Raw genomic sequence first — 288,358 nt, 5'->3', positions numbered from 1 at the left:
TTAGCAAAGCTGGCGGTGGTTAAGTGAACGCTTCACTGGACTCTGTGGGCTGCCCGACAGCGTCGAGTCTCAGAGCCTGAGGACTGTATCCGGCAGCTGGCTGGTCTCAACAGACACACAGCTCCACTGCGGTCTGTCGCCCAACTCTTCGTCAACATCTACGCTGCTGGTAGGCAGCTATTTGTAACACACTCAGGCTGAGATGTTTTGCTGTCTGGCTGTAGTGGATCGCACAACCTATTGACGCAATGCTGTGCGGTGCCTGGGGCGTCAGACGCTATGTTGAGCGGTGACGGTAGGTTGTGACGGTCAGGACCTAGCTGCGTCATCACCCCTAGGTTTGGGTGAACAGTGACTCGGTGTGTGAAGGCCCGTCAGACACCTCGAGATGCTAGTGAAACATTATTAACAAAGTAAACGTTTATTGCTAAAAGATACATAGCTGTCTCGTTCTGAGGCTGCCTGCAGCACGAGTGGTAAGCACAACACCAGAGATGCACTGACGCCAGCGCGCAGCACGCAGTCTCGTCCTGCAGTGGGGCTAAAGCAGCGGCATCAGCGCCCAGTGACGTCACGGAGCCAGTGGTCACGGCTGCAAGCATCTCCGGAAAGTGTGTGACCAGGGCGTGCCCGATCGTACCATGAATGCAGGAGAGGTGCCACCAGGTCTGCACAAAATGCATGAAGATGTGTGGAGTCATGCTGCAAGCGCCTGACTGGAGAACAGCAGAATCGAAGTCTGCTCACACCAACGGAAGGTAGGCGGCGGCATCTGCACAACCCTACGATGATGGATGATGATCTGCTCGCTGTCCCGCTGGATGCTGACGCCTACAGCTCCCCATCAGCCTTGATGCGGATGGCAGCGCCACAGCTCATGGCAGTTAGGCCCCCAGAAAGGACTCGTTGCTCCATCATCTAAGACTGTGGACGGCTAGTCGGGCAGAGGATAGACCATCACAGGTCCAACGTCCAGGCTGGACGGCTGTGACCTGAGTAGATCACCCACCAGAACACGAGTAATATTTATACAGGAATTGCCCGTGTATTTTGCTACCGTGAGACCTGCTTTTCTTGTACGGTAAGCTTCCCTGGCAACTGTGGCTGCAGCTAAAAGCTCTCAAAGTCGTCTTCCTGAAGCGGTGGCGGACATACTTCGGGGCGTCAGTATACTGTATAGTTATTCTTATATGCGACTTGACCTCCTTACTCCAATCAGGATAGTCATCACAACAACGGCATTCCTGTCTCCCTATAGTGTCCTTCTGCTGCACTGGCGTCTTGGACGCCCAGCTCCTGTGATGTGTAGCATAAACTCTGTCTTATGGCAGCAAGTACACGTCTCTTGGTTTGAACGATGTCTGTTCTCCTCAAGTCAAAGTAGTCTCTTACTCAGGGAGTCGGCATAGCGGAGCAGATACAGAAATCTTACATCAGCATTCTAGGCAAGTCCCTAGTGGATGTAGTCTGTTGTTGCTGTTGCCGTCCTTCAACTTGTTTATGTCAAGTTATATCTGTGTCGTGTGTATGACTGTTGTGGGTGCTTGTACAGTTTAGTGTTGAGTTTTTATAGCTATGGACGTCCCCGTACGAGGGATGGATCCACATCAACAGTGTCATATCCCCTCAATTCATGAGTCACTATGGAGAGGTTTGAAACTTAATCCAGGACACTGGCACAAAGACTGGCGATCAGGAACTTTACGCCACCATCCATCCTTCCATTGCCGGCCAAATACTGCCAGTAACAATTTTCCATCACCAGGCTTCGAGCCTGCTTACGTCCAAGACGAACGCCACCGCACAGAGGTGCCTTAGTGATCGAGCTACGCAGGCGGTTGACGATTACTCACAGACAGACATTAACATATCCTTATGTGGTTAATTTGTATTAAAATCCTCCAGTCGTTAGGAAAAAAAGTCTTAATGATACATTACCCGTTATGTGTTTGGCTGTCGACTTAAGAAAGAAATAACATTGGTCGAACCATCCACTGAAAGCTAATTGACTTCCCCTCACCGGCACTTTACCGCCCCCGGTAGCTGAGTGGTCAGCGCGACAGAATGTCAATCCTAAAGGCGCGGGTTCAGTTCCTGGCTGGGTCGGAGATTTTCTTCGCTCAGGGACTGGGTGTTGTGTTGTCCTAATATCATCATTTCATTCCCATCGACGCGCAAGTCGCCGAAGTGGCGTCAAATAGAAAGACTTGCACCTGGCGAACGGTCTACCCGACGGGAGACCCTAGTCACACGATATTTATATTTTTAACAGTACTTTAGATACAAGGCGTGACACTTTTCCAAAATTCAAGATGCGTGTTATATAGTTGTCGTTGTTAGCTAGAATTTAATTCTTTGTGACTGTAAACAACAGGGAAAATATTGTACTATCATAAAAATTTACTCCACATGCTCAAACCACGTTTTTTTTTTTCAGTGCATACCAAAGATGAGTTTTAAACGCTTCCGCTAATTAAAGTGGTAACAAAGGATAATTGTAAATAGATTAACCACAAGGCTACAACCATGATAACTTGTACGGAAATCCAAACGTTTCACTGGGTCACTGTACACTGTACCCCACCTTCCCCTTCCACTCGCAACCAACTAACACGCCATAAGAACGGTGGTCATGAAGAATTCTAACCAACAAGAATCAGAAACGCCCGTCAACTCTTGTCAATAGCAATTGGCTGCGTGCCGACAGGAACTGGTACAGTCAGTGAATGCAGGTTCACATCAGTTAGTTTCCGAGTGAACGCTTCCAAGGGTGGGGCATGCAGTGAACATTTGGAGTCGGCTGCCTTGCAGAAGGCTATTGCTCATAGCAGCTCATAAAGTTGCATGTCTTCTATGGGTCAAACAATACAGAAACTGGATGGTAAATGAATGGGGCACTGTGTTCCAACAATTCGCTATTTTGTCTCATTTTAAAGAATGCAAGGCGTCGACGTTCCAGTCAGGGACTGTCTGGTGGATCCAGCGCAGAGAGGAATGGTTCTCTGACGGTGGGAGGTGTTTTAGTGCCGTGAGATGTATCCACTCATACAGGTTACTGTAAACTTGTATCGAGGTTAATGGTGTGCTTTCTGGTGTTCAGACAAGTTATTTCTATTTTATGCACAATATTTCGACGGCTCACACAGTCGTCTCGTTAGGTGCTCCTAGTTTTGCTGTTGTGTGTACTCGCCGCCTGGACTTCAACATTGCTCGCAGCACCCGAAGAAGACGACATTTCAGTCGCCGAAATGTTGTGTATAAAATGGAAAAAATTTGTCTGAACACCCGAAAGCACACCATTAACTACGATACAAATATATCTTCGGAATTTTTGGCATTAAATGGAAACAACAACTCATCCGAAAACTTGGAAGTACACTATAAATCCTAGAAGTACCAAGTCATTTTCCATACAGCGTATAACGAGGGCCCACAGCAAAAAATTTTAAAAAATTGTTAATTGTTGTTGTATTATATTAACACCATAATTTTTAAAGAGGTACTAATATGTAATCAGGGTCCATAATCTGAAAACACCTATTAGCACACTCTAAACAACATCATTAAAAAACGCATATTTCGTTCATTGTTGATGACTTTTAGTCTAAACTTGCACATCACCATGTGTAAGTATGATCCTGAACCTGCAAATATTGAACATGACCTTCATTGGGAATAGACATCTACTACTGAGACTTAAATTTTTGAGTTAAATCCAACTGAAAAATTTAAAACTTATATGGAATCTGGTAGTAGAAACAATTAACAACAATAAATATTTTTTAAATTATTAAAATATAAAGAAACTGATGAGATTATAATATTTTCAAAAGGTGGACATAAAATACCCCCATCCCCCTTGATATTGCGGTGGTTAATAAATCACGGCGATAAAACCTGAGAGATGTATCAAGAGGTACGTTTCACCAAGACGGTGATAGAGCAATCCTGTTTCTTCAACATCTTCACGGTGAGTACGTTATGGAATTGCCGCCTCCCAATATGACATTAGCCGTGTTCACAGGACTGCGCGCTTGTGTTTCTGATTGGATAAACACTCAAGCGCCCCATGGCATCTCGACTGACACACTAAAGCAACCGAACTTAATCCCACAGAAAATGTCTGTTACTATTTGGAACAACTGGTCAGTCAACATTCCTGAATTAGTAGCTGTCCTAATCATCAAGGAGTGGCTTCAACTGGATATGCCGTACCTAAAAATCTTCTAGATCCTCTTCGTCAACGAACTGAGGCTGACAGCAGCACAATGGTGTTACATGATACTAGCGTTTTGTCTCCAGGAGGTAAACATTTTTTTGTCCGATGTGCTTACTATGTGCTGCGTGTGGTATGAAAAAATTCTTCCTCACACGGTACGTGAACGCTAACGTGGTCGTTGAGTGGGACGAGGTCTGTCGCTTCCTAACAAGGAATTTCACGTTCAGAATATTCCCGATGTGAAATACTGAGTAAATCACGCTCAATATTCTCAAGATGTTACGCAATACAAGAAGATCGCTTTCCATGTCACATGGTGAACCGAGCACACGCCTCAGTGAAATACAGCTTCCTAAATGCGATGCGCTGTATTTGGTGGTTGTTTGATTTAGAACTTAGCGTGCTATCAAGATGACTTGTTTGAAGCACCAGCACAGTAAAGATACATAGGAAGCTCGATGTTTCGCGTGCCTTTTGTTATAACGAGTTGTCGAGAAACAGTACGTCGATGACTAATAGTGTTACCACACCTGTAATTGCAAATATGTAAATTAGAATGCAAACATCTCCATATGTTTCATTCATCCAGTAGTGTCTGTGTACGTCACCGCTTAGATGAAGCAGTGAAAACATGGTTTGTCATAAACTTGGAGAGAAAAGCGGTAGAAATAAAGCCATGATTGTATCATTAATGTATATACAAACACACACACCAAAATAAGTTTTGAAGCACCCCAGTTCCCAGAACTCCTGAAGACAGACGTTGACTGTGAATATTGTATCACAGACACAGTCCTTTTGACTGTTCAGAGATGTCACTAAACACGCCCAAAGATATAAACAACCGTGCATGAGCAGCTCCTATTGGACGAAGGTGGACCGACAGCCGATCCGTTCCAGTCATTCCACCAGGAATGAGGTACACGGCTCGTGTTATCTGTAGTTCATCCATGCCTAGACGGTCACTACCGCGGTTCGACCGCGTCCGCATTGTTACTTTGTGCCAGAAAGGGCTCTCAACAAGGGAAGTGTGCAGGCGTCTCGGAGTGGACCAAAGCGATGTCGTTCGGACATGGAGGAGATACAGAAAGAAAACTGTCGATGACATGTCTCGCTCAGGCCGTCCAAGGGCTACTACTGCAGCGGATGACCGCTACCTACGGAATATGGCTCGGAGGAACCATGACAGAACGCTACCATGTTGAATAATGCTTTTCTAGCAGCCACAGGGCGCCGTGTTATGACTCAAACTGAGCGCAATAGGCTACACGTACGCAACTTCACTCCCAACATTCATAGCGACGTCCATCTTTGCAACCACAACACCATGCAGTGCGGTACAGATGGGCCCAACAACATGCCGAATGGACAGCTCAGGATTGACTTCCATTTCTCTTCACCGATGAGTGTCGCATGTGCCTTCAATCAGCCAATCGTCGGAGACGTGTTTGGAATCAACCCGGTCAGGCTGAACGCCTTAGACACACTGTCCAGTGAGTGCAGCAATATGGAGGTTCCCTGCTGCTTTGGGATGGCATTATGTGAGGCCGACATACGGCGCTGGTGATCATGGAAGGCGCCGTAACGGCTGTACGATATGTGAATGCCATCTTCCGACCGATAGTACAACCATATCGGCAGCGTATTGGCGAGGCATTCGTCTTCATGGACGACAATTCGCGCCCCCATCGTGCACATCTTGTGAGTGGCTTCCTTCAGGATAACAACATCGCTCGACTAGAGTGGCCATCATGTTCTCCAGACATGAACCCTATCGATTATGTCTGGGATAGATTGAAAAGGGCTGTTTATGGACGACGTGACCCACCAACCACTCTGAGGGATCTACGCCGAATCGCCGTTGAGAAGTGGGACAATCTGGACCAACAGTACCTTGATGAACTTGTGAATAGTATGCCACGACGAATACAGGCATCCATCAATGCAAGAGGACGTGCTACTGGGTATTAGAGTTACCGGTATGTACAGCAATCCGGACCACCACGTCTGAAGGTCTCGCTGTCTGGTGGTACAACATGCAATGTGTGGTTTTCATGAGCAATAAGAAGGGCGGAAATGATGTTTATGTTGATCTCTATTCCAGTTTTCTGTACAGGGTCCGGAACTCCCGGAACCGAGGTGATCGAAAACTTTTTTTGGTGTGTGTAGTTTAATCGGTAGAGTCTGCAATATATTAGACCTCTGGCTACAAAATAATCTGTCCGTTTAGTTTTGTAGTTTTACTTACCGTTTTAGTCATATTTTTCTCGTCACGTTTTCTTTATTATCGATTAGTCGCTCAAAGAAGCAAATTTATCTCTGCCGCTGTCTCGTTCTCCCAACTGTGAATATCCATAGGAACAGTGGGAGTCACGCTTTCGGTCATACGTGTATATCTGAAATAAAGCCATTATCGTAGTCACAGGAACTCTCTCTTTTTCTTCCATTCATTTTGAACCACCATGTACAATAGCGGAAGGAGATATGACTTACACTATCCATGAAGAAAGGCAGATCTGGTTTGTCTTCTCCTGGTAGTCGTGAAGCTGAGCAGCCGCAAGTAGAGGTGTGCTGACAACTTTTACCACATTTTACCAAATAAACAGGAGTGTCAAAATACTTTGGAGTGGACATATTATTCACTTTTCCTATTTAATAATTTTATATTTATGCTGAAGAACTTTGGAAAGATTAAGGCTCAAATCCCTTCGCAAAATTGGCCAAGTTGAGGTCCCAGATAGTCGTCTTGAAACTGACGTTTTCAGCTCTTCCTCAATATTGGCCGCTGCTGCTGTGATATTGGCCTTACTTCACGCCTTACGTTGTCTTCTTGGTTGCCTCTGGGCGTATAGCCTGAATAGATAAATGGTGATGGTGACCCAATTCTCTGGTGAACGGACGATGAGCACCCACAACTGACTGCCACTTTGGTGATGATTTCTAAACGTTCAGAAAGCTTGAGTCACTGCCTGGTGAAACTGCAAGTTGTTTTGGATATTTTCACACCCTGAAGCACATCGTAAATTAAAATTTTAAAAAGCCTCTTACTTATTAAAAACCATCTAAAATTTAAACAGAATCCCATGAAGAAAAATGTGAATACTTTCATGAGTAAGGATCCCGTATTTTTGTGGTCTTCTACATCTACATCTACATCTACATCCATACTCCGCAAGCCACCTGACAGTGTGTGGCGGAGGGTACCCTGAGTACCTCTATCGGTTCTCCCTTATATCCCAGTCTCGTATTGTTCGTGGAAAGAAGGATTGTCGGTATGCTTCTGTGTGGGCTCCAATCTCTCTGATTTTATCCTCATGGTCTCTTCGCGAGATATACGTAGGAGGGAGCAATATACTGCTTGACTCTTCGGTGAAGGTATGTTCTCGAAACTTTAACAAAAGCCCGTACCGAGCTACTGAGCGTCTCTCCTGCAGAGTCTTCCACTGGAGTTTATCTATCATCTCCGTAACGCTTTCGTGATTATTAAATGATCCTGTAACGAAGCGCGCTGCTCTCCGTTGGATCTTCTCTATCTCTTCTATCAATCCTATCTGGTACGGATCCCACACTGTTGAGCAGTATTCAAGCAGTGGGCGAACAAGCGTACTGTAACCTACTTCCTTTGTTTTCGGATTGCATTTCCTTAGGATTCTTTCAATGAATCTCAGTCTGGCATCTGCTTTACCGACGATCAACTTTATATGATCATTCCATTTTAAATCACTCCTAATGCGTACTCCCAGATAATTTATGGAAGTACCTACTTCCAGTTGCTAACCTGCTATTTTGTAGCTAAATGATAAGGGATCTATCTTTCTATGTATTCGCAGCACATTACACTTGTCTACATTGAGATTCAATTGCCATTCCCTGCACCATGCGTCTATTCGCTGCAGATCCTCCTGCATTTCAGTACAATTTTCCATTGTTACAACCTCTCGATACACCACAGCATCATCTGAAAAAAGCCTCAGTGAACTTCCGATGTCATCCACAAGGTCATTTATGTATATTGTGAATAGCAACGGTCCTATGACACTCCCCTGCGGCACACCTGAAATCACTCTTACTTCGGAAGACTTCTCTCCATTGAGAATGACATGCTGCGTTCTGTTATCTAGGAACTCTTCAATCCAATCACACAATTGGTCTGATAGTCCATATGCTCTTACTTTGTTCATTAAACGACTGTGGGGAACTGTATCGAACGCCTTGCGGAAGTCAAGAAACACGGCATCTACCTGTGAACCCGTGTCTATGGCCCTCTGAGTCTCGTGGACGAATAGCGCGAGGTGGGTTTCACATGACCGTCTTTTTCGAAACCCATGCTGATTCCTACAGAGTAGATTTCTAGTCTCCAAAAAAGTCATTATACTCGAACATAATACGTGTTCCAAAATTCAGTGCAAAGACAGGTTTGACACAGCTCTCCATAACTACTCTGTCCTGTGCAACCCTCTAATCCCGTATCTTCATGGGACCGGTTAGTTAATCTCGATTTGGCAATGTTAGTGATGGGGTGAGGTCGAAAACCATTTCTCTCGCTACCCGTCCCTCCCAGCACGGAATCTTTGTTTAGCTCACCTACCTGTGTCTAATGTCATCATATGTGAAACCGTAAGAACGTTTTTAGAAACGTTTGCGAATCGTGTAACTGATGCGAGACATGAGTACCAACCCGTTATTCGCCTTGTCGTGTGTGGGAAACCACCCCATACAGCATCCATTCTGGCAGGCACAATAGCCCCCGTAAATCCGCCGGGAGGATACGATCTCGACCTGCCCGGAGCGTCTCACCGAATCGGGGAAGCGACGTGTAAACGCGCGCGGCTATCTGGGCTCGACTACATCCATTTTTAACCTGCTCACTGTATTTATCCCCTGATATTGGTCTACAATTTTTATCCCTCACACTTCCCTCCAGTGCCAAACTGACAAGTGCTTGATGCCTGATCCCTCACGTTACTCAAGTTGTCCATAAATTTCTTTTCTCCCCAGTGAGATTCGGCACATTCCTCATTAGTTACACGATCCATTCATCCAATCTTTAGCATTCTTTTCTAGCATCACATTTCAAAAGCTTCTGTTCTCTTGTTGTCCGTACTGCTTATTGTCCACGTTCCACTTCCATACATGGCTACACTCCATACAAATACCTTCAGAAAACACTTCATAACACTGATATTTGTGGCCTATGTTAACAAAATCGTCTTTTTCCAGAAACTATTTCCTTGCTAAAGCGTCTTCATTTTCTGTACTCTCTGCTTCGGCCATCATCTGTTATTTGCTTTCCAAATACCGAAATCGTCTACTATTTTCAGTGTCTCATTTCTTAGTCTAATATCCGCAACACCGCCTGATTTATATCGACTACACGCCATTGTAAGTGTTTTACTTTTGTTAATATTCATCTTGTAACCTCTTTTCGAGACGCTATTCATTCTATTCGACCGCTCTTCCAAGTCCTCTGTGGTGTATGATACTCGTAGTATTACAATGTCGTCGAAAAACCTGAGAGTTTTTATTTCTTTTCCCTGAAGTTTAAATCTTTTCCGAATTCTCCTAATTCCTTTACTGCTTGCCCAGTGTACAAATAATAGTGAATGACTTTCGGTACCGCACAGCAATACTCCAGAAGAGAGAGGCCTAGCGTACTGTATCCAGTTGTAAGTAGGCTGTTTAGGTTCTTATACTGGTAACGCCGCCGCCACGTAGCGCTCTGTGTGAAAATCACTGGCTGTGCTGTGTGCAGTCTGTGGCTGGTTGCCATTGTTGTAATACTCACCATTGTAGCATTGGGCAGTTGGCTGTTAACAGCGCGTAGCGTTGCGCAGTTGGTTGTGAGCCGCCAGCAGTGGTGGATGTGGGGAGTGAGATGGCGGAGTTTTGGACAGAGACAGTAAATTTGTAAAACTGAATGTCATGAACTGATATATATATATATATATATATATATATATATATATATATATATATATATATATATATATATATATATATATATAATGACTTTTGAACACTATTAAGGTAAATACATTGTTTGTTCTCTATCAAAATCTTTCATTTGCTAACTATGCCTATCAGTAGTTAGTGCCTTCAGTAGTTTGAATCTTTTATTTAGCTGGCAGTAGTGGCGCTCGCTGTATTGCAGTAGTTCGAGTAACGAAGATTTTTTGTGAGGTAAGTGATTTGTGAAACGTATAGGTTAATGTTAGTCAGGGCCATTCTTTTGTAGGGATTTTTAAAAGTCAGATTGCGTTGCGCTAAAAAAATATTGGGTGTCAGTTTAAGTACAGTCATGTATAATTTTTCTAAGGGGACGTTTCATATGTCGACCCTTAGCCGAGGATACCTCACTGGAATCTTTTCTAAGGGGACGTTTCACAGTCTCCTTAGAGGATTTGTTGCATCTTCTAAGTGTTGTGCCAGTAAAAGGAAGTCATGTTTTGCCTTTCCCACATTCTTTCCATGAAATGGATCCAATTTACGTTGTTTATAATAGTAATCGTCCAGTATTTAGTTGAAGCTAAAACCTTTAAATCTGTGTTATTTGTCGTGTAATCGAAATACCGTCAAATTCCGATTAATGGATTTTTTTATTTTCTCTCACGTGGAAGGTCTCACACTTTTTATTGCTCATAGTCAATTGCTTCTTTTTGCACCTTGCAGATATCTTATCTACATCATTTTGCAATTAATTGTGATTTTCTGATGGCTTCACTAGACTGTAAACGAGACCATCATCTACAATCTAAGTTGTATTAAAATTTAAATACATAGTCCCGGTGTTGCAAAATCATATTCATGTTTTTGTTCGTTGGCAATTGATCTTTGTCTCTCTAGGTCATCCTCAGAGAACCTGAGGCTAAACAGATGGTCCACACATCAGTGGAAGTTTACGGCTGTACAAAGATTGGTTTTCGAAAGATATATCACCTTTTACAACCACATATGTATACAAAATCACACCCTTAATTAAATTCATAATGAAGCTATGAACAAATAACTCTCAAATTATGCTGTACTCGGAGGCTAAAAGTATAAGAATGTACAGGCCCAAAATGATACAAAAGTGAGTATTGGCACAGACTACAATATTATATGGACAAAATAACTGGTGAATGTAGCGAACAGGCTAAAGAAAGGAGGCAGAGGGAAGGAGGTAACCAATGGAATGTGGGCGGGGAGCAATGATACTACACTATAAGACAAAAAAAAAAGACGATCCACCACAATGGAATTATCCGAATAGGTGGCAAATCAGTAGATATGATGTACATGTGGAGACAAACAAAAGATTATCATTTCAGAAAAATGTGCTGATTTATTGAAGAGAAAGAGCTTCACGAAATGAGTAGGTCAATAACTCGTTGGTGCACCTCTTGCCCTTATGCAAGCAGTTATTCGGTTTGGCATTGATTGACAAAGTTGTTGGATATCTTCCTAAGGAATGTCGTGCCAGATTTTGTCCAACTGGAGCTTTAGGTCGTCAAAATCCCGAGCTGGTTGGATCGCCGTGCCCGTAATGTGCCAATGGCCCTCAACTGGGTAGAGATCCGGCGACGTAGCTGACCAAGGTAGGGTCTCGCAAGCACGAAGACAAGCAGTAAAAATTCTCGCAGTGGCAGGCGGTCATTTCCTAGCTGAAATGTAAGCCAAGGAAAACGGGGTGTAGAATATCGTCGACGTACTGCTGTTCTGTTCGGATGCCGCAGATGACAACCAAAGAGGTCTTGCTATGAAACAAAATAGCACTCCAGACCATCACTCCTGGTTGTCGGACGGTCTGGCGGGCGTCAGTCAGGTAGATGTCCCACCGTTGCCTGGGGTATCTTAAGGCACGTCTTTTCTCGTCATCACGGCTCATTTCGAAGTGTGACTCATCAATGAAGAGAATTCTACTCTGATCATCCCAGACCATCATTCCTGGCTGTTGGACGGTCTGGCGGGCGTCAGTCGGGTTGGTATCCCAACGTTGCCTGGGGTATCTCAAGGCACGTCTTTGCTGGTCATCACGGCTCAGTTCGAAGTGTGACTCATCAATGAAGACATTTCTACTCTGATCACCCAAGACCATCACTCCTGGCTGCTGGATGGTCTGGCGGCGTCCGTCAGGTTGGTATCCCAACGTTGCCCGGGGCATCTCAAGGCACCTCTTCACTGGTCATCACGACTCAGTTTAAAGTGTGACTCATCACTGAAGACAATTCTAATCTAGTCAATGAGATTCCAGGCCAAATGTTCCCAATACCATTGCAAATGGGCTTGTCCATGTACAATGGTAGTCGTCATAAGGGGCGCCGTGAGCTAAGCCTACTTTCTGTAAGTCGCCAATTAACTGTCCTTGCGGCCACCAAAGCTCCGGTTGCACGTCCGATCGATGATAACGATGAATCCGGGGCTCTTAGTGCCTCTCTGGCGACTGCTCGGTCCTCACGTTCTCCCATCTGGCTAGCTCGACTGCTTCTTTCTTGACGCTGTGTTCGGCCACGGTTCACCCATTCCTGTTGCCTATTCAAATGTCGAGCGAGTCGCCGATTACTCCAACCGGATTCTCTGAGCCCAGTTACACGTTCTCTCTCAGATGCTGACATCTGCATATATTGTTCACGCACAAGTCGGCGAGGCATAGTTACTGTCCAACTCAGTACCCAGAGTGAAATTCGCAAAGACTTTATGCACTGGTATCGACATGTCCTCTGTTTGTTATTCTTGCCACCTGCGCGGTGAAATTGCACTGTCGCATCACACATTCATCCATAGATCTCCAAAGCTTACAGTTTGGCACTTTCCGTCGATACCTGTATAAATATCAGTTTGTGACCAGGTTCCATAGCTCCTTCGTGGTGAGTCTTTTTTTTCTTTTTTCACCATAAGATAATATGCTTATTGCAAATAGTATAATTGTTTCCCACCCACATTCTATTGACTTCCTCCTCCCTTCTGCCTTCCGCCCTTCTTTTGCCTGTTCATCACATTCACCAGTTACCTTGTCCATGTAACTTAGTAGTCTGTACCAGTGCTCACTTGTGTACCATTTTTGGTCTGCATATTCTTATACTTTTATGGTTCAAATGGCTCTGAGCACTATGGGACTTAACTTCTGAGGTCATCAGTCCCCTAGAACTTAGAACTAGTTAAACCCAACTAACCTAAGGACATCACACACATCGATGCCCGAGGCAGGATTCGAACCTGCGACCGTAGCGGTCGCGCGATTCCAGACTGTAGCGCCTACAACCGCTCGGTCACTCCGGCCGGCCTCTTATACTTTTAGTCTCAGAGTATAAAGTAATACGCGATTTATTTGTTCACATCTTCTTCGAGATTTTCATGGTGACCCTGTTTTTATATAAATATATGTAGTGGGGCCGGTACTAACACACGGTGCTGAAATATGGATACTAACGAAATTCGATGAAAAACATTTTGGCATATTTGAAAGAAAGATCTTGAGACAAATTCTTCGGTGAATAGAAACAAATGGTGTCTGGAAAAGGGACTCACTATGAATTACATAATCTACATAATGAGCCTGACATTGTTAGATACAATAATATTATGGTTCAAATGGCTCTAAGCACTATGGTACTTAACATCTGAGGTCATCAGTCCCCTAGACTTAGAACTACTTAAACCTAACTAACCTAAGGACATCACACTTATCTATGTCCGAGGCAGGATTCGAACCTATGACCGTACCAGCAGCGCGGTTCTGGATTGAAGCGCCTAGAACCGCTTGGCCACAGCGGCCGGCCAATAATATTAAAACGCTGGAATGGGCAAGATATGTATTGAGAGCTAATGGCAGAATGATTAAGAAGATATTAAGCGCAGTGCCTGAAGGAACCAGGTGAGTTGGAAGACTAAAGCTTAGGTGTGAAGCAGGTGTCACAAAGAATATAAGAAAATTGGTATTCAAAATTGGAGCTCGGCACTAAACAGAAAAGAAGAACTGTCGTGTCAATGATGACGATGATGATGATGAGGAGGAGGAGAAGGGGGAGGATGGTACGGATGCAGTTGTAAAAGCTCACATATTTTTCCAAAAACAATATTTGTAAAGTGATAAACTCTCACAAATGTTGTGTAGACTATTTGTGTAGCCTTACGTATCTGACGATGGTGTAGAGAGCCGAAAGCCAGTTCATAACAAACTATAGAACAAATGTTATTGTGCAGGATCAATACAGGGTATTTGAGTTTCTAATACGCCTACGTTTCTCCAAATAACGGCGGAATATTCCATAAGTGTTAATCTGAGTGGGCTACTCAGATTGCCTCCTAAACCGTTTATTTACACTGCTCAAAAGAATTAGGGGAACGACTTTGGGCACCTGCAATACTCCATTGAGCAATAATTTTGGACTGGACATGTTGCCAAATTATATTTTTATCCTCTATAAATTAAGTACCCAACAGAACATCATTAGACCCTTGGTCGTTTACATTCAAAGAACTGTAACCTTCGACAGGTGTCGAAAACAAAGTGGAAACATTCATTCATATCGTCACTGGACTTTGAGGGCTTCAGTGACATGTATGCCCTCTGTGAGCGTCATCACTGCCTGATATCCATGTGGCATGCATGCTCTGTATAAATCTGCAGAGGTCGCCCTGTGGTATCCGTTCCCGTTCTTCAGAGAGAGCCTCCAAGAGTTCTTGGAGAATCTGTTGTGGAACAGGACGACCACGAACACGTCTGTCAAGCATGTCCCACACGTGCCCGATGGGGTTTACGTTGGAGCTCACTGCCGGCCAGTCCATTACTTCAATATCCAGGCTGTGCAAGACATCCCTGCTGACGCCCTCCACATGGGCCCTGGCATCAGAAGGAATTCTGGGCCACCACAGTATGCAGTAGTCACCATGTGATCCAACAGGATCTCTTCGATGTACTATCTACCGGTAAGCCGACCGCGGACAACGTCAAGATCAGTATGGCTGTCAACTCTGAAGCCTCCCCACAACATCAAAGAACCTTGGAAATCTGTCGAAGGCCTGTACAACATTTGGCAGGGACCGATCACAAAGTGTCTCCGCACACCGACATGGCCATCACCTTGCGTCAGAGGATATCTGGACTCGTCTGTGAATAACACATTACGCCAATGACAAAGTTGTCAGTTGAATGGGAACGGCAGAACTGAAGGTGACCTGCGAGATGTTGTCATGTCAAGTGGGATGCTCGAACAGGACGTCTGGGTCGTAAGATTCTTCCTAGTAACGTGTTCACAGTGACCTTTCTGAGATCGTCTTGCAGTGCTCTGGTGGTATCCGTACAACGCCGCAAGCTGGAGATGGCCAGTTAATTATCGGCCTGCACAGGGATTTGTGAGGAGTCGGCGATTTTGTCCAACTTGCTTGTGTACTGACCTGTCTCCAATTAGCGTGGCCAACAAGAGGCATTGTCATCTGCAGTAACACGACCGAAAGTCAATCCTTTTTTTTATCAACCAGACCATCCTTGCAACATGCACAGCATTAAGATGTCGTATTGTACACTCATGCTCATAAATTAAGGATAATTGCAGAATGTGGTGCCAACAACGTGGCACTACACAAAACTGGAGCTAATAGCATAGGCACATGGGGAACACACACGACACAGATCTGTAAGTCCACGGTATTGGTGTTATGTTGAGAAAACCGTCCCGAAACACATGTGCTACAAAACGCCGCTGTTTCCTGCGCATGTACCCCGACATCAGTAGGGGATATGATCACCATGCACACGAACACAGGCCGCACAACGGGTTGGCATACTCTGAATCAGGTGGTCGAGCAGCTGCTGGGATATAGCCTCCCATTCTTGCACCAGTGCCTGTCGGAGCTCCCGAAGGGTCGTAGGGGTTTGAAGACGTGCAGCGATACGACAGAGAGCATCCCCGATGTGCTCGATGGCGGTTAGGTCTGCAGAACAGGCAGGCCACTCCATTCCCCTGATATCTTCTGTTTCAAGGTACTCCTCCACGATGACAGCTCGGTGGGGCTGTGCGTTATCATCCATCAGGAGGAAGGTGGGACCCACTACACCCCTGAAAAGGTGTACATACTGATGCAAAAAGACGTCCCGATACACCTGACCTGTTAGAGTTCCTCTGTCAAAGACATGCAGGGGTGTACATGCACCAATCATAATCCCACCCCACACCATCAAACTACGACCTCCACATAGGTCCCTTTCAAGGACATTAAGGGGTTGGTATCTTGTTCCTGGTTCATGCCAGATGAAAACCCAGCGAGAATCACTGTTCAGACTATACCTGGACTCGTCCGTGAACATTACCTGGGACCACGGTTCCAGTGACCATGTACTGTGTTCTTGACGCAAGACTTAACAGGCTCTTCTGTGATCAGGGGTTAGTGGAATGCACCTTGCAGGCCTCCGGGCGAATAAACCACATTTGTTCAGTCGTCTGTAGACTGTGTGTCTGGAGACAACTGTTGCAGTGGTTGCGGTAAGGTCCCGAGCAAGGCAACCCGCAGTACTCCGTGGCCGTCTGCGGGCACTGATGGTGAGATATCTGTCTTCTTGTGGTGTTGTGCACTGTGGACGTCCCGTACTGTAGTGCCTGGACACGTTTCCTGTTTGCTGGAATCGTTGCCATAATCTTGAGATCACACTTTGTGGCACACGGAGGGCCCGTGCTTCGACCTGCTGTGTTTGACCAGCCTCCAGTCGCCCTAGTATTCTACCCCTCATAATGTCATCAATATGTGTTCTTTGAGCCATTTGCAACACACAGACACCATTAGCACGTCTGAAAACGTCTGCACACTTACTCTCTGCACCGTACTCTGACATGCACCAACACACCTCTGCTTATGTGGACGGCCGCAAGTCAAGTGCACCGCATGGTCATACCCCGAGGAGATTTAAACCTTCAAACCGCCCAACTGAGCGTTGTTTCACCATGTATCAACATTATCCTTAATTTTCGATCATGAGTGTATGTTCCTGGTTGAATACATCTTCCATAAATGACAGCTGCCATCTGTGTGCCTCACTTTAAAAAAATAAATAAATAAAACAGCCATTAAGTGATGATTTATTAACGATCGGTTTCGATGCGTTGTAGTAGCATCCTCAGGTTGTTCGACATAGGAAAGAAAGCATTCTTGTAATCTATATATTAAAAAACAGATTGAATACACTCAATAAAACCAGCCTAAATAAAATATTTACAGTTGTGTCACTTAGATAAGGACACGGTGCGCCCCCAACGTTCGTTGTCACATAATACAATCCCTGAAGAGGGTAAGTCGCCAACGTATAGTAAGTGGGAGATCACTGGGGCGAAGAGTGCAGGGGATAAGGCACTGAGCCGTAAGTAGCGTAATAAACGTGCTTAAAATGTAATATAAGAAGTGTAATTTAAATACATGAGTGGAGCGTCAGTCTGAGAATCGTAACCTATCAACCAGCCTCGCTACTTCAAAGATAAAAATAAAAAAAAGAAGAAGAATAAAATTATGCAAGACTAAAAATCGGGAAAAAAGACTTTAGTTTTCGCCTGTGGGTGTATTTGAATATCACGTATGCTAGTCGGTTCATTAATCTGTTCTTCTGGTTTCTAGGTTTCCCTTTATAAATGGGGTCCCCTGTTATCTAATGTTTATTCTCGGTTTTTACGTGTAGACCTAACAGCTTAATTAACATCTTGCTTCCAGATTTTTAATCGTGCCTAACTTTATCCTTCTGGGGGCTTTAATTTTTGGGCTACGGTTCTCAAAATTCAAATGGCTCTGCGCACTGTGGGACTCAACTGCTGAGGTCATCAGTCCCCTAGAACTTAGAACTACTTAAACCTAACTAACCTAAGGACATCACACACATCCATGCCCGAGGCAGGATTCGAAACTGCGACCGTAGCGGTCGCGCGGTTCCAGACTGTAGCGCCTAGAACCGCATGGCCACTGCGGCCGGCTACGGTTCTCAGACAGACCCTCTACTGACGTATCTTATTTATGCTTCTTTTCTTACACTCTAGCCATATTTATTACGTTAACTACGGCTCTTTTTGCCATAATGCCTCATCCTCTGCACTATTCGTCCCAATACTCTGCCGCTTGTTACTACCTGACAACTTCCTCTCTTCATGGGGTTGTATTATGTAACAACGAACGTCGGAGAAGTGTCACTGTCCTCATCTACATGACATTACTGTAGGTAGTTTTATTTAGGTTTACTTCTATGCTGTCCTTAATTTGTTTTTAATACAATTAATAATTAAAAGGACGCTTTATTTCCTATGTAGGACAACCTGTGGATGGTGCTTTACCGCAACGAAACCGGGCGTTGACAGCTGTTTGCAGTTTATTCAAGTTGAATTTACAATCAATGGCAACGGTTGTGGCTGCCCATATTATACACTGAAGCGGCAAAAGCCATGTGGTAGTGAGATGCATATATACAGATGGCGGTAGTGTCGCTTACACAGTGTATAAAAGGGCAGTGCAAGGCGGCGCTGCCATTTGTACTCAGGTGATTAATGTGAAAAGGTGTCTGATGTGCATACGGTCGCAAGGTGGGAATTAACAGACTGAGCGAGGAGTGGCGGTAGAAGCTAGACACATGGGACATTCCATTTCGGAAATCATTAGGGAATTTAATAATCCACGATCCATAGTGTTAAGAGTCTGCCGAGAACACCATAGTTCAGCCATTGCCTCTCGCCACGCACAACATAGTGGCCGAAGGCCTTAACGACCGAGGGCAGCGACGTTCGCGTAGAGTTGTCAGTGCTAACAGACAAGCATCAGTGCGTGAAATAACTGCAGAAATCAATGTGGGACTGACGACGAACGTATCGTTAGGACAATCCAGCGAAATTTGGCGTTAATGGGCTGTGGCAGCAAATGACAGACGTGAGTGCCTTTGCTAACAGCACGACATCGCCTGCAGCGGCTATCGGGGGCTCTCGATCGTATCGGTTGGACTCTAGACGACTGGAAAATCGTATATTGGTCACATGAATCTAGATTTCAATTGGTAAGAGCTGATGGTAGGTTTGGAGTGTGACGCAGAACCCACGAAGCCATGGACTATGGTTGTCAACAAGGCACTGTGCAAGCTGGTATGGCTCCATAAGTGTGTGGGCTGTGTTTACATGGAATGGGCTGGGTCTACTGGTCCATTTGAACCGATCACTGACTGTAAATGGTTATGTTCAGCTATCTGGAGATCATTTACAGCCATTTATAGACTTCATCTTCCCAAACAAAGGTGAAAATTTTATGAATGACAATGCGCCTTTTCACCATGCCACAGTTGTTCGCACCTGGTTTGAAGAAAATTCTGGACAATTCGACCCGACATGAATACTATCAAATATTTATGGAATATAATCGAGAGGTCAGTTCGTTCACAAAATAGTGCACCAGCAACACTTTGACAACTATGGATGGCTATAGAGGTAGCATGGCTCAACATTTCTGCATGGCACTTCCAACGAGTTGTTGATTCCATGCCCGTCGAGTTTCTTTACTATACTGGGCGAAAGGAGATCCGACACGAAGTTGGTATACATCCCATGACTTTTGTCATGTTGTTGTTGTTGTTGTGGTCTTCAGTCCTGAGACTGGTTTGATGCAGCTTCTTCATCTCCCAGTACCTACTGCAGCTTACATCCTTCTGAATCTGCTTAGTGTATTCATCTCTCGGTCTCCCTCTACGATTTTTACCCTCCACGCTGCCCTCCAGTACTAAATTGGTGATCCCTTGATGCCTCAGAACATGTCCTACCAACTGATCCCTTCTTCTGGTCAAATTGTGCCACAACTCCTCTTCTCCCCAATTCTATTCAATACCTCCTCATTATTTATGTCATCTACCCATCTAATCTTCAGCATTCTTCTGTAGCACCACATTTCGAAAGCTTCTATTCTCTTCTTGTCTAAACTATTTATTGTCCATGTTTCACTTCCATACATGGCTACACTCCATACAAGTACATTCGGGAACGACTTCCTGACACTATACTCGATGTTAATAAATTTCTCTTCTTCAGAAACGCTTTCCTTGCCATTGCCAGTCTACATTTTATATCCTCTCTACTTCGACCATAATCAGGTATTTTGCTCCCCAAATAGCAAAACTCCTTTACTACTTTAAGCATCTCATTTCCTAATCTAATTCCCTCAGCATCACCCGACTTAATTCGACTACATTCCATTATCCTCGTTTTGCTTTTGTTGATGTTCATCTTATACCCTCCTCTCAAGACACTGTCCATTCCGTTCAACTGCTCTTGCAAGTCCTTTGCTGTCTCTGACAGAATTACAATGTCATCGGTGAACCACAAAGTTTTTATTTCTTTTCCATGGGTTTTAATACCTACTCCGAATTTTTCTTTTGTTTCCTTTACTGCTTGCTCAATATACAGATTGAATAGTACTGGGGAGAGGCTACAACCCTGTCTCACTCCCTTCCCAACCACTGCTTCCCTTTCATTACCCTTCGACTCTTATAACTGTCATCTAGTTTCTGTATAAATTGTAAATACTCTTTCGCTCCCTGTATTTTACCCCTGCCACCTTCAGAATTTGAAAGAGAGTATTCCAGTCAACATTGTCAACGGTTGTGACTGCTTTCTCTAAGTCTACAAATGCTAGAAATGTAGGTTAGCCTTTCCTTAATCTTTCTTCTAAAATAAGTCGTAGGGTCAGAATTGCCTCACGTGTTCCAACATTTCTACGGAATCCAAACTGATCTTCCCCGAGGTCGGCTTCTACCAGTTTTTCCATTCGTCTGCAAAGAATTCGCGTTAGTAGTTGGCAGGGCAGCTGTGGCTTACTAAAGTGATATTTCGGTAATTTTCACATCTGTCAACACCTGACACTTTTGTCATCTCAGTGTAGTTATTGCCTACGCTGGAAACCTAGATCTCAAGTCACACAATGAGACCACAGGTACACCCAGTATCAAAATAGATTTAACATACCCGTCGTTGATAAACGTGCTCTTCTAACAAGGGAACCTCCCCACCGCACTCCCCTCAGATTTAGTTATAGGCTGACACAGTGGATAGGCATTGAAAAACTGAACACAGATCAATCGAAAAAACAAGAAGAAGTTGTGTGGAACTATGAAAAAAATAAGCAAAATATACAAACTGAGTAGTCCATGCTCAACATAGGCAACATTAAGGAGAATACCAACTCAGTAGCGCCGTGGTCCTGTGGTTAGCGTGAGCAGCTCTGGAAGAAGAGGGCTTTAGTTCAAGTATTCCCTCGAGTGAAAATTTTTTGAAAAACGTTAGAAACATATGTTTTGACAGAGCACAGGGAAAACTGTGCGACTGTGAAACTGTTCCATTCATTTGTTGCAGTTTATGTGACAAACTCTTTTGTTTTCATTACTTTTTTGGGAGTGATTATCACATCCACAAGAAAACTAAATCGGGCAAGGTAGAAGAATCTTTTTACCCATTCGCCAAGTGTCCAAGTTAGGTGGGTCGACAACATATTCCTGTCATGTGACGCACATGCGGTCACCAGTGTCGTATAGAATATATCAGACGTGTTTTCCTGTGGAGGAATCGGTTGACCTATGACCTTGCGATCAAATGTTTTCGGTTCCCATTGGAGAGGCACGTCCTTTCATCTACTAATCGCACGGTTTTGCGGTGCGGTCGCAAAACACAGACACTAAACTTATTACAGTGAACAGAGACGTCAATGAGCGAGGGGACAGATCATTACTGCGAAAATAAAGAAATTGAACTTTTCACTCGAGGGAAGACTTGAACCAAGGACCTTTCGTTCCACAGCTGCTCACGCTAACCACGGGACCACGGCGTTCCTGATATCGCACTCTCCTTGATGTTGCCTATCTTGCACATAGACTACTCAGTTTGTATATTTTGCTTATTTTTTTCATAGTTCCACACAACTTCTTCCTGTTTTCTCGATTGATTTGTGTTCAGTTTTTCAAGGCCTATCCACTGTGCCAACTTTTAACTAAATCTGACGGGGGTGCGATGGGGATGTTCCCTTGTAAGAGTGTAGATAGTGATAGCAGAGGCCCTGTAATACTTCCTTGCGAAATCCCAGATACCACTGCTGCGACGGAGCGCGCGAGTATAGGGATTTGTGTTTGGCTCTAGTGACGCCGGCCGAGGTCCGGAGGGAAGCGGCATGCTCGCAACTCTTTGGGCGGAGGGCGCGGGGCCGGCCGAGCGCGGGTGGAGGGGCAGTAATGGCGGCCGTGCAGGGCGCAAACGGCGGGGCGATTGATTCGGCTGGCGTTGGCTGGCTGGCTGGCTTTATAACGTTTCGCGGGATTACGGCGCGCCGGGCCGCAGCCGGGCAGGGCAGCAGCCGGGCGGAGCTGCGCTGCGCCGCCTGACGCGGCCGCTATCGATCGATCGCAGCAGAGCCGCTGCGCAGCAGCTGCGCCCCGGGCCCCTGCGGGCGCCGGCGCGCACCTCTGACGCGCCACACGTGACCACGGGAGGCGCTCGCCACTAGCGCCGCGCTCGAGCACTACTCGAGCAGATTACTCGCAGCACGAGATAAATTCATGTTAACAACTTGAAAACACAGCACTGATGTTCCACAATAATACTTATTTACACTACTGTTCATTAAAATTGCTACACCACGAAGATGACGTGCTACAGACGCGAAATTTAACCGACAGGAAGAAGATGCTGTCATATGCAAATGATCAGCTTTTCAGAGGATTCACACAATGTTGGCGCCGGTGGCGACACCTACAACGTGCTGACATGAGGAAAGTTTCCAACCGATTTCCCATACACAAACAGCAGTTTACCGGCCTTGCCTGGTGAAACGTTGTTGTGATGCCTCGTGTAACGAGGAGAAATGAGTACCACCACGTTTACGACTGTGGTAAAGGTCGGATTGTGGCCTATCGCGATTGCGGTTTATTGTATCGCAACATTGCTGCTCGCGTTGGTCGAGATCCATTGAATGTTAGCAGAATATGGAATCGTTGGGTTCAGGAGGGTAATACGGAACGCCGTTCTGGATCCCAACGACCTCGTATCACCAGCAGTCGAGATGACAGACATCTTATCCGCATGGCTGTAACGGATCGTGCAGCCACGTCTCGATCCCTGAGGCAACAGATCGGGACGTTCGCAAGACAACAACCATCTGCACGAACAGTTCGACGACGTTTGCAGGAGCATGGACTATCAGCTCGGAGACCGTGGCTGCAGTTACCCTTGACGCTGCATCACAGGAGCGCCTACGATGGTGTACTCAACGACGAACCTGGGTGCACGAATGGCAAAACGTCATTTTTTTGGATGAATACAGGTTCGATCATTATGGTCGCATCCGTGTTTGGCGACATCGCGCTGAACGCACATTGGAAGCGTGTATTCGTCATCGCCATACTGGTGTATCACCCGGCGTGATAGTATGGGGAGCCATTGGTTACACGTCTTGGTCACCTCTTGTTCGCATTGATGGCACTTTCAACATTTCAGATGTGTTACGACCTGTGGCTCTACCCTTCATTCGATCCCTTCGAAACCCTACATTTAGCAGGATAATGCACGACCGTATGTTGCAGGTCCTGTACGGGCTTTTCTGGATACAGAAAATGTTCGACTGCTGCCCTGGCGAGCACATTCTCCAGATCTCTCACCAATTGAAAACGTCTGGTCAATGGTGGCTGAGCAACTGGCTCGTCACAATACGCCAGTCAATACTCTTGATGAACTGTGGTATAGTGTTGAAGCTGCATGGGCAGCTGTACCTGTACACGCCATCGAAGCTCTGTTTGACTTAATGTCCAGGCGTATCACGGCCAGACGTGGTTGTTCTGGGTACTGATTTCTCAAGGTCTATGCACCCAAATGGCGTGAAAATGTAATCACATGTCAGTTCTAGTATAATATATTTGTAAAATGGATACCCGTTTATCATCTGCATTTCTTCTTGGTGTAGCAATTTTAATGGCCAGTAGTGTAATAGTTCGTAATGAACCGGCTTTCGGCTTCTTAGGCCATCGTCAGATAACTAAACGCTGAACAGACAGCCCACACAACTTTAGGGAAAATTCATAGCTGTACAAAGATTTTGAACGAAGATATAGGACATTTTATAACTATATAGAAACAGAACCCAGGCATAATGTAATACCTAAAGAAGAACAAATAAACCTTTTCTTACAGTATACTGAAATATTAAAACTATGTGAATGTATGAACCAAATAAGTTGTGCAAATGAGTAAGGACACAGGAAAACAGGGAAGAATTCACGAAGGAAGTCCCACAAGATTCAATTTTAGATCCATTATATTCTTTATACGAGGTGTGATCAGAAAGCAACGGAAATTTTTTAATTTTGCAAACTTTATACATCCGATGGACAAACTGGTGAATGTAATGAACAGGCAAAAAAAGTTGGTTAAAAATATGTCTACAGAATGAGGGTATGAAAGAGTTATAAAAAGCTTATCATCTAATTGTGAGAGAAATAATAACTGTCTGTGGTAACTTAAGTAACGATGAGTTCCAGCAGTCAGTTATTATTTCTCTCGCCATTGTATAGTGAGCTTATTATAACTGTTCCACACCCACAACCTGTAGACTTCTTTTTCTCCCCATTTTTCAGTCTGTTCATCACATATACCAGTTTGTCCATATGACACTGTAGTCTGTGTGCCATTACTCCCTTATACAACATTGTTGGCTTATATATTCATATAGTTTTAATATTTGAATATACTGTAATATAAGATTTATTTGTTCAGAGTCTCTTTAGATATTACATTATGCTTGTCTTTTCTATCAATATAGTCATAAAATTTCATATACCTTTGTACAACAATCTTTGGGCAGCTAAGAATTCTCACTGAACATGTGTGGAATATCGGTTTAGTATCATCTGTTGATGGCATAACAAACCAAAAGTCGGTTCACAACGAACTATTAAATAAATGTTGTTGTGGAACATTACTGCTGTGTGTTCAAGTTATTAAAATGGCAATGTCCCTCCAAGCACCTACAGAATATTCCATAAAAACTTATGTTCTGTGGATACATACACATAAATGATTACAATCACATTCAATGAACAGAATAAAAAAAGGTGTTGAATAATTTAACTTTGGAAAAGAGAAAATTTTAGTGGCTGGGGAGAGTTCATGAAAGAAGTCCCACAAGGTTCAGTTTTGGATCCAATTCTATTTTTTATGTGAGGTCCAATCAAAAGGTAATGGGATTTTTTTTAAAAATCTTGTAGGCTTTATACATTGGATTTTCAATTTCTTTTATCTTGTCAGTAAACATGTTCCTCATTTATGTTCGCATTTTCAGCTGTTTAGAACATTTATTTTATTGATGACAGTTCAAAAGGTTATACATGTTTTCGAGCAATCTGTGAATTTTTACTTTCGAAAAAGGTGGATCAAAGAATTTCCATGGAATTTTGCTTGAAAAATGGAATAACGTCCAGCATCGCAGTCGAAATGTTGACTATGGCTTTTGATGAATCTACTATGAGTAAAACAAGAATTTACGAGTGGCATAAACGTTTAGAGAGGGTCGAGAAGACGTTGAAGACGATGACGGCCGTGGACGCCGTAGCACATCAATTTCTGAGGACAGTGTGGAAGAAGTAAAGAAAATGAGCCTGGAAAATTGCCGAATCACGATCAGAGAGGTTGTTGATGATGCCTGCATGTCTTTTGACTCATGCCATGCAATTTTTTCATATGTTTTGGGCATGAAACGTTTAGCAGCAAAGTTCGTTCCGAAATTGTTGAATTTCATTAAAAAACAACGTCGCAGAGACATCTTTCAGGGATTGCTGAATGAAGTCGACAACGATCCAGAACTTGTAAGGAAGGTTATAACAGGTGACAAAAAATGAGTATATGGGTATGACATCGAAACAAGGCCCAAATGTCCAAATGGAAACTACTGAAGGGCCCAGACCCGAAAAAAATCGACTAATTCGATTACATGTGAAGGTTCTTCTCGCTGTTTTCTTCGATTACAGTGGGAGAGTTTATCATGAGTTCCTGCCTGTGGTCGTACGTTCAGCAAGGAATATTATCTGCATTATGCATTGTTTGAGTGAAGAAATTAGAAGGAAACAGCCAGAATTGTGCCGTAACCACTCATGGGAATTCCATCATGATAATGCTCCCACTCGCAAATCAATGCTTGTTCGTGATGTTTTGGCAAAAGACAAAACTTTTATGTTGCCTCGGCCACCATATTCGCCGGGTATGGCTCCCTGCGACTTGTTTCTGTTCCGGAGACTGAAGAGAACCATGGAAGAACGTCGTTTTGCCACCTTCGACGAGATAAAAACAGAATCACTGAAGGAGCAAAACATCATAGCGAAAAGTGAGTTCCAGAAGCGCTTCCAAGATTGCAAAAGGGGCTGGCACAAGTGTATTGTATCTAAGGGGGATTACTCTGAAGAGAACAAAGCTGATGTTGAATAAATGAAGATTCCTTAAGTAAAACAAAAATTCCCGTTATTTTTCGATCTACCACGTACATATTATTGATTTTCCACTTAACATTCATCAAGCAGAATTGGTAATTCTTGCAGACAATACTAGAATTGTAATAAATTCCATCAGAGAGAAAGCAACAGAAGAGATTCTTAAGCTGTTAATGATGTTTTTCAGGGAATCGTTAAACGGTTGTCTGAAAACGAACTCTTCCTATACTTGCCGGCCGAAGTGGCCGTGCGGTTCTAGGCGCTCAGTCCGGAACCGCGCGACTGCTACGGTCGCAGGTTCGAATCCTGCCTCGGGCATGGATGTGTGTGATGTCCTTAGGTTAGTTAGGTTTAATTAGTTCTAAGTTCTAGGGGACTGATGACCACAGATGTTAAGTCCCATAGTGCTCAGAGCCATTTGAACCATTCTGAATCTAGGCGACTGATGACCTCAGAAGTTAAGTCGCATAGTGCTCAGAGCTATTTGAACCATTTTTTTCTCCCTGTATTTTGAAAAAACACAGTATATTCGGTACTATACAATAAACAGACTCATTACAACAATCGATGTATCCCGTGAACAGGATTCAGTAAAGAAGGTGGAATGTTCTAAATTTTCGACTGTACATAATGATGAAAACTTGAAGAATCATATTACTAAGCTAGTCAAACAGGTAATTTCAATTACTTTTACTCTTCGTATAATTGCCAGTCTTGGAAATAATCGAATCAACCTCCTGATAAATTATTCATATTTCGACTTAGTAACATCTTACGGAATAATTTTCTGGGATATCTTGTCACTTTCTAAGAAACTACTGATGGCACAATAGTGAGCAGTGTGTTGTTCACCCGCGGCCGTCATGCGGGTATCTCTTCAAGGAGGTAGGCTTTTTAACTGCACCATCACAGTACATATATTCATTAATGAAATTCGTCGTAAGTTATCTATTGAGTAGAATGATGATGGCCATTCACACAACAATAAAGAAAAAAATTAACTTTATTACCCATTATTAAGGCTGTCAGAGGCTCAGAAAGAAGCTCAATGTTCAGTAATAAATTGTTTTGATTATTTCTGCGATAATGCAAAATGTCTGACAGATAGCAAAACAAATTAATCTTAAATGAAATTGCTTGTGTGAAAAATAATAAGTTAATTAACGTTAGCGTTAATAATGCATACATATCCTGTAAACTAACTCTTTCTGCATTATTTTGATAAAAAAATTCGTTCAAATGGTCTGTGAAATAATGTCACTAACTAACTAACTAATCGAACTTTCTGCACCCAGCGATCTAACTACAAGGATTCCAAAAACGTCGATCATGTGGAAAGTAACTTTCACTTTTCTTACATATATTGCATATATCCTGAAAGCCATGGATCAAGGCACTCAGTTAAATGAAGTATTTCCTGTTTTCCGCACACAGTTTGACTCAGTGCCATGCATGCGCTTATTACCGAAAATGCAGTCTTATGGGGTATTAAAGTGAAATTCGTGAATGGATTGAGAATTTTTTGGTAGGGAGAAGGCATCCACAAATGTAGATGTAACTTCAGATGTGCCGCACCGAAGTGTGTTGGGACTCTTGCTGTTCATATTGTACTCATATACGAGGTGCGACAATAAAGTAATGAGACTGATTTTCTTCGCAAGATGTGGCAACCCTGCAGACTTGCATAGGCACACTATCTATGACCTTGGTCTATAAGCTGCTTCTAGTTCAAGTGCACATCGATGCAACTGCTCAGTCGTAAGTTGTGCTGTAATAATTAACACATGTTTGTGTCTCTCGTCACGCAAGTGGAACCGCGTAATATTGCGCAACGGTATGCCATTTATTTTTGTGTTGAACTGGGTGAAAACGCGACGACAAATTACGGTAAGCTTCAGAAGGCTTTTGGAGAGGAGGTTATGTCAAGAGCTCAAGTTTTTCGTGGGTATAAAATGTTTAGTGAAGGCAGAACGAATGTTGAAGATGAAGACCGCGGTGTAAGACCATCAACCTCACAGACAGATGTCAACTTGGCCAGGGTGCGTGAACTCGTACGATCTGATCGAAGATTATCCGTGAAAATGATTGCAGAAGAACTGAACATCAATCGAGAAACTGTTCATGTAATAATAACTGAAGATCTTGGTATGAGAAAGATTTGTGCAAAAATGGTCCCCAAAAATCTCACACCACAACAGCGAGAAACACGGAAAAATGTGGCAGCCGATCTGTTAGAGCAGACGGAAATCAATCCAGAATTGTTGAGCCGCGTTATCACTGGTGATGAAAGTTGGTTTTTTCAGTATTATCCAGAGACAAAACGCCAAAGTTCGCAATGGTGCTCAAAATGATCACCCAGACCAAAAAAAGCCCGCATGTCAAAGTCAAAAGTGAAACGGATGCTTGTGTGCTTCTTTGATTCCAAGGGAATTGTTCATAAAGAGTGGATGCCTGCTTCACAAACAGTTAACCAATATTACTACAAAGACATTTTAGAAAGACTTCGTAAAAAGAGTTCTTCGTGTCCGTGCCAATATTGCTGATAATTGGATTCTGCATCACGATAATGCACCATCCCATACTGCTCTGTGAGTACAGCAATTTTTAATCTCAAAACAAATGTCACTAGTACCAAAGCCACCTTATTCGCCAGATATCGCTCCGCGCGACTTTTTTCTATTTCCAAGACTCAAAACGTCGGTCAAGGGACACCATTTTACAACAACACAAGATGTCCAAAAAACTGTGACGAGTGTCTTCGAGGATATTGCAGAAGATGAGTTCCAGAAATGTTACCATCAATGGCAGAAGGGCTGGAAAAAGTGTGTGCAATCAGAAGGGAACTACTTTGAAGGAGACAACACTAAACTTAATCAAAATATCACTAAACTTAACTAAAACGGTAAGCAACATTTTTTTTCTCATCAGTCTCATTACTTTATTATCGCACCTCGTATGGCCAGTTTCGACAGTTTGGGAAGTCTATCGACTTTCATGGTCGTGTCGAGAAGACGCCATATTGGATTTCGTCGTTTTAGATAAAATCTGTGTTTGATGGGTTTTATATTGTAACCTACGTCCTATGATTATATGCTGATTCAAATATTGAGTATTTCTCTTAAACTCTATACTGATACGCCTTGTTACAATTTAATGTGAGATATTGACAGATCGGCGGTTAAGAGCCTTCAGGACGTGTGAGCAGAAAGCAGAGCGACGGACATCATCTGTGCACATTAGCGTAGTGGATAGAAGTGTAGAGTTGCAAAATGATAAATAAGTGATGCGCAAAAGGTAAATCAATAAAGCAATGAGAAAAGCATGAAGGAAGCAAATTTGGTGAGCAGGCTTTTTTTCAGTTTTGGTCAGGCTATTGTTTTTGTTTATAAATTAAAATTTTAGTTTATGTAACATAATTCTTTATGTGAACGATAATTTTACGGTCCTGGACACGTAATTCCACCTCTTCACACTGATAACAAATAAGAGTACGAAGGAATTGGTAAGTTTAAGACATTTGGGGAAAGGTTGGCGTGATAGTATAATTTTGTAGAATTTTATCTGCTATAGGAGAATTTCGAAAACTCAATCTGAAACAATAAGCAACACAGCCGTCCAGTAAATGGTGAGTAATGTATGCTTTTGGCAAGCTCCCCAATGTCTCTAGGAGCAAAGCTTTAATAGTTCGGAATCAGCTTTAATTTTGGTAAGTTATGTGACAAAACCGATCCGGTCTGTCGAATCAATTTATTTGATCATTCCTGGGGTAAATTTGTGAGGGAGTGCTAGTTGTAAACTCGGCTTTATTGATACTGTGAAGTTTCCAGCTTTTAACTTCACTCTGTTTGTTAGGAGATGGTTGTTGTTGTTGTGGTCTTCAGTCCTGAGACTGGCTTGATGCAGGTCTCCACGCTACCCTATCCTGTGCAAGCTTCTTCATCTCCCAGTACGTACTGCAGCCTACATCCTTCTGAATCTGCTTAGTGTATTCATCTCTTGGTCTCCCTCTACGATTTTTACCCGCCACACTGCCCTCCAATGCTATATTTGTGATCCTTTGATGCCTCGGAACATGCCCTACCAACCAGTCCCTTCTTCTTGTCAAGTTGTGCCACAAACTCCTCCCCGATTCTATTCAATACCTCCTTATTAGTTATGTGATCTACCCATCTAATCTTCAGCATTCTTCTGTAGCACCACATTTCGAAAGCTTCTGTTCTATTCTTGTCCAAACTATTTACCGTCTACGTTTCACTTCCATACATGGCTACACTCCATACAAATACTTTCAGAAACTACCTCCTGACACTTAAATCCATACTCGATGTTAAAAAATTTCTCTTATTCAGAAACGCTTTCCTTGCCATTGCCAGTCTACATTTCATATCCTCTCTACTTAGACCATCATCAGTTATTTTGCTCCCCAAATAGCACTACTCATTTACTACTTTAAGTGTCTCGTTTCCTAGGAGATGGTAGCAATCAAATTATTCGCCTATTTAATTCAGATTTTAAATGATATTTGTTTTGTGAGTTACTGTATGACCGTTGGGTCCAGCTGCCACGTGGTCTTGGAACCTGTGTTAGATCGTTTCAGCCGAAGTATACGTCGAATTACGTGTTCACTAAGCTCTCTGATGCATGGAGAATGGATTGGTCACGTGAATTCTGATAAATCATCGCTCATTTGTAGCATAATCAGTAGGAAGCATCTTGCCACCACATGTTTATGAATTTAATGTAGATATGTACATTTAACCAAGATAAGTACGCAGATCGTTCCCGACAGATTCCAATAATATCATGCGGGACTGTATAGGGCAAATACTTTACATTTTATAAGGTATCGACTGACAGAATTGTGACTGAAGTTTACGTAAGTGAACTTGGCAATTGGGGTCACAGTAGATAAATAACAGTATCCTCCCGCGCATTAGATTACTCACCCGTAAATGTACAATGTTACCATAAAGTCTCGGTCCATATCTAAGAAAAAATACATAAATATAATCCATTTCTTTCATTAAGATTTAGAAGCGCCAAAATCAACGATTTTGATAGTTTTACACATTGCTCTAAGGAGAAAAGGGTACCACATTCAAGTGCTTCAAAAATTAGACCGCAAAAATTACGCGTCTCGTCAAGCTGCATGTTAACATTTGATAGAAGCTGCACCCAACGAAAACCTCATGGATCACATTTTGTTATTATTGAGGCCACATTCCACATCTGCGGAAAAATTAACGAACACAATTGCTACGTACGGGGTAACGAGCCACCTCACGTTAATACGGGATGGTTTCTCACGCTATCACTGAGTGGCAGAGAGAGACACCAGAAATGAATGTGTGGCTTGTATCCGCAAAGAACCCGTTTTTGCAGAAGAGACAATTGCAGGAAACATTTACCTCTATGCGAGGGAGCAACTCCTGAAACCACAGCTTCAGCAAGAAGGCATTGGTGAGACTGTTGTGTTCCAGCAGGATGGAGCATTCTGTAATTTTGCTCTCATAGGAAGGGAGTACCTAAATCGAAGATTCGCTAAGGGACGGATAGGCAGAGGTTCAGCAAAGCTGTAGCTCTCGCGCCGGCCTGGGTGGCCGAGCGGTTCTAGGCGCTACAGTCTGGAACCGCGCGACCGCTACGGTCGCAGGTTCGAATCCTGCCTCGGGCATGGATGTGTGTGATGTCCTTAGGTTAGTTAGGTTTAAGTAGTTCTAAGTTCTAGGGGACTGATGACCTCAGAAGTTAAGTCCCATTGTGCTCAGAGCCATTTGAACCATTTTGTAACTCTCACGTTCACCTGATATTCTTCGCTTGGGGATACATGAAGTGCGTTTAAAACAAAGGCAACAGAGCTTCAGGATCTGAGATGTCATTGCTGGGGCGCAGTGTCGTATAACGCGCAAGATATGCTTCAGAATATATCGAGGTCTGCTCTTCAGCGATGGACGGAGGCCATGTTAAAGTGCGATGCGTATTACGTAAAGGTCGCCATTACTTCGTAGAAGTGGAGCGAGACTTTATTACCAACCTGTATTTCAAACGTATATGCTACCCTCATCTTGTGATAGTGACAAAAATTTAGTACAGCCACATGGCCATCCGCTTAGCACAGTCTAATTCTCTCTCTGAACCTCCTCAAGGCGCAGTTGCGATAATCCTCCTATAATGACTTAACTTTGTGGAATGTTTATGAGTGGAACCGAATATTATGTCCCTCCAGCCCCTGCCGACCGGAGTGGCCGTGCGTTTCTAGGCGCTGCAGTCTGGAACCGCGCGACCGCTACGGTCGCAGGTTCGAATCCTGCCTCGGGCATGGATTTGTGTGGTGTTCTTAGGTTAGTTAGGTTTAATTAGTTCTAAGTTCTAGGCGACCGATGACCTCAGAAGTTAAGTCGCATAGTGCTCAGAGCCATTTTGAACCTCCAACCCCTTTTTTCAATGTGCTGACAAGGGAAACACCCCATCACACCCCCCTCAGATGTAGTGGTAAGAGGCTCCAGTAGATAGCCCGTCAAAAACTGAACACAGATCAAACATGAAAACAGGAAGAAGGTGTGCTTAATTGTGGAAAAAACGCAAAATAGAAACCGTGAACGGTCCAATCTTAACAAGTGAAATATTGAGAATAGACGAATAGCCGCCGCGTTGTAGTTAATATTTAACTACACGGTGTTGGACGAGCCGTTTTCAAAACTTCCTCGCGCCATTACCTTTTTTTTCCCACAACATTATGAACTGTCCGACCGGTCATTGAAATGTTTGTTCTCTTCCGCTACCGCTTCCTGGCAGTTATCATACTACACATTGGTTATGGTCTATGAGTCATGTCGTAAGAATACGTTACCGTCGCAAACGAACGTGATGAATAGTGAGAGCAGGCGAGATAACCCATAGGCGTCTCTCACAAATGAAAACAACAAATATACAAGTATGAACTATGTCACAACAAAGGAATTCAAGCGTCAGAACCTCTAAAACGCAACGCCACTTCAAAAATGTTAAAAACGTATGTTTTGACAGAGAGCAGAGAAACTGCCTGAGTGTAACTGCTGCGTTCATTTGTTGCAGCTTATGTGACGAATATTATGTTTTCTTCATTTCCTTGGGAGTGATCAGATTCATACGAACACTTAAATCGGGCGAGGAAACATATCTCACTCACTCACCAAACGTACAAATTAGGTGTGTTGGTAAGAGATTCCTGCCATATAATACACGTACTGTCACTAATGCCGCGTATGACACACCAGACGTGTCTTCCGTTGAACGATTTGGTTGCCTCGTCGCCTTGCCATCAAACGTTTGTGGTTCCCATTCCACAGTCATTTCCTTTCGCTTGCTGATAGAGTAGTTGTGCGGAATCAGCTGTCATTAGAGGTCCCTTCCTTACACCTGCCAACGGCAGTGCCGCAGTGGTAACACCGGTTCCCGGCAAATCACCGAAGTTAAGCGCTGTCGGGTTGGGCTAGCACTTGGATGGGTGACTATCCGGTCTGCCGAACGCTGTTGGCAAGTGGGGTGCACTCAGCCCTTGTGAGGCAAACTGAGGAGCTACGTGACAGAAGTGGCGGCTCCGGTCTCGTAGACTGACGGACGGCCGGGAGGGTGGTATGCTGAGCTGACCACATGCCCCTCCGTATCCGCATCTAGTGACGGCTGGGGATGACATGGCGGCTGGTCTATACCGTTGGCCTTCGTGGCCTGTTCGGACGGAGCTTAGTTTTTAGTTCCTTACACCTGGCTGCGGCAAACGGACATTACGCCACGACACAGACACAAATTTGAATACAGCGGGGAAAAACTGGAGCGAGGTAGGTTTGAAGACGGCTCGCACGCTTTTCATTCTAACACCGTGACCACTTAACCACGAGGTCATTGCTTTGTCACGCTACTCAATATTGCACTTATGGTCCTTAGATCGCTCACTGTTTCTATTTTGCTTTTTTCAGTACACCTTATTCCTGTCTCCATGCTTTATCTGTGTTCAGTTTATGACGGACTGTCCACTGGGCCCTCTTACCATTAAATCTGAGGGGAGTTTCCCTTGTCAGGAAGATTATCATTCGATTGTTTCTTGAAGGTGTAGGGTGTGAAATTAATCAAAAATCGGTTAATAAGGAATTTGTTTCGTGTTCAGAAAGTTAAGGAGATCACTCAAAATTTATAATAAAACAGAATTTAGACTTCAGATTTTACAATAATTCATACCGATTCACCGTCTATTCCCAATCCTCGTCACGTATATGATTTCAGAAAAATCTTAATTTTGAGAGTATCAAGTTCATTTAACTATCGGATTAGTGTAGTCCTTTGCACAATTATTAATTTAATATTTTTGCACTGTTCACGATGTTAACTTGGGGATCCACTGTAAGTAGGCTGTTTAGGTTTATATGTTGGTAACGCCACGTAGCACTCTGTTCAAAATGGTTCAAATGGCTCTGAGCACTATGGGACTTAACTTCTGAGGTCATCAGTCCCCTAGAACTTAGAACTACTTAAACCTAACTAACCTAAGGACATCACACACATCCATACCCGAGGCAGGATTCGAACCTGCGACCGTAGCGGTCGCGCGGTTCCACACTGTAGCGCCTAGAACCGCTCGGCCACCCCGGCCGGCGTAGCGCTCTGTATGAAAATCACTGACTGTGCTATGTGCAGTCTGTGGCTGGTTGGCATTGTTGGAATATACACTATTGTAGTGCTGGGCAGTTGGATGTGAACAGCGCGTAGCGTTGCGCAGTTGGAGGTGAGCCGCAAGCAGTGATGGATGTGGGGTGGAGAGAGAGATGGCAGAGTTTTGAGAGCGGACGATCTGGACGTGTGTCCGTCAGCAAAAGGAAATTTGTAAGCCTGGATGTCTTGACTTTTGAACACTATCAAGGTAAATATATTGTTGTTCTCCATCACACCCTTTCATTTGCTGACTATGCCTATCAGTAGTAAGTTAGTGCCTTCAGTAGTTAAAATTTTTTATTTAGCTGGCAGTATTGGCGCTCGCTGTATTGCAGCAGTTCGAGTAACGAAGATTTTTGTGAGGTAAGTGATTCATGAAAGGTAAAGGTTATTGTTAGTCAGGGTCATTCTTTTGTAGGGGTTATTGAAAGTCAGATTGCGTTGCGCTAAAAATATTGTGTCTCAGTTTACTGTTGGTCACAATAAGTAAAGAGAGAAATGTCTGAGTACGTTCAGTTTTGCTCAGCAGTTTGGAAATCAAATAACGTAAGAGGTTTACCATCACAGTCATTCTTAATTTTTCCACTCTCAAGCCGTTCATGTTTGATACTTGCATTCGAAAGACATTATCCGTTGCGCTACATTTATTTTTCTTCAGTAATTCTCGGGTCATAGCCGACAAACTTGTGTATGAAGAAACGAACGGCATATGGTTATTTGACCCACTGAAGCAACTGAACTGGCAGAGTCTTGAAGACAGACGTACACTATTCCGAGAAATCCTGCTTACAGAGTTTCCAGAACTAGCTTTAAGTGACGAATTTAAGAATTCCGTAGCGATCACGAAGACAGTATTAATAACAACACTCACAACCGCCTTGAAACAGCCATTTTTCCCATGCTCTTTACGTGAATGGAACAGGAAGAAGCACTAACAGCTGGAAGAAACGGAAAGTGTCCTCTGCCATTCACTTGACAGTCATTTGTAGAGTATGGGTGTAGATGCAGATATATCTTCGCAACGTGTCTGGGCGTTACAAGAAAAACAAGTTCTAAACACGGATGCAATATCTTCTATATCAGTGATTCCCAACATGTGGTCCGCGGACCCCCAGGGGTCGCCGAGCTATGCCAGAGGGGTCCGCAAGATGCTATCAGAATAAAAAATATATTAAATATATTTCGTATGATAACAGATTTTTTGTTTTGGCCGCTTCCTGCATGAGCAGCGCAAGACCAATGCACTCAGGTTTAATTTTTCCCTGTCATTTTCAGTCCATACTCAATTTTTATTTTTTTAAGGGGTTATACTAAACACCCAGATTTGAAGACAAAGATTTTGAGCAATTTTCAAAAATTTAACAATAACAATGACGGCTCAATATTTTTTCAATAATGAATATGTCAATGTTTTTTCTAGGTACCAAAAATAGAAAATGTATAAAAGGCTCTTAATTTGGCTTTTTAGATACTTGATACTATGCTATGGCAAGGTACCAATCATGTTCGATGAGGGGGTCCTCGCGAAAATTTTCTTGGGAACCCCTATTCTATATAGTAGGTCATATGGAAAAACGGCAGTTATTGAATAAACATTAGATCCCAATTTCGATTCAGTCCAACGCTTGAGATTTCGTTCAACACGCGACCCAGTCACATCTGTTGGTACTATTTATGCGACAAGTCTTTTATATATGAATGCGTGACGTCTATTCTTTCGGACATGTTCGAAAGAACAGACACCAACATTCATATAATTGACTCGCCTAGATGGGCAACGAATCGACCTTCTTCAGTGTGGATGCGCAGTTACGTCCGACCTCATGCGGGAACCTCTATAGCGAGCATGGAGGACATGGACGAGGGACTGCGGAAACGTGGTGCTGGGTGGGAGCGTGGGTCGCTCGAGAGGCATGCCGAGGTAGCCCGTGAGCTTGCGATAAGCACTGTGTCGGGTGGCGCAGTGGTTAACGGAACTGGCTCAGTAAGCAGGCGATCCAGGGTTCGAATCACGGCACTGCATACATTTTCGCTCGTCCCTCTGATTCCATGTAAAGTCCCGGTGCAGTTGACATCAACAGCCCCTTTCCTTTCTCCCCTTCCACCTTCAATTTATGTACAGTGACGAGTCTTACTGTTATTCATTCTCGCGATCGCAGTTAGGATCTGTTCAATATGATTTATTTCGTTTATTAGACGGTTCCTTGTCTCATCTGAATGTTTGTTTTCGTGCTGCTTAAAAGCTGGCAACATTTTACCCATTATTCTAAGGAGTGGACACTGATCCGAACTCTCGTTTGCCATCAGTTTGATAAGCCATTAGTCTGTGACAAAAAAAAAACAACTTACTAGGTTCAGATTCAAGTAAAATTTTACTGGTTTCCGTTTAGGTAAATTTTTTTTTAGCTTTTCTCTAAGCATCGCGCTAATTGTGAAAAAATGTTTATATAATCATCCATACTGTGCGAAAAGTCTTATTTCAAATTTGTCCAAATATAGCAGTAGTCTGTGCTGTGGTAGAATTTAATACTATTTCGTCCTTTTTGTCACGAAACTGTCGAATTTTAACCTGAGCTAGAAATTGTTGTTGCAGCTGGTTCGTAGTTTTTCATGTTATAGCTTGCACTCGAGTGTCGAATGTTCGAGCAGGCTCAAAACGTTTCGAGCTTTGCGCGACTCGAGAAATCAGCTTTGCAGTGATTCAGGAAATCTCGAGTCCATTCGATCGTGAGTTTCGTTTCCTCAACCGTACCCACCAGCAGTTACACCATCGTCTGTAGAGACTACAACACCGAAAGCACGAATCGCATAAAATACACAACCCCGTCTTATTTCTTGCGCAATTCAAGATATACTCACGAGGTTTTGTTGCGTTTTTAATCCTCCTAATTCTTGTATTAAACGAGACAATTAAGCAAGTCTGGTATTTCTTAAATGGAAAGGTATGAGTTTTGATGCCATTAAAAGCTCTTGCCAATATAACGCTCTGTGATGCTGGTATTCAAACTATCCGTTAAAGAACCGTTGAAACGCGATAAAGCTGAAAAGCTAGGCGGCCAGTATCTTTTTTCTAGTGTGAATTCTCTCAAGCGGACGTACCATGCCCAGCTGAGACGTTATATACAGCGAGAAGACAGGCCTGTGCTACTAAGATAAAATGTACGAGTGTTTTCTCTTGACGCTGTTTCATACGACATAGGTACAGGGTCAGTTACAATAGTTGTAAACGGAACTACAATGTGCCAAAGGATCCGAACACCCCTATGTAATGCGGAAGTGCCTACTAGACGTGAAGAAAGGCGAAACCGCCAATATACTCGTAAAAGGAGGCGGGAGGTGTTGTGCTGTCAGTAGAGACGCAGTAACAGCAGAATGATTCAGTCAGGAGAACTCAGGAACGTCGAACGTGGAGTGGTCGTTGGATGTCACCTGAGTAACAGATCCACCAGGCCCATTTCAGTCTTTCCAAAGCTGCGCAAGCCTACTGTTTGTTACGTGATTGTGAAGTGGAAACGCGACCCTCATTTCAAAATTGGCTCTGAGTACTATGGGACTTAACATCTATGGTCATCAGTCACCTAGAACTTAAAACTACTTAAACCTAACTAACCTAAGGACATCACACAACACCCAGTCATCACGAGGCAGAGAAAATTCCTGACCCCGCCGGGAATCGAACCCGGGAACCCGGGCGAGGGGAGCGAGAACGCTACCGCACGACCACGAGCTGCGGACGCGAACCTCATTTGCTGGCGAACAGCAACCATCGAGCATTGCGCATGAAATCAGCCGAAGGAATCACTCTTGAGTTCCAAAGTGCTACTAGCAGCCCATCTAGCAAAATGACTGTGCGTAGGGAACTACAAAGAATGGGATACATTGGTCTAACAGTTCCTCATAAGTCACACATTTCTGTAGTGAGTGCCACGCGATGCTTGAGGTGGTGCAAAGAGCGACGCCACCAGTCAGTGGGTGCCTGAAAATGAGTGATTTGGAGTGATGAATCACGATATACCACGGGGCAATCCGAAGGAAGCTTTGGGTTTGGCGAATGCTTGGAGAACGTTACCTGCCATCATGTGTGGTGCCAACAGTGAAGTATAGAGGAGTGGCGTTGCGGTATGGGAGTATTTTTCGAGTACAGCAGAGGAACAGTTTCGAGACGATGATTATATCAGCTTGACTATACTACCTGTCATAGAGCAGCATCTGTGAAAGAATGGTTTGTGGACAGTCACAAGCCTGAAATGGACCGCTCTACCCAGAGTCCCACTCTGAACCCAATGGAACATCTTTGGGATGAGTTAGAACGTCTCTTCGCTCTAAATCCCAGAGTCTAACATGACTCCTTTTCTGGTTTCGGCTCTTGAGGAAGAATGACTGCCATTCCTCCACAGACATTCAGACACCTCAATGAAATATTTTCCAGCAGAGTTCAAGACGTCGCAAAGGCGAAGGGTGAACACACCCCATATTAATGAATGTCTACTAATAGGTGCCCAGATACTTTTGATCAGATAGTGTATGTAATAACTTCTAGCGTATGAAAAGAGGCTTAGCAAATCTATTGCAAATGAAAGTATGTACTCTTGTATAAGTGAACGGCTTTTCTGGAAACAAGTGTACAATTGAAAGGCTTTATATAACGACGGAGCCTGGCTCGAGAAACCGAGCGAGGTGGCGCAGTGGTTAGCACACTGGACTCGCCTTCGGAAGGACGACGGTTCAATCCCGCGTTCGGCCATCCTGATTTAGGTTTTCCGTGATTTCCCTAAATCGCTCCGGGCAACTGCCAGGATCGTTCCTTTGAAAGGGCACGGCCGACTTCCTTTCCCATACTTCCCTAATCCGATGAGAGCGATGACCTCGCTGTCTGGTCTCGTCCCCCCAAAACAACCCAACCATCCCCAACCTGGTTCAAGAGACTCCTCTTGGAGGCATTTACATCGCAGTACTGATTTTGGCTGGCTCACCCTTCAGTTTTAGCACATTTCTCGCATATTTTTAAACGTTTCAACGCCAGTGTTAACGAGAGTTGTATCACTGTACTCGTCCTTACAAGAGCTTTCTAATGATATTAAAAAGAATACCTTCCATTTTAGAAAACTATAGGCCTACTTGCTCTAGTATTTTGGTTGATCTGAGAGCTGAGAAGATTAAACAAGTAACAAAATTAAGTGCTCCACTGCCTACTATCATCTACCAAAAATCTCTTTTCGGTATCTTCAACCGTTGACGAAATTTCACTTCTGAGATGACCTCAGGCAGAAAAATCCAAAGTGGTAAACTCAGGTAACCTTGGAGGCCGAGGCACAGGTCCTGTTCTATCTATCCCTCTTTGGCCGTATTGGTGTGCTGGATGTGTTACATCAAAATCCAAATGCGCCCGTGCCCAATTAAGCATGCACCATATTCCCAACATTCTGCGATGAAAACGCTCTCCAGTAATCTCGAAAGGCACCACTGCAGGACACGAGAGTGAACACATCCATCTGGTTTTCATATGAGAATATACAGCCCAATGAGACGATCATCTAGTACCACTAACCACACATTCATTGAGAAATGTTGCTGATGTGGTGGGTGACTCATGAGTAGTATGTGGATTTACATCAGATGTGAACCCAATTAGTTGGGGCTTCATCGATAACATAACCAAGACACTATTTCACATTGAAATCAGCGGTGGCTCTTTTGTGGGTTTTTGCTTTTATCAACTTACTAGCTAACTACCAGTATGTACGTATTCCAGTTCTATTAGTCCATCTTATCCTTCCTCCTCTCTGCCCTTCTCTCACCTCTCTGTCCACTTCCTCCACCCCCTTTCTGTCCATCTCCTCCTCCACCTCTCTCTGCACATCTCCTCCATGCCTTTTTCTCTGTCCATTTTCTCCTCCCCCTCTCTCTGTCCCTCTCTCCTCTCTCATACGTGTACATCTCCTCCTTCCTCATCTCTAACGGTCCATCTCGTCCTCTCCCTTCTCTCCCCAAGTTATCACCCTCACCCCAATAGGAGACTCCTCCTTCTTACTCTCACAGTATTTCTTTCCAGACGGTAAATAATACGTGTGCCAAGTTTGGTTGAAATCGATCCAAGGGTTTACAAGGAGCTTTTTTCACACGTATTAAACACATTTCACAATTATTTGTTTCACTTGTATCACTAGCGAATTTGCTGGATATGATATTGCTATTTTTGCTTGCCGTGTGCATGTATGTTCCTTGAGTGGACTGCGACTTGTTAGTCATTTAGTGTGTTACAGTCCAAGTAGTAGGTCGTGAGTGTACAACAGGATTTACTTATGCAGAAAAAGCCGACATGCTCATGGTGTATGGAGAGTGTATGAAGAAGCAGTTCGTTCTTGTACAGTGTATCCAGCAAGATATCCCAATAGACATCAACCATCTCGGCAGTTATTTATCAAACTCTACAACCAGTTTCGTGAAAGTGGTAGTGTAACACCTAGCAAACGCAACAGAAGGAAAAAAGTGACAACAGAGTAAAGGAAATTACTGTATTTGCCGCCGTTGCAGTTGATCAGCACATTAGCTCCTGTGCAATGGCAGTGGAAGTGACATGAATTAGGCAAGTGCCCTACGCATTCTCCATCGACATAGCTCTCATCCCTATCACATCTTTCTCCATCAAGAGCTGCATGGAGCTGCATATACTCCTGTACATGGGTAGCAAGACAGATTACTCCAGGTGCAACATGTATCTTGTTTGGTGATGAAGCCACATATACCAGTCATGGCCAGGTACATCACCGAAACATGCACTATTGGTCTGTTGACAAGCCACATTGGCTGCATCTGGTGGAACATCAGTGTCCATGGAGAGTAAACATATGGTGTGGGATAGTGAACCATCAACTTATAGGCCCATGTTTCATAGACACGACACTGAATGCGCATAAGTATTGCAGATACCTAACAGACCGTCTTCCATGGACACTAGAGGACGTTCCTCTGCAGACTACAAGGAACCTATGGTACCACATGATGACTGTCCAGCCAACAGCACACCAAGTACTACAGCATATCTTCATGAATTGTTTCCAATTCTTTGGATTGGACACAGAGGCCTTGGCTGGTCCATTCCGTAGATTAGACACCTGTAGACATTTTTCTGTGGGAAAGCTGAAAGGCGCTGTCTACAAGCACTATCCAGTTATACTCAATGATATGCAACGATACATTACTACAACCTGCTTGGAAATCTCCACCGAAATGCTAGCATGTGAGCACCGGTCGTTCCATAGCGGACTGGAGACATGTATTGCCGATGCCAGTGGTCATTTTGTACACAACCTGTGATGATCAATTGTGTCGTTACTGGTTAGGCTCCACTTAACTAGCGTATGCATCTGTATTGTTCTTTAGTGTGTGCTACCACAGATATTGTACAAGTGTCGGTGGAGGACCTTTTCAAAATACTATACCTCGTAAACGACTCGCACTAGAATCTTGGAACAAACTCCACTGACATTCTAATTTACCCTACTTTTAGTCTTTTAATGTCAATAGGACTTGTTCCACTTAAAAAGTGTGTGTTTCGTATAAAAAAATACATTTTCCAAATATTATTACTATCTGTTGATTGGGTAACAATACGAGCCCCTCACCACCAATCCGTTCTGTGAAAGCTGCTTATCAATAACACTTTCCACACTTCCCATTTCTGCAATATTTGTGAAGCATGTTTTAGGTGATCCACCTCTCTCTCTCTTATATATATCTGTGTGTGTGTGTGTGTGTGTGTGTGTGTGTGTGTGTGCGTGTGTGAACATTAGTAAAATCTACAAACTACAAGGACGCATTCCTGAATGGAAATAAAGGAAAAAAGTCCTATGAACATGTATCTGGAAATGGACAGTGTGCGTGCAATGACAACAAATCGTCCTGGAATACAGTACAGAGCTGCATCGCGTCCACGTCGCCCTGTTGTTCGAAGTAACTTCAATGAGATGCAATGAATGCGTTCATGAGTCACATCATGGGTTACTGCACTCTTCTGCACATTCCAGCCTCTCTCTGAATAGAATCACAGGCTTCATGAACACGCTGTTGAAGGGTCTGCACATCAGGAACTGGTTCAGCGTACACAGTGATTTCAGATGCCCCCAGAGTTAAGAATCCAGGGGGTTTGAGCAACAAGGCCGTGCTACAGGGCCGCTGCATTCTATTCCTCAACATCTGGGGAAAATGTTTTTGAAGTGTCGGTAAACTGTAATGCGGAAATGGGATGGTGCTCCATCATGCAGAAACCACATAATATGTCGTATGGCAAAAGACACATGAAGGCCAGGTACATTCCTCTGTCGAGGCGTTGTGGTACAATAACTGGTTCAAGTATGTGGTTGCTAAGAATCCCTACCCACACTATGATGCTGAACCGATGCTGATGAGATGCCTCAACCATTCTCCGAGGACTGTCTGTGGGCCACAGATGACGTTTATGCAGATTTTTGATCCAGTTCTTGTAAAGGCTGCTTTGTCGGAAAAGAGGACAGCAATCCCATATTGTGATGGCGTGGTGCAAAAACTATCGACAAAATCCTCCCCATAGAGAAAATTCCGCTGCCAATAATCCTTGTACTTGTTGCAGGTTGTAAAGATAGGTGCGGTTGTCATGCAATATACACATAATCTTACTCTGGCTTACACCATGTTAGCAGGCCACTTTCCTGGAGTTTGTACTAGGATTCGTTTCCATTTTCTGTAGAACTCGGTTCTCCAAATCTGGTGCACGTGCAGTCCACTGCTTCAATGAGTGTTCATTTGTCTGAAAGGACCCTTGATCACACAAACGCCCAAAAAGGGTCTGAAATATTGTGTGATGTGGCTGGTGTCTGTGAGGGTACTTGTAAAGGCGTATCTGTGCTGCCTCCCGTCTGTTTCCTCCTGCTTGATTGTACACAAACACCATCTCGGCTTGTTCGCGAATGAATACCTGACCATTTTGCTGCTTAGCGTATGCTGCGTCAGTTACTCAGCCTATAGCACGAAAGGAACACACAGAACGTTGTCAGGCAAACTTTCATTTGTCAGTGCCAACTACTGTGGCAATGATACATTTCTGAACACATATTCATCGGACTTTTTTCCACCATTTCCAGTTAGGAATCCGACCCTGCACTTTTTCGGTAAATATGTATATACAGGGAGTTTACTTAAGAGCGTGTCAAAAATGTAAATGAACAATTTGAAGTAGGAAACCTGGGCTTGGAGAAGCCAGCTTAAGGAGATATGGTAGTAAACTTGTCTACCGCTTTGTTTAACATTACTGTTTTCCACCTTCTTTACAACTAAGAGGCGTACAAGTTTACGTGTACTGTGCTGTTTATTTACATGTACATTCTTTATTTCTTGCAAGTAAACAAGGAGGACGAGCCTGATCACTAGGAAGTCATGATGCAAGTTTTGTTTACCTTACTGTCCGTAAGGTGGCTCTATTGTATCGTATTTACGTTGTCCTGTGACAAAACGTGCTATGAATCAATGACAGACCCATTCATTACTCAGTACTATCCAGAGACGTACAGTACAAACGATGGAGCAATACGAGTACGGTTTCACAGACCTCAATGACATGCACTTTGTGTATGGGGAAGTACGTTGCAGTCCTCTCACTGCTGAAATACTGTACAGGAACATTTCCTAACAGGCATCATCCGGCATGACGATTGTTTATTTCTCTCGATCGACGAATACTGGAGAATGGTTCATTGGAAAGAAGAAAGGAGGGACCTGGCAACATGAGGATCGCTTGCACACCCGATGTTCAAGAGATATTGGAACGTGTTTGCAGAGAACCCCAATACAAGTACTCGTCGTATTGCACGTGAAGCCGGTCGTTGTGGCCGAGCGGTTCTAGGCGCTTCAGTCCGGAACCGCGCTGCTGCTACGGTCGCAGGTTCGAATCCTGCCTCGGGCATGGATGTGTGCGATGTCCTTAGGTTAGTTAGGTTTACGCAGTTCTAAGTCTAGGGGACTTATGACCGCAGATGTTAAGTCCCATAGTGCTTACAGCCATTTGAACCATTTGCATGTGAAACGGGCGCTGCACATACTAGCGTGTGGCAAGTAATCCATGAACAACAATTACACCTATATCACCCACAACGAGTTCATGCAATGCTTGTGACTGACTTTGAACCAAGGGTCGCATTGTGTCAATGGTTACTCCAACAACGGATTGATCAACCAGATTTCCTCCAAATCGTGTTGTTTACTGACGAGGCCTTATTTGACCATGATGGTATTTGAAACAGCAGAAACAGTCATGTGGAGAATGAGGAAAACCCTTATTCTGTTGTAGAGTCACACTATCAAGTATGCCTGACATTGTAGGCGACAGTCTCATTGGGCCGTCTGAATGGCCATCTGTACTTGAGGTTTACCCAAAGAGTTCTATGTGAGTTGTTGGAGGACTTACTCTTGGCTGTTCATGAGTGGATGTGGATACAACATGACAGTGCACCGCCTCACTTCAGTGTTGATGTCTGCAACCATCTCAGTGCTGTATTTCCTGGTCGCTGGATTGAAAGGGGAGGTCCTGTCCCATGACCTGTGAGGTCACCTGACCTGTATCCCCTTGATTATTCCCTATGGAGATATCTGAAATCACTTATGTATGAGATCACAGTGGATACATAGATGGAAGTAGTTGCCAGAATTGTAGCTGCCTGTGATGTGATTTGAAACACACCAGGGGTATTTGTCAGTGTGCGTCAGAATCTTTTCTGCCAATGTCATGCTTGCATTGAGATTGATGGCTGTCAGTTTCAACACATTTTGTAAAATAGAGTACAAATGGTACGTTCATTGTGTTAGTGTTGGTATTTGCAGTTAACTGTAACTAATGTTAGTAAAAACATATACAGTACTGTGATTTTATTCCTATTATCTCCTTAAGCTGGATTCTCCAACCCAAGGTTCCCTACCTTAAATTGTCCAGTAGAGTATCCCCTGCGTCCTCTTAAATTTTTGAACATTCTTACAGAAACAACCCGTACATACCTGCAGTATCATCGAATCAAGGATGTTTGATAGTCTCTGCAGCATTACAGTCATTCCCATAATGGCGCTGCATATTTACTATAAACGTTCAGACAGGCACTGCTGATGTTGTCAGAATTCAGACTGACTGAACTGATATCTCGCTGTAAAGCCTATTTTATTTGTAGTCAGATTAGCAGACACATATGTTATCTGTGCAGGATCTGGTCAATAGGAAATAAGGGTTATTTCACACCACATAGGAGACAGCTGGCTGAAGCCTGTGAATCTGTTATTGGGGCACACTTCCGCTATGAGGTTCTAATGACCTGTTGAATCCTGTGAAACTGTTTTCAGAACATCACTTCCATCAGTGTGTCATAACACAGCTGTGCCAACAGTGGGCAGTGGGCGCTGGTCTTATTGTACTCCACTAATGAGACCAGATGTAGGTGCCACACTGTGTCCCACACTGGCAGGCTAATATCAAAGCCAGTAATATATGGCTAACATAATAAGCAATAGTATATCCTTCTTCTTCTTATTCTTCTCCTCCTCCTTCTTCTCCTCTTCCTGATTCTTCTTCTCGCTCTCCTCCACCTCCAACCATTATATGTGAGAACAGTTTAATACTTTATGTTACTGATTCAATCATTTCTGAATGAAACTCTTAGTTATAGCACGAAACAAGAACATGCTTACATAAGAATGTAGTTCTGTACCTATATCTGACACAGTTGGTACATACATATTTACATGTACCGATGTGAATCTTAAAGTTGAGCTACTTTTTCTTTCAATGGATGAAGTATTTGGTACGCCAACTCCAACAAACTGCTCCATATTTTCTCATAGAATCTGTAAACATACCATTGCCAGTGTAGACAATGTCTAGAATATGTTGGGTAACTAGCATACATTAAGTTTTTAAACATATTACGCTCTTGCAGATGAGTGGACTCTCATTAAACTATTTAAGTGTTCATGAAAAGACCCATATGGAAACTGTATGATCACCTAGCATCACCGAGGGAGAGTGAGCATTTCCAAGGAATATGACAGCAATTTGCACTGAGGTATCAAATCCACTTGCCCTGCCATAATATGATTTTGGTATCACTGTATAAAGGACTTTCGAAAGCAACCATTTGATAAAACTCATGATCCAAAATCACTTCTGTGCTAATGTGTTCGCTACTGCTGCTATATAAATTATAAGTTGTATTAAACAGCATTTTTTTCACATCAGCAGCTGCTGTGGTGACTTCCCCACACCTGTAAATAAGAATTTCTTACAAAAATATGAGTTACACGTTTTTCTCCATTTCATGACTGCATTATTATTTATCATCATCGCTGATACTTACATGATAGCTGTCTTATGATGGGGAGTGGTGCTACTCATTTCGACATGTTTCCCCTGCGAGTGTTCTCATATGACTGTGTGAACGATTTATTAACTTCTGTACATAAATGTAACATTAGCAGCAGTGTATGAAACTTTTTTTAAAAAAATACCATGTATCATATTTGCTTTTATCAGGTATAAAAGAGATGATATACTGGGCTATAAAGCTACCACTCATGCAGATACAGTTAAAGAAAAAAATGAGCAAGATTACGATACTTGGTGTTGAACCTGATAAATGCACAGTGATAGTACTGGTTGTTAACTTAAGTGTGGGCAGTGAATGCATACTGCTAGTTCTAAACACTGAAACATCTGCCTGTACAACAAATATATTAACTCACTTTTAAAGGAGAATGATTACTGAATTACACTCCTGGAAATGGAAAAAAGAACCCATTTACTACTGGTTTTGTGATATAACTTTTACTCTAGATATGTCTACAAAGATGTTATCAATAGTAGTCTCAGAGTATTTACATACCCTAGCTGCAAAGTTCACAGTAGAAATGAAACTGAATGACAGTGTTACTGATTGCAATAATAGTTCACTGACCTACATTTCTAATAAATCCACATTAAAAGCCCCAACGACCACTATTTCCTTGTTTTTTACTATGAGAGGGGGCAACAGAGCTTCTAGATTTTTTATGAAGAGGTTAAAGTTTCCTGAAGGTCCCATGTATATACTTACTGCTATTAAGGACTTTTTATGAATTACTATTCTGTTGCTCAAGCTTCGAAGTGGTGCTCTGAGCAAAATATATTAATACCAATATTTTTTAAATCAAACCAGTTGCTGACATATGTGGCAACTCCTTCCTTCTCCATATTTTCTCTACAGAAGTGAAAACTAACTTTAAACCTGTAACATTTAACATATCTATACCAGTGGTCACATTGACTCTATCAGTAGATGGGACTTCATCTTGACAGGAAAGGGAAGTGAAAACTGTCTGGGCTAATAGCAAATAGCTTAAGGGGGAACACTATCACAAGTGGTAAAGTGCTAGTAGTTGCAAGTGACAGAATATGATTACACCAATATGAGACCCCTTACCTGATCCAAGCAGCCATTCTGTCTCTAAATTAACTCTACAAACAGAAAAGTTTAAATAAGGTCGGCCATGGCACCTCAAAACAGATAAAAGCCCAACACCTAGGGTCAAATCTATGCTGTTCCCCACCCCACCCACTGTTACTGTCGTGTCTTCCTTTAAAGTATTTGCAAAGAGATGCTACATGCTCTATCACCTGTCCCAGACTTCCACTTTTAGAGCAAGAAGAGGGAGAGGGGAGGGTGGGAGGGGAAGAGTGACCTTGATTTTGGAGCTGGAGCCCATAGAGTGGATGAGTAACCTAGAATTTGGTGGCTGAAGCGGTTCTGTCGATAGGTGACCTTCATTTTTATGCCACACGGTTGCCTGAGAGGTGTGGGTGAAAAGTAATCTTGACACATGACAGGTATTCTGACCTTGAATGTACCAATACACACAGTTGCCCCTAAAGTGAGGGTGGGGTATCTTGTTTACGATGACCTTCAATCTGACACTTGAGCCCTCACTATCCTGCTATGTTACTGTTCACGATATGTCGCTTAAAAGTACTACAGTACTATACTACAAGTACCCATCTGTAAATAAGAAAACATTACTGCAATTACTGTTCTCCTAACTTGATTTCCATAGATGAGTACCATCTCCTCCTTCTCTTTGTTGGTGTACGTTGTGCACACACATATCTTTCAAATGAATATGGTTGAAATGCATACTGGTCAGCAAGTATTTTTCTCGTGTTTCTATTTACTTACTGTCAACTCCAGGAAGTGGACCGACTATTTTAAGCTGGGCACCAGCTCTGTGTGCCAGTACAGGAGTGTAAAAGTCAATTTCATGTTAAGTTTTTAGTAACGTCATGTTTACGAGAATGAGACACTGTAACATTTTTTGAACAGACCTTGACGAGAGGAAACGGATTACTGTTTAACAAATAGGGGGCGAAATTTAAAAAAGACGTAACGAACAAATGTATAAGTCAGTCTTGCTGGTTAATATGAGATTACTCATTCCCAGGTCCAGTTTAAGGGCCATAAGGCACAAGTTTCCATTTGAGGTAATGAGCTGAAAGGGGTGTCATGTGCAAAATTTGTACAGTGTCTATCATACCAGTACACAGTGTTCATCATAGGGTAAGGTGGGGGAATTACACGCATGTGGATAATCCCAGGCAGGCTGATTTACGCAGTTTGAATGGCGCAAGCTGTTCCCAGTTGGTGCTACACCCTGCCACCAGGAGTAACAACTACTACGCAGCATACGCCAGCCATTTTCCAGTGGCATTGTTGGAGCAGTGAAGTATTGTTTATTTTCGGTGTGTCACATGTAATTTCGGTCAGCTGTATTTTGCAAGGTAAGTGCTACTGTAAGTTGCTTTAATGTAATTCTTGCATATCAACTACTAACCGAAGATGAAACCTTTAATTTAATTGAATTAGGTGCTGAGTTATGCTTAGGTTAGTCATCGAACTTACGGTGGGGTAATGCCACGCAGCTGTTGAAGTGCATGGTATTCCCCCTTGCAGGTTATATTTTCAATACTAACGAGTTTTTTTTTTAATTTCAGATGGGTAGATATTATAAAAGAAAAACCCAGAAAGCAACATGGACGCAAGAGGAACTTGATGCCATCAAATCTGGAAGAAAAATAAGAGAAGTATCAAGAGCTTTCAGGATTCATGAAGCTACTCTGCGAACGAGAATGAAGGTTCAAAATACTGAAGGTCGAAAACTTGGAAGAAACCCAACATTTTCGACAGAACAGGAAAATGAGATTAGGGATCATGTTATTACAATGGCCAAGCTTTTCTATGGCATTACATGCCAGCTATGAAAGATTGCATTTTAGTATGCAGAGGCTAACAACATTGCAAACAATTTTGATAAGTCATCTAGTTTAGCTGGAAAAGATTGGATAGCTCTATTTTTAAAAAGAAAGCATGAGAAAACCTGAAGCAACTAGCATTAACTGAATACAGGCATTTAAAGAAGAAAAGGTTCCTACATATTTTAAAAATTTAGAATAAGTCTTTGAAAAATATAAATTTAAAGAGGGGCGAGTGTTCAATGTCGATGAAACGGTCATAAATACTGTACAAAATCCCGAGAGAATTTTGGCTCCTTAAAAGTGTTAAACAAATGGGTGGGGCCACGTCTTGGGAAAGGGGGATATGTTGTTTCAGTGCTGCTGGTACCTACATCCCCCCTATGTTTGTCTTCCCCAGGAAGAGGACGTCAAATCTCTTAAATAAAGGTGGACCAGTTGGAGCAATATGTGGTTGTTCCGCCAATGGCTGGTCCAATGAGTCATTATTTTTCGAATGGATCCAACATCATTTTCAGAACAATGTAAAATCAGCTATTGATGACCCTGTGCTGCTGATTTTAGATAATCACAGCAGCCACATTTCACTTGATGTTTTTTTATTTTGTAAAAGATATTCTATTGTCATGGTAACCATACCTCCACACACTTCTCACAAGCTTCAGCCACTAGATGTTACATTCTTTTCTTCTTTGAAATCAGCGATCAATCGTGAATGTGCCATGTATTTGAAGTCACAGGTGTATCAAAAAATTACACCCTGTGAGTTAGCAGAACTTTTTAATAAGGCATATATTAAGGTCGCTAACACGGACAAAGGGCAGTCAGAGTTTAAGGCATGTGGGATTTGCCCTTTCAATCCAAACAAATTTCATCATGATGACTTACAACAATGTGAGACCTTCATAGATGTTGTCCTTGAAGATGAAGAGGTTCTGAATGCAACAAATGGAAATGAAGTGGTTGCATCTACAAACGAGCCACATATCCCCAAAAGGAGTCAAGAACAGATTCCTGGATCTTCAGCAGAAGATGTTCCACCTCTAGTAGGCCTAGAAGAGGTCACAACAACATTAACTAAAAGTGCATGTGTCAAGCACGTTAGTGTATTTGACATATCTCCTGTTCCAAAACAAAAACAAGTTCTTCCTAAGACGAAACAAGACAAGGGAAAGCCTAAGGGAAAGTGAATGATCCTTACAGCAACTCCAGAGAAGAATAAACTGCTAACAGAGTTATCAATAAAGAAACAAAAAGAAACCGTGAAAAAGAAAGCTGAAGGAAACAAGAAAAGAAATCTTAAGGATAAAGCAGATAAGTGCAGAAATCTGCAACATAAAAAAGTCTCGAAGAAGAAACAGACATTATATAAGAAGAAACACCACCAAGAAAGTGAAAGTAGCCGCGAGGATGACCTAAATTTGGACTTGCAGAACATTTGTGATGATGATGAAATGGATGATATTGATCCATTGGCGATTTCAGAAGATGTCTGTTTAGTTTGTGGAGAGTTTGGAGAACTATGGAGAACTATGATACCGATGTATTTCTTTTAGCAGATGGAGTCATGAAGAATGTAGTGGCTGGAACACTCCAAAAGGTTACAAGTGCGATCTTTGCTGTATGGGAAAATGAACTCTTTTCACTTCAATAAAAATGTAAAAAACGAAACTTATAAGACATGTTTGTAGAATTACATTATTTCGTTCTTAAATATACTTTTTACTATTTGTAGTAACTAATAAGCAAATAAAAATAGCAAGTATTGTACATTTTTATGGTTTGTTTGTTTTACGTGTTATTACCCAGTACTTTGCGTGTCATTACCCTCAGGGGCAGGGAATACCACGCATTGGCACTTTTTCTTATTTTAATGTTCAAAATTAAGGTACTGTTTATAACTATTTACAGACGATTGGAACATGTGGAGAAATGTCCATTGTATGATATGTACTTATTTTAGTAGGCTTTAATGACGTAACGAATGGTTCACATCGATTTTTTCTTAGGTGCGTGTATTTTCTCCACTCTCCCCTACACATGCTCACAACAAGTGTTGTATGGGGGCGAAAGGGACGGCCACCAAATGATATTGCGTTTTTGTCGAAAAAGGAGTGGTGGCGGTGCCAAATGATATGTATTGTTTGTGGAAAAATGCTCTCCAATCAGCCCTGCTGATTCCTAAGTTCTTTTTTTCAGAACCATGTACACCATCGTCTTTAATTTTGGCTGAGACTGCGTATTTGCTATGTTATCTTCTTTTCCAGAAACATATGCCCTGTCTTCTCTGATTGCTGAGAAGTACGCTGATAATACGCTTCTTAACTGGGGTTGGATTTAGAAGCTATACAGATGTAGTGACTCAAATCGCAACTGCGTACACGTTGCAGAAGGCCAACCCTTTTGATCAAGCTAAGAGGAAAACTTCTCCAATGCTTAGGATTATTTTTTGCTAGCATAGGATTGCTAATTGCAAATGTTTTCTTTTTTTCCACAACCGCGCACAACGATTTTTTTTATTGCCAAGAATTCTCCACCACACACAACTGATCTGTCCCGCAGGAGTTTGCAATTTGGATGTTGGGTGGTGCTTGAAGTAGCGTGATTGCTTCTAGTAGTTTCATTCTAGAGCGGACAATGCTCTACTGTGAGTTGGATATAACTTCAGCAAAGTGGATTAATGGAAAATCATGACCATCATAGTATTGACTCAACTGGTGTGAGTTATTCCATCTGTCATCTTCGTGAAGAGTTTGGAAAAAGTGAAGTTGCTTATTGACTTGTTCCCAGAATATAATGTGTACAATATTCAGGACAAAGGTCACCCCTCACTTTCTACACTCCGATCAAACTTGTGTATTAGTGACTGCTGAGTTAGATGTGAAGTTTTTGGAACAATTGTGATGTGACTATCACTTGTGGGGTTTGTCATTTGACGTCAATGAGCGGAATAGATCGTGTTTTTGTTATAAAATTTATATTTTGACACCAATGGGTAGAGTAGATCTTGTTGCTGAACAGTGAAAGAAGTGACATGTTTTTGTAATAAAATTTATGTCTAAAGTATTTTTGTTTGTTTTTTACCCCTCTCCACCTGTAACATATTATATAAAGCATTGGTTTATTGGTGATGTCTCATTCTAGTGAGATCTTGCTCTTATTACTGGTTCAATTGTAATCCCTTATCTGGATGAAAGATGTAATAGCTGAAGAATCGTAGTTTGTCCAAAGGGAGTGGTTATCAGGTAAGGAATTGATGACTTACATCAAGCCGATTTGGTAGACATAATGGCAAATTGTAAATGCAATTCAGGCTATAAATATTTATTAAGAGTAAGTAGGTGGGCCACTCTTCTAAAGACTAATATTGGTACTAAGGATGTAGATGCATTTAGAAAAATATACAAAAGAAGTAACAGGATTCCAAGCCATTTACAAACAGACTTAGGTTGAGAATTTTACAACACTCATTTCAATAAAGTAATGGAAATACATAAGGTTAATCACTACTAATCATTTTTCACATTGAAATCTTCAGTTGTGAAGTGGTTCGAGGGAACTCTTGAAGGAAAGACCTTTAAACATTTCACTGCTCAGGATTCTTTCGAATGAAGCGATATGGTGTAAGATCTATTCAATCAATATAATTACACAAAACCTAGAACAATTCATATGAGACCTAACGATGTGAAAGTTAAAGGTGTTTTGTCTACTGTGTACAGTAAGATCGATCTACAGAATGTTAAATTCAGGTCAGCGAGCTTGTTAGAATTAGTAAAACTAAGTCGATTTTTTTTAGATACGTTTCATGTCCAACTCTTCTACCGAGATATGCAAAACTCGAAGAGTTTAGGAGACCTACCCAAGGATATATCTGCTGGAAGATTACTTGTCGCAACTTGATGCAGAAGGTTCCTACAAAACAGAACTACATAAAACCGTATATCCATCTACATATCTAATTGCAAAAATTGTACGAAGAAAAGGAAACAAACCTTTCGTAAAATTACTAGGTTTTGATGAAGCAGAAAATTCCTAGACTACTTTCTACGAGAGACAGTGCATAGTGTTCTGGCTTCCTCTCTGCAGGCAGGAGCAGTAATAGCAGGCGTGGCTAGCAGCTAAACAGACTTATCAAACACCTCATGTTGACATAAGGAGTTCTCTCTTCAATCTCTCTCTCTCTCTCTCTCTCTCTCTCTCTCTCTCTCTCTCTCTCTCACACACACACACACACACACACACACACACACACACACACACTAGCTTAGGGGCCCCTCTCTCTTGGCCATCTAGCCAGTAGCAGCACTGAAGTCCATAATAATATACAGTGATGAGCCTAAACATCGTGGCCTCCTGCTTAATAACTTGTTTGTCCGTCTTTGGAAGCCAATACATGATTGATTCTGCGTATCAGGGGTCCGACAGTTTGTTGGTAGGTTTGTGGAGGCATGTGGCATTAGACGTCTGCGCACAGGTCATGTAATTCATGTAAATAAGGTGTCTCTGATTTGTGTACGCGGTGATGGCGCCCAATAGCGACCCAGACGGGTCACATAGGAGGCGAATTTGGGAGTCGAAACATCAAGGTGAATTCACTATAATGTTCCTAAAACCATGTAGCACGGTTCTGGCTACAAGACACGAACAATTATACTGCTGAAAGGTGATATCGCCGTCGGAGAAGACATCAAGCATGAAAGGATGCAGTTGGTTCGCAGCTGTCAGCGTGTCTTCGATTATTATCACAGCTCCCGTGCAGGAGCAGGATATTTTCTCCCATTGCATAATACTATTCCCACCAGCCTGCGTCCGCGGCGCGCTGCAAGTCTCGAGCCGCAGTTCACCTCGGTAACGGTCCTTGTGGAGACGACCATCGACCTAGTCTAGCAAAAATATGATTCACACGAAGCGACGACATGTTTCCATTGATTGACTGTCGAATCCTGATGGTCCTGTGCCCACGCAATTGTAATTGTCGATGTCGTTGGGTCAACATATGAACACGTATGGGTGGTCCACTAGGAGCCCCATGTTTAACAATGTACGAGGGTAAGTCAATTATTATCCGTAAAGTAGTTATAAAATTTTATTGTAGTCAAATAGGAAACTTACAAGAACATCATTTTTCAACATAGTCTCCTTGCGTTTCAGCGCACTTGGTCCATCGTTGTACAACCGTCCTGATGCCCTCATAAAAGAAGGTTGAGATGCGAGCCAGGAATGCACCGCTTCTTTCACTGCTTCGTCCGAGGCAAATCGACGGCCTCTTAATGCCTGTTTGAGTGGACCCAGCAAGTGACAGGCAGAAGGGGCAAGATCGGGACTACATGGAGGATGATCCAGTACTTCAAATTTGATTTTCTGGAGAGTTTCAGCAGTGTGGGCAGCAGTATGCGGACGGGCATTGTCGTGCAACAACACAACACAGTAATCCTCGGCATTTGCTTCGAATTGCAGGCCTTAGCCTGGCAGTAAGCATCTCACTGTAACGTACACTGTTTTTTGTTGCGCCCGTTTCCCCATAATGTTCCAGTATTGGACCTTGGGCGTCCCAAAAACCGTAAGCATTAGTTTTCCTGCAGACGGTTGGGTCTTGAACTTTTTCTTGCACGGCAAATTCTGATGTTTCCATTCCACACTCTGACGTTTACTCTCCTGCTCTTAATGATCGATCCATGTTTCGTCACCAGTAACGATCCTGTCTAAGAAGTTGTCCCTTTCGTTGCCATATCGATCCAAATGTTTTTTGCAGAGGTCCAAGCGCGTGTGTTTATGCAACTGTGTGAGTTGTTTTTGGACCCATCTTGCACAAACTTCATGAAACCCAAGTCTGTTGTGGATGATTTCGTAGGAAGAACCGTGACTAATTTGCAGATGATGTGCCACTTCGTCAATAGTTAATCGTCTGTGTAAGAGAATCATTTCACATGAGTGCTCAATGGTTTCTCCCTTTGAAGCGGTAAACGGTCGTCCGGCTCCTTCGTCGTGCTTAACACTTGTGCGTCCATTTCGGAAGTTTCCAATCCATTCGTAGACACTCCGTTGTGGCAAAACACTGTTCCCGTACTGTACTGAAAGTCGTCGATTAAGTTTGGCCCCTGATACGCCTTCCGACCACAAAAAACGGATCACTGTGAACGTTGCTCTCCTTTGGTGCAAATAGACAGCGGAGCAGCCATGATTAACAGCACGGCAGCAATAACGAAACTAGCCTAGCAGCTTGAAAATTGCAAAGATATAACAACAAATAAACAAAGCATGCGTCATCAACGTAAAACGACAGTACTACCAAAATAAATAAAAATATAATTAAATTGCCGATAATAACTGACTTACCCTCGTATGATGAACGGTGTGCTCCGAAACACTTGTGCGTGCACCAGCGTTGTGATCTTTTGCCAGAGATAATACAGTTCACTATCTATCCTGCTTTACAGAGCAGACAAGCCTTCCAACCCCGCGTTCTGTGGAGTAGTGGACGTCCAATCATTTAGCGCCCAGTGGTAGTTTCACTGTCCTTCTACCTCTTTCTGCAGATGCTCACGACAGCAGCATGTGAATTTTCTACAAACTTCGCAGTTTTTGAGGTACTTTGTGTAATAATAATAATAATAATAATAATAATCATCTGCCTTTTTCAAAGTCTCTTATATCATTGATTTCCTCATTTGCAGCCCATGTCTTCGCTAGGGTGATTCCCCGTCCGTGTCTGCTCCGCTAATTCACTTTTGTTACCTCTTCACGAGTCCACAGCGCCACCAGATGGCATCCAACGTCGCAGTGGACGGTGGTCATAATGTCTTAGCTTATCAGTTTATGTTTCTCAGTTGTGTGTGTGTGTGTGTGTGTGTGTGTGTGTGTGTGTGTATGTGTGTGTGTGTGTGTGTGTGTGTGTGTGTATGTGTGTGTTTATATTGGATGATGCCAATTTACACAATTCTGCTGTCAGTTCAAATGAAGGTTACATGTTTCTATTTCCTTTTTCTTTTAGTACTGTAGCTTTGACAATTTTTTTGCACAATTCAAGTGAAACTCATGTATCTTTTTAGAATGACACATATTTTTACGCAACTGAAGCCAAGTTTATGTAAGATAATAGCTACATTGCGACTGGCTGCTTAATTTTAATACCCACTAAAGTACCACACTGTGATTGGTTGGAGCAGAGAGGTGGAGGGATAGGGAAGGGATACAAGGTACAGATTGGGTAGTTTCATTATCTTGCATTATTTTAAAAAGCTCAGCACAACTGCCATCTTGCACTTTTGATGTTTGTACCAGTATCATCTTAGATTTTTCAGCGAAAGAATAATGAAACACGCAGCTGCAGAAAACCATGCTGCCTTTTTTAAATACTTAAAATCTTACCTCTCACCTGCATTGATATACTGGAAGTAGTTACACATTGTCCATGATTACAATACCGGGTCAAATGGTGACATACATATCAGTCACTGCAACATCACATTGTGCCAAAAAGATGTCTATCACACTGCAAAAAAAAAAAAAAAAAAAATAGCCAACAGGTTGCCCAGACTCATACTGCATACTGAACTACACACCTTCAAAAGATCAGTTACATGCTACTTACTAAAAAACTGCTTTTAGCCACCTCTCTCTCTCTCACGCATGACAACATGTATTATCATAGAGAAAGGAACAGTGTGTGTTTTTTTATCTTTGTTGTTAAGTTTTTTGCCTAGTTAGTTAGTTCTTTGCATGTGGCTGAGGTTAATATGTTTCTTCTGGTGTCTCGTATTTATGTTATGAAATGGTATAATTTCATTCAACCTTCCAAGAGCGTCATTGTGTATACCCATTCACATAGAATACCCACCACTGGTGACTTGCGACAAGCAGATTCATTTATCAGTACGTATGTTAAACACAATGGAGTGCTAATGCCAAATAACAGATTGTTCAATCAGATTATTAGGTCCTTTAGCCCAACAAAATCATTTTTTAGTGGATTGCAATGTGTGATGAAAAATATTCACAATACAATTTACAGTATTATGTTTCTCATTGCACACAGATGAACGACCATGTGGAACAACTGCGTTGATTTAATGTGGCACAACCCTTTGATATCATTTACTTGATAGATGAAACTGATCAGGCTACCTCACAGAAAAACTGTGTTCGCGTGCCTGATCCAGATTTTCATGTGAATTTTCACCATCAAAACAACGCCCATGACCGGCCGCAGTGGCCGTGCGGTTCAAGGCGCTGCAGTCTGGAACCGAGCGACCGCTACGATCGCAGATTCGAATCCTGCCTCGGGCATGGATGTGTGTGATGTCCTTAGGTTAGTTAGGTTTAATTATTTCTAAGTTCTAGGCGACTGATGACCTCAGAAGTTAAGTCGCATAGTGTTCAGAGCCAATAGAACCAACGCCCATGTTCATGGTTCCACTGGGAACTAAGCAGACAAATCTGTTTCTTCCCCCATGTGGAAGCCAGCCAGCTGGGTTACACGAGAACAATCCCGGTTTTTCTCCTATTCTGCCCATGATCAGTGTGCTCCCGTACAATGATACCCTTGGATTACATACCCTAGTGCCATTTGGACAAAATTTTCATGGTGTTTCTACACTACAGCAATATTACTTAAATTGCGTTTATTTCACGCTGTACATTCACAGACTTGGTTTGATATCGCATAGACTGTTCTCGCCACTCACGACATCGTCAACAATACGTAAATTTTTTCAGCTTTGATATGGAATACTGGTTCCTGAATGTCTCTTATCAGCGACGTATCCCAATCACCTCTGAACACACGATTTGAAACAGCAATGGTTGCTCAAATCGCTGGAGCAACGAATACAAAAAGCTATTTATTCTGAGGAACTAGATGGTAGAACACCTTCCCAGTCCTGGAGACAGCTGCAAGAATTAGAGGACACTACTTTTATTCCTGACGACATATTGAGTGCTATATGGTCAAGCAAATTACCTAGTAAAACACGAGTTTACTTGATTTCAAGTGGAGGAGACATGTGAGAGAGCAAATTGTGAATAGTTGACCTGATTTTTGCACTGCTTCAACTCCATTGCTGCGAAGGTGCCAACAGTGACTTAACGACGCTGGCGGCCATTGTGCACCACGTCACAGTGACTGGCTGTCGAAGCGAGACGATCACATGACATTGCTGCCAAATGTAAACAACAACCGTCTCACAGGATACCTAGCACTCAGCTGTGTGTGGCATACTGTCCACCAGGAAACATGACTCATGGTTCCACTTACAGCTGACAGAGGGCACGCTAGTGCTGGTTCAATTCACATTTTGAACCAAACGCTCACAAATATTCTACGCCCTGCTCGCACCCAAATTTGAGCCATGACTTCCAGTAGGTATCACGGGTTCAAGATTCAAGAATACCTTCATCTTAAGTGTGAGAGTCCAATCAGTTGGCACAGCTTTCCAAGGACAGTGGCAGATTATATGTTCTCGATAAAAATACTAATCAGTATTTTATTGTCGACTCCGGATCTGAAGTCAGCAACATTCCGAAGGCAGCAGCTCTATCGCCTATATCTGATCCTTTTCTACAACTGATGAGACTGATAACCTCTCTGTCTCGTCTCCTCCCCAAAGTAACTCAACCCAATCCTTTTCTACAACTCAGGGCATCAAACAACACCCTAGTTAAACAGTACGGTACTGCAAATTGAACAGTGGAATTGGGTTTACATATCCCGTTTACATGGAAATTCACCATAGCCAACGTCAACGAGCCACCGTTTGGTGCAGACTTTTTATGACACATCCATCTTCGCTTCGTTTTGAGAAACTGCAAATTTCTCCAGAGAAATGGTGGAGATTCAGTGCCTGGCATTTTTGACAGAACAGCTGTACCTACCCCTCGGAATTCGACAGATTCTTCCATATTATCAGCCAAAGAACTGTGGGACCTTACGACTCTCTAAAAACACAGCTGTCAACGATGGGACAGATGTATGCAGACGTTAAGATAGAACGTTCACACTCAGCAGATGAAAAACTAGTTTTACACGAAACTTTGTTGGACGTGAGCAATGAGCTGGAAAATATCAAGTGTCAGTTGTCGCATTTAAGGATCAGCACAGTATCCAGCACAGAACTACCTCCACCTTGATACCCCAACTTGAAGCACATTTGCAAGAGCTGGATAAACCACAGAGTATGATGAGTAATTTTACTGGCTCTTCTGGGGAGGATAAAGAATTTATTTACCTGAACAAGAACTTGTTGGGGTTGTGTGCTTTGGACACAAGGGGTAAAGAGAATGTAAAACAGATACGCAGGCATGCGGATCGAAACGTTCCCATAGGTACTGACCAGCTAGAATAGTCGCTAACCATCATCAACAAAATAAATCCTTGCGATCTTTCTTCTCTACCCAACAGTGGACTTCGAGAGGTAACTCGAGTGTAAATACAGGCCAGTGACAGTGACGTTAGTGAATCACCACTTTCTCCCATAGTTATCAGTGCTCTGTCTCGAGCTTCCCATCTTCCTTCAATACATGGCGTTAGGAACAACACTGTCAACAGAGCCAATACTTCGCCAGGATCCCCTGTCTTCCCTAAAGCTCGATGTCTGGCGCCAACTATCACTAAAGAAGCTATTGAAGATTTGTTAGTTCTGGTATTGTGTAACCACTGACAATGGCCTTAAACACTGACAAATGTTAGCTAGGCAAACAGGAAGTTATAATTTCTAGGCCGCTCAGTGACACGGAACGACAATTGTCCAACTCAGGAATGTACAGCCCGCATCAAATAGGTGCTACGACCAACAACATTTCATGAACTACGGACATTCCTAAGAATGAAAAATTTTTATTGGCATCATATTCTGCAAGCAACAAAGATGCTAGCACCACTGACTAAAGCCTTAGCTGGTAAGAATGCTCGTGGCAAACAGCCGCTGCAATGGATCTCAGAGATGCAACATGCATTTGACACAATCAGTGATTGCCTCAATAGCATTGTTTTTTTAGGCAACCGTTCGTTACCTTCAGCACACTTTTCAGTAATGGTAGACTCTACTGAAACTGCAATCAGTGCATTCTTACAACAAAGGATAGACGTCCAACAACAGCCATTTCGATTTTTTCCTCAGAAACTCATGGAGTCACAACAGATGTGGTCAGCCTAAGATCGGGAGTTTTTGGGTCTGTATGAAGCTGTTTAACATTTACATGAGTACACTGAAGGATGCCCGCTAACAGTCTACACTGACCATTAGCTAGTGGTATTTGCAATATGAAACCTCAGTAATGACTGTACTCTTCGCCTTTAATCTTCTCTGGGCTACACTGGGTAATTCATGACGGATATTTGCCATATTAATAGTGCCAGCAACGTACTTGCCGACTTTCAGTCTCGAATTAACATATTAAGTCCCACGATAGATTTTGGTGTAACAGCAGAGGCACAAAACAATGACCAACAGATAGCAGCACTATTGAAGGGCAACACTACTTGCGTGACTGTTGAGCGAGTACCAATTCCTGGTTAATTTGGCTGGTTTGGGATATAAAGAGACGAAACTAAAGGGTCATCAGTCCCTTTTTCCTGACGGAAACAAGGCTCAAGTTAAAACAACAACCAAATTTGACTTGGGCAGGTAAAAGGGGGTACGATACTTCTCAACGCAGGGTGCCTCCTCTGGTTCATCACAATTTCTGCAGAATAATTTTGTTAATTTACGTAACCTGCCACACCCTGCCATCCGACCAACAATCAAGTTGGTCACGGAATGGTTCATGTGTCGCAACGTGAAATCTCACTGCTGGAATTGGACACATGCATCTAAATTTGTGCTCGACAAACCACCTTGAGGTGCATGGCAGAGGGTACATCCCATTGTATCGTTTATTAGGGTTTCTTGCTGTTCCTTTCACGTATGGAGCGCTGGAAGAATGATTGTTTGAACGCCTCTGTGCAAGCAGTAATTATCCTAATCTTATCCTCTCGAGCCCTATGTGAACGATACCTAGAAGGTTGCAGTATATTCCTAGAGTAATCATTTAAATCCGGTTTTTATCGGGACAGTTTACATATATCTCCAAGAGTCTTCCAATTCCGTTCCTTCAGTATCTGTGTGACATTCCCCCACGGATTAAATGAACCTGTGACCATTCGTCCTGCCCTTCTCTGTATACGTTCAGTATCCCCATTTAGCCCTATCTGATACAGCTCCCACACACTTGAGCAATATTCTAGAACCAGTCACACCAGTGATTTGTAAGTAATCTCCTTTGTAGATTTATTGCACTTCCCCAGTATCCTACCAATAAACTTACGTCTACCATCTGCTTTACCTACAACTGAACCTATGTGAACATTCCACCTCATATCCCTATAATGTGTTACATCCAGGTATTTGTGTGAGTTGTCCGAATCCAACAGCGACTCATTGATATAGTCATAATGTGCTACGTTTCTTCGTTTTGTGAAGCGAAAAATTTTACATTTCTGAACATGTAAAGCAAATTGCCAATCTCTGCATCACTTTGAAATCTAATCAACATCCGACTGAATATTTATGCAACCGCTTTCAAAAAGTAATTCATAATAAATAACTGCATCATCTGCAAAAAGCCTTATTTTAATATTAATATTGTCTGCAAGGTCATTAATATACAACATGAGAGAGCAAGGACCCCAACACATTTCCCTGGGGCACACCCGAAGTTACTTCTACATCTGATGATGTTTCTCCATCCAAGAAAACATGCAACGTCCTCCCTACCAAAAAGACCTCAATCCAGTCACAAATTTCACTTAATACCCCATACAAGCGTAGGTACTGAGTCAAATGCTTTCCCGAAATTAATAAGTACTGCATCTACCTGAGTACCTTGATCCAAGGCTTTCAGTATGTCAAGCGAGAAAGGTGTGAGGTTTCACATTCTCGGTGTTTTCGAAATGCATGCTTGTTGGCATTGGGGAAGTACAAAATCTGACAGGGACTCCACTGGACCTGGGAGATTTGTTCACTTTTAACTATTTCAGCTGTTTCTCGTCACCATTGAAACAAATTCTTATTTCATTCACTTTTTAGTGATACAAGGATTAAATTCGGGCCATTCTCCTGGGTTTTCCTTTGTAAAGGAACATTTGAAAACGTGATTAAGCATTTCAGCTTTTGCTCTGCTACCCTCAGTTTCGATTCCTGTCTCATTCATTTAGATTTGACACTAACTTTAGTACTGCTAACAGTCTTTAATACCACCAGTATTTCTCTGGGTTCTGTGAAAGATCTTTGCCAATACTCTGCTATGATAGTCACTGAAGGCGTCATGCATTTCTCTCTTGACAACTAAATGCGTTTCATTCAGCATCTCTCATTCTATTGCTCTACACTTTGTTTTACACCTATTTCTTTACAAGTTTCTTTACAGTGACTGTACACCATGGAGGTTCCCTCCCATTATGAACTGTTCTGCTGTGTACATATCTACCCAGTACATGGCCAACCACACATCAACTATGCATCAGCTGCCAGCACAGCAAAGTTGGTTGTCAAACACTCCCACAGCGTCGCAAATATTTAATACCTAAAGGAACATTGCAACACATACACCTACATCTAGTGTGACCATGGCCAGAATCAAATTGTTACCATTACATACGACCAGAATCAAATGCTTTCCATTACATACTATCATCCACAGATCGAGTGACATACAGGGTAGAAGCTGTTCCACTTGCGGATATGACCGTTAAAACAACTTCTCTAGTCATCCTACAAATGTGGATTTTAGATTTTGGCTGCTCTACTTCACAAATCGCGGACTAAGGGCGACAATTTGATCGCATCTATCTGCTGAGCTATGCAAATTGTGTGGCGCCCCACGGTTTCAAGCTGCAGCATACCATGCTCAAAGTAATGTCCTTGTCGAACAATGGTACCACGCTCTTTAGGTTGCTTTCATTTGCCATTCCGCACAGTGGACGGTAGTGCTGCCATGGGTGTTTTTTGGCATACGAACAGTTTACAAAGAGAATTTTCAGCCATCATTGGTAGAAATTTTGTATGACGAATGTCTGTTTCTTCCTGACTTGTCTCTTTCTCCCTTCCCAGGCCGACAGCAAGTTACAGGCATTGGTAACAGATGTAAAACAACATACTGCACACAGCGAACAAATGTTAAAAATATCACTGAATGGCAAACCCACCACGGTTTTCATCAAGTTGTTGAAACTGGCATGGTTGTTTCAACATCCAGAGACTGATGAAGGACTTTTTCTTCCACGAGATGATCTCCTAACAACAATCAGCACAGTACCCAGTGGGTTTCAACACAGTTCTTCTCCCATGGAGATATTGGAAAACACATCGCCATCATCGCTTCGGACTTCAGAATGATGCAAACCATACTCCCTGCTCTCACTACAGCTGGGTTCTACAGGCCACACGCTACCTGGCTGAATATTTATCGGCATAAGTATACCACTGCTGAAGGACAATACAGCAATGTTCCGACCATATATCACTTGGTAGCTTGCATCTGCACAGCTGTTCACAATATACCAAAATGACCAACAAGTATCATCACATGCACGTTCCTACCTGTGGCACTCTGCACTGGAGGAGGAGCTCTGTGGGGACAATGCTCCACAAAAGATAGATTGTAATTTTCGTTTATATAGAAACGAAGAGTGTGTGTGTGTGTGTGTGTGTGTGTGTGTTTCTTATCTTTGTTGACAAGCTGTTTCTCTAGTTAGCATCTTCTTTGAATATGGCTAGGGTTAACATGTTTCTCTCGGTGCCTCGCATTTATGTTAATAAACCGGTATAATTTCATCCAACCATTGGTGAATGTTATCGTGCATACCCGTTCAACAAAGATTTCAAGAGGTTAACACCAGTAGAGAAATCAGTCAGATACATGGGAGCATTGGCAACGCCTCATACTGCAGTGAAGAGTACCTTCACAGAAACTTTTTAATTAAATGTTTTTGAACGTTTAATATTTAGAATTAGTAAATGAAAGAAAACACCGTATGGATCACTATTTCTTTTATTAATGATTACCTCTTTCATTATGGACAGCAGCCATCTTCAGAACTTGCAATACCACATCTGAAGATGATCTGCTTGCCAGGTTGTAAGTGGTAACCATTAGCAAAATAAACAATGATCCACACAGCGTTTTTTCATTCATTATAACGGCTGTGATCACAGTTTGTGAGACATAGTATCAATTATGAAATTAGAACTATCACTGTAACACACTGATATAAAGTTATTTCGCTGTATTGCAATACATTGACTTCTTTCGACATCTTACATACCACTCTCCATGTGACCCATGGAATAGAACTAATGTATCATAGTGATATTAACACAAGCAAACTACATCTATGTACTGCATACAATAGTTAGCTGTATGGTACAGCAGTGCCTATAGTCCTTTCCACCATGACAGAAAATTTCTTACAAGTTTATCTGATAGATATCAGTTGCTACACTTTATGACCTCTGGAATTAGGTAAAAATATTGAAAATTCTCATGGTGATAGTATGTTCAACAAGTCGCTAGTATTGACTTCATAGTGTGTTTGGACACCTTACGTAAGTTAAATGAAACATTCTCAGTCTAAAATAATGCAGGAATTGCCATAAACTAACGAAATATAGGAAAATATATTTTATTTATTTCGGCGATGCATAGCGTCGTCTTCTCGTTGAAGTTTGAAATGATTTGTTGCGCTCTGATGGTCAGAATACTGATCAAAACAACTGTCAAATGGAAACTGCGAACTCACAGAATCGTTTCACTCCAGAGTTACGGAAGAAAGTGATGTAGCTGAAACACAACAAATGTATAACCGAATCTGTTTGATCATGCCAGCCGGGATGGAAAGGGATAACCAAATTAATAAATGAAAGTATTATGACAGCATCTTTGAAACATACAAATAGTATGGGGAAACTGTATTGCTGAAGATACAAAACTAATTCTTACACTGATATAAAATATTCTTACTGCACTGATGTAGAATGAACTCCCAAACAAAACAAAAATCTACTTGAATTTCCTTATTGTCATAAAAGGTACATTGAAACTGATATATTTGCCTGTAAACAATTTTGTTGCAATACTTCATAATCCACTTTTCTTTTATTATAATTATACAATTTACAATCAGATTTACTAGTAAAAATAATTATTATATTGTTATTTATAGCCCATCTAAATGGTAAAAAACTCAGAAGTTAACAATGTAAAGTTAAATTATATTCACAAACTTATCCACATGCCTCATGACAAGCATGGGTCCTTTGTGCTACATGTTTTCATGCAGCATGCTCATTCAGATGTAGTATCTACAGCTTATTCACAACATCCTGAACTAGATCCCACGGTTAGTGAGGAGTGTAGGAATCGAGCCCTACCTACTGACTCCATAACACAGAATAAGAGGTAAACATAGATGTACATTCACATGACACAAGAAGTAGGGATTAATTGTAAATTTCACTGACATTCTCTAAAATGGGCGGAAGACAAAGTAAGATATAAAGTAGGGCCTAAACAATCTAAGCCTGCACTTTGATATTGAACATTACATACATGGCAAAGTAATACTATCTTGTTCAGGAACATTCTAGTGCTAAGGAATATGCTGAATCATATACATTCAGGCGACAATAGTCATGGAATATTTACTAATATCGTGTCAGACCTTGAGGCATCTGCAGCAACTTGACGTGGTCTCGACTCACCAATTCGCTGAAAGTCCCCTGCAGAACTATTGAGCGGTCCATAATTCCAAAAGTATTGCCTGTACAGGATTTTGTGCACAAAGTGACCTCTCGTTCATGTCCCATAAATGTTCGATGGGACTCATCTTGGGCGATGATGGGTGGCCAAATCATTCGCTCAAATTGTCCAGAATATTATTCAAACAATAGGGAACAATTGTGGTCTGGTGACAAGGTGCACTGTCATCCATCAAATTTCCAGCTTTGTTTGGGAGCATGAAGACTACGAATGGCTGCAAATGGTCTCCAAACAGCTAAATATAATCATTTCCAGTCATTTATCGGCTCCTATGGACCAGAGTACCCAGGCCATTTCATGTAAACACAGCCCACACAATTATGGAGCTACCAACAGGTTGCACAGTGCCTTCTTCACAACTTTAGTCCATGGCATTGTGGGGTTTGAACCACACTCAAATCCTACGATTAGCTCTTACCAACTGAAATCGGATTTCATGTCACCAGTACTGTAGGGTCCGATCGACACGGTCACATGCCTAGGAAAGGCGCTGCAGGTGATGCCGTGCTATTAGCAAAGGCAGTCGCATCGGTCGTCAGCTGCCATAGGCCATTAACGCCAGATTTCCCCGCAATGGTCTGACAGATACATTCATCTTATGTTCGACACTGATTTATGCAGTTATTTCACGCAGTGTTGCTTGTCTGTTAGCATTGACAAACGCAACTGATCTCGGTCGTTAAGTGATATCCATCAACCACTGCATTGTCCATTGTGAGAGGTAATGCCTGAAATTTGATGTTCTCGCCACACTCTTGACACTGTGGGTCTCGGAATATTGAGTTCCCTAACGATATCCGAAATAGAACGTCCTATGTGTCTAGTTCCAATTACCATACCACATTCAAAGTCTGTTAATTCGCGTCGAGGGGCCATAATCACGTTGGGCACCTTTTGATATGAGTCACCCAAGTACAAATGACAGTGCCACCAATGCACTGACCTTTTTTAACTTATGTATGCAATAGTACCACATATGATTACCACTGACCCATGACTTTCGTCACTTCGGTATATAGTACATAAAATATTGCTCTTGTTTGCTGTGATGATTATCATTTTAAAAGTACACAATAGCTAAGTGACTTATTGAAAGCATTTATGCTGAACTAAAGGTATATGTTTTCAATTGTCCTGTAAAGTGCTCACATATTTGCATGTTACGTAAATCAACAGTGATGGTAAAAAAAAATTGTGTTGCTGTTTATAGCTGATTTAACTCATGTAACATTGAGGAGTGAACAAATTAAAGTTAAATTACATTAACAATAAAGTTAAATTACATTCACAAACTCACCTACATACGTCATAATACAACATAATCATGGGTACATTGTGATATACATGTTTCATGTTTCAGTACCTACAGCTCGTTCACAACGTCCTGAACTTAAAAATCTCACTCTTATCAGAGTGCAGAGGAATCGAGTGCTATGCACTGATCCTGTATTGTTAGATCGTCAACGTCGGTAATGACCAGGCACAAAATAGTTGTGGCCAAAAGTTGACCAACTTCTACCAGCTTCAGCCGATCCAGATATAGGGAGCTCTCATGTAGGCTATTGTGGACAAATAGACTTACAAATCCCCCTTTAGATCTTCGTTTTAGAAAAGTCGATAATTAGGATACTGAATTGTTTCTACAGGAGCTGGATTAATCAGATTAGTGTAAGTTAGCGTATTAATATTTTGTCCCCTTTCCCTTTGGTTGAATATTCTGCTAAGCTTTCACTCCTACTTTTGAATGACCATCAGTTATGTTAACGACAGTAGTGGGATAAGGGCGATTCTACACCAATTTTAATTTATCCAAGAGGGCGCACTCGCTCCCACTCCTGCTCCCTGTGGCAACGTCACACTGACGATGTCTTGAGTTGTTTCCCCATCTCCCCCCTCCCCTCCGCCTCCACTTCCTTCCACCCATACCCCATTCCCCTCCCCCAAATCTTCCAGAAAACAATTAGTGGGAAAAATTGCACAGCCTGTGCTGAGATATTGACATAAATCTCAATTACATTGCAGAGGATAAATTATTTATTTATAAAATTCAATTTGTATATTCTTTACTTAATCAGTTAATGGGAGACTAGGCTATGGATATCTTTTTTGGTGGGAAAAGGGTATGATTCTCTGTTGTTTATTTTACTTTGTAAGGTGTAAATATTGAAAATACTTCGAAAAAAATTATCGACCTATCATAAAGTCATGAAATACACAAATATTTTGCTTTTTTCGATTGTACATGCAATACCGCCATGAAATTGGCGTCAGCATCAACATAAAACAATCGCCCCCTGTAATTACATTGCTACAGATGGGTGGGAAACGCTATGTGTGTGTTCACCTTGATGGATGGGGGATGACTGGCCTAATTCACGTGGGGGCTGACTGGCATAGTTCACAATTCCGCCAACAGAGGGCACTTGAAATCGTGACTTCACAGACCCCTACTCTCCCTGGAAATTGGCAGCAACCAATGGCAGCACTATGAAACGATGGTTGATAATAGGACAGCAGACTGTCACTTAAGTTCAGGGGAGTAGTCTCCTGCTAATCTCCAAGTAAATAGCTGCTGGTGAGGATATTAGGATGTACAATAATAACACGAGGACGGTAAACTACTACTGAAGTGCAGGCGAGTCGCCTCCTGCCGATCTACAATCTAACAGCTGTAGGGATCGAGATAAGGTTGGACTATAACAGGACACCAGACCATCACTGAAGTACAGAGGAGTAGCCTCCTGCCAGTGTGCAAGTGAATAGCTGCTGACAGAGACTTAAGAATGAGTAATAATACTATGACAGTGACCCTCTGTTTTAGTGTGGCTATAAATCACTGCTCCCTACCTACAGGACTTGTGTAGTAACAGCAATGGGGAATCAATCATACTTCAACCTACCGAGGGAAGTGGCACAGTGGTTAGCACACTGGATTCACATTCGGGAAAACGACGATTCAAACTCACATCCAGCCATTCAGATTTAGGTTTTCTAAGATTTCCCGAGATGGCTGGGCATTGCTGATTTGATGACCTCGCTGTTTAGTCCCCTCCCCCAATCAACCAACCAACCACTTAACTTATTTACGAGTCACAAGTCACATCCATCCAACAGAAATGTCGGAAATACGTCTGTGCTGTGCGGTCACGTTTTGATATTGATAGTTCCCACCCATTATTAGCCATTCTGGCCTCAATAGCATCTCCATCAATTTGTCACCTTTAGAGGACAGGTCTGTGGGCCAACATTTAAGCACTGTTGTGGCCATGAGGTGCTCTCGCAGTGGTGGCTGAGCAATGTGTTTGACAGCACCTGGAGAGAACACTGTATCATTGTGACAAATAGTATCCTTGGTCTACTGTTAAAAGTTGCGTTTTTGGTCAATGGGGGTTCGATGGGATTGAGTGTTGGCTGAGGCCACGAGGACTGCTCATTGAAAAAGCTATCACTGCATTTGCCTGGAACCCAACTTGTTCTCAGCATTTGAATTTGCAAGAAACCTGTGTCCACTGTGGTGCCAGGTTGGGTTCCTGTCTGCCAGTTTCAGGAAGAAGGTGCAGTGACATCTAGTTAACAGCATCTGTTGGTTCCTGATCCTTAGCAAAGTCATTATAGCGCATACTTGATGACAGACCCTGGTGATGCAGTTCTCAACTTACGCTTTGATCTGCAAGAAATGATGGTGAGTGTCCAGTTACTGTGGGCATCATTATGTTGTGTTACACAGTGGCTGTTCTGACTCGCCTTCCTGGTTATCCATCATCAGATATGAACATCTTCATTCATGAATACCTTAAACGATCTCTCTCAAATTACGTTTCTGTGAATTTCTGTGACTAAAATAGTGGTACTCGAGCTTTTGACTTGATCTGACTGCACTATAATCAAAATTTGTTGCTTATTTTGTAATCAGACGCTACATGCTCAATGTTCACCTTTTGCAAGTGTATTTACAGTGTCTATTTGTGTTGTAAATGCTAACTGTTAATTAGTGGTTAGCATTTTACAGGATACCTTGATGTCTCTGCTCTTTATATTGTGGATCCAGCTAAAGAGACCTGGGTACGATAAATGCCTTTATTGTGAGTGTCTGTCTACCTGGTGGCGACCGCCATCCATACTTATATGAGGAAAGAGAAGTGTTTTGGCCCTGCAACTCCCACTTGTATTATACCTTGAATTTAATGTTGTCAGGTTATTCCACTTGCTTGGAACCAGTGGTCTTCCTTCTGATTATTTGCAAAAAATAGTGTGATAGTGGATGGCTGATGTTAATGACCGGTTAGCTATTTTCAATATGTTTCTGAAACTTGTAATTTGAAATACACAGGTTAACTTTGTAGACTTACGTAATTAGACCTCTGTGTTAAGAATCTGTCACATTTTTTAACTTAACATTGTTATCAAAAAATAAGTATTTTTTAATTTCATGTAGTCATTTCTGAAAGATATCTACTAACAGTTATGTTGTTGAAAATTAATTTAATCAATTCTGGGAGTAGATGCTCAGAATATTTTGCATCATTTTCTGTGATTTAATAAACTGGTTTCCATTTTAAATAAACATGTTAATAAATTAGTGGTTCAGTATCCTTCCACTCAACACCAGCTCCATACAACATTGCAACATCATCATACAGTATTTTATATGAAATCAGTGGGTAGTAACAGACTAGAAAACCCGATTTCAAGATGAAAAACTGTATGCACTAGCTCGGAACAGCCACTAGTGTACCTAACGATCATCGCGCGAACAACTCCGTCACATAACTGCATCGCACAGCCACATGCGCTCGCGATCTAGCGACGACTGGTAGAACTGTGGATAGTTGTGTGTTTCATGAATCTGTGTCTTCGCACGCGAAGCCTCTCGTCTGTCACGCCCTGCACTCTTTGGAGGTGTCACATCCACCGCATCGGACTCCACAATGGTCAGTCATACCCACAGGATTCAACACATGTGTGTGATTGAATTCATCACATCCAATTACAAGTCTCAGATATGATTTCTGAGATCAGTGGACAGTCAATTGTAGCATTTTCTACCATTTCTTACGACTCCAAGCTAGCACTGCATTTCAAGCAACTCTGCACATAGGATCACACATCCATAATAGAATTGCTCTGGGATCTGTGGGTAATGCTAAAAGTTTTCTCTCTCACAAACAGCACCTGCAGCAGAGAGAGAGTTAATACCTGTCCCAACTTGTCGAAACCAAACAGTTCATCTCTGCTGAAAGGTATTTTCCTTCATAAACAAAATTCCTGCTCAGAATACTGTCCGGTAGAAGGGTTCCTACTGGTTCCCACCAAGGTGAGTGTCCATACATCCAAGTAGATAGAACTCCAACATGCTGACGAAATCGACACATGCGCCCTTAACATTCTCCTATCAAAAGCATCCGAGCACCTAGTAGTGGATATTAATGTGAGTTATAACATACACATTTCTAACTTATGTCATCCTGGTTTTGAAATGAACATCTCCAAAACATCAGTTTTTAATGAATCAACAGTAACCTTCAGCGAAACCGAATTTTCCAGTCACTATTATGTACACTCCTGGAAATGGAAAAAAGAACACATTGACACCGGTGTGTCAGACCCACCATACTTGCTCCGGACACTGCGAGAGGGCTGTACAAGCAATGATCACACGCACGGCACAGCGGACACACCAGGAACCGAGGTGTTGGCCGTCGAATGGCGCTAGCTGCGCAGCATTTGTGCACCGCCGCCGTCAGTGTCAGCCAGTTTGCCGTGGCATACGGAGCTCCATCGCAGTCTTTAACACTGGTAGCATGCCGCGACAGCGTGGACGTGAACCGTATGTGCAGTTGACGGACTTTGAGCGAGGGCGTATAGTGGGCATGCGGGAGGCCGGGTGGACGTACCGCCGAATTGCTCAACACGTGGGGCGTGAGGTCTCCACAGTACATCGATGTTGTCGCCAGTGGTCGGCGGAAGGTGCACGTGCCTGTCGACCTGGGACCGGACCGCAGCGACGCACGGATGCACGCCAAGACCATAGGATCCTACGCAGTGCCGTAGGGGACCGCAGCGCCACTTCCCAGCAAATTAGGGACACTGTTGCTCCTGGGGTATCGGCGAGGACCGTTCGCAACCGTCTCCATGAAGCTGGGCTACGGTCCCGCACACCGTTAGGCCGTCTTCCGCTCACGCCCCAACATCGTGCAGCCCGCCTCCAGTGGTGTCGCGACAAGCGTGAATGGAGGGACGAATGGAGACGTGTCGTCTTCAGCGATGAGAGTCACTTCTGCCTTGGTGCCCATGATGGTCGTATGCGTGTTTGGCGCCGTGCAGGTGAGCGCCACAATCAGGACTGCATATGACCGAGGCACACAGGGCCAACACCCGGCATCATGGTGTGGGGAGCGATCTCCTACACTGGCCGTACACCACTGGTGATCGTCGAGGGGACACTGAATAGTGCACGGTACATCCAAACCGTCATCGAACCCATCGTTCTACCATTCCTAGACCGGCAAGGGAACTTGCTGTTCCAACAGGACAATGCACGTCCGCATGTATCCCGTGCCACCCAACGTGCTCTAGAAGGTGTAAGTCAACTACCCTGGCCAGCAAGATCTCCGGATCTGTCCCCCATTGAGCATGTTTGGGACTGGATGAAGCGTCGTCTCACGCAGTCTGCACGTCCAGCACGAACGCTGGTCCAACTGAGGCGCCAGGTGGAAATGGCATGGCAAGCCGTTCCACAGGACTACATCCAGCATCTCTACGATCGTCTCCATGGGAGAATAGCAGCCTGCATTGCTGCGAAAGGTGGATATATACTGTACTAGTGCCGACATTGTGCATGCTCTGTTGCCTGTGTCTATGTGCCTGTGGTTCTGTCAGTGTGATCATGTGATGTATCTGACCCCAGGAATGTGTCAATAAAGTTTCCCCTTCCTGGGACAATGAATTCACGGTGTTCTTATTTCAATTTCCAGGAGTGTAGTTATTTGTGCAACTGTGTCATGTACACAACAAATGCTTACGTATAAACATAATTTGTTCTACATGCCGAAATCGTGTCGCCACAGATCGCCAGTTTTCTTTTTTCCATTCTTCTGTATATTAATCTTGTCAGCAGTTTGGCTGCATGAGATGTTAATCTGATTGTGCAATAGTTTTCGCATCTGTCTACCCTAGATTTCTTCAGAATGGTGTAGTTGATATTATCCTGAAAGCCTGATGGTATGCCGCCAGTCTCACAGATGCTATATACCAATTCAAATAGTTGTTTCGTCGCCTTTTTCCCCTAATGATTTTAGAAATTCCAATGGAATGTTATCTGTCCATTCTGCTTTATTTGTATCTCAAGTCTTCAAGAGATCGTTTGAATTCTAACGCCTTTGAATTCTTATCGCCTCCAGTTTCTTCTTCTGTCAGCTGCTGCCAGTCTGCAATAACAAACGCAAAGCTGCAGGTGACAGGTAACTAATATTTATGAACATCCATTACTAATCTCCATTCGTAAATAAAGAATTCTGTTAATCATTTTCACAGACAAAGTTCGTCTTGCGATATTTTGGACACAGATCTGTACTCTTCTTGCAGTTAAGAAACACAGAAGCAATTTCAACCTATCTCTACAGACATTGAAGCGTTCTGCTGTTAATGTTAAATCTCTGTCTCTCTCCAGCAAACAACACGTACAGAAGACAAAGTACTACCTGCAAATAATTCCTTCTGTCAGATGCGTCCAGTAATAATAAAGCTATTGTTTGTTGTCGGTCTTTCCCCAGAAATCAGAGCATTCATTTATTAACGATTCCAAACTCACAAGAGCCATTCTATCCTATTCGGAAGTTCTAGGCACTTAAATGCCACTTTGGCAAATACGAGAATGTTGAACAGTATCCTTCCCATGCTCTCAAATGCAAACCGAAATGATCTGACATCTGTTTTCGAGGTATGTCGTAAAAGCTGACTCAGTGAACAATAGCACAATACCTGTGTGCTGACCACATCAACCCAAACGTGTATGATCCTGCAGACATGCAGCCCTGTAGAAGTGTCTCTATTGCTTCCAACCAAATTAGTGGGTGGAATGGTACATCTTAGCAAAGTGAGCACTGAGCATACTGGCATTTTCAGTTTCATCTCTGTTCGGACGTTACAATGCAACACTGTAACACTTCCATTTCACCTATTACGAGGCAAATGAAAGACGTGTGAGCGTTTCTTTTCCGAAATATTGTTGCTTAAACTTTACAGAACCCATGATAGAGGCAGGTAACTGAACGATTCATAACTCACATAAGCCATCAAAGCCACATCACGCAACTTCGTGCTTAAATCGATGAAAATTATAATGAACATAGCGAAATTCACGTCATACCTCCACATTTTCACCTGACTTATACATAAATGTTTTGTTCCTAGCAGGATGCCTATAAGTTCATTCGATATCTCATTGTTCTGCACTCTAAAATCAATCGTACTAGTGTCTTCCTTTACAGAACGTTTCTTTACCGATGTATTTGTGCATGTATCGGTTGTAGGACAGAACAGGACTGGTTCAGAATTCAGCTCAGATAAGTGCAGTTATCAAGGGCTGGTAATACCACTGGATTACAGTGTGTAAGAATCATCTAAGTATAGTGAAAAAAATGCGTCCACAACAAGAATACCACACATTAGTGATAACTTTACAGAACCAACAGTTGAGACAGATAAATGATTCACATCTCGTGTAAGGCATCCAATTCAAATCTTCCAACATCGTCCTTAAAACTATGAAAATTTTACCGAAAGAAGTGAATTTCACTTCATATGGCCACAATTTTGTCTGATTTGTAAATAAACGTTCCGTTTGAGATGTAACAATCCATTGAAAACCATTTAAAGTATATAAATCCTGTAACTGGTAAGGACATTTAGGATTAATGTAATTAGGTGAAATCTGGAAAAAATGATCGAATACATTGATCAAAGTCATTTCTTTGAAACTGAGATGGATTTGTGTTAAAACAATAACTAAATTAAAGCCTGTTGTATTTAAACGGAAAACTAACTGAGATAGTCAGAATTGATTAGAAAATTAAAATGTAATTATTGAAAATGTTATAAGTGGCGTGTAAACATAGGTAGTTCTTTAGGTATTTTGTCAATATCAAATAAAAGACCTATATTGCCACACTCAATAGGTGACTTAGAAATATATATATTGGTAGAAACATTTTCTGATACATATATCTTTTGCATTTTATAAATATAGTAAAAGTATTGTTATAGTTTCACATTTATGAAATATTAAATGGTTTAAGTTCGATACATGTATTTTTTTCTATAAGTGCCAGTGCAACTGTTGAAGTACGTCATTAATTTTATAACAATGGTTTTAATTGTAATTTTATTAAAAAACCGTTTATAACAATACTGAGAATTTTCGGATTCATATATAAAGGGGCAGCCATGTTGGCATTAGGGAACAGTATTTTATTAGATTCCGTGCAAGAAGCATGTAATGACTTAAGGAGAATGTAAGTCAGTGTTGTAAGCATGTCAGTACAATTATGAAATATCTTAAATTAACAGTTCTGAAACTTAATGTCTGTATTTAGTAATCAAGGCTGAAAACCCATGTTGTAGTAGACAACATGAGCCTGAGGCAGCAGCAGGTATATGGATGAGTACACCCTATGAAATTATAAGCCTTGTTAAATAATAAAATTTCACATGTGGCGAATGGAGCTGGGATTGGTCATAATTCTGTAAATTAATCCTACATTTTGTTTCAGAAAAAGTTTGTAACTTCATAATGTACTTGAAGGGTTGCACAAGGAAAACGACGAGATTGTAATCAGCAGCACTACAATATGAAGAACGTAATTATAATTGTCAAAACAAGGTAAACTGAAGTAGTCAAAACGCATAGAAGAAGAAAAGCACTGTAACTGCAAGAAAATTATTTGTTAAGTGAACATTCTTTCGCTAGCTTTGTTAATACTGAAGACAAAAGGGAGGTCGATGTAAACAATCAGAATGCTGCAAATGTTAGTGGGGAGGAAATAAATTGATAATGATGCAACCATTTGATCATCAATCCATAATGAAAATAATGTAGTTAATCAAAACAACAGAATTGGAGAACAGTGACCACATTAATGTAAGGCTCCCCTTTTAGTGGGTTCGAATCAAGTGTGACTGTTTTGCATAGATTAGTTCAACTAAGAGAGGAACAGAAAAAGTCGATTGATGAACATAAAACTTTTCTCAGTCAAAAACTTGACTCTATTGAAAAGAAATTAGATGGATGTGGGAAGCAAATATGTGAAATAAAAGATAGTTTAGAAAAATCTTGGGTTCAAGTAGACAAAAATACCAGAAATGTGCCAGTTATAGAGGGGGAAATTTCTACTTTAAGACAACAACAGTAGAATTTTGAGGAAAGCTTAGATTATGTAGGAAGAAAAGATGTGCAACCACAGAATTTCAGCATTAAAGAAAGTGTAACAAAGATGTGAAAAAATATACTGAGACAGATAAAAGTATACAAAAACTTTAACAAGATTGCAAATGACAGTTTTACAGAACTAAAAGAAGATGTAGGTACATGTTTAGGGCGAATTTCAAATTTAGATTCAAAACTTCCAGGAATTAAGGACACTTAAGGACAATTTTTGAATAATATCACTATCAAACCCTTTTCAAGGGAAGGGAATATACATCCTGTCTACTTTATGTTTCAAATTAAAGACCATTCTGAAAGTAGCATGAGTGACAATTTAAAAAATACTTTCATTAAAAAATTCTTGGATGGTGAGATTCTCTCATGGGCTAACCAGACATTCAAACTTGACATGACGTTTTGTGAAGCTAAATGTGCTTTTATGAATACATTTTGGTTGGAAACTAGACAAGCCAGAATCAAGTCCTAGTTCTTAAATGGTCCAAATTTCAAGCAAATAGTGTTGAATGAAAACATTTTGTGAACAGCAGTTAAAAACATTAGTGCCATTAGATGAGATGATTCAAATTGATGCTTTGAAAAGATGTTTGTCACAAAGAGTACAGTGGAGTCTGGTCAATGGACCTGATGACACTATTGAGGAATTTTTGAGACATATTGACAAATTAGACTTAGCCTGGGAAGTAAATGAAAGGTATAATGACAGACAAGATGACAGTAGAAATAGAAATAATAGAGCTTTCAATGATCATTTTGAACATAAGGATAGGAGGGGAGATTTTAGAAATCAAAATTATAGGAGAGAGTATCAAGGGAACACTAGATTCATAAATTATGACAGAAGAAATAGGGATAGAAATGATAGGCAGAGACCAGAGAACAGAAATTTTTAACCAAGAAATAGGCAGTGGGAACAAGGTCAAGGAAATAATGGTAACAATTTTGATAACAGATCCAGGTGGAATGAGGCAAATAATGTGGTGATTTCAGAATGAAAAGGGCTAGAACAAATAGGGCATACGAAAACTCTGTATCCAGAAGACAACCTGAAGTGAACAGAATGAATTTTGATAGGGAATTTTGGGAGAATCTTTTATCTGAGAACAAAGATGAGCAAAAAAGAAATAGAAAATCTGAATTTAAAATAGAAGAAAACATTCTGACAAATTTCTTTGGTAGTAGTAATGTAATGGTAGTTACTGATAGTGATAAGAACAAATCTGATGAGTATAGTTCAGTGAAAATGTTGAGTGATTGTGAAGTGAGTAAAAGAACTGATGCTGGTGTTGTATTATGGAATCTGATGATCATGTACTTAGAAATGAAAGTGAGGATGACACCGTTATTCCAGATAAAATTTCAGAAAGCAATAAACAGGAAAAAGATTATGATGTGGTAGAACAGAAGGATCTTAGTCTTGAAGTTGTTGGTGCATTTGAAGAAGTGTGTGAAGATGGAAATGAATTTAGTGTTGAGGATAATATTAAGCATGATGATAATGTTTCTGATGATGATGAGGTTGATGATACTATATTGCTCACAGAATTGGATGTAATGGTATATGCAGAAGCTAAGGTTGATGATTGTATGTTGAATGATTCAGGAAACTCTGATGTAAGCTTGAGTGATGACTTTAAAACAAGTAGAAAAGTACATGACAGTTTAATTTTGTAAGTATATGTTAGTGTTATTGTGTCTGAATGAGTTAATAAAAAAAGAGAGAAAATTTGATCAGTGATAAAACAGTGAAAGTAGTTAGTGACTATCATAACAAATGTAACCATAGTGACCAAAGGTTTAAAATCATAAATGAAATTTGTCAAAATGTGTGTTTAGGGAAGGAAAGTTGTTCTGAAAATGTAAAACAGCCATCTAATAGAAAAATAATCAGTGGATGTGTAGAAGCAGTAGAAGAAAGACGTGATTGTGACAAAGCAGTGCATTTCTGCGATATAGAGGAGGATCTGTTATTTGAAAATGAAGTCAGTGAAATTGGTAATGAACTTGTAAGTCCATATATTGTAGTACAGATTTCTGATTGGGTAGTAAACTGTCTTCTGGACACAGGTAGCCCAATTACAGGATTATCAAAGAAGCTAAGAGATATGATTAAAAATAATGAGAATTTCCCAGAATTTCCAGTAACAGGTGTAAGAGCAAAAGGTGCAACAGAAAAAAGTAGTAAATCGATTACTAGACAAGTCTTACTAGAATTTAGATTAATGATGTGAAATTGGTACAAGGATGTCTAGTGATTGATAATTTGAATGACAACATGATATTGGGTATGAACTGAATAGTTGAGGGAAAAGTAAATTTTATCTGGGCTCACATGAAAATAACATTTGTTGAACCAAAGAGTGGAATTCATGGGGAAGCTAGTATTGTAATGGAAGATCATGGCCAGAGTAATTTGATTAGGGTGTGCAAGAAACTAATGGTGATGGTTATTGTGAGGAAGGTGAAAAATTTAATATTAATGATAACAGTGTTGACTCGTGCAGTGAACTGGTAGGTAAAAAGGTGTCTCAAACTGAAAGCCAGAAGAGAACTTACAGATTTTTGTGGGATTATCACGACATATTTGATGTAAAACCTGCAAGAGTAAAAGGATATCAATATAAACTGAAATTAAAAGTGCATGATCCATTCTTCATTAAACCATATGCTATTCCCATCTGCAAAAGAAAAGAAGTGGAAAGAGAGCTTCAGAAAATGGAAAGGTGGAAAATTATAGAAAGAAGTTGTAGTAGTTTCAGAACGAGATGGGGGTATGCGATTAGTTCTTGTTTCAAGACATCTTAATAGATACTTAGAGAGAGAAACTGACCATCCTGAAAGCATAGATGAACTGCTTAACAAGTTTGAAAATGTAAGGTATATGACTAGCCTTGAATTAACTTCTGGGATTCATCAGATTGAACTGGAGAGAGATTCTAAAAAGTACAATGAATTTTTCTTTAATGGAAAGAGTTTTCAGTACTATGTTATACCATTTGGTTTAAATGTATCTGTAGCAGAATTCATTAGGGTAGTAGAATTTGTATTGGGTAAAGAACTCTTGGAAAAATTAATCATACATATATGATATTTTAGTATCAAGCAGAACCTGAGAAGGGCATATACAAATTCTAAAGGAAATTGGAAAGCAAATGAGACAGGAGTTATGACACTAAAGTTAGAAAAGTGTAATTTTGTAATGAAACAATTAAAATTTCTTGGCCATTGCATAAGTGAAAAAGGGATATTGGCTGTTGGAGAAAAGATTGAGGCCTTCAGAAAATTCCCAAAACCTAGGAATAAATAAGATTTGAAGTGATATTTTTGATTAGTGAACTTTTATCGAAAATATGTCAGAACACAGGCACTTAATGCACCACGTTTAAATTACCTGTTAAGAAAAAATGTAGTGTGGGTTTGGTCTGATGAAAGTCAATTAGCTTTTGAGGAAATTAAGAAAGAGTTGATAGAAAGTGAAATCCTTTATGTGCCTGATTTATCATTACCATTTTGCTTGATGACTGATGGTTGTGGTTATGGTTTGGGGGTAAATTTGTTCCACGAAAAGGGAATGAATGGGGGATACCATTTGCAAGTAGAACCTTACAAAAACATGAGAGAAATTATGTGATTACAGAAAAGGAACTTTTGGCAATAGTATAGGGATTCAAAAAATTTAAAAATTATTTGTTTGGGCATGAAGTCAAAATTTATACAGATCATAAAACTTTAACTTACATACAGGAATGTACATTGTATCATGGGAGAATTACCAAGTGGTCAATGTTCATACAGCAGTTTAGATACACAGTTAATTTCATAAAAGGAAAGGAAAATGTTATTGCTTATGCCCAATCAAGAATGCCAGTGGGAAATGTAAATGATAGTGAAACTAATAGTCAAGGCAATAATTTCAAAATTATGTACTTTAAAGATGTGAAAGAAGGAAATGAAATTAGAAAAATCTATAATCAATTGAGAAGATACAAAAATGGTGATGATCATTGGAAGCTTCTTAGAAGTTATATAGGGAAGACAGGTCATGAGAAGGTACAAATGTACTTCCAAGTCTTCAAAGGTATTCTGTTTCATAGACACGATCCAGACAGTGATGTATGGAAAGTTTGCTGGCCAAATTCTCACATCTTTACTTTGATAAAATATATACAGGGTGGTCCATCGATCATGACTGTGCCAAATATCTCAACAAATAAGTGTCAAACGATAAAAACTAGAAAGAACGAAATTTGTCTAGCTTGAAGGGGGAAATCAAATGGCGCTATGGTTGGCCCGCTAGATGGCACTTCCATAGGTCAAACAATATCAACTGCGTTTTTTTTAATAGGAACCCCCATTTTTATTACATATTCGTGTAGTATGTAAAGAAATACGAATGTTTTAGTTGGACCACTTTTTTTCGCTTTGTGATAGATGGTGCTATAATAGTCGCAAACATGTGGCTCACAATTTTAGACAAACACTTGGTAACAGGTAGGTTTTTTAAATTAAAATACAGAACGTAGGTACGTTTGAACATTTTATTTCGGTTGTTCCAATGTGATACATGTACCTTTGTGAACTTATCATTTCTGAGAATGCATGCTGTTACAACGTGATTACCTGTAAATACCACATTAATGCAATAAATGCTCAAAATTATGTCCGTCAACGTCAATGTATTTGGCAGTATGTGTAACGACATTCCTCTCAACAGCCTTCCATAATGTTCGCACATGCATTGACAATGTGCTGACAATGATAGCAAATATCCTTCAACTTTCCCCACAGAAAGAAATCCGGGGACGTCAGTTCCAGTGAACGTGCGGGCCATGATATGGTGCTGCGACGACCAATCCACCTGTCATGAAATATGCTATTCAATACTGCTTCAACTGCATGCGAGCTATGTGCCGGACATCCATCATGCTGGAAGTACATCAGCATTCTGTCATGCAATGAAACATCTTGTAGTAACATCTGTAGAACATTACGTAGGAAATAAGCATACATTGCACCATTTAGATTGCCATCGATAAAATTCGGGCCAATTATCCTTCCTCCCATCATGCCACACCATACATTAACCCGCCAAGGTCGCTGATCTTCCACTTGTCGCAGCCATCGTGGATTTTCCATTGCCTAATAGTGCATATTGTGCCGGTTTACGTTACTGCTGTTGGTGAATGACGCTTTGTCGCTAAATAGAACGCGTGCAAAAAATCTGGCATCGTTCCATAATTTCTCTTGTGCCCAATGGCAGAACTGTACACGGCGTTCAAAGTCGTCGCCATGCAATTCCTGGTGCACAGAAGTATGGTATGGGTGCAATCGATGTTGTTGTAGCATTCTCAGCACCGACGTTTTTGAGATTCCCGATTCTCGCGCAGTTTGTCTGCTACTAATGTGCGGATTAGCCGCGACAGCAGCTATAACACCTACTTGTGCATCATCATTTGTTGCAGGTCGTGGTTGACGTTTCACATGTGGCTGAACACTTCCTGTTTCCTCAAATAACGTAATTATCAGGCAAGCCGTCTGGACACTTTGATGATGTCATCCAGGATACCGAGCAGCTTACATAGCACACGCCCATTGGGCATTTTGATCACAATAGCCATACATCAACACGATATCGACCTTTTCCGCAATTGGTAAACGGTCCATTTTAACACAAGTAATGTATCACGAAGCAAATACCGTCCACACTGGCGGAATGTTATGTGATACCACGTACTTATACGTTTGTATCTATTACAGCGCCATCTATCACAAAGCGAAAAAAGTGGTCCAACTAAAACATTCATATTTCTTTACGTACTAAACGAATATGTAATAAAAATGGGGGTTCCTATTTTTAAAAAAGCAGTTGATATGCGTTTGATCTATGGCAGCGCCATCTAGTGGGCCAACCATAGCTCCATCTGTTTTCCCCCTTCTTCATAACATAAATTGATTTCTCGATTTTCTATCGAAGTTGTGAAATTTAAAAAGTTTATCCATTTGCCTGCACCACAGCTAAGGCGACCACATTTCTAGCATCTTAGCGAAAGCTTTCCTTTCGATTTTATGAAGTCTATGTGTTATATCAACAGTGATAAGCGTAGTAGAAGACCTTACACATCCACCTAGAGGTATATGTATCTCGGGGGAAAAAAACACCTAGAGTACTGTTCTCTAGTTCTGTTACCCCTATGGAAGTGCACGAATGATACACGCTCTGTATTTGAACGATACATACAAGCTGTGGAAAAATTCTGTGGCATTGGGTGAGTGACGATAATACCGAAGCGACACCAGAGTTTCACTTAATGGTGTTTGTACAGATCAGCCACATAACATGTTGTGGGCTGACATGATTGGTGGACAACGGCAACATAGTATTGAGCTGTTGAATCGATGTTACTATTCACCAGTACATATCATTTAACCCCAAACTGGTTAATGTCAGGATAACAGCCGATAAAGACCTCAGAGTTGTAGTGGAAGATGAGTAGGAGATGTGCTGCATGTGATGTCGATCAGCCAGTCATTCTTATAACATCAACAAAAGTTCACTCCAACAGGGTTTGTGTGCAATAAATGTAGAGATCAAAGCCTGCATAAATAAATATTTGCGAAATACTGTCACATGTACTTAAATAACACTGACAGTCGCTTGGAACATATGTTAAAGGCATCTGATTTCACTGCATTGCATGATTACTGTTTTTTTCCTTCCTAAGCAAATAGTATTTAGAAATCTGGATGGAGTTTGTACACATATATCTGGCCTACAAGGCTGTAGTTTTAACGGAAAATTTTGTAATGGTGGGATGGAGTACCACACACAGTATCACTGTACTTAAACAGCACTGTCTTACGTTTAGAGGCTATGTTACAGTATCTTGCAAATAACTGTTTCTGTATGCTTAGAATTCTACATTTATTGCATCCAAAACCTGCTGGAGTGAACTTTTGTTGATCTTAGAATGATTGGCTGGCCGAAATAACAAAAAGCACATCTCCACTTCCACTACAACTTTGAGGTCACTGTCGGCTGCTATGCCGACATTAAGGCCCGTCCACACGCAACGATCTGTCTGCGCTAATGTCTGCGCACATCGCATCGGCGCAGACAGATCGTTGCGTGTGAACAGAAGATTTGCACCAACCTCAGGTGTGTGCAAACCTGGAAGTTGGAGTTGGGGAGCGTGTGGACAGGAGATCGCCGCAAATCTGGCGCGAAACAGCTGTTTGCTCAGTCTAGTGTTTGTATTTGTGCGCACAGGGCATTAAAATAGCTCATACTTGTCAGTGTTCTCGAGAGTTTGTAAGTGAATTCATTGAAACATATAGAAACCACCCATGTTTGTGGAAGATTAAAAGTAAAGACTATAGTGACCGAGACAAAAAGACAGCAGCATACAATGCTCTAATTGAAAAATTGCGGACAGTTGACGCCTCGGCAAACAGAGAAACAGTAAGAAAAAAAATAAATTCGTTGCGAACTGTTTACCGAAAAGAGTTATCCAAAGAACAGAAATCTAGAAGATCTGGCGTAGGAGTTTTGTATCCTGGAACAAAAGTTTGTAACAGGTTGCTTCTACACAGTAGAGAACTGAAAATTCCTACTCAGAAACAAAGTAAACCATAGCTCATTGGCCATGTAGGTATATAATCTCTAATAACATAGGCCTACTGTGTTTCAAACACGTCTACAGCACCAAAAATATTATCTGTAACTTGACAGACTTAATTTACTTGACTTGCTTTCACGAACTCATCCTTCAGGACAGCGTAAATAGCTTCACATGTGTTGGGTATTATTTCACTCAACGCTTGTTTCGATATTGCAGTTGAAAATTCCAAATCCTTGTAGCTCCTTCCTGTTGCTAGGAATCTTAATGTTACCCCCAGCCGTTCGTGAGGAGAAATTGCCCTTCTCATACAAGTATTTTTTCTCATAATATGAGGGGTTAAAAGCTTTAAGAGATAATTATAAGTTTCGACATCCATCCGCAAATAATTTCGCCAGTCGTTAGGTTCGCCCTGCAACTCTCGCAGTAAATTTACGTGAGAAAACTGCTTTCGCTTTAGCAGCCACTGTCTACACCATTTTGACCGCTTTCTGTTTCCTGCGGTTGGTCTGAATGTTTTTTGCATCACAAGTTGCGAACACAGACCACAACAGAACTTCCTCCATTTCCATATTTCAAAATAACTGAATTAAATTTTTGACGTTTACGGGGAGCGTAGTCGCTTGCCACTGATATTTCTTTTCTACACCGACAGATGGCGGGCGAGTAGTAGATTGGGGTTTCTGTGGTGTGAACACACCAGAATTGCAGCGATCTTTTGCATGTACAGACATTTCCGCCGATGTCTGCGCAGACAGATCGTTGCGTGTGGACCGGCTGTAGCATGCATACACCGGTTTGTGGTTAAATGATATGTACTGGTGAATAGTAACATCGACTCAAGAGCTCAGCACTACACAGTCGCTGTTCATCAATCATGTAAGCCAATATCATGTTACGTGGCTGATCCATGCTCCCACTGTTAAGCGAGACTGTGGTGTCGCCCCGGTATTATCGACACTCACCAGGTGCAGAAGAATTTTTCCACAGCTTTTATGTTCTGCGCAAATAAAGAGCTTTTGTCCTTTTGCATGCTTCTGTAGGGATAACAGAAGCAGGGAGAGCAGTATTCTGGGTGTTGTTCAAGTTACATATACCTCCTGCTGGATATGTAAAGTCTTCTACAACACTCACAACAGTTCATCTAACACATGGAGTTCATGAAATCGAAAGGGAGGCTTTTTAAATTTTATGCCTTCATCAGGAAATCGAGAACTCAACTGATGTTATGAAGAACCAATTCTGTCGTATCTGCCACAGGGTTATGGAATTTCTCTCACCTGACACTCACTATAGTCATTGGTAAAACGCATACTGTGGAGGTATGTTGTTACAGACATTCGTCAGAATGGAAGCATGTAAGCATAACAATGGAAGTTCCACTACCCCTCATCTTTCGGTTACAAGCGGCCTAAGTAGCCATTTACATTTTTAGTGCAAGAAAAAAAAGACACCGTTGTGAGGAGAACAGTACTGTTGGATGGCTTTAAACTGCCATCAGGATTTTCGCATTAGGTATGTTCTGCACTGCCACCTCGAGCACATACATCTGAATCACAAGAAAGATGAGGAAATGATCTGCTGATTCAGAAATTGGACTGCTTGTCAGAAACGTGTATGGTACTTGTGATTCATACAACCAAAAGTTTATATCGCTAGCGCTAGTCAGCTGTTCAGGTTTGGAGAACGTCTTTGCCCTTTCTGGAGACAGTATTTCTTCCCCTATAATTCTTCCCCTGTGTTCCTTCCTTTTCAACCTATCAAGGGCATGTTTAATCTATGGAGCACAGAATCGCGACACTGAAAAGAGATGGACCAACAAGAATTCAGTGTTGAGTTCCGAGATGTTAGAACTTGAGCAAAATACGAAATGTTTGTGTGGGAATTATGTATGAACTGGTTATTCTTATGCGCTTAAATGAGTAAGACAATCAAGACTTGAGAATTGCACTTATTTTTGCTGAATTTCGATGCAGTCCTGTTCTACCCTACAACAAACAGATATACAAATACATTTGTACTGAAATGACCTGTAAGGGAAGACGCTATATGATCGATTTCAAAGCACATGACGAACCGATATCGAAAGAGTTCATAGACATCCTGCTAGGATCAAAACATTTATATACAAATCAGACAAAAATGTGGATGTATGACGCGAAATTCACTTCTTTCAGTAAAATTTTCATCGATTTAAGCACATAAGTTGCGTGATTTGGATTTGATGCCTTAAATGACTCGTGAATCGTATATCTACCTGTCTCAAGTGTGGGTTCTGTAAAGTTTAGGAATAATATCTCTCGAAATAAAAGCCCGCACGCCTCTCATTTGGCTTGTAATCGGTGGAATGGAAGTGCTCGTTCTCGCATGGTCACATCCGAGCAGAGAGATGAAACTGAAAACGCAGGTGTCCTGAGTATTATGTGTGTATATCACATTACTAACAGATGTATCACTCCGCCCAGTAATTTGGTGGGAAGCAATAGAAACACTTTTAAAGGGCTATATTCTGAGGAAAACTCAGATCTGCAGGCTCATATGCGTTTGGGATAATGTGGTGAGCTGATATGTGTTTTGCTATTGCTCCCTGGGTCAGACTTTCCGACATATCTCGAAAACACATCTCAGATTATTTCGGTTTGCGTGTGGGAGAATAGGAAAGATCTTGTTCAACATTCTGGTATTTATCCCAGTGGCATTTAAGTTCCTCATCCTTCTGAGAAGGACAGGATAGCTTTTGTGAGTCTAGAATAACTAACAGTTGAATGCTCTGATTTCTGGGGAAAACCGACAAGAAATAATAGCTGCGTTATTATTGGACATTGCTGTTGAAAGGCTTCCCTGTTTATTGACAACAGGAAGGATAGAGAGCTGCGTCCAAAATATAGCAGGAACGACATTGTTTGTGAAAATGAGTAATGAAGTTCTTTATTTATGAATGGGGAGGCGAGATAGTTGCATACCACATGCAAGTCTTCGAAAATATAAAGTTGCTTGCCCCCTGCAAGTTTGCATCTGAATTACAGACAGGCAGCAGCTGAGAGAAGAAGAAACTGGAGTCGATAAGAGAATCGTATTAGTCAGAATTCATTGGAATTTCTAAAATCATTTGGGGGAAAAGGCCACCAAACAGCTATTCATGTTGGAGTAAAGAATCTTAATGACTGGCGGTGTACCATCAGGCTTTCAAAGTAATATCAACCACAACATTCTGAAGACACCTAGGGAGACAGGTGTGAAAACTATCGCACAGTTAGGTTAACATCTCAGGCAAACACACTGCTCACAAGAGTAATATACAGAAGAAAGGAGAAAGAAAATTGACGATCTGTGGCGACATGATTTCGATATGTAGGACAAGGTACATTTACACCTAAGCATCTGTCAGGAACATGACACAGTTGTGCAAGTAACTATATAACAGTAATTGAAAAATTCGATTTCCCTGAAGGTTGATGATGATTCATTAAAAATTACAGCTTTGGATATAGACATTTCAAAACCAGGATGACATAAGTTAGGAACATATATATTGTGTCTCTTATTAATACCCACTAACAGGTTTCTGGATACTTTTGATAGGTGAGTGTTAAGGGTGCCTGTCTCGATTTCCTCAACATACTGGAGTTCTATCTACTCAGATGTGAATATGTACCCATGTTCAGTCCAGTAACTGGATGGGAACCAGTGGTTATGCTTCTTCAAGTTGGTATTCTGAGCAGGAATTTTGTTTATGAAGGAAAATAACTTTCAGGGAAGATGAAATGTTTGGTTTCGACAAATTAGGAAAGGTATTACTTCTGTCTCTGCTTAAGGTGCTGTTTGCGAGAAAGCTTTCAGCATAACCCACAGTTCTCAGAGCAACTCACTTATGGTTGTATGATTTTATGTGGGGAGTCGCTTAAAATACAGTGCTCACTTCAAAGCGTAAGAAATGGTACAAAGCTACAATTGACTGACCACTGGTCTCAGAAACTTTGTCTGCGACTTGGGATTGAATGTGATGAATTAAATGACACAGTTGCGTTGGATCCTATGGGGACGTCTGACCAGCGTGGGGTCTGATAAGGCGGCTGTGACATGTCACTGTATGGCAGGCCGCGACAGACGAGAGACCTCGCAACGAGGATACACAATCACGAAATAAATTACTATTAACAATTCCGCCGGTCGTCGCTAGATCGCGCATGCTTGCGGCCGCGTGATGCTTCCGCGTGATGCTTTCGCGCGATGCGATAATTCACACGACGACCGTTATGTGCACTGCAGTCCTTTCCGAGGTAGCACATCTAGTTTTTTTTGTCTAGAAATCCGGTTTTCGAGTCTGATACTGCCCACTACTTTCATAAAAAATATCGTATACTATGTATTTCCCACGTTTCTGCTGGCTAGAATGCAACTTGTGACTCGTAAAGTATTTTCATTCCCCAGTGCTGTTTCTACATCACTCCTGTACACAGAGAACTGGAAAATACTTGATCCGTCTCATCCTTTGTTACGCCCGTGTTGCCTGGATGCCCGCCTCACCTAAATTCTGTAAATCCCTCCAAATACTTGAACGCCATGTGCTCCATCTCGCTTTCTGTATCCGTCTCCCGTCCCCCAAGAGGATTTTCTATGACTTCATTCTTTTCCCACATTTCCTCCTTTTCCTTGAATACATCTGTATGCTGTACGTCAACCTCCTCCTCAATCACCATCACCTCCTGGTGTTTCCTTTCTTCTCCACTCTCCACCTGCTGCTGTGCCACTACCAATGTGTCCCACCCTCTCTTCATATCAAAATCCTCCACCTCCTCTCCCAAAGGAACCTCCAGCATCTCCCCATCCTGTATGATGTGCTTCACCCAAATTTTTATTCCTCCTTCCAAGTCTGCTCTTCCTCTTCCTCTCCCCTCCACCACAGGTCTCCCTCTCCTTCCCCTCCTCCTCAGCTGTGTCCATCCTCCTACCCCCTTATCCATCTCACTTCCCCTTTCCCAGTTCTAGCGCTCCATCCTGGGCAGCTTCCTCACAACCTTACCCATCTCCTGCCCCTTGGTGTCCTACCATCTCCCCCCTCCGTCCCTTCCCGCCCCACCTCCTCTGCTGACCGCCTTCACTATTTCCTCTCTCCCTCCTCTCTGATCTCCCCTCCCTTGGCAGGTCCTTCCAATTGTAATCCAGTTACTCTGTTTCGTGTATAGGTGCTCTCCGTATATGTTACGTAAGTGCAGTGTGTTTTTAGTGTCATCACCTCGTGTGGTTTCCATACTTTGAACACAGTCTTTAAGTGTGCTCTGCATGTCACTAGAGTTTATGTGCTAGGTCATATTCGAGTGCCCTTCTCTGTATATTTTAACTCCAGTTGTTTCCTTTCTCATGTGTAAATGTCATCTTTTATAGCAACATTTTATGTATGTTCTCTTGTGATATTTTATACAGTATCTTGGCTGAAGAGCTGCGAATTGTGCTGCTGCCAGTCCACCCCTGCCCACAAAATAACCTTACATTATTGAGACACCTCAATGGAATATAATAATAATTATAATAATAATTTTACTGTTATTAGGCCATTATAGCAATAGACAACATCACACACATAATGTAATGCAGTTGATAATTTAAAGGAATTAATGGGCTGGTTATTAACATTAGTGTTATGTTGCAGTTGATATACACTATGTGATCAAAATTATCCAGGCACCCCCGAAAACATAGTTTTTGATATTAGGTGCATTGTACTGCCACCTACTGCCAGATACTCCATATCAGCAAACTCTGTAGTCATTAGACATCGTAAGAGAGCAGAATGGGGTGCTCCATGGAACTCACGTACTTCAAACATGGTCAGATGATTAGGTGTTACTTGAGTCATATGTCTGCACACGAGACTTCGACACTCCTGAACATCCCTAGGTCCACTGTTTCTGATGTGATAGCGGCGTGGAAACGTGAAGGGAAACATACAGCACATAAGCCTACAGGCCAACCTCGTCTGTTGACTGACAGAGACCGCCAACAGTTGAAGAGGGTCGTAAAGTGTAATAGGCAGACATCTATCCAGACCATCACACAGGAATTCCAAACTGTATCAGGATGCACTGCAAGTACTATGACAGTTAGGTGGGAGATGAGGAAACGGATTTCATGGTCAAGCATCTGCTCATAAGCCACACATCACGCCAGCAAATTCCAAACGACGCCTTGCTTGGTGTAAGAAGCGTAAACATTGGACGATTGAAAAGTCTAAAAACGTTGTGAGGAGTGACAAATCACGGTACACAATGTGGCGATCCGATGGTAAGGTGTGGGTATGGCGAATGCCTGGTAAATGTCATCTGCCAGCATGTGTAGTACCGATAGTAAAATTCGGATGCGGTGATGTTATGGTGTGGTCGCATTTTCCATGGAGGCGACTTGCACCCCTTGTGTCACTATCACAGCACAGGCCTGCATTGATGTTTTAAGCACCTTCTTGCTTCCCAGTGTTGAAGAGCAATTCAGCGATGGCGGTTGCATATTTCAACAAGATCGAGCACCTGTTCATAATGCACGGCCTGTGGCATAGTGGTTACATGACAATAACATCCCTGTAATGGACTGACCTGCACAGAATCCTGACCTGAATCCTATAGAACACCTTTGGGATGTTTTGGAACGCCGACTTCGTGCCAGGCCTCACTGACCGACACCGATACCTCTCCTCGATGCAGCACTCTGTGAAGAAAGGGGTGTCACTCCCTAAGAAACCTTCCACCATCTGATTGAACGTATGCCTGCGAGAGTGGAAGCTGTCATCAAGACTAAGGGTGGGCCAGCACCATATTGAATTCCAGCATTACTGATGAAGAGCACCACGAACTTGTAAGTCATTTTCAGCCAGGTGTCCAGATACTTTTGATCACCTAGTATACATCTTTGTTTCATAGAATGGGTTGGCAATTAAACAGTCATGCAGTGTTTGTTTGAATACTTGTTCTGGTAAATCTTGTACAATTTGTGGGAGCTTAGTAAATAATTTGTGCTCCATGAGTTCATAGCTGTTAAATGATTTTGCCACTTTGTGGTGTGGAGTATACATTGAGCTATAGCTTTATATGTTTGAACAGGGCACATTTTCTCTGCATTTTGCTTCTGGTAACTTCTTTATACAAACTAAAACATAATATATATGTAAGTTTATTACTGTCAAGTTTTTTTGTTCACTGAACAAAGGTTTACAATCTGCCTCATAAGGAGAATCAGTAGTTACCCCAACAGCCTTCTTCTGCTGTATTAAGACATCATGTACACAACCAGAGTTTCCCCACAAATAACACCATATTGGTATATGCATGATACCAATATGTTCCAAACTGCTGCATGCAAAACTGGGATTTTTCATGGAGTCATATTTTGAGTTCTATTGGTCATGGAGATAAGGCTGTAACACCACCAGCTCTTATCTAATTGGCAATCGTCAATAATGTTAACCTTCTGTGAAGGGTTTTAACCTGACCATGACTGTACCAAATGACTAAAATCGGACAATAATTTAGTAGTCATGAAGTAAGTGAAACAGTAACAACAGTTAAACAAACGGGTTTTGAAGTTACATTCAACTAATAAGAAAGTAAACTGTAATTATATGTACAAGCAGTCGCCAGCATAAATAGGCAATACAGTATCAACATATATAGTGAAGCATACATAACTACACCTAAGAAAACTAACTTCACTTGATACTCTTAACTAATCTCTTCCAACACAGTTAACAGCTTGCCCTAGCAAACAACACAACAGCTAACCCTTATACAAAACATAGAATGGCCAACAAATGCAGTGGTACACACTGTCTCACAATAACAGTTGCTGTTGGCAAAAAAGTGCTATGCAATATAAGGAACAAATGCAGAAGGACATATGAACCTGCTAACAAAGTCTGGATGGTAATAGAATGAACTACTACTATTTTAACTAACTATCACAAAAAATATCATGATTTAAAACTGTACTGATTACTATGAGCTTCAGAAATTTGCACATGAAGTTACTCTAATATTTAAAAAAAGTTTTGGTATTGAATAAATGATTGAAGTGATTAGTACACTTGGTCAAAAAGACCCTTTACTTTCATTATCATATAAGTTAAGTATCTTATGGGGTCCCTTAAACTGGTATGTTTTGAAGAACAATTATCAACTGTTTTTGGTCAGGTGAATACAGGGTTATAAATACAAAATCAAATAAGGGTAATGCAGGAGTAGGTTTAATAATGAATAAAAAAAATAGGAGTGTGGGTAAGCTACTACCAACACCATAGTGAACACATTATTGTGGCCAAGATAGACATGAAGCCCACACCTACTACAGTAGTACAATTTTATATGCCAACTAGCTCTGCAGATGATGAAGAAATTGATGAAATGTATGATGAAATAAGAGAAATTATTCAGATAGTGAAGGGAGGCGAAAATTTAATATTCATGGGTGACTGGAATTCGTCAGTAGGAAAAGGGAGAGAAGGAAACGTAGTAGGTGAATATGGACTGAAGCTAAGAAATGAAAGAGGAAGCCGCCTGGTAGAATTTTGCACAGAGCACAACTTAATCATAGCTAACATTTCGTTCAAGAATCATAAAAGAATGTTGTATACATGGAAGAAGCCTGGAGATACTAGAAGGTTTCAGATAGATTATATAATGGTAAGACAGAGATTTAGGAACCAGGTTTTAAATTGTAAGACATTTCCAGGGGCAGATGTGGACTCTGACCACAATCTATTGGTTATGAACTATAGATTAAAACTGAAGAAACTACAAAAAGGTGGTAATTTAAGGAGATGTGACCTGGATAAACTGACTAAACCAGAGGTTGTACAGAGTTTCAGGGAGAGCATAAGGGAACAATTGACAAGAATGGGGGAAAGAAATAGAGTAGAAGATGAATGGGTAGCTTTGAGGGATGAAGTAGTGAAGGCAGCAGAGGATCAAGTAGGTAAAAAGACGAGGGCTAGTAGAAATCCTTGGGTAACAGAAGAAATATTGAATTTAATTGAAGAAAGGAGAAAATATAAAAATGCAGTAAATGAAGCAGGCAAAAAGGAATACAAATGTCTCAAAAATGAGATCAACAGGAAGTGCAAAATGGCTAAGCAGGGATGGCTAGAGGACAAATGTAAGGATGTAGAGGCTTATCTCACTAGGGGTAAGATAGATACTGCCTACAGGAAAATTTAAAGAGACCTTTGGGGAAAAGAGAGCCACTTGTATGAATATCAAGAGCGTTGATGGAAACCTAGTTCTAAGCAAAGAAGGGAAAGCAGAAAGGTGGAAGGAGTATATAGAGGGTCTATACAAGGGCGATGTACTTGAGGACAATATTATGGAAATGGAAGAGGATGTAGATGAAGATGAAATGGGAGATACGATACTGCGTGAAGAGTTTGACAGAGCACTGAAAGTCCTGAGTCGAAACAAGGCCCTGGGAGTAGACAATATTCCATTGAAACTACTGACAGCCTTGGGAGAGCCATTCCTGACAAAACTCTACCATCTGGTGAGCAAGATGTATGAGACAGGCGAAATACCCTCAGACTTCAAGAAGAATATAATAATTCCAATCCCAAAGAAAGCAGGTGTTGACAGATGTGAAAATTACCGAACTATCAGTTTAATAAGTCACAGCTGCTAAATACCAACGTGAATTCCTTACAGACAAATGGAAAAACTGGTAGAAGCCAACCTCAGCGACGATCAGTTTGGATTCCGCAGAAATATTGGAACACATGTGGCAATACTGACCCTACGACTTGTCTTAGAAAATAGATTAAGGAAAGGCAAACCTACATTTCTAGCATTTGTAGACTTAGAGAAAGCTTTTGACAATGTTGACTGGAATACTCTCTTTCAAATTCTAAAGGTGGCAGGGGTAAAATACAGGGAGCGAAAGGCTATTTACAATCTGTACATAAACCAGATGGCAGTTATAAGAGTCGAGGGGCATAAACGGGAAGCAGCAATTGGGAAGGGAGTGAGACAGGGTTGTAGACTCTCCCTGATGTTATTCAATCTGTATATTGAGCAAGCAATAAAGGAAACAAAAGAAAATTCGGAGTAGGTATTAAAGTCCATGGAGAAGAAATAAAAATGCAGATTCAGAAGGATTTAGGTTGCAGTAAGTACTGGGAGATGAAGAAGCTTGCAGAGGATAGAGTAGCATGGAGAGCTGCATCAAACCAGTCTCAGGACTGAAGACAACAACAACAACAAGTAATAACACACAAAATTAAGAAAATAGCAATACCTTTAGTAACAACATTAAGTATAACGAATAATGTAAAATTAGTTCAACAGGCAACAAGGGGTCCTAACGACTAGTCTCTCATTGCACTTCAAGTCAAACTGGCTTTGTAAATGACTATCCAACTTGAAAATCTACTTTAAAACAACATATACAAAAAAACAATTACAAGTTTACAAACTTGTTCAAGGAGAAGTAATACTGCTGTCTTTTTATAACTTTTACTTATAGACAGGTTATTTTAATGGTACTTTTTATTTAATATAAAGCTTTCTTTATAAACACACTTTAGGAAATTTTAAGATGAAAAATTATGTGAAGTAAATCATTTACTACTGAACAGAAAACTAACAAACTTCATACACCACAAAGTAAATAAAAACTGCAAAATGTTTTACTCCCAAAATTGTTAGTTTAATAAAAACAGGACAATCGGAATTAATTCGCTTGGAAAGGACCCAGTCTAGGAATGTGGCTGGGGATAATTAGATAATAATAATTAGAAACTCGACAAAAAGTTATTTTACAATTCGTAGTACCTGGTCCATTGCGTGTTTGTGTCAAGAAACAATCAATGCCTTCTCTGCACGAGAGCAATGGAGATACCATCGTGACAGTGCTGCCAAAGCAGAGTTACTAAACACAGCCTTCCGAAATGCCTTCAGAAAAGAAGATGAATTAAATATTTCAGAATTCGAATCGAGAACAGCTGCCAACATGAGTAACATGGAAGTAAATATCCTCGGAGTAGTGAAGCAACTTAAATCACTTAATAGAAGCAAGTCTTCTGGTCCCGGCTGTATACCAATTAGGTTGCTTTTGGAGAATGCTGATGCATTAGCTCCATACTTAACAATCATATACAACCATTCACTTGACGAAAGACTCATACCCAAACACTGTAAAGTTGCACAGGTCACACAAACATTCAAGAAAGGTAGTAGGAGTAATCCACTAAATTATAGGCCCATATCGTCAACGTTGATATGCAGTAGGATTTTAGAACATATATTGTGTTCGAACATATTGAATTACCTCGAAGAAAACGGTCTATTCACACACAGTCAACATGGTTTTAGAAAACACCGTTCCTGTGAAACACAACTAGTTCTTTATTCACATGAAGTGCTGAGTGCTATTGACAAGGGATTTCAGATCGATTCCATATTTCTGGATTTCCAGAAGGCTTTTGACAGTGTACCACGCAAGCAGCTCACAGTGAAATTGCGTGCTCATGGAATATCGTCTCAATTGTGTGACTGGATCTGTGATTTCCTTTCAGACAGGTCACAGTTCGTAGTAATTGACGAAAAGTCATCGAGTAAAACAGAAGTCATTTCTGGCGTTCCCCAAGGTAGTGTTATAGGCCCTTTACTGTTCCTTATCTTTATGAATGATTTGGGAGACAATCTGAGCAGCCTTCTTCAGTTGTTTGCGGATGACACTGTCGTTTATCGACTAATAAAGTCATCAGTAGATCAGAGGAAACTGCAAAACGATTTAGAAGAAATATCGGTATGGTGGGAAAAGTGGCAGTTGACCTTAAATAACGAAAAGTGTGAGGTCATCCACATGAGTGCTAAAAGGAACGTATTAAACTTCGGTTACACGATAAATCAGTCTAATCTAAAAGCCATAAATTCAACTAAATACTTAGGTATTAAAATTACGAACAATTTAAATTGGAAGGAACACACAGAAAATGTCGTGGGGAAGGCTAACCAAAGAGTGCATTTTATTTTCAGGACACTTAGAAAATGTAACAAATCTACTAAGGAGACTACCTACACTATGCTTGTCTGTCCACTTTTACAATACTGTTGCACGGCGTGGGATCCTTACCAGATAGGAATGACTGAGTACATCGAAAAAGTTCAAAGAAAGGCAACACGTTTTCTATTATCGCGAAATATGGGAGAGAGTGTCACAGAAATGGTACAGGATTTGGGATGGACATCATTAAAAGAAAGGCGTTATTCGTTCCGACGGAATCTTCTCAAGAAATTCCAATCACCAACTTTCTCCTCCGAATACGAATATATTTTGTTGACACCGACTTACATAGGGATAAAATAGGGAAATCAGAGCTCGTACAGAAAGATATAGGTGTTCATTCTTCCCGCGTGCTATACGAGATTGGAATAATAGAGAATTGTGAAGGTGGTTCGATGAACTCTCTGCCAGGCACTTAAATGTGATTTGCAGAGTATCTGTGTAAATGTAGATGTATGTATTTAGATAACAGTTCTGCTGAACGTGATGGCACTTGTAGCGAATTACAGTGGCTATAAACTTGACAGTAATGCAACCATGGTTCTTGATGTTAGCCACATCCTGATATAACTCTTCTTGGTATCATAAATTTAACCAAACTGGGCCAATGACAATTCCATGGTCGATGGATCAATTTACATTTTATCATAGGCTAATTTACATGCTCATGAGCCTTTCTCACCTTAATTTATACATCTAAATTAACCACTATATCTGACCAACGCTGTCACTGACCACTCAGTATCACAGTCAGAACTCGAATATCACTCATGACAGAGGGATCGAGCACCTTGCACGCCAAGTCCACCTCTTCCAGTCCCACCAAACTACTTTTACATTTGGCTCCCCTGCTTATGGATCAATAAAATATACAGAGTTTTTACAAATTATTACATCCACAGAGTACTACATATAAAACCAATGGTATAGTTACAGTATAATTTCTTAAAACATAGTGGATTCCTTAAAACGCCAAAATAATCAACATAATTATTACATATTTACACAACCAAAGATCTAGACTATGCAGATACACTAGTGTACAATGTCAGCAGAGAACTTACACCAAATACACATACATGTATCGATTATTGGTGTTACAAGGGGTCAAGTGTTTTGGATAGCCCTTGGTGCAGAGACAATTTATATACCTGTGGGAAGAACAGGCATACTGTAGCTATCTTCAGTACAGGGTCAAAATTTAACAATACACACTTCCTCCAACCCAAGTAAACTGAGCAAATCGGTTGTTTGTTTTGCATTAGGTGGGTCTAGGGTGGACCTAAGATGCCTTTAAAAGGTTCCATTTGTTTATAGACAGTTTCTGAGTAAACCCCAAAAAACTATAATTTTGTAATGCGAAAAGTACCAATTGTGGGGATGGCCACTTCTATAATTTTGATCCATGACAAATCGTCAAAATTTTTACTGTATGTTCTTAAGATGATGATCTTAGAGAACTTCTAATTTTTTTCGTTACAATTATCTGTTAATGAGATTTAGAAGTTCAAAATTACCATACAAACGCAGAAAGTTGCAAAAACCGGCTTTTAGACTTTCTGTGTTGGCCTCAATTATCTGAATAACTAGCTAAAGAAAATGGCTCAAATTTTAACTGTGCACTCTTCAGACATTTATCTAAGACTGCCATTTCCCGGTTTTCCAAAATTTGTGTCCGTTATCCAGATACACTTGAAAACCCACTACTTTTGGCTACCAGAAGTACAGATTGTGAGGGTCACCACTTCTTTACTTTCCATTCATAGTAAATCGTCGACATTTTTACAATATGTTTCTAAGATGATGTTCTCAATGAAACTTGAAACTTTTTTCGATATCATTATCAGTTACCGAGATTCAGACGTTCAGAGTTACTGTACTTATGCATATGAAGTATGTACATAACATCCAGTCTAAGGCTTGAATGCAGATTTAAATAATGTAGTGAATACATAGCAAGGGTTCTGTGGCTGTCGCAATGGTTCTGACGTCAGCAAACTGTATTTTAGTCATCATTTTTCATCAATAAAACTTGATGATACATGGTCTCTGTTCGAGAATAATAGATGCTTCATGTCTACATAGCCTGCTGTCTCGGACTGGAAATTACCAGATGGCACCATCTGGCGGCAAAGGCACCTTACAAAAAACTATTTCATCACACGAAATTCTATGTACTTGCAAATCAAACACCTCATTTTTTGGTATACTGTTGGTGTAGCTTAAAAATGTTGTGCTTTTATATGAAAAGTAGTGCACAGTGATCTTGCATTGGATGGGAGACAGTTTCGTGTTAACCTAATGTTATATATACTTGCTTGTTGTTTATATATGTCAAAGTATGTAAATGTGTTTAAATATATAAATAAACTGCCATAACTTTGCTGACCTACAGAACTCCTTTTATATAAGCAGCACCCACTGCTGTAACAAGGAAAAGAAGGGTATTAGCTGAAAATGCTCCAGTCAGAACACAAAATAGACGAATATGCTCGTCTTTAAAAGACTCTGACAGAAGAGTGGAGAACCAGCAGCCTCAGTCCTCATTCTACCTTCCTCACCAATAATTTTGGCATGTGAATATTTCTCACTTCTTGTGCCGAAATAGAGTAGCAAAGAAACTGTTGTGGTGGAAGACACAGCAGACAGGGCCAATGAGAGAGAAAGAGAGAGGAGACCGTGATGGTGAGAGAGAGAAAGTGGCAGTGAAAGAAAAAGAAAGATGTATAAAGACAACAGCAGTGGGAGTCAGAGAAAGTCAGTGATGATCAGTGAGAGAGAGTGGTAGTAAACGGGAAGAGAGTTGGATGGAAATAGTAGCAGTGGGTGCAACAGAGAGAGGAGACAGTGAAAATGAGAAGGTGAGATGAGCGGAGACCTTACATAGGCTTGAGGGGTCTGGATACCAGGTGCCTACCCTGCCCCCAAGCGATCTTGAACACATAAAAATATGCCGACCTTGCTGCATCCCCTATACTCACATGTTAAAGTATCCTGGTCAGTGGGTCAAAACCACAAGTAAACCATATCCAAGGACATGAGTGGAAACGAGATAATGGTGGTTGAAGAGAAAGATAGGAAGCTGTAAGCAGAATAAAGGAGACAGTGACCATGGGAGAGAAAAAGAATGAGACAAAGACAACAGCAGTGAGACAGAGAGACTGTGAAAATAGCAGAGAAGGAGACAAATGGTAAATAAGGGTGAGAGAAAAGGATGAAGAAAATGAGAGTGGGAGAGACAGACAGGAGAAAATGCCAATGGGAGAAAAAGAAGGCAGTAGCAGAGAGAGATGTATAGATAGTGGCAGTGAGAGAAAAATGCTAGGTGTGAGGGCTTCACTACACAGAGACTCTGGAGAAAGAGATTTAGAATCTTGTGTGTTAAAAGAGTGAGAGGACATGAGTGGAAAGGAGACTATAGTGTTGAAGAGAAAGATAGGAGGCTGTAAGCAGAACAAAAGAGACATGTTTGCATGTCAAAATTCTTGGTGAGGAAGACAGAATGAGAATTGAGGCAGCTGGTTCCCGACTTTCCTGTCAGTGTCTTTTAAAGAGAAACGTATTCACCTTTTTTGTGCTCTGGCTGGAGCATTTTTCAAATGGTGGTATTATGCTTTGAAAAAACAAAAAATATGCTCTTCTAACGTTTATTTCAAGCACACGATCCATAAGTCACTTAAACAGGTAAATTACTTGACAACTTACCACTGATATATAGTACATGTTGACCCCGAGATAGTTTATCATATGAATATACCGTCAAAAACTTAACATACTTTGTGTCAGATGACAGAATCTTGTCTTTTAGTCTAAAAACCAGCTGCTGTGTTTTGTTTTCATTCAACAAGAATCTATTTCTTTTTAAACCAGTAAAATACTTCAGCAATTGTCTTTGCAATACAAGTTTTGAGATTACTAAAGTCATTAGTACTGAGAAGAAAAGTAGCACTATCTGCATTTAGCAGTGCACTGCTTTTAATAAATGATAACAGGTCACTAAACATTCCTATGAATAAGAAAGGGCCCAGTTCAGATTCCTGTTGAATACCTACCTTAATTTACTCTATACAGACCATTTCTTTGCAGACAATAACAATTTGCATATGGTTCTGTGGATAAGCTTTTAATAGTTTAAGGCTGCCATCTCTGAGCCACAGAAGTGCATTTTTTTCTAGACATTGTGTATGCCCTACACAGTGAAAGATTTTTGCTTACATCACAGAAAGTGACTTGAGAAAAGCCTTTGTTCTTCTCAAACACTTGAAGTAGGTATTTGACTACAGACTCTACCGTATCAATATTAGACAATTTTTCCATAAGGCCAAATTGTGCTCCTGTAATTATTCCTATATTTTCAAAGTAAACATAAAACTGTTGGTAAATAAGACCTTCAAATTCTTTAGAAAAAGCTGGGACTATGTAATTTGGCCCATAACTTGAAGGCGACTCTATATCTCCCTTTCTATGTATTGTAACTATCCTTGACACCTTAAGCTCATCAGGAAAGTATTCCTCAGATACACACTTGTTTATACAGTACATCACAGGGTACAAAATAAATCGATTGCTTTCTTTAGCATGTTGCAAGATGTGTCATATATATCAATATTATCTGATGATTTCAACTATTTTATTATTCTTAGAACGAAACTAGGTGAGACTCCAGGTAATGTAAACGCACTTGTATTTGTTAATGATTTTTTTGAAAGTAACTATGGAATAGCATTTTCTACTTTTTCGATTGATTTAATAAAATATCATTGAATTTTTGGGGACAGATATTAATTTTTTGTTACTCGCACTTTTGACGGCACCATTTATCAGTTTCCAAGCAGCTATGCCCTTAGTGTCGGAATTCTCAATACTGCTGCCATTGTCTGCCTTTTTGGATTCCACGATGACTTTTTATATTCATTCGTATATGCAACGTAGGCTAATCTGGCATGATCAGTCTTCAGACAGCAACGTAACTTGATGTTTCAGATTTGTCAGTTATTTAGTGTCCATGGGTTTTGTCTTTTCCGAACCCTTGTCAATTACTTTGTTGAATATATACGTTAAATGGCATCACGTCGTCTCACTTTCGGGACTGATGAAGGCGTAGTAGGAAAAACAGTTAATAAAGCCTTTTCATTGAATCTCGGAATTAGTTCTAGCATACACTTTAATCTCTCCCTCATCTGCAGCCCAGTCCACATGAGTACAGAATTTTACGCGTTAATAAACTACATATGTTAAAGTATCCTGCAGTAAAGAAATAGCGTAACCTTCAGTTCCTTCTAATTGAGGCGAATGTTATTGTTTTGAAAGTCATTTTCGTTTCACGTGTGAACCAAACGGTCACGAAAGTCGATAGATAGCTCTTTGCGGCTTCGATCACGTGGCTTCGATACAGCAGGTGACGTTCGTGTGAACCAAACTGTCACTCTCTTTGCGGCTTCGATACAGCAGGTGACGTTAAAATGATGTCACATTGTCGCGTATGCGTGCAGACCAAAGCATTAAAGCTTGTTTTGCAACAACCTGTTTCAGCGCCGCTCTTCATCTGTTTACCCCCACCACCTGAAATTTTATAGATAGCCCGTAGGTGTGACGTTATACAAGGAAGGAGGAAAACAGAATTAAGAGTAAATGTGTGAAGATCGTTAGAGAGTCATATGTCTTATCGCCGACACGAAAAGCTGTGTCGGCTTGTCTTTATAATCAATAATGCGTTTTGCGTGTTCCTCGCTTGTCGCAGCTATGTTTTTGTCATGCACATGAGCCGGGCGAATTCATTGCCTTCGTAGTGTCAAACTGTCAGACATCTGATTGGCACAACACCGGATGTAAAATACAGGAAATTCAGAATTGATGGCGCCTGAAAATTGTTTCTGCTCTACTTGTTGAGAAAGAGATGTGCAGAGATTCATGTCAAATTATTCATTCACTTTAAGATACTTAATTGCACTACACAGATATGGAAGTTCCAGATCCAGAAACTAAGTTGCACGAACTAGATGTAACGATTCGTTTGAAACTCATTGAGAAATTGTTGATTGATGACAACTGGAAGAGACTAGCGGATCTGATGCGAGTTCTTGGGTAAAGTATTAGATATTTTGAATGAAACTTTTGCATGATACTGACGTGCTGTTCATTTCTTGGCCTGTAAAAATAATTTTGATTTCCTTGTACCGCGTGAAAATGCATCTGTGGAAAATTTCATTAACGATTTCGCACCAAATACTAACTGTAAGCAACGTCTACATTTAGCGGCATAGAAACAATGTGCAACAGGACATGTCACATGCAGTGTTGTTCAGTTTATTCTTTGCTCGTGCATTGTAGCTCATAATTATCGTGTTAGAGTATTAGGTTCACTATCAAATTTCATATGCAGACAAAGGTAGATGTAACTGCATTTACCATATTACATTAGAGTACCTACATAAAGGCTGCAGGTGTATTGATAACACGATTACACTTCACTATAACATAAATGATTGTTACATATTTTGTGTGTGCAGTGTAACATCTGACATTTAGTTTCATTTTAAGTACTCTATAAGAGTTACAGTTTTATGCGATTTTTAAAATGCTGGATTGCTTTTATCCACGTAACCCACCTCTAACTGAATGCTGTGAACACTTATACTGATCTTTTTAAAAATAATATCATTTGCCTTTGGCTACTTGTATGTTTTTTGTCTTCAGCTGCCACTCAGTTCATTTTTCAAAAATATTGTGCTGAAGGGCTTTGTTTTGGAAGGGGATGGGAGGGGGCACGAAATTGAGGGTTTGGTGGGATAATACCTTAATTGAATTGAGAGGAATGAGGACAATGTGATAATACTGGAATCCTTTTCCACACATCACTTCATTTGTATATAGATCTCCCATGAAACACTACCAAAAAAAAGTTATGGAGTAATAAGTGAGGCAATTATGCCAAATTGACTTTAGTTGAAAATGTTGGTAAAAGTTTGCCTTTTTATAGCACTTGTGCAGGACTGTAGTATAGTTAGTATAACAAGATTACTGGCAGCTAAGAGCACTGTTCCCAGCTTTCAGCAGTGTACCATTAACGGCTGCAGATGAGAACAGTAGTTGTTTGTATAGCTGCAAGAACTTGAGTTGCTTCCATAGAGATGTTTGCAAAAAAAACATGACCTGATCGATTGATTTGGGCGCCCGAAGCTGCCATGCCCAGCCCCCTGCAAGTGTCGGGGATCTTCTTTCGCCAACTAGAGTACAGCTGCTTGTGTCATGCATTGCCCTTTTGGAAATATTGTAGTTTTTCCTGCATGTAGGTAAATTATAACTAGATTTTCACTTTGTAACAACTGTGCTAACTCGGGTACTTGTTATACTGTAAAATAGGGTCACCATTATTCGTTGAAATGGAACTTTAATGACTTCTGGTCTGGCTTTGTGCGATCTGATTCAAACTTAATGTTAATAAAGTCTCATAAATTTTACAGAGATATGTTAACTAGAAAGGCTTAAAACTGATATATGTTTTGTTGTTAAACCAGCAGTGAGCCTGTAGAAGTCATCACAGATATGCTTAAATCAATGAGATCGGAGATAGTACTTCTGCCTAACATCTTGATACAGTGCCAGGAGAGGAGAGACAGTGGTGAGACACTGGACTTCGGTTAGGGTGGTTAGCAGCTCAAATCCCTGTAATTTAGGTTTTGCATTGATTTCCCCTAAAACAGTTAAGATGAAGCTAGAATGGTTCCTTTCTAAAAAGCGCAGCCAAATTCCATCCTAATCAGAACTTGTGCCCTCTTTAATGGATTCTTTTTTGATTGGACCTTAAAACTTTTTTTTTTTGGAGAGCCATTCCTTGAACCAAGTTACAGCTTCAGTAGCAAGAAAGAAAAGTAAGTAATAAATTAATGTAAGAGAAAGAATTAAATAAGTTTAATTTCCCCATAAAAAAAGAACTTACGTTTTTGTAAAAAAGTTCTTTTATTATCTCAAAACTTCCATTCTCAATCCATTTCTACTGTCTAAAGAGAGAGATACATAAACAGAAGGATTTTGTCTGATTGCAGCAGGTAGGTTTCATAGTGTTTTAAAAATCTCTTTGAACTAGTCCAGTTATAGACTTTATGTTCTTTTTTTGGTTCTATGGAATCAAATTGGAGAGAGAGGTAGGTAGGTAGTATTAGTCACCTGACAATATGATCGGAAATCACCCTTCATCCTTGGAGTGAAAGGTAATCATTAGGATACCCATGATTTTGGCACATGTTTAATGTAATATTTAATTTAGAACTGGTAACATTTCTTATACCAGTTGGATTTATTTTCTGAATTTCTCCAAAACTGGTAGCCCTCACTGAGAAGTTACTACTCGTTCTACATTATAAAATTACATTCTGCTGTGTTTTATTGTCAACATATTTACAATGGGGGAGGGTTGTAAATAATATATTTTACTAATTAAAATAATGTACATGAGTCTTCCACTATCTGTGACTTTAGATTGAAGTCAATATAGATTCACTAGTAACTCTATTTTGTAGAGTTACTATTTTGTAGGGTCATTATCAAAAATTTTCTTCAGAATTAGCCAACATAAATCCATATAGCATAGGCCTACTGTTAGCCATTATACTCATCATATCTGGTGAAGTGATGTTTTGGAAAGAAATTTTGTATGTATGTATGTAGAATATGAAAAATAGGCCTATTTTGTTAACACTTCTGAAAGACAGCTATTTCTGTCGAGGAATATTCTGTTTGTGATCTATAAGAACATAGTCTTCTTAAATGTAAGGAAAACAGAAGTTATGCATTGGATTATGTACCTGTAAATAGATGACATGTAACCATTCATAGACTGTAAGGAGATGTAACTTTTGTATGAATAAACTTCCCATATCATTAATTTCATTAAAAGTATGATATATTGAACATGTAACTCGGCTTTGTATATAATTAAGAAAAGCAGACTGTTGCTGTGCATATAATTCAATAAATTTTTAAGAAGCCCTTTTGCATTCTGCATAAGAAATCATCATATTTTTCTTTGTGAGAAGTCTTTTTGTTGTCAGTTCACAAGAACTATCACAAATTTTTTACCCTTTTCCACTCATTCATTACATTATTGCATATCCTTACCATTGATTACTAGTTCAGTGTCGTGAATATTCATGACATATATGTGGGATGAGAATGTAAATAAATGGTAGTGATGCAACATTTGTTGTTTCTTACATCAATAAAATATGTAGTACTACATGCTACTGTGAAATTAGACCAAAGACATCAGAGCCTGACCTTGAAAATAGGAAAAGTTGTCAAAACTTACATCTGTAAGTGGAAATCAGACAAAAAGTGCTACCACTGACAATGTTTTAAATTGATAATGAGTTGTATCTAGTAAAATAGACAAAATTTTTGCAGAGATGAATTTGAAATTCCTGTAATACTTTGGAGAGTAACTATGACACTGTGGCCACACAAATGAAGAAGTTTATGAACATTCAATTTTATACAAGGATGGAATGGGTAAAAACAATCGCTAACTTTACAGGAGACACATTGAGCAGCTGTTAGTCTTAGCTTCTGGGAATTCTTTTTCCCTAAGAAAAAGTTCAATTGTTGTGTTAAACATTCAATTTTTAGTGGATATGCTACTTTTTTGGCAGAAGCCAATTTAAATGTTAGGACTGTTATCTCAGTTTGTCATCATAGTAGAGTGCTATAGCAACAGCGAGCACATGAACTTTCATTTACGAATAAGAGCAAAAGGTGCTGTGCATCGTTTACTTGGAGGGAACATTGTAATGTCTTCAGTAATGAAAGATAATGCAAGTTTTTAGTCTTGGTTTGGTGTATGTATTAGAAAGATAGATATCTAAAATAGACTGAGGGGTATTTGAAATGAGCACCTTACTTGTCTTAAATGAGTCATGATTGTAGTGGCCAAGATCACTGCACCTCAGTGTTCTGTGGTGCCATGAGTGCTGTTTTACATCACACTGCCAAAATATTTTGGAGACAGCTGCAAGTTGGCTAGATTGCAACAAGCATGGGAAATTGATTGGACAGTCTCGTATTTATGACCACTACAACGTGATGACCCAAATGTGATTTGAACACACATAATAGCACTGAAAGGACAAGCTTATAACGTGACAGAACCAATGACTGAGCCTGTACTTTCAGTGTCTCAGCTCACTGTGCACTAATACACTTCTGACTGCAAATCCAACATTGTGATTCACACAAGTGGAAGCCACTCTTCTTGGTGCAGGTATTACAGCAGATTCCACCAAATTTGTAATTGTTTTAAGCCAGCTGGACCATAAATATGTCATGAAGATTGAAGATGTGATCACTGCTCCACCTACGACAAGAGCTTATGAGAAATTGAAGATGAAATTAATCTGTAGGGTGTCTGTGTCACAAGAACGAATCATCAGGCAGGTTTTGATGCAAGAAGACATTGGCGACTGGAGACTGTCGCAATACTTGAGTGTCTCAAAACAACATGGACTTGGATGCATTGGCTGATATGATATTTAATGCAGTAATTCCCACTCAAGTAAATGCAGTGACAGCATCACGCAACAGCTTGTCGCCACCTCTGGTTACACATGCTGGTTAGACATTCTGGCTGCCAGGGTTCTGTGGGTGCCACACAAGATCTGGAGACCAGGTGAGTAAATGTACTACACCTTGTGCCCACTGGTTGCCAGATTATGTTGCAAAGTCTATTCGTAAGTGACTGCAAGTCAGGACAAAAATGTACCTGTGTGTTTCCACACATGCGGCTACACAGTAAGTGACCAACAGCCCTTTTCTAGCTGACTGCAGCTAATAATTCCTCCATACTGATGTATGGTACACTATGGGTAAAGCTGGATCCCAGGCTGCAGCAAGACAGCATGGAACTTTACTATTGCGGATGTGTGAGATGGAGCCCCATAATAGGGACATATTCTCTAGCATATTACAAGCTGTTGTCAGACATGGCTCATTGGCAGAGCCACCAACTTAATGACTTCAGGCTTTCAACAAAATGCAGGAACACAAACGGCCAAGTTCGTACAAGCCACTATTGGCAAGTACGCAGGATTATTGGGGGGGGGGGGGGGAGCAGGGTATGCCATGGCAAAGTGCATCACATTAAAACTACTAATAGTCCACTGGCATCCTGTTGAATCCAGTGATTAGTCCCGGAGCAGGTAGCTATAGCAAAAGTGGAATTTGACAGTATGCTGTGGGAACATGTTACATGCCTGTCGAGTAGTTCTTGCTTGTCCCCACCTGACTTAGTACCTGAGAACTGTGGCACATGGCATCTGTGCAGGGATTATCAATGGCAAAAGTGTACCAAATGATACCTCATACCCTTGTTATGAGACTATAATTACTTGTTAAGTCGTGCAACCTTATTCAGCATCCTAAATTTTACAATATCTACACTCAGACCCCAGAAGCAGACATACCAAAGATGGCCATAATCACCGCATGTGGTCTATTCGAGAGTCATTTCCTGACTTTTGTTCTCCAAAATGCTGCACAAACTTGGCAAAAGTTTATAGGCTCCATATTACAAGGTCTTCCCTTTTGCTTTACAAATCTGGGTGATTCCCCCCCCCCCCCCCCCCCCCCCCAGCCTTGCCAGAAAAACATCAGCAGACTCTAGCTGAGGTGTCTGAATGGTTATAATAGTACAGCATGGTTTTGAATACCGCCAATGCATTGTTGGTCAGAGATGATTAACTTCCTGGGGCATAAGATCTAATCATCAGGTTCAGTACCTTTACCCGAGAAAGTTGAAACATCTTGCAAATCACGTAACCAAGAGCCTTTAAAGAATTGTATCGTACCCCCAGGGTGCTTAATTTATGTTGCCGATACCTGCCACTTGTGGCCTGGTTGTAAGAACTTTTAACAGCAGCACTGACAGGCCCAAAGAGAAAAAGTAACTCACCAGTTTTGTGGACGTATAATATGATCTCTGCTTTCAATGCAGCATATCAGAGCATAGCAGGCGATGCATTACTCGGACACCCCAAGCTGAATGCACCCTTGACATTATAGGTCGATGCAAGCCAGACAGCAATTGGCTCAGCATTACAATTTCTGTGCAATGGTGCATGGTAGCCACTAGGTTTCTTTTCCCATAAGCTGTCACAGTCCCAACGGAGAACAAGTGGAGCAATTATGACAGAGCTTGTGACAATCTGTGAGCATCTTAAATACTTCTGACCACAACTGGAAGCCAGGGAGTTTACCATTTACAATTACCATAAGCAACTTAGTTATGCTTTCCGTCAAAACAGTATCAGTTGTTCACCTCTGCAGCACAATCGACTTGTAGACATCGCCCAGTTCAGCACATGTGCTAGACTCGTTTCTGGGATCAACAACATAGTAGCCAACTGCCTTTCCCCTGTCAGCAGCTTCTCACAAACGGTTCATTTCATTCAACTTGCCAAAGCACTACAGGGTGACAAAGTACTATGTGATTTACTCAAAGATAAGGGCTGACATTAAGTTGCATTGTAACATGTCAAATGGTAAACTTCATCCTTCTTGCCTCACATTCTGAATATCTGCATTCGACAGCCGACATAATCTTTGTCATTCTGGAGTCCGACCAACAACTATACGAACAGGCATCAAATGCCCACTCAGCAAGCTTAACTGCCATGGGAAACTTTTCTAATACAACTGCTCACTTTGTGCACTTCCATAATGCCATTGTTGGCTGTTTACCTCGATCAGAGGCCAATGTGACCTACTGACAATGATCAACAGCGTCATCCACTGGCTGGAAGCATTGCCAATAGGTAACATTTCAGCAGAGACTTTAGCTTACACTTTTGTTTCCACCCGGATATCGCATTTCGGCTGTCCTCGACAAGTCACAATGGACTGCAGACGCCAATTTGAGTGGGACCTGTTTGCCCAGCTTACTAAAGTCTGTGGCACAGTATACCATAACATAAGTTACCGCCCAGCCAGTAGCTGGATGACGGAATGCTGGCATCATTCTCTCAAGGCAGCCCTCATATGCCACAATACAGATTGGACCATAGCTCTGCCAATACTTACGTAAGCCTGAGGAATAGCTACAACTCAGATTTAGACTGTGACTGCTGGATTCGTATACGGCGAATCGTATACATACCAGGAGAGTTTGTAGACGCACACTCCCTACAGCTGCCTGACCATGACAACTGTGACTTTATTACTCAACTGAAGGGAAAATATTTCTTGCATTCATCCCCAACAAGCATCAATACACAGTACAATTTCCAGCTATGTACATTAGGTCCTAGACAAGTGCACACACATCATGAGTGGTATTAAGCCTTCACTGCAACCAGCGTACCAGGGCCCACACAGTCATATTATGGGAAGTGCGCCCTATCAATGTACTTGTTAACAAGCCCTCTACAATCAAGCCCTCTACAATCTCTCTTGACTGGGTGGAGCCTGTATATGTTTTTCAAGAAGAGCTACCTACTGCTGTACTATGATGCCGATGTACTGCAGCACCAACATAAGCATCAACACCACTATCGGCACCTTCACCACAGACAGACAGACCGACCTCTAGGATGTACAACAATATCAGGGCGATGTGTCCACTTTCCGGCGCATTTCTTAGGCGACACTCTGCCTCCCCTGAGGGGGCTGGTGTAGCAACCAAGACTTTTCCACAGTCACATCGTGCTTACTCTTAGAATGAACCTTTCACCTTCCTTGATAATAAAAAGTTCTCAGTAGCAGGCTAACTGCCTTGTCAATTCCTTTTAGGGATAATTCTGCTGTAAAGTAAAATGTCTCAAAGCTGTATTATCTGTCGACAACATTTTCGTTCCTGTACGTGGGTGAATAAAGTATTAAGAATTGTTCTTGTATGAGAGTGTCATATTATATATCCCACCCAGCCAGATTGCAGCACATATGGTATATTGATTGGATGGCCTCTCATTCATGGCCACTCCAAAATGATATTAGAAAGACTGTTAATATCCAAATGTAAAAAAACTTCTTAGTTAAGGTTGTAGCCAAGGTTATATCCAGTGTAAGTTAAGCAATGCAATAGAGGCTAGAGGCTATGTGCTGACTAAAATTAGTGATATGGTACCCCCTAATTATGTTTGTAGATGGTGCACAATATTCCTCTTTTCTGTTACACACATGAATAATCTCCCTCTCCTCTTGCCATCGACACACTACCTCTGCACTATCCTTGAATAAACACGCAAATTTAACATTTCACAGTAATAACATAAATTCCAGGATGAAAGCAATAAACAAAGACTAAGGAATGTAATCACTCACGTGCAGCTGATTTGTGGATAGTGCATAAACATAGACTTTACTTGCTTTTGAGATATTGCTCTTTTTGTCTTTCAAGTACACATTTTCCCATACAGTCCCCAACCTACATTAAATAATCACTCAATTGCCGGAAAGTGTTTACTGACGCCATTTTTGTTTAAAGATTATACCTTGGTGACTGCACAACGTAAGTAGTTACCTGCGATTAAAAGAAGGATAAAATTGTACTTGTTAGCTTAAAATTGTTAAAACCTGCAGATTATCAGTATGGTTGGTGAGCTGTACAATAAGTGTTTTTCTGTGTGTCTATTCTAGTTTTACCATAAGTATATTGTGGTACTTTTGTAGAAAATAACACTAACCCCATTTAAACTTCTTGTTACATACTCACAGCTTAGAACAGAAATGCTGCAGAAAGAAGACTTATGGTGATATGCGGACAGTTTCTTTTTTAAGTAACATGGAGACAGGGAACTTTATTCAAGTCTCATAAGTCTGATACTGACACAAACAAGTGATCATGTCAGTACATCAACATCACTTGCACAGAAGCAATTGATTTGTTAAGAAAGGTAGGTTCTTGGTATTGAGAGCCAAAATAAAAGCCATTCTCCTCATTAAGGGATTGAATTGATGTGATGTGTTGTATAATATTAACACACACACACACACACACGTGTCAGAGTGCACACAGTATGAAAAGAAATTTAGGGAGTATAATGAGAAGATTACATAAGGCTGAGCTAAAGATGGCCTCGACCTGAAGGAGACAATCATCCTGTAAAGATAACTGAAGTGAGAGGCAGAGTGAACCATGAATCTTGGCATTGGGGGTGTCAGAAAATGGGATGGGGGACAGAAACGGGACTAGGAAGGAATCAAACATAGCCCAAGAAAAGAAATTAGTGCACACTTATAACTGTGGGGCACAGGTTATTGTGGATGAAGTTGATCACATTTGTATGTTCTTCAACTAGATTGTGAACTAGCTGTGATGAATGTGGTTGGTACTGATACACGGCTGATTTGTAACCAAGTCTACATAAAAACTTGTGCTGTGATTGCAATAAATTTTATGCTTACATCTTGACATTCCTATCTCATTAGAGGTGGGGTGGGAAAAAAAAGCTTTAAATGCAAATCTGACTTTTTCAATTAGAGCTTTGAAAATTGTGTAGGTGACCTTTTTCCCATTGTATATGCTATCTCAATTACACAGTTTCCAATTTGCTGTCATTATTTAACTCTCTAGCATTAGTAGTTGCCTTTTTTTCTTGTTGTATTTTTTTTAAACACAGTACTTCTTTTTTAGATTTATCATAAAACCTTTATCTCTTGTGTTTCTGTATTTTTTAATTTTTATAGATGAGATGTGTGAAGCAAAAAATAGCAGAGGTGACTGTTAACTCCTGAAAGATATGGGAAGGAGAGTCTAGGAATATAAGTGTAGAGGATATAGAGAATGGACACACAAAAATGTAAAAAGCAGCTAACAACATAGGGAAAGACATAAGTAAAAGAAACAACATCAGAAATTGCATACTATATATGAAATTTGATAAAAAATTTGTTAGGGAAAAGTGGACAGAGGTATTCCTCAAAGGAAGAACAAAAGAAAAGAAGAACAAGAAATAGAGGAAATGGAAAAAAGACTTACATATTAACAGTGCTGATAGGAGTTCTGAGACACTGATTGGCATGAAAAATTCATATTACTCCCATAGTAAAGCATGCATTAAGTTTAATAATGTGGTGTTCAAAGTCATGTGATGTGTCTTCTATATAATCCAGTGGGTAGTTGCATATCCCTCCCATGTCATCATCCTCATGCTGTTAGCCACGTGTCATTTTTATTATCCTGTCTTTGTTTTGATTTCATACCATCCACTGACTATTTCATTCAGCATTCTTCTAGGTGTTTATTCTCTTTCACATCAACATTCCCTTTCCACCCACTGTTTTCAGAATTTCTGACTTTTTTCCTGTCCTGTACCACCCCCTCTGTACCACAACAGGCACTAATGGTCATGTTACCTTGCACACATGTCAAAGTCAACAATGATAGTTTTAAGCCTTCAAATTTAAAAGTATCCTTTCTTCACAGATTTTATTTTTTTATTTCCATCTCATGAGGTGTTGTTGGGTCTCCTGTATTTCTGGGTCCTGGATGATTTTCCCATTCAATTTTTGAACAGCAAAATTTCCACTAACCATTTCCTTTCCATTTTGTTATTTGAAAGAACCACTGACTTAAATTCCTTCTACATTCACCTGTGCATGTCATTTTATGGCAGTCTTAACAACTAGATGCCTTTTCTATCTCAATTGCATTAAGATATACACCTATTCTTATTCTGCACTTGAGCCGATAAAAAATAATATTGCTTTGATCCAGTTAACTCAATAAACGTTCTGAGAGTGGGAACTGAAAGTTAAAATCTCTTTCGCAAGTCACCACAATGAATTGATGAAGTTGTGTATCATAGTACTTCATTTATTACTGAGTACTATTAGCTGGTTTTTATTTAATACCAGCTAACCATTTAAGCCATTTAAATATTAGAGCAGTATCAAATTTTTGCAACAGTGAGCTGAGGTGAAATAAGAAACTACCGGATCATTAAATAAAATTTTCTTTTTCAGACACGACACAGTTGAAAGACTTCAGTGCTTTAAAAATCCAGCTGAACAATTGATTGAGGAACTTGCAGCTCGAATGTGTCCAGTAAATATACTTGCCTTTGCACTAAAGACGCAGGAACTGTTTGATGCACTTGCACTATTTGTAGAAAGAGGTATGTCCATACTGACATGTTAAATGAATGACAGTAGCGAATTAGATATAATTATTTCTTAAATTTAAGTGTAACAGTTAAGACTGAAATGACAAGTTATACAGTTGCCAAGACCCTATGTTCACCAAAACCAAAAGCTAAGAGAGATCTCATAACAATAAAAAAATGAATACAGTGTAGCGAATGACAGAATGAAAGATTTGTTCTTCAGGAATAATACAGATGAAAAGAGAGAAGGAAATCCATTTAAGAGGACCATAGAATAAGCACAGCAGAAATTGAGATGTGAGACATACACTGATCAGCCAGAACATTACGACCACCTGTAGTAGCTGGTATGTCTACCTTTGGCACAGGTAACAGTGGTGATGCTTCGTAGTACGGAAGCAATGAGGCTGTGGTAGGTCACTGAAGGGAGTTGACACCACGCCTGCACACATAAGTCACCTAATTCCTATAAATTCTGGGGAGGAGAGCAATGAGCTCTGACACCATGTTCAGTGATATTCCAGATGTGTTTGATCATGTTCAGAACTGGCGAGTTGGGAGGAGGAGGAAAGGGGGGGGGGGGGGGCGTAGGGAGGCAGTACATCAGTTGGAACTCACCACTGTTTTCCTCGAACCACCTCAACACATTCCTGGCCTTGTGACGTGCCACATTTTCTTGTTGCAAAATGCCAATGCTGTCGGGAAACGATAATCATGAAGGGGTGTACATGGCGTGCAACAAGTTTACAATACTCCTTGGCAGTCATGATGCCTTGCATGATCTCCCCTGGCCCCATGGATACCCACATGAATATTTCCCAGAGCATAATGAAGCAGCCGTCAGCTTTTCTGCATCCTGCAGTACAGGTGTAAAGGAGCTGTTTCCCTGGAAGACGATGGACTCACACCCTTCCATCAGCATGATGATGAGAGTATTGGAATACATCAGACATTGCAATGCTTTGCCACTGTACCAATGTCTGGTGCTGATGGTGATGTTGCTATTTCAGCCGTAGTTGCTGATGTCATTGCGTTAACATTGACAGATACATGGGTCGACGGCCGCGGAGGCCTACCGTTAGGAGTGTTCGGTGCACTGCATATTCAGACACACTTGTACTCTACCCAGCATTAAAGTCTGGTGTTAGTTCTGTTCCGGCGTAACATAAAGTGCTGGCACGATGGTCAAGGACGGAACAGCAGAGAGGGCTGTGAGATGACATCAACCAATAGAACGCTGACAGACCTCTCTCTAGGACGACACCGAGACAGGAGCAGCATCTAGACCAAGAGAATATAAGTGCCACCACCACCTGGCCGCGGCCCAGTTGCAGTCTAGGCAGTCTACAAGTACAAGATTGACAGCAGCGACTTAGGAGATGTATTTCTCGTCTTGTATGTATTTCTTGTCTTGTGTTATGAATTGCATATACTGAAGAGATTGCTTATGTTTCATGTCGCCTTTTGCTTGCGATATCTCATTGTACATTTCTCAAAGTTAAGTATTGTCAATTATCTTACTGTAATAAAATCTCATTAATTAGATTTGCATGAATTTTTGTCTAGCGATCCGAGAAAGCAGGTTTCCTAGGCACCCTTTATCAGATGAGTGGGCAAAATACAAGAAGTTCAACGACAATTCACTGCCTGTCCTGTTTCACCAGTCTTCCCAGCCTATGGTACCTGACATCTGTAGTGAGGGGTGGCTGCCCAACCCCACAATATCTGGATGCGGTTTCACCTTGGTTTCGCCACATGTTTAAGATACTCACCACAGCACTCCTCGAACACCCAACAAGTTGTGCAGTTTCCAAAGTGCTCATGCCTAGCCTCTGGGCCATCACAATCTGCTCAGATAGATCTCACACCTTCCCCATCCTACACATGGACAGCACACTCACTGATGCTACATGCACTGTGTGTGTGTGTGTGTGTGTGTGTGTGTGTGTGTGTGTGTGTGAGAGAGAGAGAGAGAGAGAGAGAGAGAGAGAGAGAGAGACACACTCCTGGATGTGTTTATATTGATAGTAGGTTGGTGCTCATAATGTTCTGGTTGATCAGTGTATATCAGATGCATTGTGTAGAGCAAAATCAGAGCTTGGGAAGCATGTTAAAGTGTACTTAAATTTAAAACCAAATAAACTGGCAATTTTTGTGAAATATTGGTATTTTTATGATTTTGGAGCCATTCATGGGCCAAGAACCACCAAAAATTTTGAATTCACAAAACCACAAAAATAGATTACTAACATCCTGTATCTTATAGTGGCCAAAGGATTTGATTTTCTACTTCTAAAATACTTGTGTCTGAATGGGTTTAAGATTGTTTACAAACAACGTATTTCCCTGTTCTTCTTAGTTTCTGGAGTATTTGGTTGGTCAGATTTTCCTCAGAGTTCTCATTGTTCTGGTTCAGGTTCAGATTCTAAGGACCACTTAATATCTTTGTATTCCTCTTTGAAGTAGGTCCTAGTGTTTTTAAAAAGATAATCTTTTTGTTATCTTATCATCCCTGCTGGAATTACTGCATCAGGAATCCCATTGTCTTTGGGGAAGAAGTGGTGCACAAATTCATTTCCATCAATGTACAGTTTGCAGTGTACATTACCTTTCTAGTCAATGTTGAGCTGGAAGTGGTTATATTCAGTTGTGTGTATTACTGTGTTAGCATTACTATTCTCCAAGAAATTTAGCCAGTCATATGTATTCACAGCAACTTTGATCTTTTTTATTCCAAAGCAACAGCAAAATTAAAATGTGCTTTAGGTGTAGATTTCTCAATGAAGTTATCAAATTCTTGTATGGAAGAGACATAAGTGATCCTAAACCTTTTCTTTAAAAGTCTAAATGCCAAATCACATGTAAGTTTCTTGTGGCCTGCAGGCACGTATGACAAGAAATTCTCTTATTTTTGTTACTACAGATTCTCCAGGCAAGATACCTTAATAAGATTCATTCTGGTTCTGTCCTATGCAATTGTAAGCATGAATGGAGATTGTGTCTTCTCCATGACTACAGATTTTGTAATAATTGTGGAAAAGACTAACAGTAGTGGTGAATCCCATTGCTGTTCCTACACATTCTGGGAGTGATAGTTTACTTGTTTGTTCACTCTCACACATAACCCAGAATATTCCAGTTCTCAGTGGGATCAGAAAATAAACAGGCCCCAGCCGTAACATATTACTAGGTATGTGGATCTGCAGAGCATCAAAACTGTAATGGACACTAGGTTTTTTACTATCTTCAGAATTTACCTTAGTTTTTGTGATTGTTCCCTTATAAAACTCCCTTTCTTTTGCAGTAAGTTGTACATGAGATCTCATTTTTTCAGAATTTCCCATTTTAATTTCTTCCAGCTGTAAATCCATTGTAGATCCAGATCTGAAATGCCTTATTATCACGTAAAGGTAGAAGTTTTAAACTTGCATTATATCTGTTGTTACTTCTTCCTGGTAATAGTACGGCATCTTATTCTGAATCAGAAAAAGAAACCACATTCTTATGAAGTTTTTTTTCTTGCATTAGCGTGTGGTTTGTAAGATAATCCTGTATCACTGCATGTTTTTGTTCGGTGTTTTAATATTTTATTTTAATACTGTGGGCAAACATGTAAGTATTTTTATAAACACACTGACCTGTTACTAACTGTTTGGTTCATGGTTGTTTTTTCTTAGTCTTTACATTGTGTTTACAAGCTGTCAAAGAAGAATTTGAAGTTACACACCACACTTATGAGACTAGCACTCCTGGAAGAAAGGATATTGCGGAGACATGCCCCTGAAAGGCGAAGGTCCTGATTTAGAGTCTCGGCCCGGCACACAGTTTTATTCTGTCAAGAAGGTTCATATTAATGCCCACTCCGCTGCAGAGTGAAAACTTCTCTCTGGAAACATCCCCTAGCCTGTGACTAAGTCATGCCTCTGCAGTTTCCTTTCTTCCAGGAGTGCTAGCCTTGCACATTTTGCAGCAGAACTTCTCAGAAGTTTGGGAGGTAGGACATGAGGTATTGGCAGAAATAAAGCTTTGAGGACAGGTCATGAGTCATGCTTGGGTATCTCGGTTGATGAAGCCCTTGCCTCCGAAAGGCAAAGGTCCTTTGTTTGGGACTCAACTAACACAAAATTTTAATCTGTTAAAGAGCTTCATATCAAAAGAGTCAGTTAAGTCTATGCAGTCATCAGTTATGACCAGTCCAAAGTTCTTTCATACTGAAGTGTTACATGCTGTTTAGGCAAAAGACATTTCACACTCCTTGTGTAGTACAAGGAAAGATGATTGCAACAGAATGATATTAAGTAGCGAGTAATAGTATTATGAAAAGGAAAGTTGCTACTCACCATACAGCGGAGATGCTGAGTTGCAGTTAGGCACAGCAAAAAGGCTGTCACAAGTTAGCTTTCAGCCAGTATGGCCTTGGTCAGAAATAGATGACAGACACTCGTGCACAGTCACACAAACCCAACTCTCTCTCTCTCTCTCTCTCTCTCTCTCTCTCTCTCACACACACACACACACACACACACACACACACAGTCTCTTGCAACCAAAGTCACACTCAGCCACTTGAGTGTGGCTTCAGTTGCCAGATACTGCAGTGTGTGTGTGTGTGTGTGTGTGTGTGTGTGTGTGTGTGTGTGTGTGTGTGTGTCTGCAACTCTGCGTCTCCGCTATATGATGAGTAGCAACTTTCATTTTCATAATATTGTCACATTCCATCCTGGATTTTCCATTGTTTAAGTAGAGAGTAACTGCAGAACATATACTGTGGGTGAGTGTTTGTTTTTGTATGTGCAGACATTAAATGGGAGGTGTGATGACAGGTAATCGGCTTCACCTTCTGTGGGCAGGGCCTTTTACATTTTGGTGTCACAGCTTGGCGGTGACTTGACCATCAAAGAGCAACCACACTCTCCAAGAGTGAAAATGAAAGACATGATGGTTTTGTGACAAATAAAATATTTTGTAATCTTGGATGTCAAGTTGAGTCTCTGAGGTGTATGTCATACAAAAAGTTGTGTTCTAATCTAATTCACGAGTCACTCCAGTGATCTGTACACCCATTCAAGGAAATATATATGTTTGTAAAAGGAAAGTAGAGGACATGCTTTTTTGTGATATGTGTAGTAGATATCTTCTTTTGCTCCAACAACAGCTGCAGAAAGTGAAGAAGCCAAGCCTGTCCTCCGCTACACACAAGATTTCAGAGGCACTTTTTAGCGGAACCTTTACTTCAAGAGAATCCTCTACAGCAGCCGGATAATAAATAAATAAATATATAACTAATTTTGTCAGGCAGATATTAACGTCGGTTGACAGATCTCGTGAAGTGCTCTGCCTCAGCTTCAACTACAAGGAGCAAGCCAGCAGCTACATAAAACTCTAATACAACAAGAAAAACACTTCAAGACCATCATTCTCAAATCTGCTTGCTCATTATTACCATGTCATTGTATTTCAGTAATAACGTGATCAATAATATTCTCTTTGTTGCCACAGGCTTCATCAAAATTTGGAATGTCTTGTAATAAATATTGGAGAGCTTAACTGACTCTTTAGCCAGAGGTTCCAGTTCATCACCACTTGATTCATCACTACTTGGTGTTCTTTCAAAAAAATAATCTTGAAATACTTGATAGTCTTCATCACATAAACTGCAGCCAACACCAGTATTATTTAGTGTCTTCACAATTCTATCTTCGCTCAGTTCACACTTTAAACTGATCAAATTGTGAATATGTCTTTGTTGCTACAGTAACGTCAGCTGTTGTTTTAGGGCTGTCAGGCAGCAGCTCACAGTTTTGTGGTTATTGTTGCTGACATTTGGTCATAGGGCACTGGGTTCAATTCCCAGACAGGTCAGGGATTTTGTCTGTTTGGGACTGGGTGTGTGTGTTGTCATCATCATGATGATCATCATCACCATCATCATCAACCTGTGAGTTGCCATAATGGCATCAAGTGAACATCCCATATGAGGTTTCCCAGCCAATCATGCCATATGCACATTCCATTGCAACTGCTAAGTGCAAATGGCAACATCCATAGGCTTTTATGTCTCATATAAGAAGGACTCACTTGTCATATTTGGAATTATTGAAATCACAGAACATTCTTCTTTTGTACAAAGCTAACCTGGTCTTCTTAAAATGCCTCAGAAATTTAGGAGATGATGTTTTGTGAAGCACTGCATAACAGCTGTGAGCTTCAGAAAAGGAGCCTCTTATAAGGGCAATGTCATCTTACCATAATGGCAAGAGGTCTGTTTCCAGAAGACTGACATGGATTGCTTTTAATGATATTATTGATTTCTACTGGAGAGACAGACAACTTTCAAATTGACGTGAGCATGCACAGAATGCAATAAATTCCTATAATATACAAAAAAAGATGTTTTAGACACTATTGAACATTTTTTTCTTGCACTGAAAATTTTACTTCTTTGACAGGAGGTCCCTTAACACATTCCATTTCACAGATTCATTGTAATTAGAGTTGTGTATTGTCTGTACAAGCAAGTAAATGTTATAAAACAGTTCCTAACTATATATATGTGCAACTTACTTTTTTCAACCACGCATATGTTCAAGCTTTCTACCCTTTGCATTAGATCTTCATAGTAGATAAGTCTTTTCGTACACAGTAATTTTTTCTGAATATGAAACGAGTTTATTTATTATTTTCATATATCAGAATTATCGTATTGCATGGGTCAGAGAGCAAACTATTGCATGGGTCAGGGAACAAACTGGATGGAAGAGGCTTAAATTTGTCTGTAATAATAATAATAATAATAATAACAAATAGCAGTGATTGTGAGATGTGAGCAGGTGAATGGATAGTAGAGGAATGAGGAAATTCTTAATTAGATTCTAAAATATAAGATGTAATGAAAGGTGGGTGATCACATTAGGATTACATTACATGGAATTTGATTTAATGTCCTTCAAAGTATTGTCCTTGGCTAGAAGAGCTGTTACCCCAATGTTGAATCTGTGACTGGGAGCATTTCCTGAAGGCCTCTTCAAAAGGGTGTTCAGCTGCTCTGTCGTGGCCCTCTCAATGTCAGGAATAATGTCAAAATGTTTTCCTTTAAGAAAGATTTTAATTTTTGGGAAGAACCAGAAGTTGCACATTGCTGAGTCTGGTGACTAATATGGATCTGGGTTTCTTCTGTTTTTTGAAGTTAATTCATGTCTCGAATGTTGCTCATCTTCTACTGACTCATTTCCGCTTTTAGTCTTTAGAGTTACAGCATTATTGCCATATACCAAATTCAATATTTTGTTAATTTCTTTGGAACTTTTTTACACATTGAAACAAAACTTAATGTTCACATGTTGTTCAGAGTCCGTGATGCACGACAGATATGGTAAACACAACCTCACTCTAGCATCTCTGAATGCTGACTGACAAGCCAGAATGTGTTCCAACTTGATGCTGCATGTTTCAATGGATCGAGCTATTGGGCATACAGAAAGATGTCAGGTCTATTTGTTGCCATTAGATCCAATATATTTCCATCATGAGTAAGGTTCCTAACTATCTGTTGTAGGTATTTTTCTGAGAAGGCATTTAGTAAAGTTTCACAGAATGTCTTATCACTCCCACCATTAACAAAACTGTAATTTTCCCAATTAATTGTTTGATGATTAAAGTCTCCATCACGACTACAGTATGTATGGGAAACTTATGTACAAGTGAACTGAAGTTTTCTCTAAACTTTTTAGTTACAACAGGAGATGAGTCTGTTGGGCAATAGAAGGATTTAATTATCATTTTAGAATGAAATTTAATTATCATTTTATGCCCATCCCTGATTCTGAGTCTTGCCCAAATAATCTCACATGCGGCTTCAATTTCTGTCTCAGTGGATTTGACTTTCTTGTCTACTGCGACAAATATGCCACTCCATTTCCCATCTGCCTATCCTTTCCCTATACTGTACATTTAAATTTTCCCTAAAAATCTCACGGCTATCAATTTTAGGTTTCAACCAACTTTCTGTACCCAGGATTACGTGGACTTCACTGCTTTTCATGAACACTTCAAACTCTGGCACGTTGTTGCGAATGCTTTGGCAGTTAAACATTGATTTTAATACTCTCACCTGTGGGAGGCATTTATTTTAATACTCTCACCTGTGGGAGGCATTGATTTTAATACTCTCACCTGTGGGAGGCATTTACTTCAAACTTGCACTGATACTACTGGGTTTCCCACAGCTGTCATTATCTGGATTGGATGTGCACCCCACACACAGTCACGTAGCTGAGTAGCAGCCTCTGATGTGTAATGCACACCTGACCTATGTAGGGGGACCCTACAGTTCTCAATCCTGTGGCAGAAGGCCAAGAAATCACATCCTAGCTCTGTCACAGAACCATCGAAGTCTCTGGTTCAGTCCTTCCACTAGATTCAGAGCCAAAGGGCCACAATCAGTTCTGGTGGCAATGCTGCAAATTGTGAGCTTCATTGAAACACCACGCACAAAGTTGGTCTTCTCAACCTTCTCTGCCAGTTACTGGAATGACCCAAGAATGATCTCAGATCCCAGACAATAGGCATCATTTATTCCAGTATGCATCTCAATCTGTAGTTGGCTGCACCATGTTCCCTCAGTGACGGCTGGAACAACCTCTTCAACATGTTTAATGAGCCCCCCAGGCATACAGACTGAGTTTACCTGGTGTCCTTTCCTATCCCTTGCTGCCATTTGTGTTGGTGCCATCTGCTGATGAATGCATGCTGAGCATTCTCATTTCACCAATGTTGGGAATCATTTCCTGGCCAGTAGATGTGACAGTAGGCTAATACCTCTGTGTGGTCCATCCTCCAGTGGTTCTTTTGCATGGGACACAAGATACTAGACCTAAGGATCTCACAAATGGCCTTACAGAAGTAATCATCACCCATTGTCTGAAGGAAGGTACAGTGCACACTTCATTCACAGTCTCTCTTCACAAGAAATTTTGTATTGGAACACTGACCTTGCCAGTAGCTATTCGGTATGTCTGCTGGATGAATTTGACAATTTTAAATGTGATAATAAGCACACCAAACAAAAAATTTGTTATCTTTAGGATACATCCCACTAATACCATGTAACACTACCTGCAGCCTTTATAATCTGCATCCATACTCTGCAAACCACCAGGAAGTGCATGGAAGAGGCTATGTCCCTTTGTACCAGTTATTAGGGGTTCTTTCTTTTCCATTCACATATGGAGCACGGGAAGACCGATTGTTTGAATGCCTCTGTGCGTACTGTAATTGTTCTATTCTTATCTTCACAATCCCTATGTGAGCAATAAGTAGGAGGTTGTAGTATATTCCTATTTCATTTAAAGCCAGTTCTTGAAACTTTGTTAGTAGACTATAAAGTATGCCAGTTCAGTTTCTTCAGCATCACTGTCCCACGGGTCAGACAAACCTGTGACCATTCATGCTGCCCTTTCTGTATACATTCAATATCCACTGTTATTCCTATTCGGTACGGGTCCTACACACTTGAGTAGTATTTGAGAATGGTCACAAAGTGATTTGTGAGCAATCCCTTTTGTAGACTGACTGAACTTCCCCAGTATTGTACCAATAAACCAAAGACTACCACCTGCCTTACTCACAACTTAGCCTATGTGATCATTCCATGTCATATCCCTACGAAGTATTACACCCAGGTATTTTTATGAGTTGGCCGATTCCAACTGTGACTCATTGATATTATAGTAATAGGATACTATGTTTTTTCATTCCATGAAGTTCACAATTTAATATTTCTAAACATTTAAAACAAGCTGCCACTCTTTGCACCATTTTGAAATCTTATCAAGATCTGTTTGTATATTTATGGAGCTTGTTTCAGACTGTACTTTATTATACATAACTGCATCTGCAAAAAGTCTGAAGTTGTTATTAATATTTTCTGCAAGGTTATTAATGTACAACATGACAGCAAGGGTCCCAACACACTTCCCACGGGGCACACCCAGAAGTTACTTATAGATCTGAAGATGACTCTCCGTCCAAGATTGTTGTGTCATCAGCTACTGTGGGAGTCAGCATTGACACAAACAACAAAGGAGAGAAGTCATGAGGGCCAGTGGCAGGAATCCAAAATGATATGTACATAACACTTGCAGATTAATGGAACACTTTATTTCTAAAAAGGAAAGAAACATAACTTAGCCTCTCATTATGAGGTGGCTTGATGTGCTTCCAGTGCCTCCAACATACAGTTACTTTTACACACTATTACTTGTCACAGAGACCGATGACCACGCTGTTTGGTCTCTTCCCCCAAACAACCCCAACTTGTCACAGAATGTAGGCTAAAGATCATCTTCCTATAATGCAGTATTGATGCTCTCAAAGTCTGAGTCTGTGACCGAACTGGCACTGGATGTGTGGCACTGCCTGATCTTTCCATTGGTGCACAGGTCACCACCTTCTTAATGCTGTTTTGCTGCACTGTAATGGTTGGTGTACAGTTGATGCTTTAGCACTGCATACTCCTCTTTCCCCAAAATGCCTCACTGTTGTCGTGTAGGGAACCATATGACAATTGGGAGGGGCAGGGGGGGGGGGGTGTAGGTGAAAGGAGTCAGGAATCTGGGTATTGTGAGAACTGGGAGCCGCAACTGGGGATCTGTAGAAGAATCTTGCAATCAACAAGCACAAATCTGTTTCTGATGGCAGCACGGCAACCATGCAGGACCTTGAATCAAATACATGCCAGTGCCCAAATTGCGAAGAATCATTCCTCTTTCCCAGTGCCTGGTGTGACCAAAAACTCTGAAAAGAATGAAATCATTAGTCACAATGCTATACCTGCAGAGCATAGGATGTGCCTTGCACTGCATTGGGTGCAGCAACTGGAGCAGTGTTCAGTGTCGGAGGCCATGTAGAAGCTCTGCTGGTGATGGACTGTTGTGGGGCTGGGAGCGGTACCTGGTGAGGAAGAGCAGCAGCAATTTCTCCTGTGTGTGGGAGGCACGTTGTTTGCTCATCTGTTGCTTGAACATACACACAAATTCTTCAGCTTCTCCATTCAACTGAGGATGAAACAGAGCATTTGTAAGATTAGTGATACCATTGACTGTACAAAACTGTTCAAAATCCTGAGCTGTAAACTGTGGTCCATTGTCTGTAACCAACACTTCAGGTAAACCTTCCTAGCAAAAAATAGATTGCAAAGAATGAATGGTACTACCCAGCGTTTTAGAGTTCATCGGCACTGCAAATGAATATGTACTTAAGAGTCCACAACAATAAGCGAATGAGTTTTCCAAAAGGGACCAGAAAGTCAATATGCACTTGTTGCCATGGCGATTGAGACTTCAGCCAAGCTGTAAACATTTGCTGCGGGGCTTATAGATTTTCAGCACAAGTGTGACACTGTGATGTCAACAGCTCAATGTGGACATCTATGCCCAGCCAAGTACAGTGCTGGATTGCTAACTATTTTGTACATACAACTCCTAGTGTCCTTGGTGGAGCAATCGCAACATATCTTTTTGCAACACTTTAGGAATAAGCACATGTGATTGTCCAGAGTCATTTTGCAATAAAATCACACTGTGCTAGATGGAAAGGCTATACCAATGAGCAAAATATTGAAGCACAAAGTAATTCTGAATATTTTTCACTGAACGAGACCAAGTAGTACAAATGTAGTGCAACAAAAGGTTCAAGTCAGGGTCTTCTTTGTGGCCCGTGCAATTTTCCTATAGTGGAATGGAAAAGTCTGTCAAAGTTCAGTGTCCTGCACATCAATCTGACAAGAAGATGTGGGAGTGGCATCAAAGTCAGTATCAGGGCCAACAGGAAGGTGAGAAAGAGCGTCAGCATTTGTGTGCTTTGATGTGGGCCAATACCATATTTTGCACTGAAACAGTGACAATAACAAAGCCCAATGTTTCAGTTTCTGAGCAGTGTGTGGCGGAACAGATGAGGACGAATGAAAGGAGGACAGAAGTGGCTCATGGTCTGTCACTAGGTAAAACTTCTGACCAAACAGATAATGGTGAAACTTTGTCTTGCCACAGTTAATAGCGAGCACTTCCTTCACATTTGTGAATGGTTACATTGAGTCTTGGTCAGTAATTTGGAAGTGAAAGCAATCAACCTGTCCTGTGTACCAAATCTGTGCGAGAGCACAGTTCCAATCCCATGGGAAGAATTGTCCACTGCCAGAACCACAGGCTTAGTGGGATCGAAATAAATAAGACACCTGTCACTTAGCAAGGTATTTTTAAGTTTTTGGTCCAAACAAAAGGCATGTTCTTCTGGCACAACAGAGCTGCAATCTGGGCTTCATTGGGTGTCAACTGGATGCGATATTTCATCTTCCTGAGAACTGACTGTGGTTCTGTCACGTTCTGCGGGCAGCGAAGTCCCAGATAACCAAGTATTTGGCTATATAGAACATGACCTAAGTACTCAATTTCAATCTGGAAAAAGGTGGATTTGTCCAGGAGACACTGCAAACCTACAGCTGAAAGTACGTGAGGAAGCATACGAAGATTACTGATATGTTTCTCCAGTATACGTCCTGATACCACAATATTGTCCAAGTAATATGAACAGAATGGAACTTCTGCAGTAAGCTGTTCCAAGTAGCATTGTAATATGGCTGGCACAGAAGTGCTGTAAAAGGATAAATGCAAAAATTTGAACAACCCTAAATGTGTGTTGACTGCAAACACCTTCTTTGACTTCTGATGTAGCGGAATTTGCAAATAAGTATTGCGTAAGTCAGTTTTTGAAAAATAGCTGCCTGCATTAATTCCTCAGGGGGAGGCAATGGATAAGTATCAGTTATTGTTTTTGGAATCACAGTGGATTTAAAGTCAGCACAAAGAGGAAGTCTTCCAGATGGCTTTGATAAGATTACTAAGGGAGAAGCCCATTGACTAGCCTGGATAGGAGCAACAACACCATTGTCTTGCCATTCTTTAAGTTCACTTGCAACTTTGTCTCTGCATGCATGAAGGACAGGACATGCTCAAAAAAACTTAGGTTGCACATTGCCCTTCATTATAACTTGTGCTGCAAAATTATTTGCTCTGCCAAATCCTTCAGAAAATAAATCATAAAACTCCCCAATCAATTGAGTAACACTGTCATTTGGGTTGAAAGCAGAAACAGAAAGTACACTGTCCTGAATATTATGATCAAACAAATCAAATGAATCTAACCCAAAAATGTTTTCATAATCTCACAAATGCAAAATTGTAAATGTCACCATTCTGGTGTAAGACTGGAATGTAGCAGGCAGACTACATGTACCAAACAGTTGAATGTCCTGACTGTTATATGCAGTAAATTGCATGCAAGATTTTATCAACTGTGGTGAGCCCAACTGGTCATGATTAAGCAATTTAGTGGGAGTACCAGTGTGTAACTGAAGTCACACACAGTGTCCGCTAGTGGCTAAGTACACAAACAGTTTGACTTCCATTGCATAGCACCTGGACAGGATGAAGGCACATCCTGAATCTGGTCATTACTAGTGTTGGTAGCTGTTGTAGAAAAAACTACATTCACTGAGTGAGAAGTTGCTCTGCACTTACAAGAGCGAATGTGAGTAGAGTTCCTTTCCTGTCACAAGCATGCAGACTGTACATGACCTTCCACAAGAATAGCAGGTCACATTCTGCAAATGGCAGTTTTGTCTTTTATGCATGGTGAAGTTGCGGAGACATGATTTCACAGCAGACACACATGTTGATACTTGTTTACTCTGTCCATGGTGTGATGGCCTGTTTGCATGTGGTAGTAGGTCACCAGGCCTTACCTGTTTGCCACTTTGTGTTGCACTACAAATGAGAGCTACATGTCCATGGCACAAGGGCATGAGTCTGATGTTCACTAATTTGTAATGCTTGTTTCAAAGAAGGATCAGAATGTTAGAGAATTTGTTCATGAATCCTACTGTCTGGCACATTGCATATAATTGCAGCATAAATCATAGTGTCAGTATAGTACTGTCCACAGCTACATCGAAAAGGACACAGTCGTGTCCAACCATTAAATTCAGTGATCCACTTATGGTATGTCTGTTCTGGCATTTTCTGCAATTGAAAGAACTATTAATGAGCTGCAGAAACCTGTACCTTATCCTCTAAATACTTAATGCTTAGTGAAGGCAGAAACTAAATCATCAAAAACCAGCAACTCTAACCTACTGGTCGGGAATAATTTCTGAGCAAGGCAGTAAACTCCTGTGCCAGCTATTGACAGGAAACGAGAAAGTTTCACAGTACTTTGCACTTGATATGTAGCACAGTGAGCATTGAACTGAGTGACCACTCGTTCCACTTCTCTTACTGTTGATTGAAAGCTTGGAATGCATGGAGGTGGTGCCATGGATGTGGCTGGCTGTTGTGGTGGAGATGATGCAGCAGCAACTTGTACATTAATGAGCTACTGGAATGCCATCATCAACTGCGACATTTAACAGTTCTGAAACTGAATAAATTGCATTGGATCAAAGCCAGCAGCAACTGTAGGCATAGGCACAGGTGGTGTAGGAGGCGGGTTAGAGGTCCTCTTAATAAAAGAAGTGCCGCAACATATTGATGAAAAACGATGCAGATACACAAGTAGCAGAAGTGCTGTGACTAGCAAGAAAGAAAATAGTTAATAGCGGTTCTCCTCTGAAAGGAAAGAGAGAAATATTAGTGATGTGCTGTGAAGAAGCGACAAAGAGTGAAGGCAGCACGGTTTCTGTAATCCTCATCGCCAGATGTTGTGTTGGCTACTGTGGGAGTCAGCACTGATACAAACAAGGAGGGGGAGAAGATGCAATGGCTGGTGGCAGGAATTCAAAATGATTTGTATGTAACACTTGCAGATTAATAGAACACTTTATTTCTAGAAAGGAAAGAAACGTAATTTAACTTCTTGCTATGAGGCAGCTTGATGTGCTTCGAGTACCTCATACGTGCAAATACTTTTACACACTATTACTACTCGCAGAACACAGGCTAAATATCACCTTGTATTATGCAGCACTGATGCTCTCGGAGTCTGCCACCAAACGGGGCCCGACCGACAATGGGTGGCTGGTGGTGGTGGTGATTAGTGTTTAAAGTCCCGTCGACAACGAGGTCATTAGAGACGGAGCGCAAGCTCGGGTTACGGAAGGATGTGGAAGGAAATCGGCCGTGCCCTTTCAAAGGAACCATCTCGGCATTTGCCTGAAACGATTTAGGGAAATCACGGAAAACCTAAATCAGGATGGCCGGAGACGGGATTGAACCGTCATCCTCCCGAATGCGAGTCCAGTGTGCTAACCACTGCGCCACCTCGCTCGGTGGGTGGCTGGTTAAGTCAGTGTTGACAGGATCGCTGAACTCTGTATTCCTGGTGTGACACTGCCTGTTCTTTCCACTGGTGTGTGGGTCAGCACTGTCTTGATGCTGTTTCATGGCCCTGCACTGGTCAGTGTGCAGTCGACGCTTTAGGACTGTACAAAGGTAATATGCTGTGTCCTCCCTACCAAAAAGATCTCAGTCCAGTCGTGAATTTAGCTTGATACCCCACGTGATTGAACTTTTTACAAGAAGTGTGGATGTGATTCTGCATCAAGTGCTTGCTGAAACCAAGGAATACAGCCCCTACGTGACTGCCTTGATCCAATGCTTTCAGTATGTCGTGAGAAAAGTGCGAGTTGGGTTCCACATGATTGATGTTTTTGGAACCTGTGCTGGTTGGCATGGGGGAGGTCATTGTGACTGAGATTCTACTACAGATCAGTGTCAAAGATATTGGATGATAGTTTTGTGGATCGCTTCTATTAACCTCCTTGTATACGGGTGTGACCTGTGCTTTCTTCCAACTACTGGACATGGTTTTCTTTGTTTGAGAGATCTATGACACGTTGTAGTTAGAAGAGGGGCTAAGTCATCTGCAAATTCAATATAGAATCAGATTGGGATCCCATTGGGTCTTGGAGCTTAGTTCAGTTTTAACGATTTCAGCTCTTTCTCAACACCACTGCCACTAATCTTGATTTCATTTATCTTTTCTGTGGTACAAGGATTAAATTGGAACAATTCTCCTGGGTTTCTCTTGGTAAAGGAACACTTCAGCTTTTGCTTTGCTACCCTCGGTTTCAGTCCCTGTCTCATTCAGTAGGGACTGACCATCAACTTTGGTACCACTAACATCCTTTACATATGACCAGAATTTCTTTGGGTTTTGTGAAAGACCATTTGACAATACAGTATTCTGCTATGGTAGTTATTGAAGGCTTCATGCATTGCTCCCTTGACAGCCAAATGCGTTTCACTCAGCCTCCCTCTACCTATAGCCCTAGACTTTGTTTTACACCTATTATGCAGTAATCTCTGTTCATTTGGCTGTTTCTTTACAGTGACTGTACCATGGAGGGTCCCTACCATTATGAGTGGTTCTACTTGGTACATATCTATTCAGCGTGTGGTCAACTATTGTTTTAAACTTGAACCATAGTTCATCAACACTCCCACCCTGCACTGAAAGTTTTGAGTTCCTCATTGAGATATGACACTACTGATTTTTTATCTAGTTCACTGAACGTGTTAATCTTTCTGCTAGTTTTAATTGTCCTTTGTACTTTGATATTCATTATTGCCACAAGACCGCATCATTTTGATAATCATTATTGCCACAAGACCACATCATGATCATTGATATCAGTTTACTTGTGGACATCCTGAAAGACGTCAGGTCAATTTGTTGCCATTAGCTCCAATATATTTCCATCATGAGTGGGGTTCCAGTCTATCTATTGTAGGTAGTTTTCAGTAATGTTTCACACAGTGTCTTATCACTCCCATCACTAACAAAACTGTAATTTCCCAATTGTTTGTTGGTTGATTAGTGTCTCCACCGATGATTACAATATAGTCGGTAGACTTGTGTACAAGCAAAGTGAGGTTCTCTTTGGCGTTTTTGGTTACATCAGGAGACGATTCTAATGGGCAATGAAAGGATTCATCTACCATTTTTTACCCACTCCTGATAATCGCCTCAATTTGGCAAGGAAGGGAGTCCACGGGTATCTTCATTTGTGTCATATCCAGCTGCAGCCACTCGTTGATGTTTAGATTGAGAGTATACTTATTGTTAGATTTTATCTGCTGTTCCAAATAGTCCCAGACATTTTCTGTTGTTTAAGGTTGGGTGATTTAGTAGCCAGTCGAGGTGCAACAGGATATCCAAATACTTGGTATTTGTGTGTTATCCTGTGGACACAGCTGTTGTGATCTTAGAACAAGGGAGTGTCCACAGCATACTCATCATGAAGTGATTGAAGAAAGGGTAACATTCAGTCACTGAAAAGATTGAAATAAACAGTCATTCGAGTTCATGGTAACTTGAATAATGGGTGCAATTCGTTGTCCAAATGAAAATCCCTCCAGCCAAGCTATGCCCTTCACACACTGTAGATTAAATCCCTCATTGGGCATTTGGTGTCCTCAACACCAAATCATTTGGGTGGGGGGAGGGGGGGGGGGGTCAGGAATGGCAAAACCACAATTTGTCAGACAGTATGGCATGCCTCTAGCAGCTACTGTCCAGTTCGTGTGTTATTTGGCACATAGAAGATGTACAGCTTTATGCTCCACTGTGAAAATGGCCTTTTGTGAAGTACCTGACTCCAGATGTCCATTGCGTGTAGTCCCCTTCTCAATGTTGTCTCAAAAACTGATTGACATGAAGTTGCGTTCATTGACAGCAGCAATTTTTGTCAGGTCTGAAACTATTTGTTATTGACAAGGTGTGGCCGATTTCTCGGATCCTGGTCAGTTAAGATATTTTTACAACCGCCGTTGTTATGCCGTATTTGTGCCATTCCTTGTGTACACATTGGATACACCAATAAATTGGGAAAAATCTTTCATGGTTTGGTCATGTGCACGTCCCGGCTCAATACAGTGAAACCTCGCATAGCGAGCATGATTTGTTCCAGAATCTTAATCATTGTGTGAAACACTCATTAAGTGAAACAATTTATCCCGTACAGATTAATGTAAAATACAATAAGGCATTCTATGCACAAAAAGTAGTAAAAGTTTTATCTTATTCATGCCATTTATTCAAAGATAATTATAGATAAAGTATTATGTGTACTTTGTTATTTGTGATACACAACTAATTCTTTTTTACTAGGAAGCTATCTAGTCATTTGTTTCTTCTGGCACTTCACCTTTGGTGAAAATTCGACGCAGCATTTTGTCAAATAAATTTGTAACACTCGTAGACACTGCTTTATTGGGGTGATGATTTTCAGTGTACGATGCAATCAATTCCCATGCTTTCAGCATTTCTCTTATTGTGCTGGAAGATTGCTGCTTTGCTGTAACTGCCTCCTCCTCCCCCTCCTCCTCCTCCTCCTCCTCGTCTGAAGGACTCCTCTCCATAACTTCCTGCTGTGAAACACACTGCAACTCCATAATCTCTTCAGTAATCATTTTTTGGGTATGATCTTCCACAACCTCATTGACATCATTGTTATCCACTTCTAGTCCCGTGCTCTTGGCCAAAGACAGAGGTTTCACAGGTACTGACTCGAATGCCTCTGAATCACATTCGACAATGCAATCCGACCAAAGCTTCTTCCAAGCAGAAGTGAGAGTTCTCATGGTAACCCCTTCCCATGCCTTTTCGATCATCTTGACACAGATCACGATGTTGAAGTGTTATTTCCAAAACTCCCTCACAGCAAGATTGATATCTTTAGTCAACTCAAAGCAATGCTTGTAGAGTGCTTTAGTGCAGAACTTCTTAAAGTTAGAAATAATCTGCTGCTCCATAGGCGGGAGTAACAGAGTGGTGTTGGGAGGCAGAAATTGGAACTTGTTAAATTGAAATTCTTCAAGAAGGTGGTCTTGTAGGCCACAAAAATGGGCAGGAGCGTTGTCCATAACAAGCCAGACATGGAGTGGCAGATTCATCTGAATGGTAAACAAGCAGCGGCTTAATTTAAAATCACCACTTGCATTGACCATAATAACAGTGTGAGACTGTCTTTCATTGACTTGTGACCAGGCAGTGCATTCTCCTCTGCTGTTAGAAAGATACACTTCAGCATCTTTTTCCAGAATAGGGCATCTTGTCACAATTAAAAACCAGCTGTGGCAGGTATCTCTCAGAATCTATGGCTTCTTGAAGTTGCTGATGAAATTCTCTGCTGCCTTTGTGTCAGAGCTGATTGCTCCACCATGCCTCACAATGCTGTGGATGCGGGTTCTTCTCTTAAACTTCTCGAACCACCCACAGCTTCCCTTAAACACTTCTTTGGCTGCTGATGATCTTGGTGTCTTCTTATCAAGATCGGCGAAAATCATTCTCGCCTTCTCACAAATTATGTCCTCATTAATAGTATTGCCTTGCAATAGCTTTTCATGTATCCATATAAGGAGCAACATTTTGACATTGTCCAGAGTAGGAAACCATTGCTTAAATACTCTTGTCACTCACTTTGAAGCATCTATCAGAAAGAACGCTAAACCCAGACTGCAGTACCTACTAAAGACATTGTTCATATGCCACTGCTGACAAATGAAAGGTGTTCGTATTGTTGAACATTTCCCTCGTTGCATGCAAATGGCTCATGATGTGACACTAAATCGTTGTCACTCATTATACAAAACATTGCTCATTAAGCAAATCATTTTTTTACAATTTGTTTTGCTTGTTATGTGAATTGTGCATTATGGGAGGTGCTCATTAAGCGAGGTTCCACTGTAGCCCCTTTCTACCATTCTGTCACATCTCCATGTCAACCTATCTTATTACGCTGATTCATACATGCTACTGCAGGGTGACAACTTATTTGAGTGGTAAATGGTCATGTGACCACCTGGTACCAGTTGTACACCATGTACAGTGCTCCAGAGTGATCAGTGTGCTCCTTTAAGGGGGTGACTAATATTTTTCCCTGTGAGTTTATCGACACCAAGACCATTGCCATTAATCTTAAAAAAAGAAGTCTTCAAGAAGCTGATTAGTAGTTTTGCTGAGAAAACAGGGTGTGAAACCTGCTCAGCTGAATATGTATATTTTAAATCCTGTTCACTGAAAAGTAACATTAATTTCTGTTTGTGGAGGATATACTTCGTAATTTAGGGAATGATTCCTAGACTTGGTGCATCCTGTAGCTCATCCTGCTCAAGTCACCCTCAGGCAGCTGGTGTAAGTGAATTGCCAGGCAAGCCTTTTGCACATGTTCCGTGCATGAGCAAGTCAGTTTGCCAGTGCTGCCCACATGCACTCAGCCAGTGCAGTATGAGCATGTATACTATGGCCCAGCTGTCTGTCTGCATGTGCTTCAGTGTTTGCCCACCTGTGCCCCTGGATGCCAAGCAAACTACTGGCAGGCAGTTGAGCTGGGAAAGCTTGCTATAGATAATGGCAATTGTAATGTTTTGTTACTGAGGGACATCTCCATATAGAATTTGTGCAACAATAATTAATCATGTATTGCAAAAATACCTGAATTTGTATCTCTTTCTGGCAAGGATAGAAGAAAACAGATAAACTGAAATATCCTGCTGTAATCAAATTCTTTGTTTCACACAGTTTATCGAGAACAAACATTTACCCATGTTTGGTGAAGGCTTATTAGGATACTGCTGTCTCGATTTCAGCAGTTCCTCCTGAACTCATTTGGACAATCATTGAGTAAAGGTATATGAAATAGCAGACAGATTGTCGTATCAGAGAAAAGGGCATAACACATTTTGCAATGAGAAAGTGCTGTGCTAAATTTGAGGTGCATCTGTTGAACACTGACTGAAATAAAATGGGGAAAAGAAATTTTACTGTTGGTTTGGACTACCAAAAAGTGTATTTATTCACCAATGTGTAACAACTCTGGATGAAGTATAAGTGCATACTTTGCACCATAAACTAAACTGCAGTCACCGCAGTAGGCCTACACAGGTCCAGCAGCAGCAGCAACAACTACTGTGGTATTTGTGTTATTTATTTGCCAATATACCTTCTGCTTACCAGAGTTAGCTTGCTGACTTCTACCTTCTTCCATATCCAAAGCAATCTGTGGCTGGACAACAGTTCGAGTCCAAGATGATGCTATGACAGCTGTTGTGAATATTTTGCAGAACTTCCAGATTTGCACCATATAAATTGAATGTAATCACTGACAAAATGTTGGAGAATGTTCATCAACTTAGTGGAGATCTACATTGTCCTAGGAAACATAATATTTCATTGTCAGGCTGATAAATTTTGTCTTTATTCTCATAACTACTTCCGATGTTTACATGAAATTGTTTTCTAATCCTATTTTCTAATCCTCATGGAATTTTCAGATTCCTTTTTTCTGGCATTTCCATTCCCTAAAACTCCACATCTGCTCTGTCTCAAGACATTGCTGTTTAATGCACCCCCACCTGCTAATCCTCTCACCAACAAGTATGTTGCTGTCTTCTTCTCTATAGTTTTGTTCACTTCTTACTTTTTCTTCACTTACATCTTCAGAATTTTTCCATATCCTTACTGTTTATGTTTAGGAACAACTCTGTGATCAAATGATTTCATTTGCTCATACTGTGCATTACCAACTCTATGGTATATGAATTTGCTTTGTTGTGATTGTATTCTTTTTAGTAAATGGGTGTTATATTTTACTTAGAACTCTGTAATTTTGTTGTGTGTTTGTCTGTGTCAGATTTCTCAAAGTTTTTCATATTATTTTTCATAGATGGGCAGCCAGATGAATACAAAGCACGTGTGTTCTGTTTCCACGTTTCATGTGCTATTATCAAAGCTGCTGTGTGTAATGTGTCAGAACTAAGGATGGAACTAGAGTAGAGTTTTGTTTTAAAATCACACCTTTTACATACTAGTTTGGTGTATGTTAATGTTATACATTAAATGTTCTCTTTTAATGTTTCTTTAGAACCTCTGATTGTCACAAGGCAACCTGGGAATGGATGTGATGTAGTTAGAGTCAGTTATGGAGATACACTTGAATTACAGTGTAATGCTATCGGCTTTCCTCCTCCAAAATCATACCAGTGGTTTTTTAACAACGAGGCATTGAGTTTTGGAACAAGCAACATACTTACAGTGGAAAATTTTGAGTAAGTAGTTTTTAATTTGTGTGTTTTCATCTAGGCTAGACATAAAAATTAAGTTTTTAATTGAGAGATCATTTCAGATTTACAAACAGCTATATTGAAATGAAAATGTTCTAAACTTTTCATCACTTCAGGGACTGTTACACCAGTGAAACAGTCCTGTAAAAGTCAATGCACTGAACAAATCATACATAAATTTAAAGGTTCAGTGCAAAGGACACATTAAGAGATGGAAATATGAAAGAAGCTATTCAGCATTTCTAAACATCCTACAGAACAAAATCACCTCTCCGAACATGAAAATAATCTGAATAACCGCCACAGCATAAGTTTGCTGACATTATTTCAAGAGTGCCCCATCTGAAAGTCAATAGCAGATAATACAGGGCTATTACAAATGATTGAAGCGATTTCATAAATTCACTGTAGCTCCATTCATTGACATATGGTCACGACACACTACAGATATGTAGAAAAACTCATAAAGTTTTGTTTGGTTGAAGCCGCACCTCAGGTTTCTGCCGCCAGAGCGCTCCAGAGCGCAGTGAGACAAAATGGCGACAGGAGCCGAGAAAGCGTATGTCGTGCTTGAAATGCACTCACATCAGTCACTCATAACAGTGCAACGACACTTCAGGATGAAGTTCAACAAAGATCCACCAACTGCTAACTCCATTCGGCGATGGTATGCGCAGTTTAAAGCTTCTGGATGCCTCTGTGAGAGGAAATCAACGGGTCGGCCTGCAGTGAGCGCAGAACGGTTGAACGCGTGCGGGCAAGTTTCACGCGTAGCCCGCGGAAGTCAACGAATAAAGCAAGCAGGGAGCTAAACGTACCACAGCCGACGGTTTGGAAAATCTTACGGAAAAGGCTAAAGCAGAAGCCTTACTGTTTACAATTGCTACAAGCCCTGACACCCGATGACAAAGTCAGACGCTTCGAATTTTCGGCGCGGTTGCAACAGCTCATGGAAGAGGATGCGTTCAGCGCGAAACTTGTTTTCAGTGATGAAGCAACATTTTTTCTTAATGGTGAAGTGAACAGACACAATGTGCGAATCTGGGTGGTAGAGAATCCTCACGCATTCATGCAGCAAATTCGCAATTCACCAAAAGTTAACGTGTTTTGTGCAATCTCACGGTTTAAAGTTTACGGCCCCTTTTTCTTCTATGAAAAAAACGTTACAGGATACGTGTATCTGGACATGCTGGAAAATTGGCTCATGCCACAACTGGAGACTGACAGCGCCGACTTCATCTTTCAACAGGATGGTGCTCCACCACACTTCCATCATGATGTTCGGTCGTGGTGGAGATCATGATCAGCCTTTCATGTCATGGCATCCACGCACTCCCGACTTAACCCCATGTGATTTCTTTCTGTGGGGTTATGTGAAAGATTCAGTGTTTAAACCTCCTCTACCAAGAAACGTGCCAGAACTGCGAGCTCGCATCAACGATGCTTTCGAACTCATTGATGGGGACATGCTGCGCCGAGTGTGGGAGGAGCTTCATTATCGGCTTGATGTCTGCCGAATCACTAAAGGGGCACATATCGAACATTTGTGAATGCCTAAAAAAACTTTTTGAGTTTTTGTATGTGTGTGCAAAGCATTGTGAAAATACCTCAAATAATAAAGTTATTGAAGAGCTGTGAAATCGCTTCAATCATTTGTAATAACCCTGTACAAAATATACTAAATTAAGAGTTAAATAATGATAGCAAATATGTGTGCAAAATGGCTAAGGAGGTTTGGCTAGAGGACAAATGTAAGGATGTAGAAGCATGTATCACTCGGGACAAGATAGATACTGCCTACAGGAAAATTAAAGAGACCTTTGGAGAAAAGAGAGCCACTTGTATGAATATCAAGAGCTCAGATGGAAACCCAGTTCTAAGCAAAGAAGGGAAAGCAGAAAGGTGGAAGGAGTATATAGAGGATCTATACAAGGGCGATGTACTTGAGGACAATATTATGGAAATGGAAGAGGATGTAGATGAAGATGAAATGGGAGATATGATACTGCGTGAAGAGTTTGACAGAGTGCTGAAAGACCTGAGTCGATACAAGGCCCCAGGAGTAGACAACATTCCATTAGAACTACTGACAGCCTTGGAAGAGCCAGGCCTAAAAAAACTCAACCATCTGGTGAGCAAGGTGTATGAGACAGGTGAAATACCCTCAGACTTCAAGAAGAATATAATGATTCCAATCCCAAAGAAAGCAGGTGTTGACAGATGTGAAAAATACCGAACATTCAGTTTAATAAGCCACGGCTGCAAAATACTAACACGAATTCTTTACAGACGAATGGAAAAACTGGTAGAAGCCGACCTCAGGGAAGATCAGTTTGGATTCCGTAGAAATGTTGGAACACGTGAGGCAATACTGACCTTACGACTTATCTTAGAAGAAAGATTAAGGAAAGGCAAATCTACGTTTCTAGCATTTGTAGACTTGAGAAAGCTTTTGACAATTTTGACTGGAATACTCTCTTTCAAATTCTGAAGGTGGCAGGAGTAAAATACAGGGAGCGAAAGGCTATTTACAATTTGTACAGAAACCAGATGGAAGTTATAAGAGTCGAGGGGCATGAAAGGGAAGCACTGGTTGGGAAGGGAGTGAGACAGGGTTGTAGACTCTCCCCGATGTTATTCAATCTGTATATTGAACAAGCAGTAAAGGAAACAAAAGAAAAATTTGGATTAGGAATTAAAACCCATGGAGAAGAAATAAAAACTTTGAGGTTCACCGATGAGATTGTAATTCTGTCAGAAACAGCAAAGGACCTGGAAGAGCAGCTGAATGTAATGGACATGGTCTTGAAAGGAGGATACAAGATGAACATCAACAAAAGCAACACGAGAATAATGGAATGTAGTCGAATTAAATTGGGTGATGCTGAGGGAATTGGATTAGGAAATGAGACACTTAAAGTAGTAAATGAGTAGTGCTATTTGGGGAGCAAAGTAACTGATGATGGTCGAAGTAGAGAGGATATAAAATGCAGACTGGCAATGGCAATGAAAGTGCTTCTGAAGAAGAGAAATTTGTTAACATCGAGTATAGATTTAAGAGTCAGGAAGTTGTTTCTGAAAGTATTTGTATGGAGTATAGTCATGTATGGAAGTGAAACGTGGACGATAAATAGTTTAGACAAGAAGAGGATAGAAGCTTTTGAAATGTGGTGCTACAGAAGAATGCTGATGATTAGATGCATAGATCACATAACTAATGAGGAGGTATTGAACAGAATTGGGGAGAAGAGAAATTTGTGGCACAACTTATCTAGAAGACGGGATCAGTTGGTAGGACATATTCTGAGGCATCAAGGAATCACCAATTTAGTATTGGAGGGCAGTGTGGAGAGTAAAAATCGTAGAGGGAGACCAAGAGGTGAATACAAACAGATTCAGAAGGATGTAGGTTGCAGTAGGTACTGAGAGATGAAGAAGCTTGCACAGGATAGAGTAGCATTGAGAGCTGCATCAAACCAGTCTCTGGACTGACGACCACAACAAAAACATGTGCTAAATTTTTAACATTGATAGTAATTGCCTTTATTGATATATCAGATTGGTTTCCACTTACTTAATAATTCTGTCCTCTTGATATCTTTCAAAAATTCTGTTTGAGTTTATTTGAAAGGTATGTCTTCTGCTGCTCCAATTAAATGTTAGATTTTTTGATTTCCATATTTCTCTGTACAATGCAATCTTGCACCCTTGTTTAATTTTGTCCATAATTATTTAACTAGTATGGCAGTAACAAATCTAAAGAATGTACCTACATATTTCAGTTTTTAATTCCAAATATTTAAGTTATACAAAGTGATACTTTGGGCTCCATCTTATGTACTGCAGTACTTAAAACTAAAACTCTTTATATATTCTAATGTTTGCAAAACCTTCATGTGCAGCAAAGCACAAAGAAAAAAATCATTTTTGATTTCAGAATTTCTCTGTCATTTAGTTTGACAGTGCTGATAACTGCAATGAGTTTGTAGTACAGTTGTAAACCTTTTTAAAATAATTATTTTATCCTATGTATTTTTAAAATTATCATTGCCATTGCAAGTTAATCATACACTTATACTATAAATACAATGTATTTCTAAGTTCTCCTGTAGTGTAAATGTTTCTTTATCTTTCAGACTTCATCATGAAGGTGAATACAGGTGTGTAATAAAACAAGATGAGACACCAGATGGTTCCTGTTGGACAGATGATGTCACTGTTGAGTTGCTACCAGATGTTCCTATTATTGAAGATGAACCACGACCAGCAGTTTGTGTAGTTGGTGAAACATTCACACTCCAGTGTTCAGTTGCCTGCTACCCTCTTCCAAATTTCCAGTGGTTTCGTGGAAATGAGCCTCTTCTCGACGAAACAAGTGATACTTTAGTGGTCAGTAAATTTTCAGTGTTAGACATGTCTTCCCTTTTTATTGCAATGCTTCAGTGAACTGTTTGTTAGTTAATATTTTTTTATTTGCTGTTACACGGTGGTGTCTAAAAGTTCAACATAATAAAGAAATGAGAGCATATTTCTGAAATAGGTGTTTGAAGTATAACATTACAAGACAAAGCAATTCGTCAAAATATTAAAACATGTAATTACAAAAGATATGGAACTGGAGATACGAAGTTCAGTTAAAAACAATGGGGCTGGAGGACAAAATAGGAAAACATGGAGTGCAATATAGGAGGACCAGGCACACTTTCTCAGCAGTGATCAGCATCTACATACATACTCCACAAGCCACTATACAGGGCATGATAGAGGGTACTTCGTACCACTACTGATCATCCCTTTTCCTGTTCTACTTAAAAGTGCATTGAGGAAAAAATAACTGCTCATACACTTCTGTACTAGCCCTAATTTCTCTCCTCCTTTGTTTGGGGTCCTTACACAAAATGCAAATTGGCAGCAGTAGAATCATTCTGCAGTCAGCTGCAAATAATGGTTCTTTAAATTTTCTCTGTAGTATTTTGTGAAAATAACATCATCTTCCCTTCAGGGATTCTCATTTTAATTCATGGAAAATTACTTACATGTTGACTAACCTACCAGTAACAATTCTAGCAGCATACCTCTGGATTGGTTCAACATCTCCCATTAATCCAATCTGGTGGGGATTCCAAAAACACTCAAGGAGAACTCAAGAATGGGTCATACTAGTGATCTAAATGCAGTCTCCTTTGTAGACAAGCTGTAGTTTCCTAGAAGTCTCCCAATAATCCAAAGTTAAACATTCAGTTTCCCTACTACCGACCTTACATGCACATTCAATTTCAGATGATTTTGCAGTGTTATGCTTTGATATTTAATCACCATGACTGCATCAAAATCAAATAGGGGTAATGCAGGAGTAGGTTTAATAATGAATAAAAAAATAGGAGTGCGGGTAAGCTACTACAAACAGCATAGTGAATGCATTATTGTGGCCAAGATAGACACGAAGCGCACACCTACTACAGTAGTACAAGTTTATATGCCAGCTAGCTCTGCAGGTGATGAAGAAATTGATGAAATGTATGATGAGATAAAAGAAATTATTCAGGTAGTGAAGGGAGACGAAAATTTAATAGTCATGGGTGACTGGAATTCGAGAATAGGAAAAGGGAGAGAGGGAAACATAGTAGGTGAATATGGATTGGGGGAAAGAAATGAAAGAGGAAGCCATCTGGTAGAATTTTGCACAGAACATAACTTAATCATAGCTAACACTTGGTTCAAGAATCATAAAAGAAGGTTGTACACATGGAATAATCCTGGAAATACTAGAAGGTATCAGATAGATTATATAATGGCAAGACAGAGATTTAGGAACCAGGTATTAAATTGTAAGACATTTCCAGGAGCAGATGTGGACTCTGACCACAATCTATTGGTTATGAACTGTAGATTAAAACTGAAGAAACTGCAGAAAGGTGGGAATTTAAGGTGATGGGACCTGGACAAACTGATTAAAACAGAGGTTGTACAGAGTTTCAGGGAGAGCATAACGAAACAATTGTTACAAATGTGGGAAAGAAATACAATAGAAGAAGAATGGGTAGCTCTGAGGGATGAAGTAGTGAAGGCAGCAGAGGATAAAGTAGGTAAAAAGACGAGGGCTAGTAGAAATCCTTGGGTAACAGAAGAAATATTGAATTTAATTGATGAAAGGAGAAAATGTAAAAATGCAGTAAATGAAGCAGGCAAAAAGGAATACAAAGTCTCAAAAATGATATCGACAGGAAGTGCAAAATGGCTAAGCAGGGATGGCTAGAGGACAAATGTAAGGATGTAGAGGCTTATCTCACGAGGGGTAAGATAGATACTGCCTACAGGAAAATTAAAGAGACCTTTGGAGAAAAGAGAACCACTTGCATCAATATCAAGAGCTCAGGTGGAAACCCAGTTCTAAGGGAAGAGGGGATAGCAGAAAGGTGGAAGGAGTATATAGAGGATCTATACAAGGGCGATGTACTTGAGGACAATATAATGGAAATGGAAGAGAATGTAGATGAAGATGAAATGGGAGATGCAATATTGCGTGAAGAGTTTGACAGAGCACTGAAAGACCTGAGTCGAAACAAGGCCCCGGGAGTAGACAACATTCCATTAGATCTACCGACGGCCTTGGGAGAGCCAGTCCTGACAATACTCTACCATCTGGTGAGCAAGATGTATGAGACAGGCGAAATACCCTCAGACTTAAAGAAGAATATAATAATTCGAATCCCAATGAAATCAGGTGTTGACAGATGTGAAAATTATCGAAAATCAGTTTAATAAGCCACAGTTGCAAAATACTTACACAAATTATTTACAGACGAATAGAAAAACTAGTAGAAGCCGACCTTGGGGAAGATCACTTTGGATTCCGTAGAAATATTGGAACACGTGAGGCAATACTGACCTTACGACTTATCTTAGAACAAAGATTAAGGAAAGGCAAACCTACGTTTCTAGCATTTGTAGACTTAGAGAAAGCTTTTGACAATTTTGTCTGGAATACTCTCTTTCAAATTCTGAAGGTGGCAGGGGTCAAATACAGGGAGCGAAAGGCTATTTACAATTTGTACAGAAACCTGATGGCAGTTATAAGAGTCGAGGGACATGAAAGGGAAGCACTGTTTGGGAAGGGAGTGAGACAGGGTTGTAGCCTCTCCCCCAGTGTTATTCAATCTGTATATTGAACAAGCAGTAAAAGAAACAAAAGAAAAATTCGGAGTAGGTATTAAAATCCATGGAGAAGAAATAAAAATTTTGAGGTTCACCGATGACATTGTAATTCTGTCAGAGACAGCTTGACTTGGAAGAGCAGTTGAACGGAATGGACAGTGTCTTGGATGGAGGATATAAGATGAACATCAACAAAAGCAAAACGAGGATAATGGAATGTAGTCTGATTAAGTCGGGTGATGCTGAGGGAATTAGATTAGGAAATGAGACACTTAAAGTAGTGAAGGAGTTTTGCTATTTGGGGAGCAAAATAACTGATGATGGTCGAAGTAGAGAGGATATAAAATGTAGACTGGCAATGCCAAGGAAAGCATTTCTGAAGAAGAGAAATTTGTTAACATCGAGTATAGATTTAAGTGTCAGGAAGTCGTTTTTGAAAGTATTTGTATGGAGTGTAGCCATGTATGGAAGTGAAACATGGACGATAAACAGTTTGGACAAGAAGAGAATAGAAGCTTTTGAAATGTGGTGCTACAGAAGAATGCTGAAGATTAGATGCGTAGATCACATAACTAATGAGGAGGTATTGAATAGAATTGGGGAGACGAGGAGTTTGTGGCACAACTTGACAAGAAGAAGGGACTGGTTGGTAGGACATGTTCTGAGGCATCAAGGGATCACAAATTTAGCATTGGAGGGCAGCGTGGAGGGTAAAAATCGTAGATGGAGACCAAGAGATGAATACACAAAGCAGATTCAGAAGGATGTAGGTTGCAGTAAGTACTGGGAGATGAAGAAGCTTGCACAGGGTAGAGTAGCATCAAGAGCTGCATCAAACCAGTCTCAGGACTGAAGACCACAACAACAACAACATGACTGCATCAAGCAGCACACCACTAATACTGTAGTCAAACATTACACAATTGTTTTTCCTACTCATTTCCGTTAACTTCCATTGTTCTATGTTTAGAGCAAGCTGCCTTCAATCACACATGGTAGAAATGCTGTCTAATTCATCCCGTGTCATTTATTTAATGATACTACTTTCCTGTGAACTGCAGTGCCAGCATCAAACAGTCCCTGATTGCTGCTAACCCTACCTGTCAGGTCGTGTATGTATATAGAGAACAAGAACAGTCCTGCCACACTTCCCTTTGGTACTCCTGACAGTAACCTTGTGTGTTATGAACACTCCCTATTCAGGACAGTGTTCTGTGTTCTATTACTTAAGAAGTCTTTGAGCCGCCCGGATATCTGTGAACCTATTCCATATCTCGAACTTTCGTTAACACTCTACGGTTGGGCACTGTGTCAAAAGCCTTCCATAAATCTAATAATATGCAGTCTGTTGCCCTTCATCCATGGTTTGCAGGACATCATGTGAGAAAACAGCAAGCTGAATTTCACACGAGCAGTGCTTGCTAAATATGCACTGGTTGGTGGACAGAAGCTTTTCTGTCTTAAGGAAATTTATTATAATTGAACTTAGAATTGTGCAGCAAACCGATTTTTAAAACATTTGCCTGTAATGCTATGGGTACATTCTTTTACCCATCTTATATTTAGGAGTCACCTGCACATTTTTTGAGTCACTTTGAAATGGGCAAGGGATTCATGATAGATGTAAGCTAAGCAAAGGTCAGTGCTGAAGAGCAACCTCTGTAAATGTGAATTGGGATTCCATCCACCCTGTTTGCAACTCTTAAAATTGCTTCACAACACCAGAGATGTTCTAAAGACAGAAGTTTGTGTGACGGTCAAATACTGGTAAGTTTGTATGATCCTCCTGCATTAATGATTTTTTAAACGCAAAATTTAAAACTTCAGTTTTACTTTTTCTGTCTTCTATTGGTATACTTGATTGGTCAACAAGTGACTGAACAGAAGCTTTCAACTTGCTTAGTGATTTTATGTAGGACCAGAATTATCTCATGTTCTCAGCGAGATCTTTCACCAACATATTGTGGTTTAAGTTGCTGTATGCTTCATGCATTAACCCTTTTATGGACTCATGAATTTCTGCTAACTTCTGCCTGTCAACATTTCTGTATTTATTTTTTGAACCAATGTATGACAGTTTGTTTCCTTGGTATTTTCCAAATTTTGTTGTTAAACCGTGGTGGATCTTTTCCATCACTAATCCACTTACTTGGTGTGTGTGCCTCTAGAGTGCGATTTACATTTAGTTCAAGCTTTGCGTGTAATTCCTCTATGTCCATCATATTGGAACTAAATGATGTCCTTTCATAGTCTTAAGTAGGATGCTAACATCTGCTGATTGCTGACTTTTGCGCAAGCATTGCTTGCTGATTTGTGAACATTTATTATATTTGACATGAGAACATGTTCAAGAATTCTTCAGCAAACCAATGTTAAGGATATCGGTTTGTTATTTTGTGGGTCCATTCTTTTATCCTTCTTACACATAAGAATCACATGCACTTTTTACCATTTGTTTGGGACTTCACATTGGGCAAGAGATTTGCAATAAATGCAAGCTAATTAAGGGGCCAGTGCCATAGAGTACTGTAAAATTAAATTGGGATTCCATCCAGACCTGGTGACGTATTTGTTTTCAACTCTTTCAGTTGGTTCTCTTCGCCAGGGAGATTTACTACTGTGTCCTCTGTATGGGAGTGTGTGCAATGGTGAAATGATAGTGAGTTTGTATGATCCTCAAGTGAATGATTTCTTAAATGTGAGATTTAAAGCTTCAGCTTCCCTTTCGCTGTCTTCTATTGTCACACCAGACTGGTGAACAAGTGACTGAGTAGAAGCCTTCTACCCACTTTGTGATTTTAAGTAGTACTAGTGATTTTACATAGTACCAGAATTTTCTCGGGTCCTCAGCAAGATCTTTTGCTAAGGTATTACAGTGATAGTTGCTGTATTCTTCACACATTGTTCTTTTTACAGATGCATGAATATCTAATAACTTTTGCCTGTCATGATTTGCACATTCTCTTTTGAACCGAGAGTGCAACAATGTTTGCTTCCTCAGCATTTTCCAAATTTTGTTATTAAACCACAGTGGGTCTTTTCTGTCCTTAATCCACTTACTTGTCGCATGCTTCTCCAGAGGGCGATTTACAGTCTGTTTAAACTTTGCCCATAGTTCATGTACCTCCATCATACTGGAACCAAATGATGGCCATTCATTTCCTAATTAGAATGCTTATCTGCTCTTCCTTGCAAAAATGTTCTCCTAGTCTTCTGAATTGATTTATTAGTAGTAACCATTGTCACTATGATTACATCATGTTCACTATACTGACGCCAACAATAAGGTCAGGCATATTTGTAGCAACAAGGTCTAAAATATTTCCATTGTATGTGGGCTCACAAATTAACTACTCGAGGCAGTTTTCAGAAAACATGCTCAAAAGTCTGTCTGCTCATACTCACTGTGATGAATCCATAAATGACCCAGTCTATACTTGATAGGTTGAAGTTGCTTCCAGCTAATGCTGCATGATCTGGGTATTTCTGTGTTACTGACTGCAGGCTTGCTTTCAGTGACATTAAAACTGTCATGGAGGAATCGAGTGGCTGATAAAAACATCCTACAACTAACTTGATTTCACCCTGCGTGTCCAGATAACTTCACAGTCACACTGAAATTTGACCTCAATAGAGACATCCACTCTGTCTTTCCAATATATGTTCCATAACTTGCTAAACACTTCATAGCTCTCTACTTTGCGTATCAGCCAGCTCTCATGCCCGAGAATAACTTGAGTGCTACAAATTTCCTGCAGGTTAGTAAATTTGGGAACTTTGTTACAAACACTTTGACAAATAAGTGATAAAATTTTGACAGTCTAAGTATCTTTACTCTGAATGCAGTCTGATTTCACTATCTGAGTGTTGAATAGTTGGTGTTCATCAGAGTACCTCAAACTACTGCCTAGCCTAATATTCCCTGTGTACACTCCACAAGTATTCTGCTTACCTGAGTAGCTGCTGCCTTTGTGTAGTGCAACCCTGACATATCAAAGTGAATCCTACAATTCTCCACCTGTTAATGCAAATCCAGGAATCTTGGTTGAGACCCTTCACTAGGTTCAAAACCAAAAGACTCGGATCAACTGCGAGAACAGTGCTGCAAATGGCAAGCGCAGCTTGCACTCCATGCATGAGGCCAGCAGTCTTCACAGTTCTGCCTGCTGCCCATATAAATTGAAGATCGCCTTAGACCCAAGTGAAAGATGTTATTGGTGTCAAAGTGAGCCAGAACTGGCAGACATCTGCACTGCAAGCTCAATAGCAACAGGCAAAGCCACCTCCATATCTCAGGTGAGGCCATCCAGCAGATATACCGCATGCACATTAGCTTCCTTTCTGGCCCTGAATGCTATTTCCCTAAGGAGCTCTTTGGACAAAGGGCAACAGGTAGATTCCATATTCCTAGATTTCTGAAAAGCAAAGACCGTTAACAAAGGTACAAGCATACCAAATAGCTTCTCAGATATGTGAGTGGCTCAAAAACTTCTTAAGTAATAGAACCCATTATGTTGTCATCAATGCTGAGTGTTTATCAGAGATAAGGGCAACATCAGGAGTGCCCCAGGGAAATGTGGTAGGACTGCTATTATTCTCCGTGTACATAAATGTAGCTGTTTGCTGGTGATACTGTAATGTATGGGAAGGTATCATTGTTGAGTGACTGTAGGATTCATGATGTCTTAGACAAGATTTCTACTTGGTGTGATGAATGGCAACTAAATATACAGGCAAGAAAATATAAGTTAATGCGAGAATTTTAGGAAAGTGTGGTTCATCTGTAAAGGAGATTGCATATTGAACACTAGTGTGACCGATTCTTGAAGACTGTTTGAATGTCTGGGATCACGTATGATTAAATGAAGACTCTGAAACACTTCAGAGGCACATTGCTGGATTGGTTGCTGGTAGGTTTGATCAGCACCCAAGTATTGTTGAGATGCTTCAGGAACTCAAATGGTAACCCCTGGAGGGAAGACAACATTCCTTTTGAGAAACACTATTGAGAAAATTTAGAGAACCAGCATTTGAAGCTGACTGCAGAGTGATTCTACAGCCACTAACATGCATTTCACTTGAGGACCACGAAGATAAGATAAGATAAGAGAAATTAGGGCTCATATAGAGGCATATACACAGTTGTTTTTCCCTGTCTCAGGAAAGGAAATGGCATGACTAGTAGAACCAGGCAAGGTAGTGCAGTAGTTAGCACACTGGACTCGCATTTGGGAGTATGACGTTTCAAACCCGCATCCAGCCATGCTGATTTATGATATTTAGGTTTTCCATGATTTTCTGAAGTCGCTTATGGCAAGTGCCAGGATGGTTCCTTCGAAAGGGCATGGATGATGATCCTTCACCATGCTTCCTAAGTCAAGCTAGTGCTGCATCTCTAATGACCTCGTTATCGATGGGACATTAAACACTGATCTCCTCCTCTTTCATTACTAGTAGTGGTACAAGTACCCCATGCCATCCACAACATAGTGGCTTGCAGAGTATGTATGTAGATGTAGATCTGCTCACTCCAGTATACAAACTTGTCTAGACTTCTTGATGACTTTATTAACTTCAGTAACCATTGTTACTGTGATGATATCACAATCATTAGTGCCTTTCTCTATAGTACCACTGTCAATAAGCTCAGGCTTGTTTGTAGTTACAAGATTAAAAATATTTCTGTTGCTTGTGGGTTGTTGAACTCACTGCTGAAGACAGTTTTCAGAAAATTTATTCAGGACTACTTCACAAGTCTGTCTGCCCTTACCACCTGCAGTGAATCCACAGATGTTCTAGTTGGTCTCACGACCTCAATTTGCCTGCGGAGTTCTGTGAGGAAGTCTTGAGTAGAGTGCAGGGGTCCAGTTTGTTGTATGAAAAACTCTCCTGGTAGATGCAGGGGTGCGCCGTACACTAGTTCCACTGGAGATGTCTGTAGGTCTTCTTTTAGTGCACTGCGCATTCCGAATAGCACTACCAGGAGGGCGTCAATCCGCGAATTGTCATGTGGCACATTATGGCGGCCTTCAAGGAATGGTGCAGATGCTCCACAATGCCATTTGAGGCTGCATAGTATGGTGAAGTTCATGTCAGGTGTATTCCATACAACCAGGCCATTGCACCGAAGATGTCCACTTCCCACTGCTGTCCCTGGTCAGATGTTACTAGTTGGGGACAGCCAAAACGTGAAATTCAACCACCAGTGAAGGTGCGCACCACATTCTCGGCTGTCTGTGTTTCCAGTGGGAATACTTGTGGCCACCTGCTATTCCTGTTGATTGCTGTGAGGCAGTACCGGTAGTTATGGGCAACTGGGAGTGGTCCTACCAACTCCAGGTGGACGTGTGAGAACCGAGCCTCTGGGATGTCAAATCTTCCTAGCGGAGCTTGTACGTGCCATGTTTCTTTGCACTTTTGGCAGAGAACACAGGTCTGAGTCCATGTACGGCAGTCCCTCTGTATATCAGGCCACACAAAATGCTGTGTTACTAGTGCCCTTGTAGCGCGGATTCCTGGGTGGCTGAGTCCATGTAGAGAATCGAAAACCCTTCGTCGTAGAGGGAAGGTACGTTTGGCCGCTGTTGGCCTGCTGACTCGTCACAATATAGCAGCGCCTCAGTACCTGTCAGTGGTACGCGATGCAAGTGCAAAGCTGTCTTGCCTTTGAGCAAGTCCTTTAACTCTTCATCGCCATTTTGTGCTGCAGCTAGTTCAGTGAAACTCAGGGTGCGGAAATGCGTTCCCCTCTAGACAAGTTGTCAGCAGTGATGTTTTTCGAACTGCTTATATGCCGGATGTCTGTTGTGAATTGTGAAATAAAATTTAGTTGGTTGATTTGCGCGTGGGGATAGTTATTTCTTGGCTGTGGAAACGCAAAAGTCAATGGCCGGTGATCTGTGTATATGGTGAAAGCATGAATCTGAAGTATCTGACTGCCTCATAGGCTGCTAATAGTTCAGTGTAAAATGGTGGCCAAGAGCGCTGTTTCTCCGTGATCTTGGAGAAGAAACCCAATGATTGCCAGCACACATTTACCTTCTGTTGTAAGGCAGTGCCGACAGCACGGGATGAGGTGTCTGAGAAAATGGCTAACGGGGCATTGGCGATTGGGTGCGCAAGGAGAGTGGCCTGCTTGAGGCTTGTCTGGCAGGCTTCAAATGCTGTCTGCAATTCATCAGTCCACATGGCAGGTGTGGAGCCACGCACTTTTGGGCCAGTGAGGGTGGCATGGAGTGGTACCTGCACTTCAGCTGCTCGGGGTAAGAAACGATGGTAGAAGTTGATCATCCCCAGATAACAACGCAATTCACACATTGTTTTTTGAGCCGGGTAAGTTGTGAGTGTGGTGATGCGCTCAGCTGGTGGGTACGTACCAGTCGCGGAAACCCGAAATCTGAGGAATGTCACTTCCTTAGCCCCAATAACGCATTTGGCTGGATTTATGAGGATTCCGTAGTCATCAAATCTTTGGAAAACCATGCGTAGGTGTCTTTCATGTTCTTCTGTGGATGATGATGCCACCAACATGTCGGCGATGTATGTGAAGCAGAAGTCCAATCCACGCAAAACTTCATCAGTAAAACACTGAAAGGTCTGTACTGTGTTTCGAAGGCCAGACATGTATGGGAATTCAAACAGTCCAAAGGGCGTGGTTATTGCAGTTTTATGGACATCCTCTGTTGCCACTGTTATTTGGTTGTAGGCTTTTACTAGGTCTAAAGTCGATGGCTACAGCGCCACAGCTTTTTGCGTAATGCGCTGCACAAAGGTTGCCTACAGTAGGCTTTAGGACAGTACAGGCAACCTGTCTTACAGCATTAAGGTGGAAACTGTGGCATTGTTTCCATTGTTTAAAGTCTTAAGTATTCCAGAAGGTATGAGATGTAGAGCAGTGAAACCAAGCCTGCCATCACTAATTGTACCTCTAGTTTTCATTATGGCAGAAAAAGTATACATGCGTCATTAAAAAAAAAAAAAAAAAAGTAACTCTGCATTGAAAGTTACATTTGTTTACTCATAAGAATTGTGTATACCTGTCCATTATATGAGCCCCTGACATTCATGCATCTGTGGTGAATTGCACTTTTCACATTTTGTTTCAGCTCAAGAATATATGAGGTGACAAAGTTAGGTGGGACACCGCGTAAATTAAAAATTCATAGACAAACTATACAGTGACTAAATGAAAATAACTTGATCAGTGTAAAACATTTGTGTTAACATTTGACAGATATGAAACTGTTTAGCCATATCTTTCCTTTAGAAAACTTCCCTTCATGAATTCCTCAACAAACTAGAATGGGTGATGTAAGAGAAATTGGGAGGAGAGTTTAGTTTTGAAAAGGGATTCTTTATTCCTTAATTTTTTTAAGTTCATTGAGAAGACAGTTGCTAACTAAAACAGTAAACTATAAAAACAGAAAGTGAACAAAGTTGAAATGAAAAGCTTTTGATTCCTTTACAGAAACCCTTCACTCTGCTTACAGTCATATATTAATGTTGTTGTTGTTGTTGTTGTTGTTGTTTTGGTCTTCAGTCCAGAGACTGGTTTGATGCAGCTCTCTATGCTACTCTATCCTGTGCAAGGTTCTTCATCTCCCAGTACCTACTGCAGCCTACATCCTTCTGAATATGCTTAGTGTATTCACCTCTTGGTCTCCCTCTATGATTTTTACCCTCCACCTTGCCCACCAGTACTAAATTGGTGATCCCTTGATGCCTCAGAACATGTCCTACCAACCGATCCCTTCTTCTAGTCAAGTTGTGCCACAAACTCCTCTTCTCCCCAATTCTATTCAATACCTCCTCATTAGTTATGTGATCTACGCATCTAATCTTCAGCATTCTTCTGTAGCACCACATTTCAAAAACTTCTATTCTCTTCTTGTCCAAAGTATTTATCGTCCATGTTTCACTTCCATACATGGCTACACTCCATACAAATACTTTCAGAAATGACTTCCTGATACTTAAATCAATACTCGATGTTAACAAATTTCTCTTCTTCAGAAACACTTTCCTTGCCATTGCCAGTCTACATTTTATATCCTCTCTACTTCGACCATCATCAGTTATTTTGCTCCCCAAATAGCAAAACTCCTTCACTACTTTAAGTGTCTCATTTCCTAATCTAATTCCCTCAGCATCACCCGACTTAATTCGACTACATTCCATTATCCTCGTTTTGCTTTTGTTGATGTTCATCTTATACTCTCCTTTCAAAACACTGTCCATTCTGTTCAACTGCTCTTCCAAGTCCTTTGCTGTCTCTGACAGAATTACAATGTCATCGGCGAACCTCAAAGTTTTTATTTCTTCTCCATGGATTTTAATGCCTACTCCGAACTTTTCTTTTGCTTCCTTTACTGCTTGCTCAATATACAGATTGAATAGCATCGGGGAGAGGCTACAACCCTGTCTCACTCCCTTCCCGACCACTGCTTCCCTTTCATTCCCCTCGACTCTTATAACTGCCATCTGCTTTCTATACAAATTGTAAATAGCCTTTCGCTCCCTGTGTTTTACCCCTGCCACCTTCAGAGTTTGAAAGAGAGCATTCCAGTCAACATTGTCAAAAGCTTTCTCTAAGGCTAAAAATGATAGAAACGTAGGTTGCCTTTGCTTAATCTTTGTTCTAAGATAAGTCGTAGGGTCAGTATTGCCTCACGTGTTCCAACATTTCTGCGGAATCCAAACTGATCTTCCCCGAGCTCGGCTTCTACCAGTTTTTCCATTCATCTGTAAAGAATTCGCGTTAGTTTTTTGCAGCTGTGACTTATTAAACTGATAGTTCGGTAATTTTCACATCTGTCAACACCTGATTTCTTTGGGATTGGAATTATTATATTCTTCTTGAAGTCTGAGGGTATTTTATCTGTCTCATACATCTTGCTCACCAGGTGGTAGAGTTTCGTCAGGACTGGCTCTCCCAAGGCCGTCAGTAGTTCTGATGGAATGTTGTCTGTTCCCGGGGCCTTGTATCGACTCAGGTCTTTCAGTGCTCTGTCAATCTCTTCACGCAGTAACATATCTCCCATTTCATCTTCATCTACATCCTCTTCCATTTCCATAATATTGTCCAAGTACATCGCCCTTGTATAGACCCTCTATATACTCCTTCCACCTTTCTGCTTTCCTCTCTTTTTCTTAGAATTGGGTTTCCACCTGAGCTCTTGATATTGATGCAAGTGGTTCTCTTTTCTCCAAAGGTCTCTTTAATTTTCCTGTAGGCAGTATCTATCTTACCCCTAGTGAGATAAGCCTCTACCTCCTTACATTTGTCCTCTAGCCATCCCTGCTTAGCCATTTTGCACTTCCTGTCGATCTCACTTTTGAGACATTTGTATTCCTTTTTGCCTGCTTTATTTACTGCATTTTTGTATTTTCTCCTTTCATCAATTAAATTCAGTGTATCTTCTGTTACCCAAGGGTTTCTACTAGCCCTCATGTTTTTACCTACTTGATCCTCTGCTGCCTTCACTATTTCATCCCTCAAAGCTACCCATTCTTCTTCTACTGTATTTTTTCCCCTATTCCTGTAAATTGTTCGCTTACACTCTCCCGGAAACTCTGTACAACCTCTGGTTCTTTCAGTTTATCCAGGTCCCATCTCCTCAAATTCCCAACTTTTTGCAGTTTCTTTAGTTTTAATCTACAGCTCATAACCAATAGATTGTGGTCAGAGTCCACATCTGCCCTTGGAAATGTCTTACAGTTTAAAATCTGGTTCCTAAATCTCTGTCTTACCATTATACAATCTATCTGAAACCTTTTAATATCTCCAGGGCTCTTCCATGTATACAACCTTCTTTCATGATTCTTGAACCAAGTGTTAGCTATGATTAAGTTATGCTCTGTGCAAAATTCTACCAGACTGCTTCCTCTTTTATTTCTTACCCCTAATTCATATTCACTTCCTACGTTTCCTTCTCTTCCTTTTCCTAATGTTGAATTCCAGTCACCCATGACTATTAAATTTTCATCTCCCTTCACAACCTGAATAATTTCTTTTATCATATGTTAATAATGGAGAAAATTTCAATACACTAATATAAAGCTGATGTCAGTGAATGGGATGGAATGCAATCTCAACCTTTCAGAGCTTGAGATGCATCTTCAAATTCAGGAGAAAATATTTGGGTGATCTGTAAGGCATTTAAATAACAAATTATGATTATGGAATGCTGGATTGTCTAGTTCATAACTGTCATTTTTCTGGTTGTAAGATTAACTCCCACGCCATATTTTGATATTCTTAGCATATTGCTGAGAGCTTTAGAATTCAAAGCAGGTATTTTTTTGTTAAACTGAAGTAAGAAAGGGAGTTTTTGCCTTCCTTGTACATTAATAGATTTGCACAGACCGATAGCAGATGAGAAATAAGCTGCACAAATTCTTTTCTGTTGTCTTTATCTCTTGTTGGAATGTATGTTGATGTAAAGTGAAGAATTTGATAAATATGTTCAGAGTTTCATTTCAAGAATGTGAAACCATTCGGACAATGTTTCCTCCTTATTTTAAAAAACGTTTTATGTTAGCTTTAATTTTTACTAATAAATGTTTTCTGTCGCAAGGTGGAAAATGCATCACTCGAAGATGGAGGGCTCTATAGATGTCATATAAGCAACATTCAAGCTGAGGTGTGGTCAAAGGAAGTAAAAGTGACAGTAAGTCAGGCACATTCATAAACATAGTCAAAACTGGATGTATAAATGATCCTTTTAATGAGTCCATCTTGATTGTTTTATAGGTATATCCTGAACCAAATGCTGAATACGAGATAGGGAGACAGCTGCTACCAAGAATAAGAGGTATGAGTTTTTTATTTCCTCCCTATCAAGGGTGTCTGATATTTTGCCATGAGCAGAATTCTCATTATAAAATATACAACAGTGTGCCAAAAATAGGGAGCAGAAGGAAAGTCATGCTCATATGAGTTTTCTTAGGTTTCTTAAACTGTTTCTTGTGAATACAATTAAATAGAATCTTAGAAATTACACAGAACCTTTTCAGCATTTAATGGTATAAGAATTATGTCAAAATATGAAGAATAAGGAAGTCTGTGTGTAATAATCACCAAGGAAAACATATATTATTAAAAAAATTGGAATTGTTGAGCTAAAATTAAAAATATTTCATCTGTTGCGACTTTTGTTTGATGGCAGCAAGAAAATTGAATGTTTTAGTTGTACAACAGGTGTGTTGTAAATATTCTTCAACTATTATGGGCACTAGGTTGAAGCCAAAATAAAATTCTTTGAACATTAGTGTGGAAGAGAATTGATAAAATGCAGTCCTAAGATACTAACAAAAGGGAGACTATGCCATTGACTCATACCATTAAAAATTCACTCATGTATTTATGGTTAAATGACAGGCTTGTGAAATTCTGTTCACCATGTCAGGTTTTGCAGGTTGAGGATTTTGCTCCTTTGGGCGTGCTTCATTTGGTTGTGGCATACTCGAGTGGGAATGCTCGAGTGGGCAGGCTATGGTGGAATCAGGCATCATGGGGAGAGGGTGGCAGAAGCCACCAGGTCTGGCTCTGTATGTACATAAACTGTTGTTGCTTCTGATATGCTCCCTTCAGCTGATGAAAATATACTCAGAGCAATTTAGGTATGCTGCACTCAGAGCAACTTAGCTATGTTGCAGATGTACATTCTTGCATAGTAGTGTCTAATTGTGATATCATTATGATCTATAGGAAAAGAGCTTGCTTGAATCAACAATGCAAGTTTGGAAACAATTAAAAGTTTTGCAGAAAAATTAAGTAACAACCAGCTTTTATAATGATATACATGAAATGTATTCACCATTGCAAATATGGATAACCATCAGCTTTATAATGGTACGACAGCGATGAAAATTTGTGCCAGACCAGGACTCTAATCCAGATTTCCCACTTGTTGTGAGCAGTTGCCCTACCATGCAGCTGTCCGAGTGTGACTCATGGCCATATGCAACAGGCAAATGTAGCTAGTGAAAGAAATTTTAGTGCAGCAGGGGACCTAATTTTGGGTAGGTGAAGCAGACTTGATCTAAAATGAGTGACTGGTAACATGACAATTTATTGAAAGTATTATGCTACCAGAGAATAATTTGGAGATGATTAATTTATTTTTGTTAGATTTTTATGCTCTCTCCATATGTTGTCAACCATGTGTCTACAACCTGTACTCATACATCCATTATGTATATTTCTGTATGGGGGAGACATATTACTTGAAAGTCACTCGCCTGGTGTCACCGGATAAATGGTATTTTGCAGCACCTGTGTTATTTCGAATTACGATACAATGTTTCATCAGACATGCAAGCATGTCCGAAAGATCAGGCATTGCAGTAACTACAGTTGTCATGAAATACATGAAATGTATTTGCTGTTGCAAATACAGACAACCATCAGCTGTATAATAGAACGATGACAGTGAAAATTTGTGCATATTTATAATGATGGTCAGTCTCGGAATGAAAAATTACATTTCTGTTTTTATAACATCATATGCTGTATTGATTCAAATTTAAATGCATGAATGTTACCACTTAACAAATTAAAAATCTAACAAAAAAAAATTAATCATCTCCAAATTATTCTCTGGTAGCATAATACTTTCAATAAATTGTCATGTTACCAGTCACTCATTTTAGATCAAGTCTGCTTCACCTGCCCAAAATTAGGTCCCCTGCTGCACTAAAATTTCTTTCACTAGCTACATTTGCCTGTTGCATCCAATGCACTCAGAAAAGATTTTTTAAGGTTAACAAATGTAGGTTGTTATGGGAACAAAGTGATGGAAACTACAACAGCGTGAATGCCAAAGAACTGCATGAATATAGCTTTCCTCAGAAATGAACATAACCAGTTGTTGTTGTTGAGGTCTTCAGTCCAGAGACTGGTTTGATGCAGCTCTCCATGCTACTCTATCCTGTGCAAGGTTCTTCATCTCCCAGTACCTACTGCAGCCTACATCCTTCTGAATCTGTTTGGTGTATTCATCTCTTGGTCTTCCTCTGTGATTTTTACCCTCCACACTGCCCTCCAATATTAAATTGGTGATCCCTTGATGCCTCAGAATATGTCCTACCAACCGATCCCTTCTTCTAGTCAAGTTGTGTCACAAATTTCTCTTCTCTCCAATTCTATTCAATACCTCCTCATTAGCTATGTGATCTACCCATCTAATCTTTAGCATTCTTCTATAGCACCACATTTCGAAAGCTTTTATTCTCTTCTTGTCTAAATTATTTATCGTCCATGTTTCGCTTCCATACATGGCTACACTCCATACAAATACTTTCAGCAACGACTTCCTGACACTTAAATCTATACTCGATGTTAACAAATTTCTCTTCTTCAGAAACGCTTTCCTTGCCATTACCAGTCTACATTTTATATCCTCTCTACTTCGACCATCATCAGTTATTTTGCTCCCCAAATAGCAAAACTCATTTACTACTTTAAGTGTCTCATTTCCGAATCTAATTGCCTCAGCATCACCCAATTTAATTTGACTACATTCCATTATTCTCGTGTTGCTTTTGTTGATGTTCATCTTGTATCCTCCTTTCAAGACCATGTCCATTCCATTCAGCTGCTCTTCCAGATCCTTTGCTGTTTCTGAAAGAATACAATGTCATCGGCGAACCTCAAAGTTTTTATTTCTTCTCCATGGGTTTTAATTCCTACTCCAAATTTTTCTTTTGTTTCCTATACTGCTTGCTCAATATACAGATTGAATAACACTGGAGAGAGGCTACAACCCTGTCTCACGCCCTTCCCAACCACTGCTTCCCTTTCTTGCCCCTCGACTCTTATAACTTCCATCTGGTTTCTGTACAAATTGTAAATAGCCTTTCGCTCCCTGTATTTTACCTCTGCCACCTTCAGAATTTGAAAGAGAGTATTCCAGTCAACATTGTCAAAAGCTTTCTCTAAGTCTACAAATGCTAGAAACGTAGATTTGCCTTTCCTTAATCTATTTTCTAAGATAGTCATAGGGTCAGTATTGCGTCACGTGTTCCAACATTTCTACGAAATCCAAACTGATCTTCTTCGAGATCGGCTTCTACCAGTTTTTCCATTCGTCTGTAAAGAATTCGTGTTAGTATTTTTCAGCAGTGGCTGATTAAACCGATAGTTCAGTAATTTTCACATCTGTCAACACCTGCTTTCTTTGGGATTGGAATCATTATATTCTTCTTGAAGTCTGAGGGTATTTCACCTGTCTCATACATCTTGCTCATTGCTCACCAGATTGTAGAGTTATTTAGGCCTGGCTCTCCCAAGGCTGTCAGTAGTTCTAATGGAATGTTATCTACTCCAGGGGCCTTGTTTCGACTCAGGTCTTTCAGTGCTCTGTCAAACTCTTCACGCAGTATCATATCTCCCATTTCATCTTCATCTACATTGTCTTCCATTTCTATAATATTGTCTTCAAGAACATCGTCCTTGTACAGACCCTCTATATGCTCCTTCCACCTTTCTGCTGTCCCTTATTTGCTTAGAACTAGGTTTCCACCTGAGCTCTTGATATTCATGCAAGTGGTTCTCTTTTCTCCAAAGGTCTCTTTAATTTTCCTGTAGGCAGTATCTATCTTACCCCTAGTGAGGTAAGCCTCTACATCCTTACATTTGTCCTCTAGCCATGCCTGCTTAGCCATTTGCACTTCCTGTCGATCTCATTTTTGAGGTGTTTGTATTCCTTTTTGCCTGCTTCATTTACTGCATTTCTATATTTTCTCCTTTCATCAATTAAATTCGATATCTCTTCTGTTACCCAAGCCTTGCTGCGCTGGTACTGCAAACGGCTGAAAGCAAGGGGAAACTACAGCCGTAATTTTTCCCGAGGGCATGCAGCTTTACTGTATGGTTAAACGGTGATGGCGTCCTCTTGGGTAAAATATTCTGGAGGTAAAATAGTCCCCCATTCGGATCTCCGGGCGGGGACTACTTAGGAGGACATTGTTATCAGGAGAAAGAAAACTGGCATTCTACGGATCGGAGCGTGGAATGGCAGATCCCTTAATCGAGCATGTAGGTTAGAAAATTTAAAAAGGGAAATGGATAGGTAAGAGTTAGATATAGTGGGACTTAGTGAAGTTCGGCAGCAGGAGGAACAGGACTTCTGGTCAGGTGAATACAGGATTATAAATACAAAATCAAATAGGAGTAATGCAGGAGTACGTTTCATAATGAATAGGAAAATAGATGTGAGGGTAAGCTACTACAACCAGCATAGTGAACGCATTATTGTGGCCAAGATCATTACGAAGCCCACACCTACCACAGTAGTACAAGTTAATATGTCAACTAGCTCTGCAGAGGACGAAGAGATTGATGAAATGTATGATGAGATAAAAGAAATTATTCAGATGGTGAAGGGAGACGAAAATTTAATAGTCATGGATGACTGGAATTCGGTAGTAGGGAAAGGGAGAGAAGGAAACGTAGTAGGTGAATATGGATTGGGGGTAAGAAATGAAAGAGGAAGCCGCCTCATAGAATTTTGCACAGAGCACAACTTAATCATAGCTAACACTTGGTTCAAGAATCATAAAAGAAGGTGGTATACATGGAAGAAGCTTGGAGATACTGACAGGTTTCAGATAGATTATATTATTGTAAGACAGAGATTTAGGGACCAGGTTTTAAACTGTAAGACTTTTCCAGGGGCAGATGTGGACTTTGACCACAATCTATTGGTTATGAACTGTAGATTAAAACTGAAGAAACTGCAAAAAGGTGGGAATTTGAGGAGAATAGGACCTGGATAAACTGAAAGAACCGGGGGTTGTAGAGAGCATCAGGGAGAGCATCAGGGACAGCATTAGGGAACGGTTGACAAGAATGGGGGAAAGAAATACAGTAGAAGAAGAATGGGTAGCTTTTGGAGACAAAATAGTGAAGGTAGCAGAGAATCAAGTAGGTAAACAAATGAGGGCTAATAGAAATCCTTGGGTAACAGAAGAGTTATTGGATAACATGACCAGTAAGTGTTTTTAATTGTGGAAATCTTTACAAAGTGAATCAGTAACAGAATTATTCTGAAAATGAATTTTATTAAACAGCAATACATTCAGAATCCGTATACAGCATGGTGCTATTATAAACTATTTGCAGTGTCTTGACTACGTCGGCAACTCAAAGCATTTACTATAACACTTAAAAGGTATATCCATATTTTATATCATGTCACATGCACAAAACTTCTCAATTTTCATTTTCAGTGGTGTGTCATGGCTGATAATCTTCAAGTGGATAGTGAATTTTTGAAATTCCCTCACTTTTCAGACAGCTGCACAGAAATACAGTCTTCCAAAAGTTGTTGGACAAACTAATTGAAAGTTCGTACTCCACGTCCATGAAAATGGGCTCAGATATTCCCAGAGTCATTCTGAAATAGCTGTAGAAGCTAAGTGGATGATTACTTGGTGCTTCTCTTCTTTTATACAGTACATGTAACGTGTTCTGCCTCATTTTCTGCCATCTCAGCCTTTGCTTTAGCAAAAGAGAGTTTTCACAAAGATAGAAGTCAACTGTGGATTAGATCTAATTCTAAGGCAAATCCTAGAGAATATGATTAAATTTGGGATTGGTACACATCACCTCTATATAGACTTCAAAGCAGCATACAGTAGTATAGATAGCAATAAGTTATATCATGTCTTGGTGTAATTGGGAATCCCACAAAAAAATTGGTAAGGCTAGTGAGAAAGGCAACGAGAGAGACATGAAGTGGCACAAGCACTGAAAGAGTGACGTCTGATACACTAAACATAAAAAAAAAAAACAAGCTACTGCTAGGAAGTACGCTGGCCTGTCTTCTTTTTAATGCTACCCTGGAGAAGGTGGTGAAAGGTGTAAAAATTTTGATCTGGGGACAATCTTTCATAAATCAGCACAGATATATAATTATGTGGATGACATATAGTGGCAAGAACCTGAAAACCAATGGGAGAAACATTTGTCTCCCTTGAATAGGTTAGCAGGCACATTGTATTAAACATCAGCCAGCAGAAAGCAAAATACGTGGCTGCCAGAAAGGCAGTCAAGGAAAACATATCAGCCTCAGTAACAGTGGGATGGAAAACTATACCTTTGAGGGAGTTGAGCAGTTCAGGTATCTGAGTTTTACAATCACCTACTCAAACAACATGTCTTAAGAAATCAAACAGAGACAAATAGCAGCCAGTATAGCATATTTTGCTGTAACTTTATCACCGAAGCTCTAGATCTGCAACACCAACCTACTCATTTCCAAAACTCTTATTAGATGATTGCTCACATATGCCTTGCAAAACTGGTACCCCAGCAGCAAAAGGTATTGAAACGCTTGCCACATTCAAAATAAAAATTCTTGGAAGAATCTTTGGCCCAATTTGTTAAAGAGGAGTATGGAGAAAAAGACACAGAGGTGTACATCATTCATGAAGACCCACCTATCAGAAGGATAGTGAAATCATCCAGACTGAGATGGACTGGGCATATAGCATGGATGAGTAATGTGGAAGTATCCAAAAAGCTATTACAAGGATATCCAGGAGGACAGAGAGGGTGTGGTCAGCCAAGGATCAGACGGGAGGATGGAGTCAGTGAGGATCACTGGAAAATGGTTTATAGAAATTGGAGAGCCGTAGCAATGGACTGAGATAACTGGTGGAAAATTATTGAAGAGGCCACAGCTTATAATGAGCTGTGGAGTCACAAAAGTATGAAACTAAGTAGGTTACAAATATATGACAGTCTGAGTGCGAACATCTGTGAAATCATCTGCTTGTGCCTGTATATTGCTAGTTCATGCCAAATAAAAAGTAAATCATATCTGTAACATACCAAAAATAGTTAAATGATACCAAAATTTGTTTTGTTTGTGTCGTATGTTGTTGAGAAATATGAAACATAAACCAAGTCATATGCAGTGTGACTGCATTGAGATTTAAATGCGACTCATTTGCAGTTTCCACTCTTCCTCCTCCCCCAGCTCAGGCAGAGTGATGTGGCAACAGTGGTAGTGTAAAGCCAGGATAGAGAGCTGTGGTGCTCGTGCCACCACATGGCCTTTATGCCAAAATCTTGGTCATCGCTGATATAGACTATACATTCCTGTTTAGGTTTTTTTATTATCCAACAGTTATTCAGTTTCCATGCCCAACCAGCATATCAATACACTGAACATACCAGAGATATGTAGGCTACATACTCTGTCCGCAGCTTGCTCCCATGTGAGTGTTGCTGTAACTGTAGCCGCAAGCGTACAACATGCAGCCAGGTTCTGACATGAGTATGCCAGTAAATACTGCAGCCCAGCTCTTGCTGGCCAGTGTGCCACTAATCTTTGAAGCCTTTAGTTATCCACCATTGAACAGTAGATTTACGACCTTGCCTGTCTTACATTTGTCACCTGGACTGATCCCTGGACTGTTGTATACACTTAAGACGACTTGGTTACAGTCTTGACTTGTTTTTAGTTAGCCATTCACTCTGTGAACTCTGCCATCATCAACCTCAGGAACCACTTATTTGTTGTGCTGGACTTGGTGTTACTGCCAGTGCAAGTGATCATAAACTGTGTTTTACCTATGTAGAGTAGGATAGAAAAGTATTGACGAGTACTTTCTCATCATGCAACTGTCTGAGTGAGGCAGAAATTGCTGTTATGACTGCTACAAAACCAGCAACATCCAACACCTGAAGTTCCCTCACCTCCCTCTCCGCCAATCACTTGCTATAACAAGGCAGATGAGTTTTGGGAGATGTATCTATATAGTTTTGTTCTTCACTGCAAGGCAGGTCAAGTCCTGGACCCAGAATGTCAGAGTGCACTCCTACTGCCTTCTATTAATAAACTGTACAAAGTGGTGCAAAAACTACACTCACTTTCAGACCTCAGTAGTTTAAGCTTTTAGGGTGTCTGTGGTTTGCTGATGGGCTATTACGGTCACCAAACCCACATAGTTGTAATTAGGCTCAAATTTAACCAGTGTGCTAAGCAACATAAGCAGGTATATACTGTATGGGCTGTCATCTTGCAAGGTGTAGCACGCAAGCATGATTTTTCTGTAAACAGTGTACTGCACCATAAATTATTAAGCTTTATTAAGCTGTTTATAGAGGAGTTAGTGTGAATGCTTTAGAGTCAGCTGATCTGAACCTGAGCGATGTGCTAAAACACTCATGAAGTAAATGCATCAACACAACCTGTGTTTCATGATTCTTCTGATGTCAGTGTTGTTAGTATTTGCTGTTGTGCTCTACAATCAACTGATGACTTCCAGTCAGTGTCATTACGTGATTTACTTAGCACCCATTTGCCCAGTAGACCAGCAACATGGGATTCAGTAGTTAGCGCAGTAGTTAGCAATACTCCACCCTCTTCATCAGTAGAAGTGCACAGTTTCCTCCCTGTCACGTTAAAGGGTCACGGAAAAGTTCAAGCCATCAAATTGTGTCCCAATTACAGCCCGTGGGAGCAACAGCATCACTGCTCTTTCTGTGATGTCACCTTTTTCGCATGCCATAAACCAGGGCATCTGCTGAGTGTCGGCCTCAGCCAACAACATCAGCCATTGGCACACTGCATGCTATCTTGCCATTGCCCATAGCAGCAGCAGAGAGGATGTAGAGGCTCATGTTGGAACTGGGCATTAGTGGAGCAACAGTGGATTTCCACTTGGACACAGGCATGGCCATGCCTCTGATTAATGAGGACTTGTATCTGGGCATTGGCTCGCCACAGCTAAAGTACTCTCAGCGCAGAGTGGTGACATACAATGGCCAGTCAGTCTCATGGCAGGGTGTAGTGCCTGCACAGCCTATAGCTTTTGTCTGAGCTGGTGCAAGCTCATGGTTTGTGTAGTTGTCTCAACAAATTTAGTTCCTTTGAGGCGAGTGTCAAGTACTTGGGACGTATGTTAAGTAAAGAAGAGCTAACTTCCTCACAGGATCATGTGGTTGCTGTCACAAATTTACCAGTTCTTAAGAAACTAAGAACTCCAGTTGTTCCTCTAGATAGTAAAGTTTATTCTCAATGTGGCCCAGATTTCCCACTCAATAACTTGCAGAAAAAGGTGTTAAACTTTTATGGTCAGAGGTGTGCCATAAAGCTTTCTTGCAATTCAAAAAATTCTTTGTCTGCCCATTGTTTAGCAACATTCCATCTGTGCAAATGCTTGGCTCTTGTCACTGCTGCATTTGGTTGTGGTTTTGGTGCAGTCCTGTCCCACAAATATGCCAGTGGCACAGAACAGCCTATTACAATTCCTTCTAAAACATTAAATGCCTCATAAAGGAATTTTCCGCACATTTAGAGAGAGAGGGGTACAGTGTCAAGAAGTTTCACATGCATCTGTATGGTACTGAGTTTCACCAATCATGAGCCTCTCATTTTGCTGTCTGGCCCCCGTTAAGAGCTTCCCAGTAAGACCAAACAGTGGCTGCAACAGTGTGCAATGTTCCTGAGTAATTATAATTATGAGATCTATTATTGACCCACCACACAGCACTCCAACACAGACACACTTTCCCACTTGCAATGTGGCCCAGGTGCAGAGTTCGATAGGCACAAAGTGCTGTGTTTTGTCTTACACAGCAATCGGTGACTCACTCAACAGATTTCCCAATGCAGCATGTGAAGTAGCCATGGAAAAAAGATGTGATCCAGTCCTCCATAGCGTTTTTTTCTGTTGTATGGTGAGGTTGGCTGGAGTACCTGCATAAAGATACCGATCGGTCTTGGTGCACCTATTTTTCCATGTGGCACCAATAAAGTCATATTGTTGGCTATAGACAATTCTGACTGCTGGGTGGTAGATCCTCCTACACTCCACCCACACATATTGAAACTCCTCCACACTGCACCTTGGGGAATGCACAGAATGAAGGCAATAGAGTAGTGTCAAGCATATTGGCCTTGTGTAGATGACACCACTGAACACACCATCCAGAACTGCCAGACCTGTGCCCACAACTAATCCACCCTAACACAGCATTTCAACCCCTGGCCATGCCATTACCATCCCTGTCAAAGAGTGATTGTTGATTTCACTAGATCAGGGCTTCCCAACCTTTTCAGCCGGCGGGCCCCTTCTTCAGTCGAAAATCCATGGCGGACCCCTAGTCAGTCAAGAGCACAGTAACTTTAAATTTCAGAGCAAAACCCGTGGGAACTGAAAGCTTCTTAATGCAAGTGCCATGTTCCCAGTGACCCCCCCCCCCATCCCCATTAGTCTTTGGTTTAGAGATGAATGAAAACAACTTGAAGGTAAAAAATCGACTTATGAAATACATAGTGCACTGACGAAGCAAGTGTAACATTTAATGATGCCTGCGGCCGCATACGTGCCACCGAGCCCTGTGATTGGTCGACAAAGCTCGCTCCGCGCATGCATAAAAGGTTTCAGGACATCCAGCAGCATGAGCCGGGGCACTAACGACCCCCGAATTGCTGCGAAACAGTCGATCAGAGAAGCCGCATTCTCCGGCACTAAACTGTGTATGTGTTCTCACTTAGGAACCGCAAAGGCTACTTGGGAATATGACCTGAAGTAAAAGTATACAAGTTTTTCACACGAAAAAAAAAATTGTGATGAATTTGATTTTCACGTTTTTATTCAATAATTTTACTCATTATTTTACACGATATGGTGAAAGGTGGCTGTGGATACCCTAGAAAGAGCCGGCGGACCCTAAGGGGTCCGCGGACCACATGTTGGGAAGCCCTGCACTAGATGATTCTGGGGAGCAGTGAGGTTGCTAGTTGTTGATGTCTCTAACTTTCCATATGTGGCAATGATGGTTGCCACTAATGCAGCAGCTATTAAGCATGCATGTCCCTCATATTGGCAACAGGGGTCACCTTTCGCCCTTGTTTGTTACAACAGCATTCAGCCCATGGCATTTTCCATTCACATTTTTGTCAGCACAATGGTATTGAGCACCTGACCACCGACACTTTCCATCCTGCAGCCAACTTGGAAGCCAAACAGATAGTCAGGATCTTCAAAATGCAGATACGTAAAATAATGATGACAGCCAACTGGGGAAACATTCACCAGCTCCTTTGCCACTGTTGTTTCCTCCCCAGTAAAAGGATGTAGCCTCGTCAAAATTTTACATGGGTGCAAACCTCTCCTCTCATGCTTTTTGATTTACTGAGCTTGACTCAGTGGGACCACCACCCACACATACAGGCTTACCACTGTATGGGCTCGCACGTCTGGCTTATCTTTTGGCTGAAAATCTGGGGTCCCGAAGTGGCATCATCAGCATTAAGGGAGACAATTGTTTGAGTTTTTAGCCGGCCAAAAACAGTAGGTCCGACATTGGAATCAGCTTCATCCACATTGTGACTTACTGTCCCCCCATTCCCCTCAGCTGCTGACTGGGCATGCCCTTCGCAACCATGCCAGCGACAAGCCTCCCCACCAACCTGGCTGTGACCACTATAACCTACACCCTCTGTTAGGTGTCAACAGTGAGTCAACGATGACCAGCAATGGCAGCTGGTAGAGGTAGAAGCATTTCTTCCTGTGGACATCTTTTGGCTCCCACCGCCACTACCGTTGGATCCCTCACCATACCTTCAATGGAGGTTGAGCATTTTCAGACTGAGTTACCTGTGGAGGCCCAACCATTCATCCAATCCCCACCATGGGCAGCCTCCAAGGCCCAAGGTGCGATCCTGAATCTATCGAACAGCCAGGATTCCCATAGACAGCACTGTCATCCAGCCCAGCCGATAACATACAGCAACTACCACAGGAGCCTTTGGCAAGGATCCCTGTATTTCTGTCTCCCCCGTCCATGGCAAAGTCAGCACAGGCTGGAACATTTAAGATCCTACATACCAGTTAAAGGGCAGAAGAGTTTATACAGACAGTGATTCCAATTCCCTACCCAGCCTGTGTACTGATCAGCAGAACATGTCAGAGATACTCGGGCCACAGCTTGATTCCTTATGAAGACTGACACAGCCACAACAGGTCACATGTTGCTGTCTACTGACTCAAGTAAGTAACTGCTCTCTTATTAGTCTTTGAAACCTTTGGTTATGCACCATTGAACAGTAGAATTTTGAGTTTGCATTTACTACATTAGTAATTTTGATTGCTCTTTGTGCTGTTATACATGCTTAAAATGACTTTCAAGTTGCGATATAGTTTCAGTAATGTCCTCCAGTGATCCAGAAATTATGTACTTTATTTTATTATGAAATGAATCACAGGCCACAAATGTTTATCAATTAGGTTATTAAGTTTGGTTGGTGATGACCACCTTCAGAAGATGGTCATCATTGGCCGAAATTAATAACCTAATTGATGAACATTTGTGGTCACTGACTTTACTTATAATAAAATAAGTATGACAACTGTGTTATACTCTTGACCTACTTTTGGATAGTCATTCACTTTGTGTACTCTGCTGTTATGAAACTCAGGAACCACCTGTTGGTTCTGTCGGTCTTTGTTACCACTAGTGACAACAATCACAAACTGTGTTCTACCTAAGCAGAAAAGGATAGAAAAGTTTTAGAATTTAATTTTTAAATTCTGATGAATAAGTCTTTAACTGGTTGTTGGCAAGTATCAGGCAGGAAACTGTAACCCCAAAATATTCAGAACGTAAGTAAAAGAGCACCTTATTAGCTACCACTAAAATTTATCAGAATATTTAGATTGTGGGATGTAGAATTCAGTTAACGGTAATTGTTCATATTAAACAAGATACAAATCATGTTCTGTGTAAAGTTACATACACATTTAGTCTGAAGTATTTGATAAAGTGAGCAGAAAAGCAGCTGCCTTGTATTTAAAATTCTCACGGAAATCAACGTGAACAGCTTAGTAGGCCTCAGCATGAAATAAACATCTCACAAAGTTTGTATTGTTGTGCTTTTTAAAAGATAATTTCAGTATCTCCTTCCATAACACGAGATCAGATTGTTTATTCTATATATAGAGTCAGAACTAAATAATAATAAATTTTGGTTGTATAAAATTATACATATTGTGCTGACAGAGTAATAGTTGGAGAGAATCTGAATATGGTCCATGTGTAGGTGTTGCATGTTTCATTTTAATTTCATGTTTATTTTCTTTATCAATTACTTATTTGTTCTGTTTGTTGATAGAACCAGTTCCAGCGAAAGTTGCTCTACTTATTGGAAACAATTCATATGAGAGAGTCAATGCCTCACTGCCTTCAGCTTCAGAAAATTCAAGACTTACAGATCTGATAATGCCTTGTAATGATGTTGAGACTTTATCTTCAATACTTTCAAAAATGGGATTCAGAGTTCTGGCATTCCATAATCTTACAAAAACTGAGATGAGAAATGCTGTAAAACTTTTTTGCAACATGTTGCAAGAAGGGTCTTATGGTAAGTTAAGTTCTGTGTTATCATGATTGTGTCCCAGTTGTGCTTATAAATAGCAATATCTTTAAAATATTTTTTTTATATCTATTCTGTACACCACTGGGTTGACAAAACATTTTAAATACATTAAATATTAAAGTCCAAAGATATTATAAATGCTTCTTTTAGCGAAGACTAAGATTATGGGTGTACAGTTGTTGAGGCACAGGACTTGCATTTGAGAGAAAAGGCATTCGAATCTTCATTCAGCCATCCAGATTTAAGTTTTCCTAGTTTCCCTAAATTAATTAAGATTTATGCCGAGATGGTTCCGTAACGTACTCACCCCAAGATGCTATATCGTCAAGGCATAGTAGCCTTCTGAAGAAAAGCACCTGACACCACTCTGAGAAAGGGCTGCTGCCACCACATGTGAAAGAAATGTGCCCATGAGTGAGTGACCTCCACTGTGACTGCCACACAGCCCCCACTGTATGCCAGGAGTGTAAAAATCCTTCACACGCAGGCAGCAGTCTCCCTGCTGTTGAGAAGTGTTGAAGGAGTGCAGACTCACATTGTCGAACTGGAGAATAGGAGACGTTATCATATGCAGCAGTGGAGATGACAATTGGGTGGATTCACAGGATGCAGGATGTCAGTGTTTAATAGACAGCATATATTTTGCCAGGGGAAGGGAATTTCTTAGGAAAGTCTTTTTAACAAGTGTAGCCTCCTGCTGAGAGAATTGTGGGAGCAATAGCAGTACAAACACATTGTTAAAATGGAGTGAAATGGGGTGTTTTAAGGTGAAAAGGGGAGGGGGAGAGGAGGTGACAGATGAATTGCTGGACACAGGACATCTGTTCTTAACTGGCAACATGCAGTGTGCCCAGTGGAGGCATTTCAACTACAATAAAGTCTGTTTGTGTTCTTCCTCTTATAGCATGATAATAATGGATGGTACAAAATATTGAACAAGTATGGTGAACAATAATTCGATTGGCCAGAAGAAGAACACACGCTAGCCAATCAGCTGTGCTGTCATGCCCACAAAGATAGATCTGGAAAATGCAAAGAGCTTGCTGTGGAAGGACAATTGTTGACGAAGCTGGGGAGGACTCTTGTTGTCGAGACACAGAGGGGACACTTCCTGGCAAGAGTCAAGAGAGGACACTTGGCTGCAGAGTGTCTTCTATTGCATTGCCAGTGCAGGAAATCCAGCTCTGGTCATTGCCGAGATACATGCATTCTGCTGCACCAACTATGCAGCAGCTGCTGGGAGATAATGAAATCCACTCCCAGAGGGCAGTCAGCTTTGCCCACTATAGCCTGACCATCACCCAGTAATTGCAATACAGCTCTCTTGACAAAGTCTGTCTGCCAGTTTCATTTGTCTCATACCAACCATGATCTAAAACCCTAGTATGGCTCCGTGTAATTGTGTTATTGATAATGGGCAAATTTCACTCATAATAGTCATTTGTAAACTGTATTTGCGGAGTCCTGGGTTGGTGCTCCTATTCCTTTTACATGGGTTGTAAATGCTGCACTGATTTGCAATTTAAGATATTGTGATTGCTTTTATTTAATATGCAGATGCTACACTCAAGTGCAGTTTAATATATTTTAATACTCAAATGCAATAAATAAGTAAATAAATATAGAAATTGATCACTACATTAAATGGTGCCCAGTGTAGGGTATGTTTTGTCATTAATTGCACATTGCTGATTATTTTGTCTTTAAGTACCCGTTCCTTGTGGCTTTGATACATTGTTTTTCTAAATTCATGACAATTTTGTTTAATATTAACACAACTTAATGGAATGGCTGGCAAGTAGTTAGCAGTGAACTTAGACTGAATGCATGAGCGTATGATGTATGTTGTTGTGGTGCTTCTCATTTGATGTATTTTTTGAGCTGTTGTTTCATGTGCCTGATAGTCTGTGTCATCTCGGCATAGATATCATCATTGTGTTGATCTTGTTGTTGTCTGATCTGGGAAAAATGGGGTAAGTATGTTGTGTGGCCCGACAGTGACAATATTGAGAGTAATGAATGAACTTGGGTGATGCTTTTTATGTCTGTAATAAATGAACATCAGTTGAGATGAAGCAATGGTTATAATTCGTTGTACTGTGGGAAGTTCAGAAGGAGATCTGACTAAGACTTAGACAAAGTAACCAAAATCAGAGAGGTAAATCGCAAGGATGCAAGTCAATCCAGAACTCTGACAGGACATGAAATGTTAGTGAAGTTGTATGCAATGTTAAAGTATGATGCAGATCATAGAGAGGCACAACTTATAGAGCACAAGAATAAGAAACTTTTAGAGATGCGAAAAGCTTCATCTAATGATTTCACACAGACCCAGGAAGAGTCTATTAAAAATTTGTGGAAGGAAGTACTGTGACAGAAAATACAATAAATGATGTGTGCTGCAACTCCTTGCGTAAAATGACCAATCTGAAGGATGAGCAGCAAGTAGAAAATGAGCAGATGGCAGGGATGGCAGACTCAGGAGAACAAGTACTTTGCAACATCTGTGAAGTAATCACTGATAGTACTGGTCTCTAATCATGTTGATGTTACCAGCAGCAAAGCAAAGTTATAGACAGAGGTAGCAGCAGCCCTGTTAAGAGTATGCAACATTCCAGGCTTACCAAGTAATTGATAGTACTGAGATGCCTGATCTGGGATTATGTGGCATCACAGTGTTGCATGTTTCTACACAATTACAGAATGCATTAGTTGACACAGGTTCGGAGAATTCATTCCTCACAAATTGTAGATAATTGAAAGGCACAGAGGAAGTGAGAAACATGAGATAATGGGAAAGATGTAAAAGGTAAGGATGTATCCACCACAGAAAGTACAGCATAAAATTTAATTTGGCACATGTCAGAGGACAAGAAATGTTTGTTACAAAAGGAGTGGTGTGACAACAAGTGCAAAGAGAGATATATAGGCCATCAATAAGGCAATGAACTGACTCCAATCCTGACCACTGGCTAACGAAATTGGTTAACGATCAGATGGAAAGTGGAATTAAATACAGGTTTGATGTCAGAGGATTTGAGTCAAGTTTTTACTAACTGAAACTATTTAAAAGTGTGGCAAAATGCCTGATAAATAGTAATAAGATGAAAAGATGTGTGTAAGATTTGAAATGGAGAATCAATTTAAGTAAGAAGGTGGAAATAACTTTAAGAACAGCTGTTTATTCAGACAGGTTAGCAGCCAATACGTATGAATTGAATTATGTATTATGATTGGCAGTGTCAGTGCTTGCTAAGAAAAGGCAGTGACAGTTTAGAAAGATACCAAACCTACAGTCTAAATGTTCCTGGCAGATCAAACCTGTATGCCGGACCGAGACTTATTCAGGACCTTCACCTTTCGTGGACAAGTGCTCTACCACCTGAGCTACCCAAGCAGGACTCACTACCCATCCTCCCAGCTTCTTCATATCAGGGCACCCTCTGGTGCAGAGTGGAAATTTCATTCTGTAAACATCCCCCATGCTGTGGATAAGCCATGTCCTTTCTTCCAGGAGTGCTAGTTCTGCAAAGTCTGCAGGAGAGCTTCTGTGAAGTTTGAAAGCTAGAGATAAGGTACTGTCAGAATTAAAGCTGTGAGGACTGATTATGAGTCATGATTGAGTAGCTCAGATGGTAGAGCACTTGCCTGTGAAAGTTCGAGTCTCTGCCCGTGAAAGTTCGAGTCTCTGCCCGTCACATAGTTTTAATTTGCCAGGAAGTTTCATATCAGCACACACTCCGCTACGCGGTGGAAATTTCATTCTGGAATTCTATAGTCTGTTTTCAAATGTGAGAAATCTGGTAAAGCTGCAATATGATGGTAGCATTAGATTACATGCGATAAAAGTCAGGAATGAGAAACGAAAATATAGATGAGATTTCACAGTAATAACCCATCCAGACCAAGGGAGCGGCATGTTGTTATTTTGTTGTTGAAGTATTTAGATGTGATGGACTAAGAAATGAATGAGGAAGGTAACTTTGTAAGATAAGTATTGTTGTCAGTCTTTAATGAAGGTCATGATGCATGGAAGTGAGCTGTTGAGGTGAATGATGGTTCACGGAAAAGAGGTTAGAGTTTGTTGATGAAAGTTAATTAGATGCTAGCAAGTATTGGGATCGCGCACCAGAGAAGAATTGAAGGGCAGACGATAGTGCTAACCCTCAGTTTAGTGAGGATTAATCCGATCATACTGTCTTTGAATGCACCACATGCTGGTAGCAACTTTTTCCATATGTTTTGCTAGAAAGAGTTGTCTGCTATATAATTTATTTTGTCTTATTGTATTTATTTTTTGTCTTTGAATTTAACCAAACAAATAACATGTCACAAGCTCATGTAGATTAGCACTTCAGTTCAGTAGTGAGATTACACTGGGGAAACTGAGCATTGGAAGACGTGTAAAGGAAAAATTCAGAGGAGGGAGCTGTGTAAATCCATGCTAGCAATGGAAGAGAGCTGAATCTGAAAGAATGTACCATTCCTGAAAAATATTTAAAAGGAAAACACTTCCTAGTTTCTGCAAAATTACACGTATTTGGTCATGAACTAGCTTTTGGCTTCTTAGGTCACTTCCAGGTGACAACTGAATGTTGCAAACCCAGATAAACATAATGTGAGACTTACAGAGATTTTATTTGTACAGAAGATACAAAAATGGAATACATTACATAGGAAAACTTCACTTTTTTTTTTGTCAAATAGAAATACTTACATTTACCAAAAAAGGGGGTGGAGAACAAAGCTTTTTTATAGAGATGCATTAAACAACTGTTGAAAAATAAGATGGATTTATAATTTGAATGTAGTGTGTGCAACAAAAACTTAATTTACCAAGGGGGGAAAAGAAACTAAGTCCGATCATGAAATACTAAGCTAGGCATTTTGTGCCATGTCTGTTGATTTCCAGTAGGATCATCTATTTCCTTTTATTAACAGGATCTAAAAGTTCACATTTTACATAATATGGATGGTTAAATGTTAAAAGATGGTCATCAAAGGTTGAATCTTTCTTTCTTAATCTCCAGCTTCTATCATGTTGAGATAACCTAACTGCTCAGCTTGACTGACCAGTATATAATTTTTCACATTGCTTTCATGTGATTTCACACATACAACTCTGTGCCAAGGATTGCAATTTGTCTTTACTATTGAATAAAAATTTTGATATCCTATTGATATTGTAAAATGCTGGTCTGTAGTTGCAAGTCTTCAATTTTTTTGCAAGATTATCTGAAATGGTGCCACTATATGAGATTTTGTACCAGACTTCAAACTACTGATTGAGCACTGTTGACCAGCATAGAGAAGTGGTGTAATTTTATGCATTTTCATTTTTTGTTGTATGTTAGCAATCAGAGCAGAACTATAGCCATTGCTGGAAGCCATGCATTTGACGATCTGGAGTTCTGTTTGAAGGGCTGATTCAGATAATAGAACAGATATGATGTGATGCACCATTGAATGGAAAGCTGCATCCCTGTGACATTGTGGATGATGTGTTGTGTTTGTGACCAGTACCACTAGATAATTAGATACATTATTACAACATTTAAATTCAGAACATAAGAAAATTTACAATGGAGCTGTGAGGCTCTTCTATAAATTTCATGGACCTTAATATAGATTTTAGCACAAGAAGCCACTTGTTTAGCAGTTACAGAAAAAAACTTAGCTACAAATATGGTAACCCCTGCAAGCTCCCAGCATCCACAAAGCCACAAAAATGTGACTTTCCATCACTTCATATCTGTTCCATTATCTGGATCAGCCTTTCAAGCAGAACTACTGCCCATCAAACATATTGCTGCCACCAATGACTACAGCTCTACCCTGATTGAAAATATTCTGTGAAAAAGAAAATGACTAAAATTACGCTGACCAAGAGCAATCAGTCAGTAGTTACAAAGCCTGGTGCAAAATCATGTATATTGGCAATGTTTCAGACAATCTAGCAAAAAATTTAAAGTCTTGCAACTACAGATCCACATTTTATAATAGCAACAATACATCAAAATTTTTATTCAGTAGCAAAGACAGATTGCAACCTTTTGCACAGAGTGGTGTGTATAAAATCACATGGAAGCAGTGTGAAAAAGTATGTATTGCTCAGTGAGGCAGAGCTATGGTAATTAGGTTATCTGAACATGACAGAAAATGGAGATTATGGAAGAAACATTCAACCTTTTCTGATCATCTTTTAGAAGGAAGCCATTAATAGGATGTAAAATGTGAACTTTTACATTCTGTTAATTGAAGCAGACTGATGACCCTAATGGAAATCAACAAACACGTGACACAGAATTGAATTATCAGACTCAGTTCCCTTTTTTCCATTTGTTAAATTAAGTAGATTCAAACTGTAAGTTCATCTTATTTCACATTAGTTGTTAAACTACCTCCCACCCTTTCCTTTTTATTTACTGTAATTGTTTCTATGTGACAAAAAAGTAACATTTTCCTTTGTAAACACTGTCCTTTTTTATCTTCTTGTATCTTCTGTACAAATAATACCTTTGTAAGTCATACATGTAGTCTGTGTTTGCGACATTCAGCTCAAAGCTGGTTTGTGATCAAATAAATATAATTTTTCAGAGTATTAGGAAGTGTTTTCTTGTTTAATATTTTTATCATGTTGTGCAAGTCACCAACAGAAAATTCAGTTAACATTCCTGAAAAGTTGTGGAAACCTCACAGAGTGAACTGAAGAGGCTCCTGAGCAAATTCTTGGAAAAGCCAGGAGATACGTGGAGAGCAAAGTTCGGTCTAATTTAAATGTACAGATACACAGAGAATGATGATGATAATAAAAGCCACAAACTACCTGAGGCATAGAAAAATTTCAGAGGCGTATTTGCTTAAAAGCTTTGTATCTGTGATCAGAGGGTGCAAGAGAGTTGGAATCTTCAGTGTAAGAAAATGAGGGAGCATTTCGTAGTGTAAGGATATATTTATGAAAAGGAAGTTAATTCAATGGAGAAATTAGGCAGTGTTGAAGCTAATGATATGTTAGAAGTTAATGGCATGAATGTCGTGTGTTTGCTATATGAAAGTGACAGACAAATAAGGTTCGCAAGTCAAAATTGCAGTGTAATAAGAGAGCAAAGAACATCTACAGATTATGTAGAAAGTGCAAGTCTTTGTATCAGGCAGTAAACCTTGATTAGATTAGTTTTTCGTTCCATAGATCCGTATTGAAGAGATCCTCGTGGATGTGGAACATGCCACTTTTTTTAAGCTGAAATAACAATACTAATAGTATGAGTATATACAATACATCATTTGTTTCTATTAAAAAATTCGTCAATAGAGTAGAAGGAGTTGGCCACTAGTAAGTCTTTCAGGCTTCTTTTAAACTGATCTTTATTTGTAACTATAAATTTTTTCTGTTTGCTGGCAAATTATTAAAGATGAATGTTCCTGAGTAGTGGACCCCTTTTTGAACTAAAGTAAGTGCTTTTAAGTCCTTGTGCAGATCATTTTTGTTCCTGGTATTGTATGTATGAACTGAGCTGATTGTTGGAAAAAGAGATATATTATTTAGGACAAATTTCATTAAGGAGTAAATATACTGAGAGTCAGTAGTTAGTATACCCAGTTCTTTGAAGAGGTTTCTACAGGATGTCCGTGAATTTACTCTACAAATAATACGTATTACGTGCTTTTGGACTCTGAAAACTTTTGTTTGACTTGAAGAGTTACCCCAAAATATTATACCATATGACATTATGGAATGAAAGTAGGCAAAGTATGCAGGCTTTTTCATTTTTATGACGCCTATGTCTGCTAACACTCAAATTGCAAATACAGATTTGTTATGGCGTTTCTGCAGTTCTGTGGTGTGCGCGCCTCCCAACTGAATTTATTATCAAGTTGTAATCCCAGGAATTTAAGACTGTCAACCTCTTCTATACGCTCTTCTTCATACTTTATGCATATGCTGGGTGGAAACCTCTTACAGGTTCTGAATTACATATAGTGAGTCTTTTCGAAGTTTAATGTCAGTGAGTTCGTTTTAAACCATTTATTAATATCCATGAAAATATTATTAACAGATCTTTCTAGAACTACACTCGACATACTGTTTATTGCAATACTTGTGTCATCTGCAAACAAAAAGAACTCTGCTTCTGGCAGTGTAACTGATGAGAGATCATTAATGTACACAATAAGAAAGTGAGAGAACAGTGCTAAAGACTCAACTGCAATTTTAAATATTGTAATGTTCAAATGTGAAAAAAAAGAAATTCATCCATTAAATTTTCTTTGAAAGCAACATGGTAAACTAGCTATCCACTTTTTGTCCTGGTCAAGTTTGTGCTTTGCGTGTAACGATGTGGCCATCAATGGTATATTAAACTCTAATCTTACTTCAGGATTGTAATTTCATCTGCAACAGCTACAGAAGAAAATTGTTTTCTTCCAACAACTCAATATTCACTTACCTTTTTGCATACCCCTGTTGGCATCCTATGATTTGTACTTACGGTAAAACCTCATGCTTTCACTGTCTTTAGATTCTTCCCTAAGAAGTAAATTATTGCAGTTGTTCTCAAACTTCATTTTGTAACAAGTTTCTTTATTGTTTATTGTAACAGGAATCTTTTATTTTGCTGGCCATGGATTTGAATTGGATGATAAGTTCATGCTGCCTGTGAACGCACCTGAAAGTGGTGAATACCTTCGTTGTGACTGCATGTCTGAGAGAGAGTTGCTTAGTCATGCATTGGAGAGAAAGCCAAAGCTGCTTTTTGAAATCTTGGATATGTGTCTGATAGTGCCAGAAAGGTAAGATTTAGTATCTGCCATTTACAGATGCCTACCATATACGAGGGGCATTCAGTAAGTAATGCAGCATTTTTGTTTTCTGAAAGTGGGTTTGTTTTATTCAGGATTCCAATACAACATATTATTTGCCACTCTTTTGGCTACAAAATCCTATTTTTCAACATAATCTGCATTCAATGCGATGACTTTACACCACCCTACTGGAAGGAGTTGTATGCCCACATGGTACCATTCTGTTCGTCGACGTCGGAGCCAATGTCTTGCTCCCTCAATGACCTCCCTGTCACCCATTTATTGCTTTCCATGGAGTGCTTCCTTCATTGGGCCAAACAGATGGAAGTCAGAAGATACGAGATCCAGGCTGTAGTGTGGATAAGCAAGAGTAGTCCAGTGAAGTTTTGTGAGTTCCTCTTTGGTGTGCTGACTTGTGTCAAACCCTGCATTGTCACGGAGAAGGAGAAGTTCATTTGCATTTTTGTGGCAATGAACACACTGAAGTCATTTCTTCAATTGCCTAAGGGTAGCACAGTAAACTTCAGAATTGATCATTGCACCATAAGGGAGAAAATCAAACAGAATAACCCCTTCAGACTCCCAAAAGATTATCACCATTGCTTTACCAGCTGAGGATGCAGGTTTGAACTTTTTCTTTGGAGGAGAGGTGGTGTGGCGCCACTCCATGTATTGCCATTTTGTTTCCAGATGAAAGTGATGAACCCATGTTTCATTGCTTTTGACAGTGATCAACAATAAATTGTCAGTTCCACACGTGTGGTCCTTCATTGCTCTTTATGGTCTTTGCTAGGCAGCAAGGAAACCAGTGGTCACAACCATTTGAGTACCCCAACTGAGGCACATGTTTGACAGTACAATGATATACAGTTGAGCAGTGAGGTATTTGATTGTGAACCATCCGTTACCTTGAATGAGAATGTCCGCATCTTCCAAAAGGGCCGGAGTCACAACTGTGTGGGGCCAGCAGGCCCATGGGAGATCGGACGGGTTTACGTGACCTTGTTGCGATGATGACAGATGCCTCGCCCAATGACTCAACTTGCTTTTCTTCACTGCCAGGTCTCCACAAACATTTTGCAAACATCTATGAATATCTGTGCTGCTTTGGTTTTCTGCCAAAAGAAACTCAATGACAGTTCTCTGCATGGAATGCACCACTGGTACAGATGCCGTTTTGAAGGCTTTGTATAGCGCCACTGCCTATCAGAACTTCATGAAACAATAAGTGTTCTGTCCTCTTCTAGAGGAGTGAGACTCGCTGAAGTGAGACAAGCACTTTCCAATAAACAGCTGTTTATTACAAGAACTAAGCTAAATACACCCTCCCAGGGGACACCACCTTATTGTAGGCACCTTCAGTGCTGGGCAGGAGTGTTTGTGTGCTCTGATGAGTTCGAGAGTTGTACCGGCGATAGTTTAGCTACTGGCAGGGTCACCAAAGCCGGAGTGGTCTTGACTAAGGAGCCAGATGAAGTATGCCACACACCACAGGGTGGGGCGGGGGCTATAGGCTAGGTTGTCAACCCCTCTATTGGAGCTAACCCCAAAATGAAAGCCTGGTCCTCCAGGTTGGGGGTTGAGCACCGGGTTGATACCCCTGCCTTGTAAAATATCTATTATTGCTAATAATTCAACAAGGAGTGTCGGACTGCCCCTACGTAGTCAAAATTCTCTAGGAAACAAGAATATGGATTTATAGGTGCTTAAATTTGGAACATGGAACATGTGTATGCTGTTGCAAACAGAGGTGATATATAGTGTTGCAGAAGAGGTGCTCAGGTATGGAATGGGTGTTGTTGCACTGCAGGAAATAAGGTGGAAGGGAAGAGGAGAGATTTATAAGCAAAAATTCTCCATGTGTTGTTCAGGGAAAGACCAAAGACAATGGGAGTACGAGTTGGGCTTATAGTCTCCAATGATATGCATAGATCAGTTACTGCTTTCACCCCATATAATGAAAGAATGTTTACTTTGCGTATGAAAGGCAAATTTCACAATGTGGCCTTTGTGAATGTATATGCACCAATGGAAGAATCAGATGAAAATACTGTGGACATCTTCTATGATCAACTACAGGAGGTGTGTGAAAGAATACCCAGGTATGATTCCAAGTAGTTCTTGGTGACTATAATGCAAAATTGGGAATGGAAGTGGCATTCAGAAGCGTGTTTGGTAAGGAGAGTCTACACGATGAAACTAATAATAATGGTTTGAGGATTGCCCAGTTTGCTTCTGCAAACAAGTTGAAGGCAGTACCTGTTTTCCAAGGAAAAATATCTACAAAGGGACATGGAAAATACCAGGAACAAATAAAGCAAACCGAACAGACCGTATATTGATATCAAAGAGGTGGGCATCCGATATGGAAAATGTGCGCACTTTCCAAGGAGCTAATTCTGATTCTGACAGTTACCTAGTAGGAGCCAAAATGAGACAGAAACTTGCCATGGCTGCCAGGGGAAGTAGTACCAGAGTAAATAAATGGAATATAGAACAACTGAAATATAGGTCTGCTGTTTAGGAGTACCAGAACAGATTGAGACAGGAGTTACAAATAAAAGATGGTGGAGATGATATAGACAAAGAATGGAACTCTATTAAAGATGCCATTAGGACAACAGCACATGAAATACTGGGGGAAGCAAGGAGACTTAGGAATGAAGACTGGTATGATGATGAATGTAGACAGGCAGTGGAACAGAGAAAGGAAGCAAGGCTGAAATGCTTGCAGCAGAATACTATATCAAATCAGGCATTATATAGTGAAAAGAGAATAGAGGCAGCAACGGTATGCAGGAGGGGAAAAAAGGAAAACCATGAAGAGAAGGATAGAGGAGATGGAAGAGCCCTACCAAAGGAATAAAAGCAGAAAATTCTACAAGAAAATTAAAGAAGGAACCCAAGAATATAGACCAAACATAACAGCTTGTAGGTACAAAGAGGGGAATCTGCTGACAGATAAACATGATGTTCTGTGTAGATGGAGAGAATATTTCAAGGGTATTTTGGAGGGCAATCCTACCAGGAATGAGCAGCCACTCTATTGTACCGTAGATCCAGAAATATAGGAACCAACATTAGAGGAAGTACAGAAGGTAGTGCATTGTTTAAAAAATTATAAAGCACCAGGAACTGATGAAATAACTGCAGAACTGCTAAAAAATGGGGGAACAATCTTCATAAGCAGAGGAGAGAATCCCAGAAGAATGAACATTAGGTGTAATCCAACCAGTACACAGAAAGGAGTCAAGACCTGCTGTTCAAATTACGGAGGAATTACCCTGCTGAATGTAAGCTGTAAGATCTTCTCTAGTATTATCTACAACAGGTTAGCACCAAATGCAGAAGAGATTCTGGGGGAGTATCAGTGTGGATTTCGGCCTAGTAGATCAACAACAGACCCGATATTTGTGTTAAGGCAAATACATGAAAAGGCATATGAGTATAACATTGAGCTTCATAACCTGTATGTAGACTTCAAGCAGGCCTTTGATAGTCTTGATAGAGCACAAATGCTAAATGATTTGCTGCTGCTTGGTATACCATCGAAGTTGTTGTTGTTGTTGTGGTCTTCAGTCCTGAGACTGGTTTGATGCAGCTCTCCATGCTACTCTATCCTGTGCAAGCTTCTTCATCTCTCAGTATCTACTGCAACCTACATCCTTCTGAATCTGCTTAGTGTATTCATCTCTTGGTCTCCCTCTACGATTTTTACCCTCCACACTGCCCTCCAATGCTAAATTTGTGATCCCTTGATGCCTCAAAACATGTCCTACCAACTGATCCCTTCTTCTAGTCAAGTTGTGCCACAAACTTCTCTTCTCCCCAATCCTATTCAATACCTCCTCATTAGTTACGTGATCTACCCACCTTATCTTCAGCATTCTTCTGTAGCACCACATTTCGAAAGCTTCTATTCTCTTCTTGTCCAAACTAGTTATCGTCCATGTTTCACTTCCATACATGGCTACACTCCATACAAATACTTTCAGAAACGACTTCCTGACACTTAAATCTATACTCGATGTTAACAAATTCCTCTTCTTGAGAAACGCTTTCCTTGCCATTGCCAGTCTACATTTTATATCCTCTCTACTTCGACCATCATCGGTTACTTTACTCCCTAAATAGCAAAACTCCTTTACTACTTTAAGTGTCTCATTTCCTAATGTAATTACCTCAGCATCACCCGACTTAATTCGACTACATTCCATTATCCTCGTTTTGCTTTTGTTGATGTTCATCTTATATCCTTCTTTCAAGACACTGTCCATTCCGTTCAACTGCTCTTCCAAGTCCTTTGCTGTCTCTGACAGAATTACAATGTCATCGGCGAACCTCAAAGTTTTTATTTCTTCTCCATGGATTTTAATACCTACTCCGAATTTTTCTTTTGTTTCCTTTACTGCTTGTTCAATATACAGATTGAATAACATCGGGGAGAGGCTACAACCCTGTCTTACTCCTTTCCCAACCACTGCTTCCCTTTCATGCCCCTCGACTCTTATAACTGCCATCTGGTTTCTGTACAAACTGTAAATAGCCTTTCGCTCCCTGTATTTTACCCCTGCCACCTTCAGAATTTGAAAGAGAGTATTCCAGTTAACATTGTCAAAAGCTTTCTCTAAGTCTACAAATGCTAGAAATGTAGGTTTGCCTTTTCTTAATCTTTCTTCTAAGATAAGTCGTAAGGTCAGTATTGCCTCACGTGTTCCAACATTTCTACGGAATCCAAACTGATCTTCCCCGAGGTCGGCTTCTACCAGTTTTTCCATTCGTCTGTAAAGAATTCGCGTTAGTATTTTGCAGCTGTGACTTATTAAACTGATTGTTCGGTAATTTTCACATCTGTCAACACCTGCTTTCTTTGGGATTCGAATTATTATATTCTTCTTGAAGTCTGAGGGTATTTCGCCTGTCTCATACATCGTGCTCACCAGATGGTAGAGTTTTTTCATGACTGGCTCTCCCGAGGCCATCAGTAGTTCAAATGGAATGTTGTCTACTCCCGGGGCCTTGTTTCGACTCAGGTCTTTCGGTGCTCTGTCAAACTCTTCACGCAGTATCTTATCTCCCATTTCGTCTTCATCTACATCCTCTTCCATTTCCATAATATTGTCCTCAAGTACATCGCCCTTGTATAAACCCTCTATATACTCCTTCCACCTTTCTGCCTTCCCTTCTTTGCTTAGAACTGGGTTGCCATCTGAGCTCTTGATATTCATACAAGTGGTTCTCTTCTCTCCAAACGTCTCTTTAATTTTCCTGTAGGCAGTATCTATCTTACCCCTCGTGAGACAAGCCTCTACATCCTTACATTTGTCCTGTAGCCATCCCTGCTTAGCCATTTTGCACTTCCTGTCGATATCATTTTTGAGACGTTTGTATTCTTTTTTGCCTGCTTCATTTACTGCATTTTTATATTTTCTCCTTTCATCAATTAAATTCAATATTTCTTCTGTTACCCAAGGATTTCTATTAGCCCTCGTCTTTTTACCTACTTGATCCTCTGCTGCCTTCACTACTTCATCCCTCAGAGCTACCCATTCTTCTTCTACTGTATTTCTTTCCCCCATTCCTGTCAATTGTTCCCTTATGCTCTCCCTGAAACTCTCTACAACCTCTGGTTCTTTCAGTTTATCCAGGTCCCATCTCCTTAAATTCCCACCTTTTTGCAGTTTCTTCAGTTTCAATCTGCATTTCATAACCAATAGATTGTGGTCAGAGTCCACATCTGCCCCTGGAAATGTCTTACAATTTAAAACCTGGTTCCTAAATCTCTGTCTTACCATTATATAATCTATCTGATACCTACTAGTATCTCCAGGATTCTTCCAGGTATACAACCTTCTTTTATGATTCTTGAACCAAGTGTTGGCTATGATTAAGTTATGCTCTGTGCAAAATTCTACAAGGCGGCTTCCTCTTTCATTCCTTCCCCCCAATCCATATTCACCTACTATGTTTCCTTCTCTCCCTTTTCCTACTGAAGAATTCCAGTCACCCATGACTATTAAATTTTCGTCTCCCTTCACTACCTGAATAATTTCTTTTATCTCGTCATACATTTCATCTATTTCTTCATCATCTGCAGAGGTAGTTGGCATATAAACTTGTACTACTGTAGTAGGCATGGGCTTTGTGTCTATCTTGGCCACAATAATGCGTTCACTATGCTGTTTGTAGTAGCTAACCCGCACTCCTATTTTTTTATTCATTATTAAACCTACTCCTGCATTACCCCTATTTGATTTTGTATTTATAACCCTGTAATCACCTGACCAAAAGTCTTGTTCCTCCTGCCACCGAACTTCACTAATTCCCACTATATCTAACTTTAACCTATCCATTTCCCTTTTTAAATTTTCTAACCTACCTGCCCGATTAAGGGATCCGACATTCCACGCTCCGATCCGTAGAACGCCAGTTTTCTTTCTCCTGATAACGACGTCCTCCTGAGTAGTCCCCATCCGGAGATCCGAATGGGGGACTATTTTACCTCCGGAATATTTTACCCAAGAGGACGCCATCATCATTTAATCATACAGTAGAGCTGCATGTCCTCGGGAAAAATTACGGCCGTAGTTTCCCCTTGCTTTCAGCCGTTCGCAGTACCAGCACAGCAAGGCCGTTTTGGTTAATGTTACAAGGCCAGATCAGTCAATCATCCAGACTGTTGCCCCTGCAACTACTGAAAAGGCTGCTGCCCCTCTTCAGGAACCACATGTCTGTCTGGCCTCTCAACAGATACCCCTCCGTTGTGGTTGCACCTACGGTACGGCCATCTGTATCGCTGAGGCACGCAAGCCTCCCCACCACACCATCGAAGTGTGTCTCACTTATTCAAGCAACATTGACTGGTTCCAAGGCTGTAGTGTGAGTGGATGGAGAACTGAGCAATTGGTTTAGCATTAGCAAAGGAGTCAGACAAGGGGAGGCACTCTCTACAGTGCTTTTCAATCTGACTTTTGAAGCAGCCATGCAGAAGGTTCAGGTATCTGGTTACATAGACACAAAGTTGACTCAGATATGCACATATGCTGACGATGTAGCAATTATTAGTAGATGAAGGGTATCAATGTGAGCTGAAAGAAGCCATAGGGCATAGAGGCCTTTCTACTATATGAAACAAAGACTAAGTACATAAATTTCACCAGGGAGGAAAATAGTGACTTGGATAGACTATCAGCAGACGGTTTCAATTTTGAACATGTGCTGAACTTTGACTATATGGGCTCTAATATTAACAGCACAAATTCCATGTCAACTGAAATAAAACTGCACATCCTAAGTGGTAATAGATGCTTCCACACTTTTAAGAAATTGTTGGCCTCTAGGTTATTAAATAGGCAGCTGAAGTTGCAACTATATAAGGTCGTGATCAGGCCAGTTGTAACCTATGGACGCGAAACATGGACACTAGCAAGTGTTGAGGAGCAACAGCTCAGGATATTTGAACGTAGGGTGCTGCGTAAGATGTATGGGGCAGTTCAGGATGATAATGGTTTCTGGACATGTAGGACGAATACTGAGCTGGACCGCTTCATACAAGAAGCTGGCATCGTAAGAATTATAAAAAATACGAGGGTGAGTCAAATGAAAACCTTAAATATTATTTATTGTGCTGAAGTGGTACAAAGCTGTATCACTTTTCAACATAATCTCCCCCACACTCAATGCAAGTCCTCCAGCACCTACAAAGTGCATAAATTCCTTTAGAAAAAATTCTTTTGGTAGTCCGTGCAACCACTCATGCACTGCTTGGTGTACCACTTCATCAGAACGGAACTTCTTTCCTCCCATTGCGTCTTTGAGTGGTCCAAACATATGGAAATCACTTGGGGGAAGGTCTGGTGAGTATGGTGGATGAGGAAGACACTCAAAATGCAGGTCTTTGATTGTTGCAACTGTTGTACGGGCAGTGTGGGCCCTTGCAATATCATGTTGCAAAAGGACACCTGCTGACAGCAATCCACGTCGCTTTGATTTGATTGCAGGCCGCAGATGATTTTTTAGGAGATCTGTGTATGATTCACTGGTGACAGTGGTCCCTCTAGGCATGTAATGCTCCAAAATGATGCCTTTTTCATCCCAAAAGAGTGTCAGCATAACCTTTCCTGCTGATGGTTCCATTTGAAACTTCTTTGGTTTTGGTGATGAGTGGCAACATTCCTTGCTCGCTTTCTTCATTTCCGGTTGGTGGAAGTGAACCCAGGTTTCGTCCCCAGTAACGATTCTTGCAAGGAAGCCATCACCTTCTCGTTCAAAGCACCGAAGAAGTTCTTCACAAGCATCAACATGTCGTTCTCTCATTTCAGGTGTCAGCTGCCGTGGCACCCATCTTGCAGACACTTTGTGAAACTGGAGCACATCATGCACAATGTGGTGTGCTGACCCATGACTAATCTGTAAACATGCTGCAATGTCATTCAGTGTCACTCGGCGATTTTCCTTCACTATGGCTTCAACTGCTGCAATGTTCTGTGGAGTCACAAGTCGTTGTGCCTGACCTGGACGAGGAGCATCTTCCACTGAAGTCACACCATTTGCGAACTTCCTACTTCATTCGTAGACTTGCTGCTGTGACAAACATGGCTCACCATACTGAACCTTCATTCGTCAATGATTTTCAATAGATTTCACACCTTCACTTTGCAAAAACCGAATAACAGAATGCTGTTCTTCCCTGGTACAAGTCGCAATGGGGCAGCCATCTTTATACTGATACTGCAACGGTATGTGTGCATCTACACTATGCTCCCACCTACAGGCCATTCTGCATACTGTTAGTAGCACGCTTACCAACTTACAGGATAGCGACACAAAATTTCAATTTGTTATTACAAATTTAAGGTTTTCATTTGACTCACCTTTGTAGAAGAATAGCCTGGCTTGAGCATGTCTTCAGGATGGATACTGGAAGAACTACTAAAACGATTTTTGAAAGGAGGCCAACCGGAAGAAGACAGAAAGGAAGGCCATGAAAACGGTGGATAGATGACATGGAAGAAGATATAAAATCTCCCAGAGTCCGAGGATGGCGGAGAACCATGCTGGAGAGAGCAGAATGGAGGAAACTTGTTGATGAGGCTAAAACGCACACATGGTTGTAACGCCGTGAGAAGAAGAAGAAGCTAAATAAAATCTCTGAAAATAATGTCTATGAAACTTGAGAACAGCAATGTACTGCGGAGCAGAGAATATGAATGACGATTCAGTCCCACAAGGCTGATAACTTGTAGGCATTGTCCTGATGAGCAGCAGGTGCTATGACAATACAATCCTATGAGACTGAGAGCTCATAGTCTGTCTACTTGCAATGACATGGTCCCACAAGGTAATGAGCACATAGGCAGTCGTAAAAATACTGTGGAGCGGTGCCCTCAGAACAGCAGATACAAGCATAGCGTCCAACATGGCTCAGGATGAGGACGGCACAGTACCTCGGCGGGCAGTGACAGGCGGTGTCTAGTTGCTCAGGGCTCGAGACATAACTGGCTCTCCATGGGCAGAGTGCCAATTAAGTACACGCCTGTGGAAGGATACTTGCATGGTATTACATGAGCATGTGACTGTGCAGACATAAATTAATTCCCCAACTGCAGTACTGTATGCTGTGACTTGCATGCCATGTAGTGGCAAGACTGGCACCCCTGAACATGGCAGTGACTGCTGGTGGCTTGACTGTACACAGTACCTTCTCTCCTCTGTTTACAAATAACCTCCTAGTTGCGGCAGGGGCCACACCTGGTCTGCAAAACATTCATGCAAATGTGGTGGCTGAAATATGCAGGGGGCAGCTCTACATACTCAACATTAGGGACTGAAGCAGGAATATTCCATCCGTACTGCCCCCCCCCCCCCCCCCCCAAGCAGAAATTAGCCAAGGAAAAGTAGTGTGTTGCATTACTTATTGAATGTCCCTCATACATTATTGTGTCTCAATGTCACCTACCACTTACCTGTGATGTCTATAGTACATAGCTTTTGATATGTGTCATGTGATAAACACTAGCAAAAGGTACTAACTGCTGCTGTTGATAAAATAAGTGATTTATCCTGTTTGCTAAAAGGAAAGGTTCAAATGGCTCTGAGCACTATGGGACTTACCTTCTGAGGTCATCAGTCCCCTAGAACTTAGAACTACTTAAACCTAACTAACCTAAGGACATCACACACATCCATGCCCGAGGCAGGATTCGAACCTGCGGCTGTAGCAGTCGAGCAGTTCCAGACTGTAGCACCTAGAACCGCTCGGCCACTCCGGCCGGCAAAAGGAAAAGACATCTGTTCATAGGCAAAGGGAGTTGTATTTCTGAGACAGTGAAGTTTTTCTGAACTTTGTGTCTGCTTGTATAACGAAACTGTGTTAATGGCAATGTAGCAATTAACTTTTGTGGAAATTGTGAAACTCAGTGTAACATTAATGCCCGAGACTATCGTTGGCACATTGATTATAAAGATGTGTGAAGGCACAACAGCATGACACTGTGGGACAGATCACCATTCCCATAAACAGTCTCAATATTTAATGATGGACTTGTTGTTGGTGAATAGTCTGGGAGAGCTTCTCACTGACTAAAAGTTGTTTTGTATAATCTCTTGAGTTATACAATGCTTGAGTTATACAATACTCTTCCCAGAGTAGCCACAATTGTCATTTGAATGCCCATTAGCATATCAGCAAGTTTATATCCAGACTCATATTTTTAAGGTGTTCCATATGATCGTACATTTGTTTTCTAAAACTGCTGTCTTTCAGTAATCCAGAAAGTATATACGTAAGAACAACAACATAATATGTTAAGTCAGTCTTCTTAATAACTTCAAAATATGTAATCCTTTCCTTCAAGACACATGTGTTTTTTTTTCTTTCTCCCCATGCTAATATTAGCTGCAATTCATTATGAGCTTGTTCTTTATTCAAGTATGCTCATGCAAGTTTATGTAAATGTTTGTGAAAACAGCAACAGCAAGAAGAATAAATATGGAATAATGAACCAAGTGGGTACATTACATTGATTTTTAGAATTCTGTGTCATCTGAAACCCCTATGTATTTTAGTTAGAACCTCTAAATCTCGGTCTGGAATCAAAGAGGGGTTTGATGTATTTGTTGAAAATCACAGTCTGCATGCTTTGTATGTGAATTCACAAAGCACTGAGACTGGTTCCTGGAGTGCTGTGACAAACCAATTACCAACCAGCTATATCGTACATATGTTTTGTGGATGACGTTAAACAAACATACTTGGAGGCAAAGCAGTGATACTTGTGATTCGTAGAAGAAGACTTGCAAGTTTGCTGCTGTGCATGGCCAGACATTATCCAGTTGAAATGTCTCATGTGGAGTTGTCGGAAGAAGATGCTCTAATTCACTGATGTGATGATTGCAGTTTGGATTGCCTTCAGTACAGAGGAGTTGAGGTCACATATCATATCCAGCATTGCATCAAATCCCCACACTTGACATTAGTATGCAGTGCCGCTACTGCAGCAGAGTCTGGCACATTGGCAATCATCTAATGTATTATTGTAAGTATTAATAACAGAATGTAACAATGTGATTAACAACAAAATGAATTAACAATAACAGCTCACCACATAGGACCAATTTGATGCAACTCTCCACACTGCACTATTGTCTGCAAATAACTACTGCCACCCACATCCATTTGGACCTGGTTACTGTACTTATCCCGTGAGCAGATGTGCCATGCTATTTTGGTGATAACAAAATCAAGAACCAAGCAGGGTGGCACGATGGCTAGCACACTGGACTCGCATTCAGAAGGACGATGGTTCAAACCCATGTCTGGCCATCTTGATTTAGGTTTTCTGTGATCTCCCTAAATTGCTTCTGGCAAATGTCAGGATGATTCCTTCCCTAATCTGATGGGACCGATGAACTCGCCGTACAGCCCCTCCCCCAAATCAGCCAATCAATCAAAATCAAGTCACATTTACAGGGAACCTGGTAGTATGTGCCCACATATCAGTATGATGCTGTATTTTGTATCGTCATTGACAATGTAGTCTTGTACCATAGGAAGCAAGGAGAGGATGTTGTTCGGTGACGCCAGTATCCTCTTTCTATAACACAACTGCGCACATGTAATAGCAAAGGTTCTATATTCATAAGAACAAGAAGTTACTTATCTTCAAGGAAGTTGTTGTGGTACAAGCTCTTCCTTAATAGTCCATGTTAGCCTTACTGCTGGCCAAGTACAAGTCACGCTATAAACACAAGTAATGGAACTAGTAACTGTGACCGACTGTCTGCAACTGGGCTGATTGTCTGGCTGGGCTGCGACTGATGACTCTGATTTTGTGTCTGTCTGGACCCTCCGGTCCATGGCAGCAATCTAAATACTGGCGGTTGAGAGGATGTTAGCGGCTCGTTGTTTGTGATTCTGTCTTTGGCCTCTCTCCTGAGAGGCGTGCTTGCTCCAGCGCCTGTTATCAATCTTCTTGCAACATCTTTGCCGACCTGTGTGCTGGTGACAGCTTACACCAGTGCACTGTACTCCTTCTGGGCTGGATGCATGCACTTATTCGGTTGGGAAGGGTTCATAAAGACATTATATCTTATCCTGAGGCAGTCTGACCCACAACTGTTCTAACTGGTCTTCATAGCTTGCATACTGCCACTGGTGTGGAGTTAACATCCGAACTAGTCCCACACATTCTGTCGGGGACACATCTGGGAGTCTTGTTGGACTTCGGAGTGTTCAACATCATGCAGACTGTTCTGGGAGACACGTGCCATGTGCAATCATTAACATTCCCACCGATGGTGCGCATGTGTAAGAAGTTGTATTGATATCTGCAGATTTATTATGGATGCTTCATTTTTTTTGTCAGGTCGTGTATATTCTGTGCTACATTGTCCCATTCAGGTTGCGCGCGCGCGCGCGTGTGTGTGTGTGTGTGTGTGTGTGTGTGTGTGTGTGTGTGTGTTTTAACTCTGAAGAAGGATCTGAAAGTTTAGCAGCATTTACAGTCGTATTTGTGTGTCTGTTAACCACTGTACTATCCATTGAGTTGTTACGTATACTCCTTCCATTATTTATATTCCACCAAGGAATTTCCATTACCATATTTATTGTGAATAGTTTTGTTTTTGTACCTTAATTTCAGGGATCAAAATCCAGCACTGTTCTGGGAGAAGTATGACTTTCCTGAATACAAACAAGACAGAAATATCATTCGAGCGTATGCTACATCAAGTAATCTAAAGTCCTTTGAAAGAAAACATGAAACAAATGGTCTTTATGTTAAATATTTGAAAAAATTTCTCGGTAGCGACCTGTCCGTACTGACAATAGTGAATAAAGTTTCTGAAGGTAAGTAATTGTAAAGTTTAGATTCATTCCATGGTATACAGTTTAAGGATTCTTGATATTAGGTGTAGTATTTTTTTTAGACGATTGTTCATTCACGTAAGAGTACTAGTTATTCTCAACCTAAAGATTTAAAAACAAGTTCTACAGGCCAGTTTTTAGCTTTTTACTCAATGTTGTGAATTTCAATGAAGAGAAATTTTGATAATGACACACTTTGACAAAAAACAAGGACATCGGCCGCGGTCTAAGTCCACTACACTTATGATGTGGAACAATAAACTTGGCCTCTTGATAATTTTCTCTAAGTCCAACAGTATGCACAAACTGGCAGCACTGTAGGCTGTGGCAGTTCCTGGAGGAAGTCAAGTCTTTCATTTGAGCCGTCCTGTGACATCTTCGATAGTGGTCTATCGGTAAACTTAGTATCATATGACTGCATCTGCCAGTCCAGACCAGTAGTTGCCTACATTTTTATAGTGCCTTTCACATGAATGTTGTCCGCCCCCAGTAGCTGAGTGGTCAGTGTGACAGCATGTCAATCCTACGGGCCCGGGTTCGATTCCCGGCTAGGTCGGAGATTTTGTCCGCTCAGGGACTGGGTGTTGTGTTGTCCTAATCATCATCATTCCATCCCCATTGACACGCAAGTCACCGAAGTGTCGTCAAATCGAAAAACTTGCATCCGGCAAATTGTCTCCCATACAGGAGGCCCTAGTCACACGACATTTACATTTAACCTGAAAAATGAAGAATGGAAAAACCTTATCACTTACTACATTTCCGCTGTTCATGCAGTAAAGCTTTAGCATCAGACATGGAGTTTAGTTTATTACTTCTTTACTACTGACTATATTCTCAACACAGTTTGCAGACAGTATCTAGATAACGACTGAATGTACCTCCAAAATTATACCATCATACAACACACAGTTCAGGAGACATAACATCATAAACTTTTGAGATGGATGAAGAGCTTGCTTGTGCTCAATATAGAGTGCAAATTACCCAGACTATATTCATTCAGTGTTTCATAATGAGAGCACTCAGCGACACCCAACATACTTCAGGAATCATTTCAAAATTTTTTCTTGGGTACAAGCTTAACGTAAAATATTTAACCCATTAACTCATTAACTCATTTGTAGAGTAATGAGACATTTCAACCTCTTTTAAACTCCAGAGTTCTCTTCTTTAAAGAAATGGGGCTTTTACTGGTTTTGTTATACCAGTATATGACTGTGGCTCAAAATTATTTTATATTTTGTGATCCATTTAAAGTACCTCAATATGTTGTTTATTGTTATTATTAATGTGTTAAATGTCATTCTTTTACCATTTAAAGGTGGTTCTAGATGTAATTTTTTTGTAGGGAATTCACATGTTTCTGTAAATCTACAGTGAGTGCAGAGTTGTGTTTCACTGTTGTTTGGCTCCTTATGGTAAATGTATGTAATAAGCTATGTGAATACCTTCAATTGGATTCTCTATTGCAGTGCACGCACATTGCATGTTTGGAGATCCCTGTCTGGATTCATGGAGAACTTAACACTGATCAAAAGTTATATTTAAGGTAGTCAGTCAGACTGTATCACCTGTTCAGAGACATTTGTATGGTGAAGCAGCTTGATATTCACAAAGCAGACATCTATGACCACTAACACAGCTTATTAAGTCAAGCTTGCAAGAAGACTTAATGTGCAAAGATTTTCTTCAGATTTCATTAAAGAATTCCTTCTAGCAATTGCAGCTTCATTAAATAAAATGAAAAATAAGAACTTTGAGTGCACAGATCTCTAGTGGGGTTAGAACTGATAGTTTATGCCCCCCTTACATCACCAGACACCTGGGGAGCCACTGAGCTAATGAGACACGGCCAGTGGCAGGTATCTCTAATAGCAATAGTGGTCACCGAGCCTCATAACACAACATTAAAGGTAAGAACAGTTTTTGCTTGTGTGGAGAATGGCATTCCTGGACTTCAAAAATTAAATTTTGTATTCCAGTGTCTCATTTTTCATAAAGATTGTCTAGTATGATTCACAGAAGTGGGAAGGGAATACCTAGTGCATTTATCGGTACAATTGAGTACCTTATATGTAAGTAAATGCAGTATCACAGAGTTGCTAAATATTTGCAATGGCATTGCCAAATCTTAGCTGTACTTGGGACACACTGTAGCAATATTCTTTTCATGCTCATCTCTTGTGGGCTTTCGGAGGGAGGACATGCAAGTGTAGAATTTTTATGCAGCATTATCTCCCAGTAGTTTTTAACATCACCTTTTAGGATATATACCTTTTGAGCCATTCAATTAGATTTAATCCTGAATTCCCCATTTTTGAAACTTTCCAGTGTGGGTGGCAGCTATTGACACTGCTGTTATGTAATTCCAGTGTAGGAATAGCAAAGCTACAGATATTACTATCGCTCATGCAGCATGTGAAATATTGAGGTGTATAATCTTCCACCACAAATACAATTTCCCCCAAAATATTAACGTATAAAACACTTAAATTGTTAGTTTGCAACAAAATCTTTAATTGCAAATCAACCTTGCCCCAAGTGTCATGAAGCTGTAAGGTATCAAACACTCTGGAGCTTGAAATCAACTGTCTCTGCAGGCAGTCTTGTGACACATACAAGTAAAATTTCATGGCTGCTGCGAGAATGCAGGAATACATGTTGTTTCAAATTTAATATGTATATTACAAAGTATTATGTTGTCATAACTAACGAATGCTGTGCCACAGCTCAGCTATTGGAGGAATGGATAAATTGTCTAGTTTATATTCATTGCCACTAGATGTCGAATGTCCTTTGTTCATGTGGTTACCTTCACATGTTGCAAAATGGTTACTCCATAGCAGAAATAATTTTGTGTTCTCATATTTGCGAAGTGTAAATTCATGATTACAGTGCATTCTCCAGATGAAACATTCAGAGATTGGTGCAACAGTCTGTAGACACAGGATGTGTGTGTAAAGGAATGGGTCTTAGCCACCCATGTGTTTCTGGGAAAATGTTTTCAAATTCAAACTGCTTTCCATTGTAGTCTCATAAAACTGTTACAACTGCCTACAACAACAATTTGGCATGTTTGTAGACATTGGTTGGTTATGAAGCCATACAAGTTGCCGCTGTTATAGGCTCTACCTCATGACAACAAATGCAAAAGTGTGGCATTTTCCGATGAGCTTTAGAATGCTATTGATAGTGATAACACACACAGTGTTTGAATTTGAGGCTTTACAGAACTCACACAGAGAACATGTATGAGATTCACCCAAAGTCAGTATGTGTTTTGTGGTATACAGGGTGACAATTATTGAACTAAATGAAAAAAAGAAAAGTAAATTAGTTTCAAACTGCGGCATGCACACACTTTAGTCAACATATAAACATCACTACAAATATTTGCATTTAGATTATGACAAGTTCGATATGCCTGCCATCATTGGCGATGATGTGGCACGGACAAATAGCGAAATTCTGCATGCCCCGCTGAAGTGTTGGAGCATCAATGCTATCAGTGACTTCCTCAATGGCTGTTTGCAGCTCAGCAATGGTTTTGGAATTATTACTGTACACCTTGTCTTTAATATAGCCCCACAAAAAGGAGTTGCATGTGTTCAGATCCGGAGAATAAGGTGGCCAATTGAGGCCCATGCCAGTGGCCTCTTCGTATCCCAGAGATAGAGTGCGGTCCCTGCCAGAACATCAAACCTACTCCTGCTTTGATGGGGTCAAGCTCCATCTTGCATGAACCATATCTTGTTGAAATCAGGGTCACATTGGATAATGGGGATGAAATCGTCTTCCAAACCCTTCAGGTACTGTTCGGTAGTCACCATCCATGCCATCAAGGAATATCACACCAATTATTCTGTGACTGGACATTGCACACCACACAGTCACCTATTGAGGATGAAGAGACTTCTCAATAATGAAATGCAGATTCTCAGCAGCCAAATGTGACAGTTTTGCTTATTGACGAACCCATCCAAATGAAAGCAGACTTCGTTGCTGTACAAAAACATACTGTGCATACTAATTCCCATCATGCCCCTTGACCAACTGTGCAGTTTCAATGTCCCAGTGTAAACCATTCAGAAATTAAGACAATTTTTTTTTCATATAGTTCAATAATTGTCATCCGGTATTATTATTCTTATCTGCATTTCCTTTGGCTTTCAGTTTCTGAAATCTCAGAACTGTTGAGCCATCGGCACTGCCCCGTTTCCTCTGGCTGAAGCTGGTAAACACAGAGTGTGTACTCTACAAAGTATAATACTATTCACTAGTTCAGATATTTTCTACCTGTTTTAATATTTTATGAGATTTTTATGTCTGTCTAAATTTTAATTCATTGTATCCCAGACCTACAAAAAAAATTGTCTCTTTTTTGTTTTTCTAGAATTTGAGAACAATGAGCCTTCTGATGCTGCTGACAGAATGATGCCATCTGTGTACTACAACACTTCAAAACCATACTTTTTAACAGATCCAGTTATTGGTATGTGAAAACAAAAAATCGTACAATAATACATTACAGAAAAATATAGATCTGACTGCTAACTAATGTGTTTAATGTGTGCTATGTTATGGCTGCATTAATCATAAATGTTATAACAAGTAAAAAAGTAAAGAATGATGAGGTGCTTACAAAAGCTGCATAGCCCTATGATGGTGCTTTATTTGCAAACTACCGGTCTCACATCAGTGTAGTCGCATTTTCAGGTTTATAATGGTTATATTCTTAGTATGTGTATAGACAGTTATGGACTCTGATTTTTCGGGATGTTATCCACATTAAGAGTCAAATCATATTGGTGGGTTGTCATACTAAAATTGAGTACACCCAAAAGATGGTTGTCAAAAGTATACAAAGCATGACTGCTGAATGAACCAGGCCAGATAACGCCCTGTAGGATATGTTACACTTTTGACAAATGGTTTTTGGGTATACTCAGTTTTAGTATGACAATCCACCAATGTGGTTTGACTCTTAACGTTGATAGCTTCCCGAATGCTGGGACTCTGTAACTGTATATCTATGCAGGTTTTCGAAACACCTTATCATTCTTGACTTTTTTAGTAGTTATAATTTTTAATGGTAATTTAAATAGTTATTGAGTGCTGAGTGTTCTTTATTTTGTTGAACTCTGTGATAAAATAAATATGATTTCCCCTCCCATCTTTCTATGCTATGTTTCATCTAGTAAAGATTAAAATACATGTACTTCTTTATGTATCTTCTTTTTTTACAAAATGTTTGATTTTATTTAGGATTTTCTTTGAAGTGTGCAGAGTTTAACAATTAAACATTGGAACTGTACGTGACACAAGTTTATTGTTATGCTTCGATTTTTGCTCAGACTGTATGTGTTGGGCAAAATAGGGCATTGGTTAAGACACTATCTGTTGTTCTACAGGAGTAAGATTACAGTCCCTGCCCAACAACTCTAATTCTAGTATTTTGTGGTTTCCCTCAATCACTTTAGGCAACTGTTAGAATTGGTCATCAAAAAATGCCTCAGCCATTTTCCATTCCCATCCACGTTCATGAGAGTGTAATTTCAAATTACCTTTCTTCTTCAAAATCCACATCTACATTTATGTGAAATTTACTTCAAGTATTATTTGCAACAATTCTGATGTGAACTGTATGAGATTTTCCTTCTCTCTGTACATTTGTGTGTTTGTTTGCAACATGTTGTTTGAAACACTCTGTTACCAGATTCAGATGGAAGTTTGTCATGGACATTTTTTCAGTCTGTGGAGTGCATGAATGAATGTATGTTTAACCATCTCTCTCTCTCTCTCTCTATCTCTCTCTCTCTCTCTCTCTCTCTCTCTCTCTCTCTTAGAAAAAGATGATTGCATCATCTACAGTCTTTAATATTGATTTTATTTAACTCCAAAAAATACTGAGTGATTACACCCTCAATATTTGAGTTGCAAAACACAGCGCACTGATTTATTTTTTTCCACCAACCTCTCAACATGTCTTTTTTTTAATAATTCCCTTATGAATTCAGCAACCCTTTGTTCTGTAGAGAGCAGAATTATTTTTACTGAAGAAGAAAATACAGCAACATAAATCACCAGTAATTCAAAGCATAATTGAAACCACATTTCAGCAGCTACTCCTGCTAGAAGCTATTTGAATATTTACATTCTGTGAACCTAGATCCCCTTTAGCAGAATGTGAAACAATGTTCCTTGCAGTTAAGGCTCAATCCCATCAAAACCAATAATTTTTGTTCTTCAAAGATGGACATATTTTTATAGTTTTCTCGCAGTTTAAGAGAAACTATATTATGGTCAAACTTTCTTGCTCATCAACATATAAGAGTCAGTCAAATTAAAACTGAACACCTGCCACAATGGAACCATGGACTGGTTCCATTCAAAAATATTCACCACACATTTATTCACTGGGAAATGAGCCAATCAATTCCTGTTTCATAGAATGCAGTCTGCCACTGACAGATTTACAACTGCACTCGCTCTTGCACTTCCTTGTCCGACTGAAACTGGTGTCCACAAGTCTTTCTTCAGATCACCAAAGATGTGAAAATCACATTGTGAAAGATCCAAGCTGTACAGAGAACTTTTGTTTCCCAACCAAATTGCTGAATCATAGACTTCGTCCAGTTGGCAATGTGAGAACGGGCATTACTGTGCAACAGGATGACTCTGCCCAACAGCAGAGCCAACAGTGGGAACATCCCACATTTCCCCCTGCAGAGAAATCAAAGGCTGTTCACACAATTTCTCCTCCTCCAACACAGCGGGCACACACTGCTCATGGGTTCCTATAGTATGGAACCACAATCAGTGTGCAGCACTGTGAAAATTCTTTCCACAAACAGTGGTGTGCTGTAGAGCCAAAATGTCCAGGAATGCTGTCAGACAGAGTCTCCTTGGTGCATGATAAACCTGCCCCCACCCTGCCAATCAGACACAGGCTACACTTAAGTGATTTGGTTAGGAAACATTGTAACATCATCCGTACATTCTGGATCTCTCCCGTGTGATTTTCACGTCTGTGGCAATCTGAAGAAAGAGCTGCATGGACATCGGTTTCTGTCAGACAAGGAACTGAAAGAGTGGGTGCTGTTGTGAATCCATCAGCTGCCAACCGCTTTCTAAGAAACGGGAATTGTTCATCTCATCTCCCAGTGGGATAAATCTCTTAAAACATGTGGTGATCATTTTTCTTCGTTCCATTGTGGTGGGTGTTCGGTTTTCCTTTGAGTACCTCTCATAACTGTGTGAAACGAGCCATGGAAATAAGATATACCAAGCACACTCAAGCTGCCATGGTAAGATGAGTAGTGTACAGTAACAAACATTTAGGGAAGTATATGTGACACAGACACTTCAACATTTCATGAACGTAATAAGTAAAAAGTATCACTTTTTGCTGATGTCACAATTTCACCATCACTCATTTAAAAACAAACAGCATAACATGACGTTCATGTATAGTTGCTACATAGTAATACTCACTACTTTTATTGTTTGATCTTTTAGACTGGTAGCGGCTGGATGTGTCAACTTGAATTCTCTCGATTTCTGCCAAATCAAAACTAAGAAAGCCAGCATTAATAAAAGTTTGGCAAATAGTAATAAACTGACTGACAGCCTTTTTTAAACCCAAGTAGAGAATGACAAATGCTCTAAATATATAATGTAAGCCACATATCATTAATCATGGTTCATTGTTAATCTAGTCTACAGAACCTGCTCATGATAGCACTGTATCTTTGTGGTAATGTATACTTTGGGGTCTCGTAGTTATGATGGGACTTACGAATAAATGTAATGTACCACATAATTCTGCACAGACTCAATTAACAATTTCTGATGATTTCAATGAAAAGAAAACAAAATTTAGCAAACAATTAAGGAATGTTATATGCTGAGATCATTTTGAATTATTTTAAGAATGCTACAAATCAATAACAATTCTGTCAGTAACAGCATTTAAAAGATTTCCCAAAATTCTCCCTGCATTACAGTCTGTCAGCCATAAGCATCCATCTTCCATGAGAGTATTGACTTGGACTTCTCTCTTCTCTTAAAAGATCACAAAATAACTTCCATGATTTGCCTGCGTATATGTCCTGTTCTCTAATCCAGTTGTTTTATGTGTCTCCTCACGATTCCTAGATGGCATCTTTCTCCTGCCCACTGAGGACCCCTCAGTTTTGAATTGTTTCTGCATTAAAAGTACATTTCTCACTCTCATATGTCAAACCTCATAATACACATTGATTGTAAAGTTTCAGTATCAGAGAGACCTGAACCTTAATTCTGAAAACCTCATTTAGATTACAAAAAGCATAGCAAGCCATATTTTTATTCTTCTGTTTTTATATTTTGCCATTTATCAAGCCTTCGACTACCATAATATAGTTTCCCTTAATCTGCGAGAAAAGTATAAAAATTAGGTTTGATGTGATTGAGCCTTAATTGCAAGAAACATTGTTTGATGTTCTGCCAAAGGGGATCTAGGCTCACAGAATGTAAATGTTCAAATAGCTTCGTGCAGGAGTAGCCACTGAAATGTGGTTGCAATTATGTTTTGAATTACAGATTTATGTTGCTGTATTTTCTTCCTCAGTAAAAATAATTCCCTTGTGACTTTCAGCAATCCTTTGTACTGTAGAGAGCAGAAAGTCAGTATCCTGGAATCTGCATGAATTGTCTGCTGATACATCATGCAGTTATAGACGCTTGGGAAGTGTCAGACTAATGATAAAATATGAAATCCAACATAATGAATTCATTTTCTCAACAACAACAACAACAACAACAACAACATGGCCCAAATAATGTCCAATCACTGTGTTGAAAAGAAAATTGTAGAAATTAATAATGAAGTTGTGGAACCAATTCGTGAGTTATAGTAATTAGTGTACTTCAGAGTAACTATTCCGATATAAGTGAGGTAATACAGTGGATGCTTCTATAGGTCGCTGGCCTTGAAGCTTATGTTCTCTTCACCTAGAGGACACTGCTGTCACATTGTCATCCTAGAGAGGGGTCGGTCAGTGTGCTCTTGGCTGATGTCTTCTTCACAGCCCTCTCTGCTCTATCATTTCTGACTGGCATGCCAGCGCTTGACTTTAGGCTGGAACAGATTTGACTTGTCATGCTGCCATTAATGAAGAGCATTCAGGGGGTGTTTCCCAACAGAAAAACACTTGCCAACATGCTGCTGTTGTAACCCAACATGCTCTAAGTGTATAGATATGTTGTCTTGGCCTACTCAATCAACAGATCTGTCTCCAATCGAGTTCATATCGGACATCATTGGATAACAGTTGTACTACCATTCACAACCAGCATTAACCATCCCTGTATTGACCAACCAAGTGCAACAGACATGGAACTCCATCCCACAAACAGACATGCGGCACCTATACAATGCAAAGCATGCACATTTGCATGCTTGCATTTTGGCAACTACACTGGTTGTTAATGTACCAGCATTACACATTTGCACTTACATTAACCTGTGATCTTGCAATATTAATCACTTAAATATATTTCCTAGACAAATGTATTCCTGAAATTTCATTACTCTTTATTAATTATTTTTTGTTGTTGCAATTTTTTCCCCGTCAGTATCCCTTTGTCTTTGTCTTTTCATTAATGGCGTACTGTTCCTTCAGAGGGCGTGTCTGCGTTTGTCAACATTTGCAGGAATGTTGATAATTTGACTGATGATTCCACAGCCGAGCTCTCACTATCTTCTAATCTGCATTGTGGTAGTCACAAGGAAATCAACTTGTCAGTGGAACTAGCTTGGGAGACAGCGGTTTGGCCACGCGAGGATATGTAAATCCGTCGCTTTGACACTGCATTGAAATCTTTTCCGTACTGCACAGCTTCCTGTAGCAGGAACACATGGGAGTCATCTTAACATTAATTCCACTCAAAAGAATGCAGTGATTTTATTGTTGACAAGATTCAAGTCTTTTTTTAAAACATATATGCTTCTCTCTCTCTCTCTCTCTCTCTCTCTCTCTCTCTCTCTCTCTCTCTCTCTCTCTCAGGTGCTTGTAAGGGTGGGAAATGAGCGCATGTATTTTGAGATAGAAGACAGCTTCTGATTGCAGTTCTTATAAAGCATGCTTCATGAGACCCTCAGGAATGTAAACCTGCTTTACATCACAATTCCGTGGCACTCTGAAAGACTGAAGGGAAATAACAGGCTCAGACTCTTGTGGATAGGGCCAGCAGCTGAGATACAAATTGAGGTGCTGCCCTTGCTTCGCAGCAAGTAACATACGTGCCATCAAGTGCAATGCCAAGAATACATGAAGAAAATTTGGACATTTCGTTTTAGCTATAACACTCATTTTCTAGGAATAGAAGAGAGCAATTCTAAACTCAATGCTTTTAGTGCATATTGATGGCAGTGAATAAGAAATCAAAGGCTTGAGAACATATCACATATATCCTAGAAAATAAGTTTCAATATTATATTTGTGACCAGAGTGCAGTGGGCATGATTCACCAGTTGTTTCGAAGATGAATCATTGTGTTAACAAGAATGTGTGTCTCAGACTGTTCATCCTGTAATATTTAATTCACATATAAAAAAAATGAAACATTCCATCACATAAAATAAAACTTTCAGTGGTAATCTATTTTAGAAGTGCAAAATGTATTCAGATTCTTAAAGTTTTATTTTAACAGTTCTTATGATCAAATTCCCTGCTAATAATGATTGATTGTATCTAGAAACATTTCAAAAAGTGCTCTGGCCTGAAGGCAAATTGATTATAGTCACTGGGCATTAATTGCTGTGACAATATCAACCTACAGAGAAGTCTGAAAATCTAGAATTGTGACTAAATACTGCCAATATTTTGCCCCAGTCTTCTGGAATCATTTTTTGTGATACTATTGTTTTTAGTGTGGGGGTGTAAGATGGGATACAAATTTTCAGTGGAGTGCCAACAGTAAAATTCGGAGGCAGTGGTGTTACGGTGTGGTTGTGTTTTTCATGGAGGGGGCTTGCACCCCTTCTTGTTTTGTGTGGCACTATCACAGCACAGGCCTACATTGATGTTTTAAGCACCTTCTTGCTTCCCACTGTTGAAGAGCAATTCGGGGATGGCGACTGCATCTGTCAACACGATCGAGCACTTGTTCATAACGCACGGCCTCTGGTTACATGACAATAACATTTCTGTAATGGACTTGCCTGCACAGTGTCCTGATCTGAATCCCATAGAACACCTTTGGGATGCCAACTTTGTGTCAGGTCACACCGACCAACATTGATACCTCTCTTCAGTGCAGCACTTTGTAAAGAATGGGCTACCATTCCCCAAGAAACCTTCCAGCCCCTGATTGAACGTATGCCTGCGAGAGTGGAAGCTGCCATCGAGGCTAAGGGCGGGCCAACATCATATTGAATTCCATCATTACCGATGGAGGGCACCATGAACTTTTAAGTCATTTTCAGCCATGTGACCAGATACTTAGTATAGTGTATATGGAGAATAACTGATAGATAAGGCCATAGAGAATGCAAGAGGCATTGTAATTGAAGGCAGAAGGATAAAGACTATAAAATACATAGGTGATTGCAGTGCTAGCATTCAGAAGAGGAGCTATAGAAGATGCTGAAGAGTGTTGCAAGAAGGGGTAAGGAGTATGGAAGGAAGATAAACATATAAAGGAAAAACGTGATGAGAATAAGCATCAAGGAAGCTGTAGTTGACATATTCCTAGATGGGAAAAAAAAAAAAATTATAAAACAAGTAAATGCCTTTTTTGTTGACTTTAAAAAAGCATATGACAGTATAGACCGAGAATTCCTTTTTGAAGTATTAGCAGAATTTGGACTAGATCAAAAGACAACAAACATCATAAAAGAAACACTCACGGAGACCAAATCCAAAGTAAAATTTATGGGAGAAATGAACACAGAATTTGAAATAGACACAGGACTATGACAAGGGGATGTACTGTCCCCAGTGCTCTTCAATTGTGCTCTTGAAAAAGTTGTTAGAGAATGGGGAAAAGCAGGTGCACCAGCACACAGACTGGGACCAAGACGTAAGGGCATAGAATTAGACTGTTTAGCATTTGCTGATGACATGGCACTGATCGCACAAGACATTACCGATGTACAGAAACAGCTAGAATTATTACAAGAGCAGGCAGCAAAAATAGGATTACAAATTTCATTTGAAAAAACAAAATTTATGACTGACATCAAAGATGCACCTTCTGATCTCAAAATTGGTAATAACTACATCTCTCAAGTAAAAGAATTTAAATCTTTAGGTGAATGGATTGCAGAAAATTGTAATGAAAAGAGATCTGTCAGATCAAGAGTCCAGAAAATGGAGACGGCGTTTCAATTAACAAAAAACACTTACAACAAAAAGAGTCTCTCTTGGAACTGCAAAATACGACACTACACAACAGTAATTAAACCCGAAGCTCTCTAAGCATCTGAGACACTAAACCTTCAACATAGAACACTACAAAGAGGAATTAGAAGTGAAAGAACGTAACATAATGAGGAAAATTCTAGGATCAAGAACTAAAGATGGTGTGCATTATCCAAAACCAAATGCAGAAATATATAAAAATATCTCCAAAATAACAGGCACAATGTGCATGAGAAGAATCCAATTCATGGGGCATTTAGAAAGAATGGACTCAAACAGGTTAACGCACAAAATCCATACATTTTTAAAGAACAGAACTACAAGACCAAACTGGCACAAACAGACAGAAAAAGACCTGAGAGAATTAGGGTCTCCAAATCTATGCGGTAGAAATGAAATCAGAAAAATCACAAACACATGGGGTTTTGAGGAAGAAGAGAGAAAAACTAACCGACATACGTGGTCTACGCAACGAAAGCTAGCCCATTCGTTGTTTATGAAGGAATACTGGGTGAAAAGGAAGGCCAACAAATGTTGATTACACGTGGTCCTAAGTGATCCATCCGTGAAGAAGAAGAAGAAAAAAAAGCCTTTCTTTACCTGAGAAGGCTAACAACAGGGAATCAAAGCTGCACAGAAGAAATAAGGAGTAGGAAGCAGGTGAAGCAGTTACTAACATATGAAAGAACTCCTACTAATGTACAAAAGAATTCTAGGGAAACAGGAGAAAGAGTTGTTAAAATATTATGTCAGGAGTGTAGTGTTATGTAGCAATAAATCATGAACCACTGAAAAGAAAGAATAAAGGTATTTCAAAAGTTTTGAAATGTGGCTGTGGACAAGAAAACATAAGGTGAAGTGGCCTAACAGAAATTGGGGAAGAAAGAACATTATTGAAGTGATCAGAATTAGAAAAAATCTTGGCGGGGACAAATACTACAACAAAGAATTACTGAAGGCAAAGAGTAAGGAATGAGAGGAAGAGAACTGAAATGATGGCGGCATTAAAAGAGGACAGACAGATAAGGGAAGATGCTCAGAACAGGACATGGAGAGCCTCCAGTTGAAACCTTTGATCAGAAAGAACAGCAAGCGCTAATAAAACATTTATAATTTTGTGTGGTGCAGTAAGAACATTGTATAAAGCCTGTAACTGAATGCCTTGCAGAGACCTCTTCATTGTTCTTGCTGTCCTTAGAGTCTTTTATTAATATATTTATCCTTTAATGAAATTTATTGCTTCAAATATATCATGTTCAAACAAAGTTCCACATAAATAACCACCAAATAAAATATAAAGTAAAGTTCATGTAAACTTTACACCATCTGCTGTTTAGAATGGAGTCCTGTACCTGGTGCTAGAGATTTTTTTACAATTTGTGCACATAAAAGGAGGAGGAGGACATTAGTGTTTAATGTATCGTTGACATCATTAGAGACGGAGCACAATATTGGGTTAGGGAAGGATGGAGAGCGAGAGCAGCCATGCCCTTTTGAAGGAACCATCCTGGCATTTGCCTTCAGTGATTTAGGGAAATGACAGGAAGCCTAAATCAGGATGGCCAGGTGCAAGTTTGAACCAGTGTCCTCACAAATGCAAGTCCACTGAATTACCCAGCTCGGTCAAGTTGCACATATATGTAGAGTAGAAACTATGAATAACTAGATTTTCCAAAATAGTTAATTGTCGTCCTTTAGTCAGTAATACAAATGATCTGAACTCTTGGTGGAAGTAAGAGAATTGTCTGTAATAAAATAAATCTACATTCTTACTGTATGTAGACAGTTATTTCTCCCAGTAAACATGAGTATTTCTAAGTATTCTGGAAAAAAAAAAATCCTTTCGTGTTTCACTCTCAAAAAGGGCAAGGAAAAACCGCCTCTCTATATGCCTCTGCACAAGTCCTAATTTCTCTTATCTTACCTTTGTGATCTTTATGTGAAACATATGTTGGTAACAGTAGAATCACTCTGCAACCGGCTTCACATGCTAGTTCTCTAAACTTTCTCAGTAATGTTCTGCAAAAAGACCATCAACTCCCACCAGGGATTCCCACTTCAGTTCATGAAGGATCTCCGTAATACTGTCATGTTGATTGAACCTACCAATAACAAATCTAACAGCCTGCCTCTGAGTTGCTTTGATATTTTCCTTTTAATCTGACCTGGTGGAGATTGCATACACACGAGGAGTACTCAAGAATGGGTCACACTAGTGTACTGTATGTAATCTCCTTAAATATCGCTTTGCAGCGTTATGCCTGGATATTTAATCAATGTGACTGTATTGTTTTTCCTACTCATCTGCATTAACTTACATTTTTCTACAGGTAGAGCAATTTAGCATTCATCACACCAATTAGAAACTATGTCCAGGTTATCTTGTATCCTCCTTACAGTCACTCAACAATGCCACTTTACCATAAACCACAGCATCAAAAGCAGACTGCTGCTCTCTCTGTCCATCAGATCATTTATGTGTATGGAGAGTAAGAGCAGCCGTATCACACTTCCGTGAGGCACTCCCAACAAAACCCTTGTCTCTTATGAACACTCACCATCAAGGATACATTAGTTTTGTAGTGTAGTACATCTAATGTACTATACTAATGAAAATAGTACACTAACTAGTTATCAGCATAGCACACAAGTGCACTTAATAATAGCTTTGTGTTTCTGCTTTTATTGTTTTACACCTGTGAACAGATTTGGACTGTAATGAATTAGTGATTTATTGTATGTTTCACTTTTACATCCGTACAGTCAGCACAATGTTATGAATGACACATTCCCTGGACTGCCTTTTATAATCATGAACATTTGTTATTTATATTCTCCACAAATTCTTTTGTACTGATATACGATCTCTTGTGTTTCAATCTTAGCCATGAGAGTTAACCTGTGGACCTTGTAGCATATATACTCCTTTGTTGAGTTTCATTGGTATGTCACAAAAATTACTGAATGCAAACTGTAGCTGCCGAACTATTCGTAATAAAGTTTCTGAATTTATTGCCCTCCAGAAAGGTTCTCGTACTCAAATTATTCTTGAGACAAAAAGCTAGCTGAAACCTGAAGTTGAAAGCTCTGAGATATTTAGTGAGTCATGGGATATGTATCGGAAAGACAGATTAGAGGCCATGGCAAGGGGAGTTTTCATTGCAGTTGACAAAAATATTGTGTCTATTAAGGTTGAAGATGACTGTGACAGTGAAGTCGTCTGGTAGAATATAACAAGTGTAGGTGAAACGAAGTTAATTGTTGGATATTTATACTGATCAGCCAATTGCGATGTTGCAGTTCTAGAAACATTCAAAGAAAGTCTATGGTCAATAGTGTGTTAATACTCAAATAATGCAATATTAGTTGGAGGCAACTTTAACATGTCGAGTATAGACAGGGATGTCTACGGGTTCATTGTGGGAGGGTACAGACAGACAGTCATGCAAAATGCTTTTGAACAAGTTTTCTAAAAATTGTCTTGAGCAGCTAGCTGGGTAGCCTACATACAATTGAAATATTTTGGACCTAGTAGCTACAAATAGGCCAGACCTTATCGACAATGTCCGTATAGAAATGGGGATTAGCGATCATGATGTCATTATAGCAACTGTGATTATGAAAGTTAATAAATCAGTCAAGAAGGCTAGGAGAGTGTTTCTGCTAGATGGAGCAGACAAGCAGTTATTAACATCTTACTTAGATGGTGAATTGGCATCCCTTAGTATTACTAAGATCGATATAGAGGAATTATGGGAAAAGTTTAAGCAATTTGTTAATTGTGGTCTGGAGAGTTACATGCCTAGCAAGTGGATAAAGGATGGAAAACATCCACCATGGTTTAATAACGAAATTCTGCAGATGCTGAGGAAGCAGAGGTTGTTGCACTCTTGATTCAAAAGGGAACGAACCAATGACAACAAGTGAAGGTTAGTAGAGATTCGTGCGTCTGTGGAAAGATCTATGCATGACACATACAAGAACTACCACCATCGCACCTTTGCAAAAGATCTGGCAGAGAACTCGAGAAAATTATGGTCGTTTGTAAAATCGCTAAGTGGTTCTAAGGCTTCCATTCAGTCCCTTGTTGACCAGTGTGGTGTGGCAGTTAAAGATAGCAAAATGAAAGCCAAAGCTTTAAATTTCACATTCAAGAAATCGTTCACACAAGAGAACCGTACAAACATACCATCATTTGACCATCAGACAGACTCTCTTATGGATGACAAAGAAATAAGCATATATGACATAGAGAAGCAACTTAAAGGTTAAAAAAACAATCATCGGGTTCGGATGGAATCCCAGTTCGATTTTACAGTGAGTACTCTACAGCATTGGCCCCTTACCCCTATTGCATTCATCATGAATCTCTCACCCAGCACAAAGTCCCAAACACCGCAGGTGACTCCAGTATATAAGAAAGGTAAAAGAACGGACCCGCAAAGTTACAGACAATATCCCTAACTTCTGTTTGCTGCAGAATCCTTGAAAACATTCTCAGTTCAAATATAATAAACTTTCTTGGGATTAAGAAGCTTATTTCCACGAATCAGCCTTGCTTTAGAAAGCGTTGCTGATGCAAAGCTCAGCTTTCCCTTTTCTCACACGATATACTGAGAACTATGGATGAAGGGCAACAGGCAGATTCCATATTTCTAGATTTCCAGAAAGCATTTGACGCGGTGCCCCATTGCAGGCTGTTAACGAAAGTACAAGCATATGGAATAAGTTCAGAGATATGTGAATGGCTCAAAACCTTCTTAAATATTAGAACCCAGTATGTTATCCTAGACAGTGAGTGCTCATCAGAGACATGGTATCATCAGGAGTGCTCCAGGGAAGTGTGATAGAACTACTGTAGTTCTCTATATACGTCAATGATTTGGCGGACGGGGTGGCCAGGAGTCTGTGGTTGTTTGCTGATGATGTCATGGTGTACGATAAGGTGTTGAAGTTGAGTGACTGTACCAAGATACAAGATGACTTAGACAAAATTTCCAGTTAGTGTGATGAAAGGCAGCTAGCCTTAAATATGGAAACATGTATGTTAATGCAGATGAGTAGGAAGAACCAACCTGTTAATGTTCGGATACAGTATTACTAGTGTCCAGTTGACACAGTCAAGTCATTTAAATATTTGGGTGTAATGTTGCAAAGCAATATGAAGTGGAACAAGCATGTGAAAACTGTGGTAGTGAACTTCACTTTATTGAGAGAATTTTAGGAAAGAGTGGTTCACCTGTAAAGAAGACTGCATATAGGATGCTGGTGCGACCTATCCTTGAGTACTGCTCGAGTGCTTGGGATCAGTACCACATTGGATTGAAGGAAGACATTGAAGCAATTCAGCAGCTAGATTTGTTACTTGTAGGCTCAAACAAAACTTAAGTGTTACAGAGATGCTTCGGGAACTCAAATGAGAATCCCTGGAGGGAAAGTGGCGCCTCCCCCCCTCCCAGGAAACACTATTGAGAAATTTTAGAGAACTGGCATTTGAAGCTGACTGCTGAATGATTCTGCTGCCACGAGTATACATTGCGCATGAGGACCACGAACATAATATATGAGAAATTAGGGCTCATATAGAGGTGTATGGACAGTTGTTTTTCCCTCGCTCTGTTTGTGAGTGTAACAGGAGGGGAAATGACAAGTAGCGATACAGGGTACCCTCCACCACGCACCTTATGGTGGCTTGTGGAGTGTTGATATAGATGTAAATGTAAATCTGTTATATGTCTTTGTGTTGACAGTTCCACATGAGTTTGCAGTTTTTTGTGATTTTTTATGCAATAGAAAACTGTATCCATAAAAACATTTTCTTGGTATATTCCAGTGAAATATCAACAAATGTGATTATACATTTCTCCTCATTGCAGAACATGAGGATACAACGGCACTGTATGACAAAATAACATCACTACCAACTGCCGAATTGAAGTTTGAATCTGCACCCATGTCAGTGCCCGTGGCAGTAGAGTTCAAACCCCACCGGAACTGTTTCCTTAATTCTATTGATATAATAATATCCAGCCCACGAAACTGGATACCACAGTTTACAACAATGGATCTTGTAAGTGCAGTTTATTATTATTATTATTATTATTATTATTATTATTATTATTTCTTTCCTTTCTCAGACGTTATGTCTGGTTAATAATGGAAAGTGATGCGGACCTTGATCAAGCGTGACTTCCTTTTAACTGTACGGTATATGTTACATTGCATTTAGGAACTTTCGGGTAATTAAACATGTATCAATAATTACAGATTTCGGTAGTTGTATATATATGTTTGAATGTAGCTGTATTGCATTGATGTACTGGTGGATATTGTGTGGTATGACTCCTGTAGTTGATAGTATAATTGGTATAATGTCAACTTTATCCTGATGCCACATACCCTTGACTTCCTCAGCCAGTTGGATGTATTTTTCAATTTTTTCTCCTGTTTTCTTCTGTATATTTGTTGTATTGGGTATGGATATTTCGATTAGTTGTGTTAATTTCTTCTTTTTATTGGTGAGTATGATGTCAGGTTTGTTATGTGGTGGTGTTTTATCTGTTACAATGGTTCTGTTCCAGTATAATTTGTATTCATCATTCTCCAGTACATTTTGTGGTGCATACTTGTATGTGGGAATGTGTTGTTTTATTAGTTTATGTTGTATGGCAAGTTGTTGATGTATTATTTTTGCTACATTGTCATGTCTTCTGGGGTATTCTGTATTTGCTAGTATTGTACATGCACTTGTGATGTGATCTACTGTTTCTATTTGTTGTTTGCAAAGTCGGCATTTATCTGTTGTGGTATTTGGATCTTTAATAATATGCTTGCTGTAATATCTGGTGTTTATTGTTTGATCCTGTATTGCAATCATGAATTATTCCGTCTCACTGTATATATTGCCTTTTCTTAGCCATGTGTTGGATGCGTCTTGATCGATGTGTGGCTGTGTTAGATGATATGGGTACTTGCCATGTAGTGTTTTCTTTTTCCAACTTACTTTCTTCGTATCTGTTGATGTCATGTGATCTAAAGGGTTGTAGAAGTGGTTATGAAATTGCAATGGTGTAGCTGATGTATTTATATGAGTGATTACTTTGTGTATTTTGCTAGTTTCTGCTCGTTCTATAAAGAATTTTCTTAAATTGTCTACCTGTCCATAATGTAGGTTTTTTATGTCGATAAATCCCCTTCTTCCTCCTTTTCTGCTTAATGTGAATCTTTCTGTTGCTGAATGTATGTGATGAATTCTATATTTGTGGCATTGTGATCGTGTAAGTGTATTGAGTGCTTCTAGGTCTGTGTTACTCCATTTCACTACTCCAAATGAGTAGGTCAATATTGGTGTAGCATAAGTATTTATAGCTATGTCTTGTTTCTTGCTGTCAATTCTGTTTTCAGTATTTTTGTTAGTCTTTGTCTATATTTTTCTTTTAGTTCTTCTTTAATATTTGTATTATCTATTCCTATTTTTTGTCTGTATCCTAGATACTTATAGGCATCTGTTTTTTCCATCGCTTCTATGCAGTCGCTGTGGTTATCCAATATGTAATCTTCTTGTTTAGTGTGTTTTCCCTTGACTATGCTATTTTTCTTACATTTGTCTGTTCCGAAAGCCATATTTATATCATTGCTGAATACTTCTGTTATCTTTAGTAATTGGTTGAGCTGGTGATTTGTTGCTGCCAGTAGTTTTAGATCATCCATGTATAGCAAATGTGTGATTTTGTGTTGGTATCTTCCATTAATATTATATCCATAATTTGTATTATTTAGCATGTTGGATAGTGGGTTCAGAGCAAGGCAGAACCAGAAAGGACTTAATGAGTCTCCTTGGTATATTCCACGCCTAATCTGTATTGGCTGTGATGTGATATTATTTGAATTTGTTTGGATATTAAGTGTGATTTTCCAACTTTTCATTACTATGATTAGGAACTGTATTAATTTAGGATCTACTTTGTATATTTCCAATATCTGTAGTAACCATGAGTGGGGTACACTGTCAAAAGCTTTTATTGTTATTATTATTATTATTATCACATCAAAATAGTTAAAATCTCAATTTTTGGAGCAGTTTCCTCAATATATCAGACACAAGAAAAGCATAAAATTACTAGTTGGGCGACAATGACTACATAGACCGACATTAGTGAAACTAGAAACATTTGCATTTCTCTCAAGACAGTACATGATATAAGTTACATTGATGGGAAATCCAGGCTGGAATGCAGTATGTACATATGTCCATTTTTGGCTTGTTTTGCCACAAAATCCAAACTTTTATTGTAATTTTTCTTAATGTTGTAAAAAGCTGACTTAGGAATTCCAAAGTCTGTCATAACAGTCTGGCCAGAAGTACTGGCATGGATTTTATCAAGCACTCATTTTATTTTCTAAATCTAATAATTTCTATTTATTCCTGATACTAACATCGAGTACTTATTGCAATATATATACAATACTTTAATACACGTTTATGCGATCGCATTTAAGGACTTTAGCACAGCTTATCGTATGGGCTTCAGCAAATGAACTGAGTAACCTTTGCCTGTGTTGTGTGCTTTGGACCAACAATGATACATACCGTATTTACTCGAATCCAAGCCGCACTTTTTTTTTCTTGGTTTTGTAATCCAAAAAACCACCTGCGACTTAGAATCAAGTGCAAAGTAAGCGGAAGTTCTGAAAAATGTTGGTAGGTGCCGCCACAACTAACTTCTGCCGTCGAATATATGGAGCGCTACACAGGCGTGCTTTGCAGGCACAAAGATAAATACTGGCACGAAAACCTCTGCGTCAGTAAAAAAAAAAAAAAAAAAAAAAAAAAAAAAAAAAAAAAAAAAAAAAAAAAAAAAAAAAAAAAAAGTGGAAGACAAGCTTTTTTCTCCGCCCCGAGTTTCGGCCACTGCATTTTCATACATTATCCAACGAAGTAAATACAAATTCCGTATTGTTCATCTTCGAATGTAGCAGCATTTTGATGTACTACGAAAATCCGACTGGCAAGACTGTTTGGGATGTTTGTCAATATGGCCAACTCTACGTTCTGAATCTTTTCCTACCTGTGAGAAAACGTGGTTGTTAATAGGAACTTTTATGAATTGTGAATCACATGCAGTATTCTCTTCACCATAAGAATAATACGAATATAAACTTTTTCCATGTATTCTTTCGTGTTTGCTGCTATCTCATTTAAATCCTGTCTGCCTAATAAACTACGAAACTAGAGTGAGACAACAGTAAACGCGATACAATATACATATCATGTCATGTTTATATTCGTATTATCCTTACGCCTAATAGTGATACAGTCAGAAATGAAGCACAGCAATTGACTAGATTTTTAAATCTAAGATGACTAATTTCTGTGCAGAATGTAATGTACTAAAGACACACACACACACACACACACACACACACACACACACACACACACACCCTGTCTCTCTCTCTCTTTCTTTCAACCTGCCCCAACGGAATGGCATAGGCGGTCAGGGTGAACCCACTGCAAAGTTCTTGCTGCAAACAATATGCAAAGCATTTGTATACAGGACAAATTTCTCTATTTCAAATAACAAATAAATAGTTCAAAAACTGCAAGGAACGGTCTTTACAGCAACCTGTTGTATAGCTTCTCTTGAAGTAAGAATTTGTACACTAACATTCTTATTGACAATATGATCAGTATTATTGTGTCATCTAATATTCTCCAAGAAAACCTGTCTTCTAACAGTCAGTTTAGTGCCAACAAGAGAAGAGAATTAACTTCACTTCTTAAATTGGTCTCTCTTAAGTAATGGGTCCAGACAAAATGAATGGTTATAACATTAAAGTAGCTCACACCACTCATGACAAGATCCAATATCACTTTATATGAAATGAGAAGCCATGTAAGGACAAATTCTCTTATTATGGTGTGTATAAACTTAAATGCAGTCAATACTGCATGTCTTACATTGCACAGACTGACCAAATGTTCAGAATGAGATTCCAAGAGCATATGCTCACTGAAAACGGTACATTTAAAAATAATTCCTCATTCATTGAGCATTTAAAATTTAGACGCCTAGAGCCTGTATTAGAATTGCTCCATATTTTGCACCATTCATGCAAGAGCAAAAAATTGACTTTGCTTGAGGAACTGGAGATTGTGAAACACTCATGTAGCTACAGATGTAGGTCTTAATGATTAACTAATTACTGAGAACCAGACATTTTATGATCTAGTGATGGCAGTTCTTCAGAGTATAGCTGATTAACACCATAACTCCCCTTTTCAAGACATTAACTCATTTCTGTTTCTTAAATTTTACATCTGACTTATAAAAATGTACATAATTTATGTCTGTTTTCTATAGGAGTTGTAATCTCTATACAATTCTAATGTACATTTTGTCTGTACTCTTGACGAGAACAGATGGTGCCATGTGTTTGATTTTTTATTCCTATTTTAACTAGGCTTACTTTTATATCTGTTTTACCTCTGTAACCTATTTTCTGAAGAAGAGAAATTTGTTAACATTGCGTATAGATTTAAGTGTTAGGAAGTCTTTTCCAGAAATATTTGTATGGACTGTAGCCATTATGGAAGTGAAATATGGATGATACACAGTTTAGGCAAGAAAAGTGAATAGGAGCTTTTGAAGTGTATTATTACAGAAAAATGCTGAAGATTAGATGGGATGGATCACATAGCTAATGAGGAGGTAGTGAATAGAATTGGCAAGCAAAGACATTTGTGGCACAACCCGGACTAGAAGAGGAGATTGGCTGGTAGGACACATTCCGAGGCATCAAGGAATCACCAATTAAGTACTAAGGAGAAATGTGGGGTGTAGAAATTGTAGCAGGAGAACAAGATATGAATTCAGTACACAGATTCTGAAGGATGTAGCTTGTAGTAGTTACTTGGAGATGAAGAGGCTTGCTCAGAACCGAATTGCATGGAGTGCTGCATCAATACAGTCTTCGGACTTAAGACCACAACTTCCCACGCCTGGGTTCGATTCCCGGCGGGGTCAGGGATTTTCTCTGCCTCATGATGACTGGGTGTTGTGTGATGTCCTTAGGTTAGTTAGGTTTAAGTAGTTCTAAGTTCTAGGGGACTAATGACCATAGATGTTAAGTCCCATAGTGCTCAGAGCCATTTGAACCATTTTTTTAAAACCACAACAACAACCTGTTTTAAATCCATTTTTCATTTTCATTGCCTTTTCTTACCACTATATGTTTTGCCTAACTCTAATTTGTGTTGCACTATGTATGTTTCAAGATTATAAGTATATTACTATCTTAGCATTGCTGCATGCCTTCACCAAAGGTACGATTTGTCATTATTTATATGGTTCCAGAACATATTTAGCCTTTCGTTGCCAGTTTTGGGTAACATTTTTAAAAATCTCTTACTTTGGCATTCTAGGTACAGTCTTAGACATAAAACCTGACCGCCGGCCGGCCACCCACCACCTGAAATCCGGCGCCGCCCATGTGAATGCGGCGTGACGCTGACAGTGTATGTATTAACTGTCATTTTCGAATTTGAAGTTCTAGTTATCATCTTGCAATTAAGCATTGCATTTTGCATACTTGAAAATCATGTATTACAGTGAAGCATTGTAAAAGTGAGTCGCAAGTGGAAGAAGGTGTAACATCTGCAACACAATGTTTAATTTTGGTATAAAAGAGGGGTGAATGTAGAGGAGGCAACTAGAAAGATTTGAACTGTGTGTGGAGCGAGTGCTTTTGGGAAAAATATGCCAGAAAAAGATATTCTTGTTTCAACAAAGATCGTTCTGGCAGGAATGATTTTCCACATTAAGGAAGTCACGACTACTGATATATGTGATAGATTACCATTTCACCATCATGCGACATTTGCATTCAACAGGCAAAGTTCAGAAGTCTGGCGTAGGAGTACTGCATGCTCTAATTTGAAACAACAAAAACCATGGAGTGACTATTATTGAACGTCATCAGGTCGCTCATTGAGCATTCGTATGCAGTACTGTTATTGGTGACGTGTTATGATGCCTTTATCGTTAACTTCCTAAGAAGAAATGAAAGGCTGAGCCCCACCAAAAGATGTAAACTCGAGCAAAGAGTAGTGTGAACATAATATTTTACATCTGATAGCTCCAAAAGTGTGTACTGGGCTACGAATTCTGCCCCACGGGGTGTGTGCAACACAGCTGGAATTTGTTGCCAACAAATGAGACACCTTTCGGTCGCAGTGTAAGAAAATCGAGCAACAAAACTACATCACCTGTGCTACTGCATGATAACGCACTTTGTTGATTTGAGAAACAAAACTATCCAGGAGATTGATAGGAAAGTCGTCTCTCAGACACTTGTATTGATAGGGAAGTCCTCTCTCAAGCACTTGTCCCTCACATCATATATTCGTAAAATTTTACCTTTCCCGCTCTTGATCAATCAACCGTCAAGGCAATTCATTTCTAGACGAAAATACTTTTAAAACTACACTGGTTAAAACCTAACTAACCTAAGGACATCACACATATCCATGCCCGAGGCAGGGTAATCTGCGACTGTAGTGGTCGCGCGGTTCCAGACTGTAGCGAAGCATTAAGCGTCTGTAAGACGATTGAGCCTATTTTAACACGAATTAGTAGGATATTACCGACTTTTGACTTCGAAAAGATCTGTATTTACTTCACTTCCTGTATCATTCGCAAGTTTTATGAAAATGTGGCATTTCATAGATAAAATTATGTATTCACAACAACAAACATGCCGGCAGAAACAAAAGTGGCATTATGTAATTGGCAGTACCGTAAGGTTTTCGCTCTGACACTAAGGGTTACTGAAAGTAGCAAGACGAATTTTGCTCGAGCGTTGCCTTACGATTCCCTTATTGAGTTTGTATCTGCCTGCTAGTAGCTCTGCTACAAAAGAACAAAAAATCTGGCTTTAAAAAAAAATGGTTCAAATGGCTGTGAGCACTATGGGACTTAACTTCTAAGGTCATCAGTACCTGAGGACTTAGAACTACTTATACCTAACTAACCTAAGGACATCACACACATCCATGCCCGATTCAGGACTCGAACCTGCGACCGTAATGGTCGCGCGGTTCCTGACTGTAGCGCCTAGAACCGCTCGGCCACCACAGCCGGCTCTGGCTTTCAGCGAGTCTCGAAAGGCGAACGAAAGCAGCTTGCACCTAGTAGCCAAGCATGTTACCTGGGAAGACATTCTTTTGAGGTTGAAGTGTTGGCAAATGTCAGTCAGACGTGTGCCGTTGGTCTAAGCATTTTGGTGTGTTGAATTTGTACCAATGATTTTTCTACAGGTTTTTTCTGTCCCAAATAGAGAGTTGAAGTCTCCCATTAGTATTTTCACGTCATCTTGGTGAATTCTGCTCATAGTATTTTGAGTGTGTTCCAGAATTTTTCGACATTTCGGTGTTTTTCTTATTTTCAATTTTGGTGGGGGCATGTGCATTGATGAGTGTATATTTTTTACTGGGGCTCTGAATGAGCATAGTCATAAGTCAGTTGTTGATGGGCAGGCCGTGGTGGCCGAGCAGTTCTAGGCGCTTCAGTCCGGAACCGCGCGACTGCTGCGGTCGCAGGTTCAAATCCTGCCTTGGGCATGGATGTGTGTGATGTCCTTACGTTAGTTAGGTTTAAGTAGTTCTAAGTTCTAGGGGACTGATGACCTCCACTGTTAAGTCCCGTAGTGGTCAGAGCCATTTCAACCATTTGGTTGTTGATGGGTGTGATTTCTTTGACAGAGTTGATGATAGATCTGTATTTGAGAAATGCACTGCCGAAGATTGGTATGCCTTTCGCTACCTTTTGTTGTATTTTGCTCTTGAAGATTCAATGGTTTACGTAATTCAATGTTTCATTGTTAGTTAGTCGTGGTTCTTGAAGAGCAAGGATGAGCATTTTTTGTCGGTCGATTTCTTATGTGAGATAATTTAGGTTTCGTGATTGGATCACTGTATCGATGCTTAGTTTTCAAATGCATGTTTTCTGCTTGTAGGGAAATTTACCAGAGATCTTCGATATTTTCTGCCTTGCTAACCTGGACTCCCCAGAATCCGAAAATCAGACTGCCGCCTGTCGACAGGCGGGTTGTGTACCACCTGGGCTGAAGTTGACTTTGCTTGCATAGTCCACGTTTGCTTATGTCTCATTGGTTTGTCATGGGTGATTTCAGGACCAGACAGGACCATAGGGTGTTGATGAAGCCTTTGCAACCTAATATTTTCAGCCGAGCTCATTGAGCTAACAGACGGTGACCAGAGGAGCGGTGATTTTCACTCAGACGTGTCTGGATTTTGGGTTCGACAGATTGAGTAGCCGTTCAGGATTGTGTTAGTATTTGGTTCACCCCTAGTATTTGATTTCCTCGGTACCACCCATATGGGGGAGGGTTTCCCCCATCCGCCACACGGGATTATTATTATTATCATTATTATTATTATTGTCATTATGTCATCAGCAAATCCGATATGGTGTATCTTCAAACCACTGAAATAGATGTGTATTGTTCGATTCAGTATTTCCATCTCATAAATATGGGTTATAGTTACATTACATTGCTGCTAGTAGACATATTTCTCACTTTATCTTAGACAGTTGCTACCTGTTACTCCATCATAGGAATTTATGTGCGCAGCATTGTTGCAATACAGTCGTTCAAATTATACGATTTCTGTAATTCCATTTCGATACCAGATCGTTCTAATCGGATTCAGTCAGTCAGTCTTAATGTGGATATCCGACCACGACTCTCATTATATGAGAGGCTGTGTAAACCACATTCTTAATCGGACTGTTGAATCTAGATCACTTATCTATGACAGGGCCTGAATTCTTAAACACTGTGGAAAATAATAATCCAATGTGCTTATTACAAACACATTATTTAAATATAAATATATGAACTAACGAGATAACAGTTTATTTACAGGAGCAGAGCCCCATCCATCATAGCAGAGCAATGCGAGGTTGGTTTCAGGGCCAAGAGAGGATAAAGCTGTTGCCGTTTGTTCCACGATCGCCGAACATCAGCCAGATAGAGAATATGTGAGCAGAAGTAACAAGGTCATTGCCATGTGGACCTACAGATGCAAGTGACCTTTGGACGAATATAGAAAACGTATGGTGGGAAGTAAACCATCACATTACACTGTCCAAAACTTAATGAAATCAACACCCCTACGCCTGCGAGAAATCTTACGTAATGATCATTGGTGGGTTGGTTACTAAAAGTATACTCATCCACAAAACCCATGTGGACAATTATCTGATAATCAAGCTTTGCTTTGTCGCAGCTCTTTAGCATAAAAGTCCATTGACTTTCAGTCTCCTCCTTACAATTCTTGCAATGCAAGGTAATTGAAAAATCTCATCCACTCTACGCCAACTGAGGAATTGACTGGTGCATGTGTTCTTCAACACACAGTAGTTGTCACTCTCACTGGAATCAATGACTATTTGTATGTGTGTGTGTGTGTGTGTATGTGTGTGTGTGTGTGTGTGTGTATGTGTGTGTTTTCGAGTTCACGCGTTCACGCACAATCTGAATCAATACTACTGACATTAGAGAGAGAACCAACAATAAATATTGCATCAAATATGACTGCAAAGTATTTTAATGCGATGGGACGTTACAAACAGAATTTTTACCCAACCCACGTCATGCGTATTACATGAAGTAAGATGTATTAACTCCATAGTATCGTTAGCAGAGACAGTGAGCTATTGTTGTCGAGGCTTGCGACAAGTACAGCGATTAGCGGTGCCCAGTGCCGCCGCGCTTTGTTTATGTTGGCTGAGCGTAGACACTGCAGCAGACACTTCGCCATAAATAGAAAGAAATCACCTTGGCTCTGACTGCAGTGAGCGGATATCACTGCCTGCATGTTCTTACAGTAACCAATGTGAGACTCTACTCATAGGTGCCATGGAGCAATTACAACGGGTATCATGTCATTAGTCATCAGAATATCAGCCAGTGATGAAATGTCCTATCTATTTGAATCCCATGAAAATAGGAACCTTGTCACAAAGGAATGTGAGGTGATATCAAAATTTATCCAACATACAAAAATTAACTGCAGGGTTTTCATGTATGCAGTAGTAGCACACAAGGAAATATTATGTCTTGGAAGCGTATATTTCATTTCCTCTTCTAATATTAACGCGTCGAGTGGATGAGATTTTTCAATTACCTTGCATTGCAAGAATTGTAAGGAGGAGACTGAAAGTAAATGGACTTTTATGCTAAAGAGCTGCGACAAAGCAAAGCTTGATTATCAGATAATTGTCCACATGGGTTTTGTGGATGAGTATACTTTTAGTAACCAACCCACCAACGATCATTACGTAAGATTTCTCGCAGGCGTAGGGGTGTTGATTTCATTAAGTTTTCGACAGTGTAACGTGATGGTTTACTTCCCACCATATGTTTTCTATATTCGTCCAAAGGTCGCTTGCATTTGTAGGTCCACATGGCAATGACCTTGTTACTTCTGCTCACATATTCTCTATCTGGCTGATGTTCGGCGATCGTGGAACAAACGGCAACAGCTTTATCTTCTCTTGGCCCTGAAACCAACCTCGCATTGCTCTGCTATGATGGATGGGGCTCTGCTCCTGTAAATAAACTGTTATCTCGTTAGTTCATATATTTATATTTAAATAACGTGTTTGTAATAAGCACATTGGATTATTATTTTCCACAGTGTTTAAGAATTCAGGCCCTGTCATAGATAAGTGATCTAGATTCAACAGTCCGATTAAGAATGTGGTTTACCCAGCCTATCATATAATGAGAGTCGTGGTCGGATATCCACATTAAGACTGACTGACTGAATCCGATTAGAACGATCTGGTATCGAAATGGAATTACAGAAATCGTATAATTTGAACGACTGTATTGCAACAATGCTGCGCACATAAATTCCTATGATGGAGTAACAGTTAGCAACTGTCTAAGATAAAGTGAGAAATATGTCTACTAGCAGCAATGTAATGTAACTATAACCCATATTTATGAGATGGAAATACTGAATCGAACAATACACATCTATTTCAGTGGTTTGAAGATACACCATATCGGATTTGCTGATGACATAATGACAATAATAATAATAATAATAATAATAATAATAATAATAATAATAATCCCGTGTGGCGGATGGGGGAAACCCTCCCCCATATGGGTGGTACCGAGGAAATCAAATACTAGGGGTGAACCAAATACTAACACAATCCTGAACGGCTACTCAATCTGTTGAACCCAAAATCCAGACACGTCTGAGTGAAAATCACCGCTACTCTGGTCACCGTCTGTTAGCTCAATGAGCTCGGCTGAAAATATTAGGTTGCAAAGGCTTCAACACCCTATGGTCCTGTCCGGTCCTGAAATCACCCAGGCCAAACCAATGAGACATAAGCAAACGTGAACTATGCAAGCAAAGTCAACTTCAGCCCAGGTGGTACACAACCCGCCTGTCGACAGGCGGCAGTCTGATTTTCGGATTCTGGGAGTCCAGGTTAGCACGGCAGAGAATATCGAAGATCTCTGGTAAATTTCCCTACAAGCAGAAAACATGCATTTGAAAACTAAGCATCGATACAGTGATCCAACCACGAAACCTAAATTATCTCACATAAGAAATCGACCGACAAAAAATGCTCATCCTTGCTCTTCAAGAACCACGACTAACTGACAATGAAACATTGAATTACGTAAACCATTGAATCTTCAAGAGTAAAATACAACAAAAGGTAGCGAAAGGCGTACCAATCTTCAGCATTACATTTCTCAAATACAGATCTCTCATCAACTCTGTCAAAGAAATCACACCCATCAACAATCAAATGGTTCAAATGGCTCTGAGCACTACGGGGCTTAACAGTGGAGGTCATCAGTCCCCTAGAACTTAGAACTACTTAAACCTAACTAACGTAAGGACATCACACACATCCATGCCCAAGGCAGGATTTGAACCTGCGACCAAGCAGTCGCGCGGTTCCGGATTGAAGCGCCTAGAACTGCTCGGCCACCGCGGCCTGCCCATCAACAACCGACTTATGACTATGCTCATTCAGAGCCCCAGTAAAAAATATACACTCATCAATGCACATGCCCCCACCAACATCGAAAATAAGAAACACCGAAAATGTCAAAAAATTCTGGAACATTCTCAAAATACTATGAGCAGAATTCACCAAGATGACATGAAAATACTAATGGGAGACTTCAACTCTCTATTTGGGACTGAAAAAACATGTAGAAAAATCATTGGTACAAATTCAACACACCGAAACGCTTAGACCAACGGCACATGTCTGACTGACATTTGCCAACACTTCAACCTCAAAAGAATGTCTTCCCACTTTAGGAAAAAACCAGTTCCCAGGTAACATGCTTGGCTACCAGCTGCAAGCTGCTTTCGTTCGCCTTTTGATACTCGCTGAAAGCCAGAGCCAGCCATGGTGGCCGAGCGGTTCTAGGCGATATAGTCAGGAATCACGCGACCGCTACGGTCGCAGGTTCGAATCCTGAATCGGGCATGGATGTGTGTGATGTTCTTAGGTTAGTTAGGTATAAGTAGTTCTAAGTACTCAGGTACTGATGACCTTAGAAGTTACGTCCCATAGTACTCACAGCCATTTGAACCATTTTTTTGAAAGCCAGATTTTTAGTTCTTTTGTAGCAGAGCTACTAGCAGGCAGATACAAACTCAATAAGGGAATCATAAGACAATGCTCGAGCAAAGTTCATCTTGCTACTTGCAGTAAGTGTCAGAGCGAAAACCTTATGGTACTGCCAATTACATAATGCCATTTTTTCTTCTAATAATTTCCGGGTATGCAGCCGGATCCCGTCGACATTCTGCCACGATATTTCGGCCCAGAGATGTCCGGCCATCATCAGGTGAGTACACAACTACAGGTGCAGTCACGGTATTTATGCCGAATCTCGCGCATGTGAAATGTACTGGCATCCTACAGCGCATGCGTCAGGTGTTGACATGCGCAGCATAGCCGAGTTGTACGTGCTGCCCTCGGTGGTGGAAATAAAGGTTCATCTAGTCATTGAGTATCGAATGACACTGTCGATTCCGCTGTGATTGTATAATTTTAATAACAGGATTCCAATTTTTATCCAGCTGAAAGCCGTTGTCACGATTTATAAGATTATTGGCAAGACGTATTTCCACTGATTCCTTGATTACGGAATCCCAAAAAACCGGAAACCGGGGATAAAATTTTTGTTACATTGTATTCCATTGAATGTCCCAAAGAAATACAGTGCTCTGCTACTGCCGATTTTGACGGTTGCAGCAGACGGGTGTATCTTTCATGTTCTATACATCATTCATGGACAGTTCTTGTCGTCTGGCCAATATATGCAGCGCCACATTCACAGGGAATTTTGTAGACGCCTGCCTTCTTCAGTTGTAAATCGTCTTTAACGGATCCAACCAGGGCCCGGTTCTTTGCTGGTGGACGAAAGATAACCTTGATTTTATTTTTCTTCATTTTTTTTAGAAGAAGAAATACGCCGGGAAAATTTCAGAAGTCACATCAATGCCATTTTTGTTTCTGCCGACATGTTTGTTGTTGTGAATACATAATTTTATCTATGAAATGCCACATTTTCATAAAACTTGCGAATGATACAGGAAGTGAATTAAATACAGATCTTTTTGAAGTCTAAAGTTGGTAATATCCTACTAATTCGTGTTAAAATAGGCTCAATCGTCTTACAGACGCTTAATGCTTCGCTATAGTCTGGAACCGCGCGACCACTACAGTCGCAGATTACCCTGCCTCGGGCATGGATATGTGTGATGTCCTTAGGTTAGTTAGGTTTTAACCAGTGTAGTTTTAAGAGTATTTTCGTCTAGAAATGAATTGCCTTGACGGTTGATTGATCAAGAGCGGGAAAGGTAAAATTTTACGAATATATGATGTGAGGGACAAGTGCTTGAGAGAGGACTTCCCTATCAATACAAGTGTCTGAGAGACGACTTTCCTATCAATCTCCTGGATAGTTTTGTTTCTCAAATCAACAAAGTGCGTTATCATGCAGTAGCACAGGTGATGTAGTTTTGTTGCTCGATTTTCTTACACTGCGACCGAAAGGTGTCTCAGTTGTTGGCAACAAATTCCAGCTGTGTTGCACACACCCCGTGGGGCAGAATTCGTAGCCCAGTACACACTTTTGGAGCTATCAGATGTAAAATATTATGTTCACACTACTCTTTGCTCGAGTTTACATCTTTTGGTGGGGCTCAGCCTTTCATTTCTTCTTAGGAAGTTAACGATAGAGGCATCATAACACATCACCAATAGCAGTACTGCATATGAATGCTTAATGAGCGACCTGATGACGTTCAATAATAATCACTCCATGGTTTTTGTTGTTTCAAATTAGAGCATGCAGTACTCCTACGCCAGGCTTCTGAACTTTGCCTGTTGAATGCAAATGTCGCATGATGGTGAAATGGTAATCTATCACATATATCAGTAGTCGTGACTTCCTTAATGTGGAAAATCATTCCTGCCAGAACGATCTTTGTTGAAACAAGAATATCTTTTTCTGGCGTATTTTTCCCAAAAGCACTCGCTCCACACACAGTTCAAATCTTCCTAGTTGCCTCCTCTACATTCACCGCTCTGTTATACCAAAACTAAACATTGTGTTGCAGATGTTACACCTTCTTCCACTTGCGACTCAATTTTACAATGCTTAACCATAGTTCATGATTTTCAAGTATGCAAAATGCAATGCTTAACTGCAAGATGATAACTAGAACTTCAAATTCGAAAATGACAGTTAATACATACACTGTCAGCGTCGCGCCACGTTCACGTGGGCGGGGCCAGGTTTCAGGCGGCGAGTGGCGTCTGGCCGGTGGCCGGTAGCCACTGCAGCGTGAGGAAACGCTCGAGCGTAAGCTGTCACGATCGCGACGCAGCCACGAGCTGTCCTACAGAATAGTTTTATTCGATGTTCAATCAGACTCATAACTTTAGACGAGGGCCGAAATGAAGTAAAAAAAAAAAGTACAGGTGGACATGAACAGGTGACTATAAGTTTAGAGTACACGACGATTACCACTTTTTTTTTTTTTTTTTCATTTTTTTTATTTGTATTTTTTTTAAAAAAGCTTAATTTTTTTACTTTTTTCCCCCCTCCTCTTTTTTTTTCTTTTAGAAAGTCCCTTAATAAAATGGAACTAAAAGAAAAAAAAACTAAGTGCCACCACCACTTTTCATCCTATAACAAATAAATCTGGTCCACTTCAGGTGTTGGTTCCTGGCTAAACCTACTCCAGAGAGCTACCTATATACCAGGGGAAATATGGGAAATCAAGGTTATGGCTATCCTTACAAACAAAAAAATCTTCCTTTTTTTAATTTTATTTTTATTTTTTTTATTTTGTTTTGTGTAGTTTTGTTGTGTATTTGATCAGAGGCCTTCGGCACCCTGCTGGTAATATGTTGAGTCACGTCTTCTCGAAATTGATGTGTTCCATTGAATTGTTCAGAAATGTTCATTGGTTCAAACAGGAAACCTTCTTCTCTCTTGGCTTAACACATTCCAGCTGCGAGGCGGGTCGTGGAAAGCACTCCCAAGGAAGTTCGAGAAAAATTGTCTGTATTTTGGGTGACGGACAACGACATAATGACGGTCATTGAAGTACATCCAAAAATCGAGTACAGAGTCTACAGTTTGTCCAAATAGGTAGTGAATGGCATGTCCGCAAATCCAATTCACAGCATTGGTCTTTGTCCGAGGAAAATAGTCACGTTCCGGAAATAATAATGAAAGAGGAGTAATCCGATCCGGAATATCCCGCGTTAGGAAAGCCACAATACGTCGAACCAAGTGCCAAACCTCCGCCGCCGGTCCGCAAACAAACCGATGTTCATCATTGTCTGGCACTCCATAGGTGGAACATAGAGGTGATTGGGCGAGGTGGATACGATGAAGGCAAAATTGGTTGATTTGCTTACCATTGACAATTAGGTACCAGACAGATTGAACATTCGTGTCAAGGTAACAGGCGAACACCACGCGCCAGTCAACCTGGGGGAACTTTTGTTCAATCGGGTTAGGTGGACGACCTAATTGGATGACATTGTATACTGCCTTTGTCTTGAGTAAAAGCTGTCTTGGTGAGGTGAGGCGTAGATAACCGAGTTTAAGAAAGAAGTACCATATATAATGGAACTGGGCCGGAACATCCCGAGATCATCACTGGGGCTGACAGTGAAACCGGTGAATATGCCGACAGGAGGAGACCAGTGAGGCTCGTTGGGCAACGTGTCCGTACCGTCATCTGGGAGCTGACAAATAGGGTGCGAGCTCTATCCGGCACGTGAAACAGACCCATCCCACCTCGTTCACGGGGAAGAGCAAGGGTTGCATAGTTAACTTTGAACAACAGCCCAGAGCTGACGAAAGATGCCATCGCTGCCCACATGCATATTTTTTTTTTTTTTTTTTTTTTTTTTTTTTACATTGAGCTCATTGGAGAATATCTAGGGATCAAAGGCGATGGTCCATAAGACCTGCTCTGATCATTAAAAGGAGGCGTTGGCAGTTGAACTGTGGCTGAACGCCGGCCCGTGCCAATGAACATAACTTGTGACTTATGTACATTTAAAGAGCTACCCGACGCCTCACCATAAGTCGTTACCAAAACAGCTCAAACCTCGTCAGCATTACCTAAACAGATGACTACATCGTCAGCATAGGCCGTGCAACAGAATCGGTAGCGATCTATAGACAACCCTACCAAACGTTGTCTTAGTCCACATAGCAAGGATTCCAAGGAAAAGGCATACAAAATTGCTGATAGAGGGCAACCTTGACGTACGGATCGACCTATTTTTATCGGTGGAATGAGTCTGCCATTGTACATAATCCTGGATGAGGCACCCCGCAGAAGGCGCATCACTACCGTGATAATGGTGACTGGGAAACCCATATGGTGGAGAACGGCCGTAAGGAACGAATGGTCAACCCTATCAAAAGCTTGACTAAAGTCCAAAGATGCAAGTGTCCCAGAGAAGCGTTGTGCCTGGGTAACAGCGATCATATCCCTCTAGCGGCATAAAGCTGTGCGGATATTATTATCCCCTCCCAAAGATGCATAGTCTGGCGACACGTTTTTAAGTCATGTTAAGGAGGGTGAGGGGCCGATAATCACTGATATTGTTGCCACCATGCAGTTTATGTACAGGAATAATAATTCCTTCCATGAAAGCATCCGGCACAGGTACTTCCGGAGACATCAGTTCCCGACAGATGGAGGTGAAGGTGGACTCTAACAAATCACGGAAGGTGCGATAAAATTCGAAGGGAAGACCGTCGGGTCCTGGGGAGCAATTGATGGTTCCTGCCCGGATCACATCGCGGACTTCCTCATCAGTCACCTCTGACATCAAGTCAATCGCCGCATCTCCTAGGATACCACCGAAGTTGAGATGTGAGACTTCCTCGATCAACTCTGGGGAATGTGTAATTGCGGCGTATAGCTGCTGGTAAGGTACCCGTGGTCTAGGGATAGCGTCTTTGATTCATAATCAAAACGTCTTCGGTCCTGGGTTCGATCCCCGCCACTGCCTAAATTTTGATAAATAATCAGCATTGGCAGCCGAAGACTTCCGGCATAAGAAGTCAGCCTCATTCTGCCAACGGCCTTGTCAAAGAGGGCGGAGGAGCGGATAGAGGTTCAGGGCACTCTCTTGTCCTAGGGGTGGGAAATTGCCCCTAAAGGCGGAAGAATCAGCAATAATCAACGACATGAGGATGCAGAAGGCAATGGAGACCACTGCATTAAAGACACGTAACGTGTATCCACAGAACATGTGGCCTGTAATTGAAGAAGTGTCATGATGATCTCTCCATTGGCAAAAGATTCCGGAATAGACCCCCATTCGGATCTCCGGGAGAGGACTGCCAAGGGGGAGGTTACCATGAGAAAAAGATTGAATAATCAACGAAAGGATAACGTTCTATGAGTCGGGGCGTGGAATGTCAGAACAGGGTGTCTACGACCCGGGACAACCGGGAAATCCGGGAAAAACCCGGGAATTTTTTCATCCGGGAGAAAACCGGGAAAAACCCGGGAATTTTTCGGAATTCCGGGAATTTTTCATTGTTTTAGCTTTCAGTTAAATTTTTGTAATTTTGACTGCAGAATTGATTCTCTAGCAAGGAATGTTATTGTATCCGGCTACTGGAGAATGATACTGCAGCAAGAAAATATAAACGAGAGGGAAAAAAATAAAACTTTAGTGGCAAAGGAAATGTGCAATTTACAACAACAAAACACCGTGCACGCACAAGCGCCTGCAAATAGCAAATATATGTCAAAGGCCGTAGCGCGCAGACTGTAATTCTTCGTAACAATAAACGGCTTGCTATGAGCATGACGTCACAACTGTTCATGTAAGGTTCGTTTGACCAATTGCCAGCGGTCTGTTGCGCATGCGCATTTGACTCGCGTATAAGCAGTACCTTCTCCCGCTACTTGAAGTTTGGCTGTTTCGCGCCCTAGCTGCCAGATTCACGCTTGCACAGAGTTGTAGTGGGGAGAGGGCTCTCCACGTGACCCGTGTTTACGTTAAGTAATTTCGCTGCTTCTCTTAGTGTACAGCTCCCACGTCAAATGAAAACAAAACGGATTTCTGTGGCCGGAAGTTATCAAGTGAATTAAAATACATTCACATAATTACGGAGGGCAAAAATATATTATTAATTTCAGTTTTCTGGTTTTATTTTATTTCCATGTTTGTAGCAGTCAAGCATTAATCGCCTTACAGATTAGTGGCAGTTAATTTTAGTGAGGTTAATTTTGCTAGTTTGCTAAAGAAATTTGGCTTTATTAATCTTTCCGCTGAGGCAGTCTAAACTAAATGGCTCTGAGCACTATGGGACTCAACATCTTAGGTCATAAGTCCCCTAGAACTTAGAACTACTTACACCTAACGAACCTAAGGACATCACACACACCCATGCCCGAGGCAGGATTCGAACCTGCGAACGTAGCAGTCCCGCGGTTCCGGACTGCAGCGCCAGAACCGCTAGACCACCGCGGCCGGCGCTGAGGCAGTCATTTTATTTGAAACGAAGTGTTTCATTCTACAGTATTGCCTAGTTCCAAGCGAAGCTAATTTCAAGTGCACGTTATCATCTTCTGCCATATATGGCATCATGCCATAATAAAGAACCAAAAATGAGATCGCAGAGTACTGGTACTCCAAGAAAATTTACATCCCAAAAACCACACTGACAAGCTTAATACACACGAACATGCGGGATTCCTACACCCATACAGTTGCACACGCACAATAATGCCTGTTTTTCTGGCGCTCTCTGGCAACAGGTAAATCGAATCTATTTCTAACAGTCTCCGGATAGTATTGCGAACGGTGGTTAGAAAAGCGTTACTTTCAAAGTAAATTTCTTTTTACGCAAGGTGAATTATGTTACGTGTGAGAAAGTGGGATGGATATCTAAATCACAGAGCATTCGAAACTGAACAGTTTGAGGACCAGCCACTTACAAGAATTTCGAGCCGAGACATTTATGTCAGAATTTTAAACTTACTGGCACATTTGTGTGATGTATCTTAAAGTATAACACACGCAAAAAAATCAATATTACATGTGAAAACTTAGCTTCTGTTGTAGCGTGTTAATCTTAGAGACATAATATTATATGTGAAAGCTTAGCTTTTCTTGTAGATATACGGTACTGTGTACATTAATGTAAACCGTTAACTTTTTCTCTTGCGTGTTCGCGCTATGTAACCAGTGATCTTGCTATTGGCTGACTATAACACGTGTCCTATGCTCTGAATAGCTGCTGACATCGGCTGGCGAGATCTCGTGGCTTGAGATATGACTCGCTTACAAAAGGACATCGCAACCTCGGTTTCAACGCCCCGGAAACTAACGCGCTGTCTTTGGTGCAATTCGAATTTATACTTTCGTAATACGAAAATATGCAGCGTATATGTTGCTGCAAATTAAAGGTCTTTCCAAAACTTCTCTCCTTTTCGTCTTTTCTTTTTTTTTCCGGGAAGTTCTGCGCGATTGTATAAAACGTTAACCATTCAAAGGATTGATAAGTTTTACAGTTCCGAAGGAAAATCTACGGAAAACCTACTGTCACCTAGCACAGAAAAAGTGTATTTTCGCCCGGGAAAAAGCATATTTTTTAAACGGGATATCCGGGAGAAATCCGGGAATAATCCGGGAATTTTTTTTCCTTGTCCCCGTATACACCCTGCAGAAGCTTGAACGTGGTAGGGAAACTAGAAAATCTGAAAAGGGAAATACAAAGGCTCAATCTAGATATAGTAGGGGACAGTGTAGTGAAGTGGAAGGAAGACAAGGATTTCTGGTCAGATGAGTATCGGGTAATATCAACAGCAGCAGAAAATGGTATAACAGGTGTAGGATTCGTTATGAATAGGAAGGTAGGGCAGAGGGTGTGTTACTGTGAACAGTTCAGTGACCGGGTTGTTCTAATCAGAATCGACAGCAGACCAACACCGACAACGATAGTTCAGGTATACATGCCTATGTCGCAAGCTGAAGATGAACAGATAGAGAAAGTGTATGAGGATATTGAAAGGGTAATGCAATATGTAAAGGGGGACGAAAATCTAATAGTCATGGGCGGCTGGGATGCAGTTGTAGGAGAAGGAGTAGAAGAAAAGGTTACAGGAGAATATGGGCTTGGGACAAGAAATGAAAGAGGAGAAAGACTAATTGAGTTCTGTAACAAGTTTCAGCTAGTAATAGCGAATACCCTGTTCAAGAATCACAAGAGGAGGAGGTATACTTGGAAAAGGCCGGGAGATACGGGAAGATTTCAATTAGATTACATCATGGTCAGACAGAGATTTCGAAATCAGATACTGGATTGTAAGGCGTACCCAGGAGCAGATATAGACTCAGATCACAATATAGTAGTGATGAAGAGTAGGCTGAAGTTCAAGACATTAGTCAGGAAGAATCAATACGCAAAGAAGTGGGATATGGAAGTACTAAGGAATGATGAGATACGTTTGAAGTTCTCTTACGCTATAGATACAGCAATAAGGAATAGCGCAGTAGGCAGTACAGTTGAAGAGGAATGGACATCTCTAAAAAGGGCCATCACAGAAATTTGGAAGGAAAACATAGGTACAAAGAAGGTAGCTGCGAAGAAACCATGGGTAACAGAAGAAATACTTCAGTTGATTGATGAAAGGAGGAAGTACAAACATGTTCCGGGAAAATCAGGAATACAGAAATACAAGTCACTGAGGATGAAATAAATAGGAAGTGCAGGGAAGCTAAGACGAAGTGGCTGCAGGAAAAATGTGAAGACATCGAAAAAGATATGATTGTCGGAAGGACAGACTCAGCATACAGGAAAGTCAAAACAACCTTTGGTGACATTAAAAGCAACGGTGGTAACATTAAGAGTGCAACGGGAATTCCACTGTTAAATGCAGAGGAGAGAGCAGATAGGTGGAAAGAATACATTGAAAGCCTCTATGAGGGTGAAGATTTGTCTGATGTGATAGAAGAAGAAACAGGAGTCAATTTAGAAGAGATAGGGGATCCAGTATTAGAATCGGAATTTAAAGAGCTTTGCAGGACTTACGGTCAAATTGGGCAGAAGGGATAGATAACATTCCATCAGAATTTCTAAAATCATTGGGGGAAGTGGCAACAAAACGACTATTCACGTTGGTGTGTAGAATATATGAGTCTGGCGATATACCATCTGACTTTCGGAAAAGCGTCATCCACACAATTCCGAAGACAGCAAGAGCTGACAAGTGCGAGAATTATCGCACAATCAGCTTAACAGCTCATGCATCGAAGCTGCTTACAAGAATAATATACAGAAGAATGGAAAATAAAATTGAGAATGCGCTAGATGACGATCAGTTTGGCTTTAGGAAAAGTAAAGGGACGAGAGAGGCAATTCTGACGTTACGGCTAATAATGGAAGCAAGGCTACAGAAAAATAAAGACACTTTCGTAGGATTTGTCGACCTGGAAAAAGCGTTTGACAATATAAAATGGTGCAAGCTTTTCGAGATTCTGAAAAAAGTAGGGGTAAGCTATAGGGAGAGACGGGTCATATACAATATGTACAACAACCAAGAGGGACGATCAAGAACGAAGTGCTCGTATTAAGAAGGGTGTAAGACAAGGCTGTAGCCTTTCGCCCCTACTCTTCAATCTGTACATCGAGGAAGCAATGATGGAAATAAAAGAAAGGTTCAGGAGTGGAATTAAAATACAAGGTGAAAGGATATCAATGATACGATTCGCTGATGACATTGCTATCCTGAGTGAAAGTGAAGAAGAATTAAATGATCTACTGAACGGAATGAACAGTCTGATGAGTACACAGTATGGTTTGAGAGTAAATCGGAGAAAGATGAAGGTAATGAGAAGTAGTAGAAATGAGAACAGCAAGAAACTTAACATCAGGATTGATAGTTACAAAGTCAATGAAGTTAAGGAATTCTGCTACCTAGGCAGTAAAATAACCAATGATGGACGGAGCAAGGAGGACATCAAAAGCAGACTCGCTATGGCAAAAAAGGCATTTCTGACCAAGAGAAGTCTACTAATATCAAATACCGGCCTTAATTTGAGGAAGAAATTTCTGAGGATGTACGTCTGGAGTACAGCATTGTATGGTAGTGAAACATGGACTGTGGGAAAACCGGAACAGAAGAGAATCGAAGCATTTGAGATGTGGTGCTATAGACAAATGTTGAAAATTAGGTGGACTGATAAGGTAAGGAATGAGGAGGTTCTAGGCAGAATCGGAGAGGAAAGGAATATGTGGAAAACACTGATAAGGAGAAGGGACAGGATGATAGGACATCTGCTAAGGCATGAGGGAATGACTTCCAGGTACTAGAGGGAGCTGTAGAGGGCAAAAACTGTAGAGGAAGACAGAGATTGGAATACGTCAAGCAAATAATTGAGGACGTAGGTTGCAAGTGCTACTCTGAGATGAAGAGGTTAGCACAGGAAAGGAATTCGTGGCAGGCCGCATCAAACCAGTCAGTAGACTGATGACCAAAAAAAAAGTGGGCGTGAAGCACTTTCCCTATTGCAGATTGGGTTACGTAGCGACGCCCTTCTTGATCTGTTAGGACGTGAATCAATTTTTGGGGTCGATTTTGGCGTTCTTGGATGATATGGTACATCGACGGATGTTCATGAGGCATGCGATCAGCAGTACAAGATCGTACTATCGCTCCTTCCAAATGCCTTCACATGAGATTGGAGATTTGGGCCTTAGCATGGTTCATCCTTGTATGGTGCTCAGGGGAGGCTAGCATCATGGAGCATTCTTGTGGGATCCTGTAGTAAAAGTCCATAGTGCTCTTCCTTCAGGCGACAACATCTTTGCCATACCGGATTAAAGTTTTTCGAAGAGCAGGTTTTGCACACTGGATCCAACAGGATGTGGTAGACAGATACGTGTGTCGGCGTCTGTTACATGTGATCCAAGTGTCTTCTATTAGAAGTTGACAGTCAGGTGAATTAAGAAGTGCCATGTTCAGTTTCCATAAACCACGTCCATGCCATACTGCCTGTCTTGTGAGATCATCATCACAGAAGTAAGCCTCATGATCTGAGAAAGCAACAGGCCAGATTTCAGCCTGTCGAGTGTGTTGAATTAAGGATCGCAAGATGTAGATGCGATCCAGTTGGCTAGAGGAGTGTGCAGTGTAGTACGTAAAGCCCAAAAGATCACCGTGAACATGTCTCCACGTGTCGACAAATTGTAGCCGCGTGACGACTGTTTCCAGAGCTGCGCATGGTGAATGACGCGGCAATTGATCCTGAGGTCTCTGGGTGCAGTTGAAGCCTCCACCCATGACCCAGTCATCGTGTGGTCCCATAAAAAGGGGTGTAATTTCATTCGCGAAGAAGGCATTGCGTTAACGACGGTAGCTGGAGCCCGACAGCGCATAAATGTTGACGATGCGTGCACCAAAGAGAGTAAGGGCCATGCCTATGCCGTTGGGGAGGTGTAGGACATCTTCGGCAGGAAGACCTTCGCGTAAGATGATGGCAACACCACTACCGGTGTCCGAAGTGGGAGAAAGATGCGCCGTGAAGCCATGTGGTGGTGAAAAATCGGCGACATGCACTTCCTGAAAAAGCGCTATATCTATGTTCGCATCATAAATTATATCGCGGAGCAGCGCTACTTTGTGGGGCGCACGAATGGTCGCGAGGTTAATCGTTGCAACACGATAATGCTGGTGTTGGAGTCCCACAGGCACAGGTGAGGCTCCTTCTTCAGGAGCGAGAGGTCGTCAATCTTGCCGGTCCGCTGAAGAGGCTGCTATTGAGGAGAGTTTGCGGGCGCGGGCCCCATCATCAGCACCGTCTACCCCAATCCCTTCGATCTCCACATCGTCTGCCCAGGAGACTGATACTGTGGTAGGGCATCGGCTGTGCACATCATCCATGTGGAGAGGAGACGTAGTTTTCGTCTCATCGGATAGGCTCTCTTCAACGTCGACCTGTGGGGGCGACGGCACCAGTAAGGAGGGGTGTTTGTTGCCAGTGGTCGCCTGTGGCAGGTCGTTCGCATCAGACTTTTGGTCATCAAAGAGCGGTTTGCAGTCCATCTTCGGGTCTGCATCCCTGGTATCCATCCGTAGAATGGATTCATCAGGGGGTGTACGGCTACGTTTCTTTCTCTTTCATGTCGACCCTTGTTTTCGAACATGTCGTTCAGAGTCTGATTGCGGGTGGCTTTCGTCTGACTCCGGACCAGTCTGAAGGAAAGCAGATCAACGTCCATCTCAGTAGCATTTTCAGCACAGTGCTGCGAAGATTCGGCAGGTCAGGATCTGGTGTCTGTGGCACCTCAGAAGGAATCTCAGTAGCGGTTTCATCTACCTGATCAGACGACGTCAACGGAGCAGGAAGACCCTGTGTAGTGGTGCAAGCTTCCTTGGCAACCTTGGCATATGTGACAGCGATCTGAGTGATCACCGCTGGGGACGCTTCCTCGCCGACCGGTGTCTGGATCAGGCGGCGTCGCATGCAGGCGGATCTGACGTGGCCTTCTTGTCCGCAACCCGCACATGTCCGGGATTGGCCGTCATACATGACAATGGCTCGCTCCCCGCCAATTGTCAGGTATGATGGTATATGTTTTTTCAGTTCAATTTTGACCTGATGCACACCATTAAGGATGTGGTAGGTCATGAAGGTTTGACATTTTTCCTCTACGTAACTGATGACGTTACCATATGGTTGTAACGCAGAGACAACTTCGTTCTTCGGCACTTCAAAAGGTAGTTCAAACACCCTAATTGTTCGTTGACCGTACTCTGCGAGTTCAAGTGTTACAGCTCTGACGTGACCATCAGAGTATTTGAACTTAAGTCCATTGGCATGGCGGCAAATAACATCTTCACACACCTCGGTGTTTGTCATTTTAATATAAACGATACTACTCATGATCGAAAAATGGATTCCGATAACATGGTTAGGATCTAAACGAACTTCTTCACATATCAACGTTTCAACTTCATGTGCATGAGGTCGCGCATGTTCAGCTGGGAAGGAAACTTTAAAGGTCGCACGGCGGTAAGCACTCGACGTGTTGTTCACGGTGGACGGACACAAGCCTTAAAGCCACGACGCGGAAGTAAACAACGCCTGCAGCGGAGCACTGGCCGGCGTGCGGGGCCGTCTGCACGCTGCCACGGCTGAGAGCCGATTCAAACAATTCATCTGTGGACAGTGATGCTACTCATCACGCTAAACCAACAGCATCTGTCCTACGGAATTGTTTTTGGAATACTTGTTATTGCTGGTGGGTAGAATGTCAAGCAAATTATATTCGATGTTCAATCAGACTCATAACTTTAGACGAGGGCCGAAATGAAGTAAAAAAAAAGGACAGGTGGATGCGAACAGGCGACTATACATTTAGAATACACGACGATTACCACTAGACCACGGGCTCACACACTCCGAGAACACCTCGGAAGTAGACAACACTTCCTCCTAACACTTCCGCATCTTACAGTGTTGCCAGATTGTGCAGATGGCTGGACTTAGAGTTGTCAGGGGCGGCCAGTTTTATTGGCCACCTTAAGTGAACGACTCGGACTTAGTCTCTGTGGCGGCTGGCTGGCAGTCAGTTTCTATGTCTAAGACTGTACATACCAAAAGCTTGACTATTTGTGACTAATGCATTACCCATAGTTCCAAAATATAAGTCCCCTTCATTCTTTCACCATCTTCTCATGCTAGATAGGCCCATACCCCTAATCTATTTCTATATATTTTTTCCCATTTAAGAATACTGCAGATGCCTTGAGAAGGCAAAACATGTAAATAAAGATGCTGTGGTCATTTGCAACTTGGACTGTCTTTCTTGCTAAAAATACACAGGGTGTATACGACCAATGGAAAAACCCGGGAATCTTTCATTGTTTTAGTTTTCAGTTAAATTTTTGTAACTGGTAAGAATCAATACTCCAACAAAGGATATTACAGCAGAATAATACTGCAGCAATAAAACATGAACGAGAGAGAAAAAACGAAAATAATACATAAGTTGTAAATGAAATGTGCCATATACAACAACAAGACACAGTGCACATACAAGCATCTGCCAACAGCAAAATGTGTCAAAGTCTTTAGGAAGACTATGCAATGCTTCATACCAAATTGCCTCTGATGAGTGTGACGTCACAACTGCTTACATTAGATTTGTTTGATCAGTTGCGAGCAAACTCATGTGCATGCACTATTCAGTCGCGTAAGAGTAGTACCTTCTCCCACTTCTGGCTACAGAAGTGTAGCAGTTAGGTGTATAAGCAGTAGCAGCAAGCAGCCAGAAGCTATTCGGAAAATCTTTACTGGTGCGACTAAGCTGCCACTAGATTCATGCATACGCAACAGGCCCGGATCTGGGGGGGCGGGGGGCAATCTGGGATATCTGCCCCAGGGCAATTTCGGGGAGTTGGGGGAGGCAATTCATCTTCTTGCGGAAAAAGACCTTGTTTCACAAAGCAACTAGCATCCAGCACAAGTTGGTCTATCAATTATTCGAATGATTTTGAAAAACATCCCTGTTAGTTTTTGAACATTTTTCAACAAATTCTAAGTTGACTCTGAATGAATCATAAGTTGATTTTTGAATGTGTGCATAGTGTACACAATCTCTCTGCCAGGGGAATCCCCGTCACATCTAGAAATAAATTTTCCTGCAGACAAAAGGGGACAGGGCTATACGAACTGAGTGGAATAAAGCCGAACAGGTGAATGCCAGTCACTGTTTATGTGGTTGACTTGGTTTGCAAATAATCAGCATTGTTATAATTACTAGCAAAATCCATAGAGTCGGACTACCAGAGTGGAAATAAATGACTAACAGGTAACAACAATTACATAATATCTTCTCGTACTACTTTTCGATCTCGCGCTTCAGAAGCTAGAGAGCATGAATGAAATGTGAATTTACTTCCTAATATAAAACTTTTTGCATGTAGTGGGTGTAATAGGCATTTGATAGTTGTACTTCGTGAATTATATCCTGTCATGTTATAAAAATAACCATTTGTGCCAAAACAGTCCTGTTTATTTGGTGTGTGTTACAATTGCTGCAATATTAGGCAGGCCTATATTGTTTTATATAGCAGACAGTAACAAAATACATGTAATCAGATTGAGAAACCACACCAGTCTTGAGTACTATTTTAAAGGGGGCAGAATGTCAAACCAGCCAACTGGGAGCAGGACAGTTACCACAGGATATTTTAATTTCTACTGTTCTGAATATAGTTTGATGACACCCATTACAAAATATTGCACATTTGAATTCAACAGATCGAAATACAGTGACGTGCAATAGAAGAACGCTGTGTGAAGAGGCATGGCACTTCAGCACACTTAAGGCGAAGTAACATGTCTTATATTTCCTCAAACACACATGTTTTATGTATCAGACTCTTCAGAAAGATGTGTGATACAAAATCAACCACGGACCTTGCCGTTGGTGGGGAGGCTTGCGTGCCTCAGCGATACAGATGGCCGTACCGTAGGTGCAACCACAACGGAGGGGTATCTATTGAGAGGCCAGACAAACATGTGGTTCCTGAAGAGGGGCAGCAGCCTTTTCAGTAGTTGCAGGGGCAACAGTCGATTGACTGATCTGGCCTTGTAACATTAACCAAAACGGCCTTGCTGTGCTGGTACTGCGAACGGCTGAAAGCTAGGGGAAACTACAGCCGTAATTTTTCCCGAGGACATGCAGCTCTACTGTATGATTAAATGATGATGGCGTCCTCTGGGGTAAAATATTCCGGAGGTAAAATAGTCCCCCATTCGGATCTCCGGGCGGGGACTACTCAGGAGGACGTCGTTATCAGGAGAAAGAAAACTGGCGTTCTACGGATCGGAGCGTGGAATGTCAGATCCCTTAATCGGGCAGGTAGGTTAGAAAATTTAAAAAGGGAAATGGATAGGTTAAAGTTAGATATAGTGGGAATTAGTGAAGTTCAGTGGCAGGAGGAACAAGACTTTTGGTCAGGTGATTACAGGGTTATAAATACAAAATCAAATAGGGGTAATGCAGGAGTAGGTTTAATAATGAATAAAACAATAGGAGTGCGGGTTAGCTACTACAAACAGCATAGTGAACGCATTATTGTGGCCAAGATAGACACAAAGCCCATGCCTACTACAGTAGTACAAGTTTATATGCCAACTACCTCTGCAGATGATGAAGAAATAGATGAAATGTATGACGAGATAAAAGAAATTATTCAGGTAGTGAAGGGAGACGAAAATTTAATAGTCATGGGTGACTGGAATTCGTCAGTAGGAAAAGGGAGAGAAGGAAACATAGTAGGTGAATATGGATTGGGGGGAAGGAATGAAAGAGGAAGCCGCCTTGTAGAATTTTGCACAGAGCATAACTTAATCATAGCCAACACTTGGTTCAAGAATCATAAAAGAAGGTTGTATACCTGGAAGAATCCTGGAGATACTAAAAGGTATCAGATAGATTATATAATGGTAAGACAGAGATTTAGGAACCAGGTTTTAAATTGTAAGACATTTCCTGGGGCAGATGTGGATTCTGACCACAATCTATTGGTTATGAACTGCAGATTGAAACTGAAGAAACTGCAAAAAGGTGGGAATTTAAGGAGATGGGACCTGGATAAACTGAAAGAACCAGAGGTTGTACAGAGTTTCAGGGAGAGCATAAGGGAACAATTGACAGGAATGGGGGAAAGAAATACAGTAGAAGAAGAATGGGTAGCTTTGAGGGATGAAGTAGTGAAGGCAGCAGAGGATCAAGTAGGTAAAAAGACGAGGGCTAGTAGAAATCCTTGGGTAACAGAAGAAATATTGAATTTAATTGATGAAAGGAGGATACATAAAAACGCAGTAAATGAAGCAGGTAAAAAGGAATACAAACGTCTCAAAAATGAGATCGACAGGAAGTGCAAAATGGTTAAGCAGGCATGGCTAGAGGACAAATGTAAGGATGTAGAGCCTTATCTCACTAGGGGGTAAGATAGATACTGCCTACAGGAAAATTAAAGACACCTTTGGAGAAAAGAGAACCACTTGTATGAATATCAAGAGCTCAGATAGCAACCCAGTTCTAAGCAAAGAAGGGAAGGCAGAAAGGTGGAAGGAGTATATAGAGGGTTTATACAAGGGCGATGTACTTGGACAATATTATGGAAATGGAAGAGGATGTAGATGAAGACGAAATGGGGGATAAGATACTGCATGAAGAGTTTGACAGAGCACTGAAAGACCTGAGTCGAAACAAGGCCCCGGGAGTAGACAACATTCCATTAGAACTACTGATGGCCTCGGGAGAGCCAGTCATGACAAAACTCTACCATCTGGTGAGCACGATGTATGAGACAGGCGAAATACCCTCAGACTTCAAGAAGAATATAATAATTCCAATCCCAAAGAAAGCAGGTGTTGACAGATGTGAAAATTACCGAACTATCAGTTTAATAAGTCACAGCTGCAAAATACTAACGCAAATTCTTTACAGACGAATGGAAAAACTGGTAGAAGCCGACCTCGGGGAAGATCAATTTGGATTCCGTAGAAATGTTGGAACACATGAGGCAATATTATGACTTATGACTTATCTTAGAAGAAAGATTAAGAAAAGGCAAACCTATGTTTCTAGCATTTGTAGACTTAGAGAAAGCTTTTGACAATGTTGACTGGAATACTCTCTTTCAAATTCTGAAGGTAGCAGGGGTAAAATACAGGGAGCGAAAGGCTATTTACAGTTTGTACAGAAACCAGGTGGCAGTTATAAGAGTCGAGGGACATGAAAGGGAAGCAGTGGTTGGGAAAGGAGTAAGACAGGGTTGTAGCCTCTCTCCAGTGTTATTCAATCTGTATATTGAGCAAGCAGTAAAGGAAACAAAAGAAAAATTTGGAGTAGGTATTAAAATTCATTAAGAAGTAAAAACCTTGAGGTTTGCCGATGACATTGTAATTCTGTCAGAGACAGCAAAGGACTTGGAAGAGCGGTTGAACGGAATGGATAGTGTCTTGAAAGGAGGATACAAGATGAACATCAACAAAAGCAAAACAAGGATAATGGAATGTAGTCGAATTAAGTCGGGTGATGCTGAGGGAATTAGATTAGGAAATGAGACACTTAAAGTAGTAAAGGAGTTTTGCTATTTAGGGAGTAAAATAACCAATGATGGTCGAAGTAGAGAGGATATAAAGTGTAGACTGGCAATGGCAAGGAAAGCATTTCTCAAGAAGAGGAATTTGTTAACATCGAGTATAGATTTAAGTGTCAGGAAGTCGTTTCTGAAAGTATTTATATGTAGTGTAGCCATGTATGGAAGTGAAACATGGACGATAACTAGTTTGGACAAGAAGAGAATAGAAGCTTTCGAAATGTGGTGCTACAGAAGAATGCTGAAGATAAGGTGGGTAGATCACGTAACTAATGAGGAGGTATTGAATAGGATTGGGGAGAAGAGAAGTTTGTGGCACAACTTGACTAGAAGAAAGGATCGGTTGGTAGGACATGTTTTGAGGCATCAAGGGATCACAAATTTAGCATTGGAGGGCAGTGTGGAGGGTAAAAATCGTAGAGAGAGACCAAGAGATGAATACACAAAGCAGATTCAGAAGGATGTAGGTTGCAGTAGATACTGGGAGATGAAGAAGCTTGCACAGGATAGAGTAGCATGGAGAGCTGCATCAAACCAGTCTCAGGACTGAAGACCACAACAACAACAACAACATTTTTTTTTTAATTTTTGGCATCCTACCTCAAACGCTCGAGGGAGGAGGAGTGCCACTACCATGTATTGCCCTGGTTCGGAAATATTGTAGATCCGAGACTGATGCACAGAGCATTCGTAGTAGTAGTAGTAGTAGTAGTAGTAGTAGTAGTGAGGTGGTAGCCTCCACGTGACCTGTGTTTATGTTTAGTGATTTTGCTGTTTCCTCTTCGTTTATTGCTCTCATGTCAGATGAAAAACAAAACGGATTTCTGTGGCCGGGAGCTATCAAGTGAATTGAAATACACTTGCATAATTACGGAAGGCTAAACTATGTTATTAGTTTCAGATTTTATTTCATTTCCACCTTTCTGACAGTCAACCATTAATCGCCTTGCTAAATAAATTTGGCTTTTATTAATCTTTTCTGCTGAGACAGTCAATTTATTTGAAACTAAGTGTTTTAACTCCACACTATTGGCTAATTTCAACTGTTCACTGCATTTCAAGTGCATGTTTTCATCTTATAACAAGTATGGCATTATGCCATAATAAAGAATCAAACATAAGGTAATACAGTACTGATACTCCAAGAAAATTTACATCCGAATCTGGACATACGAATGTGCACTTCAAGCCAAATTATGCATTTTTATATGGTTCACAAAATTCCGAAGCTTTTGGAGCATCCTGTAAGGTCTTGTTTCTTTTATGACGTAATGTAAGATCTTTTAATGTTTTACACGTACGAACCTGTTGGCTTCCAACGTCACCGTAGCTGCGTGAGTGTGGCGATGCCTGTTATCTGGCGCTCTCTGGTAACTGCTGAAATGAACCTATTTATAACAGGTCGCAGGAAAATATTGCGAATAGTTGTTTGAAAAGCGTTTATTTTGAAAGTAAATATCCTTTTACGCAAGATGAACTATGTGCGGGAATGTACGAAGAATTTCTTAAATCGCAGAGCATTTTACTCTCATTTAAAAATCAACTCTTTGAGGATGACCATTTAGAATAATTTCTAGCCCAGAAGATCAGACATTTATGTCGTTTATTAATCTTCAAGACCAGTATTACACATGTAAGTTTTTCTTTTCTTGTAGCAACACTCTGTATGTTAATTTAAATCATTACCTTTTACTATTTGTGTGTTCGTGCTACTTAACAGTGTCCTATGCTTTGAATATCCGCCATCATCGGCTGGCAAGATGACGTGACATGTGCTATGACTGCATCACAATCTTGATTTCAGTGCTTCGGGAAGTAATATGCGGTGTTTGGTGGAATTGGAATTTATACTTTCGTAATATGAAAATATGCAATGTACACATTGCTGCACTTCAGACATTTTTCCAAAATGTGTTTTTGCCCGGAGTTTTGTTTTCTAAAGTGTTGGGAAATTCTATGCTGGTGTTAAAACCATAACCATTGAAAAGGATTGGTAAGTTTTACAGTTCTGAGGAAAAGTATAGTGTCACTTACCAGAAAAAATTTATTTTCGTCTGGGAGAAAGTGTATTATTAACAAGGAAATCAGGGTTCTCCCCTCCCCCCCCCCCCCCCTCTCTCCGTTTATACACACAGATACATCATTAAGGTTTCTGCATCATAACCTTAGAGTAGGATGATTCACATGGCACAAATAATGCGTGAGGAGAGGATATAAAAGAAAGGAATGGGAAACAGCTGTCGAACAACAAGCTCTGCACCTTTGTGCTCGGGCGCGCGCATGTGTGTGTGTGTGTGTGTGTGGGGGGGGGGGGGGGGGGGGGGGGACCACCTGTTATAGCTGAGATATTGCTGAAATGAGGGAGTTCTGTCAGTTATGGTTCATGTGTATGTCAGTGCAAGACATATTCTATAACACTGGGCCCAGCATTGTGTCGTATCACACAGTTTCTGTTCAAACATTATGAGACGTGACAGGTTTCAGCCTCTCTTTCGAATGACAATTCACTAGAAAACAACTAGAGAGTAAATTAGCTATGTCCCATTAAACAAAATGACAATATTATGAGAACAATAGTTGATACTCGCCATACAGTGGAGTTGCCGAGTCACAGACAGGCACACCCAGAAACCTGTCACAAAATAGTGTTTGGTCAACAAGGCCTCTCTCTCTCTCTCTCTCTCTCTCTCTCTCTCTCTCTCTCTCACACACACACACACACACACACACACACACACACACACACACACACAAACACACACACACACACACACACACACACCACATGCACATGACCACAGGCTACCAGCAGCAGCAGTGCATAATGGGGGTGTCAACTGGGAGGAGTAAGGAGTCTGAAGGTTACACTGAGGGTGGACTAGAGAGGGTAGCAGAAAAGGAGGGAAGTAAAAACACTGGGTGTGTTGGTGGAATAGAGAGCTGTGTAATGCTGGAATGGGAACAAGGTAGGGGCTAGATAGGTGAGGACACTGACTAAGGAAGGTTGAGGCCAGGTGCGTTATGGAAACATAGGATATGTTGCAGGGAGAGTTCCCACCTGTGCAGTTCAGAAAAGCTAATGTCGGTGGGAAGGATACAAATGACACAGGCTGTGAAGCAGTCATTGAAATGAAGAATAGTGTGTTGGGCAGGGTGTTCAGCAACAGGGTGGTGGTGGTGGTGGTGGTCCAGTTGTTTCTTGGCCACAGTTCATGTGGACAGACAGCTTGATGGTTGTCATGCCCACATAGAATGCAGCACAGTGGTTTCATAGCCCTGCCATTGATGGGATAGGTGATGTTTGTGGCCAGACTGGAGTAGGTGGAGGTAGGATGATTTGTGGGACAGGTCTTGCATCTAGGTCGATTACAGGGGTATGAGCCATGAGTTACGATTGTTGGGAGCAGCAGTTGTGTAGAGGATGGATGAGTATATTGTGTAGATTCGGTGGACGGCAGAATACCACTGTGGGAGGGGTGGGCAGGACTTTTCTCATTTCAGGGCACAATGAGAGGTAGTCGAAACCCTGGTGGAGAATGTAATTCAGTTGCTCCAATCCTGAGTGGTACTGAATTATGAGGGTAATGCTTGTCTGTGGCCGGATGGAGAGACTGAAAAGATAACACAGGATATTTATTTTTGTACAAGGTTGGAAGGATAATTACGGTCTGTAAAGGCCTCAATGAGACCCACAATACATTTCGAGAGGAACTGCTCATCACTGCAGATGCGGTGGCCACAGGTGGCAGTAATGCTGGTAGTTAGTAGGTCTGATATGGACAGAGGTACTGATGAAGCAATCTTGGAGGTGGAGGTCAACATCTAGGAAGGTGGCTTGTTGGCTGGTGAAGTGAATGGAGGAGAAGGTGTTGAGGTTCTGGGAGAATGTGGATAGAGTGTCTTCACCCTCGATCCACATTGCGAACATGTCATCAGTGAATCTGAACTAGGTGAGAGGTTTAGGATCCTGGGTATTTAAGAAGGATTCCTCTACATGGCCCATGTTTAGGTTGGCGTAGGACGCCCATAGCCGTGTCCCAGATTTATTTGTATGTAATGCCTTCAAAGGAGAAGTAATTGTGGGTAAGGGTATAGTTGGTCGTGGTGACTAGGAAGGAGGGTGTTGGTTTGGAATCCATCGGGCATTGGGAAAGGCAGTGTTCAATAGCAGTAAGGCCATGGGTATTAGGGATGTTAGTGCGAAGGGAAGTGGCATTAATAGTGATGAGCAAGGCACTGTGGCGAGTCTATGGACGAAATGGTTGGTATCTTTTTAGAGGAGGTATCTTGTGGGTAATAGGGTGAAGGTGTTGGTCTATAAGAGCAGAGATTCTTTCAAAGGGGACACAGTAACCAGCCATAATGGGGTGTCCTGATTGGTTTGGTTTATGGACTTTAGGAAGCATGCAGAAGATAGGAGTGTGGGGGGGGTGGTAGGGATGAGGAGGGAGATGAACTCTGGGGGAGAGACTGGAGATCCTGCTAGACTTCTAGAATGGGGTCACTGTTCAAGGCTTATAGGTGGATGTATATGACAGCTGGTGGAGTCATTCTGCCACGTAATCCCTGCAGTTCAAAACTACGGTGGTGGAGCCCTTTTCTGCAGGTAGGATTATAAGGTCAGGATCAGTTTTAAGATGGTGGACTGCAGTTCTTTCTGCGGATATAAGGTTACTTTCCATGTTGAGGGAAGGTTCAAGGTTAAGAAAATTCTGTAAAGTTAAGAGGGATGATTTGGGGGCAGTGGGGGTGGGTCATGGATGGATTGAGGAGTGAAGTAAGGCAGGCGGGGTTCAACATTGGTCTTTGGTTGAGTCTGATAGGTAGTGTTGGTGGCAAAAAATGTTTCCACTGTAGGGATCGGGAGAAGGAAAGACTGTCTTAACAAGTTCTGCCTGATTGGATTTGGGAGTGGGGCAAAAGATGAGGCCTTTGGAAAGGACTGAAATTTTTGCCAGGGCTAAGGCTTTTGGAGGAAGGGTTCATGACTGTGTTTCAGGTCTGTTTAGGTTCTGTGTTGTGGTGGGAACGAGTTTTGGAGTGTGGGGTAAATGTAGTAGGTCTGAGAGACAGAGTTTATCAGCTATGAGGGGGCATGGGGAAGGTGTGGACAGTGATACTCCAAGGCATGAGTGGAAAGTGAGCAGAGTGGAGAGTTTTTTGAGGTAGCATTGTGCATGTTGTTCTAGTTCCTGGTGGACAAATGTTTCAATGTTTGTTGTGGGTTCCAGGAATTTGACATTGTATAGGAGGAGAATTTTACGGATGGAAAGAAGGTATTGCAAGGAGGTTTGGGTTTTATTGATGTGGTTATGTAGGACTATGTTACTGAGGGCTAAGGATTGGCAGAATATGAACAGATGGAAGTCACTGTGGAAGGAAGGGTGGCAGCCAGAGATGGGTAACGTGATGGTAAGGTCATCAGGGGAGGTTCCATGAGCCCAAGCAACAATGCAGGAACAGTATATGGGACTCTGTTCTGGCTAGGAATAAGGAAACTTTGCTGTATTGACACAAATGGAAGGAGCAAGGATCCATGGTGGTGGAAAAAGTGAAAAAATACATAAATAACATAGAATTACGTCCAAAAAAAAAAAATCGCAAAAATACACCCAAATAGTTGAAGAAAATCACAGAAAGGATGAAACAGATGAAATAAGGGGAAACAAGATTAAATCTGAAGAGAGTACGATGGTAGTGAAAGGCAAAACCCACTGAAACTGGTGGGAAGTCTCAGTGAGATTAAAGAAAAAATGTAAGTAAAAAAATGTTTTACTGTGAGTTGCCTATCTGAGGGTGAATAGGTGTGAAGAAGGGGACTGCAGATGTGAGTGGATGAGGTGAAATTATTAGGTGTGAACTGGGATAGAATGAAGGAGTAGGGGGTGGGAAGGGTTTGGTAGGATGAGATACAAGATCGTGTGCGACCGGAGAGGTGCAGGAAATAACACGTGAAAATACAACACCTGACGGATTCCAAACCAACAACCTCCTTCCTAGTCACCATGACCATCTATATCCTCACCCACAATTACTTCTCCTTCGAAGACATTACCTACAAACAAATCTGGGATATGGCTATGGGCATCCAATGCCAACCTATTCATGGACCATCTAGAGGAATCCATCCTAAACACCCAGAGTCCCCACCCTCTCACCTGGTTCACATTCATTGATGACATCCTTGCAGTTTGGGTCACAAGTGAAGACATCCTATCCACATTCCTCCAGAACCTCAACATCTTCTCCCCCATTCATTTCACCTGGTCCTACTCAGCGCAACAAGACACATTCCTAGATGGTAGACCTCCACCTCAAAGATAGCTACATCAGTACCTCTGTCCATATCAGACCTACTAACCATCAGCAATACTTTCACTTCGACAACTGCCACGCGTTTCACACCAAGAAGTCCCTTCCATACAGCGTAGCCACCCACGGCTGTCGCATCCGCAGCCCTTCCCAAAATATACAGAGGGTCTCATTGAGGCCTTTACAGGCCATAATTGCCCCCCCCCCCCCCCCCAACCTTGTACAAAAACATATCGCCTGTGCCTTATCTTTCCAGTCACCCACCACCTCCGAAAGTCTCACCATTCTGGCCACAGAGGGGCATCACCTTGTAACTCAGTACCATCTAGGACTGGAGCAACTGAATTACATTCTCTGCTAGGGTTTCGACTAGCTCTCGCCATGCCCTGAAATGAGAAGTGTCCTGCCCAGTATCCTTCCCACCCCTCCCACAGTGGTATTCCACCGTCCACTGAACCTAAACAATATCCTCGTCCATCCCTACTCAACCCGTGTTCCCAACCCCTTACCTCATGGCTTGTATCACTGTAATAGACCTAGATGCAAGACCTCTCCCATACATCCACCCACCACCACCTTCTCCAGTCCGATCACAGACATCACTTATCCCATCAAAGGCATGGCTACGTGTGAAACCAGTCATGTGAAGTACAAGCTAAGCTGCAAACACTGTGCTGCATTCTATGTGGGAATGACAACCACTAAGCTGTCTGTCCACATGAATGGTCACCAACAAACTGTGGCCAAGAAACAACTGCACCACCCTGCCAACCATGACGTCCTTCATTGAAATGTCATATGCACCCTTTCCACCAACACTAGCTTTTCTGAATTGCATAGGTGGGAATTCTCCCTGTAATATATCCTATGTTCCCGTAACCCTCCTGTCCTCAACTTTCATTAGTCATTGTCCTCACCCATCCAGCCCCTACCTTGTTCCCATTCCTGCACTACACAGCCCTCTATTCCACCAACACATCCAGTCTTTTTACTTCTTTTTCACTACCCCCTCCCTCTCCTCCACCCTATCCCAGCACTTCGCCGTCTCCATACCCTATCCTGCCATCCCTCTCCCAACCTGCCCCAGCTTCCCCCTTACTCCCACCCAGTTGCCTCTTCCATGATGCACTGCTGCTGCTGGTTATAGCCTGGCTTGTCATGTGCGTGGTGAATTGCCTTTGTGTGTGTGGGCCATCTCTGCTATATGGTGAATAGCAACTATCCTTTTCATAATATTGTTACATTCCATCCTTGTGAAATGTGTGTGTTGATTTTCAACGTATATATATGACATCCAACTCCTTGATCATGTTTAAGAAAATGTATGCCATGAAGAACCAAATAAACTGTATACATAGAACTGTAAACATTATTAGTCAGACAAAGGTTAGGTTTGGAATTCTTGGTTTGTTGAAGACATTGCTCGCAGTTATTTCTGGGGAAGAGGTCACTATGTTTACAGGTATATTTTAAACCAATATCAGTCTTGCTTCAGAAGCTGCCAAGACTACTCATATAACCAAAACTGCAAGAAAATCCAACTGGGATGACCTTTCACAATAAAAAAAAATCCTTAATTTCAACTAGGTTAACAAAATTTTAGGCATAAAGGAAATGGCTTGGCAATGTGTTGGAGAGACAAAAGGAATATCCATACAATAATGACAAGGCATACTGCTGAGATGATCATCTTTACCTTTAGAGGAGACAGTAACAAGTGAAAATCACCCTTTGTTGTAGACAATATCGTAAGTTGGGGTTTGAATCGTGTGACCGGCTGAGCATCAGCCTGAAGTGGTGAAGGAAGTTTACCATCAATGTTAGATTCACATGAAAGAGAACTCCTGCATGACTTATGGTAATCATCTGAAGAAATCTTGCTGAGAATACAGATCTTTAAGTACTACATGGCACATGAAGATTCTCCACATTATGAACAGGAAAGCATTTTCTCGAGAAAATACTTGAGACAAGTAGTTAGGAAAGAAAAACAGTGTGCAGTGTGTTCTCTGATAGGCATAACACTGACTGGAAAAGCTTAGAGTAAAGACAAAACTGAGTAGTGAATTCAAGATAACACTATTTCAAAATTATCATACAAAGCAGAAAACTGCTCCCTGACAGTTTCAAAATAAGATTATTGTACATACAACGAGCTATATTTTTGTGTGGGAAGATAGATGGTTTTTGGAAAATTCTGTGCATGTACTTTTCATCACTTTCTTTCCAAACACAGTGTTATAAATAAATTAATTTATGAAAGTACATATTTTATGATTAAAGGAACAACTCACCAAATAGCAGAGACACTGGGTCACTCAACAGCCTCAGAGACAAGACTGAAAACTTGGCTAGCTTTTGTGATTTTTTACAGCCAAATGTAGCTGGAGGGGAGGGGGACAGCAGAGGCTGAGTGGTTCCAAAGTTTTCAGTCTTGTTTGTGTGCCTGTTAACAACTCATTGCTTCTACTATTTGATGAGTTGCTACCTACACTGCTAAATTATTTACATTCTGCCAGAACTTTCCATACCATATTTGCTTTATCGGAGTAAATTTTTATTCAAGAGCACATAATTACACACAACTTTAAAGTAGAAAGTCTTGATTTTTTCAATAATATAAATGTTACTACTATACCAAATATTTTGAGAGACACAGTAGTTTGAAAACAATGAAATTCTTCACCACAACATTACATAAAACGATTTAATATTTTATTCACCTTTGCATACTGCTAAGGTCTTTCATAAATAAAGAGAAATCTTGTTATATTTTTCCAGTGTCAGACAAGGTAAAAGGTTCAGATAAGAACAACACAGTCCTGAACTTTTAATAAAAAGTTTATTTATTCAAAACAGACTTTAGGAAATGATTATTAAGTGACACATACAAAACATATTTAAAACCAAAACCATTACTGCTGTTTTATGTGCAGTTTGAGGGAGTTCAGCGATTCGTGAAAGAAGAAAATGGATCCTACGTACTTACAATTGCAGGACTTCAGAAAGTGAAGGTACATTATTGTCTTCAAGTACATCGCCATTTGTATACAAAGTTCCTCATGAGTATTTTCAGTCTTTCCCTTTTCCTGTTACAGGGGCCTATCTCATTTGGTATAACATTCTACGATCGTACTACAAGAAAATTACTCAACTCTGCAGTGTTAGACTTGGGCACTCCTTTAATTGTTCCAGCTGGGCTTTGGTATGATCCACATGAAGCTGAACTGGAGCAACTGTACAGGCTTTAAGGTGAAAAAGAAAAAAATATTTGTGTATATATGTTTCATAAAAAAGTTCTCAAAATGATTTCTGTCATTTATACTTATCAAATACAATTTTCTTTACGAAGTATAATCTGCTAGTTTAAAATGATTCAATACATTTATAACCCACTGACACTCTACACCTTTAGTAAACTCTCTAATAAAACGGTAATTGCAAATAAACATTTTATCTCTGTATTCAGGTAACAGTCCCATGTTCATTGGAGGTACTATGCCTTGTTCTTTCAATTCTTGAAGGCCACGGAGAACATGGTACACCATTGTTATTTCCACAAATCTCTTTTGGTTTTCTGTAACAAACAAAAGACTTTGCCTAGCAAGATATCACTAGTGGGTACTCCTGCAAGTTAACAGAACACATACTTACCATCATCATCACTGAACATTACACCAATCTGATATGGGAATGAAAAGTATATATCCTCCTTGTTGACTGCCAACTCTTGTCGATGTTTCAGTGAAAATGAGGTAATATTTTTTTTCAGTTCTTTTATAGTGTCCTCGTGCACCAAGCCCTCCAGATTTTCAAAATCACCTTTTGGTAAATAAGCTGACACTGTTTCAACTGCCTGAGATTGAAAAAAAGAAAGTTTTGTCATTGTTTATTATAGTTATGTAATAAAGAAATACAGTTAGGAAATAAATAGTTAGAGCTATTCCATGTAATTAAAGGAAAATAACATTTTCCGAACAACTCATTTGCTTATAACAACTGTCCTGACATTATACAATGTAAAAAACAAGTTTAAGGTGTGGCTTTCATAAATATAAATTCTCTCGGGACCACAGAATTGTCTGGGGAAGCCTGATTATGAATTACAATTATCGACCCCTTTACAAATACATTTGAACACTTTCCCAATTGTATTAATATTCAGTGCAAAGTAAATATACTGATTTTATGTGCTTTCCACCATTCACAGAATTTAAACCTGCTTCATTGCACTTTCCATGGAGAAACCAAGTTTAGTGATACCACACAGACTAAAGGAGATAATTTAGGAGAGAACATGTGTCATGTCATTTTAGCTCACAATAATTAACATACCCTCCTGTATCGTCATTTGTTGATCTACAGGCAGCTTCTGATGTCAACTGCTGCTGCTGCTAATGAGCAGCAAACATACAGAACTACATCTGCTTTATCGCAGATGGCAAGAATAAAATTCTACTATGTCATTGTTTCATATTACAGTGTGCAACCATTTGTAAATATTCTGAGGAATACCTATACAATTACTTACAGACAGTTATTTGTCTTATGAAATCTACATAGATATTTTAGAATATGTACTTAAAAAACAAATTTTTGTTAAACCTCAGGTAATGTCAGTATTGTAGGACTATATTATCTTGGAAACACATTTATACTCTAAACAAGTAAGAGTGCCTGGTGATGATTGCAGCACTGTACCATACAGCACACAAAAATAATTCGAGGGGGCATTCAATAAGTAATGCAACACTTTTTTTCTAAAAGCAGGTGGGTTTTGTTCAGAATTCCAACATGCAGTGATGCCCACTTTGTACCACTCTACTGGTTGACGAAGTCAACGTCTTGCTTCACCAATAACCTTCCCATCATCCACATACTGCTTCTTAAAGAGTGAATTGTTCGTTGAACTGAACATATGAAAGTCGGAAGGTGCCAGATCCGAGTTGTAGGGAAGATGAGGAAGAATAGTCAAATGACGTTTCATGAGCTGCTCTCAGGTGCACAGATTTGTGAGACACCTTGTATTATCATGGAGAAGGAGAATTTCGTTTGCATTTTTGTGGTGATGACAAACACACTGATGTCGTTTCTTCAATTCCTTGAGGGTAGTACAATACACTTCAGGAGTTGATCATTGCACAACGATGGAGGACATCAAACAGAATAACCCCTTCATAGTCCCAGAAGACCACCACCATGACTTTACCAATTGAGGGTGTGGCTTTGAACTTTTTCTTTGGCACTACTCCATGGATTGCAGTTTTGTTTCTGGTTTGAAGTGATGGACCCATGTATCATCATCTGCAATTCTCAACAAAAAATTGTCACAATTAGTCTCAACCTGCAAGAAATTCTGCAGAGATGGTCCATTGTTGCTCTTGTGTTCGGTGGTGAGGAACCCAGTGGACATACACCTTCGAGTATCCGAACTGGTGGACGACTGTGTCAGCACTGCCAATATGTCCAGTTGTGCAGTAAGATGTTTGTTTGTGATCCATCAATCACCTTGAATGAGAGTGCCGCACGCTCCAAAATTGTAGGATTATCATCTATGTACAGCTGGCCAGCATGCCACAGGTCAGACAGGTTTGCACGACCTTCTTGTGATTATGACAGATGCCTCACCCAACAACTCACCATGCTTTTCTTCACTGGCAGGTGTCCACAGACATTCTGCAAGCACCTATTAATATCTACGATGCGCTGGTTTTTTGCCGAAAGAAACTCAATGACAGCTCTCCATTACAAATTCCATTTTGAAGGCTATGTATAGCACCACCACCTATCAGAACCTCATGAGTATGTACGGGCTAAAGCAGGAATATTCCATGATGGCCCACAACAAATTCTGCATTTTTTATTTATTTTTTCTTTCGACTGAAATTGGCTGCAAAAAACAACATGTTGCATTGCTTATTGAATACTTAACTATATTAATATACAGAGGAAAGACTACAAAAATTAGTGAACATTTCCTGGGCAGGAAGTACATAATTTTATTCTTTAACAGAATGTTCACCCCAATGAACAGTTTCAGCAAACTAATTTTTCAAGATTGTGTACCATAACTTTTATAAATTACAGAAATGACATCATGTAATATACTGGCAGCCAGTTATCACGTGCCACAGTAAACTATAAATATGGTACTAGGATTATGCCATTTCTCTTCGAATGTTAGCGGGCATGCAAATAAAATGGATGGGAACATGTTTTGTAGTGCTTCCTCTGTGATAACTACAAACCAGTGTTAAGTACTGAAATGATGGTCAGTCTTCTTATCAACTCTGAGAAGGGATGCAGTTGTGTTTTCGACTGTGCATGCTCTGATGTGATGCCATCCTTTCCAGCACAAGTGCTATGTTGTTCACAGCACCAGGTCACTGTTTTTGTTTGAAACTGAGTATCACATTGTGCAAGCATAAAATATTAGGAATTTTTGAGGAGCAGTTTCATAACAGCATCATGGTTGAGTGGTCAAGTACACTAACAGGCAATTGATTGGTTCGGTTCAGATTCCTGCTGCCACCAACCTTTCTTTTTAAGTTATTATGTAATTCCTTGCAATATTAAATTATAAATCACAAAATTTAAATATATTTAAACAGTTCAACTTCTATATACAAAATAAGTATATTCGATTTAGTTACAATTACTACCCTTTTATGTCAAAGGCTTAGACCATCACATTGTAGCACATTGGTAGAGTTTTGCACGAACCACCAATGATGTAATACCTTAAGCTGCTACACAATTTATTATTTATTATGTGACTGATTTCGGCCAAAGGCCATTACCCAGCACAAATTTTTGTTAACAGCAAACCCATGCATCTACCTCCACATGAGTAAACATTATTACAAATATTATTTTTTGACACTGTGCTTGTAACTATTGCTGTTAACAAAATTGCATGCTGGATAATGGTCTCCAACTGCAACTGGTCGCACAATAAAGAGTAAATTTAACAGTAGCTTAAATTGTTACATGATATCATTTCTACTATTGTCCAGGAAATTGAATTGTCATATAGTGAGAAGATTGGAAATGTAACACTGTTTTTTCAGGTAATTGCTTTCCTTGGTCAGATCAGTAGTTGAACAGCACTTCCTTAATTGTGGTAGCTACTTTAAACAGAACATCCATTACTGCCACTGTCCCCTTTCCTGACTAGTAAGAGTCTACACAGGTCTGACCAAGTTGTATTGTATGCATTTGGGTTTTAATCTTACTATGGGATACCAATTGCCATCAAGGAACAATTTACTTCCTTTAATCCTGCTCGTCCCCACCCACCCTCAATAACATAGCTCTTAAGACCTGCCTTGCTGACATACTACCTCCAGTGTTGCAATTTTCCTCCACTTCAATAAAACACAATGCTCCTAAACAGCCTCCCGACATTTGTCTTCAGCCTACCTTCCAATAATCTAGCTCAAACAGAAATCTCAGCCCATAAGTTGATTCACTGGCAGTGTTGAAGCTAGGTTTAAGTATGATTACTTGTAAAGGATTTCTTTACTTCCTTCAGTGAAAGCATTTCCTTGTTGCCCACTTCATTGGCTTCAGCTAAATCAAAGCATACAGTTGATTATGTCTCTCATAGTCCCAAGGTCCCTCCTACTGTGATGCACCCTTCACTTTCTCTCAGACACACTGTGATAAATTCTATGTATTCCTGACCTTCAAGCTTTCATCACATCCCATCCTTAAATCCCTTTACAGTGAGTCCAGCATCACAGATAGTTATGAACTTGAAACCAATACTGACCTTCAGAATACATTAAGTCCAACTAAAAAAAAATTTATTCTTTTTACACTTGCAACTCCTAACCGTTTGCCTTTTCGCCAAGCTCCCAAAACCAAACTTCACTAGCATCTTTCTAATGGTCTTTCCCCATGTAGCTATTTACAGTGCTACTGAAAAAATAACCCCTGGATTCATTTAGCTTCAACTGTCTGTAGCCTCTTCCTACTTCTACAATACTATTCATTTCGACTACCAAATGTTTACAATTCTTGTCCCATTACCATCAGATTTCTTGTTTACCACTGTGGGTGCTAAATCTCTGTACATTAACATCCACTAGGCCCAAAAACTCATGGAACTCTTTCACAGTACCATCTTCACACTAACAATTCACCATCCTTTGAAAGTCTAATCTGAAATCAAATACACATAATTGGCATAAGTATTTGCACAGCACCATTCTGTGCCAATCTATTTATGGGAACTTGCTTTTCATTCAACATCTTAAACCAGTTGTCTGCTTCAGACTCATTAATGACATCTTCATGATCAAAAATGCTTGTGCTCTTTCCTACAGAATCTCATCCCCTACTCTGAAATCCATTTCACTCAGTCCTCCTCATCTTAACCGGCTTTCATGCTTGATATTGCTCTCAAATCACACCGTAATAACTTCTATCCATACAAAATATAGCAACTACCAACAACTGTCATCTACTCCACATGAAAATCATCCTCCTCCCTTTATAATATTAGCATCCATGAATAATGCAAAAGCTTGCCAGGCACATAGCAAACTGCCCATGTAGCTGAGATTTGAATTTCCCACCCATTTCTCCATGTAACACCTACAAGCGGTTTGTGCTCTGAAGCAATACACCCAATATCTAGGATTTTAAAAAAAAAAAAAAAAAAAAAAAAAAAAATTTGACCGCAGCTTCAATTATACTTTTTCTTGCTGTGTGATGAGGGATATTCCACCCATAATCCTTTCCTCATCACACAAAGTAATATTCTGTTACCCAACATCTGAGTCCATATCTATGTTACTTCTGCTCCCAGTTCTGCCCCCCCCCCCCCCCCCTCTCTCTATCCCTGTCCTGTCCTATTCTAGGTATTACCTTATTCAACCCTCATTTTGCTACTTCTGCTGCTAACCCCTGTATTATTTTTGTGTGTGTGTGTGTGTGTGTGTGTGTGTGTGTGTGTGTGTGTGCGCGCGCGCGCATTTGCCACACATCAAATAGTTGCACTGAGTAGCTGCCTATCATTTTGTTTTTGATTTCCATCCTGACATTACCACAATATTCATTCAGTCTATGCAACGAGCGAGGTGGCGCAGGGGTTAGCACACTGGACTCACATTCGGGAGGACAACGGTTCAATCCCGTCTCCAGCCATCCTGATTTAGGTTTTCCGTGATTTCCCTAAATCGTTTCAGGCAAATGCTGGGATGGTTCCTTTGAAAGGGCACAGCCGATTTCCTTCCCCATCCTTCGCTAACCCGAGCTTGCGCTCCGTCTCTAATGACCTCGTTGTCGACGGGACGTTAAACACCACTAACCTAAACCTAAGACCTTCAATCAATGCATTCTGTATAAGATAACTATGAATGTATGTTTGTGCTTTAAATAAGTGAAGTATTGTCATTAAAATGAAAGCCTGTTAGAAATTTCCCGTTATTTCCATTTTGTTGAATTGGAGATAATATGATGTCAGTAATCTATGTGTCTGGATCTGTTTGTATAATATCATCTAAGTACTCCTATTATCACAGTTCATCGACTGAAATATGAGTGATGTGCCAGGAGAAGCACAGAGACATTAACCGATGTTCACAGCCTCCTTAATTGAATTTATGGCAAAAACACATAATAAAACTACTTTCTCATGCAAGAATATTGGAGAATTAGTGTAACTCTTTCTTAATAAAGTAACGAAACCTCTAAACCCACATACAATAGCAGTATCAACTATCTCAACCTCTTCCAGTAGGCTATTCAGCACATTTAGTCAATTCAAATACCTACTTCTTTGGAGTCCATTCAAAATTTCACAATGAACAACTACTAAAGAAAAAAATATGCTAGTACCATCTTTCTTCTTGTGGGTAGATGAAACATTTCAGTCATGTGGTTTGGCTGGCCTCTGTAGTGATATTACAGAATGATATTTGTTCTTGTTTCTAAGCTAGTCATATCACATTCATTGGAAACTTTGAAATTGCTTTCGTTCATTAGCGATCTCTGAAACGCTACACAGCTTTCTCATGACAAGATCTTCATTTAATATCTTCCTAAATGTTTTTCTGCTGGTGTTTACTTAATACTCTGCATCAAACAGTCATTCATAGCAACATAAAACAAAATGCCAAATAAACATTCTAATTCATGAGTAAGATGGAAAGGGAAGTGTTCTGTTCTAAATACAGAGCATTGTTGTAGGAGAGCTTATACACTGCCTAAGTTGATTAATATCCTTTAACTTTACCTTTGAAGCTAATTAAAAACATTTATAAAAATAGAAGAGTAATCGTATAACGTACTTGTAGTAAAGAAGATATTAGGGTATGAAAAGTAGACTAGATATTAACAATCTTCCTTCTATTTTGTACTATAGTGCTTTTTTATCCAATAGTTATTACATGCAATTTGTTCCCATCATACTGTGCTTCACAATGTACAAGGTAACCAAAAAGACTAGCCCAAAATGTTTTCTGCATTTCATGGCAACAAGACCTAAATAACAAACTATTTCGAAAACTATTCAAAATTAGTCCAAACACCACAATACATTGCACAAACTAAGTTACCTATGTATGTGGTAATGAAATGACTGATGATGTGCCAGAAAATTATCAAATAAATATGCATCTTTATCCTTAAAAAATAAATCTTCTATTATAAATGAGTAAAAGCTTCCATAATAACTCTCTGAACACATACCATTAAACCGGTACACGGTAAAAATGTGTTTCTTCAATTACTGAACAACTGTTGCATATCACCTAAACAAAACTTTTTTTTATATTACGTGCCACATATGAACCATCTCCCTACAAGGGGTCCATAAAGGTTCTGATACAAGTGATGTTCAGAGACAGTGTTAAAACTGCTGTGTGATGAATATTGTTTTAGAGATGTTACTAACCGTTATCGATTTTTTTGTCAGGGTAAACAAAGGGTTTCATGTGCCAGACACCAAAAGGCACTCCAGAAGAGCTAGTTGCCTGTTTGGCTGTAAATGTAAGCAGGCAGCATTTTCAGCAACATCTGTACCTTGGTGGTTCCCTAGCAATGGAACAAATGTGTTCCTTTTTATCTCCTCTAAATACTCTAAAACTTATATCTAAAAACAAAGATGATGAGACTTACCAAACAAAAGCGCTGGCAGGTCGATAGACACACAAACATACACACAAAATTCAAGCTTTCACAACAAACGGTTGCTTCGTCAGGAAAGAGGGAAGGAGAGGGAAAGACGAAAGGATGTGGGTTTTAAGGGAGAGGGTAAGGAGTCATTTCAATCCCGGGAGCGGAAAGACTTACTCTAATATCTTCTTTACTACAAGTACTTTATACGATTACTCTTCTATTTTTGTAAATGTTTTTAATTAGTGGATGTGTGTGTGTGTGTGTGTGTGTGTGTGTGTGTGTGTGTGTGTGCGTGCGCGTGCACACCTGACTCAGCAATGACAAAAATGGAGTGCATGTGATGACAAGTTGCTTGCTATTTCTTTAGCCATTAAACATGTCTGTCCATTGGTCAAAGGGAGATGTTTTACAGTTTTTACTGACCACAAGCCCCTGGTAGCCATTTTTCAGCATGACACTGATATCAACCACTGCATCAATGCAAAAAAGTCAGGTATATTGCACAGTTCTCAAGCAATGTGTGGCGCATAGCAGGGGAAGGCAACCTTGTTGCAGGTTGCCTCTCTCAAGAGTGTGCTAGCATGAACATTTGTTGGACACATTAAAACAGCCAGACAATCCCTTTTCGCCCTGCCTCATACAGAACAAGCAAAGTGTGTTGCAGCTCAGGTGTGTGACAGTCCATGATGTGCCTGGACAGTATTTGGTGTGACACAGTGAAAGGGAAGCAGTGACCCTACATACCAGAACAATACCATCATGAAGTTTTTGATATTACATAATTTAGCACACTCAGGAGTCAGTACGACAGTCAAGTTAGTCTCTGCCAAAGTTGTGTGGCCGAGAGTGCAGAAAGCTTGTCAAGCATGGACACACACATTCCTGACATGCCAGTCTAATAAGATCAGTAGGCATATCTTCTCCCTGTTGCTCACTTCCCAACACCATCAGTTAGATTTTTGCATATACAACTGGACATCATAGGGCCACTGCCATACTCTGCAGACAATGTTACTTGCTAACGTGCCAGACAACTTATATGCTAACGATCATCAAATATTTTACCATGTGGCCAGAGGTCATTATGATACAAGATACATCCACTGAATCAGTTGTAAGGGTGTTGGTGCACGCTTGGTTCTACAGGTTTGGTTCCACAAGACCTAACTACAGTTTGTCTTTCACAATTTGAAAGCCAACTTTTCAATAGACTTCTCTTACTGTGTAGTTGCAACCACCTTCACACTAGCCAAATCAAGTCAGCAATAGAATTGTAGAGTGATTTCACTATACTCGCATAACAGCTCTAATGTGCTGTTCATCATTGTGGTCAGAAGCATTGCCACTGGTTCTACTCTGATTGAGAATTGCAGCGAAGGAGTACATGCAGTGTTCACCAGTACAATTAGTCTAAGGTGCGCAGCTGAGGGTTCAAGGAGAATTGATCTTGCCAGATCCACCCAAGTTGTTCTGTACCTGTGCAAACAGTTTACACAAAACCTCAGTCTTAGAACGAGGACCATTCAGCCTACCACTCCTGCCAAACATGGAGACTAGAGAGTGTTTGTTCATGGAGACCTAACAAAAATGTGGCTCAAGGGTCACACCATGCAATCATCACTCTGTCTGCTGTATTCAAGGACACTACAGAGTAACTGCAAGAGGGCGGCACACTTACAAGAATGAAAGGTACTGTAAACAGGTAACAGCTCAATAGAACAACTCAAGCCTGTGTATTCCAATGAAGGGACGCTCCATTCTCATTCCACGGCATTGCTCTCCAATGAGGAGGCCAATCCCCTGCACCAGAAGAAGACAACAAAGCTCTATTCTGAACACGAGTAATCTTTGCCTGTACAATCATTTTCTCTAGGACCAGCAGCAGGTCAAGTGCAAGTTCCCTCACATACGGGAGCACCTGGTTAAAAAAAAAAAAAAAAAAAAAAAAAGAGAGAAGGTGAAGGCTGATGTGACGACACAACCCATACTCTTCTCAAGTGAGTGAAACCATCATGGACTATAAAAAGCACCTTTGTCACAGTCAGCACAGTGACTTATTATATGCAGTTGTTGTTCTGTAGTCAGCTGTTTTATCCTATGCAAGCATAATAAAGTTAGTCACTAACTGAGCAATATTTATTGTAAACAAGAGATAAAGCTTAAGTTCTCATCTTAAAACATTCCTACCTAAATTCAAAAGATTTGTTGAATGACCAGCTTACACTGAAAAACAAATTATTTTGATTATACACCATCTCTTACAAAATAGTGAAAAATGAGCACATTTCTTTTAGATATTAGTGTTAGAAATAGCATCTATGGAACTAGGTGCTACGTTTTTGCAAATGTATTCTATATATTTCCTTCATACATAAGAAGTGTTCAAATGAAAAGGTACAAAACCTCGTAACCACCAAACCGGTTGAAATTTGTGTTTGCCGCTTTGGAATAAATTAGTGTGACATCTTGAGATGCGAATATAGTGTCTTCATCTCTCCCTTAAAGAAATTGTGTTTTCAACAGACAAGTTGATACTAACAGTCTTTTTCAATGTGCAAGATCTAATACTCATCGAATTCCTCAAGCATGGACAAACCACTCTGTACCCTATGCACGTCCATTAAGAACAAAAGGCCTGCGTGTCCCAGGATACAAAAAGTGTAATGAGTAAGTTCAGGTGGGACCAGCTTGAGCATCGGTCCTACAGCTCAGATATATCACTCTGTGACTTCCATGTATTTGGTCTGCTGAAAAAGCATCTCGAAGGGAAACACTTTAACTCTGTCAACGAACCGAAGGCACAGTGGAGGACTGGGCCCTGTCACAGTCAGACGAATTCTGGGGACAGGGAATCCTTCAGGTCATGGAACAGGGGGATGTTTGTGCTCAGGTCTCTGGTAATTACTTTTGAATAAAGGCTTCAATTAAACCATTGTTGTATCATACATTTTCTTTTGAGTACCCCTCATACCTCAGTAACTGTTCTTATATATTTACCTTCCTGCTAGCACAATAATTTGACTATGAACAAAAATGTGATTCATGTACTGTAAATTGTCAATCTATGTTTATAATTATCACATGCAATGTGTACATTTTTGGATGTGTCATGGCATTATGCTTGAGTGAAGAAGATATCAGCATCTGCTAAATGCATATTTGTAGTTATTGTAATACGACTCTTGCTCTTCACAAATTTATGGTCAAGATCTAATGATTTATAATATCCTAAATTTTGTAGGCTTCTGAAGATGGCAGATTAATCTGTTGAAATTCCGAAATACACTCCTGGAAAATGAAAAATGAACACATTGATGAAAGTGAATAAGACCTATTATACTTGCATGGGACACTATGAGAGGGCAGTGCATGCGTTCATCAAACGCGCCACATTGCGAACACACCAGGAACTGTGTTATCAGCCATGTAATGTTGCAAGCTGCTCAGCGGTTATTCACCCCCAGAGCCAGTGGCAGCCAATTTGCCATGGTATATGGAGCTCCTTGCATGTCTTCAACATTGTCAGCATGCCACAACAGCGTGTACATGACCTGTTTGTGCAACCGATGGAGTTTGAGCGAGGGCGTATAGTGGGGCTGCGGGAGGCCGGATGGACATACTGCAAAATTGTGCAGCACATGAGGCAAGAGGTCTCCACGGTGCATCAGTGTTGTCGCCAGTGGTCTACAGAAGGTGCACATGCCCGGGTCCAGATAGTGACAACGCACAGATGCACGCCAAGACTGTCGCATTACAGGACCACACTGTCACTTCACAACAAATTAGGGACACTATTGCTCCAGGGGTATCACCGAGAACCATTTGCAACCGTCTCCATGAAGTAGGGCTACAACCCCGCATGCCGTTGGGGCATCTTCTGCTCACGCCCCAACTTCACTCAGCCCACCTCCAGTGCTGTCACGATAGGCGTTTATGGAAGGACGAATGGGGACGTTTCGTCTTCAGTGATGAAAGTCACTTCTGCCTTGCTGCCAATGACGGTTGAACATGTGTGTGGCATTGTGCAGGGGTGCACCAAAATCTGGAGTGCGTATGACGGAGGAACACAGGACTAACACCCGGAATCATTGTGTGGGGAGCCATATCCTACACGGGCCACTCTCCACTGGTGACAGTAGAGGGAACATTGAACAGTGAACGGTACATTGAAACCATTATTCAACCGGTCTTGCTATCATTCATGCACGAACGAGACAACATGCTTTTCCAACAGGACAATGCACGTCCACATGTCTCCCGCGCCACCCAATGTGCTCTTCAAGGTGTACGACAACAGCCTGGCCAGCACAATCGCCAGATCTGTCCCCCACTGAGCATGTTTGCGACCGGATGAAATGTCATTTTTGGCCTGCACGACCAGCAGGGAATCTGTCTCAGCTGAGGCACCAGGTGGACACTGCATGGCAGGGCCATTCCTCAAGACCACATTTGGCACCTCTGCGATTGTCTTATGCAAAAGGAAGGTGTACACAGTACTAGCGCCGACATTGCGCACGCTCTGTTGACTTTACTCACGTGGGTATGGCTCTGCCTTTGCGACCGTGTGTTGTATACGTCCCCAACAGTGTGTCAATAAAATTTCCTGCTGCTGGGTCGAAGAATTGATGGTGTTCTTTTCCAGGAGTGTATGTCGACAATTTTCTTGCTATTGTTTTGTCATAGCATAAAATTGAAGGCGAGTATCTCAGTAGACCAAAGACTTTCCTTCTCTCAGTATACAAAACAGGACATTAAAACATGGTGCAATGTGACGCCAAAAACACTGAAATTATATACAGATAATACAATGAGGGGGAGCCAGGTGTACATGTTAGAATGAACTACACATTACTGTGTGAGAATTTAAATACTAACAATAACAGTTTTTATGATTGCACTAAATCTCAATATATATGGACATGTAAAGAAATCATATTAATGAATCACCGAAGTTCCACAGTAATGTGAGTCACATGGTTTCTTTGCTCATAGATGGTTTACAAAATACATTCAAAAGCTGAGACAGCACATTGTATCTAGTGACATAATTGATGTTTTCATATGCTGCAAGATTATTGATCTCATGGTGACCATTATCTAGTGCTTTTGGTACACTGATTCATTAAAGTATATTCTATGTACTCATAATCAAATTCACATTTCACTATCTGCTCCCGTAACTAAACAGAACACAAGGATTAGGACTGCTTCTTTCTACACATCCAGAAAATGTTCTGTCAGTCAGATGTCATTAAAAGGATCTGGCTGAATTGTTATACATCACACCATACTATAACATAATGGAACTACTGGAAGGCCTGGTGCAAACCGGTTTCCAAAAGAAGAAAGAATGTTTAGGGAAGGAAGCTTAGAATTTAATGTCTTGTCGACAACAAGGTCATTAAAGATGGCTCACTAGCTCAGGTGGGAGAAAGAAATTGGCTTTGCCCTCTTCAAAGAAGTCATCACAGCATTAGCCTTTAGCAATTTAGGAAATCAGAAAACTTACATCTGGATGACCTGGTGGTTATTCGAATCTTGGTTTTCCCAAATTTAAGTCCAGTGTGCTAACCACTGTACTACATTCCTCAATAATGAACAGTGGATATGAAATAAAATCTAATCTGTCCTCTCCATAGCAGCTCAACGGTTGACGAAACCTAGAGCACATGCAAGTACAGAACTGCAAAGACAGTCTCCCCCAGAGGTAAATATCCTATGGCTAGGTTGCCTGATCAGTTAAATAAAAAAAAAAGTAATGACTCAGAGATGGTTGCAAGTTGAAGACACTTCAACTTGTTGCAAGACTTAAGTTGTGACCTATACCTCATTGAATATCCACCTCCTCTGCTAGTTTCTGTAGACCTAGCAATTTCTGTCATAAAAATACCACTCTTTAAAAAAAAATCCACTGTGAATTGAACCTGTGACTTCTGCAGCAACAGTCATCCACAGTGCTAAACATTAAAGCTTAGAAGCCATCCCTCAATTCTTCATTCTCCTACTGGCACAGGAACTGTTCTCCACAGTTACCAGCATTTAGTGAACGAAACACACTCTTAAGATATGGAGATTTGAAAGTATAACCATACCTGTAAATACTGTAACATTTATTTCTCTGCAAATGAATGATGATGTCAAACCACTGACAAGTGCCTTATGCCTTCTTGAAGATAAAAAAATTACTAAACATTACTTATGTATATTTTGCATGCAGCTGCTTGAAATAGAGACATACTATAACAGTAGCTTCCAAATCATTGGAAGTGACTTCCAAGGTGTATGAATTTTAGAAACCAGAGTGTAGGGATATTTATCTTCCACTCTAGGATATTTCCTGTACAACTGGTAAGGACTATGCTTATGAGGGAACTGTGCCTCCATGTCATCATCGATTTATGGTATCTCCAGAACTTTGCCAGAAATGACAGTGGTAGAAATGGGAGCTGCAGATGACCAAGCATTTGGAAAAAATAGCATTTCTGGCACAGGTCAGGTGAGACATGAGCCATTTACGCTAGCATACATTCAAGGAAGTGGTTGGTGCAATAGAAAGACTACAGAACAGTAAACGAAGCGTCATGGGATCAAGTCCCTATATAGAATTTTTTTTATTTTCAAATTTTACATTACGTGCATGGCAAATAAAATGAAATAATGCTCATATATTGCATTTATTAATATTTTCAAAAAAGCAGGAGAAGGAAAGATAAAGAAAAATTTTGGACCAGGGGTTCAAAAAATGTTGTATAAGTACATGGCAAAATATAGGAAGTTGTCATTAATTCATCAAAATCTGGGAAAAATACAAGTCATGTAGAAAACAGTTTTGACTTGTCTGTTAATGTACTACATGCAAAAGAACAAATTTATTCTCTTAACTGAATCACAGAGAGTGCAAACAAATCCACAGTTAGATGATGAGATTTTTCAAGGTGAAGGACTGTCATCGTGCAGTAGTAAAGTGATTCCTCCAACTGCACTCTGCTAGTGCAACACCTTGGTGTCCATTTCTATTGTCATGTGCAGACTTCTCAAAAAGTTTCAAAACGGCTCTTATCTCAAAGAGAAAAAAAAATCTTTTTCCCAAGAAGATGACATCAAAAAACATTCCACTCTACATCACCTGCTATCCTTGCCAGTATTTGGTAAAATGATGTGTTATGCATGGTTTGCTGCCAAATCATTAGGTGAGAGAGAATCTTTTATGAATGTAAACTGAGTCTGTTTTCCTGCAGAAACTTAAGACCACAATGTAATTGTAAAAGTAAGGCATTTATAAAGTGTGCAAAATGCCGAGAAAATTATTGCTTCTCCTGTTTTCATGATGAATATCACCCCACCAAGTGTAAATCATTCATTTTAAAATAATATACAAGTATCTAATTTTGCCTACAATGTTCTCGTGTATGCATTACAATCCATTCCTGGAAACATATGCACAACCCCAAAGTTTCCTTTACCTTTCCATGTCATACATTTTATGAAAATATTAATAGATACAATACACTGAGCATTATATCAGTTTTCAGTCAATGTAAAAGTTGAAAACAACCCTTGCATTACAGTTTTATACTCTTTCCACTATGCCAACTGCTGCCTGGAAACTTTTGCAACATAAATGGCTCATATCTCTCAAAAAATGCTGCCAAAAATGCTATTTTGTCAAAATGCCTGATGATCTGGTGCTCCAATTTCCGACACTCATTTTGGCCAAGTCCTCCATATGCCATAAATCTTGACGAAATCTGTGATGAGCCATGTGCAGATCCCTGCGAAAGAGATTCCTCTACAGTTTGAGGGCTAATTGCCACCCATAACAAATCTGAAATCTGGAGAATGGACTACAATTCTGAATTTTGTTGAAATTCAGGATTACCTCTTGAGACTTTCAGCTGAGTTGTTGCAGCCTGCTAGAGTGAGCCACTTCTAGCACACAAGCTGCAGGTAATGTAGTGGGAATGTGCCACATGTGTGGTGATAACATTCTAGCCCTCTTCATAGGGTGAATCTGGATTTAATTATTTTTCCCTCCATGGACACTCAGTACGATTTAAATCTTAAAGCCAACTTTAATAATGATACCGTGATAATAGTATACATTTTTGGCTATTTTAGAATGTAATAAAGCCCTTTGCTTTTTATTTTGCCTAAATGTACTCCTCACTGAGCTTCATATTTAAATGGCTGAAGTGGAAGGGTTAATAGAGTTAAGGCAGTCCTGCAGCAATTTTTATTTGTTTACTTGCATTAGCCCTCCCTTCATAAAATGCTGCAGTGATCTCTGCAGATGGATGACCCTCCAATCTTTACTATGTCAACTGTCAGTCCACTATTACTCAGTGGCATTGCTTGTTCAGCTACATCTGCACACCACTGAAATGCAAGGCAGAAGTTACTGTGCATTGTACCATACATTAGGGTTTCTTTTCATTCTATTCACATATGGAGCATGGAAATAATAACTGCTTATTGCCTCTGTGTATGCTGTAATTAGCCTAACTTTGTCCCTACAGAAGCAATACACAGAGGGCTGTATATATCCCTCTATTCTTCACGTAATACTGTTTCTTGAAACTCAGTACGTAGGCTTTCGCAGAATAGCTGGTATCACCTTCAAATGTCCATCAAGACAGGTGTTTCGGCATTTCTGCAACACTCTTTTGTAAATCAAACAAACCTGTTACCACTGCTGCCCTTCTTTGTACTCATTCAATATCATGCTATTTGGCTTATTTGGTAATGACCACTTTGCTTGAACAATATTGTAAAATGTCCCGATGTTTTGTATTCCCCAGTATGCTACTAATGAAACACTGTTTGTGAGCTGCTTTACCTACTATTAATCCTGTTTGATCATTCCATTTCAAAACCCCCACAAATCTTTACACCCAAGTATTTAAGTTACCCAATTCCAATTGTGACTCATTGACATGGCACACCATTCCTTTATAACCATTTAAAGCACATTGCCAATCTTTGTACCACTTTGAAATTATATCAAGATCTGACTATATACTTCTGTGTCCTTATCTTGGCAGTACTTCATTACAGATAATTTTATCATTTAAAAAAAGTCTAAGGTTCCTATTAATACTGTCTGCCAGGTTGTAGCAGAGCAAGGTGCAACCCCAGGTTGCAGCAGAGCCAGGTGCAACCTCATTCATTCATGTCACAGTGTATTTATGAAGGCCTCTTCGACTCTTTAACAGCTGACCATGTAGTAGCCCTAAAGGCACTATCACATTTCAAATGTTTTCTATTACTGAAAAACAATATGATGCTGTGTGAGTGTTCCATCATTAATAAGGAAATTTTCATGGGATATTTTGTTCTGTCATCAATTTCTCTCTCACTTTTCCAAATTTCTTCTGGATATTCATGCACTTTTCTAAGCAAACTGGGATTGCATTTTAATTTTTCAAAATAATATGCAGATATTTGTATCAGCCCCATCGGACTGGTTCTTGGGATGTAACCGTAGAACACTGATCACGTTTTTCAACATGTTTGTACACCCCTGTTCACATCTTAATTTAGATGTTTCTTCTATTTTTCTCTTTTCCCTCATGTCTTCTTCACACTCTCTTCCATTATCCAAAAATTTCTTCATTTTCTTATCATCAAAGTAATCATGATCATCCCATCACATGTTATTCCATCTTACTTGATGGGTCAGCAAACACAGCTTCTCCCCCAATTGCAGTTTGTAAACTTCTCTTCCTCTCCGATACTGTGCCAGTTATGTCCTGTCTGCTTCATGTAAGATATATCCTTGTACCTGCATCTTTGTCTCTTTGGTCTTTTATCTCTGAATTTCAAATCATACATTACTCTTGGTAGCGTGTTAGCATCCTTGTGTCGCATATGTCCATACAATTTCAGCTGCAATTTTGTTTTGTCTTTTACAACTGGAGCCTCTTTTCAGATTTCCACAATTCAGATTGTATCCCTCCAGGTCTTTCTAAACATATGTCACATTGGGAATGTAATAGGTTTCATATATGACTTTTCCCATAGGTTTCCATACTTTATGTTTAATTTTGATGATGCAGTCTTGTTTGCCACTACCTCTGCTTTTCAAAGGAGGTGTGTACCTGCCAGAACTGCTAAATCATCTGCAAGTGCTAGACAGTCAATTTTAATATTATCCTTTTTCATTCAGTTTGAATTTTTGTATTCAACTTTTGATTTTAGCTTCTGCCAGTTTCTTCTTCCACTTTTTCAGGCAGAAAATCACAAGTTTTGAGATAGTACATCAACATTGCTTGATATTTCTGTAATAAGTTTCACTATAGCTTTCATATTTGTGTTTCTTGTAGATGCTCACATTTTATCTACTCCAAATTCTTTCCAAGTTTTGAATAAATTAAGTCTGTGTGTATAGTTATATGTCTTAAAATCTACAAACATACACCAGTATTCTGTAGCCCTTAGTTCAATCTTGCAGTAAGAGCTACAAGTATTGATTTGTTCTGCACCTGCCCTACCTCGTTTATACCCTGCATGATTAAATTATTCTCTGAAGTGCCACAGAAAAAAATGAGCATGCCGTTCTACAAAGTGGAAAGTTAATTTTTGCAGTTCTCATCGACTAGCAGGTAGGTGCTTGCTGTGTTCACTGGAGGAGTACTGCATTGTTATTCAGTACAGTCTAGTGGCTAGGATGCTTGGCTCTCACCAGGAAGCCAGGGTTCAATTCCCGGTACCAAAAATGCACAATCACAATTTTTTGCTCCACTGAAAGTAAGAACATACATCTGTAGTTGACGGGTGTTACTGTTTTGGGTAGTGGTTGGATTAGTGCTATTTTCCAGTCATTTTCTAATATCCCTTTCTGCCAGATTTTTTTGACCATTTAATTTTGTGTCAGTTGGGTTTCCTCTTTCACTCTATTTTAATATTTTCTGTTCTTATATTAGCTTGTGGTGCTTTAAAATTTGTTGAGTTAGAGTTAGTATTTATTTTTTGTTTGGAGTTCTTTATGATAACTATATTTACTAAATTCTAACCTTTCCTTTGTATCTCCACCACTTATTAATTTATTAAAATATTTGACTTGCATATTTTGGTTGTCCTTAAAGTTACCAGTATACTCTTCATTCCTAAAACATAAATCTTGTCACTGAACTTTACTTAATTTCATCTTAAAACAATAGATAAAGTTTCCATTGTGAAAAGTTCTGATAAATCAAATCTACTTTTTCTTACTCGTGTCTTCTCTTACTACTTCCTTTGTGATGTTCCTGTACTTATCAAATTATTTTTGTTTTTATGAGAGTACCATTCCTCTAAGTTTCCAGTCTTTCTTGTACTGCTCTGTCACACTCCATTTGTCCACTAAGCGTGTTTTCTTATTATTTTTACTGGGATCAATTGTTCTGCTGCACACATTAGTTCCTCTTAGTTATTTATAATTTCTTGGATGTAATTTTTCCAGGTTCTTGTGAATTTTTTGTTATTTTTTAATATTTTGGGAATTTGATTTTTGACCTTACTTTTCTTCCTTAAAGATTATGATCAGTCCCTTACATTGATCCCTCTCAGTGACTCCATGCCTCTGCTGCTGTTGTGTGTGTGTGTGTGTGGGGGGGGGGGGGGGGGCACTACAACAGATGTATCATTTTGATTAGTAAATTGCTTATTTTCCATGTTCTTATAAAGTGTTGCAGACTTTTTGAAGAATGGGAGCCAAAATGTTACTTCTGGACATGTACAAACCATCCCATTGGCGTCAGGTGGGAAACCAGAGAAACAAGGTAGCTGATTTGGTAGGAGAAATGACACTTGTTCACTGTCAAGAGCAGGTCCTGTGTTCTTGGCAGAATAAGTTTCCAGGTGTAAAGGTTCCAGATTTAACACCAGTATGAGATGCACACACAGATGAGATGATTCAACAGAATATTCATTGTAAGGTTCACGAATAATAATTTTTTTTGCAATTACCAGTTCTAGTTTATTTAATGAACCCTTTTCACATGAACATTACTGTGACAGTAATAGGCTAATCTGTCAGCAGGCTGCATCAAACCCAAGTTACCTATCACAAAAAATCTGCAAATTTGCACTTTTGACTCTCACAGATAACAAATATTCTGCTCGAAAAAGAAGTGATTGTAAAGTCTTTTTGCTTTAAATAAATCCTGTCTTCTTGACATACAAGTCACAAGAGTGGCACTGAATCATCATCTTGAAACATGTCACATGAACTGCTTTTACATGGTAATTACCAATAGCATAAAATAATCTTCTACTCCAATTAAGCCAGCAATCCAGCCATTGACCACTGTTCACTCAAAAGTGTAATGCTCAAAACATCTATGGCATTTCTCCCTGGATAGCAACAAGGGACAAGGAAGCTTAAATGGTCATTTAAACCCTCACATCACTTCTCATTCCAACAAAGAAGGAAAAAGAAAAGATGTGGTATAACTTCCTGTCAACAAGGCCACTACACATGAAGTATAACTTGAGGGCAAACAAGAATAAAAAACAAATTTCCATCACATTCTTTTCGAAGAAACTTTCCCAACATTTGCCTTAAAACAATTCAGGGAAACCATGGCTGGCCAGATGAAGATTTGAACCCTGTTCCTCCTAACTAGGAATAACGTCTGCTCTCCACTACACCTCATATCCAAATAAAAATTACTTTAGGAAAAGTAGAAAACTGTACATGAATGGACAAATACAGATTTTTGTCTCAAGTAAGAATTCACTGCCTTAATGTACCACTCCACCCAATCATGTGGTGATAAAATACCACTGAAAGGGGGGAAAGTAAAAATCTGTCTTTTACCACAAGCATTAACTTTTTAATATGCAAGCTGACACCACACAAGTGACACAGTATGATGGTAAATATCCATAGACTCAGTTTCAGTTGCTATTGTAGCTGTGCTTGGCAGAAGAGGAACAAGAGAACTGTAGCTTTCTTTGCACAATCGACATCAATAATGTCTGTAACAAAATTACCAAAATTCTTTGATTAGAAAATGATCTCTGATGAGGTTTGTGTCAAAAGAATATATAGTTCATTTTTGTATTCATGTTATTCCTTGGTAAATTATCATCCAAATCTACAACAATTACCCTAAAATTATTTGTAATCACTGCTTGTTAATTTACTGATATCAGAATTTCATGACCTGACAAGACGGAAGGTGGAGAAAATGTGTAGCGAATGTGAAGTGCAGAAGAATGTAAGCAAAATGAAAGGCAACTTTCAAGCAGAAAGATGAACTTCTGGATTTTGTGGTGGAAATACTGAAATATACCAACATGAGACTAATAATTAAGTGCAGCACGTACTGGAAGAGCACTATTGCAAAAGAATCTGCATAATTCGGTCAGAGGGTTTGCCAGCAGTGGAGAAACCATCCACTAGAAAGAGTGTAATGACTGAGCAGTCTATGCTACATCTGAAATATTTATGGATGAGAAATCAATAATCTGTGCAGAATTTTGTTCCAAACTCATCTTTGATACACATCATTTGTTCAAGATGCTCAGTCTGAACAAGCCATTGTCACATGGATGCCAGGTCACTAGATTCTGACAAAGAAGAAACAATGTATTTTAGATTGTTGACAGTTACTGCAGATAAATACTCATGGATCATTATGTCCCAACCACACACAGGAGTAAATTTTCAACACACTGGATACTTCCAGAATGTCGACAGATGAATTCTTTGCTGTTCTTGTAGGCAATCAAGTGATCATCACCATTTTTGGCATATTAGTTCTCTGACAAATAACTTCTGTACAGAAAATTATCAACAAGTGGGTTCACTGTGTACTCATCAGTCCAACATGAACATGCTGCACCCAATGTCTGTTTGTTTTATCTGGTGGCATGAAGGATGGGCAAAGACATACTGATGTTCATCTTTCAATGGTCCATACTTTGTGCAGCATAATTATCAATACTTGCTGATGAAGAAACTAATGAACTTAACCACATATAAAGCATGAAACCAGTTTGGCTGCAACTGATTGGCCTGCGTCTATGAACAAGATTTTCAAGTGCCTATATGAACATGTTTGTATATGTATTGATATGAAGAGAACTTTTAACACACTAGAGTCCATCAAATGTTAAGTGGGAGAGAGAAGTAAAGAGGTACAAGAGTAGAATGAAATTTTTATTCTCCAGCAGATTGTGCACTGATATGAAACTTTCTGGCAGCTTAAAACCTTGTGCCAGACACACTCGAACACAGGACCCTTGCCTTTTGCAGGCAAGTGCTCTACCAACTGAGCTACCCAAGTGGACTCATGACCTGTCCATCCATGCTTGGGTAGCTCAGTTGGTAGAGCAACTGCTTGCGAAAGGCAAAGGTTCCAAGTTCCAATCTCGGTCTGGCACACAGTTTTAATCTGCCAGGAAGTTTCATTTACAAGTGTGCTTACAACGGGTGACAGTGCCCATATCCCCATCCATTAGTATAAGGTGTATAAGAAAAATGACTGATAAGAAGCTTCTGTATGAGCTCAAATTTCTCTAATTGTAACACATTTTAGTTTGTTAGGTGTGTGGAAGGAAGAATCAGTAATATGTTACTTGGCATTTCTTCGAATGTAAAGTCAAGGAATTTTAACAGTAAACTTCTTCATGATGCACAATGTGTCTGCTACAGAGATTGAATGAGCATCTCCATGACACTACTGAGCTTACTAAATGAATATGATATGCTTACTGAACAAATCTGAGATTTATTACTAAATGAGTCTCTGATTAAATATTGTGTTCTGCTCTGTATCTTCTCTATCCTCTATTAACCCTATCTGAAATGGTCCTAAACTGTAGAGCAATACTCCAGGATAACTTTAACATGGATTTTCTAAGCTACCTACTTTGTGGCTGAATTTACTTCCCTCTGACTCTTCAAATGAATCTCTCAACTTCCATATAGCTTTCCCACAAGTTTTATGTGGCCATTATACTATAAACTGTGCTAAGCACATCTTCCTGAACATTAAACAGTTGTTATTTTCAATGTGATTCTCATTCATTCATGTAATCAAACAGTAATTAGTCATTTTGCCTATTTATGTGCAATGCAATACTTGGCTAAAAGTGCACTCAGTTTTAGCAGCTGTTATGTTGTGTGCTGATGTTGATAACTACCACCATGATCAATAATGAGAACTGAATATGACAACTCTTGAGTCAGTAGACAGCAGTGAATCAGAATGCCTGTTCATAATTTTCTATGACTCTAAAATAAATTTAGCTGGTGTTTTGTAGTAAAATTTAATCACATTGTCACCATTTTCAGCAAAATCTGAAGTAAGACATAGAAGCAGATTATTGCAATGACAAAGGTATATTTCAGGCTACACTACACACAAATCTATTACAGCAAACATTTTTACATATTGAGATTCACTGGCTTCACCAGCTCACAAGCAGATTGTCACTTTTCCACGTAGTCTTGGCCTTGGGCTACCCTACAGATCAGTCTGTAAGCACATCTAGTGCCCCCTACCCGCTCCATTCATCTATAAGTAAATCAGTAATCAATCTGAAAATTCATAATAACCAGACCAGTAAAAGTTATTCTGGCACTCTCCCGATATAATAATAATAAGAAGAAGAATAAGAATAATAATAATCAGTTCATATCAACTGCCAAAAGAAATCAGATTCAGCGATTCTCATGGGCCACCGTATATTATCACCTGACTGGCTACAGCCAATGTCATCAATTGTCAACATCAGTATGAGAGACGAGCCACTGACACTGCAAGTGCACTTTAGCCCACTACATGTGTTTGTGCTGGGGGTCAACCATCAGTCCCCGCACCAAGTGCATCCTCGAAGTATTTCTAAATGCACTATAATTTTCTCACTTTGTTAATATATCAAACACTACTGACCATGAACAGCCTCATGGAGTCCACATTATTCTCCATTACATTTACATTAATCATGAACAATTCACAATTTTACATGACTGTTGGGGTATTACCTCAATATCTTCCCATTAAGGGCAATATACTGTGCTCCATTTGTGGGATGTCTTCAGTACACCACATAAGTGCGTATTTTGTAAACTAAATGACTGCTCAAGTGTATCTATTGCCTTCCATAAGCCAAAGAACACAGCAGCAGCTTAATTCATTAGACAGTAAATTACAGGCTACTGGTGTATTTTGCGATCTGTCAGAGGCACTTGACTATGTAAATCACAATATTCTTTTAAGTAAATTAGGATATTATGGTGGAAATGTTGCAAAATGGCTCAAATCCTGTATATCTGACAGAAACAAAGTGTGTCATTAGGAAAGACATGTATTAAGCTATTGGGCATCATCCAATTACATGCAGTGTCCCACAAGGTTCCACCTTAGGGTCCTTACTTTTTCTTCTGTATATCAATGACCTTTCATCAGTAATATTACCAAATGTCAAGTTTGTTTCATTATGATAAAAACATTGCAATAAACAGCAAATCAAGTCCAGTCTTAGAGAGATCAGTTAATGAAATTTTCATGGACATTATTAAATGTTTCCTTGCTAAGTCTGTCACTAAACTTTTGAAAAACACACTACATGCAGTTCAGAACTTTTAAGATGTTTCTGACCAGGACATGACTAAAATACAATGAGAAACAGACAAAAGAAATAGGCTGTGTTAAATTCTTGGGATTACAGCTAGACAGCAAATTCAACTTGGAGCAGCATGCTGCAGCACTGCTGAAGCACCTAAACAGATCGCTATCTGCAATGCAAATGCTCTCAGACATAGGGGATATAAAAATGAAAAGAACTGGCATACTATGCTTACTTTCATTCCATAATGTCATATGGGATTATTTTTTAACTCATCAAAGTAAAAAGTTTTCCAGGTCTAAAAACACGTAACAAGAATTATTTATGGTGTGAGTTCTATCCCGCAGAGGCCTGTTAAAGAGCACTGGGGATATTAACTACTGCTTCTCAATATATTTATTGCTTATGAAAGTTGTAATTAAAATATCTCTCTTTTAAACCAACAGCTCAGTTCATGTTATCAATACTAAAAATAAGAATTGTCTTACAAAGATTTAAAGTCACTTAATCCAAAATAGTGTCCATTGTTCAGGAATGCAAATTTTCAATAATATGCCACAGTATAAAGCGTTTAACTGCCGATGGACTTTTTAAGAGGAGCCTAAAGGATTTATTGCTTAATCCATGGCTGAATTTCTTAGTAGAATATATATGTAAATGAAGTTCCATACTTCTTGACAGAGTGCAGGGGAATGATGCGGGAGACCCGCACCGCCGTACTAGGCAAGGTCCTGATGGAGGTGGTTTGCCGTTGCCTTGCGGGACCCTGTGCTTGGGAAGCGAGAACACTACTGCGAGACCACGATCTGTGTGTGTAGAGAGAGAGAGAGAGAGAGAGAGAGAGAGAGAGAGAGAGAGAGAGAGAGACTCTAATAAAATCAAATAATCTGGTTATTAGAACAATCTGAATACTGTACAAATTTTGTACTTCAATGTTATCATTGTAAATAAGTGTTGTAAAATGATTTTTCTATTTAGTATTTATTATTACCTTTCAAATTAAAAAAAATTAAATTTTTTTTATCTCATTCCACATCCATGACAATCCATTCACTAGTGATCAGATCTATGGAAAGTACATTACCACATTTGTGAATATTTATTGTGTATTTTTGTTTATATGACATGTTCTACATCCTGTATGATTTCCTCACTATGGACCAACTGCAACAAAAAGTACATCCCATCAGACTCTTATCTACTGCCCTTTGGCTCAAATGGAAAAAAAGAGACTACGCCGAGTTTTGCAAGAGCATCATTTGCAGAATTTATATTCATCCATACAGGAGATTTTTGGTTCCCATGAAAGTCATACATAATACAGGAGCTTAAAGCATGTGTCATTATTCCACAAGAGATTGACGTCAGCAGCATAAACTCATAACCTAATAAGTCTAAACATTATGACTACCCACATAACAGTGCATCGGTCCACCTTTGGAAATTCCAATACAGCAGCAATTTTGTGTGGCTTGGATTGGGTAAGTCCTTGTAAGGTTTCCAAAAGAATGCGTTACCAGATGTGTCAGCACAGGTCATGCAGTTCCGATACATTACAGGCTGGTTATTTGTGGACAAGGAACTGGCACCCAATTAAAGAGTCCCAGGACTCTTACACAACTTTCAGATCAGGTGAATTTGGTGGCCACAACATGATTGCGAGTTCACTACCATGCTACTCAAACCACTTTAGACAATTCTAGCCTTCTGACAAGGACAGGTATCCTGCTGGAAAATGTGCTCGCTGTCAGGGAAGACATCAAATATGAAGGGACGCAAGTGGTCCACAATAATGTTTACATACAGCAACAGCTGTCTTAATGCCTTTGATTATTACAAGAAGCCCTATCAGCCAGCATGCATGGCATGGTGCTTGTTTCAAGTAAGTGTTTGCCTGGATGATGGTGTGAGCGAGTGAAGCCATCAATTGCAGTAAAAAAAAATAATAAAAAATAAAAAAATGATTCACCCAACCAGGTGACACATTTCCACTGGTCCACTGTTCTATTTCAATGATCCCATGCCCACTACAGTCTTAACTAGCAAAGTGTGTCAACATGGTCTTAACTGGCAAAGTGTGTCAACATGGGAACACTCAGGGGTCATCTGCTGCAGAGCCCCATGCTCAACAACACTGAACAGTGTGCTCCAGAACACTTGTGCCTGCACCGGCATGTACTCTGTTGTCATATCTGCCACAGATCATTGCCTAACATGTTTTACAGTCAGGATGTGCAACAAGATGAGTATTTCTGGACCACACATAATATACTTAATATGAACAACAACCACTGAAAAAAGTGGGGAAAAAAAAGGATGGTCAGAGGCATACATTTAAGTAATTTAGAATTCATTAACGTATGATTCTTTACTCTAAAAAAGCACAATGGAATTAATTTGATATTTTATATATGAGATCTCATTAATAATTTTATGTGTACTTAATTACAGATCATAGAATTAACGTGACCTTTAAGTAGTGTTAGGTGGTAAACTCAGCAGTAAATGCAATCCACATGAAGGTATCTAATTTCTACCAACTTGTAGTGATCATAATCATTGTGAAAAAGGTTCTTTATCACAATTGCCAAAACTAACACAAAATTTCTTTTTCTTTCCATAAATTCATTTCATTATACATCTCTAAAGCTCTAGTTTCGTCGTCGTGACTGAAGAAGCTGTAAAATAACAGACAAATGTAGAACAAGTGGCTAAGAACAGATAAGTGTAGCACAAGTGAGAATGCCACAAATGGAATGGACCAACGAAAGAAGAGCATTGTGAGTTTCAAATTGAAAATATTCAATTTATTATAGCTATACATGAACAGTATTTTCATTTTTTACCGATTGTGTTATAGGTGCTCACTTCTTGGGCTGCACTGATACTTGTTTTAGGCTGCATGCAGACCATGGGTTGGACACCCCTGCTTCACAGCATGAACAAGCCTCCAATATCTTTAATCTGTGATGGCAGTGAATGTCCCAACACTATCACCTATTCATGGTTTTACCAGCCTTCAGCCATGATTCATAGATGCTCACAGCAGTAGCATGCAAAAAGCCAACCAGCTCCTCTATTTTTGGGATGCTCATTTCCGTGTGGTGGGAGGGGGGGGGGGGGGGGGGGCAAGCAACATTCCCTTTTCAAAGTCACATGTCAGTGGATTTTAATATTTAGGGATTGTATCAGCACTAGAATAATTCCTCATTGTTCTCTGGTCTGCTTATAAACTTCCCTTACCACATCAAGTGCCACACCACAACCAATAGAGCATTTAAACTTCGGGTGGAAAATTGTTTTAGTGTTTTAGTTCATCAGTGCAGTTACTTGTATGTCTTTGATAATCCATCTTGAAAACTGGAATGATTTTTGCCTTTTTGCAATCACATAGAATGCTTTATTGCTCCAACGACCTAAAGTGAAGTGTGTTGGCTCCCTTGCTATTCACTTTGTATATTAATGACCTTGCGGGCAACATAAATATACAGACAGATCTTGATAAGATTTCAAAGTAGGGCAAAGATTGGCAACTTGCTTTAAATATTCATAAATGTAAAATCTTACACTTTACAAAATGAAAAGTAGTATCCTATGGCTGAAACACCAATGAGTCAGATGGAATCAGTTATAAACAAAACACCGTTCGAACAGGCCTTGAAGGCCTAACAGAATCGACTGTCCGTCATGTCATCCTCAGCCCTTAGGTGTCACCAAATGCAGATATGGAGTGCATGTTGTCTACACAGCGCTCTCCCAACCATTGTCAGTTTTCATGATTGGCATCACTACTCTAGTTGCTCTTCAATTGGCCTCAAGGGCTGAGTGCAGCCTGCTTGCCAACAGCACTTGGCAGACCCAGACGGTGACCCATCCACCTGCTAGCCAAGCCCAACCGTGCTTAATTTCGGTGATATGATGGAATGATCATATCAGTTCAGCTATGGATAAAGCAGGTGGCAGACATCAGTTTATTGGTGGAATACTGAAGAAATGCAATCAGGCTACAAAGAAGATTGCTTGCAAATCACTCTTCACCAACCCATCCTAGAATACTGCTCAAGTGTGCGAGACCCATACCAAACAGGACTAACAGGGAATATTAAACACACACAGAGAAGGGCAGCACAAAAGGTCATAGTTCTGTTGGACCCATGGGAGAGTCTGAAGAAACTGAACTGGCAATCTAAAAAGATGTACACTATATGTAAAACATTCCAGGTTTTCTTGCCGCATCAGTTTGGGATAAAATCTTGAGCTTTCGATGATAGCCTCCATCGTCAACATCAGGAGCAACTGACCGTCTTCACTGCTGCTGTGGTGGCCTTATATAGCCCATGGATGGCTTCTGATTGGTCAGCGATTAGTACTGCTGTCACAGACGGTGTCAATTTTATGAAATGATGGACAGTATGGCGATGAGCTCTCCGTAGTCTCCATCATTGGACAACTTTTTATGGAGAATTTTTAAGAACGTGCATTAAATTTGGCAGGACAGGTATACACTCACACACACATATCCTATGTGTGCGAGTGTATACCTGTCCTTTTTTACCCCTAAGGTAAGTCTTTCCGCTCCCGGGATTGGAATGACTCCTTACCCTCTCCCTTAAAACCCAAATCCTTTTGTCTTTCCCTCTCCTTCCCTCTTTCCTGACGAGGCAACCGTTGGTTGCGAAAGCTAGAATTTTGTGTGTATGTTTGTGTTTGTTTGTGTGTCTATCGACCTGCCAGCGCTTTTGTTTGGTAAGTCTCATCATCTTTCTTTTTAGATTATATATATATATATATATATATATATATATATATAGTTATAATAGAAGGAAACATTCCACGAAGGAACCCACATCCTTTCGTCTTTCCCTCTCCTTCCCTCTTTCCTGATGAGGCAACAGTTTGTTGCGAAAGCTTGAATTTTGTGTGTATGTTTGTGTTCGTTTGTGTGTCTGTCGACCTGCCAGCACTTTCATTTGGTAAGTCATATATATATATATATATATATATATATATATATATATATATATATATAAGTGAAGTTCGGTGGCAGGAGGAACAAGACTTTTGGTCAGGTGATTACAGGGTTATAAATACAAAATCAAATAGGGGTAATGCAGGAGTAGGTTTAATAATGAATAAAAAAATAGGAGTGCGGGTTAGCTACTACGAACAGCATAGTGAACGCATTATTGTGGCCAAGATAGACACAAAACCCATGCCTACTACAGTAGTACAAGTTTATATGCCAACTACCTCTGCAGATGATGAAGAAATAGATGAAATGTATGACGAGATAAAAGAAATTATTCAGGTAGTGAAAGGAGACGAAAATTTAATAGTCATGGGTGACTGGAATTCGTCAGTAGGAAAAGGGAGAGAAGGAAACATAGTAGGTGAATATGGATTGGGGGGAAGGAATGAAAGAGGAAGCCGCCTTGTAGAATTTTGCACAGAGCATAACTTAATCATAGCCAACACTTGGTTCAAGAATCATAAAAGAAGGTTGTATACCTGGAAGAATCCTGGAGATACTAGTAGGTATCAGATAGATTATATAATGGTAAGACAGAGATTTAGGAACCAGGTTTTAAATTGTAAGACATTTCCTGGGGCAGATGTGGATTCTGACCACAATCTATTGGTTATGAACTGCAGATTGAAACTGAAGAAACTGCAAAAAGGTGGGAACTTAAGGAGATGGGACCTGGATAAACTGAAAGAACCAGAGGTTGTAGAGAGTTTCAGGGAGAGCATAAGGGAACAATTGACAGGAATGGGGGAAAGAAATACAGTAGAAGAAGAATGGGTAGCTCTGAGGGATGAAGTAGTGAAGGCAGCAGAGGATCAAGTAGGTAAAAAGACGAGGGCTAATAGAAATCCTTGGGTAACAGAAGAAATATTGAATTTAATTGATGAAAGGAGAAAATACAAAAATGCAGGAAATGAAGCAGGCAAAAAGGAATACAGACGTCTCAAAAATGATATCGACAGGAAGTGCAAAATGGCTAAGCAGGGATGGCTAGAGGACAAATGTAAGGATGTAGAGGCTTGTCTCACTAGGGGTAAGATAGATACTGCCTACAGGAAAATTAAAGAGACCTTTGGAGAGAAGAGAACCACTTGTATGAATATCAAGAGCTCAGATGGCAACCCAATTCTAAGCAAGGAAGGGAAGGCAGAAAGGTGGAAGGAGTATATAGAGGGTTTATACAAGGGCGATGTACTAGAGGACAATATTATGGAAATGGAAGAGGATGTAGATGAAGACGAAATGGGAGATAAGATACTGCGTGAAGAGTTTGACAGAGCACTGAAAGACCTGAGTCGAAACAAGGCCCCGGGAGTAGACAACATTCCTTTTGAACTACTGATGGCCTCGGGAGAGCCAGTCATGACAAAACTCTACCATCTAGTGAGCACGATGTATGAGACAGGCGAAATACCCTCAGACTTCAAGAAGAATATAATAATTCCAATCCCAAAGAAAGCAGGTGTTGACAGATGTGAAAATTACCGAACTATCAGTTTAATAAGTCACAGCTGCAAAATACTAACGCGAATTCTTTACAGACGAATGGAAAAACTGGTAGAAGCCGACCTCGGGGAAGATCAGTTTGGATTCCGTAGAAATGTTGGAACACGTGAGGCAATACTGACCTTACGACTTATCTTAGAAGAAAGATTAAGAAAAGGCAAACCTACGTTTCTAGCATTTGTAGACTTAGAGAAAGCTTTTGACAATGTTAACTGGAATACTCTCTTTCAAATTCTGAAGGTGGCAGGGGTAAAATACAGGGAGCGAAAGGCTATTTACAGTTTGTACAGAAACCAGGTGGCAGTTATAAAAGTCGAGGGGCATGAAAGGGAAGCAGTGGTTGGGAAAGGAGTAAGACAGGGTTGTAGCCTCTCCCCGATGTTATTCAATCTGTATATTGAGCAAGCAGTAAAGGAAACAAAAGAAAAATTCGGAGTAGGTATTAAAATTCATGGAGAAGAAGTAAAAACTTTGAGGTTCGCCGATGACATTGTAATTCTGTCAGAGACAGCAAAGGACTTGGAAGAGCAGTTGAACGGAATGGACAGTGTGTTGAAAGGAGGATATAAGATGAACATCAACAAAAGCAAAACGAGGATAATGGAATGTAGTCAAATTAAGTCGGGTGATGCTGAGGGAATTAGATTAGGAAATGGGACACTTAAAGTAGTAAAGGAGTTTTGCTATTTAGGGAGTAAAATAACCGATGATGGTCGAAGTAGAGAGGATATAAAATGTAGACTGGCAATGGCAAGGAAAGCGTTTCTCAAGAAGAGGAATTTGTTAACATCGAGTATAGATTTAAGTGTCAGGAAGTCGTTTCTGAAAGTATTTGTATGGAGTGTAGCCATGTATGGAAGTGAAACATGGGCGATAACTAGTTTGGACAAGAAGAGAATAGAAGCTTTCGAAATGTGGTGCTACAGAAGAATGCTGAAGATAAGGTGGGTAGATCACGTAACTAATGAGGAGGTATTGAATAGGATTGGGGAGAAGAGAAGTTTGTGGCACAACTTGACTAGAAGAAGGGATCGGTTGGTAGGACATGTTTTGAGGCATCAAGGGATCACAAATTTAGCATTGGAGGGCAGTGTGGAGGGTAAAAATCGTAGAGGGAGACCAAGAGATGAATACACTAAGCAGATTCAGAAGGATGTAGGTTGCAGTAGATACTGGGAGATGAAGAAGCTTGCACAGGATAGAGTAGCATGGAGAGCTGCATCAAACCAGTCTCAGGACTGAAGACCACAACACAACAACAACATATATATATATATATATATATATATATATATATATATATATATATATATATATATATATATATATATATATATATATATATATTAGAGGGAAACATTCCACATAGGAAAAATATATCTAAAAAGAAAGATGAGAGACTTACCAAACAAAAGCGCTGGCAGGTCGATAGACACACAAACAAACACTGTCCTTTTTTCCCCCTAAGGTAAGTCTTTCCGCTCCCGGGATTGGAATGACTCCTTACCCTCTCCCTTAAAACCCAAATCCTTTCGTCTTTCCCTCTCCTTCCCTCTTTCCTGACGAGGCAACCGTTGGTTACGAAAGCTAGAATTTTGTGTGTATGTTTGTGTTTGTTTGTGTGTCTATCGACCTGCCAGCGCTTTTGTTTGGTAAGTCTCATCATCTTTATATATATATACAGCCTACATACAACAATTGCTATGACTTACGGAATTACCCTCATATGACTCCAGGAAGGTACTACAACCCCCTACATATTGATCTGTGGGGATTGCGAGGACAAGATTAAATTCATTACAGCATGCATTGAGGCATTTAAACTATCATTCTTTCTGTGCTCTCCACATGAATGGAACAGGAAGAAACCCTAATGCATTCATACCATGGTAACACTACAGTCCACATTGCAGACCTCATCATCAGGACTTGTTCAGCAGTCAGGGTGCAAAGCACATATCATCTGCTATGCACTTCACAGTAGTTAACTGCTCTAGGAAGGGCAGCAAGCTATTTCACATGATCTATGTAGAATTGTACAAACATTCTATCTGTTTTCAGTAATTTTGGTTCATTTTCTATTCTTCAGGCACATTGGTATGTATCATTACAATTTTCATGTGAAGTTTGAAAGGAGGAAGCTGAGTACCATTTCCCCTGATTTTGGTGAAAATTTGAAACTGAAAAAATACATGGATTACTTTTAATCATTTAGTAACTCTAGGAAAGAACAAGACTTAGTTTTTTGTCAGATTGGTCCAAAATATTTTATTTTCAAGTTTACTGGACACTTCTCACACTGCTCTCAGCATTTTAATTTTGAATTTATTCAGCTTATTGTTTGTCAACAAACAATACCTGTGGAAAAGAGCACAGGTAGTCCCAGTATTCAAGAAGGGTCGTCGAGCAGATGCGCAAAACTATAGACCTATATCTCTGACATCGATCTGTTGTAGAATTTTAGAACATGTTTTTTGCTCGAGTATCATGTCGTTTTTGGAAACCCAGAATCTACTCTGTAGGAATCAACATGGATTCCGGAAACAGCAATCGTGTGAGACCCAACTCGCTTTATTTGTTCATGAGACCCAGAAAATATTAGATACAGGCTCCCAGGTAGATGCTATTTCCCTTGACTTCCGGAAGGCGTTCGATACAGTTCCGCACTGTCGTCTGATAAACAAAGTACGAGCCTACGGAATATCAGACCAGCTGTGTGGCTGGATTGAAGAATTTTTAGCAAACAGAACACAGCATGTTGTTATCAATGGAGAGACGTCTACAGACAAAGTAACCTCTGGCGTGCCACAGGGGAGTGTTATGGGACCATTACTTTTCACAATATATATAAATGACCTAGTAGATAGTGTCAGAAGTTCCATGCGGCTTTTCACGGATGATGCTGTAGTATACAGAGAAGTTGCATCATTAGAAAATTGTAGCGAAATGCAGGAAGATCTGCAGCAGATAGGCACTTGGTGCAGGGAGTGGCAACTGACCCTTAACATAGACAAATTTAATGTATTGTGAATACAGAGAAAGAAAGATCCTTTATTGTATGATTACATGATAGTGGAACAAACACTGGTAGCAGTTACTTCTGTAAAATATCTGGGAGTATGCGTGTGGAACGATTTGAAGTGGAATGATCATATAAAATTAATTGTTGGTAAGGCGGGTACCAGATTGAGATTCATTGGGAGAGACCTTAGAAAATGTAGTCCGTCAACAAAGGAGGTGGCACAGGGTTATTTGGTAACCGTGATAGCGTTACGGAGATGTTTAGCAAACTCAAGTGGCAGACTCTGCAAGAGAGGCGCTCTGCATCGCGGTGCAGCTTGCTCACCAGGTTTCGAGAGGGTGTGTTTCTGGATGAGGTATCTAATATATTGCTTCCCCCTACTTATACCTCCCGAGGAGATTACAAATGTAAAATTAGAGAGATTCGAGCGCACACGGAGGCTTTCAGACAGTCTTTCTTCCTGCGAACCATACACGACTGGAACAGAAGAGGGAGGTAATGACAGTGGCACGTAAAGAGCCCTCCGCTACACACCGTTGGGTGGCTTGTGGAGTATAAATGTAGATGTATCTCTGATGTCACAGTAACTTACTAACACAGCTACTGAACCACAATATTTCCAACTCCTTGCAACCTTGCTCAGCACAAATTTCTCTAAATAATGCTGTACAATTAATTTCAATTTTCTTGTTACACACCTCTATTTTAAACTCTGACTTTTATGATGACTGCTCAAAAAATCTGCATTCTGTTTATGGTTCACTTGCTGGAAAACGAATTTTATACAGCTGCCTTGACATTCCTTTTTGAATCTGTAGTCATGCTGTAGTAGCCTCATTCTCAACAACTCCCTTCTAGGACTAATTTAATCCAAACATTCAGATCTGTTTGTAAATAGGAGATCTAAGATGTTCTAACCACATTAGGTTCCCATTCTAAAGCCCATAAGTTAAAATCTCAGCCGCAGTATGATCAGTGCACATTTATGTACAACATCCTCCATAATCCACTGATTAATACCACAATATTTTCTTTTTCTGGTGTGCAAAGTCAAGTTTTCCCCTTAATAATCAATGCTGTTAAACTCCTCTCTGTATACATGTAATTTTATTACTCTAAAATACTGACGTATGCATACCCCCCCCCCCCCCCACACACACACACACACACACACACACACACACACACACACACACACACACACACACACTGCTTCTCAAGTAGCTACCTGTCTGTAGTGGTTTTCTGCATGCCTTACTATTAAGAGGACCTCATGATTCTCCACTCAGTATTAGTGATCGAAAAGTCTGCTTCTGGTATATCTGAGCCTTCCACCTGGGTACCATGTACCACTAACAAACCTTAAAATGACTGAGCCAACTGCAATCATTGCTTCCACCCCTAGTGACAGGCAAGCTGTATAGTGCATTAGACCAACACTGTCCTGGGTTACAGGAATGACATGGATTACCCAGTTAAATTTTTGCACAAGAAAAACTAAAAATTGTCTGCCACTAAAGGGCAAATCTAGTTAACAAACAAAATACATTACTTAAAGGAGGAGGGCATTTGCAGAAAAAAAATTACCTGCATGGTACCCAGATCATCATCATCATCATCATCATCATCCTCCTATTGTCAAATATCCCTTAAAGCCAAAATAAAATGTATAACACCTGTTTCACATCAAAGGACTACAGCACAGCTAATGTAGGCCTACATGTTAAAGAATACAATATCAGTGACACTATCAACTATGAAGACTATCATCATATAATCAAATATATTTTATCAAAATATTACGATACCAATGGGAACAACGGGCCTTGAGTATGTATGTTCTTATTATTAATGCCTTCAAATACATAAAAAATCTGAAAATATTACACCACACTGGGAAAATAGGGGTTTGAGAGAGAGAGAGAGAGAGAGAGAGAGAGAGAGAGAGATAGAAGGGGGGAGGAGCGTGCACGTGCAGGTGTGTGTCTACTACAAGGTGGCGTTCATTCTAAGATAATATTATGTTGTATGATATCTATACTAGATTTGTTTAAAAATATGCACAGCCTAATAAATTAAACTGTTGATTCTTTAATACTGGTTAACCCCTCTGAGTCTTTAAAGAACTGAACTCTTAAGTATAAAATACCTGAAACTTCTGATTACTTTACAAATTAGTCAGTGTATTAAATACTTGACAGTCATGTAAGTGAGAAGAAATTTTTCTGACATTATGTTTAGATTTTGTTGGCTATCCTGAAGTACTCTCATTGCCAAACACATCAGTATTGTCTGGGTATTATTCACTCAGTTTAAAGTAAAATCTTGTTATCACACATCTCCATGTTGTTAGGTCACATTCCTTAAGGTATATGCCATACAATGATATAATTTTGCATGTTCATTCAGTGGCATGCATGGATATTGTCTGTTCCTAACTAGGCATATTTCTCTTGCTGTTTTAAAATGTAAACAGCAGATTTTCTCTCTTAATGAGTAGATGATAGCATTTTAAATTTATAAAATCAGTCAATAATTATGTGAAATATTGAAAATCAAGTATTTGTTGTCCCTGGAAGCCGTCAGGTACGCATCCTGCAACTAGGCCCGTGAATGATGAACTGGGATAGCCGTTTAGTAATATAGACTAAAGACTACAATGACAGGCTTGACTGTCAATAAAAACAGTCAGCAGAACTTAGAATCAACATAATATTTCTCCCTCCCTATCTAAAACACTATGGCTACGCTAAGGCAACTGCCAAAAACATTAAAACTAATTGCAAATGAGTGAGCAACCTGAGGTTGATCCCTCCAGTAGACACACACACACACACACACACACACACACACACACACACACACACACACAGAGACAGACAGACAGACAGAGAGAGAGAGAGACTTACAACTGTCCATAAGTTTACGAACACTATTAATGCAAATACCTTTTATAAACAAATGACTGTTAGCACATTGAGTGCTGCATTAATTTTCTGTGTTTCCAATGACAAACAACAAATTAGATTGCCACAGTGTGTTTTTGTATATTATTTTGACACATTTTCAACATGAATCAGCCAACGCATATCCTCATTTTAAAACCCAATTATCCCCTACTGCATGTATAGCCCTTATCCTAAAGCTTGAAACTAAGGCAGTATGCACATATTCAATACATCCTGGGGGCAGTTTATGCAAAGCTCAGCGTGTGAAAACTGTTCAGTGATTTTACTGTCCATTCTCTAGTCGTTCATGAGCCTATGATCACACGAAAATTGGTGACTAAGTTTACAGTTCAGCAACCGATACGAATCTCTCTGCGATTTCGCAACTCCACACAAGAAAGCTGTAAGCGCCGGCTAAGAAATATGACTCCATAAAAATGTTTTGCATATTTACATATCAAATGCCTACCTGCTTTGACCCCAGTACGAAGTCCTGAATATTGAATTCCTGATCAAAGTAGGGCCTGATTATCAAATTTGCAAGTATCCAATTTTTCAAACTCTTCGTAAGACTTGGCCACACCAATTCCGGAAAATTCATAATATGAGGAAATTTCTCGGGGCCTGAACTTGTATCGCTACAGAAGTTCCTGCTACAACATGTAAATAAGTTTACGCACTTAGTTTTATTTATGGCCTGACAACTCTGCAAAGAATGACATTCACCTTTTGCTGATAAAAATGCAGCGTGATGTACAGTGTACACTGGGGTTAGGTGTCGGTGAACACAGTAATGTGACAATCTGTCATTCCTTTTGCAGGTTATGATATTCAGTGATTTCGAGGAACCGCCATTTAGCACAAATGCACGAGTTGAAGACATCTGCAAACGTTCTTGACCTCCACGTTTCGAAGAAAAACAAATTCGTTTCAAAAAATCAAGCACCCAGCCACTCCTCCAAACACTACCGGCCATATCCGCGCACTGTCAACATCTGAACGTCGCTGGAGACACGGCAACCAACTTGGGATACAGTGAAGTTGACATAACCCCACAGTCCGTAATAACCCTATGGATATGGAACCCAGTTTTTTTCCTTTCTAAAATACATGAAATGTTCATAAAATGGCTACCTCACCTTTGTATTAGATAGTATATCGATGAAAACACCATTTGATTCTTGAAAACCCGTTTGCTAAAACCATGCCGTCCTACAAGTTTCAAATTCTAGATT

General features: G+C 40.4%; 2 protein-coding genes across 4 annotated transcripts; one reads left to right on the top strand and one right to left on the bottom strand.

Moving 5' to 3' along the window:
- The first annotated feature begins 103,007 nt into the window (after positions 1 to 103,007).
- Positions 103,008 to 250,383, top strand: LOC126189051 (mucosa-associated lymphoid tissue lymphoma translocation protein 1 homolog). 3 transcript variants are annotated; one of them, XM_049930909.1, is made up of 13 exons: positions 103,008 to 103,605; positions 114,472 to 114,623; positions 136,528 to 136,711; positions 140,863 to 141,115; positions 155,458 to 155,550; positions 155,634 to 155,694; positions 169,015 to 169,263; positions 177,879 to 178,068; positions 191,223 to 191,428; positions 195,843 to 195,941; positions 209,733 to 209,926; positions 249,871 to 249,948; positions 250,033 to 250,383. In XM_049930909.1, exons 1-13 carry the CDS (start codon positions 103,481 to 103,483, stop codon positions 250,183 to 250,185), a joined length of 2,037 nt encoding a protein of 678 aa, XP_049786866.1. In that variant the 5' UTR covers positions 103,008 to 103,480; the 3' UTR covers positions 250,186 to 250,383. The 3 variants fall into 3 exon arrangements, with proteins under 3 accessions (XP_049786866.1, XP_049786865.1, XP_049786867.1); XM_049930908.1 differs by having other exon boundaries at positions 249,871 to 250,383; XM_049930910.1 differs by lacking the exon at positions 103,008 to 103,605 and adding an exon at positions 112,263 to 112,400 and having other exon boundaries at positions 249,871 to 250,383.
- On the bottom strand, positions 250,279 to 288,135 carry LOC126189052 (uncharacterized). Its single transcript, XM_049930911.1, has 3 exons — positions 287,593 to 288,135; positions 250,589 to 250,790; positions 250,279 to 250,511 (listed from the first exon to the last, which is right to left on the bottom strand). The coding sequence occupies exons 1-3, from the start codon at positions 288,097 to 288,099 to the stop codon at positions 250,279 to 250,281; spliced, it is 942 nt and encodes a 313-aa protein (XP_049786868.1). The 5' UTR covers positions 288,100 to 288,135.
- Positions 288,136 to 288,358: the final 223 nt, after the last annotated feature.

This window comes from Schistocerca cancellata, chromosome 5, assembly GCF_023864275.1.
Source record: "Schistocerca cancellata isolate TAMUIC-IGC-003103 chromosome 5, iqSchCanc2.1, whole genome shotgun sequence".
Lineage (NCBI taxonomy): Eukaryota > Metazoa > Arthropoda > Insecta > Orthoptera > Acrididae > Schistocerca > Schistocerca cancellata.
Note: the sequence above shows the minus strand (reverse complement) of the source record. Positions and strands in the feature narration are given on the sequence as shown.

Bases quoted from the DNA above. Each gene is read 5' to 3' on its own strand.
- LOC126189052 (XM_049930911.1), bottom strand. From the start codon at position 288,099: ATGGCCGGTAGTGTTTGGAGGAGTGGCTGGGTGCTTGATTTTTTGAAA. The intron at 250,791-287,592 runs GTAGGCATTTGA...TTTCAATCTCAG, and splicing joins TCGTACTGGGGTCAAAGCAG to GCAGTTGAAACAGTGTCAGC. The intron at 250,512-250,588 runs GTAAGTATGTGT...TGTTTGTTACAG, and splicing joins AATGTTCAGTGATGATGATG to AAAACCAAAAGAGATTTGTG.
- LOC126189051 (XM_049930908.1), top strand. From the start codon at position 103,481: ATGGAAGTTCCAGATCCAGAAACTAAGTTGCACGAACTAGATGTAACG. The intron at 136,712-140,862 runs GTAAGTAGTTTT...TTTATCTTTCAG, and splicing joins CTTACAGTGGAAAATTTTGA to ACTTCATCATGAAGGTGAAT. The intron at 191,429-195,842 runs GTAAGTAATTGT...TTGTTTTTCTAG, and splicing joins AGTGAATAAAGTTTCTGAAG to AATTTGAGAACAATGAGCCT.